At 40.0% G+C, this 248,496-nt stretch overlaps 4 protein-coding genes, 1 long non-coding RNA gene and 3 other non-coding genes across 21 annotated transcripts; 5 read left to right on the top strand and 3 right to left on the bottom strand.

Moving 5' to 3' along the window:
- Positions 1-17,656: 17,656 nt before the first annotated feature.
- GGPS1 (geranylgeranyl diphosphate synthase 1) lies at positions 17,657-29,591 on the bottom strand. Of its 2 annotated transcripts, XM_024986786.2 has the most exons (5): positions 29,382-29,591; positions 28,714-29,044; positions 25,152-25,244; positions 19,184-19,254; positions 17,657-18,726 (listed from the first exon to the last, which is right to left on the bottom strand). In XM_024986786.2, the coding sequence occupies exons 3-5, from the start codon at positions 25,219-25,221 to the stop codon at positions 17,965-17,967; spliced, it is 903 nt and encodes a 300-aa protein (XP_024842554.1). In that variant the 5' UTR covers positions 25,222-25,244; positions 28,714-29,044; positions 29,382-29,591; the 3' UTR covers positions 17,657-17,964.
- Positions 29,592-29,967: 376 nt separating this feature from the next.
- On the top strand, positions 29,968-168,482 carry ARID4B (AT-rich interaction domain 4B). Of its 12 annotated transcripts, none has more exons than XM_024986703.2 (24): positions 29,968-30,218; positions 31,198-31,252; positions 85,040-85,150; positions 87,658-87,723; positions 93,992-94,082; positions 95,528-95,607; positions 100,780-100,871; positions 109,998-110,136; positions 114,015-114,094; positions 115,727-115,803; positions 117,429-117,583; positions 120,817-120,889; positions 122,515-122,609; positions 123,594-123,691; positions 124,855-125,098; positions 125,404-125,579; positions 130,245-130,496; positions 145,464-145,548; positions 147,881-148,079; positions 155,813-157,027; positions 160,072-160,185; positions 162,623-162,838; positions 163,910-164,056; positions 166,727-168,475. In XM_024986703.2, exons 2-24 carry the CDS (start codon positions 31,247-31,249, stop codon positions 166,852-166,854), a joined length of 3,939 nt encoding a protein of 1,312 aa, XP_024842471.1. In that variant the 5' UTR covers positions 29,968-30,218; positions 31,198-31,246; the 3' UTR covers positions 166,855-168,475. The 12 variants fall into 12 exon arrangements, with proteins under 12 accessions (XP_024842471.1, XP_010818728.1, XP_024842473.1 ...); XM_010820426.4 differs by having other exon boundaries at positions 130,227-130,496; XM_024986705.2 differs by having other exon boundaries at positions 29,968-30,385; positions 130,245-130,388.
- LOC132344122 (uncharacterized) lies at positions 164,052-173,803 on the bottom strand. The gene is made up of 3 exons (XR_009493237.1): positions 173,616-173,803; positions 171,726-171,863; positions 164,052-164,173 (listed from the first exon to the last, which is right to left on the bottom strand). It is a non-coding gene; the product is annotated as an uncharacterized lncRNA (long non-coding RNA).
- A 90-nt stretch (positions 173,804-173,893) lies between these two features.
- Positions 173,894-193,215, top strand: RBM34 (RNA binding motif protein 34). Of its 2 annotated transcripts, NM_001110082.2 has the most exons (11): positions 173,894-173,986; positions 174,095-174,269; positions 174,479-174,615; positions 179,307-179,538; positions 181,069-181,128; positions 184,762-184,805; positions 187,184-187,267; positions 187,413-187,476; positions 189,687-189,726; positions 189,921-190,039; positions 192,873-193,215. In NM_001110082.2, the coding sequence occupies exons 1-11, from the start codon at positions 173,934-173,936 to the stop codon at positions 193,149-193,151; spliced, it is 1,287 nt and encodes a 428-aa protein (NP_001103552.2). In that variant the 5' UTR covers positions 173,894-173,933; the 3' UTR covers positions 193,152-193,215. The 2 variants fall into 2 exon arrangements, with proteins under 2 accessions (NP_001103552.2, XP_059738547.1); XM_059882564.1 differs by lacking the exon at positions 187,184-187,267.
- Positions 193,216-195,350: 2,135 nt separating this feature from the next.
- TRNAG-CCC (transfer RNA glycine (anticodon CCC)) lies at positions 195,351-195,423 on the bottom strand. Its single transcript has one exon. It is a non-coding gene; the product is annotated as a tRNA-Gly (tRNA).
- A 2,975-nt stretch (positions 195,424-198,398) lies between these two features.
- On the top strand, positions 198,399-213,095 carry TOMM20 (translocase of outer mitochondrial membrane 20). The gene is made up of 5 exons (NM_001099183.1): positions 198,399-198,609; positions 204,622-204,668; positions 206,774-206,855; positions 210,354-210,496; positions 211,895-213,095. Exons 1-5 carry the CDS (start codon positions 198,489-198,491, stop codon positions 211,937-211,939), a joined length of 438 nt encoding a protein of 145 aa, NP_001092653.1. The 5' UTR covers positions 198,399-198,488; the 3' UTR covers positions 211,940-213,095.
- LOC112444800 (small nucleolar RNA SNORA14) lies at positions 199,044-199,178 on the top strand. Its single transcript, XR_003033168.1, has one exon. It is a non-coding gene; the product is annotated as a small nucleolar RNA SNORA14 (small nucleolar RNA).
- Positions 213,096-215,866: 2,771 nt separating the features above from the next.
- Positions 215,867-215,939, top strand: TRNAS-GGA (transfer RNA serine (anticodon GGA)). The gene has a single exon. It is a non-coding gene; the product is annotated as a tRNA-Ser (tRNA).
- Positions 215,940-248,496: the final 32,557 nt, after the last annotated feature.

Here is a 248,496-nt window from a genome sequence, read left to right as displayed (position 1 = left end):
AAGCAGGTTGAGGGAGCACAGTTCAAAGAAGAGACCTTCTAATTGCCTACTGATCGAACATTTTTCAGTTAATGTCCTATTGGGTATCTCTACTGCATTATATCGATACTTTAATGGTTCACTTCTTGAAACCACATAGTTTCTTTCCAGTGGTTATTTTTTCCTTTTTCTTTTGTTGATGTTGTTGCCGTTGTTGACAGGGAGTGAAGTCACTTTGGAAATCTGATGACAGCTATCCACATATGTGCAAACTTTGTATATAATTTCACGGAGTTAATTAATCCTTTAAAGATTGTTATTGGGCCCCAGAGAACCATCAAGTGCAGATTAAGAATGTCAACTAGCTGTTCTCTTCTTCCTTCATGGTTGCCTCATTCCATTAACTGCTCCCTCCTTGATAACTGTCCTTATGGTACATACTCTCTCAGTGACTACATCTACTTTCTTGATTTTTTTTTTATTGGGACCATGATACCTATTTTACTTAAAAAAAAATTACTGAACTCAAGTTGATTTACAATGTTAATTTCTGTGTACAGCAATATATATATATACATTCTTTTCCATATTCTTTTCCATTACGGTTCTTCACAGGATATTAACCATAGTTCCCTGTGCTATACAGTAGGACTTTGTTGTTTATCAATTCTACATATAATAGTTTGTATCTGCTAATCCCAAACTCCCGATCCAGCCTCTACCAGCTTCCCTTCTCCTTGGCAACCACAAGTCTGTTCAGTCTGTGAATCTGTTTCTATGCTGCAGACAAGTTCATCTGTGTCATTTTAGATTCCACATATGTGATATCATACAGAATTTATCTTTCTCTTTCTGACTTACTTCACTTAGTATGATAATGTATAGACCCATCCATGTTGCTGTAAATACATGGTCCATTCTTTTTTATGACTGAATAGTGTTCCATTGTATATATACACCACATTTTCTATACCCATTCATCTGTTGATTCACACTTAGGTTGCTTCCATATCTTGGCTATTGAAAACAGTGCTACTATGAACACTGGGTGAATGTATCTTTTTTTCTTTCTTTTTTTGGCCATGCCACAAGCCTTGTGGGATATTAGTTACCTGACCAGGGGTTGAACCCTGCTACCACAGTGAAAGTGCCAAGTCCTAATCACTGCATGCCAGGAAATTCCCAACATTTAGTTTTGGAGGAACCTCTGTACTGTTTTGCATATTGGCTACACCAGTTTACAATCCCACTAAGTCAAATCCCTTATGATTATACAGTGGAAGTGAGAAATAGATTTAAGGGCCTAGATCTAATAGATAGAGTGCCTGATGAACTATGGAATGAGGTTCGTGACATTGTACAGGAGACAGGGAGCAAGACCATACCCATGGAAAAGAACTGCAAAAAAGCAAAATGGCTGTCTGAGGAGGCCTTACAAATAGCTGTGAAAAGAAGAGAAGCGAAAAGCAAAGGAGAAAAGGAAAGATATAAACATCTGACTGCAGAGTTCCAAAGAATAGCAAGAAGAGATAAGAAAGCCTTCTTCAGCGATCAATGCAAAGAAATAGAGGAAAACAACAGAATGGGAAAGACTAGAGATCTCTTCAAGAAAATTGGAGATACCAAGGGAACATTTCATGCAAAGATGGGCTCCATAAAGGACAGAAGTGATATGGACCTAAGAGAAGCAGAAGATATTAAGAAGAGGTGGCAAGAATACACAGAACTGTACAAAAAAGATCTTCACAACCCAGATAATCATGATGGTGTGATCACTGACCTAGAGGCAGACATCCTGGAATGTGAAGTCAAGTGGGCCTTAGAAAGCATCACTACGAACAAAGCTAGTGGAGGTGATAGAATTCCAGTTGAGCTGTTCCAAATCCTGAAAGATGATGCTGTGAAACTGCTGCACTCAACATACCAGCAAATTTGGAAAACTCAGCAGTGGCCACAGGACTGGAAAAGGTCAGTTTTCATTCCAATCCCAAAGAAAGGCAATGCCAAAGAATGCTCAAACTACCACACAATTGCACTCATCTCACACGCTAGTAAAGTAATGCTCAAAATTCTCCAAGCCAGGCTTCAGCAATATGTGAACTGTGAACTTACTGATGTTCAAGCTGGTTTTAGAAAAGGCAGAGGAACCAGAGATCAAATTGCCAACATCCACTGGATCATGGGAAAAGCAAGAGAGTTCCAGAAAAACATCTATTTCTGCTTTATTGACTATGCCAAAGCCTTTGACTGTGTGGATCATAATAAGCTGTGGAAAATTCTGAAGGGATGGGAATACCAGACCACCTGATCTGCCTCTTGAGAAATTTGTATGCAGGTCAGGAAGCAACAGTTAGAACTGGACATGGGAAAACAGCCTGGTTCCAAATAGGAAAAGGAGTAAGTCAAGGCTGTATATTGTCACCCTGCTTATTTAACTTATACACAGAGTACATCATGAGAAACGCTGGACTGGAAGAAACACAAGCTGGAATCAAGATTGCTGGGAGAAATATCAATAACCTCAGATATGCAGATGACACCACTCTTATGGCAGAAAGTGAAGAGGAACTCAAAAGCCTCTTGATGAAAGTGAAAGTGGACAGTGAAAAAGTTGGCTTAAAGCTCAACATCCAGAAAACTAAGATCATGGCATCCGGTCCCATCACTTCATGGGAAATAGATGGGGAAACAGTGCAAACAGTGTCAGACCTTATTTTGGGGGGCTCCAAAATCACTGCAGATGGTGACTGCAGCCATGAAATGAAAAGACGCTTACTCCTTGGAAGGAAAGTTATGACCAACCTAGATAGCATATTCAAAAGCAGAGACATTACTTTGCCAACAAAGGTCTGTCTAGTCAAGGCTATGGTTTTTCCTATGGTTATGTATGGATGTGAGAGTTGGACTGTGAAGAAAGCTGAGTGCCGAAGAATTGATGCTTTTGAAGTGTGGTGTTGGAGAAGACTCTTGAGAGTCCCTTGGACTGCAGGGAGATCCAACCAGTCCATTCTGAAGGAGATCAGCCCTGGGATTTCTTTGGAAGGAATGATGCTAAAGCTGAAACTCCAGTACTTTGGCCACCTCATGCAAAGAGTTGACTCATCGGAAAAGACTCTGATGCTGGGAGGGATTGGGGGCAAGAGGAGAAGGGGACGACAGAGGATGAGATGGCTGGACAGCATCACTGACTCAATGGACGTGAGTCTGGGTGAACTCCGGGAGTTGGTGATGGACAGGGAGGCCTGGCATGCTGTGATTCATGGGGTCGCCAGGAGTCAGACACGACTGAGCAACTGATCTGATCTGAAGAGCAGATGAGTTCCCCTTTCTCCACGGCTTCTCTGCTGCTGCTGCTGCTAAGTCGCTTCAGTTGTGTCGGACTCTGTGCGACCCCATAGACGGCAGCCCACCAGGCTCTGCCGTCCCTGGGATTCTCCAGGCAAGAACACTGGAGTGGGTTGCCATTTCCTTCTCCAATGCATGAAAGTGAAAAGTGAAAGTGAAGTCACTCAGTTCTGTCCAACTCTGAGCGACCTCATGGACTGCAGCCTACCAGGCTCCTCTGTTCACGGGATTTTCCAGGCAGAAGTACTGGAGTGGGGTACCATTGCCTTCTCCACCAAAGCTTCTCTAGCATCTATTATTTGGAGATTTTAATGATGGCCATTCTGCCCAGAGTGAGGTACCTCACTGTAGTGTTGATTTGCGTTTCCCTAATAATCAGCGATGTTTCATGTACCTGCTGGCTATCTATATGCAATGACACCTACTTTAGTACAGAAGCCCCTTGGAGTTGTGGGGTAACTTAAGAGAAAATCAAGATCAGTTCAACCCACTCAATAGCCATAAATTTATTTGACTTCACAGTATCTAACTGAACACCATAAGAATTGAGGCTGTAAGTAATTGCTCATAAGGACATCCTGGAAAAGATTTTTATAAGAAAAATGAAATAAAAGGCTAGTACTTTTGCTGTAACATTTTACAATCTTCTTCCACATCTGTCTTCCTCACAGCTCTATCACAAGGAGTCAGATTTCCACTGGGAACTTCACAGTGGCAGATGTTTACCATGCAAAGTTCCCTCCAGCCTTCTTCCTTCCTTCCTTCCTTTGGTACCTTCTAATATGCAGCTTCTCATCCTAGCAAGTAGTTGTGAAGGTTAATTTTATATGTCCTCTTGGCTAGGCCATTGTACTCAGATATTTCTTCTAACACCAGTCTCCATGTTGCTGTGAAGGTATGTTTTAGATGAGATCAACTGTTAAATCAGTACACTCTGAGTCAAGATTGCCCTCCATAACGTGGTGAGCCTCACCCAATCAGTTGAAGAACTTATGTGATGAAGACTAAGCTCCCTCATGTGTGCACGCTAAGCTGCCTCAGTCATTTCTGACTCTTTGCAACAGTATAGAGGTAGCCCACCAGGCTCCTCTACTATGGTATTCTCCAGGCAAGAATACTGGTGTGGGCTTCCATGTCCTCCTCCAGGGGATCTTCCCGACCCAGGGATCAAACCCATGTCTCCTATGTCTTCTGCCTTGGCAGGTGGGTTCTTTACCACTAGTGCTACCTGGGAAGCCCCCTCAAAGAAGATAGAATTGTTTCCCCTGAAACACATGGCCATGGAACATGGGGAAAATATCAGGGCTCTTTTCATAAGGAAGAATTGAGTAATGACTGTTCAATAGATAAACAACACCTTCCATAGATTCAATTCATTATCTTCTCAGATCTCTCCAATGATATTACTTACAGATTATGGTTTGTCTTATTTTGTTTTAAGGTGTTTTCTGTTCCCTTAATTGTTCCTGTTTCCTCTAAATTAAGTTTTCTGTATCTATCTTGTTTTTGCTTGTTTTTTTTTTTTTTTTTTTGCTGCAGACTGCAGTATATGGGATCTTAATTCCCCACCTAGGTATTGAACCTGCATACCCTGCATTGCAAGGCAGATTCTTAACTACTGGACCACCAGAAAAGTCCCTTTCTTTTTTTTTACCTTGGTCTTTCTCTGTCATACTGCAGGTATTCTATAAATATGTAGGCCTTTCTGGTTGTCCATTTATGTTTTAGACAGAATGAGGCAGGAGAAATGCTAAACATGAACTAATGGGAGCTCAGCTTACACAGGCAGGGCTGGCTGGCTGACTAGTTAAGTTTCAGTGTCACAAAGGTGGGAAGGGAGCAGCCATCCATCATGCTCCAGGAAGGCTACCAAATGCCAGGACAGAAGAATGTAGCTCTTTGGCACCAATACCTTCCCTATTTACTCAAATTATTCTTATAAACTTAACTTGTAGTTCTCTAAAAAGATAAACATCTGGTAGTGATGATGTAGTTTGCCCACTGGAGTATAACAAAGAGGTAGTATAGGGGGATATACCCTTCAATTTACAGACTATCAGTTAATTTGTTTTCGCCCACATTTATCACTCCAGCAAGTATAGAGTTGTTCTAGTTAGTTTCCTACTACCACAATCTTAGTAGCTTAAAACAACATCTATTTATTATATAGAGTTCTGTAAAAGCGCATCACTTCTCAAGGTCTCAGCAGGGCTATGTTCCCTTCTGGAGACTCCAGTGGAGAATCTGTTTCCTTGCCGTTAGTTTCTAGGAGTTGCCTGCATTCTGTGGCTTGTGGTCCCCTTCTTCCATATTCAAAGTCAGAAATGATGGGTTCAGTCCTTCTTATCACACCACTCTGTCTTTGGTTCCAACCTATTACCTCATTCTATGACTCTCCTCTTCTTCCTCCTTCTTCCACTTTGAAGAAACTTGTAGTTACTGATGGGTCCACCTGAATAATTCATGATAATCTTCCTATTTTGAGATCATCACTTAGCAACAATAATTTCTCTCCAAACTTATTTCTCCTTTGCCATATAACCTAATATATTCATCAGTTCTGGGGGTGAGGATGTGAACATCACTGGCGGGAGGGCCCCTTATTCTGCCAAGCACTTCTGGTTCTCCTGAGCCTGCTGGGTCCACAACCCCTTCTCAAAAAAGCCTTAGCTCGGACCATATCCCCATGGCTTTCATATAGCAGTATTTCTGCTTTCTATATTCCAGATTTTTTTTTTTGAAATTTCTCATCCATTAACAAAGTCCTTCCATTCTCAATGTTATTTTGATATTTTAGTCTTTATATTATCTTCCTTTCCTTTCAGTATTCTCCCAAGAGGGAGAAAAGATAACCACATACTCAGTCCAGCATCTTGAAAAGGACGATTGTTCTTTTGGCACTTTCTTCTTGCTGGAAGAAAATTTAGTCTCAGTCAGTGTTGGCACCTCCTTACCTCTCAATAGTTAGAGCAACTTCTAGGAGATTTAAGAGGTGCCTGAGGGCATCATAGACACCATTGGCAGGTTTATTGTTGAAGCCCATAATGATCCCTCAAAGCCTGGCACCTTTCTGCTGCCCTGTCACAGGAAGAGAGGGGGAATGTTATTATCTAGTTCATCTTCTGTGAAGTATTACTTAACTACTTGAGTACCATCAACAACCATGGGAACTTCTGGCTTTTTGTTCCCTTCCCAGGAATCTCTCCTCTCTCCTCTGTTCTGTTTGCCCTTAAAAGCCTCTGCTCCTTTTCTTCGTGTCTCCCTCCAGTACACCTAGCCTGATCTCTTTAACAGGCTCAGGTTGTAGAAAAATTAATTCAGAAAGGGAAGTGTCTTATAAGAGACTTCTTTTAGCTTTATCACCATAATATTTTCCTGAGGCAAGAAACCACAAAATGGCTTGAGTACCTTTCTACAACTAAAGATGAAAAATAGAGGGAAATGGTGGTCCAGTGGTTAAGGCTCCATGATTCTTCCATTGCAGGGGGCACAGATTTGATCCCTGGTCAGGGAACTAAGATCCCACATTCCACACAACAAGGCCAAAAAAAAAAAAAATAGAGGGAGGAAAAAAAATCTTAAAAATTAGTTTGCTACTATATACTTAACAGTATACAGTTGGTTTTGCCACATTAAATCACTGAACTGTGATTTAATCAATTCACTGTTGTTATTTGGTCGCTAAGTCATGTCTGACTCTTCACCATCCCATGGGCTGCAGCACGCTAGGCTTCCCTGTCCCTCACCCATCTCCTTGAGTTTGGCCAAGTTCATGTCCATTCAATCGATGATGCCATCCAACCATCTCATCCTCTGTTGCCCTCTTCTCTTTCTGCCTTCAATCTTTCACAGCATCAGGGTCTTTTCCAATAAATCAACTGTTCACATCAGTTGTGAAAGCCAAAGCACTGGAGCTTCAGCTTCATCATCAGCCCTTCTAAAGAGGATGCAGGGTTGATTTCCTTCAAGACTGACTGGTTTGGTCTCCCTGCTTTCCAAGAGACTCTCAAAAGTCTTCTCCAGAACCACAGTTCAGCATTCTGGCTTCTTTCTTGTCCAGCTCGCACATCCGCATATGACTACTGGAAAGACCATAGCCCTGACTATATGGACCTTTGTTGGCAAAGGGATGTCTTTGCTTTTTAGCACACTGTCTAGGTTTGTTATAGCTTTCCTGCCAAAAAGCAATCATCTTCTAATCTCATGGCTGCAGTCACCATTGACAGTGATTTTGGAGCCCCAAAAAGAGGAAATCTGTTACTGCTTCCAGCTTTTCTCCTTCTATTTGCCATGAAGTGATGGGACCAGATGATATGATGCTAGTTTTTTTAAGATTGAGTTTCAAACTGGTTTTTTCACTCTCCTCCTTCACCCTCATCAAGAGGCTCTTTAGTTCCTCTTCGCTTTCTGCCATTAGAGTGATATCATCAGCATATCTGAGGTTGTTGATATTTCTCCCAGCAACCTTGATTCGAGCTTGTAACTCATCCAGCCCGGCCTTTCACATGATGTGCTGTGTGTGTAAATAAACAGGGAAACAATGAACAGCCTTGTTGTACTCCTTTCTCAATCCTGAACCAGTCAGTTGTTTCATACAGGGTTCTAACTCTTGCTTCTTGACCCGCATACAGGTTTCTTGGGAGACAGTTCAGATGGTCTGGTATTCCCATCTCTGTAAGAGTTATCCACAGTTTGTTATGATCCACAAAGTCAAAGGCTTTAGTGCAGTCAATGAAACAGATGTTTTTCTGGCATTCCCTTGCTTTCTCTATGATCCAGAAAATGTTGGCCATTTGATCTCTGGTTCCTCTGCCTTTTCTAAACTCAGCTTGAACATCTGAAAGTTGTCAGTTCATATAGTGCTGAAGCATAACTTGGAGGATTTTGAGCATAACTTTACTAGCATGGGAGATGAGTGCAACTGTCCAGAGGTTTGAACGTTCTTTCGTACTGCCCTTCTTGGGAACTGGAATGAGGATTGACCTCTTCTAGTCCTGTGGAACAAATGTACCATATGACTCAGCTGAGTATTTAACTTTCTTAGTTGGCTTGGGTTGCTGTAATAAAATACACAGATTGAGTGGATTCTACAACAGATATTTTTTTTTCTCACAGCATTTTTTTTCCCCCTCTGGAATCTGAAATTCCAGAAAAACATCTACTTCTGTTTCATTGACTATGCTAAAGTCTTTTATTGTGTGGATCATAACTGTGGATAACTCTTAGAGAGATGGGAATACCAGGTGATCTGGTTCCTGGTGAGGGCTCTCTTTCTGGTTTGTGGTGGCTGTCTTCTTTCTGTGTCCTCACATGGTATAAAGATAGAACAGGGCTCTCTTGAGTGTCTTCTTGTAAGAAAATTAATTCTGTTGGATCAGGTCCCCACCCTTATGACCTCATTTAGCCTTAATTACTTCCATGAAGATCCTATCTCCAAATACAGAAATACTGAAGGTTGAGGCTTAAACATATAAATCTGGGGGGGACACAAACTTTCAGTCCATAATATTACCCAAGAGAAATGAAAATATATATCCACAGAAAAACTTATACACAAATGTTCATAGCAGCATTATTTATAAAAACCAAAAAGTAAAAATAACTCAAAGGTCCACCAACTGATGAAGAGATAAAACAAAATATGGTATTTTCATACAATAAGCTAATTCAGACTTAAAAATGATTGAGGCTGTGATATAGTATGTATGAATCTTGAAAATATTATGCTAAGTGAAAGAAGCCAGTCACAAAAGGCGATATAGTGTATGATGCCATTTATATGAAACATTCAGAACAGGCAACTCTATAGACACATAAAGAATCTGCCAACAATGTGGGAGACCTGGGTTCAGTTCCTAGGTTGGGAAGATCTCCTGGAGGAGGGCATGCAACCCACTCCAGTACTCTTGCCTGGAGAATCCCTATGGACAGAGGAGCCTGGCGGGCTACAGTCCATGGGGTCGCAAAGCCATGATGGACACTACACAACGACTAAGCACAGCACAGAATGGGCGTGAGGGATGGAGACAGGGAAATGGGGAGTGAATGCTAATTGTGATGGAGGTTTCTTTTAGGGGAAGCAAAAATGTTATAAAATTAGATTGTAGTGATGGTTGCTTAACCTCATGAATATACTAAAACCCACTGAATTGCATACTTTAAAAAATTTGTGATGTGTAAATCAATACAGCTGTTTCCAAAAAACAGGCATAGCAGTGCCCAGGGACCAGTGCTGACCCCCTTCTTTTCCTTACTCGCACACTATCCCTCGGTGCTGAGCTCACTCGATCCTATGACTTCATGTCAATGGCTCACAAAGCCAGCTTCCAGCCTTTCTTGATCTCCCCTCTGAACCCTATCTAAGTATGTGCCTGCAGATACCTTCTTGACATCTCTCTAGGATATCTCATAGCCATCTCTAACTCCCCTCTAAAAGTTGTTTCTCCCTTGCCTTTCTAAATCTAATTTATGATATCACTATTTAATATCTTAAAAAAATTTAGCAGTCATCCTTGATTCCTCCTTTTATTAACTGTTTTGTATCCACCAGTGATTCCTATCAGCTCCACTTTCAAAATAGTCCCCAGCTGAACTTCTTCATACCGTGTCCTGTGCTATCATCCTTATTTCAGCTACAATCAGCTCTCGTGGGATATTCTAACATCCTCCTCATAGGTCTCTTCACCTCTTCTCCTTCCCCTCTATAAACCCATCCTCTACTCAGATGCCAGAACAATCTTTTATAAAGGTAAATTAAATCCAGTTACTCCCTTTCTTGAAACCTTCCACTGGCTTCCCAATTGTACTTAAAGCCCCAAATCCTTACTCAAGCGCTTTCCTACCTTAAGATCTTTGGATTCCTTTTGTTTCGATTGCTCTTCACCAGGATTGTGGTATAGTTGTTTTTTTTTTTTAATCACTCAGAGCTTAACTACATGTGCTTCCTCAGAGAGGTCATCCTTGAACACTTAATGTTAAGTAGCCACCCTTGAAAAATTATCTGCTTAGGACTTTCCGATATTTCTTGCTTATTGCTTTTATGACTTTAAAAATGTTCAATATTTGAATATATAATACAGTCCCAAGCTTCAAAAGTCAAAAGCAGTCAATAGATGTACAGTGAAAAGTCACTCTCGCTACTCTTTCAGTCTCTGTCCCTCAGTTCCTACCCTAGAGATAATCTATGCAAATACTTTTCTTTTATTCCATTGTTTTTCACACAATTGGTAACTTACTATAGTCTCTTAAACAACCTTGTGTTTTCTCTTCTCTTCCTATACCTTGGAAAGTTAGGTTGTTCAGTCATGTCCAATTCTTTGCGACCCCATGGACTGTAGCCCTCAGGCAAGAATACTGGAGTGGGTTGCCATTTCCTTCTCCAGGGCATCTTCCCGACCCAGGGATGGAACCTAGGTCTGCTGCGTTGCAGGCAGATTCTTTACCATTGGAGCCACCGGGAAACCCCCATAAGCTGGAGATCTAATTTAACAAAGGGGATATATTAGGAAGATACTGGATAGCTCACAGTGTAACAGGAGGGTTGGAGCACAGGTTCAGGTTTAGGACAAAGAACCAAGATAGAACTGGAACAAGAAAGAACAAGAACTGGAAAAGAACCAAAACAGCAGGTACTATTTACTTGCTTGGTCAGATTCCTAGCAGGTGAATGAACTCCAGCAGTTTTCTCCACTCAAGAACGGACACAGAATCCAGCTGGTTAAGATTAGGTCATGTTCAATTCAGTTCAGTCACTCAGTCATGCCTGACTCTTTGCGACCCTATGGACTGTAGCATACCAGGCTTCCCTGTCCATCACCAACTCCTGGAGCTTGCTCAAACTCATGTCCATCAAGTCGGTGATGCCATCCAACCATCTCATCCTCTGTTGTCCCCTTCTCCTGCCTGCAATCTTTCCTAGCATCAGGGTCTTTTCCAATGAGTAAGTTCTTCGACTTAGGTGGCCAAAGTATTGGAGTTTTGACTTTAGCATCAGTCCGTCCAATGAATACTAAGGACAGATTTCCTTTACGATTGACTGGTTTGATCTCAATCAAATGGTCATGTATCACCTTTCAACTATAGCCAGGCAGTGAGTGGAAGGAGACAGCAACCTCCTAGGATCCTTTGGCTTCCATATTCGAAGGCAGGGTACCTTGGCTGTAAACAGCTGGCAAGACATAATTCACCAAAAGGAAACAGGAGTATGATCAGGTAGAATTAGGATAGGAGAATGGCTAATTAACAACAAAGGTATCTCTGGTAGGAGCTTATGATTTTACATACATAACAGTGTAACACGCTTCCCTGGTGACTCAGTGGTCCTAAGTCTAATCCTGCCCACAATACAGGATATGGGTCCAGTCCCTGGGTTGCGAAGATCACCTGGAGGAGAAAATGGCAACCCACTCCAGTATTCTGGCCAGGGCAATCCCAAGGACAGAGAAGCCTGTCAGGCTAGAGTCCGTGGGGTCATAGTCAGACATGTTTGAGCACAAAATAGTGTTAACAAAATAACCTAGGTCGAAAGCAGAGGCCCAGGATAATTTTCCTTTAAAGGAGATGGTACAGTATTCAAGTTGGAGAAACACTGTTACATATCCCTTTTAAAGAAATGTTTTCCTGCTGCCCCACAGAGGAGTCAGCACCTCACTTACTATAGGAGAGCAATGGGTCTGCTGAGAGTAACAAAAAGACTTTATTGGGTCAGTCATTCACGGTTTAGTGGCTATTTATTAACTTAATTAGTGACCATGTTTAAGTTTTGCTTTGGAGGATCTCTACCAAGTACTTCGCTAAGGCCATCCTCTGACTCATTTTTTACCTGAATGGTGGGACTGGCTTGTTTCATCTATTTGCATTGTTAATTACTATAAAGACATTTTGATTTGGAACAAAAATCTCCAGTTAGGCTTTAGAGATAGAGCAGGTTTAATGGGTGGCAGGGGGACATTTCAGAAACAAGTATATAAGCATGAAGGTGGGAATGTGTTTAATAGGCAAGAATGAACAGTCAGGCTTAACTGAAGTGAAGGGATGGTGGGAGATAAGATGAGAAACAGATTATTGGGAGCTTTGACTGTCAAACTAAAGTGTTTATCCTATAAGGAAATGATTTATGAACGGAGGCACAAAATGAAAGCAAATTAAGATTACTTTGGCAGTTGTGTGCAACATGGACTAAAAGGAGGGCATTCCAGTAAAACAAGCTGGTAACATTAATTATCCGTATATGCTATGATACTCCAAGGCAAGAGGAAATTATTGGTTTGATCTTTTGTTTGTTGCAGCATTCACTAGCTAAATGATACTCCTGTCTCAGTCATGTAACACAGTAAACTGCTAAATTCTCCCAACAACGTCCTCATTAAATTGACAATCATAGGTGACTTGTGGCCTCAATAAATTGAGAATTTCTCCTAAATAACAATCTTTATGGTGCTGAATCCTTAGTTCCTTCTGAACTATCAGCAATTATACTCAGATTTTTTCTAAGCCTTATAAGAATGTCTAAAATTGTGCATTTTTATATCTTTAGTGCTAAGTCATATAGTGAATGCTATTTTTTTTTGTTCATCTCTAATTCAGAGCTTTGTAAACGTAAATGGCCAAGTTTCAAGATGCAATAAATTGAACAAACTTTAAAAAATTATACTTTCAGGACTTCCTTGTTGGTTCAGTGGTTGAGACTCCACGCTCCCACTTTGGGGGAGCACGGGTTCTATACCTGGTAGAGGAACTAAGATCTCGCATGTTGCATAGTGCAGCCAAAATAGAAGAGAAAAAAATTACACTTCCATGTCTGTTATCAAATCACAAATGCATGTTCATAAAATATATTAGAAAACCTATTAGTTTGTCTCTTGGAACAGCTAGTTTGCCTTGTTTCAATAATCTTCTGCTTCATTTTCAGGTTCTTTTGGTTTTGTCTAATTCTTTGTGGTTAATTGACTTAATCTGTCAACTTCAATAAATCATTTATTTCTTGTAAAATATGGACAGCTGTTAGAATTTACTAAAGCTAAATCTCTTTACATTTTTTACTTTTCAAATATTTAACTATTCCAATTTTACACTTCATACTATGTGACTTCACAAGTTTTGTTGAGATTTATAAATCACTTTGGCAGCTTACAGTTAGTACTGCTTTGCCCATTGAGATCTAAATGTCTTCCATTATTCATTATACCAATTTTCCAATCTTCAGATATATTTTTCTTTGTGTACAGTAACAAATATAGATCAAAGGTAGTAAACTGGTTATTCTCCTAAAGCACAGAGTGCTTTATATGTGCATTCCATGGCAGGTAGTGCTACAAATGCTTCCCAGATATCTCTATGACAAGATGCCCATTAAACATTCTACACAATTAACTAATGGGCTAATACTGAAATTTCTATTTCTATTGAAAATTCTAATGGACTAAACCTTTGCTTATTACACTATTATAATATTTACCGCGAGTATTGTAAAATTCTGCCATACAACTGTAAGGTGCAGTATATTCAATCACATAAAACCTGAGGTTGTGTTATTCTAAGACTTAATCAAATAATAAGAGTAAGTCTGCAGTTAGCCAGCTGGAGGTGGTGGGAGGTTAGGGAGCCAAATGCCAATTATGTCTGAGTTCATATTATTATGGGGTTCATCATCATGAGTTCTTTTCTGTATTCCAACCAACAGATATCAGCATGGCAATAAAGGCTGTTGTAAGTGCCATAGTGAAAATGAAAAGGAAGCGAAAATGTAAAGAGATGGAAAAGAGACATCTCAAGGGCCAAGTCTTGGGAGGACTGGACAGGAGGCAAGGCTAAGTAGTAAGTCAAAGAGATACTATTGGATCACTTTACGAATGCCAGTGCTGGACTTGCCTGTCGATCAGTGGTTAAGACCCTGCACTTACGCTGCAGGTGGCCTAAGTTCAATTCTTGGTGGGGGAGCTAAGGCCAAAAAAGCGGGGGCAGGGTGGGGGGGGGGAGGGTATTAAAAAACAAATGCCAATGGTGACAGAAGAGACAAGAGATAGAAGCAGTTTCATTCAATCATTTTGGTTGGCAAAGGGATAAGAGGGGAGGTCTAAGCAGATTTTAAATATGCTGATTTCAAGCTAATGGAAAACTCAGATGAACAGGTAGTTTAAAAATATAGGACTTGAATATAAGGTCAGGGTTCTGACACAATGGTAATTATGGACAAAACTGAAAGTAAACAGTCTAGAAATGGTTTCAGAAGGAAAAACATTCAGTAAGAATCATTAGAGGAAGAATTAGAGGTAGAAGAACCACATTAACATAAAAGGTAATATTTGAAGTTTATGGTATCTTTTCACATACATTATATTTAATGGAACCCTTGAGAGGTGGGAGATTAGTTTCAAGTCGATTTATTCATTCATAAATATTTATTAAGTTCTACTGAGAATAGGAGGGTGAGTAAGTCACAGTCCTTGCCCTTAATGAGTTTCTAATCCAATGGGAGAAGCAGACATGTAAAGTAATTAGGGGCTCTGATCCCAGCATTAACAATACTGGTTAGTAACTGGCTATTTACTTTCCAGTCTCCATTACAGGAAAATCACATGAGGCTAAGTGATAGTTCTGTCACTCTTCTATCTCCAAAGCCCAACAAAAGATCTAAGTCGTAGGCACTCAAGAAATATTCTAAATGAACTGCATGAAAACCAGGAGTATCTCAACAATGATGAACATTATTTTCTGGCAGAGAATAAGGTGTATGGGGAGAGTAAAATATTAGAAAATATGGGTAAAGTTGGTTGGAGAGATCAGATTTTGGAAAGCCTTACATGCCAAGGAATTTATAGATGGCAGTATTGGGGATTCTGAGAATTTAATACATGGGAATGATACAATCAGATTTGTGTTTTGGAAAGACAGCTTTGGAGTGTACTGGATAGACTGGAATGGGTAGAGGTTACAGGAAGGGAACTGTTGAGTACTTTAATACAATGGATCAGTGCTTTTTAAACTTAAACATATTTACGTGTGCATACAGAATGGGACGCCAACAGAAGAGCAAAGTGCTTTGATCTGTATTCAGGGCCCTGGCTCTGTTCAGTAGATGCTCAAAGAGAAAAACATAAAACAGGGGGTACCCAGTAGAAACTTCACAAATGGACATTTTCTTCCCTCTTTCTTTCCTCTTGGTATAATGTTCAAAAAAGAGCCAATGGATAAATCTTGAGGATATAAGGCAGGGAATGAAAAAGGCTCTCAAGAGACAGAAAAGGAGGGGATGAAGAACAGGAGAGTTTGTTTGGCTGAGGGCAGGAGGACAAACTTTTCTTGAGATGAAGGCAGACTATTTGAAGACAGACCTAAAGTAGTACAGCGGAAGAAAGGCAAGAAGAGTCTACATTTAAATGGGAGAAGAATGCAGAAGCTGGGGTGCTAGATTGGGATTTTAAATCTTCATCAGGATTAGATGGAAAATAAAAGGGCTCTTGAGGCTTTAGTACGTTAACTTGCAATGGCGGCAACAGTTTTGAAAACATCCCCCTAGTAGTACTAGGCAACATGGGAAGGGCAAATCATGGAACCTCGGATTCCTCCTGGGAACTGGCAGGACAGGCGGGACCTAAAGAAAGGGAGAAGGTGATTGAAGAAAGCTCTTGAAAGGGTCCCTGAAGAGAATGACTACAAAGTATAGGTTAGGAAGAGAAGTCAACTCAGGAAGCTGACAGTGAGAACTGATGCATTTAAAACCTTGCTGAGGTCAGAAAGTCATTTCTATCAACATAACTAGCCTTCATTCTTTTGATTTTGCCAACAAATAAAATCAGTTTCATTTTCTTCTGTGTTAACCACCATGACTACAGTTCAAGTGAAAAAGATGTTTGATTATTTAATACACAATTCTTTGCCAAGCATTTCTGTCACTGAAAAGCAAGATAAAAATGACAAAAGAATCATGAGTTGTACCAGGCCGAAATTAATTTGATTAGATAAGGAATAACTACTTAAGCAATCTTTATACTTACAGGTAATTTGTCAATATAGTTAGCATTAGATCTTTCTGAGTAATCCAGTTTAAGTTATAGGTTCAAAAAATAAAGTTCAAACATCTGTAGGGTAGCACAAATATCTGATTTTCAGAAGAGGCTTCCCTGGATCAATTAAAATGGAAGATTCAAAATTTCAGTTAGATAAGGCAATACCCAACTTTTTCAAAAAAGACTTAGGTTAAGTGCTTTGGTGGGAATCCTTACACAAGTATATGGTAATCTGATAACATATTGCACAACAAATCAAGCAAAATGTAATGTTACTGAGAAATACAAACTTTGGGATGTCAGTGACACCTCTTACTACAGAAAATAGAGTCTCTTTTTCTTCATAGCTCTTGGGCCACAAGATTGCTCCAGGAGCTTAGGGTTTAAAATGAAACAAAGGGATAGTCACGGTTAAGGCACTATAAAGCTAACTGTGCCCCAGTCTAGACACTTTGGTTCTCAGGTTAACTCTTTTCTTTTCTTTAATCAGAGATTAAAGATGCCTACTTCCTTTTTCCATTCAAGCAACTGATTGCCTTTGGGTGGGGGGCCGGCGGCTAGTGATGTGCGTGGGAAGGAAAAGGTCAGTTGCCCCAGCTTTTGACTTGAGGTGAGCCAGTAACTCTTTTATGGTTTTTACTACTAAGAAAGGTTTAAAGACTCCTTCCTAAAATATTTTGCATATACCTTTTCTTTTTTCCTAAATGGAAAGATACCGCTATAACCAGACACTAATTTTGAGGTGGAAGTTACATTAGGGCTTCCCTGCTGGCTCAGTGGGAATCTGCTTGCAAAACAGGAAATGCAGGAGACTCAGGTTTGATCCCTGGGTCAGGGAGATCCCTTGATCAGGAAATGGCAAGCCACTCCAGTATTCTTGCCTGGAAAATTCCATGGGCAGAGAAGTCTGGCAGGCTACAACCCACAGAGTTGCAAAGAGTTAAGACACAACAGAGCACTGAGCATGTGTGTGGGTAGCAAGTTACACAGGAGGAAAAAGTTATCTGGGCTAGTGTGTAAACTTCATTCAGTGAAGACTCCTTGGTTAAAACAGCGGAATTTGCTGGATGGGGAGGAAGGAAAAAACGAGTTGAAACAAAGTGCCAGAATGCTTACTTTCATGGTCAGCTTCTTCATGGAAGTAAGGGAATTTCCAGGGAGGAGAATGAATTATTCTAAGCAACAACATTTAGGAAGAAAGAAGAGTTCCTGTGATCTTTGGGCCAGTGAGCTATAGAAACTGGTCCCAAGTTGATGGCTCAGAAATGGGGTAGATGAATTGTGAACTGCCCATGTAGTACAGTTAGGAAGTATGTGGATAAAAGTTCCTGGAAGCTGAAGTCTTCTTTATTGACAGAATCCACAGAACATGTGAGGCAGAGTTGGCCACAAGGTCCCAACATAGCACATTCTGACATTCAAATTAGACTTATTTAAATGTGGCTCCTTTTGATTCCTACAGCTTTGTACTATGATGATTATCTGTACACAGGGATTCTAAATGGAAACAACTCACATCATCATTATCACTCAATTTTTGGAGACTAACAGCTTGGTCCAATTTTTAAGGTAATAGGCCAAAAGACAAAAAAAAGTCAACCAAGTATCAGGCCTAGTCGAGAATGGCTTAACATTATTCATTCTCTTCTTTGAACATTTTACTTAAGTGTTTTATTAGAGCTACTAGCTCAGGGTTTCCACCACGAGCATCAATTTGTTTATAGGCTTTAGATTCAAGCTCTTTAAGAGTATTCCGAGTATATTCAAAGGAACCTACATTCTCAAGGTAATGTACACAGTATTTTTTAATATCTATGTTTTCGGTTCTCTGGCGTAAGATATTCTGCACCTGGGTGCTTTCTGGCCTTGACCAGATAGCATGAATAGTAGGGAATGAGAACTTTCCCTCTGTTAGATCTTCACAAAAGCTTTTGTTTTCACTGTATTCTTTGGAGTGTAGATTAGCGTAATCATCCCTAATTTGGAAAAAGAGCCCAAGTGTATCAAGTAGTGGTTTTAAATCTTCTTTGTAATCAGAGAACAACTGCATGAGACCTACTGCTAATCCAAATAGTCCACCTGTCTTTTGCAGCACCATTGCTTTATATTCTTCTTCGGTGGGACAAGTGTAATTATCCCTCCAGTAGATATCTAGGCCTTGTCCCTGATGGAGTTCTAAAAGCTGGCGGGTAAAGAGCTTTACTGCATCCGGGTGATTGAGGGTTAAGACTTTCTCTAGGCCAAGAAAATATACATAATTAGCAGAATTGATGACAGATGGAATTCCATAGATACTGTGTGCCACTGGAAAGCCACGTCGGAGTTTTGAGTTGTCTTCAATATCATCGATGAGTAAACTGGCATTATGCAACATTTCTGTCACTTCAATGATAATCTAGTAAAAAATACAATTGAAAAATTTCATTTTATTTGAATTATTCAAAAGAGCTTACCAATACCTATTATATAACAGATTATCAGTGTCAGGTGTCTTCGTTTTTATAATTAATTATTATCTAGAGACCTCAATAGAAATAGCATATGATCACTAAACTGAGTTAAGAGCTAGGAATATTTTTACACAGTATCTATTAATTTCTTGGGCTTAAGAATGAAGTTAGAGAACTTCCCTGGTGGTCCAGTGGTTAAGAATATTTCAATTCAGGATATGTGTGTTCAGTCCCTAGTCAGGAACTAGGATCCCACAGGATGCTGGGCAACTAAGACCGTGCCACAACAGAGAGACCACATACTGCAACAAAGATGCTGTGTGCCACAACTAAGGCCTGACGCAGCCATAAACAAATACATACATACTAAAAAAAAAAATGAAGTTATAATTGCCTAAATACCTGTAACTTGTCTTCTGGAACTTTTAGCCAATGATTAAACGCCTGTGAAAGTTTGGTTCTCACTTGTTTACCTGCATTTAAAGAATACAATTTGGCAATAAATTAATATTTTAATTATAAGGAACACATTCAGAATAAAATAAAATAAAAAAAAAAAAAGAAACTTCTTCTAAAACTAATAAGACCTGATAAATCCAGCCCCACCAATTCATTACCTACTATAGAGCTTATCTCCTACTGCTGGGTCCCTACTGCCAAAACTCGTATCCTAAAGACACATAACCTTTTAAAATTTAGGCAGGTGAAACAGATTTATAGTACTCCAGTGGCCCATCTGGAGAAGGCAATGGCACCCCACTCCAGTACTCTTGCCTGGAAAATCCCATGGACGGAGGAGCCTGGTGGGCTGCAGTCCATGGGGTTGCTAAGAGTCGGACATGACTGAGCAACTTCACTTTTACTTTTCACTTTCATGCACTGGAGAAGGAAATGGCAACCCACTCCAGTGTTCTTGCCTGGAGAATCCCAGGGATGGGGGAGCCTGGTGGGCTGCCGTCTATGGGGTCACACAGAGTCAGACATGACTGAAGCGACTTAGCAGCAGCAGCAGTGGCCCATCAGTGCACCCACTCCTTTCATCTTAACTTATATCAACAATTTTGGAATGGAATGGCTTTTAAGGAATTATGATCATTCCTTTTATGAAAAGGGAGACAGTCTAGTTAGTGACAGCCTATTTCAGAGACTACAGGTATTTATTTAATTGAAATATAGTGGATTTATAATGTGTTACCTTTCTACTATAGTGTAAAGTGATTCAGTTATACATATATATACATTCTCTTTTTTAATATTCTTTTACATTATGATTTATCATAGGATACTGAATATAGTTCCCTGAGCTATATAGCAGGACCTTGTTGTTTATCCATCCCATACATAACTATAGGTATTTCTAAGTAAAGGTACTTTGCTACTGAATTACCTTATAAAATGACCTCTTAAAATTATTTACCTTTAAGATTTTAGAGACTGGACAGCTTTGTTTCTTTTCAAGCAAAAAGTAAGATTACCATCCCATGAAGTATTCCTTTTTAACATCCTGAATTTAGTCAAAAGTTAATTTATTTTGACTGGGGCTATTAGTTTTTCAATATTATCTTTTTCTTATACAGAAAGCTCAAGAGAGAGATTTGGTTAATAGTCACCTCTAGAAGCTGTTTTAGCCCAGATATAAAGAAATGGTAGCTAAAAACCACAATCAGTTCATTTAATAAAAATGTTCTATGAGATTCCTGCTAAAGTGAATGCATAGCAACATACTAATTGCAGATTAGGCTTCAGAGAAATAGTTACATAAAAAGTTTCAGTAAACAAAAACAGTATTTTCTGAGTCCTATCTGTTTTTCTCTGCACCAATCATCCAAACAAGTGAATACATACACCCTCATCACATACCCAAATGGAAAAAGTTTCACTTTCTGTGAAAAGTCTAAAAGGGAAGGCTCTCTTAGGGTTCTGGAAGTAGTGTCCTCTATTAACCCTTAAGGTGAACAAGGTCTGAGTAGCAATTATACCCTTAACATCTGATGTATTTTCCAGTTTGACAAAGGTCAATCTGGGCTACAATGAGAATGCACAATTGTGCAAAGTAACTTCATCACTTTAAAAAACCAAGCTTCATTTTCATTAGAAGATGAAGAACACAGAAGCAATGTACAGTCACATTTCTGCTTTCATTTCAGAATGTATTTGGAAAATAGTCAAATGAATGGCTTAATTTACACATACTCAGGTTTTGTTTTCAGGTTTTAATATTACAATAATAACTGTTTCCTCTTTAAGACCTTAAGATTACTGACTCCCTTTCTGCACGCTTACTTCTTCCTCGGCTTTCAACCGCAAAGGCCTGGGGACCTACCCTTCTGCATAGGTAAATAAACAAACATAAATACAAGTCATTCTATTAATACTTCACTAGTTCCAAATAGGAAAAGGAGTACGTCAAGGCTGTATATTGTCATCCTGCTTATTTAATTTATATGCAGAGTACATCATGAGAAATGCTGGGCTGGAAGAAGCACAAGCTGGAATCAAGATTGCTGGGAGATATAATAACCTCAGATATGCAGACGACACCATCCTTATGGCAGAAAGTGAAGAGGAACTAAAAAGCCTCTTGATGAAGGTGAAAGAGAGTGAAAAAGTTGGCTTAAAGCTCAACATTCAGAAAACGAAGATCATGGCATCTGGTCCCATCACTTCATGGCAAATAGATGGGGAAACAGTGGAAACAGTGTCAGACTTTATTTTTCTGGGCTCCAAAACCACTGCAGATTGTGACTGCAGCCATGAAATTAAAAGACGCTTAACCCTTGGAAGAAAAGTTATGACCAACCTAGATAGCATATTCAAAAGCAGAGACATTACTTTGCCAACAAAGGTTCATCTAGTCAAGGCTATGGTTTTTCCTGTGGTCATGTATGGATGTGAGAGTTGGACTGTGAAGAAGGCTGAGCGCCGAAGAATTGATGCTTTTGAATTGTGGTGTTGGAGAAGACTCTTGAGAGTCCCTTGGACTGCAAGGAGATCCAATCAGTCCATTCTGAAGGAGATCAGTCCTGGGATTTCTTTGGAAGGAATGATGCTAAAGCTGAAACTCCAGTACTTTGGCCACCTCATGCGAAGAGTTGACTCATTGGAAAATTCGACTCTGATGCTGGGAGGGATCGGGGCAGGAGGAGAAGGGGACGACAGAGGATGAGATGGCTGGATGGCATCACTGACTCGATGGACAAGAGTCTGAGTGAACTCCGGGAGTTGGTGATGGACAGGGAGGCCTGGCGTGCTGTGATTCATGGGGTCGCAAAGAGTCGGAGACGACTGAGTGACTGAACTGAACTGAATTTCAGAACACCCTAATGTCAAAAATTATTATTATAACCTTTTATTGTAAGAGTAACTTTACAATAAGTGGTCTCACCCACCTTTAAGACACTTTAGTAACTCTGAAGCTCTCTGTGAAAAAAATGCATAACAGTTTCCTGCTTCTTTAGGAAAATCTTTTGAGATTATAGTCTACCATGAATGCAAGAGTATAGTTGATTAAAAAAAAAAGACGGGATACCTAACGAGTCTTAAATATGTTATCCAAAGGCCTAAAGCATTACTTCCGAATAATGAGAATTACAACAAAGCTACTGGAGTAGTTCACTAGGTACGTAAGCATTATTAGTAAAATGTAAATACAGGCAGTTCTTGCTTTGTATAGTAGTGGAATGGGAGACACTGGGAGATGCTAGTTAAGACTCTTATAACTGATAACTGGCACATTTTACAGTAGCCCAGTTCCAACCAGTGTTTGCCAGCTCGTAACAAAGTAAGCCCAGCAACAGGCGGGGAGAGTTCAGGAGAAACAGTGTGACCTGTCTCAATTCGAGATCCTAAAATAAGTGAAGCTACTGGCAGCTGAATAAATGTCACCCAAAAGCCGTCCCTTGGCTTTTTCTGTAACAGTTGGCAATGTTCCCTTGTATTCTCCACTTGTTTCTCCTCCATGCTTTTGAAGCATTGACATTAGTAAGTGTGTCTCCATTATAGTCTGCTATGTTGACTTAGCTGCTACTGCTGCTAAGTCACTTCAGTTGTGTCCAACTCTGTGTGATCCCATAGACGGCAGCCACCAGGCTCCCCCGTCCCTGGGATTCTCCAGGCAAGAACACTGGAGTGGGTTGCCATTTCCTTCTCCGATGCATGAAAGTGAAAAGTGACAGTGAAGTTGCTCAGTCGTGTCTGACCCTTAGCGACCCCGTGGACTGCAGCCTACCAGGCTCCTCCGCCATGGGATTTTCCAGGCAAGAGGACTGGAGTCGGGTGCCATTGCCTTCTCAGATTATGGTCTGCTAGAGTAGAAAGCATGATGGTTTCCAAGGTGGAGGTAGAGCTACCACTCTTCTGGCTTTGGACAACCACACTTACCCTCCCCTGGCTCATAAAGAATAGAAATGCCCTAATTTCCACTGAGGTATGCTCATCAAGAAAAGTGTGCACTTTGTTCATTTTAAAGTGTTTATTTCCTTTTGGCTGTGCTGGGTCTTTGTTGCTGCGTGAGCTTTCCTCCAGTTGTGGTGAGTGGGGGCTACTCTCCAGTGGTGGTGTGCGGGGGCTACTCTCCAGTTGTGGTGTGCAGGCCTCTCATTGTGTTGACCCCTCCTGTTGCTGAGCATGGGCTCTAGGGCATGAGGGCTTCCGGAGCTGCAGTTACTGTGCTCTGGAGCACAGGCTCAATAGTTCCGGTATGTGGGCTTAGTTGCTCTGCGGCACTCAGTTTTCTTCCCAGATCAGGGATCGAACCCACATCTCCTGCACTGGTGAGTGGATTCTCTACCACAGAGCCACCAGGGAAGCCCACATGTGCACTTTGGAACCGAAATAAAAAGTTTTAATTGTGACTGAGTTGAGATCATCACTACACTATAGCTGACACACACTATGAGCTAAATAGGTCTTCCTATGGTTGTCAACTTATCACTTTATTTTCTTTTGGGGCCACACTGCACAGCTTGTGGGATGTCAGGGATTAAATCCAGGTCCTTGGCAGTCAAAGTGCAGAGTCCTAATGACTGGATTGCCAGGGGATTCCCAACTTTTCACCTGAGTAACTGGTTTGAATTTTTATTATGAGAAGCCACATTTATCAAATGCATGACTTTTTACTTGCTACTATCACATCTCAGAAAAGCTAAGGAAAAAAAATTAGCAAAATAAAACAAGCACATACATATGATAAAGCCATGTCCAAGTGACTCATCTCTGTAGAGGAATAATTTAGATTATGCTTCCAAGTAATGTGCTTTGAATGTATTGCTATTCGTCTCTTACAGGAAGTAGTAGTGTTAAAAAATGCTGTCTGGGGTTTCCCTGGTGGTCTGTGGCCAAGGATCCTTCTTGCAATGCAGGGAATACTGGTTCGATCCTTGGTCGGGAAAGATTCCACATGCAGTGGAGCAACTAAACTCATGGGCCACAACTACTGAGTTTGTGCATCTAGAGTCCATGCTCCGCAACGAGCAGCCACTGCAGTGAGAGGCCTGCACCTCGCTGAAGAGTAGCCCCTGCTCGCTGCAACTAGAGAAAGCCGACATGCTGCAACGAGGACCCACCACAGCCAAACAAATAAAAAGTTAAGTGTAGCTTTTTGTTGTGGAGAAGGCAATGGCACCCCACTCCAGTGTTCTTGCCTGGAAAATCCCATGGATGGAGGAGCCTGGTAGGCTGCAGTCCATGGGGTTGCTAAGAGTTGGACACGACTGAGGGACTTCACTTTCACTTTTCACTTTCATGCACTGGAGAAGGAAATGGCAACCCACTCCAGTGTTCTTGCCTGGAGAATCCCAGGGATGGGGGAGCCTGATGGGCTGCCGTCTACGGGGTCGCACAGAGTCAAACATGACTGAAGCGACTTAGCAGCAGCAGCTTTTTGCTGTCATACAAATTGGCATAAAACCCCCTAATATCCAAACAGTAGGGAATAAAAATGTGTCGCATCCATAAAGGATAAAATTTCTAATGAGATACTCAAATGTTTTAAGTATTTTTATTTTTATTTATGTTATAAAATTGGGTATTTTTAAAGAGGTGCCTTAAAAACGTCCCTTTTAAGAAAAAAAGATTGTAAAAGTTTATAATTATTTTCCTTATATGTATCTGAAGATTCCCTAGAGAGGGAAATAGCAACCCACTCCAGTACTCTTGCCTTGAAAATCCCATGGACGGAGGAGCTTGGTGCAGGCTACTATCCATGGGGTCGCAAAGAGTCAGGCACGACTGAGTGACTTCACTTTCACTATATGTATCTCCTTATAGAAAGTCTCAAGAGCTGGCAATTCTAACCTATTCTGTACGTTAATCTTTAAATGACTACTTCTCTATATAAATGACCCTATATGTATTATGACTAAACTATTACCTGGTAACTGAAGTAAGTACTTGTAAGGTTCTAGAAGAATTCTTTGGACGGTTTCTTGAGTCTTCTCCATTGTTTTTAAATTTCAAAGCTGATCTGTAAAAAAGGAGAAACATAAAGATGATGCAATTGAGTATCAAAGTGGAAAGGAGTTTGTATTTCAAGATGTTTTAGTAAAAGTAAACTTTCAGTTTGGTTTTAAGTGCAAATTCTACACCTATGAAATCTTAAAAACAAATCCACAGAATTAGATACTTCTGTATTTGATTGATCATATAAATTAGAAAACATACTTTTTTTCCTAAGAGCATTAAAATGAGTATGTTTTATACATGTGACCGTTAAACAACACTGGGGTTCGGGGCACCAACACCCTCCCCTCTGCAGTTGAAAATCTTGAGTACTATCAATAGTTCACAGTTGAACCTCAGTATCCCTGGTTCTGCAGGCACAGATTTAAGTCTAACCACAAATCATGTAATACTGTAGTATATATTATAAAAAAAAATATGAATATAGGTGGAACCTGAGCAGTTCAAACTCACATTCTTCAAGGGTCAAATGTATATTTAAAACGTAAGGAGAATACAAGGAGAAAATTCTTTGATGCATTTTCTTCACAATCCATTTCAGACACTCTGATTAAGACACGCACTAACGAGTGCAATTATAAAAGAAGTTTTTTAAAAATTAGTTAATTTACTAATTTTTGGCTGCTTTGGGTCTTCATTGTTGCGCGTGGACTTTCTCTAGTTGTGGCAAGTGGGGCATACTCTTCCTTGTGGTACATGGGCTTCGCACTGTGGTGGCTTCTCTTGTGGAGCACAGGCTCCAGGGCACGTGGGTTTAGTTGTGGCACATGGTTTTAGTTGCCCTTTGGCATGTGTGATCTTCTTGGACCAGGGGTCGAACCAGTGTACCCTGCACTGGTGGGCAGATTCTTATCCACGTACCACCAGGGAAGTCCCTTCAGTGCAATTATATTATTGAAAATATTCCCCTGAGGTGACTTATTATTTTGAATTTTACATTTACTTCAATATTTCCTAAAATTGCACTCACAATTTTACTAGAATCCTCCTTTACTGTTGAATTTCCACTATCTCTTTGTAAATATCTATTGCTACTTTTGTCCTCTTATTAAGGAATTTTCATTTCTGTTTTTGTTTTTTTCTGTTTCTTTTGTTTGGGGGGGTGGTTGCGGGGAAGTCTTCATTCCTAATCTGGACATTTTACAAGGTTTCTCACCTCTGTCTACTTTCGTTTTTTGAGACAATGATTTGGTCCCAAGGATCATGCTAAAGGATTGAAAGGTGTGTTTTCTATAGTCTACTCTTGAATATCTAGGTGAAAGGATCATAAAAATCTGCACTTCCCAAAGGAAATCCTTTTAGCGATATGAATCCAAAGAGAAAATTTCCATACAGAAAACTGCTACATATGCCTTGAACAACAATTAAGTATGTCCCAAGGTAAAAAAAGTTCAGAAAATACTTTGAAATAATCTAAATACCAGTTTGGTAACCTGATGTGTGCTCAGTCATGTCCGATTCTTTGTGACCCCACAGACGGTAGCCCGCCAGGCTCCTTTGTCCACAGAATTTTCCAGGCAGGAATACTGGAGTGGTTTGCCATTTCTTTCTCCAGGGGATCTTGCCTACCCAGGGACTGACCCTGTCTCCTGCATTGGCAGGCTGATTCTTTACCCCTGTGTCACCTGGAAGTAACCTAATAACACCTATACTGTTTAAAGTCTAACAAAAATTACCTTATTCTTAAGAGATTAAAAAAGAAGATGATATGCAGGAAGAATAATCACTTAGGGAAAAGATTACTTAACAGAATTAAAAGAATTTTTAAAATGTACCATATATATACTATTTTATTTAAACCAATTAGTAGCCATCTCTTCTCAACTAGGTTGAGAACAAATATTCTGTTTATCTTTTTCACAGCCTCCAGAACATAGAATTTAAAAATCAATATGCACTTCCCTAGTGGTCCAGTGGTTAAGAAACCATACTTCCAACGCAGGGGGTAGAGTTTGGATTTCTGGTTGGGGAACTAAAATCCCACATGCCATGCGGTGTGGCCAAAAGAAAAATAAAAACTTGTAAGAACAACTCTGAATAATTCTGTTTTGTCTCTGTCTAGACTAGTAGCACGGAGAAGGCAATGGCACCCCACTCCAGTACTTTGCCTGGAAAATCCCATGGATAAAGGAGCCTGGTAGGGCTGCAGTCCATGGGGTCCCTAAGAGTCGGACACCACTGAGCAACTTCACTTTCACTTTTCACTTTCATGCATTGGAGAAGGAAATGGCAACCCACTCCAGTGTTCTTGCCTGGAGAATCCCAGGGACCGGGGAGCCTGGTGGCTGCCGTCTGCGGGATCACAGAGAGTTGAACACGACTGAAGTGGCTTAGCAGCAGCAGCAGCAGCAGCAGCAGCAGCAGCAGCAGACTAGTAGCAACTATACACTCCTGGATAGATATCAGAGCTAATCTGTTTCAATTCTGTGGGTTTTGTTTGATGTTTTTTCCAACTGAAAAATCAGTTATGAATTTTTTAAAAAATCATCCTTTCCTTTGATCATTCAAGAAAGTTTAAGAATACTCACCTAACAAATAGGTCATTAATGTTCCTTTCCCAAAAAACGTTTATATGAAAGTATTCTCAACAGTGGGGAAACATAGAAGCCTCAATTTTTCTAGGTACTGAAAACCAGTCTGTTTCTTATCTTGTGTAGTTTAACTGTTGCTACATTACAACTCTGTGACAATAATTATTACAGTTGCTGTAATAATTAAGTTATAAATATATTAATTAATAAATTATAAATAAGTTACTCTGACCTTTTTCTTTACCCAAAAGACTGCAATTTACCACACCTAGAAATTTTAGCTGTCACATAGGAGACCTGAATATAAAGAGGCATTACTGTGTTACATGAACTCTACTAATTTTTACAATATTTTATTGATGTATAGTTCATTACAATGTCGTGCCTAGAGTGAACAACCACCATAGATTGCCTCTGTTCAGTCTGAAACTACTCATTTTCAAAACTGGGAAACTGCCTTAAATTTGTTCAAACAATATATTATGAATAGTAATTAACACAAAATCAAACTCTCTTCTCCATGGAGACAATAACCCCCAGGCTGGACTCCCTGGTACCTGCCCCTCTCTTCTAGTCCTCTACTCTTCACCCTGTGACCTTTCCTAAATTCAAATCTGGTCCTATCTCCCCTCTAATCGGGAACCCTTACACATTATCCCATGGCTCTTAAACAGAACAAAACTCCCTAACAAAGCGTGTCAGGTTCGCACAGTCAAACCCCCAGCCCTCCAGCCTCAGTTCTTCGTATTTTAAAAAGCTCCCCGCTGGCATAAGGCTTTCCAACATGATACCGTTTCTGTCTGGAATGTTCTTTCCTTAAGTTAAACTCCTGCTAAACTTTCTGCTCTCAGCTCGATCTTTACTTGCTCGGGAAAGCCTTCCCTCATCTCCCTATTTCCAATTCTCTTATCACCATTACATTCTCTCCAGTAGCAATCACACCTGTTGCAATTTCACACTGAGGTGTGCGTCCATCCTGTCCGTCTTACGCTCAGATTCAGGAAGGCAGGGGTCATACCAGTTTTTTCACATGGTAGGCGCTCAAATATGTGAAACGAACGCCGGAACCAACGGCAAGTGCCTTCCAACGCGTTAGAGACTAAACTCAAGGCACACTCCGGCATGGAAAAGTGAAAATATCACGCAAAGTGTTTGTTTTTTTTCTTTAAAGGGAAGGATCTGGTTTCAGTATTGCCAAATCGACATACAAATATAAGGACGGCTGCGGAGCGCAGAGTGCATCCGTCCAAAATCCGGGAGATGATGGATGGGTCTGAAGAAAATTGCCGGAGAGACACAGGGAGGGAATTTAAATAACTTCGAGTCAGATTTTTAACACAGGCTTGGCAGAAGAGCTTCAGACGTCGACTCCCCTAGCACACGGTCGGTGAGGTGCCCGCTTCCTCTCAGCCCAGAGGGCCCCTTCCGCCCCGCTTGGTCCCTTACAGCTCCTCCCCTTCTCCAGCCAGAGGATGGAAAATTCATACACAATCCGGTTCAGCATCCGGGTCCTCACCCTCCTTTCTTTCTTTCCTCTCAGCTCCGCCTCCCAGCCTCCCCCACCCACCTCCCCATCCGGGTTCCCCCCAGCCGCCACCACAGCCACTCACGGTTCGAGGATGATATCACAACTTTCACGCCGCGGGTCCGGGAGTAAGCTGTACCCAGTATCAGCTTCCCAGCTTATAGTTCAGAGTAAGAGTCCCTCCGATGCCTACATGAATACCTCCCCCTATTTCACCACAGAACTCGCCGCCCTCCTCGGCCGCCGACGACCCCGCATTACTCGGTGCAATAAAATGCGCCATCCCGGTCACACTGCGCAGGCGTCGTTGCCACCTCCCCTCTGCTTTGTTGCTCCGCCCCCTTTCTACCCCCCCGCCTGTCTCACGGAGGAGCGGGGCATTGCGGGTCTTGCAGTTCTCCGGAGGGAGGCTTCGCGCATTGGCCCGAAAGGCTGGACTGCATTTCCCGGGGAGCTTTGAGGCGTAACTTTCTGTTTCCATAGAACTGGTGGGAAAATGGCGTCGTTGTTTGTATCGCGGGGACCAATAGGAACAGGGTATAGGCGGGTTCTAAAGGAGCCTAACCAATCCGAGGTCGTCTAAGAAGCCATCCGGGAAAGAGGTAGGGGAGGGGAAAAAAGTCTAGGGGAGGGGAGAAAGGAGGGAAGGGGGGGACTTGGGGTGGGGGGGAAGCGATGTTTGCCCGTCAGTCGAGTCCGGAGTGAGGAGCTCGGGCGCTGGAGCGGAGGGAGACTCTTCAGCTTAAGCTTGCCGCTGCCACGGCCACCGCCTGTACTTTTGCTCGGAGGGAGTCGCAGAGGGTCTGTCGCCGCCGTCCTCTGGAGGGCAGCGCGATTGGGGGCCCAGACCTCCAGTCCGGGAGAGATTTTTCGTCGTCCCCCCTCCCCCCAGCGAGGGAGCCCGAGCGGCCGCCAAACAAAGGTACCAGTCGCCGCCGCGGGAGGAGGAGGAGCCGGAGCTTCAGCCTCAGCAACCGCTGGACCCGCCGCCCTTCTTCCCCCATCTCTCCCCCGGCCCTGCTGGTTTGGGGGGGGGAGCAGGGGAGGGGACTCTGGACGTGCCAGGGTCGGAGCTCGCCTCCGAGGAAGGTAGGGACATTTTCTGAGGCTTTCGCGGTCTCGTAAGGGGGTCTTTAAGGGAGTCACTGGGCCCGGCCGAGGACCCGGGGAAGGTCGCTCTGGTGGTCTCCCCGGGCACGGATATTCGGGGCCTCGGCCTCCATGGAGCTCCCCCCGTTCCCCGCAGTTGCCGAGTCCGAGTCGCCCCCCAGCCTAGCGGCCGCACACTCAGCGCTTTAGCGTCCCTCGGCCGCGGTGGGGGGCCCGGGTCGGTGGGGGAGCTCTGCCGCCTCCTGGCCCCTCGGCGCTCTCGCCGTCCCCTCGGATCCCGCTCCCACTTGTCGGGTGTCCATCTCGGAGCGGGACGTGGGCTGAGGCTCTGCGGCGGGTCGGTGCAGCTCGCGGCCCGCCCGGCCCGTCCGTCGCCCCTGCTGTGCTCCCCCAGGCCCGGCTTGCGCCCGCTTGGACTTGGGGTGCGCGGCCCTTTCGAGGGGGAGCTGCCGGAACGGCGCGGAGGCCCTCGGGCAGGAGGGCGCCCGGCCCCGCGCCGGCTCCCAGGCTTGTTGTGAGTTTCTTCTCTGACAGAAATGGCGTCATTGTCGGAGACGGGAAACTCCGTCGGGTCCCGACAATGGGGACGGGAAGCTGTCGAGCTGTGTAGGTGGCCGGGTTTGCGGGGATGGCGGGGCCAGAGGGGACCCTGGATCGGCGTGTGGTGGTTTGGGGGCTGACGCCTCCTTGAGCTCCTTTTCGGCGTGCAGGCTTCGTTGGAGTCTCTCCGCCTCCGCCAGTGCAGAGGGGTGCCCGTGATGTTGACGGGGTGTCTTTTGTTTCTTCTCCAGGTGCAGGTGAATCTGGTGTTTTCGGGGAGATCGCGACCCCAGGATCATCATGAAGGTAAGATCACCTCCAGAAGTCGAGCCTCGGGGGCTAGAGAATCTAGGAAGTGGGGGCTTTGATTGAGTTCGGGTAGGGGGCCCCTCCGAGTTTTGCCGAGGAAGGTGTGTGTGGTGGCTTGGCGCCCGAGCTCGTCCCCGGAGACGACGAGGGTCAGCTGGTGTGGATATCGGTGGGCTTTGCTGTGGAGTTGGAGCTGATTACCGGATATCTCGCTGAGGATGATTTTTCCTCATAGAACCTCTCTTTTTGCGGGGAATGAGAGAAATAGCTGCGTGAATTTAAGTGTTTTAAAAGCAGGTCAAGTAATCTGATTCTAGAAACTGAACTGTATTGTGGTTCTATCGGTTACACTGATGAAAGAACATCTCATTTATTGTGTGAACAGTATTGTGAATTTTTAACAGAAGACCTCCTTGCTTAAGGGAATTATAATCTTAATTGAAAGATTTTTTGAAGAGAATGTTGATGATCTTTCCATAATTCAGAGATAGCAGTTAGTTGTTCCTTGTATTTCCGGGGATTTAGGATTATATGGTGTGTTTTCCTCTGCTGATCCATTAGGTCTATTAATTATCAGATGCTGTATTGCATTGTGATAAAACCGATGGCCAGGTTCCTTTTAAATGTAAACATATTAACTGAGGGGAGGATATTGTCTAAAAGAGTAGGGTTTGCGTAAATGGTTGAAGACATTATAGTCATAAACTTAGTACAGGTTGTTTTTTCACTTTAGAGAATATGTGATTGAATGCTGCCATATTTTTTAACGCCACTTCAGGATGAAAAGCCTTAGATATCTGAAATGTTTAGATTCAGCTAGTGGAACTTAGAGATTAGCAGGTATTTTTCATCCATTACAAATTCAGAAGAGCTTGAAAAGAGTATGCAACAGTTAGTATGTTAAAATGTAAATTCCAACCACTTTTGACAGTCCTTTGAATTATTTTTAAAAAATTTTTAATTCTCTTCAGAATCAGGACCACTTTTATAGTACTACATCCAAATTAAAATTTGTAGTACTTGTTCATGGTAGAAAGTGAAAGCTGTGACTACTTAAATATTTATCAGCTATACAAAGTAGTTAAATTCAGTCCTTTTTTTTTTTTTTTTTTAGGTTGTTTTCTTTTTGAGTTTGAGGTGCTATAAACTCCTACATGAAACAGTTTAAATCTGATGAATTACTATTTCACCTTCATGTAAATAAAAAAAACAATCAGTGATGTTTCAGAAATGAATCCCTTTTGTTAATCACAGATGCTAGCTCCGTCACCTTCTGTCTGACCTGTGTGAAACAGTGACAAGTAAATTTTTTAGAAAAAATTATATCTTCTTTGGCATTGGACAGCAATTTCTATAGAAAAGTGTTGGGTTGAATGATTTAAGTTTATAGGGTGAATAATACAGGAGTTAGTTTGGAATAAATGTTGTAATCTGTCAAAGTTTCCAGTGGAGTGCCTGGCACATCTAGGGTACTGTGTTAATTTTTGGTTAAAGGAAATGTAGTAAGTTGAAGGTCTTTTAGATTTTCTTTTTCTCTCTTCCTTTCATTTTTTTTTTAAACCCGTTTAAAAAATGAAAGTACATTGGAAACTTCAGCTTGAAAGTTTCATAGTATTAGGCAAATGCAATTTTTTGGTGTTATTTTAGAACAACTCATTTTAAAGATTCAGCATTTCTGTTATTACTGCCTTTAAACAAAAAGTTACTAATAATGTTAAAAAGAAAGAATTGCTAAAATAATCTTCCAATTTTATACAAGAAGGTCTGTTTTTATCAGTACAGTAAGTCCTCTCTTTGGGAATCTACTAGTAATCATAAGTTCTAAAAGCTTATTTCCTTTAACTTAAAAAGTTGAGAGGCTGCCCATGGTTGGTATTTGCTTTAACAAAATTGTAATTCAAAAAGTATGTAGTACTGATTATATTAGACTTTAGATTTTCTCTTTTGTGTGTTCCCAGTCTCTATATTGTAATGACAACTAAGCCATGGTAGGACCTAGGTCAATTATCAGATCTACCAAAGAAATTTGTACTTTGTAGCAAGCTTTTAAGTTCGTATTATTTGTCCTCCTAGCCACAGTAAATTTTATTAAGTGACAGCGTATTGAGGTAACTGAAAAAGTGTGTAGGAATACACTTTTTGGGTTGTTGCTTTAGAGTCCCAAGGCAAGGAAAAATACACATAACATTTTAAATGTTGTATGTTTTAGAAGCAGTTTTCCTGTAGTACTGCCTTTAAAAATTTATTTAAATAAATAAAGCCCCTTTACTATATCTGTGGTTCTGCCCGCTGTGTTTTGAGAAATGGCTATAACGTAAAAGCGGTTTTGTGCTTTAACATGGAGCATGACGTTGGCGTTGTGTTGGGTCTACTTTTCATACTTGTGATAAGCCTTTCAATGTCGTTGATAGCACATTGTGAGGAAATGATAGATTATTGAAGTCCGTAAATCATTCTAAGACTTACGTCAGTTACATTTTGCTTTTTTCTAAATTTCTTTCTTTTTTTTGCTTTTATATCGTACATGTTACTAACATTTCTCATTACACTGCAGTAAATTTTCAAGTGGATATGGAATAGAGTAGACATTTCAGAGTCTTTAGGGGATAAGTGATTCAGATGGTTGTGCTTAGGATCTGGGGAGATGGGCTTTTTCAGATGTACCATTCTCTCCTCAGTAATCACTGTCTGAGACCACATAAAAATAATGGATTGATTGCACGTGCCTATTGAAGTATCCTTTGTGTGAGTGAGTGTTCTCAGTCCCTCTCTGCCCACCCCACCCTTCTCCTTTCCTCTCCCTCCCTCCCTCTTTCCCCTCTACCTTTCCTTCCTCTCTGTTTTTTTTTTCCTTCCTTCCTCTCCTCATCTATCCTTCTTTTCTCTCTCCCCGTTTTATAAATCTTTGACTCAACAACAACCCCTTCCATGTGTCAGGGAGTGTGACATGAAGGTAAATAACGTCAGTCCTGTTCTCAAGGAGCTCATAATTTAGTTGAAGACACAGAAAAATAAAGCAAATGGTACATATTGAATTATACAAGTATTTTTTGCTGTACAGTATTTGTGATTAGTGCAATGGGAGGACAGAAGAGGACATCTAAAGCAGAGAGCCACGGAAAGTTCTTTGGTGGACTTGGCATCTAAGCTGAAAGTTAAAGCTTTTGCTAGGTAAGAAGAGTAGAAAAGAGTGTTTCAGAGAGGGAACAACATACTGGAAAATAAAGGAAAAAAACCAGATGATGTATCTGGGAACTGTAAGTAGTTCAGTGTGACTGAGGTTGACATAAAGTGTGATGCATCGGGGGTGGGAATAGAAGGGCAGTGACGGGAGATGAAAGTAAGTCAGGGAGCCGAAAAAGTTCTGAAAAGCTACGTGGAACCACTGAATGTCAGGGTACTGGGCTTATACTAGAGAGAGATCACTTTGGTAGCATTGTAGTGAAATATCTAAAGGGAAATCTAAATGGAAAATCTGGAAATTCCAGGTGATAGATAAGTCAAAGTGAGAATGAATAAGGAGCTGACTCATGGGAGACTTAGTTCCAACTAATTCATGGGAGACTTAGTTCCAGGTGATAAATCAAAGTAAGAAGTGAACAAGGAGCTAATTCCATGGGAGTAGAACCAGAGGGAATAGATCTGAAATATCCAGGAAGTAAAATTGAGGACTAGCAACTCACCCTGGGGTAGAAGGAAGATGGAGGTTTCTGTCTTGGAGTATGAGATAGATGTTATTTTATTTTGAACTATGCTGTGACTGGAGTAAACAGGAATAAGGTTTTGAGTATTCAAGGGACCTGTAGGAGGTCCACATCCAAGTGGACTTAACTAATTAAGATATAAGAGTAAGGGAGCAGGTAGAATGAAGAGAAATTGGAGGCTTGGTTAATCCACTGTGAATGTTAACCTCATAGTTAATATTTATGGTATTTCAGGGTACTTGGACCCATAATATGACAAACGTATTTTGTGCTGTAAACTTGTGATCTTTTTGATGAATAGATAATTTTGTAAAACACTGACTTGTTTTCTGTCCAAATTTCTAATCCTTTGCTTATTCTAATTTTTAAAAATGTGGTAGATATTTCACAGAAGAATGTGTTTTTGCTAGCTTACCTTGTAGATTCAGTCACTGAAGAGATACCATGTGCCTTGTTTGTACTAGATGTGACTGTAGGTATTGAGGATACAGCAGTAAACAAAATAAGAATTCTTAACCGTTGTGGACTTTACAGTTGACGCTGGACCTGCACTTACACGTGGGTTTTTGATAAATACAGGCATAGTGATACCTGTACATGTCCGACTCTTTGCGACCCCGTGTAGCCCACCAGGCTCCTCCGTCCATGGGATTCTCCAGGCAAGAATACTGGAGTGGGTTGCCATTTCCTTCTCCAGGAGATCTTCCCATCCTAGGGTTCGAACCCAGGTCTCCAGCATTGTAGGCAGACACTTTACCGTCTGAGCCACCAGGGAAGTAAATACAGGTATATGTAGTGTAAATGTATGTCCTTTTTCTTATGATCTTAATAATATTTTCTTTTCTCTGGCTTACTTTATTGTAAGAATACAGTGTAAAATACATATACAAAATATGTTTATCAACTTTGTATGTTATTGGTAAGGCTTTTGGTTAACATCGAACTATTAGTGGTTAAATGTGGGGGGAGTCTGAAGTTATACATGGATTTTCCATTGCATGGGGAGAGTGGGGGCCCCTTATCTTTGTGTTGTTCAAAGATCGACTGTATTAGGGTGGATAGACACCAAACCAAAAGAAAAAAGTGGTAAGTTCTATGAAGGGAGATGAAGCAGAATCAGGTTAAAAGGGTAGAGTGACCGAGAGTGTGACTTTAGGTTAGATTGTTTGATCTTGAAATGTTTAAGGAGCAGGAAGGTGTCCTTTAGGGCTGAAGTGGGAGGAGACGAGGCTTGAGAGCTCACAAGGGCCAGAACAATGTAGGGCCATGTAGGCCATGGTAAGGACTTAAAGTCTGAGTGTGCTAGGAAGTCACTGAAGAGTCTCAAGCCAGAGAGTGAAGTGATTGAGTAGGGGGTCAGCTGCAGAGGAATGGGAGTGGAGGTAGGGAGGCGAGCTGCAAGTCAGTTTGATGAGAGACGGAAATAGACCAGGTGTGGGAAATGGTTGTATTGAAAGTGGGGATATACGAGTGTAATGAATTGGGTATGAGGTTTCTGCTTACTGCTGTTTATAGATGACTAACCCTCCCATCCCCAGTCCCTTTAAAAAAATCTTTTTGCTGTGATTTGTTGGTGGATAGATTCTTGGAACTGAGTACAGCCAAGAAGCCATTCCCAGCTCTTTGTTGCTGTTTAGTCGCTCAATTGTGTCCCGTTCTTTGCGACCCCATGACTGGAGCACCAGGCTTCCCTGTCCTTCACTGTCTCCCAGAGTTTGCTCGAACTCATGTCCATCAAATCGGTGATGCCATCCAACTGTCTCATCCTCTGTCACCTGTTCTCTTCCTGCCCTCAATTTTTCTCAGCATCAGGTCTTTTCCAGTGATTTGGCTCTCTGCATCAGGTGGCCAAAGTATTGAAGCTCCCAACTCTTGGCCTTCCATTGTTAGTGGACAGTGAACATTGAACTGAGCAGTCCTTTCTGTTATTTTGTTTTGCTTTTGAATTTTAGGGAATGAGGTAAAATTCACCCTTTAAAAAAGTATTTATTTATAAATTTTGTTATGCCAGGTCTCAGTTACAGCATTGCAGGGTCTTCAGTTGTGGCAAGCGGTATCTAGTCCCTGACCAGGGTTTGAACCCAGGCCCCCTGCTCTGGTAATGCAGAGTCTTAACCCCTGGACTACCAGGGAAGTCCCGAAATTCATCCTTTTAAAGTACACAATTCAGTACTTTTTCACAGATTGTTTCTGTCACTGCTGTCCAACTCCAGAACATTTTCATTTTCCCCGGAGAGACCTGTTATCCATTAGCAGTTACTCTTTGTTCTCCCTTCCCTCGATCCTTCCTCTGGCAATCACTAATTTACTTGCTGTGTCTAAGAGTTTGCCTATTCTTGACATTTTCTAGCAATGGAATCATACAATACGTGACCTTTTGTGTTTGACTTCTTTCACCTATCATAATATTCTCAGGATTCATTCATTTTGAGGCATATGTCAATATTTCATTCCTTTTAATTGCTGAATAATATTTCATTTCCCTGGGTATACCACATTTTGTTGGTTCGTTTATTTCTACTTTTGCCTATTATGAATGATGTTGCTGTTAACATTTGTTTCAGGCTTTTGTGTGAACATACATTTTCCATTTTGGGGGTTCTTAGGAGTGGACCTTTCAGTTTTCAGAGTAGTGATGCTGCCTCTGGTAACCCTATTGAGAGCTGAGTGTTTTGTGTTGTAGAAAGTGGCCACTGAAGAGTTGGCCATTTAAAAAATTCACTCAACATTTATTGAATCCTTGCATGCTAGTCTCCAATCTAGCCATTTAGGATATATCCAGTGAACAAAGCAGATAGAAAGTCCTGGCCCTGTGGATCTTACCTTTTAAGATGAGGTGAGGGGCAGACAAGAATAAACATAATAAATCAATTATCTAATTTGTTAGGTGGTCAGTAGTAGAGAAATAGAGGGGAGCTTGGTAAGGAGGACAGGGAATATGAGGTGGTTAGGTTGTAGCATGAAGTAAGGTGGCCAAGTAGGGTTTATCGAGAAGGTGTTTGTGCAAATACTTGAGAGAAGGATGTAAGGGAGTTAGTCATGTGGCCTCAAAGGCAGTTGGACGTGTTCAGCGACCTGCACGGAGGCTAGGGTAGCTGGAGTGGATGAAGGAAGGAGGGAGATCAGAAGTGGAGGGGGTCAGGCAGCTAAAGGGGCTGCACGATGTGGGTGGCGCACGTCAGAGCTGATCACCTGGGCCCTTGAAGGCCTTTGTAAGGATTTTAGCTTTCACTCTGATAGAAATAGGGAGCAGTTGTGGGTTTTGAACAGAAGAGTGATGCAGTCTCATTACAGAGTGGCCGATTTTCCTTATATTTTTAAAGGATCGGATGGAGGAGCCTGGTAGGCTGCAGTCCGTGGGGTTGCTATGAGTTGGACGCGACTGAGTGACTTCACTTTTACTTTTCACTTTCATGCATTGGAGAAGGAAATGGCAACCCACTCCAGTGTTCTTGCCTGGAGAATCCCAGGGACAGCAGAGCCTGGTGGGCTGCCGTCTATGGGGTCACACAGAGTTGGACACGACTGAAGTGACTTAGCAGCAGCAGCAGCAACTGCTGTGTTAAAAACAGGCTGTGGGCAAGTCTACAAGACGGAAACTGACCAGTTAATGAGGGAGGTGTGGAATGGTCAGCTTCTAGGTGTGGTTTGAAGATAGAGCCGAAAGGAGTTCTTGTCAGGTTTAATGCAGAGGAAAGTCAAGAAGGGTACCAAGATGTTGTAGATGAATAACTGGAAAGCTGGGATTTTATGAGGAAATTAGGTCTGCATAATTTTTGGAAATAAACATTTATATTGAATTCATTTATAAAATATATTTTACATTTGTGAAAATTGCTGACTGGTATATTGCTTGGTGAAATATGACTAAACTCAAAATATGGATATGCTATATAGTGGACCCTTGAATAACATGGGTTTGAACTGCTTGGGTCCACTTACACAAGAAGTTTTTTCAACAAATAATACAGTCATACTACACAATGCATGGGTAGCTGAATCCAAGAATGTGGGTCTGCAGATACAGAAGGCAGACTGTAAAGTCAGGAGTTACAGCTGTCCCTCCAGTCCCCCCGCCAGTGTTGCTTAAGAGTCAACTCTATTAGGTTTTTAGTTACAAATATTTAAAAACATTGCAGACTTTCATTTTTGATGAGCTGTTTAAAAACAGGACTGGTGGTACCTTCATTTGGGTATCACAGGACAAGGATGTTGCTGCATTCATGCAAAGCATGCTCTAGTATTCTGTGTAAGATGACACCCACAGTCATCTGTGGGTCAAAAAGGGCCAAAATCTTTTTGATATTTAAATATTGCATATTCTAGAAGGTACAGATTTTGATAAGCATATATTACAAGTAGAATTACTTAAAAATTTTTATTGATACTTAAGTAAAGAGCTTTTTAGCTTGTAACTTATTTTGAATACAGAAGACAAAAGAAAATACTAAAAAGTCTGTTTCTTTCAGAAAAAGAAAGAAGAAACTTTGGGGACTTTTTTATACCTGAATATGAAGTTGCTCAGTCGTGTCCGACTCTTTGTGACCCCATGGACTGTATCCTACCAGGCTCCTCTGTCCATGGGATTTTCCAGGCAATAGTACTGGAGTGGATTGCCATTTCCTCCTCCAGGGGATCTTCCCAAACCAGGGATTGAACCTGGGTCTTCTACATTGTAGACAGACACTTTACCATCTGAGCCACCAGGGAAGTCCTCCTGGTGGACATTAAATGAAACATGAGCTGTAAATAACAAGCTTTTGTTCCCAAGATGACTGAAATATTTTCATTTAATTACTTTACATGAAAATAAGTCAGTATATTTGTTACCTCTTAAACTGCTAGTGAGTATGTTTAATTTTAAGAGAGAGCTTTTGTTATAAAAATTCAGGAGTACAGGAAATCTTGATGTTCACATTTCCCATGGAAGATAATGTGTTTCTAGAAATCTGATAATTTTCATACTAAAATTGGAGACAGCATTCAAGTTTGGGGAGGAAAAGTGAGTTTAAAAAAGTATGTAAACAGTTTAGCAGAAGATAAAAGACAAATCTACTAGGGTCAGTTCACAGAGACAGAGAAACCAACTTCCTTTTCACCTCACATACTAACAGTCGTGTTTTAGGTTGGTTAATATTCTAAGGGACAAAATAAAAGAGGCAGAAAAGAAAGTTTTAAAACAACACTTGGCTTACTCTGAGAATAATATCTAACTGTGAATAACTAGATGTACTGAGCATTAGGACAGTTGAAGATAAAGATACAGTTCTACTTTCGTCTGCCTGGTGTATCTTTCCAGCTTAACATTGGTGCTGGTGGTCTGGTGGTAGAGAGGTTGATTCTTTGGGGTGATTATTATCATTTGAAGGAAGGAAATCTTGACAGAAATTAATGGATCACTTTCAAGTTATAAATTTAGCTATAACTTGAGAGAATAATAATTTGTACATAGTCTTTTACTATTGAAATGTGTCAGAAAACAGTCTGTATGGGACAGTGAGATAGATACTTTATGTAGACTTTTCTTACTTAAGCCATTTTTTTCCCCCTAATTTATAGATGGATTTTTGGCAGTGTGACTTAACTATAGGAGATCTAAAGTCCTAACTATAGGAGATCTAAAGTCCTATGTCAGGGTTTTGACGAACAGTGGACTGCTGTCTCCTAATTTGATAATCTTGCAGGGCATACACTTAGAAGAGTGTCATTGGTAACTTTTTAGTAAGTTTCACTTAAAGTTACACTGATTTCTTATCATTTTCTTTAATAGCAGAAATGAAGATTATAAATCATCAAATCTTACACCACATGGTATTTAAAGAAAAGACTTACCTTATACTGATGGTAAAAGTTGTATTTGAAAGTGACTATAAACACCATCTTTTTTTAGTTAAAGTGCCCAGTAAATAGTGTAGCTTAGTGATTAAGAGGACAAGGCGATGGCACCCCACTCCAGTACTCTTGCCTGGAAAACCCATGGACTGAGGAGCCTAGTGGGCTGCAGTCCATGGGGTCGCTAAGAGTTGGACACCACTGAGTGACTTCACTTTTACTTTTCACTTTCATGCATTGGAGAAGGAAATGGCAACCCACTCCAGTGTTCTTGCCTGGAGAATCCCAGGGACGGGGGAGCCTGGTGGGCTGCCGTCTATGGGGTCGCACAGAGTCGGACACGACTGAAATGATTTAGCAGTGATTAAGAGCATATGGCTTGAAAAGAGAGAGGTCTTGTTCCCAGGGCTGTCTTTCTGTGTTCGGCTGTTGAAGTTTGGGGAAAGTTGTTTATTTTTGAAGTGAAAGTAAACATCAGATTCATTTTCTTGCAAAGTGGGATAGTTACCTTACAAGGTTGTATAAGTACTAAATGAAATAACATTTAACTTAAACTGTACGTGTTCTGAGTAGTCAGTACGTGGTAGCTGCATTATTCTGGTAAAAGCTGTCACTTCTTTTATAAATGGGTAGAGTGAGGATTCTTTCATCGAGACTGCTTGGGATTAAATTGGGACTCTCACGCTTGCCAAGTTGTGGGCAGTTTTCTTTAACTTTCTAGGAAGGCTGGTGTCCTTGTCTTATGAGGAATGGTGGTAGCGCTTACCTCATGGGGCTGTTAGGGGTGACTAAGTGTAATGACAGCATCTACTCCATAGGAAGTTCTCACTAAATTGAAGCTATTATTGTTAGTTCATGGAAAGAATGTTTAAATCCTTATGAGTTGATATGCTTTGGGGGTGATATAGTGACTCTAGTCTCTTTTAACTTAAAGGTTGATTTGGAAGTTGGGGGAAGAAGTTACAGTTTTGTAATTAAGATTGAAGCCTGTTATTACTGTCTTTGTGAAATCCTTAAAAAGACTGTTCAAGGGAGGGTGAAAACCAGATTTCTTTATTCCAAGAACTCTGCCTCCATTTCAGACCTTTATTTATTCTAGCTCTTCCTGATGCAGAATCATCTCTTAGAAAATACTTGCCCTTTCTTCCAGTTTGCTGCTGGCTTGCCTAGATGGGATTCTTTCAAGGGAAAAGTAAAGTTTACTTCCAAGCCTAGAGGTTTTTTGTTGGATTAGGTGAGCCACTGGAGACGTTCATTTTCTAAGCAGGCATCCACATCCAGCCTTGCTTATATAGGGAAAAGTCTTTTTTCTTCTCACGATCTGATCTGATCACTGTTGGATGTGGCAGTTAGTCACCTGAAGCTGCTCTGGCGTGGCGCGCTGTGGAGGTGGGGTGTACGAGGCCTGGGGCCCTGCCAAGCCTGAGTCTGTCTCTACCCGAGAGAGTAAAAGGAAAACTGAACAGGGTCAATGACAAAGAGCTACTATTGCTCTCAGATTTTAAATGAGGCAAGTTGGCTTATACCTATTTGGGAGCTTTAAGAAATTTAGCTTTTTATATTTTTAGTTTTATCTCGGTAAGTGTATCTCATCCAAGGTCCCATTTCATTTTTTTTAATCTGCATATCCTTTTTGAAAGTTGTTCAGTGATTTCTTTTTTTCTTGTCTGGGCCCCTTGGCTTGTGGCATCTTAGTTCCCGGTCCTGGGATTGAACCCAGGGCTCCTGCAGTGAAAACTCAGAGTCCTAACCACTGGACTGCCAGGGCAGCCCTATGTTCAGTGATTTTAAAAAAAAAGTTGTTCAGTGTCAGAGGGCTTCACACTTAGTAAGTCACCTAATCTTGCTTTGCCTCAATTTGGAGAAATACTTTTCTTTCTTTTTTTTTTTTTGAGAAATACTTTTCTAAACTAATCTGTCCTGTTCCTAGCAAAATTAAAGAAATTTTTTTTTAAGTATAAAAGCAATTGCAGTTTGCTGTAAATGTTAAAAAATTACAGAAAGATAATGTATACAGTGAATAGTAAAAGTCATTACCTTCTTCCTGTTGGTAACTTGATTTAAAAGTTTTCCATAACTTTTTCCTTACACATATAAACATATATTTTTTGATATGTTTGGTTTTACAAAAATGGGCTTTTACTTTGCATATTGTTCTGTGGCTGTTTTTACGTCTTTCTATATCAATTTATAAAAGATATATATCATTCTTTTTTGATGCCCTCAGAAAGATTTTATTTGCATTCAGTATGCTATTTTCTCTACTACCAAATGAGTTACTTAGGGCAATGCCATGTTTCTTTAGCTTTACGTTAATGGCAGATAAGTATAGGCCTTGCTTAGTGGTGTTTAGCACTCAGTAGACATTCAGTGCATGCGTGCTCAGTTGCTCAATTGTGTCCAACTCTTTGCAACCCCAGGGACTGCAGCCTGCCAGTCTCCTCTGCCCAAGGGACTTTCCAGAAAGGCAGGAATACTGGAGTGGTTCGCCATTTCCTCCTCCAGAGGGTCTTCCTGATTCAGGGATTGAATCTGCATCTCTTGCATTGATGGATTCTTTAACGTTGAGCCACCTGGGAAGCCCAGGTATTCAGTAGGTATTATTAATTTATTTGAATGTCTAGTACTACTAGGTGGTGAATAGACCCAGTCCTCTGTAACATTTATGATAATCTCTCATAACTCCATAGATTATTATTACAGCTACTGTTAGTGAAATCTTATTGCATGAGATTGCTTTTAAAAGGTAAGCCGTGGGAGGTAGTGAGGGAACATCCCGTGCTATATGGCTGTTTCTGAAGAAGCTAATGTTGTACTTGGGATCTCTAGGAACGTTTATTAGAAAGGTTACTTTGGGACAGACCACTCTAGGTAATGACCCCAGCAGATGCTTAGTCAGAACATGTGGTTTGTAAAGTATTTTTTTTTAAGCACTGTAGTTAGGTTTTTAAATGGCACATTACGTTTGTAAAATTTCATAATCATTAGTTATTTCTTATAACATCCCTTTGAGGCAGGTCAGCAGCATTTTTCCTTTTTTATGGTTGAAGAAGCAGATGCAAAGATGTTGAGTGATTTGCCCACGGGCACACTAAACAGAATCTGCTCTTCTGTTAGTAAACTGAACCGTGCTGCTTTCTGCTAGTTACGCGTGAGTTATAAAGGTGTTAGCGTTTCGTGACCTTTTGATGGGTTTATGGAATAGCAAGTATAGCTTAGAAACCATTTACCTACTTTCATTGAAAGGTTTGCAGTGTGACAGTAAATATTTTAGGGAAATTTATCCTATTCTCTTAAATGCAGAAGAAATTATATGAAAATATATTAAAATGAACTACAGTGGACTTAGTTTTCTAGGAGAACCTATTCTAGTTTGAAATTGTAAGTAAGAGGAAAATAGTACAAGGCTTGAAGATATTTTAAAGTAGGAGAAAAATGAATTGTCAGGGTATATTTTCATGAGTAATTTGAGTTGAAACACTATGGCTCATAGAGTCAGAAGAGATTTTTAAAGATCGTTTGGACCATTGGATTTAGAGCCCAACTCCCCTGCCATGTAACAGCATGGAAGGTTATCTAGGCTAAAAAAGTGTCCTACACCTTCCTTACTCATGCCCACCCCAAAAAAGTATCTAGAATTTTGGTAGCATTCCTTAAATTATAAGTTTACTTGTCTGAAATATCCTCTCTTTACTTGTTAGGACTTGATTCTATTGTTCTATAAATTGCTGGTGTATTTTTAAAAAATATTTGAAAATTCAGGATTAACTCCTATGTACTTTTTTTTTTTTTTTTTTAAGATGTCAAGAAACTATTATGTAAGAGTTTACAAGTTGAATTTTGAAGCATTGAACAGGATAGAGGAAACGTATCACTGCTAAATTTTACTGCTACTACCTGTGTTGTTCACAAACTTTAGCAAATTCTTGCAGAATGGTGACAGATTTAGGCTGTATTTGTTTCATATTGCTGCTATAACAAGTTGCCAAATATTTAGTGGCTTAAAACAACACAGAGTTATTATTTTATAGTTCTGTATGTCAGAAATCTGAACTGGGTCTCAGTGAACAGAATTCCTTCCTTGGTCTCTCGGGGAGAATGTTCCTTGCTTTTTGCAGCCTCTGGAGGCTGTATACATACTGTTGGTTGTGTTCACTCCTGTCTTCAAAGCCAGCACCTTAGTATCTTCAAATCTCTCTGGCTTTGACACTACTTCTGCCTCCCTCTTTCACTTATATTAGGGCCCTTGTGAGCTCGTTGGGCCCATTCAGATAATCCAGGATAATCTTCCCATTTCAATGTCAGTTGGTTAGTAACCTTAATTCTGTCTGCAGCCTTAATTCCCTCTTGCTATTTAACAGCAGTTTGACAGATTCAGGGAATTAGGATACAGACATTTTTGGGGAGGCCATTATTCTGCCACTACGGACTCCTTAGTTCAGCAGGATCTGTTTAACCTTTTAGGCTGTTCCATAAAATGAGATTAATATTTACTGTTTGCTACAAGGGAATTTTATGGAAATGGAAATTATATACCATTGAAGACAGACCATGCATAGAATACACTCAGAAATATTAACTGATGCTTTCTGGTTGGTCTTACGTAATAGGTAGATGCTTAACTTGTGGATAGGTCGTCTCCACGGTAAGCAGTGAGTGGGCTTGGTAAACTCCAGTCTCAATACCTGGAGTTACACTTGGCCTCTGGAAGCAGAACAGGATGTCAGTGACTCATAGGCTTTCCAGAGAATGAGCCTTCTCTGCTGTTGTTTACTTTTCATTTGACTCCTATAAAGGCAGGCTTTTGTCTTAGAATTCAGCTTTTCCAGACCTTTGCTGGTTGAGGATAGTGTTAATTTATAGCATAGAGTTGAAAAAAATAGATGAATGCTTAACTGTAATTTGTTTTATGGTTTGAATCTGTTTTAGTCTGAAAGATACAACACAGTTTTTTAAGCAGTATGCTTTTCTACTTGCTAGGATTTTTCAAAGAAAGTTACGACAATAATTAATGGAGAGGCCTTGAGTAATTGTAGTTTTAAATCTCAACTCCTGATGATTGATTGTTTTGTACATGCCAACTTCATATTCTTTTTTGAAGTTAAACTTGGAGAATTGCTGTGTTTAGTGTTGTCATTTCCTAAATTTTCTTTTAGTCTTTCAGCTCTCAAAACTGTGGTGCTGTGAGGCAGGATTCACAGAGTAGAGTAGTGGATAGTGGAAATGGCTGTTAGAAAAGCATTTTTTAAAGTCAAAGGGAATTTTAAGGGTAGATATGTCATCTCTGTTATTTCTGTCTCCAGGTTAAAATTTGAGTTACATTTTTCTAGGGGCTCCCCTGGTAGCTCTGCTGGTAAAGAATCTTCCTGCAATGCAGGAGACCCTGGTGCGATTCCTAGGTTGGGAACATCCCTTGAAGAAGGGATAGGCTACCCACTCCAGTATTCTTGGGCCTCCCTGGTGGCTCAGCTGGTAAAGAATCCGCCTGCAATGTGGATGACCTGGGTTCGATCCCTGGGTTTGGAAGATCCCCTGGAGGAGAGCATGGCAATCCACTCCGGTATTCTTGCCTGGAGAATCCCCATGGACAGAGGTGCCTAGTGGGCTACAGAGGTGCCTAGTGGGCTACAGTCCATGGGTTTGCAAAGAGTTGGACACGACTGAGCAAGTAAGCACATAGCACAGCTCTAGAAAAAACATAACAAAACAGTCCTATGTGATCATTCTCGAGGTTATCTTGTAGATATAGATGGAAAGAGAAATCCACTGATTGTCTTACTGCAAATATGTTTCAAGTAAGAAATAGAAATTTTCTCAGTTCTGTGATAGGAATAAGTTGGTTTTTCTCTGCATTGCATTATCACGTATTTCTTTGCACACATAGCTGCTGACTGAGTATGATTTAAGTTAGAATGTGTCTGAAGATTGAGTTGTAACCAGTCATTTGGCTCTTCTAGCATTAGCGGATCCTCTGATTCTGACCCTTCTGTCATTTTCCTCTAGTGATCCTCTCCATAGTTCTAGCAGTGCCCTTATCACACTCTAATGACAGGCAGTAAATCCTGGACAATTATTTTCATACATGCATCAGTACAAAATAAGTTGCACAAAGTTCTGTCTGCCCTGAGTTTAAATTTATTCTCTTAAGGTTTCTGTTTTACATATATCAACTATTTCTGTTTTATATATATCAAATAGTGTTTTTTAGAATGTAGATAAATGAATGATTTGAGTTTGGTAGCACATATGGTACTGTATTCAAATTATCTAACTTTTAAAAAATTAAATATCAGCACCTCATTTTAATGAAGGTGATAAATTCAAGCACCACCCTTCATTCTCAGAAGTCATTACAGGTGTATTGGAAGCAAACACGCGTGTGTTTCAGGCTGTGCTGTTGCACGCCTCGCCACCCTTGTGATGGGCTGCAGTGGAATGGAGTCGTTAGGTTTAAATTCCGCGCTGCCCCTTAACTAGTTGCAAGGCCTTTGGCAGTTATGTAAAATGGGGAGAGTAATATTTGTTCCAGACACATCATACATTTAAGAACTGTGAGGGACTCTAAAGACTTCTGCTGGTCCTAAAAGATGCCTTAGATTCCTTTGCAAGCTAAGGCTGTGGGCAGCTACCACCCATGGATAAGAATTATGAATTCAAACTGGTGTAGACCTGCCTCCTCACTTGGATCTCTTGACTCATAATCCAGTGTTCCTTTCCATTATATTGTAGAGAACTGCTCTACTTGTAAACCAGTGCCAGGATTCGGATCTCCTCAAATGAAAGGTTAAATAGTGATAGGCAAGAAGTGTTTTTTGTTTTGTTTTGTTTTAATGAGAAAATAACTCCTTGATGTATTAGTGTCTGATGTTAATTTTTGATGAGACTGAACTCTCAGGATTTGTTATCGTTATTAGGATATTAAACTTATGGAAATTTTAAAAACACAGTTTATCCCCTAGAAAAACACTAAAAACTTCTTATGTATATGAACTTGGATTAAGTTCAAACTTTAAGATGTACAATGAGAGACTTACAAGGCTGCACTTTTTAATGAATGAAATGCCTCTGTGAGTGGATCAAAGCCAGCTTTCATGGTAAGTATGAAGAATGTGTTTTAGTTCCCCATCTCCATGCCCATCCAGTTACAACTTAAATTGCCTTGATTGCATATTAGCTGAATTAAGTGTTGATGAAACAAATATAGGGTCCTAATTAAGCACAATGAAGATCTTACATTAGTGAAGTGGTATATTACCTAAGCACAAATCTGCAAAACAAATATTTAACCAGTCCAGTGGGTAGGCACAGTGACTATAATGCAGATAGTAATTTACATGAATGTTTAATATGATGTAGTAATTGGCATTTGGATTCATATAAATATGTTATTTGAAATACAGTATTTTTAAGTTTTGGAAAATTGAATGATATTCAAATCTGGGGACTCTAATAAAAACATTGTTAGAGATGAATACACTTGAGGGTAGCAAGCACACTGGTGATACACAGCTTTGAAACTTTATTATGGAAACTTAAAACATGCTAAATGAAGTTCAGTTGATTTTCCCATCCTTAGCTTCAGCCGTTGTCAACATTTTGCCTTTCTTGTTTTATCCTTTTTACTCTGCTGCTCCTTCTCTCCCCTCCCCATCACCATGTGGGATTTTAAAGCAAATTCCAAGTATTATTTCACAGATATCTTTATCCAAAACATAGGTACAATGCCATTGTCACAACTAATAATATTAACAATTTTCTAATGATATCCTATCAGAGAAGACAGTGGTACCCCACTCCAGTACTCTTGCCTGGAAAATCCCATGGGTGGAGGAGCCTGGTGGGCTGCAGTCCATGGGGTCGCTAAGAGTCGGACACGACTGAGTGACTTCACTTTCACTTTTCACTTTCATGCATTGGAGAAGGAAATGGGAACCCACTCCAGTGTTCTTGCCTGGAGAATCCGAGGGACCGGGGAGCCTGGTAGACTGCCCTCTGTGGGGTCGCACAGAGTCGGACACGACTGAAGCGACTTAGCAGCAGCAGCAGCAATGATATCCTATAGTCAGAAATGTTCAGATTTCTCTGTCTCCAAAATGTTTTTCACAGTTGGATTGTTTGCATTAAGTTCCAGATAAAGTCCTCATGTTGCAATTGAAAGTTATGTCTCTTAAGCCGAGTCATTTATTCTGTTAAGTCTCCTCCCTTTTCATGCCTTATATTTGATGAAGGATCCATGTCATTTAATCTTTCCCTCATTCTTTGTTTGACTCATTGCATCTTTTTGATTTTGTTTAACCCCTAACTCTCCTGTAAGCTGGTCATTAGTTCCAGAGGCTTTTTTAGTGAGCATTCTTCATAGTAGGTGTGGCATTCTTTCTACTGCATATCATCAGGAGGCAGGTAATGCTAGGTTACCTCACTGTTAGTAATGCTGTGATTGGTCAGTGATTTTCGTGTTGTCGGTCTTACCTGGCTATTATAAACATCCTGTCAGCTTTCACTCAGTGGTTTCAGCCCCTGCTAGTGATTGCTGCCTGCTCCATTGTATAAGGATTACAAAATAGTTTTTTAATTGTATCACTCCTACTACATTTATTAGTTGAAATTCTTTATATTTAGTGACTCTGCAATACAGAAATGCAGAATAAATGCTTATTTCCCCCCTGACTTTGCTGGTTTAGAATAATTGGTTGGTGCTACAGGAAGCTCTTAAAGTGACCAGTGAAGTTTTTTGTTTGTTTTTGTATTAGTTGTTTTAGTGTCACGGATTTTAGTGTATTATTTGTGTCCTCATCTGTTGTGGTTGCTGTTAGTGATACTTTAATTTTCTCATCTTTGGGCGTTTGGAGTCTCTTCAAATGGACTCCTATGTTCTTTTGATAACTTCATTACTTTTTGTCACAAGGAATCTCAGGTTCATCTTATACGTTTCTTGTCGCAGACTGGGAATCAGATATTTCTTCAGGAAGCCCTGGTTTCTTCAAGCGAGAAATGGTTTTTAGAAATCACAGTCAGGATATTAGGGGAATTACTTGCTACTGGTTTCGTTATTGCTTCTAGATATTTTTAATGCTTAGACTCAGGAAATGATTGTTTTTTGTTTGTTTTTAAAGAAGAGAAATAAATAGATGACTTTTACTGATATTTCAATTTCCATAAAAATTACAGAGATTTTAAAAATATATATATTTTATTTATTTACTTTTGGATATGTTGGGTCTTTGTTGCTGTACAGGCTTTTTTCTCTCGTTGTGGCCAACAGGGGCTACTCTGTTGGGGCCAAGTGGGGTGTGTGGGCTTCCCATTGCAGAGTCTTCTTTTGCTGTGGAGCGTGGGCTCTGGGCTGTGTGGGCTCAGTAGTTGCAACTCCTGGCGCTGCAGCACAGACTCAGTAGTTGTGGTGCATGGGCTTTGTTGCTCCAGAGCGTGTGGCGTTTTCCTGGGCCAGGAAGTGAACCCACATCTCTGCATTGGCAGGTGGGGTCTTTACCACTGAGCCGCCAGGGAAGCCCCAGAGTTTTGATTTTGACTTATTGTAATTTGTATCATTTTTATTTTATGTTAAAAATAATCCTAACAACTTAAGCATATATTGCATATAACATATATACATTTTGAAATAATACATCTTACTAGTCATAAGAAGACTAATTAATGCAACTTAAGATTCCTTTATGTTATTTTTGTCCTTAGGCTATATTCCACTAGGGATATAAGAACAGAATACTTATTTTAAATTGGCTTGAAATAATTGTTCCTATGTCCTTATCCTGCCAACTTGAAAAACAGGTCATTTACTTCACTTTGCTTTTGATTTTTCAGGAATACTCTAATTTTTCCTTATTAATTTTTTGGTATAAAATATTTACATTGTTTCAAAATGCTAGGGGTATTTTTTTAAAAGATGCTGCTGTTTGACACATCATCAGATCAGATCAGATCAGTCGCTCAGTCGTGTCCGACTCTTTGCGACCCCATGAATCGCAGCACGCCAGGCCTCCCTGTCTATCACCAACTCCTGGAGTTCACCCAGACTCACGTCCATCGAGTCAGTGATGCCATCCAGCCATCTTATCCTCTGTCGTCCCCTTCTCCTCTTGCCCCCAATCCCTCCCAGAATCAGAGTTTTCCAGTGAGTCAACTCTTTGCATGAGGTGGCCAAAGTACTGGAGTTTCAGCTTTATCATCATTCCTTCCAAAGAAATCCCAGGGCTGATCTCCTTCAGAATGGACTGGTTGGATCTCCTTGCAGTCCAAGGGACTCTCAAGAGTCTTCTCCAACACCACACTTCAAAAGCATCAATTCTTCCGTGCTCAGCCTTCTTCACAGTCCAACTCTCACATCCATACATGACCACAGGAAAAACCATAGCCTTGACTAGATGAACCTTTGTTGGCAAAGTAATGTCTCTGCTTTTCAATATGCTATCTAGGTTGGTCATAACTTTCCTTCCAAGGAGTAAGCGTCTTTTAATTTCATGGCTGCAGTCACCATCTGCAGTGATTTTGGAGCCCAGAAAAATAAAGTCTGACACTGTTTCCACTGTTTCCCCATCTATTTCCCATGAAGTGATGGGACCAGATGCCATGATCTTCGTTTTCTGAACATTGAGCTTTAAGCCAACTTTTTCACTCTCCACTTTCACTTTCATCAAGAGGCTTTTGACTTCCTCTTCACTTTCTGCCATAAGGGTGGTGTCATCTGCATATCTGAGGTTATTGATATTTCTCCCGGCAGTCTTGATTCCAGCTTGTGCTTCTTCCAGTCCAGCGTTTCTCGTGATGTACTCTGCATAGAAGTTAAATAAGCAGGGTGAGAATATACATCCTTGACATACTCCTTTTCCTATTTGGAACCAGTCTGTTGTTCCATGTCCACTTCTAACTGTTGCTTCCTGACCTGCATACAAATTTCTCAAGAGGCAGATCAGGTGGTCTGGTATTCCCATCTCTTTCAGAATTGTCCACAGTTTATTGTGATCCACACAGTCAAAGGCTTTGGCATAGTCAATAAAGCAGAAATAGATGTTTTTCTGGAACTCTCTTGCTTTGTCCATGATCCAGCAAATGTTGGCAATTTGATCTCTGGTTCCTCTGCCTTTTCTAAAACCGGCTTGAACATCTGGAAGTTCACGATTCACGTACTGCTGAAGCCTGGCTTGGAGAATTTTGAGCATTACTTTACTAGCGTGTGAGATGAGTGCAATTGTGTGGTAGTTTGAGCATTCTTTGGCATTGCCTTTCTTTGGGATTGGAATGAAAACAGACCTTTTCCAGTCCTGTGGTCACTGCTGAGTTTTCCAAATTTGCTGGTATGTTGAGTGCAGCAGTTTCACAGCATCATCTTTCAGGATTTGGAACAGCTCAACTGGAATTCTATCACCTCCACTAGCTTTGTTCGTAGTGATGCTTTCTAAGGCCCACTTGACTTCACATTCCAGGATGTCTGCCTCTAGGTCAGTGATCACACCATCATGATTATCTGGGTTGTGAAGATCTTTTTTGTACAGTTGTACAATTCTCCCCATATTCTATCATTAACTAAAGCAGTGTATCATTTTACCATATGTTTTAAAATTTAATATCTGCTTTATGAGTTTTTAAGGTTCAAATTTAAAAGTCCAGTGGATGGCTGCTAGATGGCAGTAAATAGTTCTTGTTTATATATTGCTTCTTAGAATTTCCAATGTTTTACTGGATTTTTCCATTAGAAGGCAAATGGATATATACTTGCTTAAAAGTTGTGATTGTGATGTTTGCAGATAATCAGTAAATAATTACACCCTCCTCCCTAGTCAATTAACAACTATTTAAAGATGTCTTACAGGCTGATGTATTGAAATCACAACACAGAGTCAAACTTTTATATTATGTGGCTTAAATTTGCCAGACGGGGCACTTTTCTATTGGAGGAGAAAGAAGGAATCTTATCCCAAAAGTTTTTTGTATGTATAATTTTGCTGAATGCCTGGCTACCATGGAAATAGATGTTAAAATAAGCTCTTGAGTAGGTAGGTGGTGACAAAACTGGCTGTACTGCTGTACTGGGTTGCTAGACTTTATTTGGCCCTATCTTCCTCTCATCCTTCCTCTTTGTTTTGTTTGTTTTTTTCAGTATCTCTGCTTTTAGAATATTCTGTGTGCTGGCTTATGTAAGTTCCATCAGTGGTTTGCTTTTGCTTACATTGGTACTATTTAGATAAGTAAGGTATTTTATCTCGTAGGTTATTGAATTGGCTTTTTTTGTTGTTGTTTTTTAAGTAAATTCTTACTGATTTACTATAGTTAAGGGATATAGACTGGTATATTGATGGTGTTGGTTATTGTTTTTTTTTCCCCCTTTTAAGCAGTTTTATTGAAGTGGGCACATTAGGTGTTAATGCTTCTTGGAAAAGGTCTGGAAGGACCTGTATCAAGTTGTTAATGGTAATGGGAGTATAGAAAATGTTTAGTGTCTACTTTGTATTGTTAAAATGTTTGATTTTTTTTTAATCAAATGTGTACTGCTTCATTAACTGTAAAAATTTTCCACTTCCAAAAAATTTGTTAGTGATCAGTAATTCAAATATATAAAAATCTGAGGAAAAGTAAAAACCCTCTGTTATCGCATTTATTTATTTATTTGGCCTTGACTCTGACGTTGAATTGTGTAGTGTTGGTCCTCAGTTACTGTACCGAGATACCAAGGCTAACACTACTTACGTCAGTGTTGTCCTGAGGTTAAATGGGGTAATATCACTAAAGCATAATGCCTGGCACACGATGAGTGAGCAGGGGAGTCTTCGTAGATGCTCTGTAGGTCTTAGGAGTGGTATAGCTGTGTACATATGAGGAGTGTATTGTGGAATCTTACAAGAGCTTGTCTTCATTTGAGCTCACAACCTTCTCTTGCCACTTCAACTTTTCTTCCCTGTATGTATATTCCCAGAGGACTCATTTCCAGTTTTTCTGCCCAACAGAGACTTTGGGTCCACTTTATACCTGTTGCGTTACTGTTACCTACAAATTGGTATATTCATTTATCTTGCTCAGTAAAATGTAAGAAGTCAGAATTCAGGTTTAATAGGTATCCTTGATGAATTGACCTCCTCAATATCAAACTGGGTCATGTGATTTTAAAAAAGGATTTTTTGGTTTATTTCTTCCAGATGTCACTGTAGATATAACCTGGTAAGTTTGGAATTTTCAAGAGCCTTTGTCGATAGATAAATCAACAGCTTTGGAAATAAATGGAACTATTCCCAGAATATTACGGATATAAGGTTTTTGTAGGCATATGTCTACAAACACTTCAGGAAGGCAGACTCTTGGGGACAATCAGGATGACTGCAAAACTATATCACATATAATATGTAATGAAACACAGAAGCATATAACTTATTTGGGGATATATTCATATTGTTGAAGTCCAAATATCTATTTTTTTCATTTAATTTTCCTAATGGTTAAAACACATGGCCAATAAGTTTTTAAAAATACATAAAGTAATATAGCAAAAAAAACTGGGATCCCATCTTTTCCCTCCATTTTTTTGATTTCCTTCTTTCTGCTGTTGTTTATCATGCATCATCATCACTCCAGTATTTCCTATTCAGAGAAAAACACAGATTTGCCTTCTTATTCCTCTCTCTTTTTTTTTTACCTTCAGTTTTTAAATCATACTTACTATTCTGCACTTTTCAGATGTGTCACTTAACACATCTGGGAAATGTTTCTATACCAGTACATAGAGAGTGCCCTCATTCGTGTGTTCTCTTATCACTTTTTTGAGGTATAATTTTTACACCAAAAAATTAAGCCATTATAAATGTAAAAACCAATGATTTTAAAATAAATGCATAGAGTTATGCCTTTATCACCACAATCCAGTTTTAGAACATTTATATCACCCCTAAAAAGTTACTTCCTGCCCATGTGCAGTCTATGCTTACTCCCATCTTGAGCCTCAGGTGACCCTGGAGCTCCACACTTGTTTTGCCAGCCCTGTGCTAGTCCGTTTTGTGGATGTGATGTAGTTTTTTAAAACCACTCCCCTATATTTGGATGTTTGGGTTGCTGTTGACCTTTTGCTTTTACAAACAATTCTGAGTTGAGGTAACTTTGTATATACATTATTTCATACCTATGCAAGAATATCTATAGGATAAGTTTCCAGGAGGAGGGTTACTGATTTAAAGGGTGTATATACTTTTTTTTTATAATTATTGCAGGTTTTCCCCATATAGGTTGTACAGACTTACATTCTCCCCTGCAGTGTAATCATTTGTTTTCCCAAACATTACCAGCCAAGTATGTTACCTGATTTCTCAACTTCTGCCAGTCTGCTAGTGGAAAATGCTATCTTGGAGTCATTTTATTTGCATTTCTGTTATAAATGACTTTGGTCTTCTTTTTATACATTTAAGGCCCATTTACTTGTATTTATTTTTATGTCAACTATCTCTTCTTATGTTCATTTTTCTGTTCAGTAGTTAGTCCTTTTAAAAATGACTCATTTCTAGGTGTTCTTTAAAACCAGAGATTAACTCTTTGTAGAGATACGAATTATAATCCTTTTAGAGTTTGTCATTTGTGTTTCGATTTGCTTGCTTTGTGTAGTTTTTGTTTGTCATGTAGTTTTTTATTGCTAAATTTATCAATATTTCCTCTTATAGCTTCTGAACTTTGAGTTTATTAATTATTTAAAGTAAGGCCTATATTGAACATCCTTCCAAGGTCATTAACTCGTCACCAGTTTGAATTAAGTTAGAGATTTAGCCAGATCTACTGACTTGCATCTGTGACAAATACCTTTGAACATGTTATCTGACATGTATACAAGTATATCTGTTGGATAAATTTTGGTGTATATTCTTGGGGCTGTTGATATGCATGTTTATAAAATTTTGACAGTTACCATCATACTGAATACATGTTTTTTCCAAGACCATTAAGATACATAATTGCTAATAACTGGTGAGGAAATTAATGGTGACTTGTGTTCAAGGTGCCAGATTGTGAAACTCCTGCAGTACTACTAGAAAAGCTTTGGTCAGAAATAGAATGTGACAGTGTGAAAGTGTTAGTTGCTCAGTCGTGTCCGACTCTTTGCCACCTTATGGACGGACTGTAGCCCACCAGGCCCCTCTGTGCATTGGATTCTCCAGGCCGGAATACTGGAGTGGATTGCCATGCCCTCTTCCAGGGGATCGTGTTGGACTAGGGATCAAACCCGTCTCTTATATCACCTGCATTGGCAGGCAGGTTCTTTACCACTGGTGCCACCTGGGAAACCCCGCAGAACAGAATACTTGGCTGTAAATAATAATCTTTTTCCATTATGTATTGATCTTCAAGGCAACAGAATTAAATTTTAGAAATTCTTGAAGAATTTCCATTATCTCTTAAAGTGCCAGTTCTGCATCGTCCTTCTTGACATTTGCCCTAGAGCACCACTTGTACAGGTACACGAGGAAGCATGTTCTAATTATGTTTATTGCAGCCTGTTTGTGATAGTGAAAAACTGGACACCACTTATATCATTAGTAGAAAAGTTGAACCATCGTAAATTCCTACAATGATTATATCACTAAAGTAATTTGATAGTATTTACTGATTGGAAAGATCTCCAATACATTTTTTCTGTGAAAGAAACAAATTTGAAAGGCAGTGTGTTAAATATAGTACCAATTATGAAAAATATATTCACAGAAATCCTATATATGGACACATAGACATGTGTATAAATGGAAAAATCTGGAAAAACATATCCCCGAATGATAAAAGTGATTACCAGTGGCAAGTGGTTTGGGATTGTGTATGGTAATTTAGAACTCTCTTTTAAGGTTTTATTATTTATACAAGGATAAGATATTCATAGATTGTGCAGCTAAAAGCTAATTTTACACATACTTTAGCAGCAAAAGTATGTTGTATTGTACATGTATCCTTGTAAATGCAGAGTAAGGGGACTGGAAGGATATTATGAATAGAAGACAGTAGTCTTGTTGATGAGGGATGTGAGAAGAGAAAAGAAGAACAACTGCGTGTACTTTTGTGTACTTCTGTATTTCTGTATTTTCATAAAGCGAATGATGAATTCATGTATTAATGTCTGTGATGGAAAAAGGAGTAAATTCTTTGAGACCAAGAATTCATATGAGAATATGATTTCATTTTGTAAGGCTCATTTAATAGTTCTTAATGAAAATACTAGCTGCTAGTTGAATCACTAGGTAGAGAATAAAGATATATTTTACTAGTTTGCTGATTTATTTACTTGATGTGTTTTCATCACTTTAGGGCAAATACAAGAATAAAAATAAGTAAACCTTTTCCCATATACCATCATGAATACTAGTTGTTTCTAATATCATGCAGGATGGTAAATACAGAGTTGTTCTCTTCACTTGTATCCTCATCTGAAATTTTCTCTTCTCCTCTTTTCTTCTACAACTTCTCCTGCAGTCTGGACATCTCTCTAGTTCAGTTTTCTTAGTTTACTGGCCCAGGATCAGATCTGTTCTCATGAAATGGGAGTTAGCAGTGATGTTTCCAGTCAGTCCTGCTTTCTCTGTCTACCTTGTATTTTGTTCCAGATTATGGCGAGAAATACCTGGCTGCTGCTAAGTCACTTCAGTCGTGTCCGACTCTGTGCGACCCCATAGATGGCAGCCCACCAGGCTCTGCCATCCCTGGGATTCTCCAGGCAAGAACACTGGAGTGGGTTGCCATTTCCTTCTTCAGTGCATGAAAGTGAAAAGTGAAAGTGAAGTCGCTCAGTCGTGTCTGACTCTTCACGACCCCATGGACTGAAGCCTACCAGGCTCTTTCGTCCATGGGATTTTCCAGGCAAGAGTACTGGAGTGGGTTGCCATTGCCTTCTCCAGAGAAATACCTGGAGTAACAGGCAAATTTGGCCTTGGAGTACAGAACGAAGCAGGGCAAAGGCTAATAGAGTTTTCCCAAGAGAACGCACTGGTCATAGCAAACACCCTTTTCCAGCAACACAAGAGTAGACTCTACACATGGACATCACCAGATGGTCAATACTGAAATCAGATTGATTATATTCTTTGCAGCAAAAGATGGAGAAGCTCTATACAGTGAGCAGAAACAAGACTGGGAGCTGACTGTAGCTCAGGTCATGAACTCTTAATTGCCAAATTCAGACTTATATTGAAAAAAGTAGGGAAAACCACTGGACCATTCAGGTATGACCTAAATCAAATCCCTTATGATTATACAGTGGAAGTGAGAAATAGATTCAAGGGATTAGACGTGATAGAGTGCCTGAAGATCTATGGACAGAGTTTTGTGACATTGTACAGGAGACAGGGATCAATACCATCCCCAAGAAAAAGAGATGCGAAAAGGCAAAATGGTTATCTGAAGAGGCCTTACAAATAGCTGTGAAAAGAAGAGAAGTGAAAGGCAAAGGAGAAAAGGAAAGATATACCCATTCTAATGCAGAGTTCCAAAGAATCGCAAGGAGAGATAAGAAATCCTTCCTCAGTGATCAATACAAAGAAATAGAGGAAAACAATAGAATGGGAAAGACTAGAGATCTCTTCAAGAAAATTAGAGGTACCAAGGGAACATTTCATGCAAAGATGTGCTCAACAAAGGACAGAAATGGTATGGACCTAACAGAAGCAGAAGATATTAAGAAGAGGTGGCAAGAATACAGAACAACTATACAAAAAAGATCTTCATGACCCAGATAATCACAATGGTATGATATCTCATCTAAGGCCAGACATCCTGGAATGTGAAGTCAAGTGGGCCTTAGGAAGCGTCACTACAAACAAAGCTAGTGGAGGTGATGGGATGTTGAGCTCTTTCAAATCCTAAAAGATGATGCTGTGAAAGTGCTGCACTCAATATGCCAGCAAATTTGGAAAACTCAGCAGTGGCCACAGTACTGGAAAAGGTCAGTTTTCATTCCAGTCCTAAAGAAAGGCAGTGCCAAAGAATGCTCAAACTACCACACAATTGCACTCATCTCACACACTAGTAAAGTAATGCTCAAAATTCTCCAAGCCAGGCTTCAACAGTACGTGAATTATGAAGTTCCAGATGTCCAAGCTGGATTTAGAAAAGCAGAGGAACCAGAGATCAAATTGCCAACATCCATTGGAGCATTGAAAAAGCAAGAGCATTCCAGAAAAACATCTACTTCTGCTTTATTGACTACTCCAAAGCCTTTAACTGTGTGGATCACAACAAACTGTGGAAAATTCTTCAAGAGATGGGATTACCAGACCACCTGATCTGCCTTCTGAGAAATCTTTTTGCAGGTCAGGAAGCAACAGTTAGAGCTAGACATGGAACAACAGACTGGTTCCAAATCGGGAAAGAAGTACGTAGAGGCTGTTTATAGTCACCCTGCTTATTTAACTTATATGCAGAGTACATCGTGAGAAATGCCAGGCTGGATGAAGCACCAGCTGGAATCAAGATTGCTGGGAGAAATATCAATAACCTCAGATATGCAGGTGACACCACACTTATGGTAGAAAGTGAAGAACTAAAGAGCCTCTTGATGAAAGTGAAAGAAGAGAGTGAAAAGGTTAGCTTTAAAGCTCAATATTCAGAAAACAGATCATGGCATCTGGTCCCATCACTTCATAGCAAATAGTTGGGGAAACAGTGAGCGACTTTATTTTTTGGGGCTCCAAAATCAGTGCAGATGGTGGCTACAGCCATGAAATTAAAAAATGCTTGCTTCTTGGAAGAAAAGTTATGACCAACCTAAGACAGCATATTAAAAAGCAGAGACATTACTTTGCCAACAAAGGTCCATCTAGTCAAGGCTATGGTATTTCCAGTAGACATGTATGAATGCAAGAGTTGGACTATAAAGAAAGCTGAGTGCTGAAGAATTGATGCTTTTGAACTGTGGTGTTGAAAAAGACTCTTGAGAGTCCCTTGGACTGCAAGGAGATCTAACCAGTCCATCCTAAAGGAGATCAGTCCTGAATATTCATTGGAAGGACTGATGTTTAAGCCGAAACTCCAATACTTTGGCCACCTGATGGAAAGAACTCACTCATTTGAAAAGACCCTGATGCTGGGAATGATTGAGGGCAGGAGGAGAAGGAGATGACGGAGGATGAGATGGTTGGATGGCATCACTGACTCAATGGACATGAGTTTGAATAAACTCTGGCAGTTGGCGATGGACAGGGAGGCCTGGCGTGCTGCAGTCCACGGGGTCACAAAGAGACACGACTGAACAGCTGAACTGAACTGAATGGTCTCTCGATTCTGTTGTGTTCTTCTAGTTCTTCCATTTTGCACATGGCGGCCACAGTGATCTAAGACCTACATCAGATTATGTTAATCCTATGCACAGAATTTTGTAATGGTTCTATTGCTGTCAGGTCCTGCTTGTCCATTGGTGGTCAAAATGCTTCTCAATATGATCATTAATAATTATATTGCCACATTTCCCCTTGCACTCCAGTTCTCCAGAGTGTATTTCTCATTTCAGACTGTCTGAACATCTTGATTCCTTTTCATTGACCACCTTCCCTGATACCCTAAGACCGATTTATCTCCCTTTATACAGAACATGGTCACAGTAGTTATCTGTGTGCTATAATTGCTCACTTGTTTAACTGATGCCTCCACTAGACTTCGTCTCAGATTATGAACCCCGTTCCTATTCAGTTCCTGTATATTATCAGCTTTAGGTCAAATATGTGAATTGGTGGATGGTTAATCTTATCATGCATGCCCCTCTCAGCCATTTTCTTCTTACCCTTCGCTTGTTCTTTCTCCACCTAGCGATAGAGGAAGTAGAAGAAATAGGGAAACGGGTAGGGAAAAAGGAAACTTGGGAAAAGAGAAGGAAAGTGTGCTGCTGGGTTCTAGTATTCTATGCCTAATCCTTTTTCCCCCCCTCACACTTTAAGGATAAAATAATTTATTGTCGTCATTACAAAGGATGGACAGTTGCTTTTTCAGTTTCAGATTTCTGGGCAAGTGATATGGTTTTTAGTTTGAAAACTAAAAAGGCAATATTTGTATGCTGAAGTATTAAGAGAAATTGTGCTGATGCCTGCCAGTTACTCTAAAGTCCCTGTCCTATAATTCCAGCATCTGCCACAGCTGACTCTGGTTCTGATACATGGTCTCTTTCTTCAAACCCGGTTAACCGTGCTTTGTAATTTTTATTAAAGGCCGGACATGATATACTGGGTAAAAGGAACTGAGGCCTTTAATAGGTGGGTTTATGTTTATTGTATTGGAGAAGGAAATGGCAGCCCACTCCAGTGTTCTTGCCTGGAGAATCCCAGGGACGGGAGAGCCTGGTGGGCTGCTGTCTCTGGGGTTGCACAGAGTCGGACACGACTGAAGCGACTTAGCAGCATGTTTATTGTATAAAAGCTAAGCTTTGTTTACTGTTGGTCTAGCTGTAGATGTCAGGCTAAAATTTCCTTTGGTGTCCTTGCTTTTGTCTTCGGGTTTTCCTAGAGATTTCTTAAGTGAGTCTGATACATGCAGTTCTTTCAGTTGTAATCCACTGTGCAGGAGTTCTACGTATCAGCCAAGATATGGGGGGAGGGGACGCATTCCATAGCCCTGTGATCAGGTCTCATTCTTTGGTGCACTGGTGTCCCTTAGCTGTGACCTTCTCAGGTGCTTCTCCTTAGGTGAGACTGGGAGGCTTGAGGGGGCTGGAGTTGGGTATTTTACTTAGCCAGGTCAGTTAGGCTCTAGTAAAACCCCAACAGATTAGGCTCTGATTGTTTCTCTTGAGGGCAAGTTTTGTTAAGAAGAATAGAATACTTTGGCCATGTTTCAAAATGGGTAAAAAAAGTTCTCTCTCTCCCTGCCAGAGCATCAGGGAGATTTTTCTCTCATCTTCTCTGCGAGAACCTCATTCCTCTGTGAGTCGTCATTTCGAGTGCCTGAAAGCGTGGGGGCTCCCTGAATACTGAGTCAGTCCCCTTGGAGTTTTTAACTCTCACGATGTCCACAGTGAGCCTCCAGCACTTCATCACCGACACCTGACTAGCTCCAGCAGGGGTTTCTTTTCCTGCATTCCTGCTTCTCTGATAAATTGTGGTTTTCTGTGTTTGCCTGTTTGTCTCCAATTTGGGGTCAGTGGTTGGTTCTGTAACCTCAGTTCTCTAATGGATCTAGGAAGACTGTTGCTATTCAGTTTGTTTTTTTTCTTGTGAGAATGGGAGTGATGACTACTGATCTCCTTATAGGCTAGATGGGAAACTACAAGTCTTTAGCCATTTTCTTTAAATATGAGTGGTTTGCAGATAGGTGAAGGGATGGTGGAAAGATATATCATGAAGTAAGTAGAGTAAAAACACTGATGGGAGAATCTGTGTGCTCTGACCAACAAAGGTAAGACCAATACAGAACGTTGTCTAGAAACTCAGAAAAGCCTTTATATTTGAGCAAAACTTTGTCAAATGAATAGGAGTTTCCAGATGGAAAACTAGAAGGCGGGATGCTCTGCAGCCAGAGGCCCTCTGTGCTGGGAGAATTGGAAGTGGTGAAAGCCTGGCATGGCTGGAGCACAGAGACTGTTCCTGCCCGATTCTTGCTTCTGAATATTTGATTAGAATTACACTTCCCAGTACCCACACCTCTCTAGTTCCTTGCTTCAGGGCCAGTACTTGCAGTTGGAGTGCTCATCTTTTACTTTGGCCTAACCCTCAGCCATGCATCTTGGTGGGGGTTTCATAAGGAAAAAAGAAAAAGATTGCAGGGGTATTATAATACAGTATAAAAGTCTTTCAGACTTTTTTTGAACACAAATTTTGTGTAACAGCCCATATATACACACATAAACAATGGAAACACACATTTCACAAAGTAATAATTACGCCATGTTTATTTCACTCTGGTATTTTCTGATCTGTTCTACTTCATTTTCAAAAACTGCTAGTGAGGACCCGCCAGATTCCATTCACAGTCCGTTAAGAGGGTTTGACTCACAGTTTGAAAACTGCTTGTGTAAGGGAATCGTGATACATCAGGTAGTACTCTCAGAATGAGAGTACTGCCAGAATTATCCCCCAATTTTTTATTCAATTATAAATGGTATCATTTTAAAATTTTAGTTTCTGATTGTTTTGTGTATAGGAATACAACTGATTTAGCTATGTTGATTATGAACCCCGTGATCTTGCTAAAACCACTTAGTATTAGTTCCCTGGGTTTTTTCTGTAGATTATCATGTCTTTTAAATGTTTCATAGACTTCACCAGTGAAGCTCTTTGGGTATAGTTTTCTTTGTGAGAAAGTTTTACGCTGCAGATTCAATTTTTAAAACAGATCTTCTGTTTCAGTTTTCATTTCTTACTGAGTGTGCTGCTATTGTAGTTTCTGTCTTTCAAGGGATTTGTCCATTTTCTCTAAATTGTTGAATTTATTGGCATGAAATTGATCATAATATTCCTTTATTATCCTTTTAATATTTGTACACTCTGTAGTGATATCACTTCCTTTATTCCTAATAAAGATAACTTGCATCTTTCCTCTTTTTTCACGATCCATTTGTCTGCTGCTGCTGCTAAGTCACCTCAGTCATGTCCGACTCTGTGTGACCCCATAGACGGCAGCCCACCAGGCTGTCCTGTCCCTGGGATTCTCGAGGCAAGAACACTGGAGTGGGTTGCCATTTCCTTCTCCAGACCCATTTGTTTAGATTAGCAATTTTGTTATCTCAAGAAGTCAGATTTTGTTTCTTGATTTTCTCTATTTTCTATTTCATTAATATTCATGTTACTTTTTATATCTTCTACTTAACTTCCGGTTTAATTTGTTGTTTTCTTCCTAGTTTCTTAAGGTACGAGTTGAAGGTCATTGATTTGAAAAGTTCCTTTTTTTATGTACATGTTTAGTGCTATAAATATACGCCTAAGTGCTGCTTTAGCAATGTCCCACACTTTGCAATGTGTTGTGGTTTTGTTTTCATTCTGTTCAGAATACTTATTAATTTTCCTTTTTATTCTTTTACTCATGGGTTATTTTGACATGTGTTACTAAATTTCCAAATGTTTGTAGACTTTTCAGAGCTCTTTCTGTTATTGGTTTCTAAATTAATTCCATTTTGGTCATACTTTGTGTAACTTAAATGCTTTCAAACTTATCTGATACTTAATTGTGACTCAGAATATATTCTTGGTAAATGTTTTGTGTGCGTTTGAAGAGAATGTATATTTTCTTTGTGTTGGGTTCAGGTTGAGTTTGTTGATAGCATTGTTTACTTTTGCTTGGGATTTGTTGAACTTCTTGGGTCCCTGCTGCTGCTAAGTCGCTTCAGTAGTGTCCGACTCTGTGTGACCCCATCCCTGGGATTCTCCAGGCAAGAACACTGGAGTGGGTGGCCATTTCCTTCTCCAGTGCATGAAAGGGAAAAGTGAAAGTGAAGTCGCTCAGTCGTGTCCCACTCTTCGAGACCCCATGGACTGCAGCCCACCAGGCTCCTCTGTCCGTGGGATTTTCCAGGCAAGAGCACTGGAGTGGGGTGCCGTTCTTGGATCCCTACCTACATTTATAGTTTTCGTCTAGTTTGGAAACAATTTGGCTATAATTTCTTGAAAAATTCTTTATTTTTTTCTCTTTCTTTAGGGACTCCAGCAACATGTTTGTTAGACTTTTGAAAGTTGTGCGGCACCTTCCTCATGCTCCTCTCATTTTTTGCAGAGAGGTGGGGGTTCTTTTTTCTTTATATTTTGAATAATTTCTATTACTTTGTCTTCAGGTTCACTGATCTTTTCCTCATCTAGTGTTTTTTCGTCTCAGACTTTGTAGTTTTCATATTTAGAAATTTGAGTCCTTTAAAAATAGTTTCTATTGTCTCTGTTTGACTTTTTGAACATATGGAATGCACTTACAAGTAATTGATGTTCTTAGGTGCTAATTCTAATGTTTGTGACAGTTCTGGATCAGTTTTGAGTGATCAGTTATTCTCACTGTGGATCATGTTTTCCTACCTCTTATTGACTTTTAATCTTTGATCGGATGCCAGATATTGTGAATTTTGCTGTTTTGGGTACTGGATATTTCTACAGTTCTGTAAATCTGCCTGGACTTTTTCTTAGGATGTAGTTAAGTTACTTGGATACAGTTTGATCTTTTGGGATCTTTTAAAATTTGTTAGGCAGGTCAGGAGCTCAGACAAGGGCTATTTAATTATTTTCTGCTACTAAGATAAGACCTTCCTCGGTACACTACCCAGTGTCCCATAAATTATGAGTCTTTTTAGTCTGGCTGGCAGGAACAAACACTGTTCTTGGCTCCATGTAAACACCAGGCACTGTTCCATCTAATCCTTTCTGGTGGTTCTTTGCGTGGCCTTGGTTGGTTTCCTCCCATGCATGTGCTGGTAAGTCCTCTGCTGAATTGTTGAGGGCAACTCTTTGCCCATCTCCATGATTCTCTTTCTGTGCAGCATTCTCCTTCCTGGTGGTCTGTTGTATTAATTCTGGCTACTTTGGCCTCCCTAGACTCTTATCTCTGCTTCTTCAAAGAAGTCTTAGACTTTTGCCTCAGTTCCCTCTCATTGTTCCATGGCCTGCTAGCTCTCAGGGCAGTAAAGTAAAAAAGTGAAAGTTGCTCAGTCATGTCTGACTCCTTGTGATCCAGGCCAGAATACTGGAGTGGTGGGTAGCCATTCCCTTCTCCAGGGTATCTTCCCAGCCCAGGGATTGAACCCAGGTCTCCTGCATTGCAGGCAGATTCTTTACCATTGGAGCCATCAGGGAAACTTTTACTCACCTTATTTGTTTTCTGTCTTTTGAAGAATCTCTGTCCTTTGAAAGCAGTGTGTTTAAAGAATTTTGTTTTTTGTTTTAGGCTGGAGAGTGAATCTGGTTGCTTGTTACTCCATTTTGGCTGAAAGGAGACTAATAAGTTCTTTAAAAGAAAATATCTTATACATTAAAAAAAAAATCAATAAGTCAAGATTCCAGAAACCACAGAAATGGTGCATCAAAATTTATGCCGAGTGCCTTTTGAAGAAATTAACAGTTTAGGGCATTTTATTCATGGGATTGGAGCTGATAATATTAAGTTTATGAGTTAGACAAAAGATCAGGCTGTCATTAAGAGTTTCATTCCTTTATCTATTTATTCCTCTATTTACTTGTACCTTCTCTTACATTATCTCATTGAGACTATAGAAGCATTTAGGTTAGCGTCATAAATGTTACTGTAGGATTTTATGCTGATGATAGTTAATAGAAGGTTTGCATTTTCTGGTAATAATTTGAATAGCTGACAGAGGATGAGATGGTTGGATGACATCACCAACTCGATGGACATGAGTTTGAGCAAGCTCTGGGAGTTGGTGATGGACAGGGAAGCCTGGTGTGCTGCAGTCCATGGGGTCGCAGAGTTGGACACGACTGGGGACTGAACTGTATTGTGCTGAATGGCTGTATTACTTGAGGATACTGTAAAACTTAGGTTTTGGGGAACTTTTGGGGAAAGTGAGTCACTTCTAGATACTCAGTACATTTTGTACCTTTTTCTAACGTCAGGCCTTAAAATTTTTGACTGGAACTCTTAAATAATGTCGTGGTATTTCAGTATTGTCTAAAAGATGGTTGTAAACTTAATTTACCGTATTCTTGGTGATAGTGACTGTATTATTGATAAACCTTCATGCCCACTTAAATCTGAGATGTAAGAGTAAATACAGAAGTATTTATACATTGCCTGTTCTCTGGCTAACAAAATATAGCATTTTAATCTTTGTGGAAGAAGTGTAATTGCTTTCTTTTGATAATCAGGGTAATGACAATACGGCCTGTTGACAGTGGGGCTAATGACAGTAGGTTAGGCAGTAAGTAGGGGAATTTTGGCAAAGTTAAAAACCAAGTTGAGGTGAAAATGTAAGTCATTTACAATTAAATCACTTAATAGTTAAAATAATGAGCAATAGTCACATATTTTTAAAGATATTCTTGACATATAAGTATGAAAAGGTGAAAGCCAGTGAAATAACTAATTGACTTTCACTATCGGATCAGTTTATCACATTGCACCTTAAGATGATTTTACGTTGTACTTGGAGATAAGAGTGTTAGGCCTTATAGAATTTTTTAAATTATTTATTTATTCACTTTACAATATTGTATTGGTTTTGCCATACATTGACATGAATCCACCATGGGTGTTACATGTGTTCCCCATCCTGAACCCCCCTCCCACCTCCCTCCCCATCCCATCCCATTCCTCGGGGTCATCCCAGTGCACCAGCTCCAAGCACCCTGTATCATGCATCGAACCTGGACTGGTGATTCGTTTCACATGTGATAATATACATGTTTCAATGCTGTTCTCCCAAAGGCCTTATAGAATTAATGGGGGATTCATTTAAAATACGGGAAGAATTTCATTTCCTTAGAGTCTAACTAATTTTTTTTTAAGGAAATACAGTGTTGACAAGAAAAGGCATAAATGATAACCTTAAAGTAAACATTAAATACTAAAGTTTAATATTTATAACTTTATAATAAACATTTCACTTGGTTTCTGGTTATTATTAAAAAACTCATTATAGAAAATATGGAAAATTTAGAAAAGTAGACAGAAAAAAGGAGAAGGCGATGGCACCCCGCTCCAGTACTCTTGCCTGGAAAATCCCATGGACAGAGGAGCCTGGTGGGCTGCAGTCCATGGGGTCTCTAAGAGTCGGACACGACTGAACGAATTCCCTTTCACTTTTCACTTTCCTGTATTGGAGAAGGAAATGGCAACCCACTCCAGTGTTCTTGCCTGGAGAATCCCTGGGATGGGGGAACCTGGTGGGCTGCCGTCTATGGGGTCACACAGAGTTGGATACGACTGAAGTGACTTAGCAGCAGCAGCAGACAGAAAAAAGATTACTCATAATTCAGACATTGTAGAGATAACTGCTATTAACATTTTATTACATCCTTCTAAGTCTTTACCCATGTGTATGTCTGTGTGTATTTAGAATGGTTGTTAATAATTTTTCTTTTAACCATTTTTAACAGTGACTCCTAAATGAGTAGATGTTTTAATTTGTATATTAGTTATAGATAAATTTTTAAATGTCGATAGATTGTTACTACCTGATAGCACAGAATGACATTGAGTAAAAATCTGAATTTAAGCTCTTTTCTTGCCTCTGATTAGCTGTGACCTTAAAACCACTTAAAGTTCTGCCTCTGTTTGCTTTATTAAACCAGTGGGTGATAGTAATTTTCCTATTTGCCTACATAAAGAAAGTGAAAGCATTAGTCACCCAGTCATGTCTGACTCTCTGTTACCCCATGGACTGTAACCCGCCAGGTTCCTCTATGCATGGAATTTTCCAGGCCAGAATACTGGAGTGGGTAGCCATTTCCTTCTCTAAGGGATCTTTTCAACCCAGGGATCGAACCCAGGTCTCCTGCATTGCAGCCAGATTCTTTACTGTCTGAGGCATCAGGGAAGCTGACATTTGCCTACAGAGGTTTTGTTTTTGTTTTTTGATGGAAATGAAAGTGCTTTTAAAAGATGTGTTGTCAAATGTATTATTTTGTTATAATATTGAATAATATCTAGGTAGTAAATATTTCCATATCTGGTTAAATCTGATTTAACTTGGAGGTTTTCTTGTTTTCTCCCTTTCTCCCATTTTAATTAGGTAATCTTTACGAAAAACCATGCCACAATAGAAATTCGTATTTTTTAGATCCCTTGGAAGCACAAGCTTTACTGTGGTTATGTATGTATATATCTAAAAATATATATATAATATATAGGTATATCTATAAGTAAAGTCAGGGCTGTGAACAGTTTCAAGTGATGTCACAGTGTTAAGGGCAGACCCTTGTTAAGCACCATTATGCTTTACGTAGTGATTGTGTTTTTGATGACCTTAATTCCTAATGTGCCACCAAATTCTAGTATTTCAGTGTTTGTCTTTATTTCATACTAGGTCCCCTCTTTCCTGAATCATTGTGTATATCCCAAGGCTATTATTTTACCCAAATAGGAAAGTTTTTTTGTGTGTGTGTGATGCAAGAATATATATTTTAAAAGGCATTGTAAACTGCAGTGCATTGGGAAAATACAAGATAATTTATCTTCAGTAAATAGTAAAACTCAATGAATGGTTTTTCACTGTAAGTTTCTGATATATGTGGCACAGAGAATCTGCAGTTCCCATGTCAGCTTTACCAGGAATACAAACAATATCTAGCTTTATTTTCATCTTGAAGTCTGCACATAAAACCCTTTGGACTTCCCTGGTTGTAATGCCAGTGACGACTTCAAATCCAGCATGCTCAAGCAGGTTCAGTGGGTCCCAAGGTCAAGGTTTTTTGCCACCTGGAAACAGGTTTGGGAATACTGGAGGTCAGTTCTGTGATCCCAGTCCCTCTCCAGCTGCCATTACTACTGCTTAAAATTTCATTTTTACAAACTCAAGTCCCCCTGTGCCATGCCACCACCACTTCTACCAAATAGGAAAGTTTTAAGGATCATTTTTGTGTCTGAGAATTATTCCCTTATTGACAATATTGATACATAGAAGGGTTAGTAATATATTACTTTCTCTTCATTTATGTCTAGCTCTACTATTTAAAACACTTCTCCTTGGTCTTTAAATGATATAAAGAAAAGATTTGTTAGATATCACCCAGCTTTCCTAGAGTTGCCGACCACTGAATTAAATATAAAAAACTACTCACCTTGTGGCATGCTGTATAGAGTTGTCTTGGTGAGAAATAATCTGGTGGCAAGTTATCCCTTCAGTCTGTAGAGTCTGTGACTTTTTATTCTGGGCTCACATTTGAAACCATATTGTTTTTTTCTGTTTTTATATCTTAACATATAAACTAACAATTAGAAGTTACTTAGGGCTTTCTGTAACTTAGTTTGAACTGTGAGAGGTCATGACTGTCCTCCTTGAAGTGCTTTCCCAGTGTCCTTGAAGTAGATTTTGTGTGTGCCAAAGAGCCTGATTTTAGCGGTCATCCTTCGTTTGGTAACAGCACACCACTTTCCCTTAATGGACTGACTGTCGGTGTAGGTGCCCTGCCCTTTGTGGGTCAAGGACTGAGTGTGTAATTCAAGTTACACTTACTGGCTGTATTACAAAGGATAAGAAAATGAAAATGAAATAATATTAAAATCTTTTATATTATTAATGGATCAAGTAAGAACATGGCAGATTTGTTGGTCTGGTCAGTGTTTTTAACCCTGTTACGTGACTGTCAGAGAACTCTGAATTGAAGTAAGAGTGTATTGGAACTCCTCAGGCCACCCTCAGGTTTGGTAATTGGTTGAGAGAACTCACAGGACTTGGTGTATAGTTGTACTTAGGCTTAAGGATACAAAGCGTAATCAGCAAAAGGAAAGGATGCTTGGGGTGAAGTGTTGGGGAAGCCAGGTGCAAGCTTCCAGTCTTCTTTCAGTAGTCACAGGACGCAGGTAATTCTTGTAGCAGTGAATTGTGACAACATACCGCAAGTGTTGGCAACAGGAAAGCTTGTTAGAGACACAGCACCTAGGGTTTTCACTGGGGACTAGGAGTGGAGAAGGCAATGGCACCCCACTCCAGTACTCTGGCCTGGAAAATCCCATGGATGGGGGAGCCTGGTGGGCTGCAGTCCATGGGGTCTCGAAGAGTGGGACACGACTGAGCGACTTCACTTTCACTTTTCACTTTCACGCATTGGAGAAGGAAATGCCAACCCACTCCAGTACTCTGGCCTGGAAAATCCCATGGACAGAGGAGCCTGGTGGGCTGCAGTCCATGGGGTCGCACAGAGTTGGACACAACTGAAGCGACTTAGCAGCAGCTGCAGCAGCAGGAGCCTGGTAGGCCGCAGTCCATGGGGTCACGAGAGTCAGACACGACTGAATGACTTCACTTTCACTTTTCACTTTCATGCATTGGAGAAGGAAATGGCAACCCACTCCAGTGTTCTTGCCTGGAGAATCCCAGGAACGGGGGAGCCTGGTGGGCTGCTGTCTATGGGGTCGCACAGAGTTGGACACGACTGAAGTGACTTAGTAGCAGCAGCAGCAGCAGCAGCCACTTAGAAAGCCCATACAGGGCACATGGTGGAATCAAAGCAGATATTTTAGCATAAACTATTATTTGTACATACAGTTTAGGCACAGTGAGCCACTCTTATCAATTAATTGTGAGAACCCTCCCGAAATTCAGGTTCCCACAACCTCCCAGATGCCATCCAAGGGCCAACCTTGAAAGTAGGCCAAAAATAGCAGTCAGGCCTGCTGTGTTAACTCTCTTCATAGAGATATCTTAGCTTTCACTTCTCTTAGCTTTTTCTCTTTACATTGATAACTGTATCTCAGTTTCTCATTTTTTCACTAGAATCTTTTTAAGCCATTTTTCTATATTCTATATTATATTATTTATTTTTTGGTCATGCCATGCCACGCAGCATGTGGGATCTTAGTTACCAACCAGGGATTGAACCCATGCCCCCTGCAGTGCAAGGGGAGAGACTTAACCACTGGACCACCAGCGAAGTCCTGATATTACATTATTTTAAATACATATTTTCATTGCGTTATTTCATTCTGTGTTTGTGTTACCTGTTTTTTGTTTTTTTTTTTCATTATCACCATCATGGCATTCCTCAAGTCTTTAAAGTGTTAGTTGCTCAATTGTGTCTGACTTTTTGTGACCCCATGGACTGTAGCCTGCCAGGCTCTTCTGTCCATGGAATTCTGCAGGCAAGAATAGTGGAGTGGGTAGCCATTTCCTTCTCCAAGGATTCTTCCTGATCCAGGGATCGAACCTGGTCTTCTGCATTGCAGGTGGAGTCTTTACCCCTGAGCTGCCTGGGAAGCACCAGGTGTTTAAATGGTAGCTGTAATTTCCCAAATTGCTTTCACCTTGGGTGTTCCTCCCATATTACCTCATACCGTATTAGTCAGGAAACCAAGTAGAGAGTCTGTTAGTTGCTGAATATATCTAGTACAAGTTCTAGAGAAATAGCCTCTATATCATTGGTTTTCAAACTGTGGGACATCTGAGTTCTCTGGAAAATTTATGAAAACACAGATTGCTGACCCGTCCCCCAGAGTTTCTGATTCAGGATGCCTAGAGTGGGGCCTGAGACTTTGCGTTTCTGACAAGTTCCTGCGTGATGTCAGTGATGTTGGTCCTGGTGACACACTGTACAAGCCTCTTTTCTAGTTTATGATAAGGTGTAAACTCCTGTAACAAGCGTACTGTAATCTGTAGAATGTGTATGTGTGCGCGCACCTAACGCAACATGCTGAAAGTGAGCGGACAGTTGATGGCGCTGCTGCCAGCTCGTGTGTGTGGTGCGCCTGCTGTTTTTCTTTTGAGACGTTCGTGGGACACGTGCTCATGTAGATCAACATAAGAAATGGTTACTAGGAAAGCATACTTTCTTATCTGTTTTTAAGATAAATAATAAAGCCCTTATTTTTTTATGTGCTCAGGGAATCTTCCCCACATCATTTGGAATTTATCATGTCACCTGGGTAATTACAGTCCAGTGGATTCTTTCTTCAATATTTTCTTGGGGACAGTTGATTAGTAAGGGAAATGCTAGAATTTAAGAGCTCTGTTGGCTTTCCTCTCCAGCTGGGAATGCTTTATGGAAGGGAGTACCATTGGAATGTTTTTCATGACTTCAGTCGTGTCCGAGGATCATAAAGTGGCAGAGTTTAGCTGGTGACAAGATGGGCATGGTCATCATAAAAGACAGCAAGGTGGGTTTGATACTTAAATTCTGAGAATGTACTGATCCACCTGGGGTCTTATTTTTACTGCAGCCTTTCAGAATTGTGAATCAAATTAGTTTGAGGTTTTTGAGATTTTAATTTGAAAGTTTTGGCAACTCCCCAGCCTCCATCCAAATCTTGCTATCTGGAGTATATGACATTAAATGTGTGCAATTAGTCTTCTCACTGTCACAGTCCTTGAAGAGTTACTTTAAAAAAAAATTCTTTTTGACAACATTGCTGAATTTGGAGAGCATTGTACTAAGTCAGATAAACCTAACACATATTAGATATTATCACTTAAGGGTTAGAATATTTTTAAAAAGTAAGTGAATATATAGATTAATTTGAACTTGTAGCGGGGAAATTCTTTTGTCTTTAAACATTGATTTGTTCTTTTGCTCATTATGTCCAATGGGATAATGAATTTTTGAAGACAGGAAAAATACATTTTGTTTTTTGTATATTCTAGGCGCCTCACCAGGAACTGCCTACTGCTAGTTCAGTTTTGATCTGGTTTGGTTCATTCATTCACTTAACTAGTGTTTTATTGAGTAGTTATTAGTCCTACTTTATTTTTTTTGCACGGCTTGTGGGATCTTAGTTCTCAAGCCAAGTATCAAACCTAGGCCCCAGCAGTGAAAGTGCCGAGTCCTGACTGTGGGGCCTCCAGGGATTCTCTGTCCCTTACTTATTCTTGACTAGCGCTCTGTTTCTTTCTTCTGATTTGGTAAGATATTCTAAGTTTTGAAAAATATGACTGGAAAAAGTAGAGAAGTCTGTTGAAAATAGAAACTATAGTTTTTTTGGTATAAATATATTTTTAATAAGTTGATAAAAGAGTGTAGAGCCAGACCTATAAAGGCCTGCAAGTTGATTTTTTAAAATTGAAGACCAGAGGTTGTATTTTAGTGTTGTTTTCTAATCCTGCTGTAATAATGACTGATGACTTTCAATAACTTTTTAAAATGTTTTTTCCATAGGAAAGATAACCAAAATGCACATCATAGTGGTTTCCTTGTAGAGGAGGCAGGGTCAGTGGTGTTGGGAGTTTTACAGTTGGTGGTAATCTCAAGAGATGTTTTATTACGATATTTCTTTCACATCTTAAACATTCATGACAAATACTTTCACATTAAATAATAAAGTTAAAATGACCATAAAAAAATCTGGTGTTTTACTTCGTATGTCCATATTTCATTATTCCTTATTGGTCTTCTGAAATTTTATATATCGTGACGATTTCACTTAAAATTTGAAACTGGAATTGGTTTCCTATTTGTATGAATAGGATCTAAGTCCTAATTAGCCCAGGACGTTATGGATGCTCAGTAAATGTAGACTTGATACAACATTTTATGTCTTCTTTCTGATGTGTTTGATTAAGACTATTTTGGTTATAGTAATAGAAACCATCTCAATTATTGAAAGCCAAAAAGTGAATTTATTTTATGGCTACTGAGTACCTGCAAGTAGAGAGCCCAGTCAGGTTTGAGGAGAGATTTAACTTTTGGAAAGCTGGCAGAAACTATGTCTTGTGGTTCTCTCAGTCACTTAACGGACACACACGCTCATATGTGTCCCTTTTTTTCTCTACATGTCTGTCCTTTTTTCTTTATTACTGTTTCTCTTTCTTTGCAGACTGGTTTTCTCTCCTCTCTACACATGCCAGAAAATGGCTAACACAGGTTTTTATTGCCTTGCTCTACCAGAAAATTGACAAGTCTTTCAGTTTTGAATTCTTAACAGGGAGAACCTGTTTGGCACACTTTGGATCAGATTGCTGACAATCAGTATAATCAAATTCTTGACGGCAAAATGTATTCCCAGAACATACCTCTTTGTTAAGAGAAATAATCTGATGATGCTTGTCGCATTAGCAGCTTATTCTTTATAAAACTATATGGACTGTTTTTAACTGTAAAAATTTGATCATCTCATAAGTTATAAACTGCATTTTAGATTTATCAGCATATGACAATTTTATGTGCAATAGGTAACTTTATTATGTTTTTATATTATATAATTTACTTATAAAATATATAAATACACATCATATGTTTACTTTATTACTGTTACCAATTCCACTTTACAAATGTGAAATTAGGCTCAGAGAAGTTAAATAACATGTCCCAAAAGTCACATGCGGGCTTCTCTGGTGGCTCAGTGGTAAGGAATCCACCTGCTAATGCAGGAGACCCAGGTTCGATCCCTGGTCCAGAAAGATCCTTTGGAGAAGGACATGGCAACCCACTCCAGTATTCTTGCCTGGGAAATCCCACAGACAGAGGAGCCTGGCAGGCTACTGTCCATGGGGCTGCAAAAGAGTTGGATGTGACTTAGCAGCTAAACAGCAACAACAAAGCTCACATAGATGTGGAGTTTGAACCCAGGTACTCTTGATTCCAGAGCTCATGCTTTTGACCTCTCAGTATATAAGATTCCTCCCAATTTATGTGACCTTTGTTTTTGAAATGTGAATAATTTTTACCTTAAGGAAAATCCCATTTAGCAGGGCTTAACTAATGTCTTACTTCTGTGGTTCAGTAAATAATTCCTGAATTCCTCTTGTATATAGGTACAATTCTATGACTGGGATATCTAAAGATAAATAAATAAGATGCTGTTTCTGCTTTAAGTTGCTCAATCTAGGAGAGAAGACTGATACAAATTACTAAAATACAATGTGAAATGTTTATCTTCACAGAACCTTTGTACCATTTGGACCAAGAAAGCTAGTATGTAGTATGGCAGTGAGTACTGTAGCATTGTTACCAAAAGGGTTACCTTGGGCTCTGAAATTAGAGTGCATTCTATGGCCTAGAATTTGTTTATTACATATTACGTGGTTCAGTTTCGTTTGCTCACTAGACAAAGAATGGATAGATTTTCAAGCAATCAGAGATTATGGTTTGCTTTTGATGGCTTCTTTCAAGGTCATATCTATCTGTGTATCTGTCTCGTCTGTATATTCTTTTTTGGCTATGCTCTGTGGCTTGTGAAAGCATTAAGTCCTAACCATTGGACTTCCAGGGAATTTACAAGGTCGTATTCTTGAGAAAATAAAACCGGACAGAAACGTGGTTGGTGAACCAGACAGCCATCAGGTGGGAAAATAGCTGTAGTTTCATTAGTGGTGTAATGAGTCCATCGCTGGTTGGCCCAGGACCCAGATCTCTGTGTGAGGCCCAGAGCTCTGACAGAGGTGGAGTCCTGCAAGCTCCAGGGTGAGTCGTCCTGCAGAGCTCTGTCTTGCGCATGGGCAATAGAGCAGAAACTGCGTCTGAGCAGATTGTGGAACAGGACTGTTTTGTTTCTTGGGTGTTGGTCTGTGGTTTCCCAGCTGCTTAAAGGAAGTGGAGAAAATCAGTATGAGATTGAACCTAACATAAAATTGCCAATATTTGACCTTTTTTGATTTAAGAAAAATTGCAGTTTCATATGGTTTCATCTAATATTTGCTAAGTGTTTTACTCAGGACCTGTCAGTCTCCAAAAGTTTCTGAACATGCTACCTAATTTAAAACTCTCAAGCACCCTACACGATCAGTCTACAAAGAGGAAACCAAAAATCAAAGTGGTGGGGTGACATACACCCAAAGACATACCCAAAGTTATTCAGTAAATGAATTGCAGTCTCTTGTTCCAAAACCAGAGTGTGTTCAAATTTGCCAGGGTCTTAATCTGTACGTTGAGCAGTTCAAGTAGACAGCAGCCTTTCTGAAATCAGGTAACAAATAAGTGATGGCTTGTATCCAGAGAGCTAGTGAACCAAGACCCAAACCCCAAGTCCACATGGCCAGACATAAATCATTACAGTGCCAGTTATGGTTTTTCTTTGTGCTTCTGAGTTTTGAACTGGCTGTAACCTTCACTTTTGAACTGTGGTGTTGGGGAAGACTCTTGAGAGTCCCTTGGAGAGCCAGGAGATCCAGCTAGTCCATCCTAAAGGAGATCAGTCCTGGGTGTTCATTGGAAGGACTGATGTTGAAGTTGAAACTCCAATACTTTGGCCACCTGATGCGAAGAGCTGACTCATTTGAAAAGACCCTGATGTTGGGAAAGATTGAGGGCAGGAGGAGAAGGGGATGACAGAGGGTGAGATGGTTGGATGACATCACCGACTCAATGGACATGGGTTTAGGTAAACTCTGGGAGTTGGTGATGGACAGGGAGGCCTGGCGTGCTGCAGTTGATGGGGTTGCAAAGAGTCAGACACGACTGAGTGACTGAACTGAACTGAACTGAACCTTCGAGATTATTAAAATTTAAACATTATAAATAAGCATAGTATGTTCTGAGTGATCTACTTTATGCTAAAGTAGATTCATTTGAATAAGGTTTTGATTTCACTAGCAAGATAACAGATAAGTTTAACTTCTCTGAGGGCAAAATAAATTGTCTACCTTTGTGTTACATGGAGAAAGTGCCTTTGCTTTTTGGCACATAGAATAATGTCTTAAATACAGGTGGCACTTAATAAATGTCCTTCCCAGTATATTTCTCTCTTACCTCTTTGCAGATGATGAGCATTCTAGTTAGAATGTCTTGTTTGAGTTATTTAAGTTTCCAGGAATATCCAGACACCCCTCTGTGAATATGTAGGTCTCTGGTTAATAGACGTGGGTCTAAAATTTACTTATAAATAATTTATGGTTCCATCTCACAACGTAACTTAAATTTTAGGAAGAAAATTATTAAATACGTACCATCCAGAGAGGATTCTTGTGCTTAGAGGAAAGGGTTGATTTTTTTTTTTTTTTTAATATGGAAGAACTTTTACAGTTCAGTTTTTAAAAAAAGGAGTAACTGATAAAGAACACATAATGTGGATGAAAGTGCAGCCTATTATACAGAGTGACATAAGCCAGGAAGAAAAACACCAATACAGTATACTAACGCATGTATATGGAATTTAGAAAGATGGTAACGATAACCATGTATGCGAGACAGCAAAAGAGACACAGATGTATAGAACAGTCTTTTGGACTCTGTGGGAAAGGGCAAGAGTGGGATGATATAGGAGAATGGCATTGAAACATGTAAATTATCACATGTGAAATGAATCACCAGTCCAGGTTCGATGCATGAGACAGGGTGCCTGGGGCTGGTGCACTGGGATGATCCAGAGGGATGGGATGCGGAGGGGGGTTCAGGATGGGGAACACATGTACACCCTTGGCAGATTCATGTCAGTGTATGACAAAACCAATACAATATTGTAAAGTAAAATAAATAAAACTGAAAAATAAAACAAACAAAAAAATAAAACCTAAAAAAAAGAACACATATGAGCAGTTCATAGAAAAAATACACAAATACCCAATAAATACTGTTTAAAAATAGTTTTTTTCATGTATTCAACTTTATAGTATGCAGAATTCATATAATCTCTATATATGTATACATATATTGGGTTGGCAGAAAAGTTCTTTTGGATTTCTCCAAAACATCTTATTGCTATCTTCAGACTTTGAGAGCAAGCTGCAGACATGATGTCCTTTCATCCCTAAATACGGCAGAGCATAATCCCCAACAAAAAGGACACTCCTCCTTATCGTGCATTCAACTGTCTAAATCAGAAAATCAGCATTGGTATAATACTACTATCCTAGTCTCGAGACCGTTTCAGAGTTCACCAACTTTCCTCATAAATCTTTTTCCTTTTCTGGCCCATGTTCGGTGCAGGAATACACGTTACATTTGATTATCACGTCTCTTCAGAGTGCTTCAATTTGAAAGTCTTTCTGAGTTTTCACTATATTTCATGTCCTTCAGCGTGTTAAGGAATACAGACCTTACATTCTATGCATCTAATTTTTCTCATCGTCAAAATCATTCTTGGCATGTATATCACAGAAGGATGTGCTTTTGCTCTCAGTGCATGGCATCATTCCACCGCTGATAATTGAAACCTATGCCAGGAATGTGTCAGTATCCCGTTCTTTATCACACCTTCACTCATCAGTTCAGGATCTATTGACAACTGTATGAAATCAGTCACCTTCATGATGGTTGCTAAAAGATAATTCTCTGTTTCCATCATTCCTGCTACATTTATTAACATGTTACTGTAAGGAGGCGCTTTCCTCTTTCTACATTTTTTTATTTATTCATCATTCATTCATTTCCTTGTCAATATGGAATCATAGATGCAAGTTTTACTGAGTGGGTTTTGATTTTTTACCTGACTATAATTTACTTACACACACACATCTTAAGTCATTCATTTTTGACATAGATATATCCCTAACAAGATTATGGGACAGCCAATGCTTATTTTGATGCTGAAGATTTCCCTCATTTGGCCAGTAGGAGCCCCTTCAAGGTGGCTCCTGTTTCCCTTTGAAATGGTCCCATTATTCACTGAGCATTTCTTTACCTTCTGCCATAAGATGTTTTAGATTCTTCTTGTACTTTCTCTGCCCAATTTTGAAATTAGCTGTTTCTCCAAGGATCCTTGGTACCTTTTGATGTAGTATGGGTTCATCTGTTCTAATTATCTCCATTATTGTTTTAATGCCTCTTTGATATTGTTGCATATAAAAAGATGGTTTTCATAGATTTATTATCACAGTGTGTGTTTAAATACATTTATTTACTGAGAATTTTAGTATCAAATTTAATATCTTGATTCTCTTTGCTATACTGGCACTGCCTTAGTAATCAATTTGAATGCTTACTGTTTTTAAAAAGTCTACCTCAATAAAACGTTATCTAGCATGTTTTCCTTTTTGAAAAATATATCTTGAGTAACTGAATATTTCTTAGGCAGTGCCAACGTTAGTCATTTGGAGCATTGATTAAACTGTTATCTCTCTGAAACTTGCATATATTGTGTACTGTAGCTCAAGGCACATAAGAGATTACTGTTGATTCATTTGAGTACTTATATATTTCCATGGCATTTTGGCTTCTTGAAGGATTATTATCCACCAATACCTAATTTAAAATTTGCTTATGCTTTTTAGTGTTTCCATGGAATTTAATGGTTTTTAGGTGCCAGTTAGGACACTTGGTAGATTGACTAGAAAAATAATTGTTTAAGCAGTGCTGAGATAACTGTGAGGTAGCTGTTGCCTTGACAACTGGAAAACTGTTCTGTTTGCTAAACAAAGGGATGGTAATTTAGTCATTTAATTTCCTTTTTGGCATGGAGGTAGTTTAGAAAAACATTTTATTTTAGCCTCTGAGATGGTCTGTATTTTTTACCAAAAGCAACAGAACAAAAAAAGAAGGTAAGAGGTTTTTTGTTTTTTTTCTGGTGGTATATATTGTACACCTAACAGGGTTGGTATTGGTCAGAAGTATCTTGGTAAATCTGACATGCTTCTTTGAATATCTCTGCTTTGGATCAAAGTACAGTAGCCTCAAAAGAGAGGTGTATAATCTTGGTAATCTTGCTGCTACACTAAAGGACTCTGATAGACTTTTTCTAGCATCCCCACAAACACTTAACCTCTCCTGCTACTAGATTTCAACATGATTGCTTTATTTCTGAATTGAACAGGGGGATACTATTTTAAAGATTCCTTCTCCATATACACAATTATAGTGGAATCTGTTTTATTTATGTGGGATCTCTTTTGTATAGGACTTAAATATTTTTTTAAACTCACAATTGTACCTCCAGAATATTGAGTAATAACAGCCTTTATTTGGTATTGTATGCTGGGTCCTGTTCTAATAAGCACTTTAAATGTAGCGTTTCAAGCTTCATCCCTGTGAGATAGTCACTATTTATTGTGTCTAGAGGCAAGGTTATCTGGCTGCTCAGTGGTAGATTTGAATGTAAGCCTCTAATTCAAGAGCCTGTGCTCTTAATTACTATATTATACTGGTTCTCATTAATAGAGTCACTCCAAACACACTGGAGAATATAGATAAGTATTACTAAGAATGTTCAAAATAACCCCTCTTCTCAGTGACTAACAGATTATAATATTTTGAGTATTAAATTGAGTATTATAATTGATAATTGTGGGACCCAGATTATGAGTATAAGGGAGAGTTACCACACAGTTATGTCTTCTTTTTTTAATATGTGTGAAATGTTCCTTAGTTTATATTTTAAAAAGTAAAGAGCTACATGCCAAATGTAAAAAACAAAAAAGAAACTTTTTTTTTGGAGCAAAACAGGAAAACATACTTTGAATAAAGTATTTTCATTTCCATACCCCTCCTTTCCAGTCCCTTGCTCATAGGTTAACCCCTCTTTAGTAGTTGTCTTTACCTTTAATGTGTATGTTTTTCTGTGTGTATACTGTATCATAGAGAAGGCAATGGCAACCCACTCCAGTATTCTTGCCTGGAGAATCCCAGAGACAGAGGAGCCTGGTGGGCTGCTGTCTATGGGGTCGCACGGAGTCAGACACGACTGAAGTGACTTAGCAGCAGCATACTGTATCAAATATATCTTTGATTATTCCTGCATTTCTAGAAGCATAAAAAGTATAACAGTTTAAAGATAGGTACATATTACCAGTTACTCTGTACTGTGTTCTCATTAGATTTAATGCTAAAGAAATACTATATTCTGAGGAGTAATGACACTGGTTGAAAAAGTGAGAAAAGTGGTTTAACTTTCTCTTTGCCCTAATTTATGATGAGCAGTCATGTAAAATGAGGTTTTGCCTCTCCCATTTTAAAAAGAAAAACAAGGAGGGGGAAAGAGCCTCTTGATGAACGTGAAAGAGGAGAGTGAAAAGGTTGGCTTAAAGCTCAACATTCAGAAAATGCAGATCATGGCATCTGGTCCCATCACTTCATGGGAAGTAGATGGGGAAACAGTGGAAACAGTGTCAGACTTTATTTTTCTGGGCTCCAAAATCACTGCAGATGGTGACTGCAGCCATGAAATTAAAAGACGCTTACTCCTTGGAAGGAAAGTTATGACCAACCTAGATAGCATATTCAAAAGCAGAGACATTACTTTGCCAACAAAGGTCTGTCTAGTCAAGGCTATGGTTTTTCCAGTGGTCATGTATGGATGTGAGAGTTGGACTGTGAAGAAAGCTGAGCACTGAAGAATTGATGCTTTTGAACTGTGGTGTTGGAGAAGACTGTTGAGAGTCCCTTGGACTGCAAGGAGATCCAACCAGTCCATTCTGAAGGAGATCAGCCCTGGGATTTCTTTGGAAGGAATGATGCTAAAGCTGAAACTCCAGTACTTTGGCCACCTCATGCGAAGAGTTGACTCATTGGAAAAGATTCTGATGCTGGGAGGGATTGGGGGCAGGAGGAGAAGGGGACGACAGAGGATGAGATGGCTGGATGGCATCACTGACTCGATGGACGTGAGTCTGAGTGAACTCCAGGAGCTGGTGATGGATAGGGAGGCCTGGCGTGCTGTGATTCATGGGGTCGCAAAAAGTCGAACACGACTGAGTGACTGAACTGAACTGAAAATTATATACGGGCTTCCCTGGTAGCTCAGTGATAAAGAACCTGCCTGCCAACAGAGAAGTTGCGAGTTTAGTTCTTGGGTTGGAAAGATCCCCTGGAGAAGGAAATGGCAACCCATTCCATATACTTGCCTGGGAAATCCCATGGAGAGAGAAAAGCCTGGTGGGCTACAGTCCGCGGGTTCACAAAGAGGCACAACTTAGTGACTAAACAACAACAAAATTATATACACAAATCTGACCATGTACGTTGTGAGTTTTATTTGTTTTTCTGTAGAAATTCATGTTCTGGTTAGCATAGTTTCACTTCTAGACAATTAATGTGTGTCAGTATCCCATTCTATCTGTGTAGCTCCAACCTGTGTTAAAATGCAGGCTTGTTAAACAAATGTATACAGAATTCAGATTATTCATCTGAATAATTAAGAGACAAAAAGTAACTTACCTATAATGATACCAAAAAAAAAAAAAGAGAGACAAATTAAAATCAGGGCATAGATCTTTGCTTTTCTTATGCTCTTTTGAGAAAATAACACTGTTCTAACAATGTATCTAGCAAGTTTTTTTAAACTTCGACTTTCCTTTGCAAGTATTTTTCTAATAGACATTTTCTTCATGTACTTTTCTAATTCCTTTTCTTGTGTTCTAGTGGAGAAGGCAATGGCACCCCACTCCAGTACTCTTGCCTGGAAAGTCCCATGGATGGAGGAGCCTGGTAGGCTGCAGTCCATGGGGTCGCTAAGAGTCAGACACGACTGAGCGACTTCACTTTCCCTTTTCACTTTCCTGCATTGGAGAAGGAAATGGCAACCCACTCCAGTGTTCTTGCCTAGAGAATCCCAGGGACAAGGGAGCCTGGTGGCCTGCCGTCTGTGGAGTCGCAGAGTCGGACACGACTGACGGGACTTAGCAGCAGCAGCAGCAGTGTGACAGAAGGAAAATATTACTCCCTGAAAGTAATAATTTGCCCTCTTGAAATCTGAGTTAATTATTACTCTTTTCTATCTACATGGATTTCCATATGGGTTACAATGTGGGATGGGCTTTGATTTGGAGGAAAAATCACCTTTCTCAAATTCAAGTTGAATAAATCTGCTCAGTAAGCATAGTTATTGTTTGCTAATGTTGGAATGTGACCAGTGTTTGATATGAATATTAGTGAAAAGAATACTTAAATGAGTTTATGTATACTAGTAGTCTATATAATATTACTGTTCTATTCCCACCCCCCCTGCCTTTTTGGTTTAGAATTCTCTGTAATAAAAGTATCTAAAAAGCGTATCATTTCTTAAATATTTATTTGTTCCTGATTGGGCACGAACAAGTACTTTTAGATCACCTCTGATTCTTTTCTCTATTTCACGATTTCTGGTTCCTCATTAATTTTTATTTAACCAAACTATTTATCTATGAAAATAAAATTTTGCTGGCTAATGAGATAGGAAGTATTAATGGGAGAGGTTGTGAGTTGTGGAGGTTAATGGGCCTTATGGGCATGAAGCAGCCCCTTTATCTGGGCTTCTTTAGCAATAACACAAAATTTATCAATTGAATTGATGTCTTTTTGACAATTTCTGAGTGAAGTGCTGCAAATTCCTGTTCATATTCTTGCTAAAATAAAGCCATTAGCCTGTCTGGAATTAAATCAAAATTTTGACCAAGAAAAGTGATACTTTAAGAGGGCTCAGCCATAAGGTAGAAATGTATTTATTAAATTTAGGTGCAAAGACTAGTACAGAGTTATCAAATTGTAGTTCATGGTATCAGCATATTTTAAAAATAACAATGCAGAAATGATTATCTTGCTATGAGAGTACACTTCTGCTATAGCATAAATTGAAATATAAGCATTTTCTTAAGTAGATTTAAGAAATCATATACTTGATATGTTTTAAGTGTTTTTTAAAAAAATACGTGAGGCAAATGGCCATTAAGGAGGGTGACCTGATATGTTTAGTTGTAACCCCTTTTTTTGGTTTCTGATACCTCCCCATCTTTCAAAAAGTTATTAAAATTATTTGCTGTCTTTATGATAATTTTTGTTACACCATTAGAATATTTTTTTAGAGATAGATCTCGTCTATGTGTATTAGCCAGAACTATTAGAGGTAAATTTATTTTAAGATCCAAATGAAATTGATGTTCTCATTAGTTATTGCTATATATTAGTATTTTTCCACTTTGTATTCTGTGGAATTTCTGCAGGATGTTAATAGATGTTAATTTTAAAAAAGGATTCTTTGGACAAATAGACTGGAAAATGGTGAGACAGAATGGGAATTGATTCAATAAACTGATTTTCCCAGACTCCCAACTCTTTTTTTTTTTTCTGGTGGTGCATCTTGGTATATTAGTTTTTCTTATAAAACATTTTGGGAGAAGTTACTTGTATAATCTTTCTTTGTCTGTGGAATTGATTAATGTAAGTAGAACCCCTTACAACTATAGCTCCTGAACAGAAAAAGAACCTGATTATAAAAAAACAGCTAGATTAGGACTATTAAAAATTAAATCACAGTGAAAAAGCTTAGAATATTTATTGTAGACGGGAAGTAAACAGTGAATTCATGTCAAAGCAGTTGAGACATTTTGGCTGATTTTTACTTGAGATTTTTCAAATTGGATTTCTTTGTACGGTTTTTAACAATAGTTTGAATCTATGTAGTTTTTCCCTACCCCCTTTGATACTGTTCTACCTTAGAGTCATCTTGATAGGGAGCTGTTCTGAATTTGGGTGGCTGCCAAGATAATAGCCTAAATATGAAAAGAAATTTTCTTTGAGCTTTAAGGATGTTCCTTTTCTTTCAGTGGTTATTTAGTAAAGAAAATTTGAATAAAAGAGTGGATAGAATGATACATACTTGTGATTGAGCTAATTTATATCATGGACCATGTGTGTTTTATGTAGAGGAAAAAAGATGCCTTTGTATCTTCTTTGACGTACATTTTGGTACATGTAAATAGACCTTATGTATTTTACTTATTTTTAAGTTAGAGTATTTTATAGATTGTTCTTGTTAACAATACATTCATGTATTATAACTTTTATAGCTGTAACAGGATTAGATCTGCCAATCTGAAGTCTGATTGGGGGAAAGAACTCAAAAGTTTAAATCTAATAATAAGTTTTTGCATTTTTAGGCGCTTGATGAACCTCCCTATTTGACAGTGGGCACTGATGTGAGTGCTAAATACAGAGGAGCCTTTTGTGAAGCCAAGATCAAGACAGCAAAAAGACTTGTCAAAGTCAAGGTACAGTATATGTAGATTTTATAAATTATATATTTAGTATTTGATATCTGAACCTTTATTTGGTGAATGTATTAAGAATTTTTTCTTCTGCAAGTTGAGTTTAGTTTCTAAGAGTAAAGATTGTAAAAATAACTGAAAACAAAGCATTATTTGTGATTCTTAAGTGTTCTAATTGGAATGAAATTAGGTGATCATAATTGGTATTTTGAATGCCATTTCACTACAGACATGGTATTGTTTGTATTGTTAGCCTTTTAGAACTGGAAAGGACCTTAGAAGTCATGTAGTTTAATTTCTTAATTTTATCCTAAGGAAAATGAGGCTCAATAAAAGGGCCAGGGCCTTTTATTTCCAGGATGGTCCAGGGCCATCCTGGAAAATTAGTGACAGAATGGGAATTAGAATAGTACATCAATTTTAAGACCCTTCACCATTTTAACCATGAAATTGAGATGTGGTTTATAACTGATGATGGTGGATCTAGTTGTTGATTCCTTATCTTTTACTTTTCTTGAAAAAATGTTGCCAATTATTTATTGAGTACAAGCTGTGCAGGTGGGAAGGAGGATGGGGATATGAGAATAACCTTGTCTCTTTTCAAGAGATTTATAATCTAGGTTAGCAGATACCCCATAAAATACTGTTTTGAACATCACCAGTAAAACAGCCATAGAGGTGTTGTACTTGAGCTATCAGAGCTTCTTCCATGCTGGTATGCCTTGGTTCTTTCCTTATGCAGGGATATGTTGAAAAAAGCTTCGGGGCTATGCTAATTCACACTGCTGGTTAAGAACCTTTGTGACAGGGCCTTTAAACTAACTGTAAGCCTGTAGGATGCTGATCTGGTCTCCCTCCCTGCCTTCAGGTTTCACATGCTTGGTGTACCTAAGCTCCTGTAGTGCCTTTTCCTGTTCTGACTTCACACGCTGGTGTTCTCTGAGCACTCATTTTTGCCATTACTATCTTGTAGATGAAGAGAAAGTGGTTTTTTTTTTTATCAGTTTTTTCACTCTTTCAGACAGAGCTCCTGAGAGCACATGGTTTGAATTAGACAGAAATCTCTCCCTTTGGAGAGAGGTGGAACGTCTCCTCAGCAGAACTTGGCCTCCAGATAAGCACCTTCTAACCTGTGCTGGTTAGAAAAGGTGTTCCTTTGGTCAAGAGCCATGTGTTACTCCAGGAAGCATGCTTCACTGGAATTGAGCCGTGATTTGTATTCTCACCTGGGTGTCTCTGTGTAATGCATGATCCTGCAAAACGACACACAGCAGCTGTGCCATTGCTTGCTACCAGTGAAAGGGAGAAAGCAGTCTGTGTGACTTGTGCTGGTAGCACAGAGTGCCAGCCAGTGCCTCGTGTCTCATAAGTAGTGGCTGTCTAAAATTTGTTCTTAGTTCTTTAGACTGCTCTAAAAATCCGTTTATAATTCAAAGCTAATGATTTTCTCAACAGATATGGTAGTATATTTCTGTATCAGTTTGTTTATGATTCAGAGTTAATACATTTTCAACAATTTGTTGATACACTTCTTCCCTATCAGTTTTTATTTATTGAGCATTTATTACATGCTAAGCATTGTATCAGGTATTGAAACTCTAGTATTCTAAAGACCTTTCCTCAATTTTTAAGTGGTTTACTGTCTAAGTGAAGTAAACACATAATTTAAATCAAGTGTAGTAGTGCCATGTGTGAGAAATGTATGGGATGCTGTGAGTACAGGACAGCTCCTTTCGTAGCTGGTGTGTGAGCCTATTTCATAATTGATTACCACACACATCAGATAAGACCACGTTAATGGTTCAGTCCTTGGAAGCTCTTGTTTTATATAGGGGAAACCACCTTTTCTATACTGAGTATTGGAAGCTATTTTGTTTTTACCAACTAATTGAATATTTAAACTTGATCCTTTTATTTTAACATCTAGTGTCCCATTCTCTGATGTCTATGCTGACAGTATAGTAAAGTTCTGGATCCGGATGGCCTGAGTTTGAATCTCAGCTCTACCATGTACTAGTTCTGTGATCTTGGACCAGTTGCTTACACTTTGTGTTCCTCTGTTTTCTTAGCAACAAAATGGGAATAACCACCCTACCTAATAAAGTTTTTGTGAAGATGATAGGTTCAATGCTTGAGCTTGATGCTGGACACTCAGCAAATGTGTGTTGCTACTGCTTATTATTAACCGAAGGCTTCACAAAATGGTAGAATACATAATAAACTAAGATCACCACCTCCTTTTTCCTCATTTTTTAGGAAAACAAATTATATGATTAAACTCATAATTAATAGTACTGAATAAACTATAATAAGTGAATCATCAAGTAAATTAGTCTGGGTGTTGTCTATTAAATAGTAAGTTTTTCAGTTTCTGCTTAGGGATTGAGATTTTGTACAAACTAGACAGCCATTTGTTTAGATTACTTATTAAAAAAAAAGAATTCATGCATTAATGAGCTTGTGCTGCTTTGTTTTCTTTTTTGGTGGCTAATTAAATTTATAATCTCTAGGTAACATTTAGACATGATTCTTCAACAGTGGAAGTTCAAGATGACCATATAAAGGGCCCACTAAAGGTAATTCATTTATTTATTCATAATAACTGTTTCCCACTGAAGCACTAGAAGTAATAATCTTGATCTTTTAAAAAATTCATTGGTTACTTTGCATTTCAGTTGATAAATATGTTCAGTTCAGTTCAGTTGCTCAGTCGTGTCCGACTTTTTGTGACCCCATGAATCGCAGCACGCCAGGCCTCCCTGTCTATCACCAGCTCCCGGAGTTCACTCAAACTCGTGTCCATCGAGTTGGTGATACCATCCAGCCATCTCATCCTCTGTCGTCCCCTTCTCCTCCTGCCCCCAATCCCTCCCAACATCAGAGTCTTTTCCAGTGAGTCAACTCTTCTCATGAGGTGGCCAAAGTATTGGAGTTTCAGCTTCAGCATCAGTCCTTCCAATGAACACCCAGGTCTGATCTCCTTTAGGATGGACTGGTTGGATCTCCTTGCAGTTCAAGAACTCTCAAGAGTCTTCTCCAACACCACAGTTCAAAAGCATCAATTCTTCAGCGCTCAGCTTTCTTCACAGTCCAACTCTCACATCCATACATGACCACTGGAAAAACCATAGCCTTGACTAGATGGACCTTTGTTGGCAAAGTAATATCTCTGCTTATCAATATGCTGTCTAGATTGGTCCTAACTTTCCTTCCAAGGAGTAAGCGTCTTTTAATTTGATGGCTGCAATCACCATCTGCAGTAATTTTGGAGCCCAAAAAAATAAAGTCTGACACTGTTTCCCCATCTGTTTCCCATGAAGTGATGGGACCAGATACCATAATCTTCGTTTTCTGAATGTTGAGCTTTAAGCCAACTTTTTCACTCTCCTCTTTCACTTTCATCAAGAGGCTTTTTAGTTCCTCTTCACTTTCTGCCATAACGGTGGTGTCATCTGCATATCTGAGATTATTGATATTTCTCCCGGCAATCTTGATTCCAGCTTGTGCTTCTTCCAGCCCAGCGTTTCTCATGATGTACTCTGCATATAAGTTAAATAAGCAGGGTGACAATATACAGCCTTGACAAACTCCTTTTCCTACTTGGAACCAGTCTGTTGTTTCACGTCCAATTCTAACTGTTGCTTCCTGACCTGCATACAAATTTCTCAAGAGGCAGATCAGGTGGTCTGGTATTCCCATCTCTTTCAGAATTGTCCACAGTTTATTGTGATCCACACAGTCAAAGGCTTTGGCATAGTCAATAAAGCAGAAATAGATATTTTTCTGGAACTCTCTTGCTTTGTCCATGATCCAGCAAATGTTGGCAATTTGACCTCTGGTTCCTCTGCCTTTTCTAAAACCGGCTTGAACATCTGGAAGTTCACGATTCACGTACTGCTGAAGCCTGGCTTGGAGAATTTTGAGCATTACTTTACTAGCGTGTGAGATGAGTGCAATTGTGTGGTAGTTTGAGCATTCTTTGGCATTGCCTTTCTTTGGGATTGGAATGAAAACTGACCTTTTCCAGTCCTGTGGCCACTGCTGAGTTTTCCAAATTTGCTGGCATATTGAGTGCAGCACTTTCACAGCATCATCTTTTAGGATTTGAAATAAAAACTGGAATTCCATCACCTCCACTAGCTTTGTTCATAGTGATACTTTCTAAATGTGTAATTCTCTCTAAATAGGAAAAAAATAAAATTAATGTGCCATAAAACCTATATGACAGTAAAACTTGTGTTCACAAGTGAAATGAACATCAAGGAAAGATTGATTGCTTTTTATTCACTCATCTGTTTTAGTCTCACCATGTTTCACTTACTAAAAGGGTGGAATTTCCAGAAATATTAAGTGGTAAACTAGGGATCGAGTGATACGAGTTCCATGATGATGTGAAAAGTGAGAAAACAAAACATAATAAATCTTCAGAGCTTTTAATTCTTTGAAGCAACTGCTGGCCTATGAAATTTTTTAAGGGTCATTAGGCAGTTATACGGAGAAGGCAATGGCACCCCACTCCAGTACTCTTGCCTGGAAAATCCCATGGACGGAGGAGCCTGGTGGGCTGCAGTCCATGGGGTCGAGAAGAGTCGGACACGACTGAGTGACTTCACTTTCACTTTTCACTTTCATGCACTGCAGAAGGAAATGGCAACCCACTCCAGTGTTCTTGCCTGGAGAATCCCAGGGACGGGGGAGCCTGGTGGGCTGCCGTCTATGGGGTCGCACAGAGTCGGACACAACTGAAGCGACTTAGCAGCAGCAGCAGCAGCAGCAGCAGGCGGTTAAAAGTGATAAACTGTTCATGCATACACATAGAGAGTTTAATTTCTTTGCATTATTTTTTCTTCATTGGCCAGTTATGAATTAAGTGCTACTTTACTTTGCACTAGTGAGCAGGCTTAAAGGAAATATGTGGGTAGCCACTATGTCCTGTTCGGCCCTTGTGAATGTCTGAAACGGACATTGGCCTAGCTGGGCAGATTTTAAGAAACACTAACATAATTGAAGAAACATTTTTAGATGCAAGAAAATTCCTTTCCTAATCAAACAGTACTTTTCAGAGAACTTGATAGATGTCTCTATCTGCCAATTTTTGTTGGTGGTTGTTTTGAAAACTTTTAATTGAATCCCCAGGGCATTAGTACCTTGCATATATAGTAGGCACTGTGGAAGACTAATAGCACTAGTGGTAAAGAATCCGCCTGCCAATGCAAGAGATGTGGGTTTGATCCATACGTTGGGAAGATAGATCCCCTGGAGTAGGGATGGCAACCCACTCCAGTATTCTTGCCTGGAAAATTCCATGGACAGAGGAGCCTGGTGAATTGCAGTCCATGGGGTCACAAAGTCAGACATGACTGAGCACATCTGCACATGGAAGAGTAAAACTTGTAAGTTTTTAATATTGCCTTGTGAAAATCATTTTCCACTTTTTCTTTTTTATAGGTGTCCTCTTTAATGTTATATGCACATGTGTATCACTTGTAGGGATAAAAGACAGAAACATGCACATGTATAATTTGATTTTGGGCTTCCCTGGTGGCTTAGATGGTAAAGAATCTCTATGCAGTCCGAAGACTCAGTTTGATCCCTGGGTTAGCAACATCCCCTGCAGAAGGAAATTGCAACCCACGCCAGTATTCTTGACTGGAGAATTCCATGGACAGAGGAGCCTGGTGGGCTGTAGTCCGTCGGGTCGCAAAGATTCAGACATAACTGAGTGACTAACACACACACACGCAATTTGATGTTAACTGCCATTTATTTAGCATTTAGTATGTGTTAGTACTGTGCTAATTCCTCTGCACGTATTATTTTATATAATCCTCATAACAACTCTTTAGAGATGAGGAAGTTGGAGGGAGATGGGAGGTAAAGTAATCTGGCCCAAGGTCTTGTAGCCAGTAATGAGATGGCAAAAATAAAAATTCTCATGGACTCATAGCCTGTAGTTTTGAAGCATTGTGCCCCCTGGATGATCAGAACACACCCATCTCTATGCCTTATTTGTGTGTTTGCCTTATGAGCACACCAGCTAGCTCTTCACTACCTGACTACCTTATTTACCTGGCACATGCTAGCTGGTACCAGTTACAAAAAATGCTCAGCGTTGCAGGGATTGGAAAGACAATTTGAATCCTCAAGACATCTCTGTTTTTGGTTAAGCCTGTTTGATTATGGCATAGTTGGTTTATTTTGCTTGTTTGTTTTGTCTTACTAAAATTTTCTTTGTTTTTGATTAGGCTTGGGATCATTTTGATTTTGACATAGACAAGTGTATTAAATTACAGTCTCAAAATTGTTGAAATATTTCTCTTGCTTATGGATTTTTTTGTATGTAGATTTTCAGTTGTTTCCTAATATACTTCGTAGCTTTCTATCAGCTGATAGAGTACTAGTATTTGGATAAATGTTTGTCCTAGAGAAAATAAACTTCCTATTTATTTGTGGTTATTTGATTTCAGTATATTTTCAGTGAATTGACATGAAAATAATACTGGAACATTTGAGGATTATATTTTAAAAAATGCACCATGTATTTATTGACAGTAGTCTCTGGTGGTCCAGTGGTTGGGACTGTGCACTTGTATTGCACGAGCCTGTGCTTCATCTCTGGTTTGGGAACTAGAAGAGAGAGAGAAGAGTTTCCTTCCCTTTTTTGGGCATCGTGTGGGGCTGACACTCTTCTCTAAACAAGTTTAGTTTTGTTATCACTGTAAAGATCATATACATTTTCTTTTAACTGAGATGAAACTAATATTATTACTAGTTTCAGTATACAGCATAATGGTTCAATATTTGTGGATCGCTGTGTTAACATTTGTCACCATAGGTGGTTGTAAAGGGGCTTCCCAGGTGGTGCTAGTGGTAAAGAATCCATCTGCCAGTGCAGGAGACATAAGAGTCTCGGGTTTGATCCCTGGGTGGAGAAGATCCCCTGGAGGAGGGCATAGCGACCCACTCCAGTATTCTTGCCTGGAGGATTCCATAGACAGAGGAGCCTGGAGGGCTACAGTCCATAGGTTCACAAAGAGTTGGATGGTACTGTATGAAGCAACTTAGCACACACGGTTGTAAAAAAATTTTTTTCTTGGTGTGAGGACTTTTAAGACTTAGCCTCTATTTTCGATCTTATTCTCTTTATCTTATAAAGTTGGCTTTTTGTTTGTTTTGTTTTTTAGACTTCATGTATAAGTGATATCATATGGTAATTGTCTTTTTCTATATGACTAATTTCACGTGGCATAATGCCCTCAATGTCTGCCCATGTTGTTGCAGATGACAAGATTTCATTCTTTTTAATGGCTGATTTATGTGAGCATGTGTGTGTGCACACACATATCTTTATCATCCATTGATGGATACTTAGCTTCTTTTCATATCTTTGCTATTGTAAATAATGCTTCAGTGAACTTGGGGGGTGCGTATATCCTTTCAAATTAGTGTTTTCATTTCCTTCAGATAAATATCCACAAGTGAAATTACTGGATCATGTGACAGTTGTCTGTGTAATTTTTTTGAAGACTCTTTCTTCTGCTTTCCATAGTGCTGCACCAGTACGTTCCTGCCAGTAGTGCACAAAGGTTTCCTTCTCCACATCCTGGGCAGCACTTTGGGTTCTTGTCTTTTGATGATAAGCCATTCTCAGTAGGTGTCAGGAGATACCTAATTGTGGGTTTAATTTTCATTTCTCTGTTGATTAGTGATACTGAGCATATTTCCATGTACCTGTTTGCTGTCTGTATGTTGTCTTTGGAAAAGTGTCTATTCAGGCCTTCTCATTTTTTAAATGGAGCTTTTTGCTTTTCTGGATATTAATTTTGTGAGCTGTTGATGTATTCTAGATTTTAGCTCCTTGTCATTTGCATCATTTGCAAATATTTTCTCCCATTCAGTAGATTCTATTTTTGTTTAGTCAATGATTTCCTTTACTGTGCAAAAGCTTTTAAGTTTAATTAGGTCCCATTTATTAATGTTTGCTTTTGCTTCCTTTGCCTTAGAAGATAGATCCAAAAAAACATACTGCTACGATTTATGTCCAAGAGTGCTCTGCTTATGTTTTCTTCTAGCAGTTTTATGGTTTCCAGTTTTACATGCAAGTCTTTAATCCATTTTGAGTTTATTTTTGTGTATGGAATGAGAACCTTTGCCGATTTTTCAGTTAGATTGTTTGTTTCTTCTTCTCTTTTTCTGTTGCATTGTATGAATTATTTATATATTTTGGTTTTTAACCCTTTATCAGATATGTGATTTGCAAATGTATTTTCTCCCTTTTTGTAGGTTGCCTTTTCAAATTGTTGACAATTTCTTTTGCTGTGTAGAAGTTTTTGGTATGATGTGTGTACACACACACACACATATACTTATAAAGACCCATATACATTTATAAACCATATAAATTATCAGCATTTTCTTGATCAGGTGAAAATATTTCGAATGATTTTCATTATTGGTACACTGTAACTTAAGGAGAACCTCAGAATTATTTGTTAATTTCTCCCCAGCATCCTTTAAAGAAGAGTTGTAATATGAGGTGAAGATACGCAGTTTCACAGATAGGGATCCCCAGACCCATGAGAGTTCCCTCAGAGAGGTTGTAAGGACAAAACTATATATTTTCATAATAATACTTAGATATTACTTGCTTTTTTCATTATGTTGATATTTTCACTGATGATACAGAAACAATCGTGAGTAAAATTGCTGGCACTTTAAGACAAATCAGTAGTTACTTTATTCTTCACCATCACAAAATCAATTTGTCAAAAAAAAGCCAGTTTTTAGTTTATTCATTTCTCTTAAGTTTTTCTAACTTTTTTTTTTTTTTTTTTAATACTTTAGGTTGGGGCTATTGTGGAAGTGAAGAATCTTGATGGTGCATATCAGGAAGCTGTAATCAATAAGTTAACAGATGCTAGTTGGTACACTGTAGGTAAGGGAATACATATTCTTCTTAAAACGTATTTTCAATGATAATACAAATAAGGCAGAGCTTTTTCTTGATTTACTTCCTCTCTTAGTTGCCATAGTTATTACTATTATTAATAGTTTTTATCTTTCCAGATCTTTAAAAACTTTATTTCATCAATATGTACATAATGTATAATTTGAACTTAGTGTATATATTATACAGTGGATTTCTAGCTTTTCACTTCAAAGTGTATTTTAGAGTATTTTTTTTTCATCTTAACCATTTTTGAGTGTGCATTTCAGTAGCATTCAGTAAATTCATGTTGTCATGCAACAGATAAATTTTTTAAACTAATATTCATGCTGATGATGTTGCCAGTTTTCTTGGTGTTATATAGTAAATTACTGTATTATGGATTGAATGTCTTTTGTACATGGACATTATTGTAGTATTTCCCTAGTGTGTGCATTGAGAACTAGGCATAGATTGAAGGGAAATGTCCTTTTAAAACTTTAGTAGTTTATGAAAACCACTTTCCTAAAAGACTATTAATTTACACTCCCATAAACAGTAGTGTATGAATGTACTTGTTTTCGCAACCCTTGTCAAATTTGACGTTACTAGTATTTTTAAGTTTGTGCCCATCTGGACGCACAATAGTATCTCAATTTTGTTTTAATTTGCTTCTCCCATGATTAGTAGTGAGATTGGACATATTTTCATGTATTTATTGAAAGGAACATTATTTCTGTTGTATTTTCTCTCTTTTGAATTGCCAATGTATAGTGTCTTCCCAGTCCCATCTTTTCCTCTTGGAAAGGTTATCATCTTATTTTTAGGAAATGAGTTTATATATTTAAATATACAAAGGGATTGTTAAACCTTTTCCTCTTCAGTTGCAAGTATTCTTCTATTGCTTTACTCTTATCTCTGCTGTCAGTTTACATATGATAGTCAGTTTTCCTGTGGTTGCCTTTTCCTTTGTAATTTTAGTTTGAATCTTGTTTAAGAAGGCTTTCCTGCTTCATCTGGCCCAAAATGTTAGTAGTGCTGAGATTGAAATTAGAGTAATTTATAGGGGCGGTCTGAATATATAAATTTATACTCTTGTTTTTTGTTTCTTAAATTTGTTAGCATTTACCAGTAGAAAAGCTTGCTTTTTCTCTACACTGTTGAGAAGGGTTAATCAGCATTTAACAGTTTTCTTTCTGAAATGCTAACTTTTCATTTGGTGTTTTCTGTACCAGGGAAGATGTTTTCATTATATTATTTTTTTCCCTAGAAATTGGATAAGATACTCTGCATTTGAAGTTGTTTGTTAGAAAACTTAAAATGGATACTTAATGTCACATCTAATCTTTTAAAGCAGTAGCTCTCTTTACACTGATAAAATTAAATATAACTTACGTCATTTTGTTAATCTTTGAACATCCCTTCAGTAGTTTCCTTTTCTACCTCTCTCGCAGTTTTTGATGATGGTGATGAGAAAACGTTGAGACGGTCCTCACTGTGCCTGAAAGGAGAGAGGCATTTTGCTGAGAGTGAAGTAAGTAATCACTTAATCAACAAACATGTCGTATTTTGTATTGGGGGTGGCAAAATTTTGCTTTCTTACTCAAGCAACTTACTTGTTATTCAGGAAAATTCATTAATATATAAAAGTATTAGCATGTAGTCTGAGAAAACTTTAAGGCCTTGTGTTTGAGTTATCAGGTTCTATATGCTCTTTTTTTTTTTAATGTATTTTAGCAATTAGTATTTGTCTATGAAGAAAATACAGTGAAATTGTTCATTATCTTTAGGCAACTTTCATATAGAGTCCTTTAATTTATAAATAATTATAGAATAGAGACTCCTCGTTTGTAACCTACTTGAACCCCATCATCACTATTAAAGGGACCTCCTAACTACTCTAAGTGCTGCAAACACCTCCTAACTACTGCTGCTGCCAGCAGCTGCATTTATTACAGCCTCTCTTTGGAGAAGGCTTGCCTGCCTGCCTTTCTAAAGTGGACGCCTCCATTCCTCTTAAGCTTTCTGGGTTACTTTACTTTCTTTATAGCACAGTCTTTCTCAGCACTGTGTTTACGCGCTTCTGTATTGTCTGCCTTCCTCACCGCCGTGTGTCTCAGTGGCAGGGATTTCGTGTGTCTTCTTCACCACTGTGTTCCCAGTTCCTGCAACAGTGCCTGGCACAGAGCAGAAGCTGAATAAACATTAGTTGGATGAATAACTGAAGTGCTCATATCTGCCAGGGACTTTGCTTAGTGCTTTACATACGTCCTCACATTTACAGCATTATGAGAGAGATGCAGTTCTTATTTTTAGCTTATAGTTGATAAAATTGATGGTCAGAACCATTTCTCACACCAGCACTTCCTAGTACCAAAATCATGCTCTAAAATCGAAATATGTTTTAATAAGTGTGCAGGCTTCACACACACAGTTTTGAAAATCAATAACTTGCAATTCAAAAATTTTTTAATGGGCACATTGTTACAAACAGTGTTATATTCTATAACACTATAAATATTAGTTAATATACAGTGTGACCAAACCAAGATTTCTGTTTTCTAATAACTATTTAGAATGATGTTATTGTGGGGAATTTTAATATTTCTGTTAAATTATTAGACTTTATTTTTTGTTGTTGTTATTTTTCCTTTCCCTTAAATGATTGACTTCCCATTTCAATTCCAAATTTGGGACAGATTCTCTGTAATAATTCTGGCCTATCTTTTCAGTCTCATGCTTTATTATTTCCCTGTACTTCTCATTTGTAAGACTTTCAGATTATGGTTCATACTTCCTTTTCTTTGTTTCTTCTGAGCCCCATTCCTCTCAAGACCATGAGAAATGCTTCCTCCTTCATGATGTCTTTCATGAGCTCGCTAACCAAATTTGATCTCAGTATCCTTTGATCCTTTTCCACTTCTCTTATTTTTTTTTATGGTCTTTCTTTGTTACTTTTATCATTTTCTCTTTAAAATTGTAAGCTGTTTTGGTGGAATAGCCAAATTTTTGTCATCTTGATGAACTCTCCTTTTCCTAGTAGTGTTTTCTACACAAAAGCCTTCAGTAACCATTTGGTGAATTAATTGTTAAGGTTTAAAGATAGCAAATACATATAACTTTGGGACAAGTACAGTAAATTTGGCTTCTTTCACTGATGACATTAACAGAATTCTGAGTTTATGGAGTTCTTAGAAATAATTTCATTTTCCTTAGAATATGTGATAATTATGGTGGGTTAATGAGTGTGAGAACTTCAAAACTTGATTTTTCATCTAAGTGAAGATATGTATATGTCTTATTTACTTATTCCAGTGAAGTATCTTAAGGAACTAATTTTGTCTTTGCCAGGAGAATTTTAAATTGGGATAGTTTATAAGACAGTTGTGGTATGAAGGCCAAAGCAGTGATATCTAGTAGCTCAGTGTATCCACCTTAATTTCAGGAGAGATCAATTTTACTCTGTGTATCTCTACGTGTTAAATTTGATGTTTTGCTAGAGGATATTAGAATATTGGTGTATTATTCCTTACCCATTGCCATATGCAGGTGCTATGCTAGGTACATGGATAAGCTAGATAGACATGGAATTTATCCTTGGCATCTGTTAGAGTGGTAATTTGAATAATATTCCAAAGTAGTTTTATCAGCTGGCATTCTCTTTGTACAGTTACTACATGCAATTGAAAATGCACATGTATACCTGTGGCGGATTCATTTTGATATTTGGCAAAACTAATACAATTATGTAAAGTTTAAAAATAAAATAAAATTTAAAAAAAAAAAAGAAAATGCTGAAGAAAGTTTAGATGAAATCCTAGCTCCGCATTTCTTGCAGCCCATTTTAGATAACAGGGCTATCAGCATGTTTCCCCTAGGCCTGTGGAATTTTCTTCAGCCTTTAATATAGCCAGGAGTCTCTGGTTGTGCTCTACAAGTATTTGTTGTAGTTGTTGAGTTGCTAAGACATGTCTGAAGGCAGGAGAAGAAGGGGACTACAGAGGATGAGATGGTTGGATGGCATCACCAACTCAATAGACATGAGCTTGGGCAAGCTCGGGGAGTTGGTGATGAACAGGGAAGCCTGGTGTGCTGAAGTCCATGGGGTTGCAAAGAGTCAGACACGACTGAATGTCTGAACTGAAGTCATGTCTGACTCTTTTGCTACCCCATGGACTGTAGCCTGCCAGGCTCCTCTGTCTATGGAATTTTCTAGGCAAGAATACTGGAGTGGGTAGCCATTTCCTTCTCCCCAGTTCCTACACAGTTCTACGGAATCGAACCCACGTCTCCTACACAGGCAGGCAGATTCTTTACTACTGAGCTACCAGGCAAGCCCTCTTAATTCTGACCATCCTTCACTCTTTTCTGTGAAGTGAAATAAAAGTGCTTCTGCTTTCCAGGATTGAGGCCAGGGACACAGGGCTGCTTTTAGCAATAAGACAATTGCTTCTTATTGTTCTAATTCTTTTTTAAATACTAGGGAGAGATTGTGGTTTATTTGGGAATTCCTGTATGTGATTCCTAGATAACTTTTCTGAAATTCTGGATATTTTCTTTCTTAAACCAAGTGAAATAACTAGCCGATACTGATAATAGAAATAAAATAGAAAGCTGATAGTTAAAGTTGCTCAGTGGTTTCCAACTCTTTGCAACCCCATGGACTATACAGTTTGTAAAATTCTTCGGGCCAGAAGACTGGAGTGGGTAGTCTTTCCCTGCTCCAGGGGATCTTTCTCTACTTTTAAGAGAGTGGCCTTAATCTTAGGGGAGGGGCATTTAATTTTTTTGTTAGCTTAGGAGAAATTGAGCCAAAATAATTTATTTTTTCTATTTACCAAATAGAGTGCTTTGAAATTTTCACACTTGGGAAGCATAATTAGGAGTTAATGACAGGTTACTTCTGAAAAGATTTTGTCTGGCATATTATTGTATTTGGGCAAGCTTTTGCCTTCAGATATTTTTTTAAATGCCTGAATTCCAAGCTACATTTGAAAGATTTATATTTTTAGCCATATAAAAGTTATGATTTTTGTCTATCATTTCAAGGAATCAGTTTTTATTTAATGCTTTGTGGCTAGTGCCTTTTTTCTATACTGGATTCTTCATTGTTGGACATGTGTGTGTGTGTGTGTGTGTCCCTGGAGAAGGACATGGCAACCCACTCCAGTATTATTGCTTGGAGAATTCCATGGACAGAGGAGCCTGGCGGGCTATAGTCCACAGGGTCACAAAGAGTCGGATACAACAGAGCAACTATCACATGTGTTTGTGTGTGTGTGTGTGTACCTTAAACATATTTACATATTCTAATAAATTATGTAAAATAAATTAATATGCCTCCTCCTTTCATGTTTTAGTTCACTGTTTCAACAAAATTATCTCAGTTTTAAGAATAAAAGTTAAAATTTTTCTTATAAATATTGGCATTAGTTTAAATATCTGATCTTTAAGATAATGGACACCCTTTCATATAACATTCTTGTTTGTAACTTTGAGACGTTTTTATCATAACTAGTTCCTTGCCCTCATTTCCACTGTGACAGTTTTCCTGGGATTTTTTGTTCCCCTTGTGTTCATAAAAGTATCTGAAATAGCAAAGATTCTATTGGAGGTATAAAAGGAACAGTAAGTGGAAAATCTTTAAAATGCTGAAAAAGTTTGATTATTATCAAAATGATATTCAGAGAATTAAGTCAGTTGGGATAGCACCTTCAGATTGATACTTTAACTTTTTAGATATATAAACCTTTTAAGGAATTAATGCCACAAAACAATCCAAGAAGTCTCTGATACGGGGAAACGAAGGAATTTCAAAATCCCCTTTTTTCACTATGCTTTTAACCAACAACCAGTTCCTTCCCTGGAAATCAGTTTTTTTTTTTTTTTTTTGAGCAGGGTAAGAGACATGAATTGCCAGTTGATAACAAGAAGGAAGCGTTCACTTACTGATTATTGTCTTCATAGCATGTATTGGATGTTGCGAAAATAAAAGTACTAACTTTAGGAAAACTAATTTTTACATATTCCTTAAAAGTAGGATTTATTGCAAGGAATTCCCTGGCGGGCCAGTGATTAGGACTTGGTGCTTTCACTGCCAGGGCCTGGGTTTGATCCCTGATTGGGGAAATAGGATCTTGCTAAGTGCAGGGGGATTGGGGTGTAGGTTGGGGGGGTTATTACAGAAAATGTTTGCAGAGTCATAATGTCGCCTATCTGAAGCCCCCTTTTCAGGCAGTTGATGGTTATCCTGATAATTTAGTTTCCATTACTTACTAAGAATTCTGTTTTTTAGATTATGATTCCCTATATGCAAAGAAAATTTTGAGATACAGTTGGCCTCAATCTAGGGATTAGGTACTTACACATAGATTTCTCATCTCTCAAATCTGTGTTTCCACTGAGCTGTATTTGTTTTGTTTTATATTTTAATCACTCTTCTGTCTGTCAACCCTCAAGTAGATAATGAAATTATCTAGAAAGAACACTAAGTTTCTTTTCACTTTTTTCCAGTTATGAGCTCGTTCATCTTCTAATAATTCTTTGAAGTGAAAGTTTTTAATCTTGAGGAAAGTTGTATTTTTGTCTCCCTTGGGAAGTTTTAAATCTAAAAATCTAAGGATATTCTTAAATTGATTTGATTTAAACAGGAAAAAGAGAACTTGCAACTTAATAACTTTTGATGGGTTTATGTTCCTACCCACAGACATTAGACCAGCTCCCACTCACCAACCCTGAACATTTTGGCACTCCCGTCATAGGAAAGAAAACAAATAGAGGAAGAAGATCTAATCATATGTAAGTCCATTTTCATAACTGTTAGTTGAACCTGAATTCATTTCTCCTTCTAGTGTTGTTTTATAGTTGTTAATTTGAAATTGTAAATTTAAGTGCTAACTGAATCTACAAGTAACTTCAGACTCTCCTTGGCATGGGTGCTTGAGGATCTCCATGCTCAGCCAGCCTTAACAGCTATATTCTTTATCTGCCTCCCAGTTCTCCTTACATGTATCTTATGCCAGTGTCAAAATGGATTTAGTCAATATTTCCTGAGTATCCTGAGTAATACACCCTCTGTTTTCCTGGTACTGTGTTTTTTATTCATGCTGTTTTTTCCTGTCTTAAATCCCACCCTTCCATGCCACTGGCTTACTCATTCTTCATTTCTCAGCCATAAATGCCCAACCTTTCTGTGAACCATTTTGTGCCTCCCCTCTCTTTCCTTGGGCTTCGCTGGTGGCTCAGCTGGTAAGAATCGGCCTACAATGCGGGAGGCCTGGGTTCGATCCGTGGGTTGACAGACATGTTTTCTTCTCCACTGAATCCTCTAAATTCTTTGCATTTATTTAATGTCATAGACAATATTTCACCTGTTATTATCATTGTCATGTTTGCTTTTGCTTCCTAATAATTTAAATCCTCCTGACAACCGAACTATCTTACTTGTTTTTATGTCTTCTTACTGTTGTGACACATACTATACATATTTAACAAATTACTTTCGATGAAATATGCTTAGGCTCTTAAAGGCTTTAAATTAAAAGGGATCACAGGATCAAGGAGTCATGAAACTTCAGGTCATCAGAGATAAACAATCTTCTAACAGTTCTAGAAAGAAAAAATAGTTTATTGCTAAGGACTGAGAAGCAGAATGGCAGGCATCAGACTTCTCAGTAATAACACTAGGTGCTAGTGGTCAGTAGACTGGAGAGTGGAGAAAGGAAAATTGCTATTAAAGGGAGGACTTGTTATCACGTATGATGGAACATTAGGGGGAAATTAAAGATAACAATGGTAACAGATGGGAAAAAATAGCAAAGGCATTTAGTTACTCCTCTCAAAAATTATATTAGAAAGAAACACTGCATTAGTAGGATGGAGGGTAGAGAAGTTACTTAAATATAAAAGTCAAGTCCTTATAACAATGGAAAATTGATAGAATAGCATCTTAAATATATAAATATAGTGGTATAAGAATATTACTTAGCGATGAGGTTTTAACTGTCAGAGCTGAAAGAGTTAAAATTAAAAGCAGTTGTCTCTGCAGAAGAAAATGGGAAAGGATGCGGCAGGAAAAAGTAGTTTTTAATTTATTCTATTGGAGGTTAAATTGTTTAAAAAGTTTTGAATATTTTACTTGGATAAAATTTTTAAAATATTAATGTGCCTGAGCTAAGTATTACCAGAGTAGGTATGAAAAATATTGAGTTGAATTATTGAAACTTTTAAATGGAAGTGAATGCTTTCATTCAAAATATAGAGTCAGGTATTAAATCTAATAGTGGCTAAGCTTTGGCAATAAAAATTAGGTAAACATGCTCTCTCATATAGCTTAGTTTCAGCCTGACAGCAAACTCATAAAGGTAGGTATTATGTTTATCCCTATTAAAAATTGGGGAAATTGGCCTCCAAGACAGTAACTAATCCAAGAAACATAGGAAGGAAAGGACCAGGACTTGAACTCTCCCATGTGGCATAGTCCTTTTCCTATTCAGACTCTTTCTTGTTTAGAGTATCACAGTTAATTTTCCAAATAAATTTTAACAGGAAATGAATAAGGACTCATTTGAAGGGGGAAATGAAAAGACAAATCCTTGCATTGAAAAAATATTTAATATTGATTATTTTGCTGCTAATGATTTGGACCATGCGTTTCTTTTTCTTCCTTAATTCTTTGAATCTTTTAGAAAATGTTTTCTCAATTAATAGGTGACAATTTCTCTCACTTGTGATGTAGCTTGCTGGTGACTTGATTATTTTTAGGATACCGAGGTTGTGATTATTATTTACTCTTCTTTGTGTAACATTTAAAATTTGAGTATTCTAGCCAGAAAGAAAAATAAGTAAAAAATGTACAATGACATTATCAGTTTAGAAGAGTCCTGTTGTGATTAATAAATGTTATTGTGATCTGATACTGTTTTCAGGTTTTCAGAGGGCTATTATTTGCCATAACATATTCACTGAAGCACTTACAAGTTAAATATTTTGATATCCATTTGAAAATTAATAATTTCAATTGTGAATTAAAATTTTACCTATCATTGATCATTATAGTCTTCCCATAACTTTATAGTCAACTCTTCATTAACTGTGGTTGATGATGTTGAAATAGTGAGGTGTGGGTGTATTTAATGTAAGATTACTTTATTAGCAAATATTTCCCACTTTTCTAGCTCTTAAGAGTAGAGGTGTGGCTGAGTTGAGAGTGTGAACAGTGGAAACTTTCCTGGTGGTCCAGTGGTTAGGACTCCGTACTTCCACTGAAGGGGGCAAGGGTTCAATGCCTGGTCAGGGAACTGAGATCCAGCATGTCTTGAGATGTGGCCAAAAAAAAACAGAGATCTTAAGTGTGAACGGTGAAGCACAATAGCATGGGTTTGAATCCTGCTTTTGCCACTTCCTTGCTGTGTGACTTTGGGCAGCATGCTCAGTCTTTTCATACCTTAATTTTCTCATCTGTAAAATTGAGGTAATAGTATTCCCTGACTCTTAAGAGTTTAGTTTGAAAGAAAGAAAGTGAAGTCACTCAGTCATGTCCGATTCTTTTCGACTCCATGTACTGTAGCCTGCCAGGCTCCTCCATCCATGGGATTTTCCAGGCAAGAGTACTGGAGTGGGTTGCCATTTCCTTTCCCAGGGGATCTTCCCAACCCAGGGATCTAACCCAGGTCTTCTGCACTGCAGGTAGACTCTTTACTGTCTGAGCCACCAGGGAAGCCTGCAGAGTTGTTTCAAAGGTGAAATGAATTCATATCCTTAAAACGTTTATATAGTAATTACTATTACTAATAATAATCACTTAGTAATCACTAAGACTTCCCTGTAGCTCAGATGGTAAAGAATCTGCCTGCAACACAGGAGACCCAGCTTTGATCCCTGGGTCGGGAAGATCCCCTGGAGAAGGAAATGACAACCCACTCCACTATTCTTGCCTGGAGAAGCCCATGAGAGGAGCCTGGCCAGCTACAGTCCATGGAGTGGTAAAGAGTCGGACACGACTAAGTGACTGACACACACACATATATATACTAGATATCATCATCATGTATTGAATGAAAAAACTTTAATGAAATATCAGTATGTAACACGGTTTCATTTACATATAAAAATTCTGCTTACTAGTGTTTATGTCTAACAGAAAGGACTGTTTGGGGCTCTATTTTGTGAATTTAAAAACAACATTCCTTTGTTTTATATTATGTACATACTCTACTGCTAAGTTGCTTCAGTCGTGTCCGACTCTGTGTAATCCCATAGACGGAAGCCCACCAGGCTCCCCCGTCCCTGGGATTCTCTAGGCAAGAACACTGGAGTGGGCCGCCATTTCCTTCTCCAATGCGTGAAAGGGAAAAGTGAAAGTGAAGTCACTCAGTCGTGTCCGACTCTTAGAGACCCCATGGACTGCAGCCTACCAGACTCCACCATCCATGGGATTTTCCAGGCAAGAGTACTGGAGTGGGGTGCCATTGCCTTCTCCGTACATACTCTAGGGAATCCTTTTAATTTTGAAACAAATTTCATCTAATATTTAGACAGTATTTTACCTTTCTACAGATGTCATCCGGAAGTGTAAAAATATTTTAAAATAAGGTAATTTATGGACTATCACATAGATTGATCCACAAAAGTGACCAAAAAGAAATTCCTGAGGGCCCAGATCCAGTTGGGAAACTTCAGATTCCACAAGCTTTGCAGCACACACACACTCACACACACACACCCCCAGCACACACACACACACCCCCAGCAGACCAAATTTATAGTATATTAAAATATCTGTTATGTTTCTTGGCTGAGGTCTCCCTTTCTTGTATATGAGAAGAAAGCATGCAGTTGTCACTGAGCAAATTGATTTTCGTTTTTTAAAGACTCTAACAAACACCGAGTTGGCGATTTTCCTGTTGAGAATCTGTGTGTACAATGAAAGATTTGCTGTAAATATGTGAAGTGTGAAGGCAGAACAAAGGTCGAGAATTACTACTGTAGGAAACGAAGTGCCGCCTGTCTACAGTCTTGCTTCACTCGCTGCTTCTTCCATCTCACTACTGTGGTCATTCTTAGTGCCTCCTTGGTGCTCTAAGCATTGGCATGTAAGCGCCACTGGCAAGCACCACAGCTTAAAATGGCCATCTCCTTAAATTACACTTCCTCGAAGTTCTTGCCTTTCTTCAGAGTGATTTTCTGCAACAAAATCTGGGACCTGCGTCTTAAGGTCATTTGTCTGACCTTCATTTCCTCTTCCATTACTCAACTTGAAAAGGTCTTCATTATGGTTCTCTGATTGCCATTTAAAATTTGTGCAAAGATAAATAAGGTTATCCTTCCCAGGATTCCTGGGACTCCATTGTTGCAGTGATATATCACTACCTTTGTTTTCTTTTAAGAACTGTTAATCCACATACCAGTTAATTGGCCTCTAGTTATTCCAAAATTGATTATTTTTGACACCTTCCTTTCATTTATTTATAGTCTGCTTTTAATCCTAATGTATTCAGATATGTTTGAAAGATTATCATCCTGTAGCTTAATTTTTTAAAAGCAAGTTATTGATCCTTTTGATAATGTATAACTTGAGTGAATTTTTCCCTTATAATTTATATTGTATGCAGAAGTTTTCTTTGATTCTACCTAAAGAATAGAATGCTGAAATTATAGAAATCTTTGTGCTCCTCCAAAAGTTTTTTCCAGTAACGTGGCCAAAGTGTATGTACAGCACTCTTTGTAGGAAAGCACTCTAGGCTTTTATCCTTCAGAAAAAGGATAAAGCAGAATAAGGCTTGTAATGATACTTGTTAGGTATTATTTGTGGGTAGTTTCTACCCAGTAACATTGTTAAGATTTACCCAATAAACTAGTGATTTGTACCAGATATTTACAGGTCTGCAGATCGATCTTGAATAATATTTTTATTGAGATATAATTCACAAAGAAAATTCACCCTTTTAAAGTATTTAGTTTTCTTTTTTTTTTTTTTTTTCAGTGCATTCACAAAATTTTACAACCAGCACCACTACCTGAGTCCAAAAGTTCTTTTTATTGTTCACTGCTTTATTTTGATATGAGAGCTTGATTCTAGTTTCCTTCTTGATAAAAACTGGGAAAAAATGTTTTACTGGTTAGGTTCATACATTTTGTATGATCTCTATATTTTAATCTCTTAAGAGGCTACACATTTTTCCTGATAACTAATACAGATTTTGAATTTGCAATACAAAATTTGAAGCTGAGTTAGTTGTTTGAAAGAGTAGGGATCACTGAAGTCCAAATTGCATTTTAAAGATCGAGCCTCTAAAGTTTCTGGCTCAGTTTTCTATCTGTACCTCATCATATGGTATTCTTTGGCACATGTCTTAAGTTGCCAAATTCTTACTTGATTTATAATTAATATCGTGTGATCAACTTTAAGTGACTAGCTGTTTGTTTGTTTGGTAAACATTCCTATGTAATTAGCATTGTTTCCAGTGGCATCATCACATGTCATTTCCACGACACTAGTTACTTTGTTGTGGCTCTATAAACACGTACCTGGTACCAGAGACGCAACAGTGTCAGAGGGGAGTAAACATCAAGCAGATTCTCTGCTCATTCCATCTTTGCTCCCTTAAAATATTTCCAGTGCTCATTTATTTTGGTGTATCAGTTTATTGAGTACTCATCTTATATAAACAGTTTCCTGGGTACATTCCACTACAAGGAAAAATTACAGGAGTCTTAGGTATAAAGGTATGGTTTAAATTGGTTGTATACATTATGTTGATTGTATACATTATGTAATTTCAGGAGAAATAGAAATCAGAAGTATCACAGTAGAAAGAAATAAACCTATTTAGTTCACTTATTTAGTCAGTAAATATTTATTGAGCATCTGTGTTGTGCCAAGCACTGTTCAAGTACATGGGATGTATCAGTGAACAAAACAGGCATTCATAAAGTCTCTGGGAGACTTCCCATGTGGTCCAGTGGTTAAGGCTCCACACTTCAAATGCATTGGACATGGATTACATCCCTGGTCAGAGAATTAAAATCCCTCATGCCATGCAAGGCAGCTAAAACACTTCCTCTACCTTTAGAGCTTATATTCTCTCATATGGAGAGAGATGGGCAATACAGAAAAAAGAAGAATTAAGTAAATTATGTAGTATGATAGATTTGTCAGTGTTGTGGAAATAATAAGAGTGGGGGATTGGGATGGGCAGGTTGTAAATTTGAATGAGTGAGTGAAGTTGCTCAGTTGTGTCCTACTCTTTGCAATCCCGTGGACTGTAGCCCACCAGGCTTCTCCGTCCATGGGATTCTCCAGGCAAGAATACTGGAGTAGGTTGCCATTTCCTTCTCCAGGGGATCTTCCCAACCCAGGGATCGAACCCAGGTCCCCTGCATTGCAGGCATATGCTTTAACCTCTGAGCCACCAGGGAAGCAAATTTGAATAAGGTGATCGTAATTGAAATGACATTTGAACAGAGACTTAGAGGAGGTGAAAAAGTTTCCAAGTGTCTGGGGATAAAGCATTCCAGGCTGTCTCTCTGCAAAGAAGAGTAGTAGCTGGTGGAGAAAGTGAGGTCAAGGGATCTTTTGTTGTTGTTTTTTTTAAGTGGAGGAAGTAACAGCATTTTCTTAGAAATAACACAGTGCTGCTGCTGCTGCTGCTGCTGCTGCTGCTGCTAAGTCACTTCAGTCGTGTCCGACTCTGTGTGACCCCATAGACGGCAGCCCACCAGGCTCCCCCGTCCCTGGGATTCTCCAGGCAAGAACAGTGGAGTGGGTTGCCATTTCCTTCTCCAATGCATGAAAGTGAAAAGTGAAAGGGAAGTCGCTCAGTCGTGTCCGACTCTTCGCGACCCCATGGACTGCAGCCTACCAGGCTCCTCTGCCCATGGGATTTTCCAGGCAAGAGTACTGGAGTGGGGTGCCATTGCCTTCTCCGAACACAGTGCGAGGAGGACTCAAACTAGTAGAGGTAGAAAAACTGATAGAGGGGAGAGGTAGAAACATTGCTGGAACAAAAGCTTGAGGATGTGAGAGTGGAGAAGGGTGTGTAGTCCATGAGTGGGGAAGGTTTTGGAGTGGAACCTAGGTAGTAAAGTGGATGGATGTTCTATGTAGACGGTCAGTTTATAGTAGATAGATAACTTTGTCGTGTCTGAAGTCTTCATGTTTGTTAAGTCTTAGGAAAGAAATTAGAACTTTTATACTATCGCAGATGATTGTGTTAGCCGAGTAAAGCCCAGTTTACAGATTTGATTAATGTTATTTGTGACATTGTGATTTTGTCTTGCTAATGATAATGGCATAGAGGGCATCCATAGCTGAATACATCCTCTGTGCTGTTTTGAAAAAAGCAATAATTATGACTTTAAATTTGGTTGTGTTCTATAATCATTAGTAAGTGGAGAAATAAAAGTCCTTGTCTTTGAGAAGTTCTTCTAATCAAGTAGAAATCAGACTTGTGAAGGTCTGTCATTACTATTCCAAGCTGTGTGCCTATTTGTAAGGTTTTACGCTCCACTAATATGAAAATATGTTGGTTTTTCCTGCTGCCTATTACCTGCTTTCTAAGTAGGGGTTGAACTGCTTTAAGTGCCATTTTGAAGTACAGTGTTCTCAGTAGCAAACTTTGAAGATGTGGTTTGTTTTTTATCAGTGAACACTTTTTAGGTTAATTGAATAATCACTGAAATCAAATTATGATATTCCCCTTATCACTATAAAATGTTTAACAGTGTTATAATAGGTTTTTCTTCCTTTATATTTATGTTGGAATATATAGATATAATGAAGAAGGAAATGGCAACCCACTCCAGTATTCTTGCGGGGAAAATCTCATGGACTGAGGAGCATGGAGGGCTAGAGAGCATGCGATTGCCAAGAGTCGGATGCGGCTAAGCATGCAGCACATATAAATATGAGGGGATGACATTTGTATTGTCATGCTTTTTATTTTATAAAAATACCATGTTTTTATTTCTCATTTTGTTGCAGTCTATTTATTCCACATTTCTTAATATCTTTATTCTGGGCATTTTGAACATAGTAATTAGAATAATTTTTTTTAAATTGGAGTATAATTGCTTTACAATATTGTGTTAACTTGTGCTGTACAACAAAGTGAATCAGCCATATACATACGTCCCCCTCCCTCCAAGCCTCCCACACATCCCCCCTTTAGAATCCATTTTCTTCACTACTGACTGTGGGCTTTTTTAAAACCAGATTGAGAACTTTGTTTTGTGTGTTTGTGGTTTTTTTCTTTCCCCTCTCTTTTTAAGTTTTATTTTTTACTATACTTCCCTCTAACATCAAATGGGTGGTTTGAGTTCCTTTTTCTTCTTTTTAATTTATTCAGGATACAGTGTAACCAAAAGGAGTTTTTCACGTAATACAAAAGAACCATATTGTACATCTTATGAATACTTAGTTTTTATGTATCTGATATTAAGCATGGTAGTGGTGATGTCTTATCAGATTGTCTCCTCTCTCTACCCTGACCCTCTGTTAGTAAAGATCTCCCTTCCCCCTTTTAAAATTTGCATTGTACGGGGAGTGCATATTCTAGAATTCCTTTAATCTGAGAGGAGAATGTAGTATATTTTAGTGCAGTCTTCGGATACTTAAAATGGGGCCTTCAGGTTTTGAGAATTTGGGAACCAGCGCTGTTGTGTTTTGATCTTCTGTGTAATCTTTTAAAATAGCACTAAATAAATTCAGGACATTTTTAGGAAAATGCTCTGCTTTTCCTCTAGCGATAACCTTTTTTTAAAAAATTATTCTTTAGCAATTTAGAAAGCTATTAAAAAATTTAATTTAGCCATTTTGTAGGTTGTAGGAAACAGGATAGGATTTCTAGAAAGCCTGTATTCATCAACTTGGCATGCTTATTCTTTGTGATGATAAATATGAATATCTCATTTTTCTCTCCCTAGACCAGAGGAAGAGTCTTCTTCATCCTCCAGTGATGAAGATGAGGATGATAGGAAACAGATTGATGAGCTTCTGGGAAAAGTTGTGTGTGTAGATTACATTAGTTTGGATAAAAAGAAAGCACTGTGGTTTCCTGCATTGGTGAGTAACTTCAGTATAAGAGTTTAATTTTCAACTATATAAGTCATGAAGAAAGCAGTTGATTTTCTTAAAAATCAGTGTTTTTCATAGGTACAGAATGGGAAATGGTTTTAGCATCATTCAGTTCACACAGAATTACTTTGAAAACTGTTTCTGAGTACAAAGAACTTTTGAATTCATCCACGAAAAGCAAAATCATGGTAATTTTAGAGGCTTGGTATATTACACTGCTGAATTTTGGATAAAAAATTCCTTGTGCAAACTTTTAAAACTTCTAAATGTACCATGCAGAAGACTGCTAAAGAAGAACGGAATCTTGTTTTCTACTATTGTCTGCAAATGGTATCTATTTGTCATCATTTTTGTTGAACGTTTTGTATTCTGTATCTTGAGTATTAAAAGTGTTTTGCACAAAATAAGTGCCCAATAAATGTCAGCTCTTTTAATTTAAACTAATGAGGGCAATTATTTTCATAAATGTAAATACTGTATAATACCTTTGTACCTCTTCGTATATCCATCTATCCATTCCTCACTTATTGGATGCCTGCTATGTGTAAGGATTGTGCTAAGATCTTTATGAGGATTATGACGTATATATTATTTATCCTCATTTAAAGATAAGGAAACTCAGTGTTAGAAGGGTTAAATAACCTGTCAAGCTTTGGGTTAATGGTAAGCAGAAAACTTAAGTCACTGTATGTGGTCATTTCTTTTTTCCTAAAGCACTTAAGATTCTTTGTGAGCATTTCTTTTGAAAACGTGTTTTGAAAGAGCTTTGTGTGTCTTTTTCTAAAACAACAGGAACATTAAAATTTTCACTTTAGTATTTTCAATATTAATTTAACATTCTCATCATCATTTCTAAATAGTTTCCTGATGATGAGGAAAAGATTTACAGTACCAAAAGGTTAGTAATCTGCTTAGTCAACCATTTCATTATTATTTTTAACATCTTAGCATTATTGATACATGTTATCCTCCACGCAAATTTGAGATCTGTTGAACAGTAATGGATAATTTTTATCAACGAGGGTGTGAAATTGTGTTCTGAATCAAACAACCTTGACATAATCACATAAAATACTTGCATTTCTATTTTTGAAAGTAGTTTATAAACTGAGTAATGTTAACAAGTGCCTGGTAATAAAATATCATGTTAGAAAACAGTTGCATACTCTTAGGAACAATAAATAGCTACCATGTTTTGAGCACTTCCCCTGGCCAGGCACTGTGCTAACTTGTTAAGTAAGTGCACAGTCTCATTTCATCCTAATTGAGACTGAAACATAAGTGCTATTTACCCCTGTTTTAAGGGGTGGAAATCTTAGCTTCCCTGATTCACACAGTCCTGTTTTTCAGTTTCAGTCATCATTTTTCCTCTGAGCTTTAAATGTTGTTGTTTAGGGTTCAGAATATATCACTCTATTTTTTCAGGGTGATCTCATTCCCTTTAATAACATTGGTTGGAGGGATAATAAACTGAAATGTCTTAAGGACCGAGAAAATCAGATGCATGGGTAAATGGGATAAAATATGGATTTTAGTTCCTGTAACAGAATGGAGAGTGGACCCGCTTACTTACACACAATGTCAGCAAAGTCTATTATGTTTGTTTTTCAAAATCCAATCTCATGAGAAAGAAAAAAATATGGGTGATTTGGCTCATAGGTTTAGACCTCTATTTAGGCTGTTTATTCCCAAGTTTATATCTTAGCGTTCAGACCTCTACTCTGAGCTCTGGACCTGAGTATCTGTCTATTCAGTATCTCTACTTGGTTGTCCTTTAGTCACCTGAAAACTTAACAAGCTTAATAAACCTAAACTTACTCTGTCCTCCCTGTATCCCCAAACTTGACCCCTCTCCACTGTTTCCTTTCCCTGCGAATGACACCATTTGCACAAGGTAGAAATGTAAGCATCCTTTTCTCTATCACCTCTTCACTTCCCTAATTATCTCTAATATTTCTCATTCCTTTAATTTGCCATCACTTTATATCCAGGTCACCATCTCTCACCTGGATGATTTGCAATAGCTTAATCTCTTTCAGCTCATGCCCTTCTCTGGTCCATTTTCTTTGTGACAGCCAAAAGTAATTTTAAGAAAGCAATGGCAATTCTATTATGACATTGTCTTGCTTCAGATCCTTCTCTGAGAGACTTCAGATTTTTGTCCTTAGAATTACCATGGCTTACAAAATGGACAAATCTAAGCTCTGCTTATCTTTCTTATTCAGCCCAGGCAGAAAGTTAGCCATGTTGACCTTTTACTTCCTAGAATGGGTTGCCCTGCTTGCTGTGTCAGGCCCTTCCCATAACCCATTTCCTGTTCTTGCAGCCTGGCCTACAGACATGTGCGTACACATCCATCCTTTGTCAAGTCAGTTACTCCTCAGTTTTCAAAGCTTAGTGTAAATGTTGTGTCCTCAAGAAAGTGATTTCTGATCACCTAGATAATAGCAGTTAAATACATGTGCACTTAACTTGTTTAGTGCTTGTCTTCCCAGTTAGAATACACACTCACTGTGAGGAGAAACAGGGACTGTCCTGGCCTCTGTGCTCTAGTACACAGTACCTTGATGAAATAGTTTGTAGAGTGGATGAATGAATGGACAAATTAAGTATTTACTTCAGGACTCTTTTGAAATGATAGGAAAGTTTTCCTAGATGCTAATACACGTAAAAGCCTTTTCTTAGTGAATTATTTCATAATGCCATCAGCATTTAAGCAATGCTTAATGGCAGTGCAATTACAATTATGGAAATTGTTAACCTTCTAGAGACTGAATTAGGGGAATTCCCTGTGCTATCCAGTGGTTAGGACCAGTGTTCCCACTGCGGGAGGAATGTTCAGTCATTGGTTGAGAAACAGATCCTGTGTAACACATGATGCAGCCAAAATATTAAAAAATAGATTAGAAAAAAAGTGAATTAAAGACTGAATTAGAACTTACGTATTTCTGGCTCCTCTCAAACCTGTAGTGAGAATACATGCATTTAAGTACTATTGTGGCATTTTTCAGAGCTAATGAGACAGTCCTTAAATCTGTCATACTTATTTAGCCCATTTTTTTCCATTAAAAAACCAAACTATGATGTTGTTCTTGATATAGATAGTGAACTCTCTTGGAATTTAAATAATAAAAATTTATAGGTGTCTTGAATTAATATTATCTTTGAGAAGGCATGCTTTATCCTTGCTTTCAGTAATAGCTGGAGTGACTTCAAATAAAATCTTCTTTTTTGGTAGTAGTAAATGTTATGTAGATTCCAGGAAGGTACTCACTTTAAAATCATTTATTTTTAGAATGGGTAGTATTATAGAGAAATTTTCGTATTATTAACATTCATGTTTAGATGTAAATAATAGCCAGCTCATCATCTCTGTCTTTTTCAAGATAGAGGCTGCTCTGGTTAAGATTCTGATACCCCACTTTGGTCCCACCAGCCCCGCTGCAGACCTTCTGTTGGACTAGCTCTCCTTGCTCTCCCTCTTTCCACGCCTGCGCCACTCTCATCCAGTTTTCTGTTCCTGCCTAGACTTGGTCCATAGCATCAATCTAGTCATAGCCACAATTGTGCTCTCAACATCATGCCTGTGTCAAAAATTAATGTGGATAATCCAGAGAGCTGGAAGGATATAGAAAATAAAATTACTTGTGTGCATTCCCACATATGTATGTGTGTGTTTTAGGATATAAACTTTAAATTACTTGTGTATATTGTTACGCATGTGTATGTGTTTTTACCCTCAAACTAAAATTAGTTTTTACATTTTAAGCTGAAACTATTTTTTAAGATTTAAATAATTGATATTTATGTAACTATCTGTAAACAGTGCTTTTAGTTATAATAGTTTCATACTTTTTTTTTAAAAGGTGGTATGTCCTGACTGTAGTGATGAAATTGCTGTGAAAAAGGATAATATTCTTGTGCGATCTTTCAAAGATGGCAAATTGTAAGTAGAATTCACTTGGTATGAAAAATAAGCTGCTTTTCCAGATTAGAATGATAAATTATAAATTAGTTATTTCCAGTGATGTTCTGCTTTTCCTTTTTATCATTCAGAGTGTTTCAAAGCATGATCATCTTTCATATTATCATTAAGTGTAATAGTCTTAAAATATGTCTTGTTCATTTGGTCTTTTCTAAGCTATACTCTCAATGCTGTCTAATTTATCAATATTTGCCTATATAATAACTGATGGTTTATTGAAATTCAATATATCTACCACATCTAATATTTCATGGATATATTAATTGATATATATTTATTGTTTTGAATGTCTAATTAGGATTTTCTAACATTTTAAATTACTTCTAAATGAGTGTGGTAATACCTGTTGTGTAACGTTTGAATTTTGCAGTAGTCTTAAGGTTTAAAACGAGTTACTATAAATGTATGTTGGGTATTAAGACAATGAATTTTCATGTAGAACTTTTCTAAAACTGAGTTATCATTTTCTATGGGTGTTTTTTCCCTTTAAGAATTGTGTGACTAGAAAATCCATGTATTTTATGTTGCTATTTTGCCTTATTGGGTGACTGCTTTAAAAAAGATCATGATACTTTAAGATTGGTTTTTGGATTTTCAAGTTCTGAAACATGACTTAAAAATAATCTATATGAAACCCACTTTCACAAAAATTTGAGCATTGAAATTGAATACTAGTTTGTTGATACTAAGAAATTACTATGAACTTTTTTATTTTTAAAAGAATAAAATATTATAAATTATATAATGTCTGAGATTTGCTTCAAAACAATCCAGTTGGGGTGGGAGGAGGTAGGTAGGGGTATAAATGAGACACTGACTCTGAGTTAATGATTGTTGTAGTTGGATGATGGATTCGTGGGAGTTCATTTTACTGTTATGCTTCTGTATATATTTGAAATTCTTAAATTTAAAGTTTAAAAAGAGGCAGGCTGAAAAGTGTATTTGGAATAGTTTTTAGACTTCTGTGGATTGGTTGAAACAAACCAAGTGCAGAAAAGCTGAATGATGATTTATTCATGTAAAGTAAGAAATGTGACATAAATGATAAAATGACCTCTCCCAGTTGCTTGCATCCAAACCCTTATTATAGTTTCTACATGAAAGAACTTCAATTGTATATTAGAAGTTTGCTTTGAACCTAGAATTCAGTTTAAAAAGATTATTGAACATTTTACATTATAAAATAGTACATTTTCTTCCAATCTTAAATTTATTTCTTGAGATTATCTTAAGATGGTGGCAAATTCTTGCTGTTTAACTTTTTTTTTTTATTGGATTGATGCATTCCGCTATGTAAACACTTTAATTGATTATTTTCAGGGTTTCAGTATTTTTAGTATTGCATTTAACCAGGTACTCTGAGAATTCCTTGTTTATAAAACATCTGTTAAGGTGGGGTCCTTGTGTGGATGGTTACATTTTTAATGTCCTGCCTAGTATTTTGTTTGAGACTTGCAACCCTGTGTGCAGTCATTTCCATCAGTGTTCCCATGTTCTCAGTATCTTTCTGTGGTAGGTAATTGGACTCTTAATTAATCTTTATTGTGTTTTTGTGGATTTTTTCCTTTAAAATAAAAAAAAAAAAAAATACAGTACTTCAGTACCAAGGAAGGATGTCCATGAAATTACTAGTGACACTGTACCAAAGCCTGATGCTGTATTAAAACAAGGTAAGGATAATTTTGGAACAACTTACATTTAATTTAAAACTGATGGGGCGTGCCCTGGTGGCCCACTGGTGGGCTCTGCGCTCTCGTTGCTGGGGCCCAGCTTCTGGTCAGGGAACTAAGACCTCATAGGTCGCACGGTGTGGCCAGACAGAGAGGAAAGGAAACTAAGGAAGTGTTTCTGAAGATTAAATATTCTTTTGGTCTCAACAGTTTTTTTTTTTAGTGAAGTCTTTGAAGTTACGTTTGGTCCTGTGTGACTTCTGCTTTTGTGAACCAATGTGTCTTTTGTTATCATAGTATTCTCTATTTTTCTTAGCTTATAATTGGTATAGTAATCTAAAAAAGATCAAGAACAAGATCATCAGCTATCACTGTAGTCTGGCCTAGTAAATAAAATATCAGTTCCTGAGGATGGTAAACACAGGAGTCAAAGTAGTCTTGATTTTTGTCATTTCTTGTAATAGTAGTTACATTTTATTGGGGAATATCTGCAATTACATCTCTTACTTGATTTTTGGCACTGCAAATAACTTTATTTTTTTCTATGCCCATGTTCACCAAATCAGATAATACACTATATAGACTGGTTAAAAATCATCAAGATTTATGGTAGAGAATTTATTTCTCTGTATTGTAAAGTGAGAATAACTATTTCTAGTTATTTATCTAGTTAAATTAATCATTGCTGCTGCTGCTGCTAAGTTGCTTCAGTCATGTCCGACTCTGTGCGACCCCATGGACTGCAGCCTACCAGGCTTCTCCATCCATGGGATTCTCCAGGCAAGAACACTGGAGTGGGTTGCCATTGCCTTCTCCAATGCATGAAAGTGAAGTCGCTCAGTCGTGTCTGACTCTTAGGGACCCATGGACTGCAGCCTACCAGGCTTCTCCGTCCATGGGATTTTCCGGGCAACAGTACTGGAGTGGGGTGCCATTGCCTTCTCCCAAATTAATCATTAATATAATTTTAATTCAGAGTTAACTAAAAATGTAGAGTACATATTTATAGTATATTTTCAGATACTTGTAAGTTATTACAGTGGCTCTGTGCCTGTTATATAATACTTTTAGTAATTTTTTGATAAAATAGTTATAAAGATTTACTTTAATGTTTACTAGATTTACTTGACTGTTTAATGTTTACTGCTGCTGCTGTGCTAAGTTGCTTCAGTCGTGTCCGACTCTGTGCGACCCCAGAGACAGCAGCCCACCAGGCTCCCCCATCCCTGGGATTCTCCAGGCAAGAACACTGGAGTGGGTTGCCATTTCCTTCTCCAATGCATGAAAGTGAAAAGTGGAAGTGAAGTCGCTCAGTCGTGTCTGACTAGACACTCTTAATTTTTGTTCTAAAAGAATATATCTGCCCCTTTTTTTTGTCTTTGTTTGAACCTACGTCACCTAAGTTTTGCCATCTATAAAATAGATACCTAATGCCTAAGACTGTTAAGATTAATGGGCTGCTACACCGAAAAGCAGTTAGCTAGCACAGTGCCTAGCCCATAGCAACCACTTCATAAATGTCAGTGGTAGCAGCACAGTAGTTTTTATTTCTTTATCCTGTTAATATTTTTAGACAAATCAGTTGACTTAATTTCTCCAGTTGATAGTTTGTTACCTCTTTCCAGCCTTTGATCAGGCACTTGAATTTCACAAAAGTAGAACTATTCCTGCTAACTGGAAGACTGAATTGAAAGAAGATAGTTCTAGCAGCGAAGCAGAGGAAGAAGAGGAGGAGGAAGATGATGAAAAAGAAAAGGAGGATAACAGCAGCGAAGAAGAGGTGAGTAAAAAGACTTAATGCCTTTTACAATGAAAAACAGTTGAGTTCCCCTTGGGATTTGGCATGAAGTCATTAATCACTTAAGTATTTTTAGTATTAGAAGTGTTTTATAATACAGTTGTTCTTGTGTATTCATCATAATCAAGTAGTTTGCTTACTTAACCTTAAAATAGAAATATGGTTTTGTGAAATTAAAAATATTAAGTATAGTAATCCCTGTAACCTCAAAAATATTTCTTAATCTTCAGTCCATAGTGTATTTAAATGTCAAATCAATATGTCATACACCTGAAATTATACAGTATTGTGTGTCATCTATAGTTCAGTTAAAAAAAGGGAAAAAATGTTTCTTAATACAGCACAACTCTACTTTCATATGCTGTTTAACATCACGTGGACAGCTATGACCTCATACTGTGTTTACATCTGCATATTTTATTACAGTATCTCATGAAGAATAAAATGTGTTTTTTATCTAATGTTAAAGGAATAATCAACGTAAAAGTAAAGATTAATATCTTTGATTCAAAGAATCAATGCAAAGATTTTTATATTAGATTTTATCTAATACAAAATAAGACATCTGTGAATTTATATGGCTCAAGGAGCTAAATTTAGATTTTATTGTAGCTGGTACTTTAGGTCCATCAATGACAAGTACTGAAAAAATTGCCCACAGTATTACTAGTGACAGTGCACCACTGTGCTCTTTAATGGTTTGCTGAATGTCTTTATGAAAATTCTTGGGGGAACAGTGATGCAGATAATGGTAGCTACAATACATGATCGTTGTATTTAATGTTTTTAGGAAACAAAGATAAGTTAATGTCAATATGTACTATTTTAGGTAAGTTATGAAATTTTGCTATGTAACTGTAATCAACAACTATTGCTGAAGTAGGAACATGTTAACGTTTAGGTTTTATAATACAGTGGTCTGTAATGATAGTGTATAGTGTGAAAGTTTCCCTGGCGTCGGTCTTCCCCATTGCTTTCTATTTAAAATGTTAAAAATAAGCCATCAGTCCCTTGCTTAAGGCTTCTCAGGTGGCGCAGTGGTAAAGAATCTGCCTGCAGTGCAGGAGACACAAGAGATGCAGGTTCAATCCCTGGGTCAGGAAGATCCCCTTGGATTAGGAAATGGCAACCCACTCTAGTATTCTTGCCTGAAAATTCCTTGGACTGGTGGGCTACAGTCCGAATGACTTATTACTCTGGAAGTCAGGCTTTACTTTCAGAACCTCGCTTTATAGCCCAACTTGTGCTCTCTTTTTTTCCATCACTTCTTCTGGTATATTCTCCTACTTTTATTTTTTTGTTTATTTGTTTTTGGTGGTACCACATGGCTTTCCAGATCTTAGTTCCCCAACCAGGCGTTGAACCCCGGCCCTTGGCAATAAAAGTGTAAATTTCTAACATTGGCCCTCCAGGGAATTCCCTACCCTCCTCCTTTGAACTAGGTTGTAGCAACATCAAATTACAAAACCTTTGTTTCTACTCACTTCTGTACAAACCAACACCTTTGTCCACGGTGCCCTTCCCCACCCTGCCCTTTGTCAGCATGACACACTCCTGTTGAGTTTTTTAAACCTTACTAACCTGTTTTCCCTGTAAAGGAGAGAACCATCACCTTCTGCAAGAAAAGTTAGTCACTCCATTTGATAGTCTAAACAGATACCACTCCTTGTAGAAATTTTTGCCTACATATATACATGCATTACATATGTGCATGTATTTATTTTGTGTTTGTTTTTTGCCCTACTAATCAACAGGCTCCTCAAGGGTCAGGAGACCATCTTACTTGTACTCACAGTGTCTGTCATAGTGTGTAACATGGAACAGATGATCAGTAAATATTAGTTACCAAAACTTGTGTTACTTAGATTTATGTTAAGCAAGTGTGGTTTCCAGTTTAAACAGTTTTTTTAAAGTTAAATACAGAGTTCACTTAAAATTTTTTGCAGTAGGAATAAATTTGGTGGTTTATGAAAGTCACATATTGTACCATGGGGGCATTTAAGAAAATACCTAGAAAACAGTATTCCTTAGACTTACATCTGACCACCTTACCAAAATGCAGTGCATGTGGATCATGTTTAGGTTGAGAAAAACAAATTTTATCATAAGCAAACTAATAATTGTCATTTATTCTTCTCTGCCCAATTATTAGCAAGCATAGTAATAGATTGATCGATACAAGTTTTTGTTGTCTTTAACTTCCTTTTTTCTGCTCGCTTTTAAGATAGAGGCCAGTCTCACGCCAGCAGTGGTTTAGACACATGATTTTTAAAATTAGAATGATATATTTAGGCTATCAGTTGAAAAGTATTCTCCTGACTTTTACCACTCGGAATACTTGAGTAACTGTAAAGCCTCAGTGTGTATTTTGAATCACTTCCTCTGCAGTTACCCCTGCTCATGCTCTGTAATGGCAGGCACCATCGCTTGTTTCTCTTTTGACTCAGCACCTTGCACAGTGCCTACACTCACTGGTGCTCATTAAATGTTTGTTGATGGTCACTGAATTGATGAGTTCCTCCATCTCACCTACTACCCTGCTCCTTGCAGGTTGCTTCAGGACCAGCTCCCTACTGCCACAGCCCCTGGCCACAGCAGCAAGAAGCTAGTCCCTCCCTTGTAATTGATAAATCGGGGAACTATTTTATTACTTGAAGATTTCCCTAAGTCTGAATCTTCAGGTATTGTAGATCAAGTTTGTTCCCCACTTTACTGATTTTATAAGCTTGAAGTACTATACTGTGGGGCCGAATATAATGAAGGATAATTTTAGTTGTAGCTGATGGGGCCCTCACTTGTTTAGTTCCTGGAGGAGCAAGAGTTGAGTCTGTTTCGATGTTAAGCCCTGACCCAAATTAATATAAGTGAGAGTAGGTCTTCTTGAGCCTGTGACAGTGATTTAAAGACTAGATCTCTGATGTGGTAAAAAGTTTATGAACCATCTTGTTGGTCTCATTTCTTATATGAGCATTTACATTTGGGATTGTCACTATTGAGATAACCTTTTAGGACATAGTTCTCTGTAAAGCATAACATGTCAAGACTTTCTGGTTTTGAATAGCTTAGTGTTAAGTCTTTTTTTTTTTTTTTTTGGTAAAAAGCCTTTGAAATATTATAGTGAGTATTAGTCTTTGCTTTTGGTAAGAAATCTGCTTGTGTTATTAAAATGCTTAACTGAGGAAAATAATATTTTATTCTTCTGTGACTAAAATTAGGAAGAAATAGAACCATTTCCAGAGGAAAGGGAGAACTTTCTTCAGCAGTTATACAAATTTATGGAAGATAGAGGTGAGTGTTTTTCCTTTGATTCGTTATTAATGTAGATATCAGATAATATCTTAAAAATAAGAATTCTGTTGATTAAGCTGCATGTCACTGGTAGTCATGGCTATCATTTTGATTACCAGTATCACCAGCACCCTCGTGTAATGTCTGTCACGTAGTAAGTAGAATGTGGGATTTGACAATATTTTGATGGATGTTGTAGCCATGGACCCATAAATAACTGTATTTTGTCCTGTCTTTCCCACCGCTGCTTTGGAGGACCCCAAAGAACCTTTACATTAGAAAACAGTAACAGAATGGGAATCATAGTGTCTTTTTATTTGAGCCTCCATGTATGCCTGTAGAAAAGCCTCTTCTCTAAAATCACTGCCAGCCCCAAGATGTATGTGTTTGTGTATGTGAGTAAGAGACACACACAGACAGACACGGCATTCATTCTAAGATGGGCCATAAGTCTTCTTATGACTTAGCTACATAAAACTAAGAACAAAATTAAACCATCTGTAGAGAAAGGTGACCAAGTCTCAAGGTGAGCCTTGTCTTAGCTTTTTGAATCTGCCTTTGTGGTTCAAGAAATATAAGCATGGGTAATTAACACTAACTTTTAACTTGCAGTGATGACCTGGTCATCTAGTAACTGTGGCCCTGTTTATTTCTTATCTGCTGTTATGAGTATAGTTTCTCCTTTCCTGTAAAGATGCTAGCGAGGTAGAGGGCAGAGGCTGAAAGCTTTTGACTTGAAGAAAAAGACAAAATGAATGAATGATACTTAGAAGGGCTACCATGCTCTGTGTTTTTTAATCCGGTTTTGTATTGTTGATGAGTAGCTGCGGGCTTGGTCTTGTTTTTGCTCTCATAAATTATAGTGGCTACTACAATGTAGTTATCTTTTTATTCTTCAGTATAAAATGTCCTTGATTTATGTGTTTATTTGTGTGCATGGAGGCTTGGCCTAAGAAGGCAGGCTATTTCCTAAGCTTTTTTTATATAAGCTAAGTTAAAAAGTGAAGAAAATGAATAAAATCTAATATTAGAAAAAAATGAAGAGTATGATTATCCCCGTCATATATTTTTTGGAAAGGGCAATAGGTTGTGTATCTCTATCCTGTTATTTTCTCTTAATCACATTCTAGCAGTCTGATAGTTTTAGTATCCTTCTACTTTTTTACATCCTAGAATAAACAACACTATAACTTTACTCTAGAATTACTTACTTTGTAGAATAGTAGGAAGTTAGTAAAATACAAAGACAATAAAAAGTAATTCCCATTGTGAAGCAGTTGCCCATCAATTATCTCAACACTGTTTTCAGTTCTACCAAACATTGTTACCCTGATGTTTTAAAATTTTTTGTTGGTATTTTATTTTGCTTCATTTACTGTTTATTCTTTTGCTCATCAAGGAAATGAAAGTGGAATAAAATATAAATAAAGTTTCAAAAATCTGCTATAGGAAAAAAGGTTTTAATAAAACGGATTTAAGTAGATATATTTTTGATTAACCAGGGATGTTTCTCTCATATAGACACAGATTGCACTGTGTATATTTGATGGTAATGTTTGAATCTTTTCAAAATTTAAATAAATACGAAGCATGGTTCTGATATATCTGTGTTTTCTTTTTAATAGGCACACCTATTAACAAACGACCTGTGCTTGGATATCGAAATTTGAATCTCTTTAAGTTATTCAGGCTTGTACACAAACTTGGAGGATTTGATAATGTAAGTATTACAATCAGAAGTGAAACATGTTCTTCATACAAAAACTTAAGAATAAAAGGAAGAGAAAATGGAGAGTACAAGTTAGAAATAGCTAGCTAGCTTCCTCAGACCAAATTTAAATTTGAAGATTTTTAAAAATGAGCTTTCCAGTTTACTGTTAAGTTTGTCAAACTTTCATAAGCTATCTGAGTCATAATACAACCATGTTAGTGGAAATTCTTTCTGTGTCTCTCTTCCATTAGACGGTAAGATTGGTAAGAGCAGGGATCTTTGTATTCTTCATATCCTTGATCTCTACCATTGTGCCTTACATATATAGAAAACATTATTTGTATATATATGTGTGCATATATGTAGAAAGTCTTTGTTGAACTGAGGAAATTATCTTAAAGTTGCCATGATGTATGGTACTCATCTAGTTAAGACTATTCTGGGGGGAGGAAAGGTACGTTGTGTTACTAGGATTCAATGAAACAACTTTATTATTAGCTTATAGAAATCATACTTTATTGAAATTTTTTTTATCTGTCATTTCATTTAGATTTTGATTCAGGAATGTAGGTGTTTTCTTATTTACCATAGCAGAGTTTATTTAAACGTTGAACGGGGACTTCCCTGGCTATCTAATGGTTAAGACTCTGAACTTCCCCTGTAGGGGAAGCAAGGTTGATCCCTGGTCAGGGAACTGGAATCCTGCATGCCTTGAGGCATGGCCAAAAAGGTAAAACGTCAAATGACCTAGGATTTCAGCATTTATAATTCTCTGAGATTTGTTAGAATACCAAAGCTTAACTTAAAAACATTGCTGTAAACCAGATTATTTTTTTTAGAATTTATCAAAATTGGTATTTGTCATTCCTTGAGACTAGAAACAATACAGAACTACATAATATATCCACACACAAACATAAACATTTGGTATTTATCAAAATTTTTTCATATTCCCCACCTTTTGATTTTTGAATTTTCATTTTACTCTTTTAGATTGAAAGCGGGGCTGTTTGGAAACAAGTCTACCAAGATCTTGGAATCCCTGTCTTAAATTCAGCTGCAGGATACAATGTTAAATGTGCTTATAAAAAGTAAGTCCATGCACTGGATATAGATATGTTCAACAGTATTTTACCTAGAAAGCAGGATGGAATTTACCATATAACTGAGGCTAGTAATTTTGAGGAAGGTTTACTAGAGTAATCACTCTATAATAGCGTTTTCTAGAGTGTAGCCCATGAATATTCAGTTCAGTTCAGTCGCTCAGTCGTGTCCAACTCTTTGGGACCCCATGGACTGTTACAGCACGCCAGGCCTCCGTGTCCATCACCAACTCCGGGAGTTTACTCAAACTCATGTCCGTTGAGTTGATGATGCCATCCAACCATCTCCTCCTCTGTCGTTCCCTTCTTCTCCCGCCTTCAATCTTTCCCAGCATCGGGGTCTTTTCACATCAATCAGTTCTTTGCATCAGGTGGCCAAAGTATTGGGGTCTTTTCACATGAATCAGTATGCATCAGGTGGCCAAAAGTATTGGGGTCTTTTCCCATGAACGAGTCCTTTGCATCAGGTGGCCATAGTATTGGGGTCTTTTCACATGAATCAGTTCTTTGCATCAGGTGGCCAAAGTATTGGAGTTTCAGCTTCAGCATCAGTCCTTCCAGTGAATATTCAGGACTGATTTCCATGAATATTAGATCTGTGAGATAATCTGTGAAGAAAGTTTTTGTGCTCAGGCAAATTTGGAAAGTATTGTGTAGAAGTTAAAATGCCAAAGTTTTAAAGTCACATAAACCCAGGTTCGAATCCTGGTTCTGCCAGTTATTTGTTGTTTATACCCTTGGGCCACTTATTTGTTCTTTCAGACCTTGATTTTCTTGTTTATAAAATGAGATAATACTATTTGTCTCATAGTAATGACTAGTCTGATCAGCTAGTGAAATTTTACATATACTCAGGGGTCCAGTACCTGACATATAAATAGATGCTATTACTGGCTACTATTACTACAGTTACTACATTTAAGATTATGACTTTATTTTCACTTTTAGCATTTTTTAAATGAAGTTTTTTTCTTTGAAAAATGTTTCTATTTGAGTAAAAAGATTATAAAGAACAATTAAAATAAGCTAGAATATTAAGGTAGCTCAATATCTGAGAACTTAGAAGAAGTGAACACATATTTTAAAAACTACAACTCTGCAATAACATTTCGAAATGTTTTCCCAAATGTAACTTCTTTTCATGTTTCCAGATACTTATATGGTTTTGAGGAGTACTGTAGGTCAGCCAATATTGAATTTCAGATGGCACTGCCAGAGAAAGTTGTTAACAAGCCTTGTAAGGAGTGTGAAAATGTAAAAGAAATAAAAGTTAAGGAAGAAAATGAACCAGAAATCAAAGAAATAAAGATTGAAGAGGAAGCGAATATAATACCAAAAGAAGAAAAGCCTCTTGAAGCAGGTGTTGAAAGAAAGGAGAATACTCAGCCCTCTCAGGTAAATAGGATACTGTTTATAGTCCTTTGTTTTCTCTGGTACATTTTCTCCATCCTCTCTAAAGATTCCTTATTTAATTTATCCTACAAATTTTATTGCTCATGCATTTTCTTTATTATGTGCTATTTTTGTGTTTGAAATAGCCGTTAGCTATTTTTGCCATTATTTTAGGGATGGCAGAAGAATGTTAAAATAACTTTCTCAGTGTTAGTACTGGTTGGTACCTCCTGTGCTAGTAATTAGATAATGGAATTAGGTTGACAGTTTTTACTTTTGTTGGTTTAGTTCCTCTGATCTTTTTCTAGGGGAGTAAAAAGAATTTATTAGAATCTATGCCTACACAATCTGAACAGGAAAAAGAAGTTAACATGAAAAAAACAGAAGAAAATGAAAATCTGGAAGATAAAGATGATGATACAACTGGAGCAGATGAATCCCTCAGCATAAAGGTAGAAGCTGAAGAAGAAAAAGCAAAATCTGGGTAAGAAATCTGTTTTTGGTTAAGATGCGTTTTATAGCTGAATGAATTCTTGTAATTTGCTCTTTGTGTGTTTTTATGAATCTAAATGTGATTGACAAAATAAATAATTGAGTGATTTCAATTTGTATTTATTATGCAGATAGCATTTGCCTCCTTCAGAGACCCTACTAATGCAAATTTGTAGAAAAAGATCATATTTCTGATCTATTATTCTTGCTCTCATCATGGAAATTTATGAAATCTTGAGCTAGAGAAAAACAGTTCTTACTGTATTAGCCTCTGCTTCATAACTATATAATACAAATTTGGGAAGATGTCTTTCTCCAGTGTTTTGTAGATGGTATGTTGGGTATAGATTTTGAGAGTTGTAATCATTTTTTAAGCAAAAAATAAGAATGGAAAAGTGCTAGTACTTAGTTTATAAAAAGTCAAAATTGTTATATTGCATTTTATGTGATAGTAGCATTTACTTGGTTTGGTCAGTTTGAGAATTATTTAGTAATGTATCAAGAATACCTACACTGACAGTGGACGCTGCATTTTATAGGTGATTTTTGGCATTTCATCTTGTTTCTGAGGCTTAAAAAAAAGCTAAACATCCCCATTGTTAGTGATTCTTTTAAATAAGTACAACTATATATTTTTTGGATCATTTTTGTATTTTCTAAAATTCCGCCACAGCATGCAGACAAGCAAGGAAGAGGAAAAAACGATGCTTAGATGACTATAGTAAAATGTTTTTATTACACTTTGTAATATATATATATGTCTCTCTGTGTACAAATGTGTATTTCAAGTACTCCTTAGTGATACTGGAAATTATTTCTACTTTTAAGAAACTTAGTATCTTTTTGCTTAAAATCTCTTGCTCATTTTGGTGGTGGTTGGTGGTTTAGTCACTAAGTTGTGTCTGACTCTTATGACCCCATGGCTGTAGCCTGCCAGGCTCCTCTGTCCATAGGATTCTCCAGGCAGGAATACTGGAGTGGGTTGCCATTTCCTCCTCCAGGGGATCTTCCCGACCCAGGGATCGAACTCCTGTCTCCTGCAATATGCATTGCAGGCATATTGTTTCCTGACTGAGCCATTTTAGTGTTCTTCTAAAATTTTGACCACAGCATGCAAATAAACATGGAAAAATAAAACAAAACTGGCTTTAGATGAATATAGTTTGTTTGTTTATGATACTTAGTTATGTTTCTGTGTGTGTTAAATGTATATTTGAAGTACTCTTGCTGCTACTTGAAGACTACGTCAGCTATTAAGAAATTTAGTAAGGATTCAGCTTTTTGCCTAAAAATCTGATTTATAAATATGCATCTATTTCTGGAGCATTTACCGTGTGGAAAGCCCTGTAATAAGCCTATATTTTCTCTTTGTGATTAATAATTATCTTAATTTTTCACGTTGGTACTTCAGCTTATTTTATGGTATAAACTATATTTTGTAGATTTTTTGGATTCTTCAGTTATATGGCTTATGTATTTACTTATTAAATTTTTAACATTTTTATACACTTTTTAAAAACGTTAGTTTTATTCCTGACTGCGTCAGGTCTTCGTTGTGGCGCCCAGGCTTCTCTCTAGCTGAAGTGCATGGGCTCCAGAGCTCGGGCTCAGCAGCTGTGGCACACAGGCAGAGTTGCCCCGGGGCATGTGGGGTCTCAATTCCCCAACCAGGGATTGAACCTGCGTTGCCCACCAGGAAAATTCCTATGGCTTTTTATTTATTGCAGATATTTATAAATGTATCATACCACAAACAAATTTTCCTGATATGGCTGCTGTAGAAGATTTATGGGTTAGAAATATCCAAAACTGATCTCTGGATTTTATTAGATCAGTGCAACAGAAAATTTTGTGATTGTAAAGAATTAATATATAAATATTTATCTAGTATATAAACTGTCTCTGAGTAATTAGCTGGTACAAGAACGTTCGGTGTCCTTCCTTTGTAGTTCAGGTGTGTAAGATTAAGTAATTTATGTAAAATGTCCGGTTCAGTGCCTGGACCGTAGTAGGTACTAATGAACTATAGTCATTATTTTGTTCTTAATTTTGGTCCATTGTAAGTAAGGAATGTGACATCAAACTTGGGAAATTTGATATTTGTGAGTTCCGATGAAAAAGTCCTCGTGAATACATTTGGTTTCCCAAAATGTAAAAGATAACTCATGTAATGTGTGTGTGTTCTGTGTTTATGTTTGTGTGTAATACATACATCCGCTTAGTATACTAGCTACATTTTATACTTTGAAAGGCTCTCTATCTTGGCATTCTATGTTCTGTTTGATGTACCTACCTCTGATTTTGCCACTGAGAAGAGAAGGAGGGGGAGGATATTTGCTTCGGCTGATAGCCAGTAGTTGTGTTGTTTGCCTCTTTGTAGTTCAGTGTGTTAATTGAGTGACTCATTTGGTTTGTGTCTGAGGTTGACATTAAATGAGATTCTAATTTTTAATTTTTGATTGCTTTTAAAAATTAATATAGAGTATTAGGTTTTTCTTCCAGATTACATAAAAGATTGCCCTGGCTACCACTTAAAGTAGGATTGTACTAGCTGTTATTGACGTTTGCCGGCTGTGTTCAGTGCTACGTGTGCGTGTGTGCTCAATTGCTCAGTTGTGTCTGACTCTTTGCGACCCCATGGACTGTAGCCCACCAGGCTCCTCTGTCCATGGGATTCTCCGGGCAGGAATACTGGAATGGGTTGCCGTTTCCTCCTCCAGGGGATCTTCCCAACCCAGTGATTGAATCTGTGTCTCCTGCCTTGGCAGGTAGATTCTTTACCCTTGAGCCACCAGGGAAGCCCTCAGTCCTATATAGTTTTGGCTTAATAATGTAATGTACAGTTTAGAGTTTTCATTTAAAACATTTTAAACTTTTAATCATCTTATATCTCTTTTATGTTTTGTATAGTGATTCTGAGATGCATGATAAATCTCTTTGGTGTATGATCCATCTTTGTTGTATCTACCAGAATATGCTTCCTTTTCTCCCTGATGAGCAGCGATATAATCTTCTGATGAAACAAGTAGTATTCTTTCAGAAAAAGCCTTACTGTTTTAATTTTACATATGTTTATTACATATATAAATCAGTTAAAGTTGTTAATATCTGATAGTTTCTTAGATATTTCAGCCTTTCTGATAGTTTCTTAGATATTTCACCCTTACAATTTTTTCATTATAGAAATGTTAATAGATTTTCAGTAGTAGAGTTCATATTTTTTATCTCAGATTACAGCTGGATTCATTTAATTTTTAAGTACCAATTTGACTATAAACAAGTCTTTAAAATAGGAGTAATTCTTAAGAATCTTTGTAGACTTTGTGATGCATTTCAGAGAAAATTGACTCATTTGGTACTTTTGTGAACTCAGACTTAATTTCATAAGTATATTAAGATTCCCTTCATCCCTGCTGCCTCACTGTATAGAAGGAAAGGGGTAAGAGAATAAAAAAGCCTTATAGTTCTACTTGTGACACTATTTCTAATTTATTTTTTGTTGCCTACATAATTGTGTAATTAGGAATGATAAAGTATGTTATTGCTAAAAAAGTTTGCGTATAAGAATATAAAACTAAAATTATTAGTGAAGGAATATTTTTTTATCTACATACTATACCCGTTAACTTTTAAGGGTTAGTTACTTAGCTGTCTTATGGTTTTATTTTATGACATTTATTCATTTGTCAGCTATAAAGTGATGGATTCTTTCTGAGAGCTAACTGTTGTAATAAGGATAGACATACTGCAGAGTAAATAATTGAAGTTTTTAAAAAATATAGTACATGGAAAATTTATAATTTAAGATTTTCCTCCAGTTTATTGAATACAAATTTGTGATCAATATAAAATGAATATGATTGTTTAGAAAGTATGTGATATTGAGAAGACCGGAATGGTTGCATTGCTGCTTCTAGAATGCAAATGACTTTCAGTTTCATATTTGCAACTGGTCTCTCATATGCCTGTTTCTTCAGAACTTTAAAGTTGAGAGAATTGGTAGAAGAGGACTTTTGGTAAATATGGAGAAAAGAGAGCAGAAATTGTGTTGAAGTTTAGAAGAATAGAAAGAAAAAAGTTGATGTGATTTTAATGTGAACTTAGTAGGATCTTCCTATAAAAGGTGAAATAATATTTCATTTAATACAACTTCAGAAAATCTGGTTGAAATTATTTTAATTATTAAAACTAGCCATTGGCTAGTAAAAACTTGTTTAAACATCTGGAGGTTGGAAATATTTGAATGAAAAATATTTCTTAGTCAGAAAATGGCTATGAGTTACGGTGATTTTTGTTTTTGTTAACTGAATTATAAAACACTTCTACAATAAAACATGAGGAAAATGTTAGCGTCGACTTACTAGCTAGTTTCTTGCTGTTCAGCACAACTTCTGTTCTTCTGCCTGTTGGACATTTTCTTTTAATACACTTACTTTTCAGTTTTCATTTTCTCTGAATATATCTTTCTGTAATCATCCATGGTCATCTCATACAGTTTTAGTTTTTAATATTAAATTGAAACTCAGAGAATATCATACGCTTGGAACCTGCTGTTCCCGGAACAATCACAGCCACGATTTTTATCAATTTATGTGGTTTGGAACTGAAAAGCTTATGAAGTGTCTTTTATTAACTGCAGTTTTTTAAACCTTTCAAGAGATGAAACGAATAAAGAGGAAGAGGAAGATGATGAAGAAGTAGAGGAGGAGGAGGAGGAGGAGGAAGAGGATGAAGAGGATGATGACAACAATGAGGAAGAGGAGTTTGAGTGCTATCCACCAGGCATGAAAGTCCAAGTGCGGTATGGACGAGGGAAAAATCAAAAAATGTATGAAGCTAGTATTAAAGATTCTGATGTCGAAGGTGGAGAGGTCCTTTACTTGGTGCATTACTGCGGATGGAATGTGAGGTAACTTGAGTTTTAGCTAGTGATTACTACCTAAAAAATCTTGTACAGTAATTTTCTATTTTAAAATTTAACGAATTATAGATTTATTAGTATTCCAATTGAGGTCATAGTATACCATATAAAAAACATGGAGTTTTGGCTTGTAAATACCTCTCTCAGTGACTTCCTACTTACTGTTTTCAATACTTCAAAGATATCCTTAGTGTCTAGAAAACTTAAGTCTGTGTAGTTGATTTTAATATTATGCATGTAGATTAATAGGGGCAACATTGTTGGTAAAATGATAGAAAACTTTCTTTAAAAGTTAAAAGGGATTTGAGCTTCTTGAGGTCTACAAGCCAATTACGAGGCTTCTGGCTCTTGCATTCTCATCTACCTTTCCATGGTAACCTCTTCCTTGTTTTCTTCCTAAATCATCACATTTCTTTCCTTTAGTAGGCAGGATTTTAAAGTTGCGATTTCTCAGGAAGCTTTAGCTATTTCAGGAAGGCCTTATATCTTCATTAGCAGCTCTTGCATTACATCTTGTTCATCTTGTTCAGAAGCCTCAGAAATTAATTTTTATGTTTGAAACAATGATTGAAATATGAGCAAGTCTGCTTGACTGAAATAGGGCGCATGGTCCAACTCTACTTACCTAGGGAACTGAAAAGCAGGACTGAGTTTTCTTCTTATACAAGTTTTCTTTGGTAATATCTGAATTTTATCCAAAGTGGGCAAGCTAGTTTTGGAATCTGAGCATCTAGATATCTTTAAGAAAAACCTTATTTATTTTGGAATGTCTGATACTATATTTGCAGTAGCCTATGATAAGAGTTGTAGCTTTTGAAAAGGTTGCCATCGAAGTTTTCAACCGGTGGTGTCATGGTGTGCCTAGTATTTTCAAGGAGGAAAACAGTTCTCGTGATTTATGTTTACATTGTATTCTTTGGTTTGGAATGTGATTAAGAAAACATCATCTCCAGAGTGTCTGTTTCTTAAAAAAAAAAATACACTCTCTGTTTCCTAAAAGTACAATTTGTGTTGTCTTTTTGCAGCAGTAGGAAGCTTTGGAAGCATGTCTAATCTGATTACCTTTCCTAATTTGAGAATAGTGCAATTCTGTTCCATTCTGAAGCTTGGAAGAAAACAGCACTCAAGTCATAAGGAAATGTATAGGAGTTTTGTTTGGGACTTTTTTCCTTTATTGCTTCTAACCAGAAAGATTAACAAAGTTTTGGATTTTAAAAATGCCTGTCAGTATTGTTCTGATGAAACATAAGTTTCTCCAGATACCACTTTTTAATGTCCTGTGTAATTTATCCTTTTGGCTGTTGGTTCTTGTGCTGTCTCTGTGGTGTGTGACTTTCCTCACCTGAAGGGCTATTAGTATCATGTTCAAAGGAAGATACTTGAGATTACAGAGCTGCTATCAGAATATTTTGCTGTCTGTAATATTTAATCATTTTGATTTTATTAAATATAGATGTAGAGGTAGTTCTACTTTGACCCAGGATGTAAATGTTAAATATGTTAGTTTAAAATTAGGAAGGAAAAATTGCATCAGTAAAAATTAATAACTACTATGTAAGGCCAACAAGATAGATAATCTGAGATACATCATCTTTTATGTTTTTTTGCTTGTTTCCAGTTCTTTCCTTCTAGTTTTTCTGTTAGGTTATATAATAAGGCAGTTTTCCTAGAAGTCTTTATAAAATGCTTTAATTCTGTGACCAGTGGGTAGAATTAAAGCATTCTCCAAGTTCAACTGTAACACAGACTTGATTATTTTCTGTTAATTATCTCATCAAATAGAAGAGGCATAGATAAAAATTGAAACATTCATGAAATTATTCTGCAGTTAAGTTACAACTTTGTTTTGTTAAGAAAAGATTGAATAAAGGAAAGAGTAATCCTATCGTAGGAGCACTTGTATTTTAGAGGATAGAAAGAATGTTTGGTGCTTGTGCTTTGAAGTAGACGGAGGGTTGGGTAGAGTAAGGGAAGATTTTAAATTGAGGCATTCAAGTTTTTAATAACATAGAAAAGAAAAATGAGGCCTAGTTCAACAAGACAAACTTGAATTAATAAGAAGGATGTCATCTACTCCTGACAACTGATGCATTTGTACGGTACGAACTTTCATAAGAAGAAAACTTATCATCTTGATGAAGACCTGTAGAGTGGATCTCTAAAGACTTCTAGCATCACAGAGAAAACAATTGTATTTCAGTAGATTAAGCAGTTATTTTTATATAGTCACTGTTCTAGTATTTCCATTTCTCTCTGGAATAATAAATACCCAAAGAGTCTGTCTTATTGATGAATAAGAAATTGTGAGTTTTGCTGCTCCTTTACATCTGAAGCTAATCTGATGAGGACCTCAACAAATCCTCATCAGCTCTACAACTGTCTTCCTGTTACTTGGGAGAGCTCCAGCTTGATTTCTGAATTTAAACTTGAGTTGTGCAATTAGAAGTGAAGATTTATGCATGAAGTTTCATGAAAATAGTTTTATTTTCACTGGCAGTCATTCATTACAGTAGCAATTTAGGAAATTTTGTATGGAACTGTTTGAGTTTTGTTTGATAGGAAACATTTTCCAGAAAGCAGATTTTTCTTAAGAAAAATAATATCTATCTTAGTTAGAAAAATACTGTTTTCTTAGGATTTCTACATTTTTCTTTTTTATGAAGTTCTATATAAACCTTTATGTTAATTTTCATTTATACCCCTATTTCATAACTGAAAATGTCGTGTGTTTTTTTTAAACATAAGATAGTGTTTGGGCCAATTTGTTTTTAACTACTACAGTGAGAAAAAGGACATTTTAAAGTGCTCACATCAGATTTATGAGAAATAGCCAGAATTCTGATCCTTAACCACATTGTGCTTCAGTGCTAAGTTACTTGAGTTGTGTGACTCTTTGTGACCCCACAGACTGACTATAGCCCGCCAGGTTCTCTGTCCGTGGGATTCTCCAGGCAGGAATACTGTAGTGGCTTGTCATTCCCTCTTCCAGGGGATCTTCCTGACCCAGGGATCCAACCTGAGTCTCTTACAAGTCTCCTGCGTTGGCAGCAAGGTTCTTTACCACTAGCGCCACCTGGGAAGCCCAAAATGGTAAAACATAGCTACAGAATTTTTCAGCTGTGATGATCATATGTAAGGCTGTTGTCCAGTGCTAGTGTTTACTATTTCACCATATGCTTGTTTACAGAATTTTAAAAACATCCAAAAATCGCATTCAATAGGAAAATACATAAAAGAAAGATAAGATCACTTTTTTGTATTGTAGTGTTCTTTTTGTCTTTTAAACAATATATCTCCATACGTTAAAAAACTTAAAGTCATACTTCAGTAATTGTAATAGTAGGCTCTCTGTTATATTTAATTTCTCAGTGATGTTTATATTTTATAGGTATTTTTAGTATTATTAGCTAATTGATCCTTTTCACTCTCAGGTTTCTAGGTCGTGCCATAAAACATAGGATTGATGTTTGAAAATAAAGTTACAGTTTGGAATTCATTGGCCATAACTTTGAGTGTGTTGGATTTATCTTTGTTCAGTAGCAAATAGCCTTGTTCAGTAATATTTACAACCTTGTGTGTTAGAACTATCTAGACTGCTTGGCATGGGATTTAAAATACATCAATATTCTATCATGTACTGGTGCTGATTGATTTTTCTCCATTTCTACCTTGACTTTCTATAACCATGGATTTGGGAGTTTGACTAGAGAATTTATTTTTTATGTTGATGATTACCAACTACATTAAAGAATACCCCAACTAAAAATAAGAGACACTGTAAATTTCAACTGTAACTCAAATAACAAGTTAGTTCTAGTCCATATTATGTCACAGAAAACTGAAAATATGATAAATTATTCTTGAATATATTATTTGAAATGAAAATGTGTTTCATTTTAAAAATACCATATTTTTCTAAGCAAATTGGCCCTTCCTTGGAGGGAATAGGTGGAGTAAAAAGCTTTCTCAAACCAATTGATTTAATCACATTTTTGTGAGCATGCACCCGTTGTTTATCAAACATGTTCTTTATTTGGCAAACATAAGTTCAACATCTATGAGCTAATATTGTGCTTTGCACTAAAGGTACAAAGAAATATTCCGTATCGAGGAATTTGTCCAGGTGAGGGAAGTACCCCACCAGGATTTACAACCCCCTAATGCCCTCAACCTCTCCTTATGTTGCTTACATTCTTCAATCATTTCTTATAATTTTTTTTTATACCCCTGTATTCTTCTGTTGCTCTTATGTTGCTTTGCAACACCTGCTTGACAGAACCGCAAGAATCCGATTAAATCTAACACTCCTCCTCCTCCTTGCTGCACCTGTGCACTTGATCAACAACCACAGTGACTGGTCTTGTTTTAAATTTATGACTGTGAACCTCAAGTGGGCACTGTATGTCCTCCCCCATGCTCTTTCTACTTTCTCAGACTGTTTTATTTTTAATGGCATAATCTTTAATTATTACTGTAATTTTTATTGGTATCATTAACATGTAATATTATATTCAGGTGTACAATAATAACAATTTGATATTTGTATGTATTACTCAGTTATCACTGCAGCAAGTGTAATGATCACATCCATCACTGTACATAGTTACAGAAATCTTTCTTTTTTAATGTTATTTCTTCCCTCCTCAAAACCCCAGCAACTCTCTCCATCCCCACTTTGAGCTGGTGACCTCATTGGAAAATTGAAAGAAGAAAATTTCTGCAGAATTCCACTACATGACCTTCTTACCTATATATGCTGCCATATTTTATGCCTTCTCATCTTTCACTTTAGGTGAACAAGCATACTACTATCTAAAACTCATCTTCTAACTGCCATACCTTCTGCCAAAATCCGAGTTATGGGCCCAGAAATTCTCCTCTTTTTTCTGTATATTTTCAGTTTCTTGTTCTGTTCTAAACCATTCCCATCTGTATATAGACCTGCAGTTACTTCTTTCATCTCAAAGAACACTTCTTTGAACTTACCCCTGCGTTTTCTACTGTGGTGTTTCTTTGCTCCATTTCCATCCGGCAAAAATGATTTGAGTTATTTACACTTGTTACCCACTTTTTCTATTGTTTTTGTGTAAACCCAACCCAGTAAGGCTCATGCCACCCTGCACCTCCAGAACCGTCAACTGTTCAGCCTCATTTCTTAACTTCTTACTTGCCTTGCCTGTGTGACTGACCCAGTTGATCACTTTCTGTGATACTTTTTACATGAGTTCCAACTGCTGCAGCTGCAGTTACTTTTCTTGTTTATTTTTCTTTTCTGCCTTTCTCAAAATTAAAAAACCACTTCTCAGTTATTATATCTTTTCTATCTTATTTCTTGTCTTTATGTGTTTTCTCTTTTAATTGTTCTCTTCTTTTATTCTTCCAGTGTACACTTTAATTTACACTGTATTTCTGTTTTTCGAATTCTGATTTGAGTCACTTTTTTGATGTTGAATTTAAAGAAAAAATTTTTTTTGCCCATTTTTGAATTGGTTGTTTTTTTGTTGATCTTAAAGAGTTGTCAGAGTTCTTTATGTATTCTGTATACGAATCCCTTATCAGACATGTAATTTGCATATATTTTCTCTTGTGAGCCCACAGAATTGTCTTTTCACCCTTGGTATTGTCATTTGCTGTACAGAAGTTTTTAATTTTGATAAAGTCCAATTTGTCTATTTTTTTTCTGTGTTGCTCATGCTTTTGGTTTGTATCCTAGAAAACATTGCCAAATTCAGTGTTACGAAAATGTCCCCATTTTCTTATGAGAGTTTTATAGTTTTAGCTTTAATATTTAGCATTTTGGTCCATCTTGAGTTAATTTTCATCTTTGATGTGGTATTCAACTTTTTTAATGACCTCTTTGGGTCTACACAGAGCCCATCTCTTAATTTGCAGATAAAATGGGGTTGAGAGTTAGAGACTTAAATAGACTGGACGTGCCCAATCCTGTGACTTTTCTTCCACTCCTGTGACTTCTTCCACTCCATGTTAAGTTAAAGAACTGTAAATGAAGGCCATTTGACAGTGGTCTCCAAGTAAGTATCTGTCAGTCTGTTTTAAGGAGAGAAGGGGAACATGGCCCATATCTGTCTCTAAGCCCCCTTACCTCTTTGTGCACACCTCTTCTCGTGTGCCCTTCTTCATTTCACACCTCACTGCCATCTCCAAACTCTTGTCTCCATAAACCCTTCTGTCCTAGCCTGTTAACTTACGTTTATGATCCAAAGCATTAAAATGGGAAACTACTATGGAAGTCAAGGGCTGTATGTTACTGCTCATGTGAAAAATTGTTTTGCACCATGTAAAATGCTTTATATTAGACAGTCCTTCATGTAGAGAAATTTAAATGAAAGCTTATAAGCAGTGAGTAAAGTGAACATAAATATAATTTCTCTTTATAAAAATGACTTTTGAGTTGGTTAGCTTTTCAGCGCAAGTGAAAATCAACATTTCCTTTGTGAAAAAGATGAATAAACTCAGGTATTTTTGCACTCAAATGGCTTTTCTCTGTCTCGGAGTGCTTATTTAACTGGACCTATTCCATCAGTATTTATTATAGATTGATAGGTACATTTACTGTAAAGCATAAACTTGGACCTGTTTCATTTCATAGCTTTATAGATTGGCAGATACATCAGTATGTTTGTCTAAATGTGCACAAAAATACTAACCCCCTAAACTTATCAAATATTCATAAAACAAACTTTGGGGATTCTTTAGAAGTCAGCAGCTGCATCACAACATGCAGTGAGTGCCAGAGTTGTTAACCATTTACAGTGGTCTTTGTAGTCCTGGTTCAATGTCCTGTGATGTGTTGTTAACATCATATTCCACCTCTGCCTGAAGACCTTTGTTTCATTTTACACAGTTAGATTTTCTAGGAAAACAGATCTATAGTATTGTAATGCCGTTCTCTTATACTGTTTATGTCTTTAATATGATGAGGTGATAATTAGTGTTTCTATCATTCTGCTTTTCTCTATTATGATGAAACCATTCCTGCTTTTTTTGGTGTGACTTGAACAGTGTTACCTGGGGTAGAAATATGAAATGTTAAGAGCATGCTTAGAATTTTATTTTTTCAATACTATGCTTTTATTTTTGTTTTATCTTTTTAAGTTTATTTTTAAATTTTTTCGGCTGCACAGGCTCTTCATTGTTGTACATGGGCTCTCTCTAGCTGTGGTCAGCGGGGTCTACTCTAGTTGCGGGGCACAGGCTTCTCACGGTGGTGGCTTCTCTTGTTGCAGAGCACAGGCCCCAGGGCTCACGGGCTCAGTAGTTGCGTCACTCGGGCTCCGGAGCCCAGACTCAGTCGTGGTGTACAGGCTTAGTTGCTCTGTAGCATGTGGGGTCTTGCCGGAGCAGGGATCAAACCCATGTCCCTGCATTGCAAGGTGGATCATTGGTCACTGTACCATCAAGGAAGCCCTGTTTTAAGTTCATGACTAAAGGCATTAAACAGTACTCAGTAGGTCTCTTTATAAATTTTGCTTTAGGTATTTTCTCACGTTAAAAATAAATGTCTAAATCAGTATTATTACAGAAAATTCATAAAGTAGGTAACCTGGTTACATTGCTTATAAAGTTTGTAATTGATAACTACATATTTTCCCCCATATTTTCTTACCCAGTTTAAGTGGGGAAATTCCTTTCCGTGCTAAGAGGGCCTAAATTTTCATCTCAGATGTGAGGTTTTTAAAGCTAAGTTAGTTTTATGATGTATGTTATCTTTTTTGCGTAGAGATAGGCAAGATACAAAATACATAATTGTTCAGCAATTGCTAAATGAGTCTCTCCTTCACAGAAAAAGTACAAATGATTTTAATATTTCACTTATATTAATGGTTGGTTACTAGATTTTTATCTTTTACAATCTGTATGTGTATTTTAAATAATGAGTTTTAAAATATTTTGTCAGTTCAGTTTTGCTTTTGAAGTTATTTGCACATTATTCTGCATGTAATTATTGTGTGGGTATATGTAAACACATGACTGATAATATGTCTTTGAAAGTGGTTTAGTTGGGTTTAAACAGAGCCAAAATCTGAATTATTGTGGGCACAGTAACCGTTTTGGTATCTTATGTCTGGTTGACGAATGCTCTTTTCCATTTTTATTGTTGCTAAATGATTTCTTAGATGATTTGCCAACACATCCAAACAAAAATCAAAATGTTTTCTTTTTAGAACTGTTTATTTTTCTCTGGTGAGAGCAAGTATGCTATGGTCTCTGAATGGTTCCTTTTAGCTTTGTATAAGTATTTTAATTCAACACATTAAAATTTCAAATATTATGTAGCTGCTTTTTTGGGAAGGGTTCAGAAGATTTGTGTTGTTGCCATGTAATGGCTGACCACTGTTGTCCTCTCTGTTAAATTGTAAGCTCCTTGAGAAAATGCTGTGGTGCATTCATTGCCCAGCGCCTAGTGCAGAGCCTGTCACAGGACAGGTACCTAACAAATATTTGTCCAGGGAACAAGCCCTTGTGCAGACTTCTAGTCTGGGGTTTCGTTCGAGTTTTTAATTTGGGGATCATCTGTTCTACTTTGCTTCATTTTGTGGAGGTCAGGGAGCCAACTGCCAGAAGTTAAATGAGCTGCCCACGCTCTGTTCTTTCATGTTTATTCCATTAGTTGAACGTTAGATGATACCAACAGATTTTCCCAAGTCAGTATATTCTTTGAAAATATTTTCCTTAGTACTTGAAGTATCAGATGAGATACTTATCTAGGCTCCACACATTAATTACAAAGAGTTTATTGATAACTGAATTGAAAAAGTCCGGTCTAATCGCCAACAGGTTCAGTCTTCATTTTTGTACTCAGTGTTTGTTCATGTTTGTTTCAGTATTTGTTTTTCTTGGTTTTTTAATATTTGTTGTTTAATGAAAGTATTTAGTAATTTTTGTTTCCTTGTGCTCTTGCAAGCTGTATTTCCTTTTGTCATAAACAGGCCAGTTGCTCTCTTCAGTTTGTAATTTCTAAATTTAAAGTCCAATTATAGGCAGTACTGGAGAAGGAAGTGGCAACCGACTCCAGTATTCTTGCCTGCAGGATACCATGGACAGAGGAACTTGGCGGGCTGCAGTCCATAGGGCTGCAGTGAGTCGGACATGACTGAAGTGACTTAGCATGCATGCATGTAGGCAGTGCAGTTTTTATCAATAGTCTAGAGTACCCGGTTTTCCTCAAACATTCTCATAAAACTCTGATGCTTGAATTAAAGTTGCAAGTCATTTTGTTCATAGGCCAAATGCTTAGCTTCAATTTCTTTACTAGTTTTCAAGCTGCATCATCACAAAACATGACAGCTGACAGCAATGGGCCTGCTGTCCTTGGGGGGAAATCTAGGTTTTTGTTTTTGTTGTTGTTTTTTTTTTTTTGAAAATCTAGGTATTTAGCAATGAAGTGGTTTCTTGGAATACCTATTGCCCTGAATAGCTGTTAATAGTGTTCTTCATTCACAGTTGAGAGTCTGCATCGGAACATGCATTCTAATATCTTGATTCCCTTTGTGGTATTTAAAGCAGAATCAGGAGTACTGGAGAGCCACTGGGACAGGATGACCACTATGGCTGAGGGATGAAAGCATGTTCATTTATTTGGGAATGTTTGATAGGAGGAGGAAAGCATCTTAAAACCAGAAAATTTATATTTGACTTAGTTTTTAAAATTTTTTTTAAATTATAGTTTTTTAAATTCCTGTTTTCTTTAAAGAGGTTATTATTTATTTATTTTTAAATTGAAGTATATTTGCTTTATAGAATTTTATTGTCTTCTGTCAAACCTCAACATGAATCAGCCATAGGTATACATATATCCCCTCCCTTTTGAACCTCCCTCCCGTCTCTCTCCCCACCCCACCCCTCTCTCTCCCCACCCCACCCCTCTAGGTTGATACAGAGCCCCTGTTTTGAGTTTCCTGAGCCATACAGCAAATTCCCATTGGTTGTCTGTTTTACATATGGTAATGTAAGTTTCCCTGTTAGTCTGTCCATACATCTCACCCTCTCCTCCCCTCTCCCCATGTCCATAAGTCTCTTCTCTATGTCTGTTTCTCCATTGCTGCCCTGTAAATAAATTCTTCAGAACCATTTCTCTAGATTCCACATATATGCATTAGAATATGATATTTATCTTTCTCTTTCTGACTTACTTCACTCTGTATAATAGGTTCTAGGTTCATCCACCTCATAAAGAGGTTATTTTGAAGGATGAATGAATATCCTACTTGGTATGGTGCCCTGAGGAAAAATTGAGACATGTTTTATGGTCTCTTTTTTTTTTAAGCTACAATTTTCTGCTCTTTGCCACCTCCCCATAATGTTATTTTTTTATGCAAGATATTTAAATTTGAACTAATTTCCCCATATTCTATCTTATTGGACTATTTACTTATGCCTAACGTAAATATGTTGCAATCTCTTTTTAATAAATATTAAATATACTACATAAAAAGTTTTAAATTCATATAGAATAAACAGATTCAGTGACAGCTTTTTTTGTAGTTCTGATCTTAATTCTCTTTATTTTACTCAAGTCTTTATTCTTGGTATTTTATAGGGAATCAGAGATCTTAATCCATGATTATTACCTCCTTTATTTAAATTAACAAATGCTAGTAAAATAAAAATGAAACTGGCCTAGCTCTTTGTCTTACATAATTTAATGTCAGTAGTAATTTTGGGATATATCAGTTTGCTTTTTTCTCCTGCATCAATGTCTTTTTCTCTCCTTTGTGTTCTTTGAAAGTATTCTGTAAAGAAAATAGAACTCTTGAATAATACTCTAGTGAGTAATTACATAACAGGCAAGAACATTTCTTTATATTTAAAATACAGTGATTAGTTATGACATCAGTTTATTTTCTGGTCATTTTTTTTCCCTTGTAAGATTAGTCAGGCAACTAAGGTGATATTTAGAACCTCATTACATTCTGAAATGTTTGTCTGTTAATGTTTACATTGGTGGTCTCAACCTCAGGGCTTCCCTGGTAGCTCAGCTGGTAAAGAATCTGCCTGCAATGCAGGAGACCCGGGTTTGATTCCTGGGTCAGGAAGATCCCCTGGAGAAGGGATAGGCTACCCACTCCAGTATTCTTAGGCTCCCTGGTGGCTCAGATGATAAAGAATGTGCCTGTAACGCAGGAGACCTGGGTTGGGAAGATCCCCTGGAGAAGAGAATGGCTATTCGCTCCAGTATTCTGGCCTAGAGAATTCCACGGACTGTACAGTCCATGGGGTCACAAAGAGTTGGATATGACGCAGTGACTTTTTCCCTTTTCTCAACCTCTATGTGGGGTAAGGGCATTTGTAATTTGAAGCAGCTACCTTAACCAAAATTCTCACACACTGTTTTTACCTGGTCTCCCTCCTCACGGGTTCATTCCTACTTTGCATTCTTAAAGAGGCTTTTTAGTTGCTGGTCTGCACTCTTCTGTATACTTGATGAGAATAGGACCCGGCACGCTTTCTCATGCATTGTTTAACAGGCCCATTTCCCATTCTTCTCACACTCTTCACATAGTACTTTTTGGCAAGCCTGTAGTATGAATGGTCAGTTCAATTCCATGGTGTGAGTTTGTTAATCTGTGAAATAAATTCATTGATAGATTTTTTAAGGCATGTTCTAGTTCTGAAGGATATAAATTATAACAACACTAACAATATTGTTATTATTACATTTTATGAAAAGAGCATAAATCTGACTGAAAAGTGAAAATGAAAGTTGCACAGTCATGTGACTCTTTGCGATCCCATGGACTGTAGCCCGCCAGGCTCCTCTGTCCATGGAATTCTCCAGGAAAGAGTACTGCAGTGGGCTGCCACTTCCTTCTCCAAAATCTAACTGAGGAAAGACAAGATCTAAAAGAATAGTATTAGAACAAAGGAATGCCTAAACAAACAGAAAGCATGAAGAAAATGGAATAGAAGGGGGCAAATAATAAGGGAGTCATATAATATTAGCTAATACTTATGGAACCATATCAGTTCAGTTCAGTCGCTCAGTCGTGTCCAACTCTTTGCGACCCCATGAATCGCAGCACGCTGTGGCATCACCAACTCCCAGAGTTCACTCAGACTCACGTCCATCGAGTCGGTGATGCCATCCAGCCATCTCATCCTCTGTCGTCCCCTTCTCCTCCTGCCCCCAATTCCTCCCAGCATGAGAGTCTTTTCCAATGAGTCAACTCTTCGCATGAGGTGGCCAAAGTACTGGAGTTTCAGCTTTAGCATCAGTCCTTCCAAAGAACACCCAGGGCTGATCTCCTTTAGAATGGACTGGTTGGATCTCCTTGCAGTCCAAGCAAGAGTCTTCTCCAACACCACAGTTCAAAAGCATCAGTTCTTCGGCACTCAGCTTTCTTCACAGTCCAACTCTCACATCCATACATGACTACTGGAAAAACCATAGCCTTGAGTACTGCTGCTAAGTCGCTTCAGTCGTGTCCAACTCTGTGTGACCCCAGAGACGGCAGCCCACCAGGCTCTGCCGGCCCTGGGATTCTCCAGGCAAGAACACTGTAGTGGGTTGCCATTTCCTTCTCCAATAGCCTTGAATAAACAGACCCATGTAATTACTCTAGTAGGAAACACATCTGAAGAATTTTTTAAAGAATCTCCTAAAATCATGCAGAATGATCAGTAACTTAAAAAATGATTGTTACAGTTTAGTTAAGACCATAGTGTTTAATGACTACTATGCAAATATTTTAGAAGCATGTATAGTTTGTTTCATCTAATTCCAGAAGCTTTCTCTAGCTTTTTTCCTGACTCAACATTGCTTCCACCCCCAGATTCATTACTCAAGGTCTGATAACCAGTCCCCTGATACCATCTGTAGAGGAGAGAATGTTGACCATATAGCATCTGTACTCTAGTGGTGCTTAGGGCAGCAAGCATCAGCCTGTGCCATATGGAGTAACCATTATTCTATTTATGTATAGGTTCCTCCTACCTTGTTCCTAAGAAATTTTAAGCAATGTACTTTACCTCTAAGTCATAAAGAAATCATTTTCACAGTGCACATTGTAACTATGAAGACAGTGACTATTTTTTGCTTGTTTGATGTGTTTGGTGCTCCATATAAAATATACTAGGGTATAGTGTCTTGGTGATATTCTTACACTGAAAGCTACTGTTTTATCCTAATTTGAATTTTATCCTAACTTGACATATAATTCATGTCAAAAATACAAGTCGAATTAATAGTATACTTATTGGTAGTCAAAATACCTCATATTACAAAATTAACTAAACAGAATCTTTGATTAAGAAAGGTTAAAATACTATTATATCTTTGTTTAGCTTATGTTGATGATATGTATAACCATCATGAACTATTTTTTCTCACAAGAAAACTGTGTTGTGTTTTTTTTTAAAGTGCATAGCATTAATTTCCATAACTATATTCTAATAAGAGCAACTTCTAAAAGTTCTAACTTTGCAGAGGGTGGAGGTATTTTCTGTTTATTCTTCGCCTTCACTCTCTAATATTGTTAGGAGCTAAATTGCTTTCTTCTCAAGCATAATGCAGTTTTTAGCATTAATGGGAAAATTTTGAATATGTAAATATACAGGTAGGTGCTAATGTGCCAGTCAGTATACATACCAGAGGAGTGTTTTTAGTAGAAGAATAATCTTTGCTTTATACCGAATAAACTGAAGTCTGAGGTTGAGAATGTCCTGACCACATAGCTAGTCAGCAGGGATTATGTAAAGACTTCTCTAGAACTCATTCCATCCTTTCCTCATCCTAATTATCGCTGTGGCCCTCCCCAGCTTCCAGCAGACAGCAGCCTAGCCCTTGTGGGGGTTGAGCCGTCAGCGTTGCTGCAGGCCATAGTTCGCACCAGCAGTCTAGCTCTGCCTGGGAGTCCTTACAGATACTTCCTAGACCTTTTCTGGGGCTTCCCAGGTGGCACTAGTGGTACAGAACCTGCCTGCCAGTGCAGGAGATGTAAGAGACATGGGTTTGATCCCTGGGTTGGGAAGATCCCCTGGAGGAGGGCAAGGCAACCCACTCCAGTATTGTTGCCTCCAGAGGAGCCTGGTGGGCTACAGTCCATAGTGTCAAAAAGAGTTGGACACGATTGAAGGGACTTAGCGTGTATGCATACAAGCCTACTCTTAGGCAAGAATATAATTTACTAGTAAGGTAATGACCTAAATCATTTACTTCCTGACTCAGGGTCTTTCTTCCTTCACTTAATGCCTCTAATAATGAGGAGATTTTAATTTAAAAGTGCATTTTCAGTTTTTCATGTTCTCGAGTTAAAAATGTCAATCAGTTTTCCATTTTCCAGAATAAATGTATGTGACTTTGAAACATAAAAAGAGGTTTATTTTTAATGTTTCTTCTTTCTAGCTGAGTTTGTTACAAAATTAAACTCCCCCCCCCTTAAACAAATAGATATATTGCAGTCAGTAGTAACTTGTGCCCTGTGAACTCTCGCAGACAGGCAGCACCAAGTGGAGAACCCATCACAACTGTTGACTCTCAGCCATTTGTATACATAGGAAGCAACTCCAAAGCCTGAAAGCTTCGCAGTCATGCTTCCCTTTAGCTTCCTGATATGTTTAGGGAAAAATGAACTACTTGCTGCTTAAGAAAAGAACAAAGTAAACCAAAAAACGTATAGGAAATATGTGAGTGCTCTTAATGGTTATTGTACAGCTTTGGTTTCTCTTTGGTGTAACAGAGGAAGTAGTGCTGGTCCAGGAATCCAGAGACGTAGCTGAGCCTTGGCTCAGCCAGTAGCTGAAAGTGTGTCCTGGGACAGGCCACTGCATCTTTCTCTGAGCCTCGGTAACTTTGTTCCTTAAACCAGAAAGTTGAACTTAGTGGCTCCCAAGGTTTTACAGTATTATGATTCTATTTATGAGTTTCTCTTTAATATGGCATAGTTCCTTCTAGTATGTGTTTTGTATATTAATGTTAATTTCCTTTGATTTTAGGTATGACGAATGGATTAAAGCAGATAAAATAGTAAGACCTGCTGATAAAAATGTGCCCAAGATAAAACATCGCAAGAAAATAAAGGTAATAAAAGCAAAATATATTTTGCCGTATATTATAGCTCTTAATTAAGGAACCTTTCCTCCAGAGTGAATTGAGAGAGAGACAGTGTGTGTGTGTGTGTGTGTGTGTGTGTGTGTGTGTGTGTGTGTGTTAGTAGAGTTGGAAATACTCTCTTGAAATAGCCAGTTTATCAAATACTAGATTTGGGTACAATTAATATTGTCAGCTTATGGAAAGGCATTTTGATAACAGTACTAAGTGATCTTTGAGGCTTTTTTAGTTCCAACATTGTATAAGTCCACTCACCCAAGATTTATTTCACTTAGCCATTTCAACTGTTCGTGCACCTCTGGTCTCCAACTGGGAGTCATGAAGTAGTGTGTAGCTGGGAACTCTGGGGTTACTGTAATAGCTGTAAACCGTTCAGAGGAAGAAAAGAAGGTGCCTGAAGGCACAGAAGAGCCTAGCTGTAGCTCTTTTGTTCCTCATCATCTTTCTGTCACTATAGACAGTGCTTTAGAATGTGTTCACAAGACCCCAAGAGGCACACACTGCATAGATAGCATGGGGAGTCTATTAATAATGCACTTGTATGGAGATTAATGTTAGTTTTATATATGATGGAATTAGTCTTGTTCATTGTAAGATTAAATCTTTTTAATGTTTTATTAGAAAGCAGACCATTAACTAGGTTTTAGAATATCTTTTATCTCTTAATGGCTTTTTACTACTTTGAATGGTATATATAATTGAAGTATTTAATAGTCCTCCTGAAATTGAATTTTCATTTTAAAAGTGAGGCGCTGTTTACTTTCTGGCTAAATGATACCTTCATGGCCCTATGTACAAAATTTTTCCCCTAAAATGATTACTCTTTTCTCACGATGAAACTGGGTTCATATTTTTAAAGTTTTGGTTTGGCAACTCAGTAGCTACAACTCAGGACACTCTTGGTCATTATTGGAAAGTGTGGAAGTCATGCTATTGCTCCTAAGCTACTAGAAGAATTTTGTGTGTATGGCAGTAAAAAGCCTGTTTCCTTGCACAGAGCAAGTTTTAGGAGTCGTATTTCTCTGGTAGAGGATAGGGTAGGGGTAGGAGAAGAAATATTAGAATATTACTTGGGGAATTTTTTCTAAATATTTATTTACATCTCAGTTTAGTTCTAGGCCCCTCCCAGGCATTTAAAATTGTTGGTCATAAGGGAAGAGGCATGTGAATTTTGGAAAAGCTCCCTAGAAATTATTTAATAATACTATACCCATCCCTTGAGCTCATCTTAGAAGACAGCCATTAAAAGCCACATTTGAACTTTGCTTGGCGTGGACTATTTCTACCTTCAGACTGCATGGTATATTATGATCTCTGGTATAAAGTGATGAAAAGTCTGGCCAGAATAGGAAAATTAGAGGAGCACTAATCATTGATAAGCTTTGGTACACATAAGCCTTCTCAGTGCATCCAGAACCTTCAGCTCGGGTGCTCTGAGTAAGTGAATCTCACGCTTAAGCATGTGTCACAGTCACCTGGAGAACTTGGTGAAACTCAGATTGCTTATTCCCATCCCCAGTGATTCTGAGTCTGGTTCGAGGAGTTTTCACTTAAATTGCCAGGAAGTGCTAAGGTCTCTGGGCCCATGGTCCATACTTAAAGAACCACTATCCTAAACTGAATTAACTTCTGTGTATCCAGAATGATACTAGCTCTGTACCATCTATGAGAGAACTGTGAAAATAGTCACTCAGCAATCTATAGAAGTTTCCAGAAAATATGTTAGCCCCTGCCCATCTATTCATAAATAGAGAATTTGGGAAATTTTCTCATTTTTTCATGAAACATTAATTTATTGATGCAGGAAGGATGTCCCACTTGCTATAAATGACTTTATAGCAAGTCATTTGTTTCTTTCCAGTTGTCAACTGAAGATAACTGAAATCTTATCATTCCCAACCCTTATTTTATATTGAGAATCTTCCAGGTTTTAAAACTACCAGATTGAAATTGTTTCTTTTTAAAAAAATGAATATTTAAGCCTATTGTGATTTCATTTTTATAGAATTTGTAACACCGATTATTAGCAGTATGGAGGTTTGCTTTTCTTAATTGCCTATCTGATTGCTAATTTATTTCCATTATTAAAATATAAATATTAGAAACTTTCTCATTCTATAATATTTGTTAGATAAGTTTGAAAACACATCTCTGACTGTTTTGTGGGACTTTATATTCTTTTTATGTTTTTTAGTAATGTATTGCATAGCTTTGAATTAAAAATGAGTTTTAGCATTGTTACTAATGAATGCTTCATGATAAATTATGACTAACATAGGATACCTTTTTTTCCTTAACTTAGAATAAATTAGACAAAGACAAAGACAAAGATGAAAAATACTCTCCTAAAAACTGTAAACTCCGGCGCTTGTCAAAACCTCCATTTCAGACAAATTCATCTCCTGAAATGGTATCCAAATTGGATCTTACTGATGCCAAGAACTCTGATACAGCTCATATTAAATCCATAGAAATCACTTCTATCCTTAATGGACTTCAAGGTAAACATAACAAGTATCCTGTTGCATGCAAGTATTTGTTTTAAATGTCTTTGTTTTAATTTTTATGAATCAAATGCTATAAAGGTAATTCAGTGACATTATCAAGTTCTCTTTTTTAATTGAACCATAACTTTGTTGACTCTGTTATTACTTGAAATCAGCCATTGATTTTATTTTTTTTACAACTGTATTAAACCTGTGTATACTCCTAAAGAGGATATTACTTACTTTTTTTAAAACTGTGGCAAGCATAAACCTAACTGTAAAAAAAGACAGTATTTCCACTTTAATGAAGGCTCATCTGAATAGAGTTTCCAGGTCATATTCAGCTTCTTTGTGAGTCTACAAAGACCTCTGTAAGGAAATTCATTGGGGCAAAGTTATTAGGGCCTTCTAGGAAACATCAGGGCTCTCAGGAATATCTGACATAAACTCAGTGGATGACCAAAAGAATTATGCTCAGTGCTATTGATAAGGTGCTCTGTATGTTCTGATTCTAGGCTGCCCAAATATACTCCTAGTTTTCAGGTGTAGGTCAAAACAAAATGTTTCTGCTGGGTAAAATGATGTCATTGCCTGATCCAGGTAATGGCACACAAGAGGTTGAGCAGAGAGCTGGAATTTTATCACCAAATGGTTGGAACAAGCTAATATACATAGAATCTAATTCATGCCAAGAGGCATTTTGTTGATGATAGAAGTCATATGAGTTCCTTTGGAAATAACACCACACGGGTCTGGACTGGTTTCCTTCTGTATCTGGTGCATAGTTCTCTTCATGGGAACTTTTTAGAGCTCTCTCTTCAAAGTAGTGCCTAAAATTCTTTTCTTTTGGGTATCTGATTTTTAAAAATATCTTCTTTGGTATACTCACTGTGGTGGAGCACATTCTCCATTCTCTAGTAGATGTTAAGGACAGGTGAGTAAGAGGGAAGATAAATTTTTAGAGACTGTCCATATTTGAAAACATTATTTATGGTCTAGCAGGGTTGGAAGTTTTTCCTTAATTATTTTATTGGCATTGTTCAGCTGTATTTTTCCTTCAGTGTTTTCTGTGAAATCCAGAGCTCTTGTCCCTGATTCTTTGTAGATGACTTGTTTTATGGCTTGTTTTTTGCCTTCCCTTTCTCTGAAATCTTGAATCTTTGTTTTTATGTGTTCATACTGCACAGAGATTATCCCTTTTGTGGATGTATTTTCATCTATTGTAATGTGTACTTGCTAAGCTGCTTCATTCTACAAACTTGTATCTTTCTGTTCTGGATCAGTTCAGTTCAGTTCAGTCTCTCAGTCATGTCCGACTCTTTGCGACCCCATGAATCGCAGCACTCCAGGCCTCCCTGTCCATCACCAACTCCTGGAGTTCACTCAAACTCAACGTCCATTGAGTCGGTGATGCCATCCAGCCATCTCATCCTCTGTCGTCCCCTTCTCCTCCTGCCCCCAATCCCTCCCGGCATCAGAGTCTTTTCCAGTGAGTCAACTCTTCGCATGAGGTGGCCAAAGTACTGGAGTTTCAGCTTTAGCATCCTTCCTTCCAAAAAACACCCGGGGCTGATCTCCTTTAGAATGGACTGGTTGGATCTCCTTGCAGTCCAAGGGACTCTCAAGAGTCTTCTCCAACACCACGGTTCAAAAGCATCAGTTCTTCGGCACTCAGCTTTCTTCACAGTCCAACTCTCGCATCCATACATGACCATTGGAAAAACCATAGCCTTGACCAGACGGACCTTTGTTGGCAAAGTAATGTCTCTGCTTTTCAATATGCTATCTAAGTTGGTCATACTTTTCTTCCAAGGAGTAAGCGTCTTTTAATTTCATGGCTGCAGTCACCATCTGCAGTGATTTTGGAGCCCCCAAAAATAAAGTCTAGTTTTCTTGAAATATTTTGTTGATTTTTTCTCCTCTACATTTCCGTATTCTTTCGCCTACCCTTCTCTTCTCCTTTTCTCTCTTTTGAACCCTACCATTATATTAATATTGAACCTTCTGCAGTATACTCTAATATAGTTACTTTTCTCAGAGACACATTATTGATTGGTTTGTCGTCTTGTCATCTAATTTCTTAGAAATTTTCTTGGTTTTATCTTTTAATCCTTTTACTGTTTAGTACTGTAATGCTTATTGACAGCTATAATGTTTTTACTTTTTAAGAACTCTGTTTTCTGCATGCTTCATATAATTGTTCTTATAAAACAGCTGGGTGCAATATCTTGTTTCTGATTTCATTCTTTTTTATTGTAGAGTTGATTAACAATGTTGTGTTAGTTTCTGGTATATAGCAAAGTGGTTCAGTTATATATGTAGTCTTTTTTCATATTCTTTTCCTTTATGGTTTATTACAAGATTTTGAATATAATTCCCTGTGCTAGACAGGACCTCGTTGTTTATTTTACATATAGTACTTTGTATCCACTAAGCCCAAACCCCTAACTCACCCGCTCCACTCCTTTTCCCCTTTGGTTATTCTTTTTTTTTTTTTTTGAGTGAGGAAAGATTTTATTTTTTTAATTAAAAAAAAATTTTTTTCCCTTTGTTATTCATAAGTTTGTTTTCTATGTCTTCAAGTCTATTTCTTTTTCAAAATAATTTACTTGTGTCATAGTTTAGATTCCATATGTAAGTGATGATACATGGTATTTGTCTTTCTCTGATTTAACTTCATTTAGTGTGATAATCTCTAGATCCGTCCATGTTGCTTCAAATGACATTGTTTCCTTCTTTTTGTATGGCTGAGTAGTATCTCATTGTATATATGTACCACATCTTATTTATCCATTTATCTGTCAGTGGCCATTTAGGGTTGCTTCCATGTCTTGGCTATTATATATTACTGCTGCTGTGAACATTGGGATACATGTATCTTTTCAAATTATAGTTTTCTCCAGATGTCCCAGGAGTGGGATTGTTGGATCATACAGCAGGAAAGACTAAAAACTCTGTTTTTAGCTTCTTTAAGGAGCCTACATACTCTTTTTCTTAGTGGCTACACCAGTTTACTTTCCCACTGGCAGTGTACGAGGGTTCTGTTTTCTCCACACCTTCTCCAGCATTTGTTATTAGTAAACTTTTTAATGATGGCCATTCTGACTGGTGCCTCACTGTAGTTTTGATTCCCATTTCTCTGATACTTAGTGATGTTGAGCATCTTTTCATGGGCCTGTTGGCCATCTGTCTGTCTGCTTTAGAGATAGGTAGGTCTAGGTCTTCTGCCCATTTTTCAGTTGGGTTGTTTGTTCTTTTTTTGTTGTTGTATGAGCAATTTGTATATTTTGGAAATTAATCCTTGTCAGTTGCATTGTTTGCAAATATTTTCTCTTAGTCCATAGGTTGTTATTTCCTTTGTAGCAAAATCTTATCTAATTTGATTAGGTCACATTTGTTTATTTTTACTTTTATTTCTACTGCTTTGGGAGATGAACCTAAGAAAACGTTGGTACAATTTATGTCAGAGAATATTTTGTCTGTGATCTCTTCTAGGAGTTTTAGGGTGTCATGTCTTAAACTTAAGTCTAAACTGTTTTGAGTGTATTTTTGTGTATGGTGTGTGGGTATGTTCTGACTTCATTGATTTACATTTAGCAGTCCAGCTTTTCCAACACCACTTACAAAGTGTGGCAGGAGGGGATGGAGGTATTAACAAGAGAATTCTCATTGCTTACATATGTCAACAAATAGTATATTATTAAGAGATGATGATAGTAACTATGAATGGAAATAGTTATAAGATTTTGAAAGGTGGGGAAGGAAGAAAAGAGGAGCTGTTGGTATTTTGTTATGAGAGTAAATTAGTTTTCACTGTTTATATGTATTACTTGCTCCTTCATTGATCACAGCCTTACCGTGGTGAAGGGGCTTGCGTAACTCAATGAAGCTATGAGCCATGCTGTTGTAGGGCCATCCAAGATGGACGGGTCATAGTGGAGAGTTCTGAAAAAATGTGGTCCACTGACAGAGAGAATGGCAAATCACTCCAGTACTCTTCCCATGAACAGTATGAAAAGGCAAAGAGATATGACACCTGAAGATGAGCCACCCAGATCAGAAAGTGTCCAATATGCTACTAGGGAAGAGCAGCCAGCAATTATTAGTAGCTCGAGAAAGAATGAAGAACCTATGCCAAAGTGGAAATGACACTCAGTTGTGGATGTGTCTGGTGTGAAAGTAAAGTCCAGTGCTGTGCAGAACAGTATGGAATAGGAACCCAGAATGTTAGGTCCAGGAATCAAGGTAAATTGGATGTGGTGAAGAAGGAGATGGTAAGAGTGGACATTGACATGTTAGGAATCAGTGAACTAAAATGGATGAGAATGGGCAAGTTTAATTTAGATGACCTATTATATCTACTACTGTGGGCAAGAATCCCTTAGAAGAAATGGAGTAGCCCTAATACTCAGCAGAAGAGTCTGAAATGCAGTACTTGGGTGCAGTCTCAAAAATGACAGAATGATCTCAATTCGTTTCCAAGGCAAACCATTCAACATCACAGTAATCAAGTGTATGCCCCAATCATGAATGCTGAAGTGGCTGAAGTTGACTGATTTATGAAGACCTACAAGACCTTCTAGAACTAACACCCCCCCACAAATGTCCTTTTCATCATAGGGGATTGGAATGCAAAAGTAGTAGGAAGTCAAGAGATACCCAGAGTAACAGACAAGTTTGGCCTTGGAGTAAAAAATGAAACAGGGCAAAGGCTAACAGAGTTTTGTCAAGAAAACACTCTGGTCATAGCAAACACCCTTTTCTAACAACATAAAAGATGACTCGGTACATGGACGTCCCCAGATGGTCAATACCGAGATCAAATTGATTATATTCTTTGCAGCCAAAGATGGAGAAGCTGTATACAATCAGCAAAAATGACACCCGGAGCTGACTGTGGCTCAGATCATGAGCTTCTTACTGCAAAATTGAGGCTTAAATTGAAGAAAGTAGGGAAAACCGCTAGGCCATTCAGGTATGCCTTAAATCAAATCCCTTATGATTATACAGTGGAGGTGATGAATGGATTTAAGGGATTAGATCTTGTAGACGGAATGCCTGATGAACTATGGACAGAGATTTGTAACAGTTGTACGGGAGGCAGTGACCAGAACCATCCCCAAGAAAAGAAATGCAAGAAGCAAAGTGGTTGTCTGAGGAGGCTTTACAAATAGCTGAGAGAAGAAGACAAGTGAAAGGCAAGGGAGAATGGGAAAGATACACTCAACTGAATGCCGAGTTTCAAAGAATAACAAGGAGAGATAAGAAAGCCTTCCCCAGTGATCAGTGCAAAGAAATAGAGGAATACAATTGAATGGGAATGACTAGAGATCTCTTCAAGAAAACTGGAAGTAGCAAGGGAACACTTCATGCAAGAATGGGCATGATAAAGGAGAGAAATGGTAAGGACCTAATAGAAGAAAAAAGAGATTAAGAAAGGTGGCAAGAATATCCAGAACTGTACAAAAAAAGTCTTAATGGCCTAGATAGCCATGATGGTGTAATCACTCACCTAGAGCCATACATCCTGGAGTGTGAAGTCAAGTGGGCCCTAGGAAGCATTATTATGGAAAAAGCTAGTGGAGGAGATGGAATTCCAGCTGAACTATCAAATCCTAAAAGATGATGCTGTTAAAGTGCTACATTCAGTATGTCAGCAAATTTGGAAAACTCACCAGTGGCCACAGGATTAGAAAAGGTCAGTATTTATTCCAGTCTCAAAAACGGGCAATGCCATGGAATGTTCCAACTACTGTACTTGTTTCATATGCTAATAAAGATTATGTTCAAAATCCTTCAAGCTAGGCTTTAATAGTACATGAACTTCCAGATGAACAAACTGGGTTTAGAAAAGGCAGAGGAACCAGAGATCAAATAACCAGCATTTATTGGCTCATAAGGAAAGCGAGGGAATTCCAGAAAAACATCTACTTCTGCTTCCTTGACTATGCTAAAGCCTTTGACTGTATGGATCATAACAAACTGTGCAAAATTCTTAGAGAGATGAGAATACAAGACAACGTTACCTGTTTCTTGAGAAACCTGTATGTAGGTCAAGAAGCAACAGTTAGAACCGGACATGATACAACAGACTGGTTCAAAATTGGGAAAGAAGTACGACAAGGCTGCATATTGTCACCCTGCTTATTTAACTTCTGTGCAGAGTGTATGCTAAGTCATTTCAAGCGTGTCCAACTCTGTGAGACCCTATGGACTGTAGTCTGCCAGGCTCCTCTGTCCATGGCATTCTCCAGGCAAGAATACTGGATTGGGTTGCCATGCCCTCCTCCAGGGGATCTTCCCAACCCAGGGATCAAACCCATGTCTCTTTAATTTCCTGCATTGGCAGGCAGGTTCTTTACCACTCGTGCCACCTGGGAAGCCCTTTATACAGAGTACATCATGCAAAATGCTAAGCGGGGTGAATCACAAGCTGGAATCAAGATTGCTGGGAGAAATATCAACAACCTCAAATATACAGATAATACCATTCTTAATGGTAGAAAGTGAAGAGAAACTAAAAGACTTCTTGTTGAGCATGAAAGAGGAGAGTGAAAAAGCTGGCTTAAAACTCAACATTCAAAAAAGATCATGGGATCTGATCCCATGACTTCATGACGAATAGATGGGGAAAAAGTGGAAACCGATAGATTTTATTTTCCTGGGCTCCAGAATCACTGCAGACAGTGACTGTTAGCCATGAAGTTAAAAGATCCTTGCTCTTTGATAGAAAAGCTATGACAAACCTAGACAGCATATTAAAAAACAGACATCCCTTTGCTGACAAAGGTCCATATAGTTAAAGCTGTGATTTTTCCAGTAGTCATGTATGGATGTGAAAGTTGGACTATAAAGAAAGCTGAGCGCCGAAGAATTGATGCTTTTAAACCGTGGTGTTGGAGAAGACTCTTGAGAGTCCCTTGAAGTACAAGGAGATCTAACCTTTCCATCTTAAAGGAAATCAGTCCTGAATATTCATTGGAAGGACTGATGCTGAAGCTGAAATTCCAATACTTTGGCCACCTGATGCGAAGAACTGACTTACTTGAGAAGACCCTGATGCTGGAAAAGGTTGAAGGCGGGAGAAGGGATGAGATGGTTGGATGGCATGATTGACTCAATGGACATGAGTTTGAGTAAACTCTGGGAGTTGATGATGGACAGGGAGGCCTGGTGTGCTGCAGTCCATGGGGTTGCAAAAAAGTCAGACACGACTGAGCGACTGAACTGAACTGATGTTTGTATAAAGTTAATTGTGTTGTTCTTTAAAGCTCTATGGCAGAAATACATTGCTTACAAAATTTTGAGTTGTCATTGCTACATTGAAAGTGAAGACTACACTTTTATAAGAATATACACTTTGGAATTTGAACATCCTGGAACTACATCCTGACTCCACTATGTTCTGCTCATAAATTTGGAGAAGATTCTTTCTTTTTTATAATCTACTTTATTGAGGTAAAATTTACAAACAATGAAAGTCACCAGTTTTATGTTTACAATATGATGAGTTTTGGCAAAAGCATACAGTAGTTTCACTCTCACTATAGTCATGATATATAACATTTCCATCATTGGGTGAATATCTTCTCTCTGAAGCTCAGTTTCTTCAGTTGTAAAATGAGGATAAAACCTAGCAACCTGGAGTGGTTATAAACATACGAGCTAATACTTGTTTACATTAGGGGGCCCAGAGAAGACATTGCTGGTATTCTTATCATACTCACTGTTTTTTCTTTCTTTTCTAGCTTCTGAAAGTTCTGCTGAAGACAGTGAACAAGAGGATGAAACAGGTGTTCAAGACTTAGATAACCATGGCAAAGAAGAATCTAAGATTGATCATTTGACTCACAACAGAAATGATCTTACATCCAAAGAGGAACAGAACAGTTCATCTTTGCTTGACGAAAACAAAGTCCACACAGATTTGGTAATAGCCAAACCCTTGTCAAAATCTCCAGAAAGCTTAAGAAAAGATATGGAAGCATTATCTGAAGATACTGACTATGAAGAAGAAGATGAAGTCACAAAAAAGAGAAAGGATGTTAAAAAGGACGCCGCTGATAAATCTTCAAAGCCACCAGTGAAACGTGGTAAGAGAAGGTACTGCAATACTGAGGAGTGTTTAAAAAGTGGCTCCCCCAGTAAAAAGGAGGATAAAGCCAAGAACAAAGAAGCCCTTTGCATAGAAAACAGTAGCAATAGCTCCTCAGATGAGGACGAAGAAGAAAAGTCCAAAGCCAAGGTGACACCGACTAAGAAATACAATGGTTTGGAGGAGAAAAGAAAGTCTCTACGGACAACTGGTTTCTATTCAGGATTTTCAGAAGTGGCCGAAAAAAGGATAAAACTTTTAAATAACTCTGATGAAAGACTTCAGAACAGCAGAGCAAAAGATCGAAAAGATGTCTGGTCAAGTATTCAGGGTCAGTGGCCTAAAAAAACGCTGAAGGAGCTTTTCTCAGACTCTGACACTGAGGCTGCAGCCTCCCCACCCCATCCTGCCCCAGAAGAGGGGCCGACTGAGGGGTCCCTGCAGACTGTGGCCGAGGAGGAGAGCTGCTCCCCCAACACCGATCTGGCCGCTCCGCCCTCAGCGAGTGCAGAGGGCAAACCCACTGAGGAGAAGCCAGCGGAGGTCAGTGACAAAAAATCGGAATTTCCGAGCAGTGGCAGCAATTCAGTGCTCAATACCCCTCCCACGACACCCGAGTCCCCTTCCTCAGTCACCGTGACGGAAGCCGGTCGGCAGCCACCTTCTGTAACAGTGTCAGAGCCGCTGGCCCCAAACCATGAAGAAGTCCGCAGCATCAAGAGTGAGACCGACAGCACGATCGAAGTGGACAGTGTCGCTGGGGAGCTCCAGGACCTGCAGTCAGAAGGGAACAGCTCGCCCACGGGCTTTGATGCCAGTGTGAGCTCAAGCAGCAGCAATCAGCCTGAGGCAGAGCATCCCGAGAAAGGTGAGGCCATAGGCCCCAGTGTTGTGGTTTACGATTTTCCCCCCCTCACGGGGTTTCATGTCCCTCATTACAACATGAGGTGTTTACATGGAGTACTTGTGTGAACATGGTGAAAATGGCCATGTGAAAGGTAATTTGGGTAATGGAGGATGGGATGCATGTAACAGCTTGAGAATTGAGTGTTTGTTTCACTTCAGCCACCTGTGACGTTTCTCAGTGGACCAGATCATGTGCTATTTATTAGAAAATGCACCCAGGCCCAAATCCAGACCTGTTTGAAAACTCATTATATACTGGTTGACTACACGGCATGAGCAGCTTAACTATATTTCTTTAATGTTGTTTTTGCAGTTGTCCCATGCAGTTTGTCACTAACATTTTGATTTATTGATGGACTCGTCCACCCTTAACCAAAGTTCTCTATGTAGGGGTTTGGAGCAACCAACTGTCCAGGCTGTGCTCTCCTCAGATAACCATGTCAAACTGATTTTTGAGCCTGACTACTATGTGAGAGTTTGTAAAGGAATTTGATGCTTGCTTGGTTGCCTAGCTTCCAAATTGAAGGACCAATGTCTGTGTTGTACTTCCCTGAAGTCTTGGTGGCTTTTTATTGGTGCCATAGCTATACTTCTGACATCATTCTTCTTAAAAACCACTTCATTCAGGTGTCTTTAAATCAGTATACTGTAAGCTGACACTTGGCTTTGAAACACACTTTTCCAGTGTAAAGCACTCGGGTATATATGTTATGTAACATATCAGATTTTATTATACTGATTTCAGGTTTTTAGGTAAACTTAAAGAGATACAATCTAGACCAAATTAGTTAACTTTAAGTTTTCTCTCATAAACCTTTTTTCTTTTCTTTTTCTAGTTTCCCTGAGACATAATTGACATAACTATCACACAAATAAAACATTTTTCAAAAAATATTAAGTAAAAAAGATAGTTGCAGATTTCAATGATCTTTTTTTATTTAAATATTTATACACATAGCTACTGTGATTATGTTTGTGTTTGTACCGTCTCATGGAATTGAATTATCCAGGCATAAATATCCTCAAGATAAAAGAAGCATTTATTGCAGATGGTTAGAAAAGCTTTCAATAATAATATAATGAACTTTTAATCATAATTCTGAAGAGGTTGCATCCTCACCGTGCTCCTCATATCTTATGAAAGATTGAGATGTGTTTTCAACAAGAAATTTGATAGCTTGTCTTCTGATAGACTAGGTCAGTATTACCCTTTTGAATCTTAATCTTAACTAGCTTAAAAAGTAAGCAGTTTGAGAACTTCATTTAGGATATATCTGTCTTATCAAATCAAAGCATATTACAGAACTTATTAGAATTTGTATCTCTTTAAAAATAAATTCTTAAGCACCTGTTTAATATGGCTCCTTTTGTCTGCAAAAGGAGAAAATTTATCTGCAGATATTGAAGACTTGACTTTATATTAAAAGTAAAAATGTAAGTTTTACAATTTAGATTTCAGATTGCCTTCCAGGTTAGCCTACAGTAAGCTTTTTATTTCTTGGAGATGAAAGTTTCAGAATTAAACTCTTTTGGAGAGAAATATGGCAATTATTGTTAAGATTCTGTACTTTAATATAGGTAATATCTAAATCACTTTCTTTATGGTTCACCTTGTTATATTAAAATAGCCTTAGGAAAAGTTATCAATTAGATGTAACCCATTAAAAAAAACAACTAAAAAGTTGCAAAGAAAACATTTAAAATAGCTTGTTCAATTTTTTTTACCAACAAAACCATGTCTTGTATATGTTACCATTGTAACAGGATTAAGAAACTTTTAGTAACAAACATTGGAGAAGGCAATGGCACCCCACTCCAGTACTCTTGCCTGGAAAATCCCATGGACGGAGGAGCCTGGTGGGCTGCAGTCCATGGGGTCACTAAGAGTCGGATACGACTGAGCGACTTCACTTTCACTTTTCACTTTCATGCATTGGAGAAGGAAATGGCAACCCACTCCAGTGTTCTTGCCTGGAGAATCCCAGGGACAGGGGAGCCTGGTGGGCTGCCGTCTCTGGGGTCGCACAGAGTTGGACACGACTGAAGTAACTTAGCAGCAGCAGCAGTAACAAACGTGGCATAATTTTATCATAGTATTGATTGTATTGTGGTTATATTAATAGTATCTGACACTACAGTGGAATAGAGATAAGACTTTATAAGTCTCAGGAAAAAGAGATTACTATATATTCTGAAAAACAATACATACAATTAGAACGCTAGAAACACAGTAGATGCTGAGGATCCTATTAGAAGTAGAGAAACTGTAATTTGAACTAGCCTGGACATCAGGGAAGGTAAGACGGGCTAATCCTTGAAGAAAAGCGAGACTTAATATTTTGGAAAAACTTCCTACCAAGAAGATGAAATGTTTTTTAGAACTACTGTACTGGATTTGTAAACGGTTTATATGTTAACCATTGGCCAAGAAGGATGTGCATGCTTTGTTTGTTTTATTTTTACATTTTTATTTGTTTATTTATTTTTGGTTGTGCTAGGTCTTTGTTGCTGTGCAGGCTTTCCTCTAGTAGCGGTGAGCAGGGCCTACTCTTTGTTGCTCTGTGCAGGCTTCTCATTTCACTGGCTTCTCTTGTTGCCCAGCCGGACTCTAGGGCACGAGGGCTTCAGTTGTTGCGACTCCTGCGGTCCAGAGCATGGGCTCAGTAGCTGTGGCACACAGGCTTAGTTGCTCTGCAGCATGTGGGATCTTCCCAGACCAGGGATAGAACCCATGTCTTTTGCATTGGCAGGCAGATTCTTTACCACTCAGCCACCAGGGTAGTGCTTTATTTGCTTTTTTAAAAAACTCTAGTTTTATTAGGTGTTATAATTCAGTTCATTAATGACTTTTTAAAATTCTAATAATTTCTGTGATAACTTGTAAATCTCAAAGAACATCTATAGTTTCAGAATTGGTCTATTCTTCTAAAATGTGGAATTAATTTATACCTGGGGACAAGCTTGATTTTATTTTGTGTTACTTAATAGTTTTTTTCCCCATCAAAGCCTGTACAGGTCAGAAAAGAGTGAAAGAAGCTCAGGGAGGAGGAAATTCATCAAAAAAGCAGAAACGAAGCCATAAATCTACAGTGGTAAACAACAAAAAGAAGGGAAAAGGCAGTAAGTGTGAAATCTCTACTTTTTTAAATATGAAGATAATGGTGGATGTGTTTTTTTCTCCCTTTAAGAAAAGGGTATTTAGAATACGGGATAGTTAATGTTTTGATTGTTGTCTCTACCCCTGCAAAAATCACACAGAAGTCTCTTTGACTGTAGGTAGATTCTAGGATTGAGCAATTTGCTGTTATTCAGCAGTGGTATTGATTGCTGATTCAGGTAATCTTTTTAAAAAATAATAGCCAGTATAATATAAACACCAACATTTTTGTTTTATGTGTAAATTCTTTTGCATTATATATATTACATATTATTAAATACTTGAATTATATATTCTTTTTATTACAGTGAAACTGATTGCTTTGTAATCCGTTCAGGCAAAATCAGCCTAGAAGAGAACAATCAAGATAGCTTTAGAGCTATAATTCCAATAGCTGCAGCCTACTATCTTTATCTTCAGTATCCTGAACTGTGTATTCAAGAGCAGCTCTAAGAATATGTGGGTTAAATATGTTCTAACTAATGACTTTAGCAATGATTCCTATTTATCAGTCTACAGGAATATATATATTGTATTTCTCCTGAGAGCTGCACGTTTTTTCTCTCTCTCATAGACAAAGTACGAAGCAGAAAATATGTAAAGAATTTTTTTTCAGGTGCCCCACACTGACCTCCTGCTGCTCTTCCAGGAGATTCCTGCCACCTCCACTGCCTGACCTTTGCTATCGGCCGGCCTGCCTGCACTTCAGTGCAGAAAAGGGTTTTGCGGCCAGCTCCCCGAGGTTCTGCTGAGCCCATATGACTTCCAGGCGGTGAATATGGCATCCTTCGGGGCCCCGGGCGGCTGTGTTCAGCGAGGCCATGAAAGCCGAGCTGAGGCAGACCACTGCATCAGAGTGGGGCCAAGCCTTGGGTGGCTGAGCTAGGAGTTGCCAGGGGTTCCAGAGCAGCAGTGGGGGGACTGGGAGCGGATTCTTTTAAGACATGTACAAAAGAGTGGTGTAGTTTCTTTACTCCTGAACACCACAGTGGGGAGGAGTTGTTCTGTGTCTTTGCTATCTGGAATACTTTTCAGTTTTTTACAGCTGAACTATATTTTTTGGAGGGTAGCTTATTGTTAAATGAAGAATTGATAAAAGAAAATGGATAAATTTGATGCCAGATTGATGCCACATATGGAGTAACTGAAAGGATATTCAAGGCCATTTTTTAATTACATTGTGATGTTTTTATCTTCAAGACTTTTAAATGATATTTTCCAAGAGGGCTCATTTTCAACAAGTCAGTTGACATATTCATATAATTTTGAGCTATAACTGTTGACTATATATGCTAACATTTTAATTATTGGACTTATATCTTGGTAAATCAGAATGAGGAAACAGTTCTCTGAGAATAATTTAGTCAAATGAATTAACTCTCATAGAATCTACAGTAATGCTTTGTATCCAGAAAGAGGTAATTTATGGAAATAGCAATCCCATCACCTATTCACATGTCAAGATGTTAAAGATTTCCATTCTGGTTCTGAGGCTTTGGGCTTCCCAGGTGCCACAGTGATAAAGAACCCATCTACCAATGCAGGAGATAAACAGAGACAGAGGTTCCATTCCTGGGTCAGGAAGATGCCTTGACGTAGGAAATGGCAACCCACACCAGTATTGTTGCCTGGGAAATTCCATGTACAGAGGAGCCTGGCAGGCTACAGTCCATAAAGTCACAAAGGGTCAGACACGACTGAGTACGTGCGCGCGCGCGCACACACACACACACACACACACACTCACACACTTTGTTGAGGTTTTAATCAACAAAGGCAGATTTAACATTATTACATAGACTTCTGAATTCTTCATAAATTACTGAATGTATTTATCAGGGTAAAACCTATGATTTATTTTAGTCAACAGGTTATGATGTAGGAGTTTCTTAAGAAATTATTGTATATATTAAAATTTAGAATTTATTTTCAAAGAACTCTTTATGGAATGTAATGATTATGTGTCATTGATTTGGCCAGAGAAGTAGCAAAGTGTCGCATGTACACAGTTTAAAATATGAAATTAAGAAGATTTCATATGATTCATTTAAAAAAATGCTGTATTCTACTATCTATATATATTTTAATATAGTAGAGTTAAAAGCTATTTAAATAATTACTGCATATTTGGTAATCTACCAGATATAATGAAAGATTACTTTGAGTATTTTTTAAAAACACATTATTGGCGGTTCAGGTAAGAAGAGTTTTTATTTTCCTTAACTGCTGTGCTGCTGTGTTTATACTTGATTTTCCAAGTTTTTAGTCAGGGTCTGTAAAGCAAGTTGTTTACTGTAGTAGTGAATTGAAATGGTTAATTTTTAAATTGTCCACTAAAATCTGTAACAAATTATGATTACTTTTCTGTTTACTGATGCTTTAAAAAAAATTTTTTTTCAGCAAATAGTAGTGATAGTGAAGAACTTTCTGCTGGTGAAAGTGTAACTAAGACTCAGCCCATCAAATCAGTTTCCACTGGGATGAAGGCTCATGGTACCAAATCTCCTGCTAGGACGCAGTCTCCAGGAAAATGCGGAAAGAATGGCGATAAGGATGCTGACCTCAAGGAACCCAGTAATCGATTACCCAAAGTTTACAAATGGAGTTTTCAGATGTGTAAGTGACATATGCTAAGTTAGAGGTGAAGCAATAGAAACTTCTTCCCAGTAATTTTTTTCCCCTTGTTGGTTATCCATTTTAAATACAGCAGTGTGTACATGTCCCCCAAATTCCCTAACTATCCCTTCCCGCCATCCTTCTCCCCGCAGCAACCAGAAGATTGTTCTCTGTCAGTCTTTTTCTGTTTTGTAAGTTCATTTGTCGTCAGTTTTTAGATTCCACGTATAAATGATGTCATGTGATATTTCCCCTTCTCTGTCTGACTGACTTTACTCAGTATGTTAAGGCATTTGAGGCACATATCAACCTTGACTAGATATTTCTGATATAATGTCAGAAATTTACTATAAAAAATCTAGTGTTGCTCCTGGGAAGTGGATTGTTTAGGGTATACATGAGACAGAGTTTACAATGAATTGCTAATTATTGAAGCTGGATGAGTATATGTGACTCTGTTATACTACTCTTTGCACCTTTGTATACCTGAAAAATAGCCATTACAAGTTTTTTTTTTCTTCTTAAAAAGAGACTACTTCAGAGTTTCTCATGCAAGGAAATATTCTTAGGATATTGAAAATTGCTTCAGAGCATTTGAAAATTTTTCTAACAATTTTAAAGTTATGCATAGTTATTAAAAAAATCAAAAAAAGATAAGAAAAAGATAAGAAAAAATTTTGTTCAGAGTTCTAACATTCAAAAATATATGCAATTTAAACATTTTGGTGTCTTTCCAGTCTTATTTCTAAGTATTTTTAATGATGTACTGTGGTGATGCTATACACATATGTGGATTTTGCGGGGGGAGGTGGGGCACAAATGTGGAAATTTTAACCTCCATGTTTATTTAGGTCATAAGATCTTTAATTCTATACATTCATTCAAAAATTACCTTGCATGTATTAGTGCTGGGTATTTTTTTAGGCTGGGGAGAAAACAGGCAAACAGTATTTATAAGCCTTTTTTTAAAGTTTCTCTGTCTTGACCTCATTCTGCAACCACACTATATATTCTCTAATACATTAAAATTTTGTTCACAAATGCATATTAATGAAAGTTTTAAATTCACAGCGGACCTGGAAAATATGACAAGTGCTGAACGCATTACAATTCTTCAAGAAAAACTGCAAGAAATCAGAAAACATTATCTATCATTAAAATCTGAAGTAGCTTCCATAGATCGGAGGAGAAAGCGTTTAAAGAAGAAAGAAAGAGAAAGTAAGTGTTTTTACTTACTTTACCTAAACACAAAGGAGTTTTGACTCGACAGTTGGGCTCATGTGAACTGTGTCTGTGATTCTTCAGGCAATAACTGCTCTGGCTTATTTTCTTCATCTATAAAATGGAAAAACTTTATCTAAAATAATTATCTCAAACCATAATATTCAATTCCATGGAGCTTACCATCTGCTTCCCCCCCAACAACTAGTAATATGTCAGATAGTACAAAGCACTGTGAACAGAGTGGAGCAACGCTAAGGCAGTGATTGGGTGGGTTGTGTTATATTCAGAGTGGCTGTAACATTTGCATTGAACCTGAAGGACCAGAGGGAGTGAGAGGTTAAAATCTGAGGGAAGGGGGTTGTTTTAATCTGACAGGGCTGCTGAAACAAAGTGCAGGCCTACTTCCAAGATGTTGTCGGTTCGTTTCCATACTGTCACAAAAGAGCAAATGTCACAATAACGTGTCATAGGAATTTCTTTGGTTTTCTAGTGCATATGAAAGTTATATTTACATTGTACTGTAGTCTGTTAAGTGTGCGATAGCATCATGTTCCAAAGATTAATAAACGTACCTCAGTTGAAAATACTTAATTGCTAAAAATGCTAGCCAGCATCTGAACCTTCATTGTGATCATTTTGCTGGTGGAGGGTTTGCCTCGATGTTGATGGGTGCTAATTGCTGAAGGTTGGCGTGTCTGTGGCAGTTTTTTAACATAAGACTACATCATAGTACTCTGAAGTTTGCTCTACCAATTGGCTTTTCCCTTCATGAATGATTTCTCTGCAGTGTTGTTTGATGGCATATTACCCACAGTAGAACTTTTCAGAATTGAAGTCAGTTTTCTCAAACCCTGCTGCTGTTCCATCAGCTTAAGTTTTTGTTTTATTCTAAATCCTATGTTATTATTTTAGTAATCAAAAAGTTCACTCTTTTATAATAATGAGCATGGTTCATGATATCCCAAAGCAATTTTAATAGTAACATCAAAACTCACTGCTCCCACCACCATAACAAATATAATAACAATGAAAAACTTAGAATTATGGTAAGAATTATCAAAATGCGACACATACACAAAGTGAGCAATACTGTTGGAAACAATGGTGCCACTAGACTTGCTGGATGCAAGATTGCCGAAAACCTTCAGTTTGTAAAAAACAGTATCTTTGAAACACAGTAAAGCAAAGCATAATAAAATGAAGTAGATGCACCACAGGCCCAATTATCTTGGGAAATGGTTTGACCGTGTCTTTGGACAACTGGCTACCTCCAATTCCAAGAATGGGTCCCAAGGAAGAATATGTGGCCACAAATAAGTTTGTTATGGTAGTATTTATAGTAGAAGATAGAAATCCTTAAATTGTATTCTCCAATAATATATTTAAATACTTAAATTTTTATTTATAATGCTCTTAAGTATTCATTTGTTGTTGGTAACAGCAAAAGGCTAGGAATTAAAGTAGTTGCGGTTCATAAATATAATGGAAAACTATTCAGCTTTGAAAAGAAAAAGGTAAATCTATGTATGTACTGATAAGGAACATCTCAGATTGTTAAGTGTAAAAACCTACTTAGACTCTGTACTATGCTTCCACTTGCATTTTTAAAAACGAAGTTACTAGTGTTCTCATTTTAAATATGCATGTCATGTGTCTAGATTCTACAGATAAAATTCCTCTAGAACTGGGGTTGCAAACATTTTCTATAGAGACAGATAATATTTGGGGCTTTGTGAACCTTGTAGTCTCTAGAACTACTGGACCCTATCATCGTATGTATGAAATCTGCCATAAGCTAGATCTAAACAAATAGGCATAGTTGTGTTCTAGTCAGATTTTCTTAACAAAAATAGGCAGACCAGATTTGGCCCTGGGGCAGTAATTTACCAGTTCTTCTTGTGGCGTTTTAAAGATGGTGGCGCAGTTGTTAACAGTGGGGGTAACAGTGGGGAGGGGAATTTGGAAGACGAGGAGGGTCCTGAATCAGAGGAAGATTCATTTTTACCCCTTATTTCCCATCTCTGAATGATTTGTTTTTAACCTTGTGCATATATTCCATAAAACATAAGTTTTGAAATGCTGATTTATAACACTGAGAGAATTTCTTTGAGGAAAGTAATAATGTGTCATTTGCTTTGTAAACCAAGTGGAACAAAAGGCAGTAGTTACGATGTGATGTGTAGTAGTAGTTATTTTTCCCAACTTTAAAAAGCAGTTAGCCCTCGATTCTCATCACTATTTCATTTCATAAGGAACTCCAGAAGCAGAAAGATACAGGAATTGGAAGGGGGAAAAGATTTGGGGATAGATTAAGATTTTCCTATTGAATTCCAAGGTTTTTTTTGACATTGGTTTCATTATTACTGAAAGTCTACCCTTTATTTTATTTCCGTATCTCCATGGACAGAACCCACAGTTTATTTTCCTTTGAACAGTGCAGGAACGCTCCCTGGTCTCTCCTTTGTTGTCACTTCTGTAGTTTGGCAGTGTCTCCTTACGTGAGGTGCACTAGATTCTCCTTTGTGTACATTATGGTATCCTAAAAATTGACTGCTCTCGTGGTAAGCTAAATGATTCTGGAGACTACAGCAGAGTCTTAGTTTAGAGGACTGGTGTGTTGCTTCTTTCTGTAGTTATTAAGCTCTCGGCTTCCCTTCCTCTCAGGTGCTGCCACCTCCTCGTCGTCGTCCTCGCCTTCATCCAGCTCCATAACGGCTGCTGTCATGCTGGCGCTGGCTGAACCGCCCATGCCCGGCGCGCCTCAGAACGGAGTGTCGGTCGAGTGCAGGTGACGGCGGGGCTGGCCAGGCACTGCGCACTTCCGGCTCTGAGGCCACGCCTTTTTATACTGCACAGCGGCACAAACAAATCAGACAAGCACTATTTTATATTTAAAGTTGTTTCTTGACAAGCTGACTTGGCACTTAAGTGCACTTTTTTTATGAAGAAAAAGTACAATGGACTGCTTTTCCTCAAGCAATAATTGTTTCCAACTTGTCTGGGAATTGTGTGTCTGGTAACTTGAAGGCCTTCCACTGTGGCAAATGGAGGCTTTTCACTGCCTGTAGAGACAATACAGTAAGCGTAGTCATTGGGTGGCCAGAACATGTTAAGAAAACTTACTGTATATGTATTCCCTTGTATTTTGTTAAAGCTGGAACATTTGATATTTTTCCATTTATTTATGAAAAAATACGAACCTATTTTCATTTGTACAAGCTAATTGTTTTTTAAAGCAAGTCACCTTACGGTGGCTTTAATTGTATAAGTCAAGCACATGTAATAAATTCAAAACCTGCAGTTAACAGGATGTTAGACATCAATCCTGATAACCAAATATTAAAGATTCTCTTTAAAAAAGACTGAACATGTTTACAGGTTTGAATTAGGCTAAAAGGTCTTGCAGTGGCTTTTCATGCCCCTTCAAATTGGAATGGAACTACTGTACTTTGCCATTTTTCTATAAATCAGTATTTTTTTTTAATTTTGATATAATACATTGTGTGAAAAAAGAAAATGGCTAATAAACTGTATTAAATCTTAAACAATGTATAAAGATTGTATTTAGCCAGTTCAAAGTGTATATTTATTCATAATGAATTATAACAGTTATATTTTTGTGTTTTCTTGTAAATGTTTCTTTTTCCTTAAATACAGATAATTCATTTGTATTGCTTATTTTATTATGAGCTACAACAAGAGGACTTCAGGAACAAGTAAACTTTATTAGTATGGTTCAAGGCTGTTGCTATGAACTGTCTCAAAAGGATGGTTGTTATTTTAAGTATAAATAGCTAATTGGGGTGGTAGGCCTATAAAAATTAAATGCCTTGTATAAAATCCAAAATGAACGCAAAATTGTTTTCACTTGTGTTGACTTTATGTTGTATGATTCCAATCTCTGTTCTGTTTGGCACTTGTATTTAATTCTACACCTTTGTAAGACATTTGTATATTGCGGATGTGTTCATTCAAGCTATTTAATACCTGGCACTGTTAATACACAGTACTTTACTGTACAGACTGTTTTACTGTTTTAATTGTAGTTCTGTGTACTTTTTTTGGATGGAGCTGGCATGTTTTATTTGTTTTCTGGCAATACGACATGTGAGAATTTTGAAGCGTTTTGTTGTAGATGCTAACGTGTCAGAATCCTTTACATTCAACTTTTCTAAGAAAAGCATTTTCAGTCTTGTAGTGTGTGCTTACAGTAACTAATTTTGTTGAAAATGGTTTCAAGTTATTCAAATTTGTACAGGACTGTAAAGATTTGTTGACAGCAAAACCTTGAAGAAAAGCTTATAGAATAAAAGCTATAAAGTATATATTAGGATCTGCAAACAATGAAGAATTATGTAATATATTGTACAAATGTAAGCAAAGGCTCTGAAATAAAATGCCATAGTTTGTGAATCCTTGATTTTGTTCCTAAAAGGTTAAGTAATTTTAGTTCATTTTAGTTTAGTTTCTGTATGATGACTGACCAAAACATACGTTTCCAGCATATATGATCAGAAAGGATTTTTTTTTTTTTAAAAAAGGGAATATTCTGCCTACAGGAATTGAAAGTCCATTAACCAGATTTATGTACAGGAGTTATTAGGCATTCTTATATCTTTGCATACACTGTTCAGTTGAGTCTGAACATGAATACTTATGACTTGTAGGTTTGTCTAAAGAAGAAAAATCAAAAAATCTTTTTCTTTTAACACTTGAAACCATTACTAGCAGCTTTTTTATTCTTGTCTTTTAATGTAATTAGACCTTGTGACTCCATTAAGCTTTTAGTGTACTCGACCCCGTTAGTACACCTTGGAGTCATCTGGGCATTGTTAAAACAATAGTCAATACCCAGGGTCCACCCTCAAAAAGTCATATTTAATTGGTCTGGGATGATACCTGGATATTGATTTCCTTTTTTTTTCTTTTTTAAGGTGGTGGACAGTGACTTTAATATGCATCTAGGTTGAGAACCACTATATTGCTCCAAACCTTTAAAATCAGTAATTAGGGTTTTTCGCCTCATTTAATGACCTTTCCACTATGAGAAAATCCTTTCTGTAAAACAAAAACTTTTTTCAAGGCCCCAAAAGCCCAAATGTTTACTTTTTGACTCACTTTTGTGATGACCGTTTTCACAGAAGTTTAACATTTAAGGGATGAGTTTTTAAATGTATAGAACAGTGCTTCTCAAAAATGAGATTCTGGAATACCAGTCCCTGGTATTTCCTTGGAAATGCTCTGAGAATTTATTATCAAATATATTTTGGAAAGGCTTATATATAGCACATTCCCTTCTTAGAGCTTCAGTGTGTGTGTGCTTAATCACTCAGTCATATCCACCTCTTTTAGACCCCATGGACTGTAGCCCTCCAGGCTCCTCTGTCCATGGGATTCTCCAGGCAAGAAAACTGAAGTGTATTGCCATTTCGTCTTCCAGGGGATCTTCCCAGCCCAAGGATGGAACCCAAGTCTCTTGGGTCTCCTGTGTTAGCAGGTAGATTCTTTACTATTGTGCCACCTGGGAAGCCTCTTAGAGCTATAATATTAGCATATTTTAAACTTTAGGGAAGTTTTTTCCTTAACCTACTGTTTTTAGTTTTACCTGATCATGAAACCCTGTTTTTCAAGAAACTCCCAATATCATCTACTTGGTGTGTTACAGAAAGAGTGCTCTAAAGGACAATGATGATCAGCTTTGGAGTTGAGGTTTTATACTGTTGGGTTTTTCTGCCCTCTTGCTTGCCTATTTCTTCCCAGCTTCTCCAGAGAGTTTGAGAATTTCATGGCATTTCTGGAATTCGACTTTTTTTTCCCTGATCACCTAAACTACATTTTACCAAACTAGTTTATAATCTCAGATAAAATTAAGATGATATGTTTTTTAGTGTTCTCCAAAACCTTTTTTTCCTTCTGAAATAACCTGAGGGTGAGATCTTGTAAATTTTAATAACCTGGGGAGATTGGAGATAGTGGAGTAGATTTCATGAAACCCCTAATGTTTTTTACAAAATGTATTTTTTTTAATGAAAAGAGCCCTTACAAGTTTAAGAAACTATTCAAAGGCATTGGTGATCTCTAAATGGTTAAAAAAACAGTTCTTAATAGCAGTGTGGATCATTTTTTAACTGTCTCCAACCAATGTCTCTTGCATACGTAACCATTTTCCTTCCAAAGTGTGGGCTGCCTTTCATTCTTTGTTGAAATTCAAAAGGCCATTTCTCCACCTTTTGTCTAAACTTAAGCTACTATTTAGGGAATTTTATCTAACATCGTATGATGGGTTTTGTATGTATAAGAGGTAAATCTCCCAGAGGAATAGTTCCATGATTTAATTGGTGGAAGTAATATATATTTGTGGCTTAGTCCCTAAGTCATGTCCGACCTTGAGACCCCATGGACTGTAGCCCGCCATGGGATTTCCCAGGCAAGGATACTGGATCAGTTTGCCATTTCTTTCTCATCTTCCCAGTGCAGGGATTGAACCTGTGTCTCCAGCTTGGCAGGTAGATTCTTTACCATTGGCCACCTGGGAAGCCTCTTTCTCTCTCTCTCTCTCTCTCTCTCTCTCTCTCTATATATATATATATATATATATAAAATCATAAAATTAAAGAAAAGGAGTATGTCAAGGCTGTATATTGTCACCCTGCTTATTTAACTTATATGTGGAGTATATCATGAGAAACACTGGGCTGGAAGAAGCACAAGCTAGAATCAAGATTGCTAGGAGAAATATCAATAACCTCAGATAAGCAGATGACACCACCCTTATGGCAGAAAGTGAAGAGGAACTAAAAAGCCTCTTGATGAGAGTGAAAGGAGAGTGAAAAAGTTGGCTTAAAGCTCAACATTCAGAAAACGAAGATCATGGCATCTGGTCCCATCACTTCATGGGAAATAGATGGGGAAACAGTGGAAACAGTGTCAGACTTTATTTTTGGGGGCTCCAAAATCACTGCAGATGGTGACTGCAGCCGTGAAATTAAAAGATGCTTATTCCTTGGAAGAAAAGTTAGGACCAACCTAGATAGTACATTGAAAAGCAGAGACGTTACTTTGCCCACAAAGGTCCGTCTAGTCAAGGCTATGGTTTTTCCAGTGGTCATGTATGGATGTGAGAGTTGGACTGTGAAGAAAGCTGAGTGCCGAAGAATTGATGTTTTTGAACTGTGGTGTTGGAGAAGACTCTTGAGAGTCCCTTGGACTGCAAGGAGATCCAACCAGTCCATTCTAAAGGAGATCAGCCCTGGGTGTTCTTTGGAAGGAATGATGCTAAAGCTGAAACTCCAGTACTTTGGCCACCTCATGCGAAGAGTTGACTCATTGGAAAAGACTCTGATGCTGGGAGGGATTGGGGGCAGGTGGAGAAGGGGACGACAGAGGATGAGATGGCTGGATGGTATCACCGACTCGATGGACGTGAGTTTGAGTGAACCGTGATGGACAGGGAGGCCTGGTGTGCTGCAATTCATGGGGTCGCAAAGAGTCGGACATGACTGAGCGACTGAACCGAACTGAAAATTAAGCACTAAATTACATGGTTGAGGAAAACGTGCATAAGAGCTTTAACGAGGGCAGTGTATGAGCATACAAGAAACGCGATGATTGGTGTGATGGTAACATAGAGGAGATGCAAATCTTAATTTAGCATTTAACATACTCATCTGGAAGTGGAATGCAGTAGGCTAGTGTGGAGAGGAAGTGTCAGGAAGGCCAGATTCAATGAGGTTACGGTGCTCCAGATAGGAAGTGATTCTTGAAATCTTAGAGTGAGGAAGGAATCTGATTGGAAGACATTCTGAAAGAAAAGTGAACAAAATATCTTTGGATGGTATAGAATAGATGGAGATGCTTGAGTTGCAGATACGGACAGTTTTTCTCTTTGTGAGATACCACAAGGTCACAATTATGGGAAGTCAAACTGAGGGACTCAAAGCAAAATCAGGGCCAAGCAAATAATGGTTTACCATCATGTTATCTGATGTGGACTATAAAAAAGGTCATACATTCCCAGTGACTTGTTAAGCAGCTCTCCAAAAATAGCAAGTCTGTCCCCAAAGATTCAAGGTCACTTGCTTTCATCACCCAAACTACTGAGTCAATGACTAATGATAATCTAATATTTATCTTTTATTACTTCAAAGTCCGTTTACCACATACTCACTAGGTATGGTGAGTGGGGATACAGAATACAGGATGAATAAGAGACCAATTTGTATCTAGAGACACTATTTCATCTCTATTGTAAATGGCAGGGAATTTTACCAAGTGAGTTGGGCCTTGAAGGATGGGTACAATTTTGCTGGTGACAATGAGGGGTAAAGAGGAGGATAATAGTGGAGAAAGGCATAACAAAAATAAGGAATGACAGGTTATGAAATAACTAGGTGATGGGAAAAAGCAGGCTTTGGAGGTGGGGGCTTCCCAGGTGGCGCTAGTGGTAAAAGAACTCACTTGCCTATACAGCTGACTTAAAGACGTGTGTTCGACCCCTGGGTAGGGAAGATCCCTTGGAGGAGGGCATGGCAACTCCTGGCAATATTCTGGTCTGGATAATCCCATGGACAGAGAAGCCTGGCGGGTTACAGTCCATAGGATGGCAGAGTCGGACACGACTGAAGCGACTTATCACGCACGCTGAGTAGGTTGAGAAAATCGCATTAGCTTTGAGAGCCAATGCAGTGTGCTTGGTCGCGCAGTTGTGTCCGACTCTGCGACCCCAAAGAGTCGGACACGACCAAGCGGCTGAACTGAACTGCGACCCCAAGGAATGTAACCCGCCAGGTTTCTCTGTCCATGGGGATTCTTCAGGCTTTGAGAGCCACAGAGAAGCCTGGCGGGTTACAGTCCATAGGATGGCAGAGTCGGACACGACTGAAGCGACTTATCACGCACGCTGAGTAGGTTGAGAAAATCGCATTAGCTTTGAGAGCCAATGCAGTGTGCTTGGTCGCGCAGTTGTGTCCGACTCTGCGACCCCAAAGAGTCGGACACGACCAAGCGGCTGAACTGAACTGCGACCCCAAGGAATGTAACCCGCCAGGTTTCTCTGTCCATGGGGATTCTTCAGGCTTTGAGAGCCAAGGTTCTCCTTTTTGTGGTGTAATAGCGCAGAGCAGGTTAGAGTTGTGCGTGTGCTCTGCTTAGTCGCTTAGTCCTGTCCGACTCTTGAGACCCCATGGACTGTAGCCCGCCAGGCTCCCTCTGTCCATGGCAAGAGTACTGGAGTGGGTAGCCACGCCCTCCTCCAGGGGATCTTCTCAACCCAGGGATCGAACCGAGGTCTCCAGCGTTGCAGGCAGATTCTTTACCGTCTGAGCCACAAGGGAAGCCCAGGTTAGAGCTGTGGTCTACCACAATTTCTTCTCAATTTTACTTTGAAATTATGTCAGATTTCAGAAAAGTTGCAAGAGCAGCACTAAGGAGCCCCATGTATCCTTCACACCGATTCATCATTTGTTAATACAGTGTGACCTACATCTTTGTAACCTCATTTCCCGACACACCTCCTCTGTCTTGGACAACGCAGAGATTCTCGTACGTGTTTTACCTCTGCTTGGATTCGTAGCCCACTCACAGCGGCTGATTCTTATTCCTACTTCAGACCTGAACTATTCACGGAAGAAGACTCGGTTTCATCCAAAGAGAGTTAAGTGCGAACCGATTCGAAAGTCTGGCTTCGACCGGCAGGCTCGCTGTGTCCGCCCTCATCCGCTATCTCCGCCCCTTCGCCCGCTGTCTCCACCCTTAGCGCGTCCACAGAGACTCCTGGGGCGGAAGGGGCGTGGCTCCGAGAGCCGAGCGGCCGAGACCCGGAAGTGCGGGTTCACGTGCTGTTGCTGCGGGCTGGGAGGCTTTTAGGTGAAGAATGGCCCTGGAAGGGAAGAACAAACGTGAGAAAAAGCAGAGTGCGCAGGAGGGGTGAGTGGCTCGTGGCTTGTCTGCCTGGGCGGGAATGCGTTCGGGAGCTTGGGACGCGAGGGGTGGTGCGTAGAATCATGTCGTTGAGTCTCTGGCGTCCGTGTCTAGACAGAACCCGGACGACGGCGCTTGTGGGAATCTGGAAGGAGACTATGAGGTGGGACAAGTCGCCAATAGTTTATTCCGCGGCAAGCAACCCTCCAGGGGTAGTACCGGTCGACTGGCTTCCCTCTTCGGCTCTGTGAACCCTCAGCTTCAACCCGTGTACGTGCCTGTGCCTGAAGTAAGTCATTGCGTTCTGCTACGAGTGGCCCATTAAAACAACTTTAAAACAAGCAACCTACCTTGCAGGGGATGCTTTGTAAACTGGGGCAGATAGGATCAATTTTCAGTAACCTTTCATTACTGGATATACCAGTGAGAGAGAAAAGATGCTACTTTGAAAGACTAGTAAGTGATGAGGTCTCAAACATAACTTTAAACTTTTAAAAGGAAGCCATCAAAAAAAGGAAACGAGATGAGGAGGAAGAAAGTTCACCCCAAATCCAAAGGCCACTTTTGCAAGAACCTGCCAAAAAAATGAAAGTGAAGAAGAAACTTTCTGATGCAGAGAAGAAGTTGGCAAACAGGTTGGTAAAATTCTTTTAAGTTGATGGGAAAGAAATCAGATGATAACGAAATTGAGATTCTTACACTGGTAATATTCATTTTAGTTTTTTTTCTCACTTGATAGTTCTCTTTAAAAATTTTTTATTATGTTAAGTCCCATACATATTCAAAAATTGAAAAGAGTAAGGAACCCCATGTACCCAGCATCAGCAGTAATTAATACTTGGCAAAGCTTGTTTCATCTTTATCCTGTTCATATCTTCCTCATTGTTTGGAAGCAAACCTAAGACTTAGATTTCATCTATAAATATTACTTCGTGTATATAAAAGATGAGTTTGGTTTTCTAAAACTTATTCAGAGATCAGATTCCTCCATTAGCTCAATTTTTTTTTAAACAGTTTATTTTTTAAACATTATACGTTTCTAGTTAACTTTCCTCAGTCTCTAGACCACTCTCTTCACGCTCTTTATATCTCTGTTCTCTGTTGGCAGGTGGTCTTGTTAGCTATTCTGAGAGTCATGAATTGCTAACAGTTGTGAATTGCTTCCTTTCCTCCTCCTCCTGATTGCAGCTATCACGTTTTTAGTTTCTTCCGCTTTCAGAGAAGGGTGTCTTACTCCCTGTCCAAGATTACTGCAGTCACCTGTACTGTTTATATATCACGTACCTCTTCTGTCTTCTCAGAGGTTATGCCATCAGATACCTATATCCATTTCTGCTTTTTTCCTGTATCTTTGATCTGTCCACTCAAGATTGTCTTAAAGATTCTCATCTTAAAGAAATCCAACTGTCCACAGGCATATGTGACCCCCAAATCTTTCTTTCATCATTGAGCTTTTAGAAAAAGAAATCTCCACTTGCTCTCTCTTCCTTTTCTTGATCTATCTTCCCTTCCACACGCTGGCACTCTGGTTGTTAATTTTTTATTTGATCTGACCGTACTTCTGAAACAGTGCTCAGGGAAGCCGTTCTGACCTAGGTGCCACATTTAATAGGGAGCACTGCCTCTAACTGTAGCCCTCTCTTTTACATGTCATGTGGTTGCCATTCTTCTTGAAGCTATTGCATTCTTTGGTGTCAACCTCTTCTGAGTTTCCAGTTCTCTGTCTGTTCCTTCTCACTGTTGTCTCAGGCACCTTTCCTTCTGACTGTTCCTTAAATGTTCATTTCGCTCAGGATTCTGTTCTTGTTCATCTCATAATTCTTTTTTATACCCATCAATCTGGGCAGTCTCCCAGTCTGTGTGGCTCTAGCATTCTGATCTCACTGTCTCTTTCTAAAACATAGATTTATTCGCCTGTGCCAGGTCTTAGTTGTGACACGAGGGATCTTTTAGTTGCAGCACGTGGGATAAAATTCCCTGACCAGGGATGGAAAACGGGCCCCCTGCCTTGGGAGCGCAGAATCTTAGCCACTGGTGAGAGTGAAAGTGTTAGTTGCTCAGACGTGTCCAACTTCTCGCGACTGCGTGGACTGGAATCCTCCAGGCTCCTCTGTCCGTGGGATTTTCCAGGCGAGAATACTGGAGTGGGTTGCCATTTCCTTCTCCAAGGGATCTTCCCAGCCCAGGGATCGAACCCAGGTCTCCCACATTGAGAGCAGATTTTTTACTGTGTGAACCATGAGGGAAGCCCACTGGACCATCAGGGTAATCCCCTGATCTCTGTTGCTTGATCTGTAAGCCTGTATATCTGTTTGTCAGCCTGTTGATTGTTCTTGTTGTTCAGTTGCTCAGTCGTGTCAGACATTTTGCAGCCTCGCGGACTACAGCACGCCGGCTTCCCTGTCTTTCACCATCTTCCAGAGTTTGCTCAAATTCATGTTCATTGAGTTGTTGATGCCATCCATCATCTCGTCCTCTGTCATCCCCTCCTGCCCTCACTCTTTCCAAGCACCAGGGTCTTTTCCAGTGAGTCGGCTCTTTGCATCAGATGGCCAGTATGTTGGAGCTTCAGCCTCAGCATCAGCCCTTTCAATGAATATTCAGAGTTGATTTCCTTTAGGATGGACTGGATCCTTGCAATCCAAGGGACTCTCAAGAGTCTTCTCCAGCACCACAGTTCCAAAGCATCAATTCTTTGGCAGTGTCCTATCATGCAATGCTCTGCTGCCCATCGGCTTATTCATATACACATCAAATTCAGGATGTTTCAAACTGATCTCATTATACTCATCATACCTGTTCCTCTGCACGAGTGGTGCCATCAGCCTTCCAGTTGCCTGAGCCTGTGACTTGGGAGTCATCTTAGACTCTTCTTTTCCCTACGTTTCTCAAGTCCTAATGATGCTGTCTTTTAATTATCTCTTATAATGTGATTTCCCTTTCCACCACCTCTCTTGCTCTGGTGAGTTTGTTGTCTTCTGAGATGCCTGCAGTTGTAACTGTCTCTTTACTGGTCTCCCTTACCCAGCCTTGCCGCATTCATAACTATCTTCTGCTCTGCTGCCCATAATGTGAAATGCCAGGCTGAATGAATCACAAGCTGGAAGCAAGACTGTTGGGAGAAATATGCAGAATGTGCAACCTCAGATATGCAGATACCACTCAAATGGCAGAAAGTGAAGAGGAACTAAAGAGCCTCTTGATGAGGGTGAAAGAGCAGAGTGAAAAAGCTCACTTAAACCTTAGTATTCAAAAAACCAAGATCGTGGCATCTGGTCCCATCACTTCATGGCAAATAGATGGGGGAAAGTGGAACCAGTGACAGACTTTTTTTTCTTGGGCTTCAAAATCACTGCAGACGTGACTGCAGCCATGAAATTAAAAGACGACTGCCCCTTGGAAGAAAAGTTATGATAAATGTAGATAGCGTATTAAAAATCAGACATCACTTTGCTCTGCTTTAGTCAAAGCTATGGTGTTTCCAGTAGTCATGTGCCGATGTGAGAGTTGGACCATAGAGAAGGCTGTGTGCTGAAGAATTGATGCTTTCAAACTATGGTGCTGGAAGAGACTCTTGAGAGTCCCTTGGACTGCAAGGAGATCCAAACAGTCCATCCTAAAGGAAATCAGTCCTGGGTGTTCATTGGAAGGACTGACGCTGAAGCTCCAATACTTTGGTTACCTGATGAAAAGAACCGATTCATTGGAAAAGACCCTGATGCTGGGAAAGATTGAAGGCAGGAGGAGAAGGGCACGACAGAGAATGAGATGTTCAGATGGCATCACTGACTCAGTGCACATGAATTTAAGCAAACTCCAGGAGACAGTAAAGGACAGGGAGACCTCCTGGCATGCTGCAGTCCATGGGGTCCCAAAGCGTCGACACGACTGAGTGACTAAACAGCAGCTGCTGCTAAATGACCTTTTTCAGGCACCTTCAGGGTCTTCACGAGCTCCTTGTCTTCTGTGGGATAAAATCTAAGCACTTTTGCATAACAGGCATGGTCCTTCTTGATCTGGTTCCTACCTTACTGTTGCGTCTCATTTCATCTCACTCCTGCTAGGTACTTTAAATGCCATAGTAAATGGGAAAACTAGGCATATACCCTCTCCTTAGTGGAAATTGTGGTCTAGTGGAGGGATGATAATGGTCATCATTCACTGAGGACTGACCACATGCTGTATACTGCCTTTCCTCCTCTGAGAATGTCTCTTGTTTCTTTTATGTTTCTACACCAGGTATTATACATGTTACTATTTTATGGTGAAGCTTGCCTGTCTCCTCAGAGACTAGACTGTTAAAAGCTTTTAATGGTCTGCTTATCTTTGTATCCTCAGAGGCTAGAACTGAGTAGTAAATATTTATTGAGCGAATGAATGAATGAGTTTGATGATGCCTACTACTCCTTCTCCCCCCTCACTCCTAAGTTCCTGGTCCAGTTCTCTTTCTGGACTGGTGTGCTTATCCAAGTGCACTGATACTTTACAATACTGGCAGAATTTATTGGGTTGGCCAAAAAGTTCATTCAGGTTTTTCTATAACATCTTATGGAAAGACCCAAATGACCTTTTTGGCCAAGCCAATAATTTTGATAAGCAGTCCTTTAAATATTGCAGTAGGAAATCTGGTCTCTTCTGTTAGTCAGATTGGTTTTACAAAGTTAAATACTTTGCTGGTCTGTTAACCTTAATAGAGCCCCTGGGAGTGCTGCAGTAACTCGAGAATTCTAGAGCAGAGAATAAAATTAGGCACTGGTAGAAGGTAAACTCGGAGAAGGCAATGGCACCCCACTCCAGTACTCTTGCCTGGAAAATCCCATGGATGGAGGAGCCTGGTAGGCTACAGTCCATGGGGTCGCTAAGAGTCGGACACAACTGAGCGACTTCACTTTCACTTTTCACTTTCATGCACTGGAGAAGGAAATGGCAACCCACTCCAGTGTTCTTGCCTGGAGAATCCCAGGGACGGGGGAGCCTGGTGGGCTGCCGTCTATGGGGTCGCACAGAGTCGGACACGACTGAAGCAACGCAGCAGCAGCAGCAGGTAAACTAAATCCCCAAGAACTTCAAGTGAACCAGCTTTTGTTTGAGTGAACTTTTGTTGCTTAATTAGTTGGCAGTTTTAAACTATCTTTAGAAATTGACCTTTTGCTAATTCTTGAGTTTCCTAAAGATATGAGTCACATTTTGATAATGCTATTTAAATGTAGATTATGAATGGTAAGTTTATAGGAAAGCCAGGAGGTGGGAAGCATTCCTAATCTGTGCTTTGCCAAATGCTAGACCTGACTTCCATGCCCTCTTTTTTTTTTTTTGGCTTAAAAAGGGAAGATGCTTTAGCAAGTGCTGATTTAGAAGAAGAAATTCACCAGAAACAAGGGCAGAAAAGGAAAAATTCTCAACCTGGTGTTACAGTTGCAGATAAAGAATTACTTGATGATGTAGAAGAGACAGTTGTAAATCAAAGAAAGAAAATTCAAATCAACCAAGAAGAAGAGAGATTAAAGAATGAGAGAACTGTGTTTGTTGGGAATTTGCCTGTCACCTGTAATAAGAAGGTGAGTGTATAGTCTGTGTATTATAAACATGCAGAGAAATTACTAATTCATAATTTTGTTTTTGTGTTTGTGTGTTAGTTGCTCAGTCATGTCCGACTTTGCAAACCCATGGGCTGCAGTCCACCAGGTTCCTCTGTCTGTGGAATTTTCCAGGCAAGAATACTGGAGAGGGTTGCCATTTCCTCCTCCAGGGAATCTTCTCAATCCAGGGATTGACCCAAGTCTCCCACATTGCAGGCAGGTTCTTTACCGTCTGAGCTGCCCAGGAAGGCCATTGATATCACTTTATTGAATAAGTACATAATTAATAAGTCATTAATACATAATTTCATTATAAATGACTATATCATTTGATAGATTCATTCCAGCATCCACCTGCTCCTTTCCATTCCCAGAGTCTCTGCTCTAATTCGGGCTTTTGCAAATCTTATCTGAACTGTCGCAGTGGTCTTCTCTGGTTTTTTCCTCCAGCTTTCTCTTCTGTTACATGCCACGAGAACAGCAGCACGGTGTGTGCAGGGATGTGTATTTTGCTTCTTCACGTCTCTGTCACTAGCACTTGAAACAGTGCCTGATGTGTAGTAGAGGCTTGATAAATATTTGTCATGAAAATGAATCCCTCCTTCCTAAGTTCCCTCCATTACCTGGAGTTCGATCAACCAAGACACGCCCTTTTCTTTCTGTGTGTTCATGTGATAGTCACCCTGATGGCAATCCCTTGGGTCAAAATCCTGCTTATCTTTTAAGGAACGATTTCAGTTCCACTTTCTTAAAACAGTACAAGAAGCTTACTTTCTGGGTTTTCCCTTTCCCCTTTGACCTTTTGTCTCCTAGCTTTTGATGGGTGATTATTTTGTAGAAGATAAGCCATTTTCCGTAGTAGGATAGTTTTGGTTTGGTTACTTATCTTCATGTTAGATTATAAGGGCTCAAGGGAGGGGAGTGTTTGTGGAGCTTTACATGTTTAATAAGTTATTTTTGAATTCAAGTTGCTTATAGACATTATTGTGTGAGCTGTCAGATATACACATTCATCACATCCTGAGCCAGTCATAAGCATAATGTATATAATTCACCCAAAGATTTTTCTTGAATCTGATGGTCTCGGTTCCAGACAATTGGGAAATTTCCCATAGTGACATAAGCATCCTTAAAATCCATTTCTGGTTTAAATAAGCCAGTGTGAAAAGATGACAGAATCTATGGAGCATGTAGTACTAGTTGACATGTAGTAAAAGATTTTGAAAGATTGAAAGGCAGAAATGTGTATTTCAGGGATAGTAACATGAATTGTGTGTTGTTTTTTTTTTTTTTACATAAGTTTCAGTAAAAACTTTTGTCCTCTAACTGAATAGTTACTTAAAAACTTTTGTCTTCTAACTGAATAGTTACTTACTTTTCCTGAAATATTCTTGAAACGTGGCAGGAAAAGATTATCCAACCATTTTACTTAATTCTGTTTTGTGGTACTTACTTGATGTTCTTAAAATGGACTAAAATATATGTATCTTTTTTTTTTCTCTTTTTTAGAAGCTGAAGTCATTTTTTAAAGAGTATGGACAGATAGAATCTGTACGATTTCGTTCTCTGGTATGTTTTCCTTCCTTGAAAGTACATCATCTGAAAATGTATTGCATGTAAATCAGACGTTTTCATGTGTTGGTTTTAGTGAGATGAAGGAGCCCTTGACTTTAACCTTTAAAACCAACAGGCTCAAATGTAGCGCCAAAGCAGAGTCACACCTGCTGTCTATTACTGACCCCTGGACTTGGTTAGGTAATTTAATGAGTTCACATAGTAAAATGATATCCTTCCTAAGTATATTTTGGAGGGTGGATCTGTGACTTTTGTTTGTGAGTCAGTTGAACAGGTGGAGATGTTCAACCTATTGAGTAGCATTTCTGGAATCACAGCTGTTCATATGGAGGGTTTGCTTGACTCTGGAGAGCAGTGCTTATGCTCTGACATAGAAGGATAAAGTATGTTTAATCGGTTTAATGTTAAAACTGTATGGAAGCAAATGGTATCTGATTTCACCAACTGAGTGCTCTGTAGACCAGTTACAGCCATGTTCCTTGGAGCATGAAGAAGCATCATTCATAGATTTTTTAAAATACAATTAATATGTATTAGAATATAAGAAATGTTTATTCCTTGTTTCAAACTGCTCTTTCTCAACGTGACTCTCTAAAATGGGGTTTCTCAACCGTGAGACCATTGACATTTGATGCTGGGTAATTGTGTGTTGTTGGACACTGACCTTTGTAATGCAGCATCCCTGGCCTCTGTCCACTAGGTGCCGGTAGCATCCTTCCCACCCAAGTCGTAACAACCAATTGCCAAACGTCCCCAGCAGGCAAAACTGCCCACTTCTCTAAAAGTAGACCTTAAGGTTTTGGCACAGTCTCCATAATTACTATCACGGTTTTAGATTCTTCCGTTTATCACATGTGTCTTCTGTCAGCCCTTCTTGAGTCCTGCTTCCTCATATCAGATCCTTGCCTGACACATCCACAGGGTTGTCCTGCCAGCCCCTCTGTGCTCACCTTACCTGTATCGATCCACAACCCTATCCTATGCCATCTACTGATTACCTGTTCTTTAGTACTGCTCAGACTGCCAGCCTTGGACTCTTTAGCCCATCCAGCCTGTTGCTTGTCATCCCTGCCTGGTTTTCAACTGTGGTTTCTTCTGAAGATGAGTCATTCCTTTCTTTTTGCATTGTCCCACCTAAGTTCTCACTTCTGGCCAAAATAGTTGCAAAGGCCTGTTACAGTTCCTGCTTTGTCTGCCTCACATGTAGCCAACACACCTCTGTCTACTTAATCTTCCTAAAGCACTTCTTCCTGGAGCTCCTAACCCAAAATCTCTCTCCTCCACCTCCCTTCCCATGAACATTACACACACCCCTGCCTTGGCTTGGTGTTCTCCTTGAGGAGCCAGCCCTGATTCTTCGTATCCATGGATTACTGGTGCATCAGGTGACCCTGCCGTCCGCCCTCTGGCGGCCGGCACCTCACTGTAGTCCTTAGGAGGCGGCTGGGACATTGTGATGTTGCTCCTCTGTGCCACCAGACTGAGCCCAGCTGCCCGCTGGGTCACCAGCACCTATACCGGTTCACATCAAATATGTATGGAGGTGCCTAAAATCTTGTCATTTTTCTAGCTGTTCTTCCCGACATCCTGACGGTCTGTGCAGGGCGGCCCTGGGGCCCTGCGCTCTTCCACACGTGACTGTCCTGCAGCCTGGGCGCTGCGCTTCTAGCAGATCAACACGTGGGCCTTCCCACCCACATCCTTTTGCTCAGTTCTTTGTTTTTTTAACTTAGGTAAAATTGGTATGTAACATTATATTAATTTCAGGCGTTCAGTGTAACAGTCCAGCATTTGTTCACACTACAGCATGGTCACCGCCATGGGTCTAGTCAGCATCCGTCACTGTGCACTTGAGCCCCTTCACTTGTTTTGCCCACTCTCCACCCCCTTCTCTCTGGGTCACCACCAATCTGTTCTCTGTATCTCTTGAGTTTTATTTTGTTTTTTTTATCTGGTCACATTGTGAGGCTTGTAGGATTTTAGTTTCCCAACCAGGGATCAAATCTGGGCCCTTGGCAGTGAGAGCACGGAGTTGCTAACCACTGGACTACCAGGGAATTCCCTGTTTTGGTTTTTAGATGCATGAATAAGTGACATCATAGGGTATTGGTCTTTATTTCCCTTAGCATACCCTCAGCATGTATCTATGGTGTCGCAAATGGCAAGATTTCCTTCTTTTTTATGGCTGAGTAGTATTTCACTGTATATTCTGGGAATCCTTAAACTCTCATTTTGCTCATCAAGATAATATGTATTTTACAGAAGGCACTTAAGATGTCACTTATTCAAGGCTTTTTGATGCTTTGTAACATCAAGTGGTATTTTTCTTCCTCTGAATCCTTTTTGTAATTTATCGTCTTATGCTATATCTATTCATTCTCATCTTTAGTAGCAGGGCACAGGTCCTTGAGAGCGCCTAGAAAGCACCTAGGGGACGAATTTTGATGCCTGGCATTCACATGTTGATTATTCGTGTGGGCGTTTTGCATGTCTTGGACTATGTTTCTGTGTATATTCTGAGAGCTTTATCATTTGTTAGCTTGAGCAAGGCAGACTAAGAAGTAGTAGTTCAGTTTCTTACTTTTACTATGTAAACTATCAAATGACTAAAAGACAGGTTTTCCAGAGGAGGTGTATAGTGACTGCCCTAAATGAGATTGGTGTTTACAGATACCCCTGGACCGTGAACTTGGCAATTTGCATCTTTTGACCTTCCTGTTCACAGTACCTGGCGGTATTTGGCACATTGCTGTTAGTCACCATTGTTGACTTGAATTTCCACCTTCTCCATAAAGTTTTCCCTACCCGTTCCCATCACTCTTAGGTACTGTATATGACTGAAAACAGCATGATCCTGAAAAAAGGGAGATTCCATTGTTTGTCCGAGGACAGATACTGAAGGGTTTTGTTTTTGCCAGTTGGCATATATAAACTCAGAGAGATATGAGTGAAGATAGCATATTCAATCGGAGAAGGCAATGGCACCCCACTCCAGTACTTCTGCCTGGAAAATCCCATGGGTGGAGGAGCCTGGTAGGCTGCACTCCATGAGTTCTCGGAGAGTCGGACACGACTGAGCAACTTCACTTTCACTTTTCACTTTCATGCATTGGAGAAGGAAATGGCAAGCCACTCCAGTGTTCTTGCCTGGAGAATCCCAGGGACGGGGGAGCCTGGTGGGCTGCCGTCTATGGGGTCGCACAGAGTCAGACACCACTGAAGTGACTTAGCAGCAGCAGCAGCAGCATATTCAATAAAATGTCAACTTAGAAGTGTCCCTTTTTTCCATGCCCATTTTATAAAACAGTTTTCCTTAACACTCTTCACATGTGTCTTCAACAACATCGTCTCCTCATATGCCAGCAACCCCTTCGAGTCATCCGTTATTCCTGCCTAGTTGGAGAGTTGCTGCCTGTGAAATCTGAATGCGGCGTTGTCGCTGGGAATGTTTGTCCTCAGCCACAAGGCCCCATTCATACGGCACTAGGACAGTTGTTTCTGGTTCAGTATTTCCTTCATTTTTATTCCATATCAGAGTTAGGTATTTATAATTCGATTAATTATAATTATTTTGAAATAATGTCAAATGATGACTTTCCTGTAATACTTTTTTTTTTTCTCTTAAAGATTCCAGCAGAGGGAACTTTGTCCAAAAAGTTGGCAGCAATAAAGTAAGTTTATAATTAGAGAAAGGGAGTACTTGTAAATTCTCTTTCATTTTGGTGAAAAATGAGATAATTTCTTAACCTCACAAATGTGTATATTTGGATGAACCATCATGGTTTATTGTTTCTGATGTCTATAATAACATAAATTTGTCAGGAGTTTGTCTTCAAGCCTCAGTGTAAGCTGTAGAGTCACAGAAAGAATTGCAGAATGACTTAAAATGTGCCACGAGAAATGAGAAATTTCAGAGATGTTTAATCAGACATACTGGGTGAAGAGAATAAGAAAGTTTTGCATCTAAATATTCTATTATAAATCACAAGTATCACATTTCATCAGTTCTAAGGCACACATTTCCTTTACCTTAACATTTTTAAGCTCAAAGTTCAGTTCATTTTAGTTCACTTGTTCAGTCGTGTCCGACTCTTTGCGACCCCATGAATCACAGCACGCCAGGCCTCCCTGTCCATCACCAACTCCCGGAGTTCACTCAAACTCACGTCCATCCAGTCAGTGATGCCATCCAGCCATCTCATCCTCTGTCGTCCCCTTCTCCTCCTGCCCCCAATCCCTCCCAGCATCAGAGTCTTTTCCAATGAGTCAGCTCTTCACATGAGGTGGCCAAAGTACTGGAGTTTCAGCTTTAGCATCATTCCTTCCAAAGAAATCCCAGGGCTGATCTCCTTCAGAATGGACTGGTTGGATCTCCTTGCAGTCCAAGGGACTCTCAAGAGTCTTCTCCATCACCACAGTTCAAAAGCATCAATTCTTCGGCGCTCAGCTTTCTTCACAGTCCAACTCTCACATCCACATGACCACTGGAAAAACCATAGCCTTGACCAGATGGACCTTTGTGGGCAAAGTAACGTCTCTGCTTTTGAATATGCTATCTAGGTTGATCATAACTTTCCTTCCAAGGAGTAAGCGTCTTTTAATTTCATGGCTGCAGTCACCATCTGCAGTGATTTTGGAGCCCCCAAAAATAAAGTCTGACACTGTTTCCACTGTTTCCCCATCTATTTCCCATGAAGTGATGGGACCAGATGCTATGATCTTAGTTTTCTGAATGTTGAGCTTTAAGCCAACTTTTTCACTCTCCTCTTTCACTTTCATCAAGAGGCTCTTTAGTTCCTCTTCACTTTCTGCCATAAGGGTGGTGTCATCTGCATATCTGAGGTTATTGATATTTCTCCCGGCAATCTTGATTCCAGCTTGTGCTTCTTCCAGCCCAGCATTTCTCATGATATACTCTGCATAGAAGTTAAATAAGCAGGGTGACAATATATAGTCTTGACGTACTCCTTTTCCTATGTGGAACCAGTCTGTTGTTCCATGTCCAGTTCTAACTGTTGCTTCCTGACCTGCATATAGGTTTCTCAAGAGGCAGGTCAGGTGTTCTGGTATTCCCATCTCTTTCAGAATTTTCCACAGTTTATTGTGATCCACACAGTCAAAGGCTTTGGCACATTCAGTAAAGCAGAAATAGATGTTTTTCTGGAACTCTCCTGCTTTTTGATGATCCAGTGGATGTTGGCAATTTGATCTCTCCTTCCTCTGCCAGAATGCATCTTCAAATCAGAGGTGCCTCATGATTGCTGTTGGCTGGCCAGTTTTTTCCAGGGAAATTCTTTAGGTCAAACTATAAGATAGATAAATGGGGAATCAGATTAAACAGGATTCTGAAGACTTTTCAAGTGGAAAACTGAACAAGACCCACGTATGTCTCGGGGTAGACACCTCAGTGGTAAAACCACATAGACATGCAGGGAAGTAGTTCCTATAAAGGTGGGAGTGGTGGTTGCCTTTGAAGGAGCGGAGGGGCTGCAGTTGTTGGGGCCACGGACAGGCTACAAGGGTGCTAAGTGCCACGTTGCTTCAGTCGTGTCCAACTCTGCAACCCCCATGGACTATAGCCTGCCAGCCTCCTCTGTCCATGGGATTCTCCAGGCAAGAATACTGGAGTGCTTTGCTATTTGGGTACTACCCTGTTAATAATTTCCTAGCTGTGCACGTTTACAGGTTTGTGTAGTTTTTATTTTACAGTAAAAAGAAAAAAGCAAGTTGTTTTTCCCGTTTATGTGTGTGTGAGATACAGAGGTGCAGCTAAGGGGACCGTTGGTCATGTGGTGGGGTCGCCTGGGGCAGTCTTCTGCTTGCCCACTGTGATGACTGGGAAGAGGGCGGAGGTCGCGTGTTTCACCACTATCTGTACATGTTGTGTGTTATTTTGGGGGTTATTACTAAATGTTTATGAAAAGAATTTATGAAAATCCTCCCAGAAATTCTTGTCATAGGTGTTGAATGAGAGTGTAAAACGAGCTGTATTTATTTTAGTGACTTTGGGATTAGCAAATTTTACACTTTTTTTTTTTTTTTTATGTAGGCGTAAAATTCATCCTGATCAGAAAAATATTAATGCTTATGTTGTGTTTAAGGATGAGAGTGCTGCTACAAAAGCACTGGAAAGGTAATTTCGTCTCTTTGATGTTTGAACAGAACTATTCTACGTATGAGTCCATGCTGTCTTTATTCTTTGGGTTCACTTCAGATTAAATACCCCAGTAGTTCAGTGCCTGTTTATAACAGCCATTTTCTCTTCATATTTATAACAGAAATGGGGCCCAATTTGCAGAAGGATTTCGTGTTAGAGTGGATCTTGCAACTGAGACCTCCTCCGTAAGTAGGGTTTGCACTGTCTGAAGAATTTCGCTGCAGTAGTGTAGAGAAGAACATTTTCTTCTGAGCTTGTGCTGGGAGAAGAGTTGGATTAGCCGGGAGCATGAGGGAATTAGAGGAAGCCGCCTCTGCCCTCTGTGGTCTCAGCCTGGGCGCCTGGGGCAGGCGAGGGCTTAAGTCAGCATTGCTCATCCTTGCTTGTGCTCAGTCACTTCAGTCATGTCTACCTCTTTGTAACCCCAGGGACTGTAGTCCGCCAGGCTCCTCTGTCCATGGGATTTCCCAGGCAAGAATCCTGGACTGGGTTGCCACTTCTCCAGGGGATCTTCTCAAGCCAGGGATTGAACCCATGTCTCCTGCATTGGCAGGTGGATTATTTACCACTAAACCACCTGGGAAGCCTCTAGCTTTTGACTTTTATTTTCTTTTTGGTTGTGCCACGCGGCCTGTAGGATCTTAGTTCCCCAAACCAGGGATTGAACCTGCGCTCCCTACATTGGAAGCATAGTCTTAACCATTGGACTACCAGGGAAGTCCAAGTCAGCATTAGCTTCAAGAAAGTGGTTCCCCAGACTTCTAGACTCGGGGGAAGAAGGCGAGGGTGGGATGATTTGAGAGAATAGCATTGAAACATGTATATTACCATATGTGAAATGGATCGCCAGTCCAGGTTCAATGCATGAGATAGGGTGCTCGGGGCTGGTGCACTGGGAGGACTCAGAGGGATGGGATGGGGAGGGAAGTGGGAGGGGGATTCAGGATGGGGAACACATGTGCACCCGTGGCTGATCCATGCCAGTGTATGGCAAAACCACTACAGTATTGTAAAGTAGTTAGCCTCCAATTAAAATAAATTAATTAATTAAAAAAAAAAAAGAAAGTGGTTCCCACTCCTACATCAGATCCAATAATCCTAGAGAGTGTGGCTGAAAGGAATATTAAAGAGCATTGGAGCCAGCACCCTATTTATAGACTAAGGTCTCGAGTTACATTGCTCATTAATAGTGTTTAGTCCCTGCTCTGTGTCAGATGTTAGTGCTGAGACACAGTCTCAGTTGTCTAGAAGTTCACAACGTAAAGGTGAGCAGATGGGCTGACCATGGCACTGTTTTATGATAAATTGTCATAAACGTCAGCTCAGGCTTGGGCCACTCAGTGTGGGAGGTTGCCAGCAAGAAGGGACAAAGGAGGGTTTCCTGGAGAACAGGTGTCCTATCAGTGTTGTATGGGCAAAAAAATTTTGAACACTGTGAACGGTGGGACCAAAACCTAATCCTTTGTGGGGGTTCCAAGAGCTTGATACAGTTATTAGTGGGTAGAGTGAGGACAGGCCACAGTCAGAGTTGCTGTTGGAGAAATATGTGGAGGGCAGTCATGATGACCCTGGCCTGCCATGTCGAGGAATCTGGGTTTTGTTTAGAAGCTTTTCCTTGGGGTCTCTTGAAATGAATGAAGCATGAGTTGGTAAGAACTCACTGCAGAGACAGAATGTGTTACTATCGGCGTCAGGGCAGCTAGATGAGAAATGACCAAGACCTGGCTGACTGTCCTGGCTTTGATGGTGGACGTGGCACAAAAGAGTGAACTGGCCTGAGGGCCCAATGTTTGCTCCCCGTTTTTGTGAATAAAGTTTTATTGCTCCAAAACCATACCCATTACGTGCTCAGCCATGTCCGACTCTTTGCAACCCCATGGACTGTAGCCCGCCGGCTCCTCTGTCATGGGATTCTTCAGGCAAGAACATGAGTGAGTTGCCATTTCCTCCTCCAGGGGATCTTTCTGACCCAGGAATCAAACCCAAGTCTCTTGCATTGGCAGGTGGATTCTTTACTACTGATCCACCTGGGAAGCCCATTAATTTCATGTTATTTTGCTTTAACAGCAGAGGCAAGGGGTACAGCAGAGACTGCATGGCCCACAAAGCCTAAAATACTTGCTTTCTGGCCCTTTATAGAAAAAGTGTGCCCACCTCCAAAGGAGCAGGCCTTCCTTGAGCACTGCTATGTTGTCAGTGCCAGCTGTGAACAGAAGTTCCTCACTCTGGGGCTCATACTCCTGCGGGAAAGATGGCAGAAGCCAAATCCAACAGGGGCCTGATAGGCAGGGGAATCAGGAGATGGAGCCCTGTCAGACATGTGCGGTGAGGGAAAGAGTGGACTTCATTGTGACTTCTGTTTTCTCTTTCGTGATTTTTTTATTTTGTGTTTCAGAGGGACAAGAGATCCGTATTTGTGGGAAATCTCCCATACAGTAAGTTCGTTTAAATAAAAAGCTATCTGTTTGTCATTGAAGTAATGCAGATATCACCTGAGTGGTCACTCAGTGTTTTGCTTTAAGACTAACTTTGAAAAATGTGGAGTGTAACTTGACTAATTACTGCGAGGCTGTGCTTACCTGAGGCGATTCCAAGTCCTCACTTCCCCTTTGGTTGAACCTGTTTTTAGAAGTTGAAGAATCTGCAGTTGAGAAGCACTTTTTGGCCTGTGGGAACGTTGTGGCCGTGAGGATTGTGCGGGATCAAGTTACTGGAGTCGGCAGAGGCTTTGGCTACGTGCTCTTTGAGGTATGGAGGTTAATGTGGCGTCACCGTCCTTAAAGTGTGTTGGGGGAGGCTGTCCCTGCTGTCCCATCATTCCACCATAACTCTCGCTGTCACCCTCAAATTGCACCTTAAGTAAATTCATAACCTGCCATAATAGAGCACTGTTCCTACTGTGCTCTATTATGCGTCTAACCATGAGATGTCCTGGTTGTTTCTCCATAGTAATGTCATGAAATAATGTTTTATTTATTCATTCATTTTGACTTTTGTATTTTTCTTATTTATTCTTAATTGGAGGATAATTGCTTCACAGTATTCTGTTGGTTTCTGCCATTCATCAACATGAATCAGCCATAGGTGTATATGTCCCCTCCTTCCTGAACTTCACTCCCACCTCCCACCCCATCCCACCCCTTTAGGTTTTCACAGAGCACCAAGTTTGTGCTCCCTGCGTCATATAGCGAATTCCCACTGGCTGGCTAGTTTACATATGTTAATATGTTTCCATGTTACTCTGTCAGTTCAGGCCCTGTCTTTCCCCTACTGTGTCCGTAACTCTGTTCTCTGTGTCTGCATCTCCACTGCTGCCCTGCAAATAGGTTCATCAGTACTGTCTTTCTAGATTCCATATATATGCATTAATATACTCTTTTTCTCTTTCTGACTTACTTTACCCTGTATAATAGACTCTATTTTAATCCACCTCATTAAAACCGACTCAGATGGCTTTCTTTCTATGGCTGAGTAATATTCCACTGTGTGTATGTACCACAGCTCCTTTATCCATTCATCTGTCGATGGACATCTAGGTTGCTTCCCTGTCCTAGCTATTGTAAATAGTGCTGCAGTGAACATTAGGGTACACGCGTCTTTTTCAGTTATGGTTTCCTCAGGGTTTATGCCCAGTGGTGGGATTGTTGGATCAAATGGTAGGTTTATTCCTAGTTTTTCAAGGAATCTCCAGATCGTTCTCCATAGCGGCTGCATCAATTTACATTCCCACCAACAATGCAAAAAGGTTGCTGTTTCTCCACACCCTGTCCAACATTTATTGTTTGTAGATTTTTTGATGATGACCATTCTGACCAGTTGAGGTGATAGCTCATTGTAGTTTGATTTGCATTTCTCTAATAGTGAGCGATGTTGAGCATCTTTTCATGCTTTTATTAGCCATCTGTATGTCTTTGGAGAAATGTGTGCTAGGTCTTCTGCTTACTTTTTGATTGGGTTGTTTTTCTGGTATTGCACTTCATGAGCTGTATTATATATTTTGGAAATTAATCCTTTGTCAGTTGTTTCATTAAATAATGTTTTAGATGCTGGCTTTTAAAAGTATTGGGCTTCCCTGGTGGCTCAGCAGGAAAGAATCTGCCTGCCTGTGCAGGAGGTGCAGGTTCGATCCCTGGGTTGGGGAAAATCCCCTGGAGAAGGAAATGGCAACCCACTCTAGTATTTTGCCTGGGAAATCCCATGGACAGAGGAGCCAGGTGGGCTACAGTTCATAGGGTCTCCAAGAGTCACACACAACTTAGTGACTGAACAACAACATTAAAGGTACTGAATCTCCAAATATCTACCTACTGGAAAAGGAGAAAATGGACTCTTCACTCAGCTAGAAGAAAATTTTAGTTTTTGTTACACAATTTATATTTAGTTCGCTAAATATTAACTAGCATCTTGTGTCTAAAATTACACGAACAACCCAAAGGCACTCAAGTTTTTCTTCCCTCTACAATCACCCCTTCATATATGTCCTCTCGGTTTTTATCTCTGCCCTTTTGTGGTCATACTTAATGTTGTGAACATAAGGTTCTGTAACCTGCCTTTATGTTCTCTGTTGTGTAAGTATGCTCCATTGAGGCATGTAACATAATTTATACTGTCTTTTCCCTAGTGTTTCCCAAGTGTCACATGTGTACTGTTTTCTCTTTTTCCCTATAATAATGAAATTGGAGTGATTGTTTTTTCCTTCACATGTTTGCCTCCATTTTTGGATTACTTCTTTAGGAAAGTTCCCCAGTGGGTCATCACTAACCAGATCAAGACATGTGACTGTTTTTAAGGCTCTTCGTATGTAGGGCCAGATGGGTTTGAAGGAAGGGACTCACATTCTTATGCTTCCATCCATGACTGTGGTGTAACAATCTCACTGTCTCTCTGCTCTCTGTCTTCTGACTGCTGATAAGTTTGTAAACCCCTATAACAAACACGTCATGAATATTTAGAGTTGTTAACACTGAGTTAGAATAAAAGAGTAACCGTATTTGGGTTTAAATGGCACCCTGAAGGCATCTAGTCTGACATCTCGAGGATTGTAGTAGAGTTCTCTGTTCTCACGTCAACCCGTACAGCTGGGGCTTTGTAGGAAGAGGCTCGTGAGGAGTAGCTTCATTGGTTTAAAAGGCCACCTAGGATTCATCTCCTTAGTTGAAAGTTCATTTTACATTGAGAAAAAATGAAGCCTCTTTGATTGTGGGCTTACCTGGTCATTTGACAAGACAGCCTAAGTGCTTCCTGGGGAGAAGTGCATGAGGGTGCATGATTAAAACTGCAAGCACCGCTGCTGAAACACTGCGGCTTGGACTTGCCTACCTGTGGAAGTGAGCGGGGTTTCTACTTTTTCTTTCTTTGGCCACACCGAGACTGGTGGGATCTTTGTTTCCCAACAAGGGATGGAACCTGTGCCCCCTGCAGTGGAAACACAGAATTCTAACCACTGAACTGCCAGGGAATTCCCGACAGGGGTTTCTGAATCACAAGCTTGAAAATTATTCTAATCCATAAAAGTTGTAATTTTGCTAGATTCTTTGCAGAAGAGTTTCTGTAAAATTTAATATATTGATTTTTATTACAGAATACAGATGCTGTTCATCTTGCTCTGAAATTAAATAATTCTGAACTGATGGGAAGAAAACTCAGAGTCATGCGTTCTGTCCATAAAGAAAAGTTAAAACAAAATTCAAATCTTAGTTTGAAGAATGTCAGTAAACCTAAGCAGGGACTTAACTTTGCTTCGAAAAGTGCACAGAATTCTAAAGGTTTGTTTATTGGAGAAAAAGCTGTTCTCATGAAGAAGAAAAAGAAAGGACAGAAGAAAAGTAGACGAACTAAGACACAGAAAAAGCAGAAGTAACAACCTGAAGCTTTTTTTTTTTTCCCCCTCACTGACTACTGGTAATAAAATTGTGATAAATTCATGTACTGAGTTTCAGAATTTTTTATATATGTGAAACTTGGACACTTTTTCAGTTATTCATGTTGTAATACTACCTTTGAAGCAACTGTTTTAAGATGTCGGCAGTTCAGTCATCATGTAATACTGCTGATTGTATGAGAGATGATTTTAAGTGTAGGGTGAACATTTAGAATTTTAGTGGTTATGTATTATTTTACCATATGTTGCAAATATACCTGTCATTTTTAAGAATTACTTGTTGCTATTGTTACTAAGTAGCTTCAGTCGTGTCTGACTCTGTGCGACCCCATAGACGGCAGCCCACCAGGCTCCCCCATCCCTGGGATTCTCCAGGCAAGAAGACTGGCGTGGGTTGCCATTTCCTTCTCCAATGCATGAAAGTGAAAAGTGAAAGGGAAGTCGCTCAGTCTTGTCTGACTTGTAGCGACCCCATGGACTGCAGCCCACCAGGCTCTTCCGTCCAAAGAATTACTTGGGATGAGACTAAATTTAAAAGTGAGTAAATTTAAAGAAAAATGAAACAACCTTAATATTTATTGTACCTAGACAAAATATCTAAATAAAAGTGGAAATACTGATTGATCTGAGGTCAAATGATAATCCCTAAGAAGTAAAGTTTTGAGGGCTGGTATATGATAGCTAGTCATTTTTCTTTCTTTCTTTTGTACTTATAAGTGGAGTTCTAGGTTTTAATTTTATTTCATCAACCTAATAACAGGAATTTTATATCAAATGTAGGTCTGCTTTCTTAATTGGTGATTAGATTGGTTATTGCAGTCCTTGGTAAATCTGCTATAAGGCAGATTTTTACTTTTCAATTTTTTTAAAAATTTTATTTATATATTTTTGGCTGCACCGAGTCCTGGTCTTTTCTCTAGTTGCAGCAAGTGGGTTGTGGTGCGCAGGCTAAAGGGCGCATGGACTCAGCAGTTGTGGCACAGGGGATTAGTTGCCCCACAACACATGCAATCCTCCTGGAGCAGGGATCAAACCTGTGTCCCCTGCATTGGCAGGTGGGTTCTTAATTTGAAGAATATTCTCCCAGGAAAACTTGTGATACTTAAGGTCACCCAATAGAATGAAACTATTTTTAAGGACTGTTGGACTTCCTCGGTGGCAAGGTAAAGAATCTGCCTGCAGTAAGGAGATCTGGTTTTGATCCCTGGGTAGGGAAGATCCCCTGGAGAGGGGAATGGCTACCCATTCCTGTATTCTTGCCTGGAGAATCCCAGGGCAGAGGAGCCTGGTGGGCTACAGTCCTTGGGATTGCAGAGTCAGACATGACTGAGCGAGTAACACTTTAACTTTTCACTTTCTGAACTGGAAGCCATCTGATGTGAAGAGCTGACTCACTGGAAAAGACTCAGATGCTGGGAAAGATAGAAGGCAAGAGAAGAGGGTGGCAGAGGATGAGATGGTTAGACAGCATCACTGACTCAGTGGACATGAATCTGAGCAAACTCTGGGAGATAGTGGAGGACAGAGGAGCCTGGTGTGCTACAGAGTGACTAAAAAACAACAAAAACCAGAGGTCCAGGGGTTAAGACCACCTTCCAATGCTGGGGGCGCAGGTTTTGACCCCTGGTCAGGGAACCAAGACTACACGCCACACAGTGTGGCATTGCAGGCCAAAAAATAAGTTTAAAAAAGTCATGGAAACAATTTTCTGAAAACGTATGGTACTGAAGTCACAAAGTGTAAAGTTCAACCAGGGGAAAGAATAGCATTGCATTCCGTTGAGATTTACCCTTATGACATAATAGCTGGTGTCCCTGCTCACAAGACTTAGCAAGCTGAAGCTGTGACCTGGAGGGAGGAGTGGGCGTGAGCCAGGGGCGCTGATCTGAGGCAGGCTCATCTGTGATACATGCAACTGATTCCTTACAGGTGGGTAAGGGATTTGGCGGACAGTGAGTTATTACTCATTTTGAAAATGTTGTCTTTCAGGCATTGCACAAGTAAAACCTAAATAGGTCTTTAAAACGTAGCTCTGTAGAAAGCAGAAAGAGCTCCATTTTCATGTATCCAAAGACTGGATGTTTTATGCTTAGGATCTTCTATGGCACTTTGAACCTTGGTTTTCAATATTTATATATTTGATGGTGCCAGGTCTTAGTTGTGGCTTGTGGGATCTAGTTTCCTGACCAGGGGTTGAACCTGGGCTCCCTGCATTGGGAGTGCAGAGTCTTAGCCACTGGACCATCAGGGAAGTTCGCTTGTTTCTCATAAGTGTATATATATATATATGCTTTTGTATATGCTTTTTAGAGTATATAAATTTATATAATTTTAGTGTCCTTAACACAGAGTGTTGGTCTTTAGGTTTTCATGTAAGGAGCCCTGGACTAGGGTGTAGGGACATCTGATCCTTGACCCAGTTCTCTGGCTGTATATGCATGACCTTGGACAAACCTCTACCTCTTTATCTAAATATCTTGACTGGGAAAATAAGGGGCTTGGACTAGATCAGTGGTTTCCCACTTTTTTGACTATGATCTGTGATAGTCTTTAATTTTTCAGTGATCAGTACAGACATAGGTATATTTATCTGACACACAAGTCTCACATGACCATACCAGTCCTTACTACCCATGTTGCCCTCTGATACTTTTCATTCTGTTTACAACGCTGGTGATGATCCACTGTCAGTCCACAGCCCAGTAACAATACCACTTACAAGCAACATGCCTCAGGGATTTACAGTCTGTTTCTGTTTGAGGAGTCTGTGCTTATAGATGGTTTACAAGTGAATAACCGTAGAGTGGTTGAGAGATTCCGAGGCACAGGAGTTGCACTAACTGTTCTTTGTATCAGCAGGTTGCTTGGTTTATCTTATAGCAATCACCTCCCACTTACATGGCGTTCTGCAATGCACAACAGAAGGAACAGCATGTTCTTTCCTTAGTGCCATAAGGTAACAGACACATAGTCTCAGATTGCCCCGGGTCAAGTTCTAGGCCTCAGGTCATCTGTGTGGCCTTACAAGTCTTCTGTTCCACCTGTGGCTCAGGACATACCTCTATCAACTGATAGAGGTGCACTGTTAAGGCTAGGAAGAATCTGTATGTGTGCATGATATAAGGAAAAGCTTTTTTTCTGTTGTGTGCAATCCCCTGATATCAGTCATCTGCTTTGCTGTGATATATATGCACCTTCACATCTCACCCCAGTCCGGGCAATAGACATGTACCTTTGATCAAATTTCCAGTCTTACAGGATCTCAGGTTCCCAGGTGGCGCAAGTGGTAAAAAAACAGCCTGCCAATGCAAGAGGCATAAGAGACTCAGGTTCGATCCCTGGGTTCAGAAGATCCCCTGGAGGAGGGCATGGCAGCTCAGTCCAGTACTCTCTCTTTGCCTGGAGAATCCCATAGACAGAGGAGCCTGGAAGGTTCATATGGTCACAGAGTCAGACATGACCGAAGTGACTTAGCGCGCACACATGCACAGATTCATTATCACTCAAGCAAAAGGGCTTTCCCAAGCTCTTGGACTAGGTTAGGAATGTCAGCTAAATGTTTCCATAAGTACCCTACAATAACTTGACACCATCTACCCTAGAGTCAAGCCAGACTTCGTGTTATGGGGACAGTATTGCTGTATGACAAGATTGCTGTATGAGAATACACCAGTCACAAATATGGGGGGAGATGTGTCTCCAGGCCACTCTTCTGACCAGCCAGCTAGTATTTTGGAGGTTCCTACTACCTCTCAGGTTCACCATAAGGAATCACAGAACTCAAGAACATGTTATGATTACAGTTTTATTACAGCAAAAGGATATAAATAAAATGCATCCAGGGAATTCCCTGGTAGTCCAGTGGTTAGGACTCAGCACTTCCACTGCTGAAGTCCAGAGTTCAACCTTTGGTCAGGGAACTAAGATTTCACAAGCCTTGCTGTGCAGCCAAAAAAGAACAAACCAAAACCAGCCAAAGGGAAAGAGAAGCACGCACAAGGGAATGGTACGGGAGAGTCCCAAATTCAAAGCTTCTGTTGTTCCCTCCCTGAACACCTCACAGAAGACAGAACACCTCACCCTCTGTGCACATGGCACATTGATTCCTAAGCAGACAGAGTACTGCCAACCTCGGAAGTGCACATGCTTCGGTGTCCAGAGCCTTCACTGGGCTTCCCTATGGAGGTCATGGCGACACAGACGGTAAAGCGTCTGCCTACAATGCGGGAGATCCGGGTTCAATCCCTGGGTCAGGAAGATCTCCTGGAGAAGAAAATGGCAACCCACTCCAGTATTCTTGCCTGGAAAATCCCTTGGACGGTGGAACCTGGTAGCCTAAGGTCATGGGGTCGCAAAGAGTCGGACACGACTGAGCAACTTCACTTCAATTATGTAGGTCATGAAGTTGAACTCCATGAAATTATTCTCCAGCCTCCTTCCCTTCTTTCCCCCAGAAATAGGGCTGATACCACCCAGATCAAAATCCCAACCCTCTAATCACAACCCTGGTCTTTCAGGTATTGCTGGGCAGCCCCATCATGAACCATCTCTTTAGCATAAACTGTCAGGACACAACAGTCTATAATAAACATTCCTATCACTCCAAAGGTTTCAGAGGATCCTGTCTATGTCTTTTCAAATTTAAACTACACACATGTCTTCAGTGGGTACAACTTGACAACTCAGCGTTTACTATTTTTTTCCATTGTGTCTCTCACCCGTTATCCTTTTCCAGGAATCGCTCCATTTAATTTTCTTCCACTCCTGAGACTATACCGTAACAATCTTTTGAAATCGAATCACTAGATTATGGTCCTTGCTGCAAAACGGACTGTGACTGAGCTTGAAAACCAAATGAAACAATTCAAACAAGAGTTTGAGGGTGCCTGTGTAACATAAAAAGATGAAGCATTTGTGGTCAGTGACCTTCCATCTTTGACACAAGCAAGAAAGTCAGCTACACACACTTTGGATTGTGCGCACGACGGCCACGTGCCGCCCTCATTACGTCAAGCTCATAGGCTCCTAAGGACGTGCGCGACCTCGCGCAAAATCTCGACTCCGAAGCGAACAGGGGGGGTTAGGACCTGGGCAGGCGCAGAAGCGGCGCGGGTGCCTCCGCTCAGGCACTGTAGCGGACATCCCTGGGGGCCTCGGCGACGGGGGCCGGAAGTGACGCATGTTCCGTCTTTCCGCGTCCCTCGCGGCGGGCGGCGGGCGTCTGGACTGAGCCGCGCACTCGGATCCGAGGCTTCGCGGTCAACGGCTTCTTTGCGGGCCCCGCCGCAGCCGACCCGGCTCCTCGGTGGAGAGAAGATGGTGGGCCGGAACAGCGCCATCGCCGCCGGCGTGTGCGGGGCCCTTTTCATCGGTTACTGCATTTACTTCGACCGCAAGAGACGGAGTGACCCCAACTTCAAGAACAGGCTGCGAGAACGTGAGTGGGTCTCCGGTTCCCTGGGCCTCCCTCCCTCTACCCCCGCGGCGCCCTCGTCCCCTGCTTCGCGCCGGCCGACCCGCCGCGTGCTGGGCGGCCGCGTGGTGCTGCAGGGTCTGGGGCCCTGAGCGCACACGCCAGAGAAAGGTGATGGCGCCGCTCCCAGAGTTGCTCCCGGCCCATGTGCCAACGAACGCGTCCCTCCATTTTGGAGGAACGATTTTTCCCATTTTGTTTTCCCTAAACATGTACCGTGTAAGTGCAGATTCGTTTGTATTATAATTTAGGGGGTTGTGGCTCTTTTTTGCCTTTTATCTTTTTTCACCTCTTCCGAACTCGAAAGTCGGGTTTTTTGTGTTTTTGTATTTTACGAGTTTGTGCTTAGACTGAACCTGCAAATCCAGCTCAGTGTCATTCTCAAACGATAAGGTTGCGTGCATTCTTAAACCCTCTTGGTAGCTCCACTGTAAAGGCTTCCAAGATATGAGTGAATGCTATAGAAATCGCGGGGGCGTCCAAAAGGCTGCACGTTTCCTGTGGCTCAGCCTTATTTCATACCTGCGACATCTTTTAAAAGAGATTTGCAAGAAGGAAATCGTGTCGCCAAAACCTTTCGTAATCTTTGAATTTCGGAGGTATGCTCGTTCGCAGCAACGGAAGAGCAAATTTGTTGCATTAAGAAATAATTTTGTAATCTACCTAGGTTGCTCAGTCAGAGTAGTTCCTGAAACTAGAATGTATAGGTAAGTTACTAAAGCCCAGAAAAATACGAAGTGATTAGCGTTTCGCGTGTACTTGGGTCACACGTGGCTGGGACTACCTTACTGGAAACTGCCGCTCTTATACCATCTGCAATATGATATCTGATTCTGGCTCTCTTGTGTCTGAGGAATAAAGGGATATAGAGGTAATTTTTTTATTTATGGTTAGGTAGACTAATGGAAATAATGCTGCTTTGAATTCAGACACTGAGTTTCCTGACTCAGGTTAGTCACAGATTAGCAGTATGATCTTGGGGTTTCTGAGTCTTAATTTTCTTAGCTTGCAAAATCAGGTATGGCCTCTTGTTGGTTTTGTGAAGATTAAAGTGTTTGATGTGCTCACCACCATTCTTGACATGGAGAAGATCCTATAAATTCCTGCTGTAAATGTAATTATTGGAATTTTTATCATTTTCCTGTAGCTTCCAAGAAATAGTTGGGCAGTGGTGGTGTGGAAGTAGATCTCTGTAAAGAATGGATTAAGCCTTCCTTTGGAATAGCTGCAATCCTATTGTTGAAAACCTTGAGAAAACTAATTTTTGGTTGAAGAAATAATAAAAGCTGTCATTTTGAACAAATTGAGAAATCTGTTATTTTCACAGTTTTTTTTTTTTTTTGTCTTCCATAAGTTTCTTTCTAGTTTCAGTAGTAGCCTAATGACTTAAGTGTCAGACTTGAATTAGTAGCTGAATAACCTTGGGCAACAAATTTCAAGCTTTAGTTTCCTTTTTTTTTTTTTTGTAAAACATTATAATGTAGAATTTAGTACAATACCTGACACATGGTAATTGATGAATGCTAAAGTCCTGGGTGTTCATTGGAAGGACTGATGCTAAAGCTGAAACTCCAATACTTTGGCCACCTCATGCGAAGAGTTGATTCATTGGAAAAGACTCTGATGCTGGGAGGGATTGGGGGCAGGAGGAGAAGGGGACGACAGAGGATGAGATGGCTGGATGGCATCACTGACCCGAGGGACGTGAGTCTCAGTGAACTCCGGGAGTTGGTGATGGACAGGGAGGCATGGCGTGCTGTGATTCATGGGGTCGCAAAGAGTCGGACAGGACTGAGCAATTGAACTGAACTGAACTGAAAGATTGTTTATGAATATAATTGTTATTTTGTATTTTCTTTAGCAAATAAAACTTGCTCAGAGTAATTTTGAAGTCTTTTTAAAGTCTGTATGGTTGACTGATTTTAAGAACTTGAGGGTGTTTTGTATTTGTGGGGTGTAATTGATTTCAGTTTAGTTAATTTTTCATTTTCTTAGCTTAATTTCTAATAGAATATTTATATCTGTAATACTGTTCATGGGGTTCTCAAGGCAAGAATACTGAAGTGGTTTTGCCATTTCCTTCTCCAGGGGACCACATTTTGTCAAAACACTACCATGGCCCTATGGCTTATAGTTTCCTTGAGTTGGACAAGGCTGTGATCCACAGTTTGTTGCAAGATCAGTTTGGTTAGTTTTCTGTAATTGTGGTTTCCATTCTGTCTGCCCTCTAGATAAGGATAAAAGGCTTGTGGAAGCTTCCTGATGAGAGCTAACTGGGGGGAATCTGGGTCTTGTTCAGTAAATTTTTAATCCAATTTTCTGTTGATGGGTGAGGCTGTGTTCTCTCCAGGTAGTTTGACCTATGATAGGGATAATGACGACCTCCTTCAAAAGGTCTTATGCCAGGACTGTTGTATTCAGTAACCTGACCCCATAGCAGGCCACACCTCCGTGGAAGACTGGACACTCCAGCAAGTCTGGTTCAGTCTCTTGTGGGGTTACTGCTCCTTTCTCCTGGGTCCTGGTGAGCACAGGGTTTTGTTTGTGCCTTCCAAGAGTCTGTTTCCCCAGTGGTGTGGAAGTTCTGTCATCAAATCCCACTGGCTTCCAGAGTCTAATTCCCTGGGGGTTCTCAGTTCCTTTGCAGGATCCCCACATTGGGAAATCTGTTGTGGACCCTAGAACTTTCACAACAGTGCAGGAGCTTCTTTGGTATAATTGTTCTCCAGTTTGTGGGTTCTATGCTCAGTGGCTCTGTGGTAGGGCTTATACACCCTACCTTCATTGGAAGGACTGATGCTGAAGCTAAAGCGCCAATACTTTGGCCACCTGATGCGAAGAACTGACTCGTGGGAAAAGACCCTGATGCTGGGAAATATTGAAGAAAGGAGAAGGGGAGGACAGAGGATGAGATGGATAGATGGCATCACCAACTGGATAGACATGAGTTTGAGCAAGTCTGGGAGTTGGTAATGAACAGGGAAGCCTCGTGTGCTGCAGTTCATGGGGTCTCAAAGAGTTGGACTGAGCCACTGAATTGACTGACATCTGTAATAAAAGGGCAGAGTTTTTCAAATTAGTGTTTCTAAAGGTTTTTTGGTTTTGTTTTTAGGAAAAGAGAATTAGGCTGTTTAAAATAGGTTTGAAGTTAAATCAAGACTAATTTATCCAATTTTTTTCTTACCTTCATTAATGTGAGATTACCAGAAACTCCTACAGCATAATTTTTATCTAAATAATAACTAATAAGTGAAAATTAACCTACAAAGTACCAACTACAGATGTTTTTCATTTTACAGCACTGAATGAAATGATTCATTTTAAAATATATTAAGTAATCTAATTTAAAAGATTGCTTTAGATTCGGGACTTTTTGCATTTTATGTGTATTTGTTTTAGTTGGTTTTAACTTGTTAGGTTTACGCAGAGACACTTTGGACTGATTTCTAGTAAATATTGTGTCAGTCTGCTAATTGAATATGTAGTAGCTCCTTGATTTTTCAGTCTGTTATCTGCCTGTTTGTCAGAGATACTATTTGATAAATAAGTTGATGTAACAAGTTAGTTGTCTTACAAAAGTAAAGTGAGAATTTTAATGTTACTGCTGTAAACTTAAAGCAGCTAAGCAAGCTTAAAATTTGGTAACTACCAAACATTCAGCAACAATCATACGTTCTTCTCCACTCCATTAAAAAACCATGTATATATATGTTTGGAAATCAGGCTTCTTTGTACTATTTTCACTTTTATCATTTTCTGCAAATTTTGATGAAGCAAATTGTATATCTCAGTTTATTCCACTAACTTTCCGGGTTTATTTCTGAGATGCCTTTTATACTGTAGAGTGATGTTTGAGTGAAATTCTGCTGCCTGAGTGTTTGGGTTGCCACTCCACCACCCATTAGTTGTGATCTGGTAAATTATCTCTGTGATAACATGGTGATGATACCAGTACCTGTCCTCCTGTTGCTGTGAGGATAAATAAGCTAATTAGTAACATGTAGAATAATGTCTCTCTTGAATCTAAAACAAGTGCTTATCCTTAACATCAAGTGTCCATGTCCAATCCTAGTCCTCTTCCCAGCACGTCTGTATCATGGTCTTTTAATAACTAGGTAATATAGTCTGGTTTCATTCTGCCAAAAGAGAGCTGAACCTTAATTGAGGCTATATATTCTGTTTCTCCGCAGTTGCCTAATGATGAACACCTAAGAAAGGTAGTTGGGAAAAATAGGCAGTCTTCAAATTAATAGTAAGATCAGCTTTAACCTGTGTATATATTTTTGAAAGTGCTAAGGCCTTAGAGTTGTAGCACTTCACGTGATCTGGGGGCTAGAATTGGCTAGAGATACTGGTGGTAAGCCTAGTTTGTAAATGCAAGTTAGAAAAGGTTCCCTGACCAGAGTAAATTAACCATTTGTGTGCACTTAGGTCACCGCCTCTCTACTCATGCATTGAAAATTGGATTTATAGACTGCTTTAAGGTTTTAAGAGGACATTTGCTTGTTTTATGACTTTTGTTTCTCACAGTAATAAAGCATGTCTTCTTTTGCGAGTTGATATTTATTTGCTGACCCAGTAATAAGTATTAGAGCTTTACCTTTCTTGGCCATATGGTGTCTTTGGTACTTTTTACTGGTCAGTGAAACTAACTTAACTGCTTAGCATAGTGCAACTCCTTAGCTGAGGAGTTGGTTGCTGTTGAGCTCAGTCCTGAGTGCTTATATCTCAATAGTGCCAACCAGGCACTGAAAATACAGTAACTCATTTAATCCTCATATCGACTCTTTGAAGCAGGTATTGTTCTTAAGCCAGGTTTACATAAGGAGAAAGAGAGGCATAGCAAGTTAACTGTAACTTGCCCAAGGTCACACTGCTAGTCAGTGGAAGATCTGGGGTATAAAGGAAACCCAAGCTTCCTTGTGCCAGCACCCTTTCTCATGGAGTGTACAATTAAAGTGAAAGTCACTCAGTTGTGTCCGACTCTTTGCTACCCCATGGACTTCTCCAGCCCATGGAATTCTCCAGGCCAGAATACTGGAGTCAATAGCCTTTCCCTTCTCCAGGGGTTCTTCCCAACCCACGGATTGGACCCAGGTCTCCTGCATTGCAGGCGGATTCTTTACCAGCTGAGCCACCAGGGAAGCCCAAGAATACTGGAGTGGGTAGCCTATCCCTTCTCCAGGGGATCTTCCTGACCCAGGAATGGAACCAGGGTCTCCTGTGTTGCAGGTAGATTCTTTACCTGCTGAGCTACCAGGGAAGCCCATGCAATTAAACAACAGCTTAAAATATTGTTAGTGTCCTCCTACTGATTTGATTTTAAAAGGTTGACTAATTATGATTTAAACAATGTCCCTTACTCCTGAGTTTTTAGTATTACTATTTCATGTCAAAAACAAAAACAGCCTACAGACTGTAGGGCGAGGCTTTTTTCCCTTTAACTGGCAGTAATTATTTGAGTGCTGCCTTTCTTTGCCCTTATTTTTGCCAAATGCCAAATGCTTTTTTTTCTCAAGAAAGCTTGTTCAAATGCTGATTTTTTAAATTCTTTTCTTATTTAATAATGCCAGATAGTTTTCAAAATTTAGTAAAGACAGAGTCAGTTATATTTCAGTAAAAAGATCTATCATAGCAACAGAGGCTTGATTCTTGGTCATGTGTCCTGTCCTATGTAGGTTGGAGGTTGGGGAGAGAGACTTCCTCTACTTAGGATGGTTCCAACAGCTGAGTGTCTTAATTATCTCCATTTTGCAAACTGCCGATCCTGGTACCCCAGAGGGAAGGACAAAGCTTCTGTCCAGGAATGTCCCATTGCTGGTAGCTGACCTGAACTATTTTTATGACACTGACAAATCAAAAGAAAAAAAGCCTGAGTTGGTCATGTTTTGCAAATAGAATGAGTACCACAGCAATTAGACTTCTTTTGATTCCCATTTTAATAATAATAAAATGAAAATATTCCCTTTCTTGCAGGAAGAAAGAAACAGAAGCTTGCCAAGGAGAGAGCTGGGCTTTCCAAGGTAATAATCTTTTTTTATAGTCTACTTCAAATGTATATTTTGAGAAAGCTAATTGGTATCAGACACTGATTTTATGTTTTAAAATAGGATTTCTTGGTAAGAACAGTTATTAGCTCTGTTGCCCTGCAGATTTTTCAGTCCTTCCTTATTTCCCCTTTGTCAGCCTCATAGCAGACAACTTCTGTGCGAACAGTGTTTGAGGGTGGTAAGATGATAGGCACTGAAGACACTTAACAAAAAGTTTAAACTTTTTCACTTAGCTGCTCCAAAATAACAAAACCTTTATTACTGATTCCTTTAGAAGAACCACGTTACTCATTTTGAAAGTTACATAAGATTATTCACACCCACTGATCCACAATCCCACTGCCTGTCGAATTTTTACCTTGTAATATGTAAATGTAGGCATGAGTCTTATTCATTTTTTTCCTTTCCATAGATCCTATGTTCGTGATTATTTTTAATGACTACATAGATTTGTTTTATAAAGAACATTCAGATCAGATCAGTCACTCAGTCGTGTCTGACTCTTTGCAACCCCATGAATCGCAGCACACCAGGCCTCCCTGTCCATCATCAGCTCCCAGAGTTCACTGAGACTCAACGTCCATCGAGTCAGTGATGCCATCCAGCCATCTCATCCTCTGTCGTCCCCTTCTCCTCTTGCCCCCAATCCCTCCCAGCATCAGAGTCTTTTCCAATGAGTCAGCTCTTCGCATGAGGTGGCCAAAGTACTGGAGTTTCAGCTTTAGCATCATTCCTTCCAAACAAATCCCAGTGCTCATCTCCTTCAGAATGGACTGGTTGGATCTCCTTGCAGTCCAAGGGACTCTCAACAGTCTTCTCCAACACCACAGTTCAAAAGCATCAATTCTTCGGCGCTCAGCCTTCTTCACAGTCCAACTCTCACATCCATACGTGACCACGGGAAGAACCATAGCCTTGACTAGACGAACCTTTGTTGGCAAAGTAATGTCTCTGCTTTATGTATAGGTAAATGTTAATCACTGAGCATATAGCCTTTTTTTTTTTTTTTAATTGAAATTAGTTCCATCGTCTGGATATACAGTACTTGGACCTACTGGATCAGTAGTAGTTCTTTTTAAAGCAAGTTGAAGCAGTGAAAAAATTAGATCAATTAATGTTACATTTGAGTAATTAACACACCTGACTGACCGGATATGATTATAGTAAGATGAAACTGGGAGGCAGTCACTCTGTTTCCCTGTTGTATCCAAACTACCTTTCTGAAATATCTAATATATTCATTATGTTTCAGTAGTCTTTTCTTTCTAAGGATATTTCTGGTTTGGTTCCAGACCACTGTTTTAAAGAGACTGTGAATTTTTTGGTTTCCTGGTCCATGTAATAGTTGTGTTTACACTGTACTGTGTACGTAGCATTGCATGGTGTCTGATAACTGTACACACCTGTAATAAGAGTGTATATAATAATACTCAAGAACCAGAAACTTCTATTAGTAGTCTAGGTTTTTAAATAAAAAGGGACTTTTTAAATACTTGGTTTACATTTTTTACAAAGATAATGCATATAGCTGGTGACTTTATTATAGTCATTTGATTTGGTAAAATATAACAAGCCATAAAACAAAAACACAGAAAGGCAAAGTTAATTAAATAAAGCTTCTTGTTTGAAATAGCAAAAAAAAAAAATCAGAAGCAGCTCAAATGCCCAACAAATAGATCATGATTATACAGTTATATATTCCTCAATATAGTTATATAAAAATCTATGATAATGGCCATCAAAAAATAGTGTAAGTTTTAAAGTTCGTATTTTGTGATAAAGATATATCTGTACCGTCTTTTTACTTGAGGTTTGATTCACAGCTTTCTAAGAACTGTTCAAACACCGTTTTATCAAAAAGGATTTTTTTCTTGCATTTATTTTAAAGTAGATATTAAACTCCTATCCTTGAGTGTTGTTGAAGAGTAAATTTCTTTTTGTCAGCTTTCATAATGAGCTGTTTTTTTAATGGCATAGTTTTTTGTATTGTGTATATCCCAGGAGTAAACCAGGGATATATAAAGTATATATATAAATAAAATATATATAAAATTACTAAATATTCTATTTTCAAACAGTTACCTGACCTTAAAGATGCTGAAGCCGTTCAGAAATTCTTTCTAGAAGAAATACAGCTTGGTGAAGAATTACTAGCTCAAGGTAATTAATAGTCATTGAAAGACTAGGAAACTAGATAGGTGATAAGGGGCTTTTTTGGTACAGTGTGGCTATTTTTTAAAAAGATATTCTTAAAATTTCTGGGATGGAGGATAATTAGGGAGTTTGGGTTGGACATGTACACACTGCTATGTTAAAAATGGATAACTGACAAGAACCTACTGTATAGCACATGGAACTCCGCTCATGTTATGTGGCAGCCTGGATGGGAGGAGAGTTTTGGGGGGATGAATACGTATGTTTGTGTGACTAAGTCCCTTTGCTGTTCACTTGGAACAATCACAACATTGTTAGTCAGCTATACTCTAATGCAAAAAAAATTTTAAAGGGATATTCTAAATATTTCAAGAATTAGGGTTTTAATAATATGAGGCATTTAATAATGCAAGGAAAATAAGTAATCTTTACAAATGAGGTTGCTTTTAAAGTAGTTTAGAAGAATATAGTCAATTGTAATATGTAAACAGTAACTGAGAGAAATATCTGGGAATGTAATTTCCTCAGCTCCTTCACCTGATCTTCAGCTCTTTCCCAGTACCTGTAGGAAGGAATGACTAATAGAATACATCCCAGAGAAGGCTAGTTTACCTGTTCAGGTTACACAGTTAATGGCGTATGATTTTCAGAAACAGTGATCTAAATCTGACCCAGAATTTAGGCTTTGGGCTTTGTGCTTTATGTGTTCCATCAATAGAATTAAGAATTCTGTCTTAAAAATTACTATTATGAAATTAAAATGATCATTTTTCAAATTTGAGAACCATAATTTATTCAATAATTGAGTGTCTGAAATGCATTTATATTTTTATTGCCAAAATAGCTTTTATCACAAAAGTAGCTTTGAAATAGTTGCTGTTGAAATGGTATCACGTGTTAACTTGTTTTTCTTATTCTCACTGTTGTATTATAATAGATTTTGACATTATTGAACTATATGATGCAGGTCATTTGTGGATTTTTAATCATTGGGCAAAGTAAAGCACTTAAGTCCTCATAAAGATCATTTGAGAGACTATAATTTCATTGGTTTAATATCGAAAGAAAAGTGAAGCATGTATATCTGTTTCTAAGGATAGAGATTATAATGTTTCAATTTATGCAAAGATACTGTCAGTATTTGTTTATACTCATAAAGATGTCAGTTTATGACTATCAAATTTTCCTTCTAGCCTCCAAAATAAACATAATGTAAAAAAATTTATCTAAGATACTATAGTGCTCTCCCAATTACATGCTTATCTTGGAGATCACTTACTGTGGCCATTTCTCTTTGACTTGAGCTGTTAGATCTATATTGACAAGAACAGTTAACTCATGAGGGGAGTGAGGGGGTCAGGAAAGGATAGGGAAGTGTTTTGTGTTCTTTATTTGAAGCTTATATTCCACATTTCAGCCTAGCACACCCTGAGAGTTATGTAACTCAGCTGCCAAGCCGCCTTTATTCTGGTGGAATCCACTGAACCAGCCTGAGGTTAGAATTAGGGAAAGGTAAACCGGAGAAGGCAATGGCACCCCACTCCAGTACTCTTGACTGGAAAATCCCATGGATGGAGGAGCCTGGTAGGCTGCAGTCCATGGGGTTGCTAAGAGTTGGAAATGACTGAGCAACTTCTCTTTCACTTTTCACTTTCATGCGTTGGAGGAGGAAATGGCAACCCACTCCAGTATCTTGCCTGGAGAATCCCAGGGACGGCGGGGCCTGATGGGCTGCCGTCTGTGGGGTCGCAGAGTCTGACACAACTGAAGCGACTTAGCAGCAGGCCATGAGAAAGCATAAGCAGTTCAGGCAGTGAGCCTCACTGCTTGACACGGCCTCCCTCGTGCAGGTATCTTCATCCGTAATAACTGGGCAATATCTCAGGATAAGTGAGTAAGATCAAGGCTGCAGTGTGGAGAGGAAATGGTTTCATTTCTACACTAAATTGCTGTGATTGTTTATAAACGGTTTCCAATGTGTTCAGAAGTTTTAGGAGGTGTCTCAGCCAAAGACCCCCTGTGCTCGACACATACCACTATGGTAGCAGCTCTATTTATTTCCATTTAATAATAAGAATTAATATTCTCAGACAATACTGTGAGCTCCTCTGTTGCCTGTAAATTCAGTGGCCCGAGGATTCAGTGGCCATTGTGGCATCTTAATTTCCAAGTCAGTGGAGCACTTGTGGCCCTGATGGAGGTCCAGTCCTATGTGGAAGACCTGTGCCTTACATTTTCCATTTTTAATGCTTCTTTGTAGAATTAAAGCTTTCTTCAATTTGAGTAGTTTAAATAAAAATATTATGTAGCAGGCAGTTCCTCCTCATTTACCAGTCCCTTATTTGGTCCCATTCGTACTCAGGGTTGGAAAACTTTTGTGTTTACTGGTTTATTATAAATAATACTATTCAGGAGTAACCAGCTATAGGAGATGCAAAGGGTTAGGGGGTGGAGAACTTTCATGCCTTCTCTGGAGGTGCCACCCTTCTAGTCTTTGATATATTTACCAATCCAGAATCCTAAGAAATAATTTTTTTACATAATTAGAATTTGTTCATTTTCACTTAAAGAGTTACAAATGGTCCAGTCCCTACATTAAATTGCTTAGCAAGCCTAGAAAGATCAACACTCAGTGAATAAGAGAATCAGTGAAACTGTATATAACAAGTGTAGGAGAACATGAGATAAACCAGGGAAACATTTTCAGGTCTCCTTCAGGCTGCACCTTGAATTTCCTGAGAGAGAAGGCCTAGGCATTGAGGAAAGGGAGAGCATTTGCCCAGCAGAGGAGCGGATGGTGACTTTCATCTTGTAACACGTGGTTTGATCTTGCTCTGCTATGTCCTAAGTGGATTATATGCTGCTTTCCATGCTGTTTCTCAAGGTACCACTTGAGATCTGGCCATCCAGTCAGCAAAAGTTTTATGAAAGTTGTAGCAACAAGGAAGCTCAAGATGACAGGTTGACCACTACTGAGGTTGTGTGATTGTATAAGTGTCTTCTGGATATACAGGATTCTTAAGGCGTTGCTCGCGGTTGGATCTGCAGAGAGGATAACTGCCAGTGATGACTAGGTTCAGAAGAGATTAAAGGCCTGTAGGTGTCTACTTGCGTGTGGTAATATTCCCATAGTATAAGGGGTTTAAAGTGAAATTGGGCCTGTCCACCTCAGTCCTCCAGTCTTCCAGTCCTCTCTTTTCGTAAAAAAGTGTTGTTTCATTGTTAGCAACCTCTTAAGTAATCTTGGAGAAATACTCAGTATGTAACTAGTAATAAACTTAGACATTTCTGTACCTTAATTTCTCCCCCTTTGAAAGTGTTACTGGAGTCCCTTCATCTAATCTGACTTATTCTTGTTGGTGGCTTCTTAGTTATACGAGTGTACTATATTTTCTAGATGTTTACCTGCGTGATGTTTTTGGTCATTATCATTTGGAGATATAGTGAAGACTTTAAAGGCAGAGGCTTTTCCAGTTACACAGCATTTTTATGTAAATCTTGCAGGTGAATATGAGAAGGGTGTGGACCATCTGACAAATGCGATTGCTGTGTGTGGACAGCCACAGCAGTTACTGCAAGTATTGCAACAAACTCTTCCGCCACCAGTGTTCCAGATGCTTCTGACTAAGCTCCCAACAATTAGTCAGGTAAAGATTTGAACTGTTACATAAGTGAGTAGGATCTGAGAGTTTGGCATTTAAAAATGAGTCTAGTGAACATGACGACATGAGCCTCTCCTCTGTATAATGAAAACAGTACTAGAGATGTCAGTGCTCAACTAATAGAAAAACATCCAGACAAAGGGGCAGAAAATCCAGTGATCGTGCCCAGGAGCATGACTGGAAGTAAGTCTCTCTAGTGCTAAATCTCAGGCCTTGGTGTTCAGATCCCCAAATTGAGATCACTTCCAGCTGCTTTCTAAACCTAGCTTTCTGCCGCCTCTTTTGTGAGACCCCTTACTTAAGTGGCAGAGGACAAAGGAGCCAAGGTGGCACAGCCTAGAAATCAGACCCTTGAAGGCCTGTGGCTCTCTCAGACCCCACTTATCTGAAGGCCTCAGTGTCTGCTAATGCTGAGTTGTGCTTTGAATTTGGAGCTGTTCGATACATCCTCATTGATACAGTAGGTTAAGCATAACTTAGAAGTTGATTAAAATGCATCCCATTCATTTTAAATAGTCAAGGAGCCCCAATGAATCTACTTTTGGGAATATTATGTCTATTAAATGAGTCTTCATGGTTGATATAATTGAAAATTAATAAAAATGACTGGTTAATTCTTTAAACTGAGCTTTTACTCATCTGGATTGGGAAAAGACTGAGAAGAAAAAGGTCCCAAAGATCTAAAGGAAAGAATTGAAAGAGCAAGAAACTGGATTTTGATCCTTTTTATTTTATTTTTTGATCCTAATGAATGTGGTTCCCAGTCTGTTGTCCGAATCCTCTAACATTACTCACCTTTTGAAAGACAGCATAGCATAGTGCTTTTGGAAAATCGACCTGAGTATGATGTCTTTTGAAATATGGATGATTTCAGGATGAAGCTTGAATTCCTCAGTAAGAATGGTCTCTTTTACTTAGTTCACTTGTCCCATGTTACGTGGAAATATTTTCAAAATACTAATATTTCGGAATACTGTATTCCTTCTTTGTATAATGACGGACCATTTACAGGCCAATAGGGAAATGTTTGGAGGATAGAATGATCACTAAAACACTAATCATTATTTTTAGTTCATATGGGAGTGAATAGAGATCTTAAATTCTTTTTTATTTTAGTTAAAAAATTGACATAACACAATATAATGTTACTCTTCCTTTATTTTATTGACTTGAATTTTGAGGTGGGGCTGACAAAGATTATTTTCTTAAATAAAAACGGTGTAAGAAGTGTTAAATATTGACATTTCAATATTAATAAACTTCAGCAAGATTTGATTCAGAGATCAAAAAAGCATTTTATGTTGAACTTAGAATCCTGATTAAATGCTTATACTTTTAAGAATTTATAAGTATTTATAAATTTATAAATGTTTTCTCTTTCAGAGAATTGTAAGTGCTCAGAGCTTGGCTGAAGATGATGTGGAATGAGAAACAAATGTCAACATAATGATCTCAATTAAAACATATTTTTAAAATCTTATCTCAGAAGATGATCGGCTCTTGGGAGTAAGGGCAGATAAGCTTGTTATGGACTGTCCTCCACAGTGAAGTCTACCAAAGTTAATTTTTACTTTGTGTAGATCCATTTGTCTGTTTTATTTATTTTTCCCAGTGAAAAGTGTATTTTGATAGAGAGCTTTTCATTTTATAAATACACTATGAATTACTGAAATATGCATTTTGTTTATTCTTAAAATGTGTGATTAGAATGTACATATAACATCCCATTACTTACATTAAAAATACCCGGTGCTCAGTTTTGAAAGATAGGCCCCCAAAAAATGTAGAAGAAAACTGAAGAATATACTTGTTTTGCTCTACATCAGAAAGTTGGCTGGAAACTTGTGTTGATCAAAACTGAGCATTAAGAGATTATTTCTTTCCATTTAATCTCTTAAATATGTGTAATGTGCTGCTATGCTATAACAACAACTTCACCCTTCCCTTGAAATGTTTTCTTTAAATCAGTGGGTTTGATGTATTCTGGATATTTACCTCCTTGTATTTTAGATACATGTAGTTGCAGATGGCACCAGGAATTGGATGTCTGTACATTCTTAATCTGGCTGAGTAAGCTTTACCAGTTAATGTCTGCCCACTTGCCTCATATATAAACTGAGGAAATGGGTGTGCTAATTCAGCTTCTAATTCCTTTGGTTCTGTGCAGCATTTTCATATCCCTCTTTCTGAGGCAAATACCTGTTTGGGCAGCCAGCCCTTGTTTTTTTATACTCTGAATTTCGCATGCTTGCCTGACGTAGTGTTTCTGGTTTTTTAAAAGGCATAATGTGTTGATTTTCACTGAAATCATGGTTCTGTCACTACTTTTGTAAATTAACCTGAAACGTAACCTTCACGGTGACTGGGACGATATGCTTGTAAAAGTGTTTGTTCCCTTTTGCTTTTATCCTCAGTGTACCTCCTTAATCCCCTACCAACCCTTATCTTGTATGAGAATAAGGTGTAACTTTGTGGCTGAAGACTTGAATGAAGATAATGGGACCTTTTATCCTCTAAATAGTGACATATTATCTGCAGCCACAGATTAAATATCAGACCTAAGAATAAAGATCCTTGGTACTTAGTGGTGTCTGTTGAGTGGCATTTCTCGTTGTACAGATTGCCTTTATTCTGTCTGAAAGTCTGTGGAGAGACCTTGTCTATATACTCGACATTTTTTCTTAATAGGGTTTTGTGGTGGTTGTGACGTAGTGGGAAGAGTTTGGAGGATGGTTTTAGTTTCCGCCTCTGGATAATCACCTAGCCTTGGGCACGTCCATCTTACATCTCTGGACTCCAATATTCTCATCTATACAATAAGAACATCAGACTAGGCCACTCACACTTCCTGGTGACTCTTCCTCAGGAACCTTTCAGGTTTGTGATCCTGAGCCCTTAAACAGTGTGCTTTTTTTCAGTGACAACCCTGCAGGCTCTTTAGGGGGTGAGGTGGGATGAGGTGAACACTACAATCATGTTGATCAGTTCATTTTCCTAGTAGGATCCCAAATCCAAAATAGTGCAGTGGTGCCCAGTTCGTGATTGGCCACGCAACTAGGAAGCAGTCTTCTGTCCTGCGTTTGCCAAAAGGGGATGGACTGGGACAGTCGGGGATTACAGACGAGGAAAGAGCAAGGGGCAGACAGCTGGCCAAGAGGAGGAGGGGTTGGCCTAGGTTTTATTTTAGGAGGGGATGCTTAATATACGCCTTTGTGAACGCCAATGCTGTCCAAGCTGGGTGTCACCTGGCTTTATGGAAAATAATCAGCTTTGCTTTAATGCTTACTGAAGAGGCAGTGAAGTGCTTATAGTAGAGCTGATTTTGCCCAGTTCATCTTACTTGAATGACAGTTTCGGTGCTTTAAAAATTGTTCCGTCCCTTAAGTTGTGTCCGACTCTTTGTGACTCCATGGACTACAGCATGTCAGACTTCCCCTGTCTTTCACTATCTCCCGGAGTTTCTGCAACTCATGTCCATTGAGTCAGTGATGCTATCTAACCATCTCATCCTCTGCTTCCCCCTTCTCCTTTTGCCTTCAGTCTTTCCCAGCATCAGGGTCTTTTCCAGTGAGTCGGCTCTTCACATCAGATGGCCAAAGTAGTGGAACTTCAGCTTCATTCAGCATTGGTCCTACCAATGAATGTTCAGGGCTTATTTCCTCTAGGATTGATTGGTTTGAACTCCCTGCAGTCCAGTGGACTCTGAAGAGTCTTCTCCAGCACCACAAAAGTATCAGTTCTTTGGTGCTCAGCCTTCTTTATGGTCCAGTTCTCACATCTGTACATGACTACTGGAAAAAACAGGCCTTTGCTGGCCAAGTGATATCTCTGCTTTTTAATACGCCATCTGGGTTTGCCATAGTTTTTCTTCCATGGACCAAGTGTCAATTTAATGGCTGCAGTCACTGTCCATGGTGATTTTGAAGCCCAAGAAAATGAGTCACTTCCCACTTTTACCCCTTCTGTTTGCCATGAAAAATTAGATACCACGTTTGAAAGCTATAGCTATATTGTGTTAAAAACTACTGGTACCAAAAGTTTTTTTTCCTTCTAGACACACAGTTGCTGAACACACATAGTGATGGAAACAGGCATTGGTGGGGATACTGGCTAAATGGGGCTCAACCCAAGATTTAAGTCAAGTGGAATGGCTTGGATGTTGTTGTTAAAGTTGCACTTACATCTTTGGAAATGAAAATGTTAGTGCACATTGGCATGCTTCCTTGGACAAAGATTGCTGTTTGGTTCCACAGTTTGTGCTTAGAGTCTTCAGCTCTTTATTTGGTTGCTCTGTATATTTTCTCTGCTGAAAACTTCTTGAAATCCCACTGTGCATCCATTTCCCGAGTTCGTGGATTACAACCATTACTCTGAATGCTTTCTAATAGGCTGGCCACTGACCACCTCCACTTCACTAAGTTCTTTGGGGATTTTATCTTGTTCCTTCATCTGGAACCTACTGTGTGGCCATCTCCTTTTTTAATTTCTGTTTGCATTTTTATCTGTGTAATAGCATCATTAATGTGTCTTGAAGAAGCAGCCTTCTGTATATGTTCTGTGTCCCAGCAGCATGTTTCCTCTTGTCTCCCAGGGGCTGAGGACCTGGGTAGGTTCTGATCTGTGATTGCTGTTTGCCTTGCTTCTGGTGTTTGCCCCTTGGTGGGCAAGGCTCCTCTAGAGGTTTGTTTCAGGCTTCTTGGTGGGAGGTGCTGGTCCACGCCCACTCATGGGTGGAGCTGGGTCTTGGCCCTCTAGTGGGCAGGGACGTGTCTAAAGGTGGTGTGGGGCTCTGTTCCCGCCCTGTGGGTTGTTTGGCCTGTGAGTCCCAGCATAGGAGCCTGCAGGCTGTCGGGTGGGGCCAGGTCTCGCAGCCAAAGATGGAAAAAATGTCTGCTGCTAACTGGAGTTAACATAGGTCCCAGCTGCATCTGCCACCAGCTTAAATGACCCCAGAGAGCCACAGCTGCTCCCCCCTGCCCAGGGGACCCTTGAAGACCAGCAGGTAGATCTGACCCATCTTGTATGGGGTTGCTGCTTTTGTCACGTGCTGGACCCTGTGTGCACCCTCCTGGAGTGAAATCTCCTTTGCCCTCAGTTCTGGGGGTTCCTGTGAACAAGCCCTACTGGCCTTCAAAGCCAAAAGCTGTGGGGGTTCCTCCTAATGCTGGACCCCGGGTCTGGGGAGCCTGGTATGGGGCTCATTATGTCTCTGTAGAGGATCTTTTTGTAGATCCCAGCCTTTTAAATTGACAGATCAGCCGTTGTGATTTTGGTGTACTCGTGAGAAAAGGTACCCTCGGATTCTCCACCGTTGTCTCCACGGTGTGTACTTGAAGAGCATTTAAAACAGGGGCTTCCCTGGTGGCTCAGAGGTTAAAGCGTTTGCCTGGAATGCGAGAGACCCAGGTTCGATCCCTGGGTCAGGAAGATCCCCTGGAGAAGGCAGTGGCAACCCACTCCAGTACTCTTGCCTGGAGAATCCCATGGAGGGAGGAGCCTGGTAGGCTACAGTCCATGGGGTCGCAAAGAGTCGGACACGATTGAGTGACTTCACTTTACCTGGTAGTATCAGTGCTGTTCTGTTATCAGATAAATAGAACTTAGGTTCACATCTCACACAAAGTGTGTGAAACCTGGTTCCATGTGTGTGGTAGGCATTCAGTAAACATTTGAATCCTTTTACTCCTCAGTTAAGTTCAGGAGTTTATCTGCCTTTCTGACCTTGTTGAATCAGCCTGTAGACCAGAGTGTTTGTTAATGTTACTGCAAGAGATTTTTGAGAATACTGGTCTACCATAGAAAAAAAAAATTTTTTTTGTAACAAAAAAGAGAGTTTTTATTATTGCTTGTGCCTCACCTGTTTAAGTGCTCTTAAGTGCTGTTAAGGCTTGGAGAATATCTTGGCTTGGCATATATTTGCAGAAGTGAATTCTGCTGAGTTTGGTCATTCAAATCAGAATTAAGTTTCTTGGTCACCATTCCTTTGTGAAAGTTGATAGCTGTGCAGCTTCTCCCCAGTTGATACTTGCGTTCAACTTCAGAGCATTCACAGGTCCAGGTTAAGAGCCCCTCCCTGCTTTCATGTCAGCAGGTGAGGATTAGGTAGTAGTAATGTTTTCCCAACTTGAGATGTATCAGAGTCACATGGAAGCCTTGTTAACAACAAATTGCTGGGCAGCAAGTCTGGGCAGAAACACGTATCCATCAGCATTTCTAGCAAGTTCCCTGGTTTTGGTGATATTGCTGGTGTCGGAGTCATGCGTATGACACAGACAGTGATGCTCAGTGGTGAAGTGGAAAATGTGAATAGGAAATGGTCATAGAAAGAACTTACGCTGTGTTAAGGTCACAGATGATGTCCTATAGCACTCTAAAAAGCAGATACGTGCTTAAACCAGCCCCCTGTAGTGGAACTTGATGGGCGCCCCCCCGTACAGGCCCTCAGTTATCAGACTATGTTCAAGATAGGCCAGGTCAGTAGATGTATTTTAGGAATTTCTGGAGGGAAATAAATTCAACTAAGCAGAAATTACATCCTCTAAGCATTTTAGTTGTGCATTTTTAAGTTTTTACTCCACATTTATATCTTTGAGTGAATCAAATGGATTTCCCCCCCTTTTTAGATTCAGGTTGTCTGGAACATTATAGTCTTTAAATAGTTATATAATTTTTGAGGTAGTAAATCCTGGTTTAATTTCCACTAATAACTGATAAGGGAGTCAAGTACTTTGACGTAATACTGACAAGCTAGAGGTGGGGGAAAGGGCAGAGAGGCTGTGGCTAACCTGGGGCTTGATGTGAGAAACGGCACGGTGCCTGGTGGTCTGCACATTCAGGGACAACAGCGAGGTCCCGCTGGAATTCCCCAAAAGTCCTCAAACCCCATGGACCCTGCCTTTAATCGCATCAGAAAGTAGACATACTGTGTTGGCCTTTCCGTTTTTTCCTTGGTCTAGCGGGCACCTTTGAAGTTTTAAAATCAGAATATGTCTCAGTTTACCCCAAGTTAACACAGCCCTGGTCCCCATAGAGGCTGAACGCACTACTCTGACCTCTGCGCGGTGTTCACATCACACACAGTTGCTCTCCCTACTTAGCGTTTGAAGAGGATAACTTTGTAGTTGTCAGCAGAGACTGATTCTTTTATAGACCATTTTTCTTTCTTTTTCGGGGGTGTGGGGGACACATGTAATGAGGCTTGTGGGATCTTAGTTCCCCCACCAGGGGTCACACCTGGGCCCTTGGCAGTGAAAGCATGGAGTCCTCACTGGACCATCGGGAAATTTCTTATAGACCAGTTTGATCCATATTCCATTCCTGTGGAGGGCTGCAGTGGTTTGCAAAGGCTTCCTTTGCAGTTCCCTGTATGAATTAGGACCCTATAGCGAGTATGGAAAACCCACTTGAATTAGCTTAAGAAATAATAGCATTTGTTAGCTCTTCAGGGAGACTTCTGATTAGAACCTGGATCACCACACCCGGACAGCTCCTTGCATCTCTGCTTCTCACTGTGCTTGTTTCATTTTGACAAAGAGGAGGCTGGAGCTCTGGGCTCTGGCAGCTGCAGACGTGTGTGTAAAGACAGTCACACTTCCTGATTTCTGGTGGTGGTGGTGTAGTCACTCAGTCGTATCTGACTCTTTTGCAACCATAGGCTCCTCTGTCCATGGGGTTTCCCAGGCAAGAAAAATGGAGTGGGTTGCCATTTCCTTCTCCAGTGGTTCTTCCCAACCCAGGGATCAAACCTGGGTCTCCTGGCAAGTGGATTCTTTACCACTAGCGCCACCTGGGAAAGCCCTTTCTGAGCTCTAGAATGAATTAACGAATGAATCCTCACCATTTTACAAGGTATGCCCAGTGTTGCACAGTAAGTGGAAGACAGGGATTTTTCCCCCCTGGTCAATTGAGATGTGATTTACAAATGAAAATTGTATATGTATTTTGAATTAAATATATGTGCAGTGTGACGTCTGATGTATGTGGCCATTGTGAAATTAAGTGAGATCATGCAGTATTTGTCTCTATGTGTCTGGCTTTCCTCTGTTAGCATAATGTTCCCAGTTCATCTATGCTGCTGGAAATGGCAGAATTTCCTTATAAAGGTGACTGTTTCATTGTACGCGGATGTGTATCACATTCATCCATTCATCCGCTGACAGGTTATTTCTGTGTCTTGAGTCTTATGAATAATGTGGCAGTGACCATGAGGATGCAGATACCTTTTTGAGATAGCAGTTTCATTTCCTTTGGATGTGTACCCAGTGGTACTCTTGATCGTCTAGTGCTATTTTTAGTTTTTGAGGAACCTCCACACTTTTCTATATGGCTGCGCCAGCTTACATTACCATGAGCAGTGCATGGGTCCCCTTTCTCCACACCCTCACCAGCATAGCTTGATGAGAGGTGTGATACTCACTGGGACTTTGATGACTTTCCCAGATGACTAGTGATGTTGAGCAGTGTTTCACATACTTGTTGGTCATTTAACTGTCTTTGGAAAAAGTGTCTGTCTAAGCTGTTTGCCCATTTTTAAATTGGATTATTATTTTGCTTAAATTGTATGAATTCCTTATATTTTGGAGGGGGTTAACCGTTAGTTGCCTTTTTATTTTGTTAAGTTTCCTTTGCTATGCAAAGGGAAAAAAAGCAAGCTTTTTGGTTTGATGTAGTCCCACTTGCTTATTTTTTATTGTGTTGGCGGTACATTTGGATTCAAAACAAAAAATCACCAAGACTGATGTCAGGGAGCTTCTCCCCTAATTTACTTCTATGAGTTTTATAGTTTCAGGTGTATATGTAAGTCCTTAATCCCTTTTGTGTTAGTCTTTACATCTGGTGTAAGGTAAGGGTGTGATTTCGTTCTTTTACATGTGAATATCCGGTTTTCCTAACACCGTTTATTAAAGAGACCCTTCTCATTGTGTATTCTTGCACTTTGGTTGAAGGTTAGTTGACTGTAAGATTTCGGACTTGAATTAAGAAGGGTAATTTGCACTGTACTTGGCTGCCTTACCTATTTGATAGGATGAAAGCATTAGGGATATTTTTGTTGATGTTTTTAAAGATGGTCACTATAATAACTCAAGTTGCACATAGAATGCATGCCCATTTCTAGTGAGAACGGAGTCTGAGAAGATAAAATATGACACATCATTGAAATCTTACATCTTTTGAAAAATTTTTATTTATTTTTATCTTTGGCTATGCTGCTGCACACAGGCTTTCTCTAGTTATGGTGAGCGGGGGCTACTCTTCATTGCGGTGCGGTGACTTCTCATCTTGATGACTCCTCTCTTCATTGCCGCACCTTGTTTTGGAGCAAGGGCTCTAGAATCGTCACAGCATGTGGGATCTTCCCAGATCAGGGATCAAACCTGTGTCCCCTGCATTGGCAGGCAGATTCCCAACCACTGGACCGCCAGGGAAGTGCCTTACAGCTTCTGTAAAATGAGATTTTTGGTGTGCTTTCTGCTTTATAACTTTGCAATGTCTAAGAAAAATCTCCCAAGTTACTGAAATGTAATGCTTCAGGAATGAACGTTGCTGTGACTTCTAAGCTGCTGTCACAGACTGGACCAGATAAATGGGACCAGAGGTTGGAGAGCAGCTCATTTAGGAGGCTGAGGACTACGCTGAAGTTGGGTGAGAGCCAGAGGCCATGGGAGCTGGCGCTCAGGGCAGGTGGTGAACCTCTGCCGGAACTTGCTCCTCTCTTCGAGTCTCCTTCTGGAAATTCTCCCCAGTTTTTCCGTCCCTCCCGGGTGATTTTATCCTTTCTGGCTTCAGTGGCACTGGCACCTGATGACCCCTCCTGAGCTCAGGGGGATCTGGCTCTGTGCGCAGCATCAGGCGGATGTCCACAGGCGCCTCCGGTGACATGTGGATGATTAAATCCATTCCCTTGAACCTGCTGCTGCTTAACTGCCCTCTCCCTGGCTGTTACTGCTCACCACATTCCATCAGTGTCCATACTTGCCTCTCCTCTTCTTAGCATGTCCCTAATCCATTCACTCCTCCCAGGCCTCACTATCACTCCTGTGGGCCATTTATCTGTGTAAATGCACAGCCTCATTCCCTTGGATCCATTCTGCTGCCTAAAGAATTGTTTGGAAACATTTTGTCCCTAGTGTAGTGTCCAAGCCCTTTATACTCTGACCTGATTAACTCACTAACATTTTTCCTCTAGGGAATCCTATGGACAGAGGGGCCTGGCGGGCTACAGTCAGTGGGGTCACAAGAGTCGAACACCATTTAGTGACTAAACCACCACCATGACATCGTTCCTCAGACGTCCTCCTCCCCGCCCAAACAGAAACCTAAGTTCTGGTCAGTTCAGTTCAGTTCAGTTGCTCAGTCGTGTCCAACTCTTTGCGACCCCACGAGTTGCAGCACGCCAGGCCTCCCTGTCCATCACCAACTCCTGGAGTTCACTCAAACTAATGTCCATTGAGTCGGTGATGCCATCCAGCCATCTCATCCTCTGCCGTCCCCTTCTCCTCCTGCCCCCAATCCCTCCCAGCATCAGTCTTTTCCAATGAGTCAACTCTTCACATGAGGTGGCCAAAGTACTGGAGTTTCAGCTTTAGCATCATTCCTTCCAATGAACACCCAGGACTGATCTCCTTTAGAATGGACTGGTTGGATCTCCTTGCAGTCCAAGGGACTCTCAAGAGTCTTCTCCAACACCACAGTTCAAAAGCATCAATTCTTCGGCGCTCAGCTTTCTTCACAGTCCAACTCTCACATCCATACATGACTACTAGAAAAACCATAGCCTTGACTAGACGGACCTTTGTTGGCAAAGTAATGTCTCTGCTTTTGAATATGCTATCTAGGTTGGTCATAACTTTCCTTCCAAGGAGTAAGCATCTTAATTTCATGGCTGCAATCACCATCTGCAGTGATCTTGGAGCCCAAAAAAATAGTCTGACACTGTTTCCACTGTTCCCCCTTCTATTTCCTGTGAAGTGATGGGACCAGATGCCATGATCTTCGTTTTCTGAATGTTGAGCTTTAAGCCAACTTTTTCACTCTCCTCTTTCACTTTCATCAAGAGGCTTTTTAGTTCCTCTTCACTTTCTGCCATAAGGGTGGTGTCATCTGCATATCTGAGGTTATTGATATTTCTCCCAGCAATCTTGATTCCAGCTTGTGCTTCTTCCAGCCCAGCGTTTCTCATGATGTACTCTGCATATAAGTTAAATAAGCAGGGTGAGAATATACATCCTTGACATACTCCTTTTCCTACTTGGAACCAGTCTGTTGTTCCATGTCCAGTTCTAACTGTTGCTTCCTGACCTGCATATAGGTTTCTCAAGAGGCAGGTCAGGTGCTCTGGTATTCCCATCTCTTTCAGAATTGTCCACAGTTTATTGTGATCCACACAGTCAAAGGCTTTGGCATAGTCAATAAAGCAGAAATAGATGTTTTTCTGGAACTTTCTTGCTTTTTCCATGATCCAGCGTATGTTGGCAATTTGATCTGTGGTTCCTCTGCCTTTTCTAAAACCAGCTTGAACATCACGAAGTTCACGGTTCATGTATTGCTGAAGCCTGGCTTGGAGAATTTTGAGCATTACTTTACTAGTGTGTAAGATGAGTACAATTGTGCAGTAGTTTGAGAATTCTTTGGCATTGCCTTTCTTTGGGATTAGAATGAAAACTGACCTTTTCCAGTCCTGTGGCCACTGCTGAGTTTTAGACCAAACTAATCCCCCCAGAAGTGCCTTCCTCTCCAGCTAGGATCCTGTCTGTTGCCTCGGGGCTTCTGCATGTGACATGTGTCCTATTCTATGGGCCAGAGACTATGCCAGACACCACCAAAGGTCTTTGGACAGGCAAAACATTCCTTGGCCCCCGATTTTACCATGGGGTTGAAAAAAGCCTTCCTGGGTGCCAGAGTAGGTGCCCTTTTTTGGAGATTCTTTAGGATCCAGGAATGTTCTAACCATGGCACCAACCAAAGTTGCTGTAATTTCTTGGTAACTTGTCCCTCTTTCCTACTAGACCACTTCTAGGGACATGTCTTATTTTTTTAAAGCACTTAATCTGAAAAAATTCTTTATTTTTATTATTACTATTATTATTTTGATTTCTGGCTGTACTGGGTCTTCACCACTGTGCTGTCTCTAGTGCTGAGCAGGGCCACTCTAGTAGCGACGTGCGGGCTTCTCAGTGTGGTGGCTCCTCTTGTTGCTGAGCACAGGCTCAGCTGTGGTGCAAGGGAGCCCCCACACACTGGAATCTCCCCGGACCAGGGATCAAACCCATGTCTCCTGCACTGGCAGCAGATTCCACATAACTGGATCGCCAGTGACGTCCAGAACATAGGTCTTACTGACCATTGGATTTCCCAGCATAAAGCATACTTAAATGCTGAGAAAATAATGGATGAATGGAGATTTAAATGGGCAGAAGTCAGCTGGGAATTTTTCACAATGAAATTAAAGATTCTTTGACATGACACATGCAGGATAAGTGGAAGGAAAAAAGTATGATTGTGAGGAGTGAAGAGGTCTGTTTTAAAAGCTGCTTACTAAGTCACTGGACTAGAAATAACACAGTTTGAGAATAGATGGGAACATACTAGTTTTTTCATATTTCTTGACAGCCTCCTGGCTTAAGAAAAAGCCAAAAAATTTTGAAAAGCAAATCTGGCAGACATTGAAGTAGCATTTTTTAGATTAAAAAAGGCAACTAAGAGTCATTCCAAACTATTTGTCCTTTTGTTGAAATCTTGTCAAATGTGGAGTGAATTATGTGGAGTCATCACTTGAATCTGCTGTTCTGTGGACAGTCCAAACTCTGCCCAGTGCCTTAGAAAGGACAGGATTTTTTTTTTTAACCTATCCTTAGAGCAAGAAGAACTTTACACAGGAGTCCAGAGTTGCACTTCGTACAGAACTTGGAAGACTTGAAATCTAACCTACATTAATAGATGACTCATTTTGAAATTCACTTTATATTCAGGAAAAGTTACTGGCTAAAATGACCATGTCTTCACTAAATATTTGATGACAAACAACGTTACAAATTTTCTTTAACTTCCTAGGTACTACATTAGGTATTCAGCAAGCTCAATTTAAATAATAATTATGAATATTTTTAGTGACCGTAGGCTCCGTCATAGACATTGTTTGTCATGTACTGGCTGTCTGATCTTGGGTACTTCATTCCTTAGAAATATTTTCTTAGCCTTGGGTTCTCATGAGTAAAATGGAGGAAAAAGTAAGATGATAAAATCGTTTGCTTGTTTGCTTTCTCTCCTGATAGACCAGGAGTTTTCTTGATACAGAGCCAGATCTTATTTTCCTTTGGATCCTCAGTGTCTACTCTGGCTTGTCAATGGCAGATAGTAAATATTTATTGAACAGAAATCAGGGCAAATGGACCTGTTAACTTGGCTTGAACTAAGATATTCTAACACCTGACAAAGACGGCCTTCCTTTCTGGGCTAGGCCTTAACGGCGATTCCTTTAGTTAGAGACAGAAGTTTCCGGATGGGATGTAGAAGTCAGCCAAAATGTTTTCACTGCCCCCTTTATTTTACCAAAGAGAATGCCAAGCAAAATTTAGATATTTCTGTTAATCCTCTTAGGTCTCTGTTAAACTTGAGATTTCTTCCTTATGCCCTTGGACCCAAAGTTTCCTTTATTTTGAGAGTAGACACAGGTATTTATCTTACGCTCACACCAAACTTGCATCGAGTAGAGGAGGTGGAAGAGGAGGTGTCCTAGTGTTTAATTTCCTTGCAGAGAAATTGTTGGCCCACAGTCCTTTCATCTGGGCCTGTGAGGAGTGGGTGGGTGGCGTGTATTTCTCCTGTTTATCGGTAGAAACATAGAATGGCCAGCCAGCCTGCTTTCTAAATAAAGAAGGACTTTGAACTGGAAATATGCAGGATTTACAGGCTGTTTCTTTTGCCACGTGTGAGTTCTCTTCTTCAAAAGGGCAGACAGATTTTTCTGTGCTCAAGAAAAATAGAATTAATATTCTACCTGTTTCCTATGAAAAAAGAAAACTCAGTCCCTGTGAAGTCTGCCGGTGGTGGGGTTAACTGTCAGGACGCATGGGGAGGGGAGGAAGCTGAGAGCACGAATCCTGTCGGGGGTGGGCGCGGGGGCGGGGCTGTCACTCAGCTCCACCAGTTCTTTCTTCTGGTTCTTTCTTCTTTCTGTGGGGCGCACTGCAGCCTCCACAGCCTTAGACACCACATCTTCAGCAGCCATCTCGTCTTGTCTTCTCTGTGCACTTCACATTCACCGAAGCTCCTGAGAGAGGCTCTGGATTGTCCAGTGTTGGAGAGTCCCCCAAAGGCCATCCACAGTGGACTTGAGCTTCGTCAGATCAGCGCTGTTGGGGCTGGCAAGGCTGGTTTTCATTCTCCGTGTTTGGGCAAGCCAGTCCTTTTCTGCAGATCTGCCTAAAGCCACTCTCCAAGGGAGTCTACCTACCTGCTAGGAGGACACCTAAAACTCATGGGTTTAAAAAAAAAAAAAAAATGCTCATCGGTTTCTTTTCAGGGCTGACAACGTGCCTCAACTCTGATCCCTTTAAGAGAGATTGATTAGAGCTGAAAGTAAATGATACCTTCTTTTGGAGGGAGTTCTGGCCTAATCTTACAAGTCTTTTGACTGATTTTAAGAATCACCAGTTTAAAAAATCACCAGTAATCAAGTGTTCCCTTATTTTAGCTTATGCTCTCTTTAAATACTGTGTCATAACATAACAGAAACCTGTATTTGTGTAATGTTCTTACAGCTCTAGATGTTTTATCATTGAAGTCTCAACGCTATGAGGAAGGCAGGATATTACCAGAGGATATTAATTGAGGCATAGAACTGTGAAGGGCGTTGTTCCAAATCACCTGATTAGTGGTTAAAATGAATTCAAGCTTATCTTCCTGGCTTGTACCTGAGCCATGTGAACCACGAACCATGCTATGTCATGATGCTTTGAGGACAGTAAATTAATAAGTATCTTGACAGGATGAATGGTTAAAAACTTGGTGGTCTCCTATCCTAGGAGAGGAACACAGCACTACTTTTTTTTTTTTTTAAACTATTTTTGTTCATTGCTGTATCCCCAGTGCCTAGAATAGTTTCTGGCACAAGATGGACACCTCAGTAAAAGCTAAATGAGTTCATTAAAAAGACATAGGTTCCACACACAAAAATGTATGGGGTTGGAGAGAAAAGGCTGTTATTAGTAAATAATAACAGGGAACTTATTAATAGGTTCCCAGGGGCACTAATCAATATGAAATACTTTTCATAGTAAAGGTGACATCTCAATTACACTCTACCCTTTTACCTCTGCTATCATTTCCCAAAGCAGATACTCAGATCAACTCCTTCCTCAGAGTGACTTAAGTGATAAAAAATTATTCCAGGAAACATCTAAGCCAGCCCTGCAAACATCAGCTCTAGATCCACAGTATGCCTGGAAGACTCCTATCATAAATAATATACTCTGATTTTAAAACAGTTTATGATGAAAAATTTTTAGTTTATTCCATGCTGAAAAGCACTTGGCAGATATGCTCTCAAGTCAAGAAAAAGCATCTCCCTTAACCAATTGTCAAAGGGGTCTGAAAAGGTGAAGGTTGCGCTCACTCCTGTTGGACTCTGCGACCCCACAAACTACATTCCTTGGAATTCTCCAGGCCAGGATACTAGAGTGGGTAGCCTTTCCCTTTTTCACAGGATCTTCCCAACCCAGGGGTCGAACCCAGGTCTCCCGCATGGCAGGTGGATTCTTTACCAGCTGAGCCACAAGGGAAGCCCAAGAATACTAGGGTGGGTAGTCTATCCCTGTCTCAGGGCATCTTTCCATCCCAGGAATCTAACCGGGGTCTCCTGCATTGCAGGTGGATTCTTTACCATCTGAGCTATGAGCGAAGCCCTCTGGGTGTGGGAGTGTGTGTGTGTGTGGGGGGGGGGGGGCGCGGTCTGGGTTGGTTATTTGTAGATAATATTCATCAGATAGGGAGCTCTTTCATCTAACTTGTCTCAGGGACAAGTTTTTCAAGTATGGACTTGTCAACCACAGACTGCTGTATCAAGTATCTGTAAGCTGGTTTTGTTTCGTGCCATGGTGGCGTGTCACCATGGAACAAAAGAAGTAACAGGTGAGCTCATCTGAAGACGATTTAAAGTCATCAGCTGCTTGCTCCACAGGGGAAATTCCATCTCCACCCCACAGAGGTGAAGGCAGCTGAATTGGCTTTGTGGAGGACACTGGAGCAGGCTCCGTGAGAAGCAATCGTCAGCAAAGGATGTGTCCAGCATATTTTCACAAATACCTCTTCCTGCCTTCCTACATCCACCGAGCCCTGCGCTGCTCTTCGCCGAGTGATCTGGGTCGCAGAGGAAGACGCCGGCCTGATCGAGTCAGGAGGGAGAGGACCACTGGCGGCGCGCTCGGGGTCCCCGCCGGGGCGGGGGCGTTGAACACGGGGTAGGAGGAGATGCGTGCGGCCTGGGGGCTGAGTGATGCGCAGCCCCGGGAGAGTCCTGTGGAGGTGGAAGCGGAGGCGAAGGAGAGCTCTGGCGCCACCTGGTGGCCGCGTCTCTGCCGGCGGCCAAAGCACTCGGCCATGCCCTGTCCCGGGCCCGGTGGTCCTCCGGGACCGTTGTGCCATCCGCAAGCCGGCGACCTGGAGTAAATCACCGCGGAGCCTCTGGGCTCGGGCCCTCGGCGTCCCCTTGCACGGAAATGTGATTCCATAATGTATGTGCCATGCTTAGTCGCTCAGTCGTGTCCGACTCTTTGCGACCCCATGGACTGTAGCCCGCCAGGCTCCTCTGTCCATGGAATTCTCCAGGCAAGAATACTGGAGTGGGTTGCCATGCCCTCCTCCAGGGGATTTTCCCAACCCAGGAATGGAATCAGGGTCTCTTGCATTGCAGGCGGATTTTTACCATCTGAGCTACCAAGAAAGCCCTCCATAATGTATAGCGATCACCAAGAGCGAAAGGAAAATGCTAGGACATTTAGACGGGGAAGAGTTCATCCTGGAAAATGTACCAGGATGACATTTTGTCAAGTCTTGGTTTAGATCCCTATAAGTTAAAATTTTATATGGGAACATGCCAAATGAATAAAATGAGACAGAGATTTTCTTAAACTTCTCCCAATTCTGTATAATCAATGTGCAAAAACAGATTTTAGAGTCAGAGACCTGGGCTTGAGTCGCAGATCTGCCACTTACTAGGGACCTTACCTTCTTTGAGGCTCAATTGCTTCATTTCTTTTTAAAAAATTATTTATGTGGCTGCTCCAGTCTTAGTTGTGGCACTCAGAATCTTTAGTTGCTGCGAACTCCTAGCTCCCTTATCAGGGATCAAACCTGGGTCCCCTGCACTGGGACTGTGGAGTCTTAGCCACTGGACCACCAGGGAGGTCTCTCAGTTGCCTCCTATCCAAAGAGGATGATAGTGTCTTCTCAAAAGGAGAATTTAAAAAGAGAAAACTACGGTGTCTGTGCTCATATTATTGCCTTCCCCCTCTTCCTAGAGGTAAGCTGTCCACACTGCTCTGATGTCCATTTCTCTGGCTCATTCGTGGACCTTACCTAGCAGGACTTCTGCATCCTCAGTTTCCCCTCTCCACTCCTTAACTTGATTGGCACACAGACATGGTATAATTTCTCTCATCTTACAAAAAATCTGACTCCTCATGCCCAGCAGCCAGCTCCCCATTTTTCTTCTCACATTTATATCATAGAACAACATCTCTAAAGTGCTGTCCTTACCCACTGCCTCTGCTTCTCCTGTTCTGGTGACTATCAGACTTCTTCTCCTGGCCCATTCACCAAGACTGCTGTTGCCAAGGAAAGCAGTGGACTCCTCATGCTGAATATTGATGTCGGTTCTCAGTCTTTATCTCTGCTGCCCATCGACAGTATTTGACACGCTCATTCCATTCTCCCTTTGTCCTTCTGGCCATGAGACACTGCACTCTCTTAAGTGTTCTCCTGCGCCAGCAGTTTCCCAGTCTCTAGGGCTCAGTTCTTGGATGTCTTTTCTAGCTATACGAACTTCACTGATGTCATCCAGTCTCAAGGCTGAAAATGCTATCTATATATTCTGAATGTTTTTGAGTAGCATCACCAACCTGGACTTCACCCCTGACCTTTATCTTTTTAATTTTTAGCCACACCCCTGACCTTTTTTTTTTTTAATTTTTGGCCACACCCTGAGCTTAGTTTCCCAACCATTCGTAGAACCCATGCTCCTTGAGTTGGAAGGTGGAGTCTTAACCACTGGACTGTGAGGAAGTCCCCGCATTGAACTTTTGACCCTCCCTTCCAGGTCTGTTCTCTTTGGGATCATCTCTACTCTGGTTAGTAGTTTCTTTAGCCATCTGGTTGCTTAGGCCAAACATTTTGGAACCATGCCTGAGCCCTCTTTTTGTCTAACACCTCACATCCCATCTGTCAGGAAATCCTATTGGCTCTCTCTAGTGTATGCAGAACCCATCGACTCACCCCATCCACGATCACTGTGGTCCTTTCTCCAAAGCCCATATGTATACTATATATTTTGTTTCTTATTTATCTATTTAATGCCCATCTCCTCCACAAAAATGTAAACTCCGTGAGGGCTGGCTTCCCCTTGCACCTTAGTTTGATTCATTGCTATATCCCCAAGGTTTCAAACCTAATTGTGTGTGTTCTCAGTCAGTCGTGTCCAACTCTGTGTGAACCATAGACTGTAGCCCACCAGGCTCGTCTGTCCTGTGGGATTCCCCAGGCAAGAATACTGGAGTGAGTTGCCATTGCCCTCTCCAGGGGATCTTCCCGACCCAGGGATAGAATATGAGTCTCCTGTGTCTTCTGCATTGGCAGGTGGCTTCTTTACACTACTATCTGGGAAGCCCTCAAGCCTAATTGGTCCTCAATAAATATTTGCAAATAAGTGAATGAATGAAGCCATTGGCAAGTAACAAGTGTTTAATAAATGAATAAATGATGGTGGTTATAGTTATTTAGTCACTGAGTCGTGTCTGACTCTTGGGACCCCGTGGACTGTAGCCCACCAGGCTTCTCTGTCCATGGTGAAGAAGGAATTCATAGGGCCTGGACTCCATCTTAGGCCTGTTTATGCTGATCATGCTCGGCCACCTTTCCAGTGGACTCTGAACTCTGTGTTTAGTGCCTATGAAGACAACAACAGAAGGATAAGACCCCCTCCAGACTGGGGAACCTTGAGGATCATATCTAGGTTACTCATTGCCTAAGAGAAAACATACACTAATCACCCCTTCCTCCAGACAGGCCATAAATTTTTCTGTATCAATCAGAGTGTAACCTTGGGTTTATTGATTATTGGCTAATTGTTTGACTGAGCACATGAGGACATAGCTCATGAATGATGGGGTTATTGGGATTGTATTTTCCTTGGTTTATGTAAGTCTCAAGGAATTTGGAGTGGTGGGTTCAGACACGTGCACATGGGGTATAAAAGGTTTTCACAAATGCTGGTTGGGGTCCTTGGCTAAGAGGAGACTCTGCCTTGGGCCCGCCAGTGTAATAAACTGCGCTCCACTATTTGCATTGTCCTTCTGAGTGAGTTTGTTTCCCGGAACGCATGGCTACAACATGAGGATTTCCCAGGCAAGAATTCTGGAATGGGTTGCCATTTCTTTCTCCAGTGGATCATCCTGACCCAAGGATGGAACCCAGGTTTCCTGCATTGTAGCTGGATTTTTTGCCAACTGAACCACCAGGGCTCTAAATGGATAAATGGTAGCTATTATTTTCCATTAGCCTTCTTAGGTGTCTAATGTGAACAGGAATTAAAAGAATAAAATGATGTACTTTGAAGGAGCCATCGGACACATCCAGAAATGGGATATTTTACTCGACCAGTTTCTTCAAATAGTCAATATCTTTAAGAAAGAGACTGGATGGAGAGGGGAATGTCCTGGATGAAAATATATTTAAGAATTATCATATGTGAAATAGAGCACCAGTCCAGGTTTGATGCATGAGGCAGGGTGCTCAGGGCTGGTGCACTGGGATGACCCTGAGGGATGGGGTGGGGAGGGAGGTGGGAGGGGGGTTCAGGATGGGGAACACATGTACACCCATGGCTGATTCATGTCAATGTATGGCAAAAACCACCACAACATTGTAAAATAATTGGCCTCCAATTAAAATGTTTACAAAAAGGAAATATATTTAAGAGATGGAATTCCCTGGTAGTCTAGTGATTAGGACTCTGTGCTTCCACTGCAGCGGGGAGGAGTTCAATCTCAGATCCCACAAGGAGCGTGGCACGGTCAAAAAAAGGAAAAGAGATAAAATACCAAATACATTGTATGGTTCTTGATTATTTGAACAAAACAGCTTTAAAAGAAAATGTTGTACTATTTGGAGAAATTTGAATATGAACTGAGTATTTGATCATGTTGAAAATTATTTTTATTAGCTGTTTTAATACATAATTGGGATTATTATGATAACCATTTCATTTTATATAAATACATCCATATATATAAAATTTAATTTTTAGAGGTGAAATAGTATGTTTATAATTTACTTCAGCAAGAAGAGAAACACATGAAGCAAAGTTGGCACAATGTTAATTGTGAAATTGAAGCTGGGCACACATGAGTGTCTGTTACACTATTCTCTCTATTCTCTCTGTACATTTGAAAATCTTAATAATAACAGACTTCCCTGGTGGTCCCATGGTTAAGAATTCGCTTTGCAATGCAGGGGATGCGAGTTTGATCCCTGCTTGGGAAACTAAGCTCCCACATCCCTGGGGTAACTAAGCCTGCGCCCTGCAACTAGAGAAAGCCGAGCACTAGTTATCGCAATAACTAGTTGCAGCAGGACTTTGACGGGGTTACTGATTCAAAGTCACCTGGGCCTGGACTCCTGGCAAGGGCCCCGCAGCTTACCTCCCAGGGCCGTGCACAGATGCATCACAGCAGCCTGGCAAGCTCAGCACTGCCTCCACGCCGATTCCAAAGGAGGCCAGCTGCTGCCGGGAGGCAGGCAGCCCTCAATCGGCTCAGCTGTTGTAGCAAAATGCCTTTGGAGCCAGGCCAAGCCAGAGTCGGGAGCATCTCCGACACCATGTGTCTGGTTTCTAGGAGCACAGATTTATGGCTTTTGGATTTGGAAGGTGGAAATATTTCTTAAATCCAAGTCAAAAGCCTGCTCGAACAACCCTCTAAAGCTAAACAGAGCTGGACAAAAATCTCTCCTTCTGTATGACTCTTCCTTTTTGGCCAGGTGGCGCATGGGGTCTTAGCTCCCACACCAGGGATACAATTCGTGCCCCCTGTTGTCGAAGTGCAGAATCCTAACCACTGCACCGCCAGGGAAGTCCCATCCCTGTGTGCGGTTTAAATGAGATAACTCCATGCGTGCATGCTAAGCAGTTTCAGTCTTGCACAAGCTAAGCAGCTTCAATCATGTGACCCGAAGCTTGACTCTTTGTGACCCCATGGATGGTAGCTTGCCAGACTCCTGTCCATGGAATTTTCCAGGCAAGAATACTGGAGTGGGTTGCCATGCCCTCCTCCAGGGAATCTTCCCAACCCAGGGATTGAACCCGGGTCTCCTTCATTGCAGGCAGATTCTTTACTGCTGAGCCACCAGGGAAGCTTGAAGATGCTCAGGGGTGGTGGCTTTTCCCTGTCTTCAAAGTAAATTTGGGGGATTGTCCATTATCTCATCATCTCTAAGTTATAGGGTTTGGGGTGTTTTTTTTAATTTATATTCTTTGTGACCCCCATGAATGGTAGCCCGCCAGACTCGTCTGTCCATGGAATTCTCTAGGCAAGAATACTGGAGTGGGTTGCCATGCTCTCCTCCAGGGGATCTTCCCGCCCTGTTCTGTAGTGACTAATAAGTCCAGATCACACTGCAGTGCATGGGGGAGTTTGTGGCTTCCCAAGTGGGGGTGGGTGCTGGGTACCGAAGGCCTGGGAGTCTTTCTCTCTCTCATCCTGCAGGTCTCCCTCTTGAGTTGGCTCCACTTTCAGGCAGATGCTCCCTTGTGGTCACAACACAGCTGCGACGGCTTTAGATTTGCATCTTTCCGACATCAGCTCTAGTGGGAACAATTTCTGGTCCATGATTCCTGGCAAAATGTTCTTTGCATCTTCTTGGCTCACACGCTCCCCTCAAAACCAAAGCTGGGGTGAGAAGGATAGAGCAGCTGATCAGTTCGTGTTCCCTGAGATGGGGGTGGGAACCAAGCACATGGGTTGGAGGACAGGTGGTTTCTGAGAGGTAATTTGGTGCCTGTTTAACAGAAGAGGGGAATAGATGGATCATAACCAGAAAATCATCTGTGCCACAGCCTCCTCCTCTCAGAAAGGATTAGCAATGATGCAGGAAGCAGGATGCTTCGGTTGAAGAAAGGTGCTCTGATTAAACCCAGATTTTGGTTCTGAGTTTCCTGGCAGCCAAAGCAAAAAGGGACGGGTTAACTCATCAGGATTTAACAGCAAGTTAGGATCAATAACTCTGATGATAAAACTTTCCTGTGGGTCCAATGCTCAGTTTAAACTGTCTTCTTCCACTCTTTTCTCTCTCCACTTCCAATATGTCTTACTGTTTCACTTTCTTTTTTTTTTTTTTGGCCACATTGTGCAGCTTGTGGGATCTTAGTTTCCTGACCAGGGATTGAACCTGGGCACTTGGCAGTGAGAAGCTCGGAGTTCTAACCTCTGAACCACCAGGGAATTCCCTGTTTCACGTTTTGTCTTTCTTGGGCAATCTTTACCTTTTTTCTCATGCTGCTAAGACATTTCCTTCCTTGTCCCTGTCCCTGCCTGAAGCCACCATATGGGCTATTGACCTTTCTTCATATCGGTTGAGTTGGAAACCATCAGGACCTCCAGGGGCTTGAATAGTGCTGTGATAACATTTCTGTATGCTGGTGGAGAGAGGAGTTAACCTTAACACTAAAGGCTAAAACTCCACCGCCCTCGGAGGGCCAACCGGAGGCGAAGGGTCAAAAGACCCGGAGTTTAGTCCAGTTTCTCTTTCGAGTCATCTACCCTCCCTGGACTTTTACAAAGGGACACACTGGATCGGACGCCAACATTCCCTCCTGACTTTGCAGAAAGCGCTTGACACGGTGGGAAAGGAGAATTCTCCTCACTGGACCCCGTTGCCCAAAGTCTTTTCCATCAAAACGATTTTCAGGGATTTTCTGCCCAGACCACATAGTTTCTCACAGATCCCGAGCGTTTCACACTCCATCCTTTTTCCTGTGCTGACAGCCGGAGGAAGACCATCTGCTCGGGGTGGGCGTGGTGCTGGCGCCCTGTGCCCTGTTCCCCCAGGGCCGCCGCAGCTGCAGATGTGCTGGGGGAGGCGGGGCGGGGCGGCCCTGCGGCCTGGATGACAAGTGCGACCCCGGTGCTCTGCTTCCCCTTCCTAGGCTTCAGGTTTACAGAGCAGCACCACGTGCGGCAGGGAGGGCCACTTTTTGGTCTTACTCCTGCTTGACCTCTTTTCTCTCCCAGACGTGGCCTTTCTATTTTGTTATTATTATTTATTCGAGCTATTGATTTATTTATTTTTGGCTGTGCTGGGTCTTTGTCGCTGCTCAGGCTTTTCCCTTGTTGCGGCGAGTGGAGGCCGCTGTCTAGTTGTGGGGTGCGGGCTTCTCATCGCCGCTGCCTCTCTTGTTGCGGAGCACCGGCTCTAGAACCTAGGCTCAGTAGTAGACGCTTGCCTGAAGAATCCCATGGGCAGAGGAACCTGGTGGGCTACAGTCCATGGGGAGCCAAAGCGTTGGACACGACTGAGCAACTAACACTTCCAGGGGCTAAATTGCTTCAACCCGTGTCTCCTGCATTGGCAGGTGGATTCTTTGCCACTGAGCCACCAGGGAAGCCTTTGCACCTTTTTAATTGCCAGTTTGTTTTTTTTTTTTCCTGGAAAAGCCAGATAGGGGAACAATTTGACAATGAAAATGGAATGATTTGGAACCATTCCTGGATAATCTGTCAAGCGTGTTGCTCTTTTTTAAAAAACATTTATTTATTTGGCTGTGCCGAGTTGTTGTTGCGGCAAGTGGGATCTTTAGTTGTGGCATGCGGGAGCCAGTTCCCTGACCAGGGATCAAACCCAAGCCCCTCTGCATTGGTAGCATGGAGTCTTAGCTACTGGACATCAGGGAAGTCTTTGTGTTATAGTCTGGATTTTAGTATTTTAGCTTGGAGTTGTATACTCTGTCAAGGATCTACTCATCTTACTTCAGAGAATGGGTGTGATAGGGCAATAGCTACCTTCACCTCCAAGGAGAAAACCATTGCTCAGAACTGGTCTCAGCCTTATTTCAGTCTTTATTGTCTGTTTTGTTTTTTACGACCCCAGACTCCCAGTCCATCCTTCTCTCTCCCCCATCCCCCCTAACCGCAAGTCTGTTCTCTATGTCTGTGAGTCTGCTTTCATAGATAAGTTTATTTGTGTGCTATTTTAGATTCCACATATAAGTGATATCATATAGTATTTGTCTTTTTCTGACTGATTTCACTTAGTATGATAATCTCTAGTTGCATCCATATGGCTGCAAATGGCATTATTTCATCCATTTTTATGGCTGAGTAGTATTCCATGTATTGGAGAAGGAAATGGCAACCCACTCCAGTGTTCTTGCCTGGAGAATCCCAGGGACGGGGGAGCCTGGTGGGCTGCCGTCTATGGGGTCGCACAGAGTCGGACACGACTGAGCGACTCAGCAGCAGCAGCAGTAGTATTCCATGTCTACATGTACCCCTTCTTTATCCAGTCCTCTGTTGATAGACACTTAGGTTACTTCCATGTCTTGGCTATTGCAGTGAACACTGGGGTGCATGTATCTCTTCGAATTATGTATCTTTTCTCTGGATATATGCCCAGGAGTGGGATTGCTGGATTATATGGCAATTCAGTGGACATAAATTTGGGCAAACTCTGGGAATGGTGAAGGACAGGGAAGCCTGGCATGCTGCAGTCCCTGGGGTCACAGAGAGTTGGACACATCCATATTCAAAAGCAGAGACATTACTTTGCCAACAAAGGTCCGTCTAATCAAGGCTATGGTTTTTCCAGTGGTCATCTATGGATGTGAGAGTTGGACTGTGAAGAAAGCTGAGCGCCGAAGAATTGATGCTTTTGAACTGTGGTGTTGGAGAAGACTCTTGAGAGTCCCTTGGACTGCAAGGAGATCCAACCAGTCCATCCTAAAGGAGATCAGTCCTGGGTGTTCATTGGAAGGACTGATGCTGAAGCTGAAACTCCAGTACTTTGGCCACCTCATGCGAAAAGTTGACTCATTGGAAAAGACTCTGCTGCTGGGAGGGATTGGAGGCAGGAGGAGAAGGGGACGACAGAGGATGAGATGGCTGGATGGCATCACCGACTCGATGGACATGAGTTTGGGTGAACTCTGGGAGTTGGTGATGGACAGGGAGGCCTGGCATGCTGCGATTCATGGGGTCGCAAAGAGTCGGACATGACTGAGCAACTGAACTGAACTGAGCGGCTGAACAACAAACAACAAATGGCAATTCTACTTTTAGTTTTCTGAGGAAACTCCCTCCTGTTTTCCACAGTGTATTTCAGTCTTTTCTTGGGGGATCAGATAAGACCTAATAACACCACGCCTAGGTTGTGTGTTGTGATAGAAGGGCATCCCCACCATCCAGAACCTTGTCTCTGCTGTCCTGTCCCTTCATTCTCACCCAGGTGGACCAAGGGACAGGCCACAGTGGCTTTCTTTCAAGACAGAAGCCCACTAGGTCACTAATGGTATCTGTCAGAAGTCTTATTTTAAAAACTGGATTGCAAAGTAGAGTTTATCTCATTTGATTTAACATGGATTTTTACCCCAGTGATTTTTAATGAGTCTATTGCAAATGGGAAATTTTCACTTTAAATAAAATATCTTTTATTGTGCTGACAATGTATAAATACCGGTTTTTCCTGAGAAGGGTTGTTTAAAAATACCAATACAGAGAATCATGAGTGATTTTACTGATGGCAGAACCATTTGCAGTTTTATGGTGAAAGAAAATAATTTTGCAGCTAAAGCAAGTCTGTGTCTCACCTAACACGGGGTCATTTATGAAACTGCTGAGCCTGGGTCTCCACCCTGCACTTTCCTTTAGTAGAGAGGTTGTAACAATCACACTGAACGCAAGAGACATCCTCTAAACAAGCAAATGTTTCCAGTTGACAATAGGAAGGTAAGCATGACTCCATTTAGTGAATTTGCTCATAGGGCTTTCCTAGCTGGGGGTTTTAGCTTTGAACAGCTGAGAGAGTGAACTTTCTCCTCCTTCTTCCCACTTACTCATCTCCAATTAAATTTCTTACAATCAATTCACAGGCTTTTAGGGATTATCAACCAATTCTTAAACTTGACTAAAATTTTTCAAACAGTATACTCAAGCCCCATAGGTTAGGATGGTGCCCCCAGAAAGTTAGCTTATAACCACTGTCATGGTTCATATTCCGTGCATTGCTTTCTCCAGAGGGGTAGGGTCCCTGCAGGAAAAACACATTGATCAATCTAAACTTTGGATTTGGGGAGGAGAGGAACCAGGTCTTTATTCTAGCCCCTTGCATTCATTAAGACAGAGGCAGGTCTCCATGCAAGGTCACAGCCACTCTGGACCAACAGCTCAAAGGCTATCATGTGGTGATCAATGGTATGTGTCAGTTGGAAGGTGTTTTCGGATGAGATTAGCATTTAAATGGGTGAACTTTGAGTAAAGCAGATTGCCCTCTCTAATGTGGGTGGGCCACACCCAATCAGTTGCAGTCCTGGATAGAACAAGAAGACCTGACTCCCTGAGCTGGAAGGAATGTCCACCTGGTGGCTTTAAATGTACATATATTTATTTATGTAGCTCCTTCAGGTCTTACTTGTGATATGCAGGCTCTTTTAGTTGTGGCATGTAACCTCAGTTGCAGCATGTGGGACCTAGTTCCCTGACCAGGGCTGGAACCCGGGCCCCCTGCATTGAGAGCATGCAGTCTTAGCCTCTGGACTACCAGGCAAGTCCTCAGCTGATGGCCTTTGAAATTCATCTGCACCTTTGGCTCTCCTGGGTCTTCAGCTTGTCAGCCCACATTGCAGATTTTGGACTTGTCAACCTCCATAGTTGCAGGAGCCAATTTCTTATAATAAATCCATTTCTATACATAGCCTATTGGTTCTGTTTCTCTGGAGATTAATTAATACAGTATGTCCTACTGAGACTGGATCATTTGTGCAAGCTTACTGCTATTCAGTTAAGGGGACCTGCCACAGTCTTCTTTAAAATCCGTGGACCAGGCTTCCCTGGTGGCTTAGTGGTGAAGAATTCATCTGCCAGTGCAGGGGACATGGGTTTGATTCCTGGTCTGGAAGGATCCCACATCCGGCAGGACAGCTAAGCTTACGTGCCACAACTACTGAGCCAGTGCTCTAGAGCCTGTTAGCCGCAGCTGCTGAAGCCCAGGCACCTAGAGCCCATGCTCTGCACCAAGAGGAATGACTGCAGTGAGAAGCCCCCCACACAATTAGAGATCAGCCCCCGCTTGCCACAACTAGAGAAAGCCTGTGCACAGTAACAGAAAGCCAGTGCACAGTAGCAAAAAGCCAGTGCAGCCGTAAATAAACGAATGATTTATTTAAAAAAAGAAAAGAAAGGAATACATCAAAAAAGAAAAAAAAAAAAAAAAAAAAAACGAAACAAATACCTCTCCACCAAAAAAAAAAAAAACCACCCCAAAACCCAAACCTTCTGAAGATGTCTCAGAAGCATCTTCTTGGCGTGCTTGGGTTCCATCTAGTGCCAAATTTAGGTACTGCACCTTCATCACCGATTTAATTCCCTGAGTACAAAGGTGGCTCAGAGGTAACGAATCTGCTGCCAATGTAGGAGACTCAGGAGATCAGTCAGTTTCAATCCCTGGTTTGGAAAGATCCCCTGAAGGAGGAAACGGCAACCCACACCAGTATGCTAGCCTGAAAAATCCCATGGTCAGAGGAGCCTTGCGGGCTACAGTACATGGGCTCGCAGAGTTGGACGCGGCTGAGCACACATACACATATTAATAGACCTCTAATGCTCAAAATTCTACAAGCCAGGCTTCAGCAATATGTGAACCGTGAACTTCCTGATGTTCAAGCTGGTTTTAGAAAAGGCAGAGGAACCAGAGATCAAATTGCCAACATCTGCTGGATCATGGAAAAAGCAAGAGAGTTCCAGAAAAGCATCTATTTCTGCTTTATTGACTATGCCAAAGCCTTTGACTGTGTGGATCACAATAAACTGTGGAAAATTCTGAAAGAGATGGGAATACCAGACCACCTGATCTGCCTCTTGAGAAATTTGTATGCAGGTCAGGAAGCAACAATTAGAACTGGACATGGAACAACAGACTGGTTCCAAATAGGAAAAGGAGTACGTCAAGGCTGTATATTGTCACCCTGTTTATTTAACTTATATGCAGAGTACATTATGAGAAACGCTGGACTGGAAGAAGCACAAGCTGGAATCAAGATTGCCGGGAGAAATATCAATAACCTCAGATATGCAGATGACACCACCCTTATGGCAGAAAGTGAAGAGGAACTCAAAAGCCTCTTGATGAAAGTGAAAGAAGAGAGTGAAAAAGTTGGCTTAAAGCTCAACATTCAGAAAATGAAGATCATGGCATCTGGTCCCATCACTTCATGGGAAATAGATGGGGAAACAGTGGAAACAGTGTCAGACTTTATTTTTCTGGGCTCCAAAATCACTACAGATGGTGACTGCAGCCATGAAATTAAAAGACGCTTACTCCTTGGAAGGAAAGCTATGACCAACCTAGATAGCATATTCAAAAGCAGAGACATTACTTTGCCAACAAAGGTCCCTCTAGTCAAGGCTATGGTTTTTCCTGTGGTCATGTATGGATGTGAGATTTGGACTGTGAAGAAGGCTGAGCGCTGAAGAATTGATGCTTTTGTACTGTGGTGTTGGAGAAGACTCTTGAGAGTCCCTTGGACTGCAAGGAGATCCAACCAGTCCATTCTGAAGGAGATCAGCCCTGGGATTTCTTTGGAAGGAATGATGCTAAAGCTGAAACTCCAGTACTTTGGCCACCTCATGCGAAGAGTTGACTCATTGGAAAAGACTCTGATGCTGGGAGGGATTGGGGGCAGGAGGAGAAGGGGACGACAGAGGATGAGATGGCTGGATGGCATCACCGACTCGATGGACGTGAGTCTCAGTGAACTCCAGGAGTTGGTGATGGACAGGGAGGCTTGGCGTGCTGCGATTCATGGGGTCGCAGAGTCGGACACGACTGAGCGACTGATCTGCTCCGATCTGATACTCATGTACATCACTCCTTGTTTTATTCCCTTAACAAACATTTAGAGAAGCCTTGCTTGTACCCAAGACATGCAGCAAGTGGTCTCTCTCCTCCACGGAGCTCAGAGCCCAGCTGGAGAAACGGAATAGAAGCAGATGATCGTAGTCACATGAGCTCAGGGCCAAGAGAGAAACGTGCACAGGAGCTAAGGGACGGACAAGGAAGATTCGAGGGTCACCACTGTGAGACGGAGTGCTGGCTCACGGCCACTTCCCTCCAGCAGCTGTGGGCCTTCTGGACCATTCTCCTCCCCCGCTGGCTTCCTTCACCACGGCTGCGTCCTACGGCGGGCGTGACTCTGATCTCAGCTGCAGTCTCTTTACTTTATGCTTGAGGCAAGGTGGCGGCAGAGAGGCCCTTAGTCCCACGAGGAGGACAGCAGGCTTTGGAGACAGAAGGTCTAGGAGCAGATGTGAGCTCTGGAGACCTTGCCTTCATTTGCTTATGTGTGAGATGCAAAAAATAGTATTGTCCATGCAGGCTTGTTGTGGGAGCTTGTTATGGGACTCCAATGTGGTAACGTGCTTGACTTGTCTGAGTTTTTCTCTGTGAACATCAAAAATCAAACCTGGTTAAAAAAAGGAGTTTCTTGGGAAAACGTCAGAAAGCTCACAGAGATGGGGGTGGAGGTAGAAGTGTTTCTATCAATTTTTGTTCTCTGTCTCGGCTCCTTTTTTAAAAACTTGAAGTATAGTTGATTTACAATATTGTATTACTTTGGAGAAGTCAATGGCACCCCACTCCAGTACTCTTGCCTGGAAAATCCCATGGACAGAGGAGCCTGGTAGGCTGCAGTCCATGGGGTCACCAAGACTCAGACACGACTGGGCGACTTCACTTTCACTTTTCACTTTCATGCATTGGAGAAGGAAATGGCAACCCACTCCAATGTTCTTGCCTGGAGAATCCCAGGGACGGGGGAGCCTGGTGGGCTGCCGTCTATGGGGTCACACAGAGTCGGACACGACTGAAGTGACTCAGCATAGCATTGTATTACTTTCAGGTATAACAAAGTGATTCTGTTATGCATGTATATACACATATATATATTCTCTTTCAGATTCTTTTCCATTATAGATTATTATAAGATATTGGTTATTGTTACCCATGCTGTACAGTAGGTCCTTATTGTTTACCTGCTTTATATATAGTCGTGTGTATCTGTTAATCCCAAACTCCTAATTTATCCCCCTACCAGTGGTAACCATAAGTTTGTTTTCTATGGCTGTGAATCTATTTCTGTTTTGTAAATGAGTTTGTTTGTATTATTTTTTTTTAGCATCCACATATTAGTGATATTGTATGGTATTTGTCTTTCTCTGTCTTACTTCACTTGGTATGATAATCTCTAGGGCCATCCATGTTGATACAAAACGCATTATTTCATTCTTATTTGTGGCTGAGCAGTATCCACCCCTCAGCTCTCATGCTTGCACCAGCTTTGTTCCGGCCTGTCGGTTCCACAGTCTCCGGCGAGGATGGCAGGACTGCTCACAGCTTCAAGTTCACACGCTGTCTGTTGGTCCTCTAGGGAGAGCCCACATCTCTCAGCAAGTCGGGTTCGTGGGCAGGGATGCTGAGCAGCCCAGCTCTGATCGGATGTGGGCTCCCTACGGTGGGGCTGGACAGAAGGGCGGGGCTGCAGAGGGGATTCCTCAGGGGTGGCCCTGGTGCCAGTCAGCACGGCGGGAGCGTGGGGCTCCCCTCGGTGTTGATGGTGGGCCCTTTGGGCCAGTTGTGGAAGTCCACCCTGAGACAAGGGAGCTGGGCGTTGTGGAGGGTCCGCTCTGCTTCCCAGCAGGGACCCAAGTCTTTCTGGAAGTCTCCATGGCTGTTGGCAGCTTCTTCCCCACTTTGCCCATCAGAACCTCCCGCTGGGCCACACAGTCCTGCCTTCAAGTCTCCTTCCTCAGGGGCAGGCCTTGGAGCCCTGGTCCCGCAGGGGGCCGCTCTGCCTTGCCCCTGACAGTGACCTTCCTGCTGACGTGTGACTCCTGCTCCCCGCAGGCCTGGCCTCCGCCCTGCTTGGACTTCACGTCCTGTAAACAGCGGACACGTGGGGCTGTCCTCCAGGCGCTGGGCTGACTTCCTTGCATCTGCCAGCGTGTGGCAGTGGTTCTGTAAAGATCAGGGCCCTGCACTCCTGAGTGCCCACAATAAGGGGGGAGCTCTCGGGAAGTGGGGGGCATGTCCCTGAGGAACCAGGACATGGGGTGGGTGGGGGCTGGACCCGAGGTGGGCGACCCCTGCCCCCTCTCCTCATCTGCTCTGGGCAGGACGGATGGCGAGGGGGCCGGAGGAAGCCTCCTGTGTTCTCTGCTCCCTGGCAGGGTCCCTGCCTCCACCCCCTCCTCAGACCACCCGAGGTCACCCCCTCTCCCTCACACAGCCCCCCCACCTCCTGTGGTGAACTCACAGGTGCTGACTGAGTGTCCCTGAGGCTCCAGGGGCGCTCTTTCAAGCAAGACATGTCGGCAACACTTCACTGGAAAAACCACCTTGAGCCGCTAGTAATTCATTAATTAAACTTTATTTTTGGGTGCCCTGGGTCTTCATGGCTTAGAGGCTTTCTCTAGTTGCCGTGACAGGGGCTACTCTTTGTTGCGATTCTCAGGCTGCTCCCTGCGGGGCCGTCTCTGGTCGTGGAGCACAGGGCACTGGGGCTCCCGTGGTTGCAGCTCCCGGGTCCAGAGCACAGGTTCAGTGGTTGCAGCGCACGGGCTTAGTTGTTCCACAGCAGGTGGGATCTTCCCCAGAAATGGAACTTGTGTCTCCCGCATCGGTAGGCAGATTCTTAACCACTGGACCGCCAGGCAGTGCAGTGATGAACACTTACTGAGCACCTGTTGTATGCAGGAAGCTGTGCGGCGGGCTTTCCCTATGGTGATGTTGTCTCCGAAGTCCTGGGCACTTGCTGGGTGCTGTTGTCCTCATTTTACAGATGTGGCAGCTGGTACACAATGTGGGGCTTGTTCTCTGAGGCTAGGTGAGTGTGAGCAGCAGACCGAGGCTCACCTGGTCCTGGGCTCGTCCCACTTGTCTACCTGCTGCTGGAGAACCCCAGATAAATTCAGGCATCATAGGCTGGTCCCCCAGCAGGGGGTCATGGGGGGTGAGGGAGGTGGGGCTCCCGAGTCTATGCTCTCCTCTTTGGAGATCTGCTCTCTGCCCCAGGGCAGGATAACTTGCCCACCTCTTTCATTGTCTCAGGCCTAACGAGGGGCCTGTGTCCGCCTTACCCATCCATTCCCTACTCACACTGACTGTGCTAGACGCTGAGCCTCCCATCATGAAGATGCTGTCATCTGCTGACCTGTGGTCTGGGGGGGGCCAGGTGGTACCCCTGCACTCAGGCTTGTTCAGGGGATGGACCCGTCTCTCGCAGGCAGCTGAGGGCTGCCAGCCTGCCAGTCACCCATGAGTGCTAAATACCAGACCCTGTAGAATAAAATGTATCCTCATCTCACTCCTCATGTTGTTCTATGCTAAGATGACTTTTCAGTGAATTCATTGGGAAACCTGACTTTGGGAGAGCCAGAGGTCTGTGGATTTGGCCGCATGTGGGTCTGGGCCGTGGAGAGACAGGCCGTGGACCTTACTCAGGGCAAGCAACTGAACCGAGCTCAGCTTATATTCTGAAAGAGTGTTCAACTCCTTTTCCTTGGAAACTCATCCCCAGGCCACATGCATTGGAACGATTCGTTTGCCATATTGCTTCTCCTAGGTGGGGTCCCATGACTTCCTGAGAGCCAGAAGCGGGTGGTCCCCGCTCTCTGTGGCTTTGCTCCGGAGGGTCTACTCTGCTGTGGTTGCTTCTTCTGCTGCTTTTTAATAGTTAATATTTATTTGGCTGCTCTTGGTCTTAGTTGAGGCATGAGGAATCTAATTCTCTGACCAGGGAGGCAGGCAGAGTGGGGCTGGAGCCCTGGCTTCCCCGCTGTGGTCCACAGGGCACCTCCACCCAGGGGATGAAGGGCTCTGAGAGGCCAGAGTGGCCCTTGTTCTCTGGAGGGGCCGATGTGGGTGGTGGAATCGGGTGACAAATCTGGCCTTCCACGTGGGGAACTACAGTCATGGGGCCCCCTGCTCTGAGCGAGGCTGGGGTGTCCTCAGGTCGGGACCCCAGGCCTGGGTCAGCTGGGGCGATGGGGCTCCTTGCTCTGTCATATCCTTGGTGCAGATCAGCAGCTCCTGCCCGTCCCCAGGCCCAGACAGTAAATCTTCTGTGAATCAGTAACATGCGCCCAGCTATCCCCGCCGGGACCGCATAAATCTCGTTTTTGCCATATCACTGGCTCTCGTGACAGCTCAAGATGTTTCTCTGCTTCTGAGTATCCCTTTTATTAAAAGATGCTGGAGCCCTGCAGACGTGTTAACCAGTGGCCCCTCTGGCGCCCCTGGGCTCTCGGTTTTCTCAGCTCAGCTTTTCCCTCTTGGCTGCTCCCACAAGTCTTTCACATCATTCATTTTGACATTTAAAAGTTTCCAAGCTTGATCTGAGATGCCACAAACACTGCCATTGTTATTGGGTGGGCTCTGGAATGCCGAGAATCCCAGGACTGGGGCGGGGCGGGGCGGGGCGGGGGGCGCGCAGGGGGCGGGGGGAGGGGCAGGGGGGAGGGCGGGCCTGCCTGCCTTGTCCGGACGCAGGGAGCTCAGTCTTTTCTGGGACGTGGGCTTCCGCCCTGGGGTCGTGGCCACTCCCGCCTTCTGCAGGCTCTGCCTGCCTTTCGGGCTTCTCTCCTTCTCACTAGGCCAGTCCCTCCTTTTGTTTTTCTCAAGGACCCTAGAATCTTAATGTTCCACTTTTTCAGGAAAGTCACTCCTATTTTCGTCACCTTCTCCCTGGTTCCTGCTCATAAGAGGCCCTCCATACTTAAGGAGAGGATGTCAGAGAAAGCAAGCCTGGACACGTTTGGGTCTCGGGCCATGTAGGCGTCATCTTCCGATGGTTCTTGGTGGTGGTGCTTTAGATGCCAAGTGGAGCTCGACTCTTGCAACCCCCTGGACTGAAGCCCGCCAGGCTCCCTGTCTGCGCGATTCTCCAGGCAAGAATACTGGAGTGGATTGCCGTGCCCTCCTCCAGGGGATCTTCTTGACCCAGGACTCAAAACTTCACCTCTTATATCACCTGCATCTCTTGTTATCTCCTGCGTTGGTAGGTGGGTTCTTTACCATTAGCGCCACCTGAGAAGCCCCTCATGGTTCTTGTACTGTGCTTAGTCACTCAGTCTTGTCTGAATCTTTGTGACCCCATGTAGCTCGCCAGGCTCCTCTGTTCTTGGGGTGTCCCAGGCAAGAATACTGGAGTGGGGTGCCATTTCCTCTCCAGGGGATCTTCCCTACCCAGGGATCGAACCAGTATCTCTTGTGTCTCCTGCCCTGGCAGGCAGATTCTTTACCACTAGCGCCACCTTGGGTTCATGGGGTAGGAAAAATGATGACAAAAAGGCAGGCCTCGTTACCCAAGTTTTATTTTTGTCTGCTAAACACATGAAACAAACTAGAACTACATCCATCATCACAACCGCCTTCATTTCCTAAAGCACTTGTGATGCCTAAAACGTAGTAGGGAGGGGATAAAATCGGAGTGAAACCCAGTTCTTGCCAAAAAAGGACAAATTTCACACTGACATTTTTACATGGACCAGTGAAAATTCTACCAAAGCTGAGTGTCAGTTAAAGGGGACCAGTATTTCCAAATCAGAACTCCTCAAACTTTAACTGCATGCACGGGGGGCTTCCTTAGCAGTCTGGGGGGTAAGACTGTGCTTTCAACACAGGGGTTGGGTTCCATCCCTGGTCAGGGAACTAAGATCCCACATGCCTCTTGGTAAGGCCAAAAGTAAAAAAAAAAAAAAAAAAAAAAAATTAGATGTATGCACAAATCTCCAGGCCCTTGTTAAAATGCAGATTCTTATTTATTAAGTTGGAATGGGGCTTGGAAGTCTTTTTAATAAGTTCTCAAGTGAGGCCCCGGAGAAGGCAATGGCACCCCACTCCAGCACTTCTGCCTGGAAAATCCCATGGACGGAGGAGCCTGGTAGGCTGCAGTCCATGGGGTCGCTGAGGGTCGGACACGACTGAGCGACTTCACTTTCACTTTTCACTTTCATGCATTGGGGAAGGAAATGGCAACCCGCTCCAGTGTTCTTGCCTGGAGAATCCCAGGGACGGGGGAGCCTGGTGGGCTGCTGTCTATGGGGTCGCACAGAGTCGGACACGACTGAAGTGACTTAGCAGCAGCAGCAGGTGAGGCCCAGCTCCCGGTGCCAGGTCTTCAGTGGTAAGGGTCTGCCCTGTATTGAGCCCCAAACAAAACTGAGGTTCCATCACACTTTTGAAGAATAAAATCAGGTAAAGTGTTGTTTTTGTACCATGTAAACCAAAACATCACTTATCAACTAGATTCTCTGCGATGGCATGTCCATAGTGTCTCCCACAGGCTGCCATCTGGCTGTAAGTTCCACGAATAATGTCAGAGGACTGAACCATGGCTACCGGACAGCTTCAGTCATCCAGGCCAAGCATCAGCTGGACCAAAAGTGAGCAGGGCTTTCAAGCCTGCCAATCCCTCTGGCCACCTGCCCCATCCTCCATCCCCAGCCCACAGTGAGAGGTGCATTTGGCATCAACACGCTGCGCTGAAATCAGGTTTTCCATAACAGTACTTCGCCTTATTTCATGAGACACATTTAAATTAAAAAATATATAAAATGCTCATTCCTATCGACTCAATGGATTTTAGGGTCCACATTAGGTTGTGACCCAGAGTTTGACAAATACATGTGCTCCTTGAAAGCCTTTTTACAAATTGACGTTACATGAGTTTTTGATCTGTTGTGGAGGAAGACACAGGTCTTCTGTAGCATAAGAAGACCTAATTTACAAAATACTGACTTAAAGTTATAGTCAAAGCTATGGTTTTTCCAGTAGTCATGTACGGATATGAGGGTTGGACCATAAAAAAATGACTGAGCACTGAAGAATTGATTCTTTCGAACTGTGGTGCTGGAGAAGACTCTTGAGAGTCCCTTGGACAGCAAGGAGATCAAACCAGTCAATCCTGAAGGAAATCATCCCTGAATATTCACTGGATATATATCTATATATTATATGTATATATAATATATATCATATTCAGAATAACATCAGCTTCACTGATACTGAAGCTGAAACTCCAATACTTTGGCCACCGGATTCGAAGAGCCGACACGTTGGGGAAGACCCTGATGCTGGGGAAGATTGAAGGCAGAAGAAGAGAGTAACAGAGAACGAAGTGGTTGGATGACATCACTAACTCAATGGAAATGAATTTGAGCAAACTCTGGGAGACGATGAAGGACAGGGAAGCCTCACAGCTGCAGTCTGTGAGTTGGACATGAGTTACTGACTGAACAACAGCACAGCACTTAAAATGATGATTTCTTCATATTATATACCCTGTCAGCTCTGTTTTTAGATTTTTTCTTACTTTTTGAATCCAACACATTTTTTAAAAGTTTAAAATTTATTTATTTCATGTATGTATGTATGTACTTATTTGGTTGTGCTGGGTCTTAGCTGTGGCATGTGGGATCTAGTTCCTCGATCAGGGGTTGAACCCAGAACCCGGTATTGGGAGTGTGGAGTCTTAGCCATGGACCACCAGGGAACTCCCTCTTATTTTTTTTTTTGATTTAATTTTTATTTTATATTGGAGTATAGTTGATTTACAGAGTTGTGTTAGTTTCAGGTGTACAGCAAGGTCAATCCGTTATACATACACATACATCCACTCTTTATTCTGATTCTCTTCCTATTTAGGTTATTGCAGAATATCGAGTGGAGTTCCCTGTATTATACACTAAGTCCTTATTGGCTATCTATTTTATATATGCTGCTGCTGCTGCTGCTAAGTTGCTTCAGTCGTATCTGACTCTGTGCATAGATGGCAGCCCACCAGGCTCCCCCGTCCCTGGGATTCTCCAGGCAAGAACACTGGAGTGGGTTGCCATTTCCTCCTCCAATGCATGAAAGTGAAAAGTGAAAGTGAAGTCACTCAGTCGTGTCCAACTCTTGGCGACCTGATGGACTGCAGCCCACCAGGCTCCTCTGTCCATGGGATTTTCCAGGCAAGAGTACTGGAGTGGGTTGCCATTGCCTTCTCCAATTTTATGTATCAGTCAGTTCAGTCACTCAGTCGTGTCCAACTCCTTGCGACCCCATGAATCACAGCATGCCAGGCCTCCCTGTCTATCACCATCTCCCGGAGTTTACTCAAACTCATGTCCATCGAGTCAGTGATGCCATCCAGCCATCTCATCCTCTGTCGTCCCTTTCTCCTCTTGCCCCCAATCCCTCCCAGCATCAGAGTCTTTTCCAATGAGTCAACTCTTCGCATGAGGTGGCCAAAGTACTGGAGTTTCAGCTTTAGCATCATTCCTTCCAAAGAACACCCAGGGCTGATCTCCTTCAGAATGGACTGGTTGGATCTCCTTGCAGTCCAAGGGACTCTCAAGAGTCTTCTCCAACACCACAGTTCAAAAGCATCAATTCTTCGGCACTCAACTTTATTCACAGTCCAACTCTCACATCCATACATGACCACTGGAAAAACCATAGCTTTGACTAGA

The sequence above is a fragment of the Bos taurus genome, chromosome 28, assembly GCF_002263795.3.
Source record: "Bos taurus isolate L1 Dominette 01449 registration number 42190680 breed Hereford chromosome 28, ARS-UCD2.0, whole genome shotgun sequence".
NCBI classification, from domain to species: domain Eukaryota; kingdom Metazoa; phylum Chordata; class Mammalia; order Artiodactyla; family Bovidae; genus Bos; species Bos taurus.
The sequence above is the reverse complement of the archived record's forward strand: the minus strand, read 5'-3'. Positions and strand labels throughout refer to the sequence as shown.

What these genes read in the sequence shown, in the direction of transcription:
- GGPS1 (XM_024986786.2), bottom strand. Translation starts at nt 25,221, where the DNA reads ATGGAGAAGACTCAAGAAACCGTCCAAAGAATTCTTCTAGAACCTTAC. An exon ending in GTACTTACTTCAGTTACCAG is followed by an intron (nt 19,255 to 25,151) that starts GTAATAGTTTAG and finishes CTTTAAATGCAG; the next exon opens with GTAAACAAGTGAGAACCAAA. An exon ending in TTCCAGAAGACAAGTTACAG is followed by an intron (nt 18,727 to 19,183) that starts GTATTTAGGCAA and finishes ATTTTTTACTAG; the next exon opens with ATTATCATTGAAGTGACAGA.
- ARID4B (XM_024986701.2), top strand. Translation starts at nt 72,454, where the DNA reads ATGGGCATGGTCATCATAAAAGACAGCAAG. An exon ending in GTTAAATGTGCTTATAAAAA is followed by an intron (nt 123,692 to 124,854) that starts GTAAGTCCATGC and finishes TCATGTTTCCAG; the next exon opens with ATACTTATATGGTTTTGAGG. An exon ending in GAAGAAAAAGCAAAATCTGG is followed by an intron (nt 125,580 to 130,226) that starts GTAAGAAATCTG and finishes TATTAACTGCAG; the next exon opens with TTTTTTAAACCTTTCAAGAG.
- RBM34 (NM_001110082.2), top strand. Translation starts at nt 173,934, where the DNA reads ATGGCCCTGGAAGGGAAGAACAAACGTGAGAAAAAGCAGAGTGCGCAG. An exon ending in CTGTCACCTGTAATAAGAAG is followed by an intron (nt 179,539 to 181,068) that starts GTGAGTGTATAG and finishes TCTCTTTTTTAG; the next exon opens with AAGCTGAAGTCATTTTTTAA. An exon ending in TTGGCTACGTGCTCTTTGAG is followed by an intron (nt 190,040 to 192,872) that starts GTATGGAGGTTA and finishes TTTTTATTACAG; the next exon opens with AATACAGATGCTGTTCATCT.
- TOMM20 (NM_001099183.1), top strand. Translation starts at nt 198,489, where the DNA reads ATGGTGGGCCGGAACAGCGCCATCGCCGCCGGCGTGTGCGGGGCCCTT. An exon ending in CAAGAACAGGCTGCGAGAAC is followed by an intron (nt 198,610 to 204,621) that starts GTGAGTGGGTCT and finishes CCTTTCTTGCAG; the next exon opens with GAAGAAAGAAACAGAAGCTT. An exon ending in AGAGAGCTGGGCTTTCCAAG is followed by an intron (nt 204,669 to 206,773) that starts GTAATAATCTTT and finishes ATTTTCAAACAG; the next exon opens with TTACCTGACCTTAAAGATGC.